The sequence below is a fragment of the Panthera onca genome, chromosome D4, assembly GCF_046562875.1.
Source record: "Panthera onca isolate mPanOnc1 chromosome D4, mPanOnc1 haplotype 2, whole genome shotgun sequence".
NCBI lineage: Eukaryota > Metazoa > Chordata > Mammalia > Carnivora > Felidae > Panthera > Panthera onca.
In genome coordinates, this window is record NC_138351.1 from 51,045,721 (window position 1) to 51,334,078 (window position 288,358).

General features: G+C 41.5%; 4 protein-coding genes, 1 long non-coding RNA gene and 1 pseudogene across 16 annotated transcripts in view; 3 read left to right on the plus strand and 3 right to left on the minus strand.

The window, feature by feature from the left end:
* Positions 1-4,186: 4,186 nt before the first annotated feature.
* TEK (TEK receptor tyrosine kinase) lies at positions 4,187-109,802 on the plus strand. 3 transcript variants are annotated; one of them, XM_060609607.3, is made up of 23 exons: positions 4,189-4,708; positions 48,671-48,982; positions 58,870-58,980; positions 59,853-60,005; positions 63,620-63,751; positions 64,320-64,460; positions 65,443-65,571; positions 69,015-69,166; positions 70,777-70,921; positions 76,567-76,728; positions 78,740-78,874; positions 83,271-83,558; positions 89,397-89,696; positions 91,583-91,737; positions 93,245-93,455; positions 95,858-95,968; positions 98,211-98,401; positions 98,945-99,058; positions 103,921-103,991; positions 105,042-105,082; positions 106,013-106,109; positions 107,917-108,016; positions 108,819-109,802. In XM_060609607.3, exons 1-23 carry the CDS (start codon positions 4,657-4,659, stop codon positions 108,891-108,893), a joined length of 3,378 nt encoding a protein of 1,125 aa, XP_060465590.1. In that variant the 5' UTR covers positions 4,189-4,656; the 3' UTR covers positions 108,894-109,802. The 3 variants fall into 3 exon arrangements, with proteins under 3 accessions (XP_060465592.1, XP_060465590.1, XP_060465591.1); XM_060609608.3 differs by having other exon boundaries at positions 91,583-91,734; XM_060609609.3 differs by lacking the exon at positions 78,740-78,874 and having other exon boundaries at positions 4,187-4,708.
* A 1,258-nt stretch (positions 109,803-111,060) lies between these two features.
* LOC132663373 (RNA exonuclease 1 homolog) lies at positions 111,061-153,164 on the minus strand. Its single transcript, XM_060609610.3, has 15 exons — positions 148,146-153,164; positions 147,622-147,711; positions 145,035-145,242; positions 144,448-144,566; positions 142,850-143,002; positions 132,571-132,667; positions 128,480-128,542; positions 126,938-127,087; positions 125,321-125,434; positions 122,614-122,687; positions 122,334-122,441; positions 120,943-121,058; positions 115,186-115,324; positions 112,915-113,035; positions 111,061-111,348 (listed from the first exon to the last, which is right to left on the minus strand). The coding sequence occupies exons 1-15, from the start codon at positions 149,304-149,306 to the stop codon at positions 111,266-111,268; spliced, it is 2,796 nt and encodes a 931-aa protein (XP_060465593.1). The 5' UTR covers positions 149,307-153,164; the 3' UTR covers positions 111,061-111,265.
* LOC132663375 (uncharacterized) lies at positions 133,763-144,517 on the plus strand. Its single transcript, XR_009603031.3, has 4 exons — positions 133,763-134,095; positions 140,644-140,736; positions 142,936-143,096; positions 144,462-144,517. It is a non-coding gene; the product is annotated as an uncharacterized LOC132663375 (long non-coding RNA).
* On the plus strand, positions 136,461-137,809 carry LOC132663374 (large ribosomal subunit protein eL8 pseudogene; annotated as a pseudogene).
* A 109-nt stretch (positions 153,165-153,273) lies between the features above and the next one.
* On the minus strand, positions 153,274-177,473 carry EQTN (equatorin). Of its 3 annotated transcripts, XM_078436749.2 has the most exons (9): positions 177,304-177,473; positions 174,028-174,177; positions 166,499-166,780; positions 161,965-162,051; positions 159,906-159,992; positions 158,539-158,589; positions 157,145-157,210; positions 154,219-154,372; positions 153,274-153,744 (listed from the first exon to the last, which is right to left on the minus strand). In XM_078436749.2, exons 3-9 carry the CDS (start codon positions 166,764-166,766, stop codon positions 153,465-153,467), a joined length of 993 nt encoding a protein of 330 aa, XP_078292875.2. In that variant the 5' UTR covers positions 166,767-166,780; positions 174,028-174,177; positions 177,304-177,473; the 3' UTR covers positions 153,274-153,464. The 3 variants fall into 3 exon arrangements, with proteins under 3 accessions (XP_078292875.2, XP_078292874.2, XP_078292873.2); XM_078436748.2 differs by lacking the exons at positions 174,028-174,177; positions 177,304-177,473 and adding an exon at positions 167,005-167,169; XM_078436747.2 differs by lacking the exons at positions 174,028-174,177; positions 177,304-177,473 and adding an exon at positions 166,999-167,167.
* A 13,711-nt stretch (positions 177,474-191,184) lies between these two features.
* The window catches only part of MOB3B (MOB kinase activator 3B), a 203,878-nt gene continuing 106,704 nt past the window's right edge, over positions 191,185-288,358 (minus strand). For 6 of the 8 annotated variants that reach the window (XM_060609600.3, XM_060609596.3, XM_060609594.3 and 3 more), the window contains 2 exons: positions 227,302-227,504; positions 191,185-196,304 (listed from right to left, as the gene is read on the minus strand). In XM_060609600.3, the coding sequence (XP_060465583.1) occupies positions 196,275-196,304; positions 227,302-227,504 (233 nt within the window). In that variant the 3' untranslated portion in view covers positions 191,185-196,274. Of the gene's footprint in view, positions 196,305-219,838; positions 220,030-227,301; positions 227,505-288,358 lie in introns of those variants that run through there. The other 2 variants (XM_060609602.3, XM_060609603.3) reach the window with 2 other exon arrangements.

Sequence of the window (288,358 nt, forward strand, 5' to 3'; positions counted from 1 at the left end):
GCATGTGTGCCTATGTTCAATGAGTATAACGTTTTGGCATTTATTTGTCATATATATTGTATCGTGTAGGTATATGTGTGCATGTATGCATATGTGTATACATTTCATATTGTTCAAACTTTGATTCCCAATCAACAAAAAACTATACAACATCAAATGTTGTATACATCAAATATAATATACAACATCAAATGTTGATTCCCCATAAACAATATACTATATATATCTTTACATCTTTCATTGTCAATAAGCTTCCACTATATTTTGACATTTGTCTATTTCATTGTGTACCATGACTTATATAAATAATCCATTTTTGTTGGCCATTTATATTGTTTCCATGTTTTGATTATTATCAGCAGTGCTTCTATAATGCCTTTATAAGGGCACATGGATGGCTCATTCAGTTAAGTGTTCGACTTCAGCTCAGGTCATGATCTCATGGTTTGTGAGTTCAAGCCCCACATTGGATCCTCTGTCCTCTACCTCTCTGCCTCTACCCTGCTTGCACTTGGTCTCCCTCTCTCTCTCAAAAATAAATAAACTCTAGAAAAAATTTACAATGCCTTTATACCTACATTTTGGGTAACATCTTTGACTTTGGCTTGGGGTATATCATAAAAGTGGATTTTCTCAGCAAAAGGATATGCATCTGTGGCTTTTGCTACATATTTGTGATATTGACCTCTAGATGTGGGATACCAGTATGTTAGTAACATTGTATGCTTTCCATACCTCTTCACATTTTTTGATTGTCAATTGATATTTTTGTTAATCTGTTTCAAAGATTTTTAATGTTTTCTAAAGATGTTTTTCATATAGTAAGTGCAAAAACCAGAGAATAGAAAACAACAAACCAGCCAAATGCCTCATTTGCTTATTTTGTTTCCTCGTTGCTGGTTTGCTTTTCTTTTTTGTTCTGCTTTAAGTAATGTCTGGAAAAATAAAATTAAACTGAGTGTGCTTGACTCATGAGGAAGCCCCTTTTCATTTCCCTGGAGCAAGGCTATGGAGTGCACAGAGGTCCTGATATTAGCTATTACTATTTTGGAAGCACAATGAGAAGTGACTACATCTCTCAGTGTTATCAGACTTTTCCCATTATCTGTCCAAGTTTCATTTCACATACTTTCCTAAGGTCTGAGTATACCATGTTGGTGTTTATGATATTTCCTATATTTCTATTTATCTACTTTTTTGCACGTTGTGGTCTAAAGATGAACTATGCAAAAAAAGAGTCATATATTAAACTTGCAAAAATTGGAAGTCAAGACCAGGATTCTAATACTCTCTGGGCTACCCAGAGCTGAGCACATTACTTAGACTTTGTGGGAGGAAAGAGACATTAAAGAGACAACGACACAAATGTATGATTACCAGTTGTGATCACTACCATGGACAAAAAGACACAGTGTTATGAGAGAAGAATGGGGGAGACCTAATGTGGATTGAGCAGTTAAAGAACACTTTTCAGAGACTAAGGGGATAGCTAGGAGCTTGTCAGGCAAGGGTGGGAAGGTGATTTCAACCTGTCCAGCTAAGCTGCTACGGGTGGAGAGCTGATCCAGCTGGCCCCCAACGAGGCTCTTCAGGGAATGGAGATGCCATTATGATGGCCATAGCCAGCTTTCTAGAGAAGGGTTGTGGCTTGTCCAAATATGTGGTATTTCCTTAATACGTTATGTACTGGGGAGAGTCCTGTCCAGACGTGGAAGTGGCCTCTCCCTTCCCTTGGAAATTCTGGCATGCCATCCAGTTTTGCAACTTCCCAACGTGTTGCCAGTCAGCTCTGCTGACCTATCGGCCCCACAGTATGTGGTGAACCTCGTATTATTGTTCCTTGATTGGTTCTTCATGTTCTAATATCCACAGGGCAGAAAGTTGGAGCAGAGAATGTTTGGCCAGGTTTGTCCACAGTAATCTTCACTTTACACCTGGAATTTACATGCTAATGATTCAGATATCCCAGAGAGAAGTTGCTCAGCCTTTTGCCTAGCTATACAATCATAGGCTAGGGAAATTTAGCAGTTATTTATTAAATGGACTCACTACTCTGGATAGCACGAGAAAGGACTGCATGGAAGATGAGATTAAACTACATAGCTCTTTTTGCATAATGGAGCAACACTGCCTTTTCTAACATGAACAACATTTCTGGGTTACAGAGCACAGGATGAAACCGAGTCACCCATTCTGAAGAAAGGAAGGACAGAGAACTTGATTAACAATTCATGGGAAGAGTAGATCTTTCTGGAGAATGGGGGATGAATGAAAGTGAGGTGCTTTTCTGCATAACAGAGGGAAGCAGCCCAGAAAAGGAAGGTAGAAGCATCTTTGTCCCACACGAAGTAGCCAACAGGAGGGAATGTGAGCAATGACTTCCTTGTGTGGCCATCAAGCACAAACAAAGGAAGCTGTGGCTGAGGAGACAGGTGCCCTGGAATTTGTTTATTTCCAAGGCTTTCCAAGTCTGTTCCATATGGCTCGGGGCCATAGGACCTCACAAAGTTTCAGCCACCACGTTCTCAAAATAGAGCACATTTGTGACCCTCTCAGGTTCTGCAGTGACACAGACACAAAGCTAGCATCTTCTCTGAACAGCCCAGAGGAGGGGACCTGGGAACCTAGGAGGACATGTTGTCAGGGACAGCTTAGTCATTTGGACTTACAAGCTGTTACAATTGGAGGGAAGTTAGTCACATCCAGTATAAACCCTTTATTTTACAGTTGAGGAAACTGAGGCCTACAGATGGGAAATGACTAGTCCAAGGCCTCACAGGAAGAACAGAGCTGGGAGTAGAGCTCAGAATCCCCCACTCCCAGCCTGGTTCCTTGCAAAACCAAACTCAAAGCCATTTCATAAGATGAGAGAATGGCTTTTGGGAGGAATCCCTTGGGACCAAAATCAGAGCCTGAAGGGAAAGACTAAGGAAATGAATATATTAACATTTAATGAAAGCCTTCGATGAATAGGCATCATGCCAGCCTCATTTAATCCTCTCTAAAATCCCCAGGTTGGAGATATTAGTGCTGCTGTAACAGCTGTTGAAACTGACAATTAAAGAGATGAAGTAAACATGCGGTGGAGTAAGTATCTGAACCCAGGTCTGCTTGAAAACTGCCTGTGCAGGGTGCATGGGTGGCTCCGTTGATTAGGCTTCCGGCTCTTGATTTCGGCTCAGGTCGTGATGTCATGGTTTGTGGGTTCGAGCTTCACATCGGGCTCTGAGTTGAGAGCATGGAGCCTGCTTAGAATTCTCTCTCTCTCTCTCTCTCTCTCTCTGCCTTTCTGTGCCCCTCCCCTGCTCTCTCTGTCAAAATAAATAAACCTAAAAAAAAAAAAAAAAGCCTGCACTTTACTGCCCCAGCTGGAAACATCCATTGGTCCTGGAGTTGTCACTGATGTGGTAAAACCTGGGAGAGAAATGAGGCAAAGCCAGCAGCGTCTCTGTTTTCCTATGGTGAGCAGTGAAAGCAGGAGCGGACGGCTCTTTCCTAGGGCATGAAGGCAGGGTGAACAAAAACAATGACACCCGATTCTGAAGTCATAGTTTGTGTTATGGAGAAACTATCTTCTGGATAAATTTAGGATCTCTGATCTCATTTTAGATACGGTTACTCCAAAAGCTCTTTTTCTTTTGGCCTATGTATTCTCTCTGCTCTTAGGAATGCTCTTTTGATCCCAAATCAAATCCCTTACATTTGGTTTTGACACCGGTTATTTTTAAGGTTTTGTATATAATTTGCTTCTGAAACACTGTTGGCCAAGAACCATGAAATCCGTTTCATTACCAAAATCCTTCTAGGCCAAGTTCTTTAAGAAATGAGATCACCTTCAGATGAATTGTTAGCAAAAATTAAAGCTATAGCCAGTAGCATGGATATGTTTGGGCTCTTGGCCAAGAAATAAACCATGTGTGTGAAAGAAAACAGGCTAACAATTCTGGACTCTGGTCTCCGTGGCTGCATTGCACATTGACCTCACCGGTAATTATCCAAATTAATTGCCTTTCGGGTTGTGTTCTCTCATCACGGAAACCTTCCTTTCCCAATTCAACCCATGTGGGTTAAAATGAGAAAACAAAAGCAAAAATTCCGCCCCACACCCAGAAGCCCCTTCTGTCAGGGATCCCAGGTGGACCCGGGAGAGCTGTTGGAGGCTGAGAAGGGCTGGTGATCATCGCATACCACACATAGGTGGAGGGCTGTTATTCTGTTTCCCGCCTAAGAGAGGATACCCCTATTGTTTCTGAAAACGCTGACCAGGACCCACACTTCCAACAAAAATTCCTCTATCCCCGCAACAGCAGCAAAAGCAGCGGCAGAAGCAACAGCAATAGAGAAGTGTTTTGATGAATTGCAAGATGGATAGGGCTTTCAGTGCCCCCAGCCCTGCTGATACCAAACGCCTTTAAGATACAGCCTTTCCCATCCTAATCTACAAAGGAAACAGGAAAAAGGAACTTAAAACTCCCTGTGCTCAGACAGAAATGAGACTGTTACAGCCTGCTTCTGTGCTGTTCCTTCTTGCCTCTGACTTGTAAACAGGACCCAGTAGAACATGCGAATGGAAAGTCACAAACCTCTTGGTGTCTGAAAGGATCCTTGGGACCTCATGCACATCTGCGGAAACTGGATGGAGAGATTTGGGGAAGCATGGACTCTTTAGCTGGCTTAGTTCTCTATGGAGTCAGCTTGCTCCTTTCTGGTAAGGTTTGGCTTTGTTGCCTTTTTTTTAATTTAATTTTTTAGGTTTTTTTCTTTTTTCAACAGTTAATGATACTGGGCTTTCTCACCAGTATTTAGTTCTGGTTAACAAAGGGCAGCTGTGTTATAGGCACTGTTTCTCTAGGACTTTCCATTTAATAGATGTGAGGATTAAAATGCAATGTCTTTGTGGCTTGGAACTGAGTTTTTTGAGAGTTTCCCTTCCGCTTATTTGCCCCCTATGTTGCCACAGACCCTATGAGAACTGATTAGGTCACTTTATTTGTGGAGAATCACTTACTATGGCACGTTATTTTACTCTTCCTCAACAATCTTGGGATTGTTGCCTTATTTAAAAAAAACAAACAAACCCAGTTTTACCTGCTTCAAAAAAAATCTTGCATAATTTTTAAAAAATGAAGTTCATGCAGACAATTATGGGGACCCACTTAAAGCAATGTACAGATTGTCATTTTTAAAGGAGAACAAAGATGCTTTTCTATAAAGATGTCATATCCACATCCTATTACAAATTTTTAAAAAATATTTATTTATTTTTGAGAGAGAGAGAGCACACACGAGAGCATGCACTAGTAGGGGAGGGACAGAGGAGAGGGAGTCACAGAATCTGAATCAGGCTCCAGGCCCTGAGCTTTCAGTACAAAGCCCTATGTGGGCTTGAACCCTTGAACCACGAGATCATGACCTGAGCCAAAGTCAGACGCTTAACTGACTGAGCCACCCAGGGGCCCTAGCCACATCCTATTTTAGTTAAAGCAATCAAATTCTAGGCTTTTTGGGTTTTTATTAGACCTTGGGCCATGGCTATATAATTATTTTCTGTTTCTTTAAAAAAAAATACTTGGCATGTAGTAATTTATAAAGTCTTTATTGGCCCAGTGAAATGAAAGTTGGGGCACTTATCCAGATTACCGGGCACAGGAGAAGATCACAGCCTGTTGGAGGGCTAAGGAATGGTTGGCTTGCATGTTTTTAGATCTCGTGTGTGTGTTGCCCAGATTCTCCACACAGTGGCATGCCTCTGATGCTTACCCACCCTGAGGGACGCTGTCTGAAAGTGGTATCCAAACATGAAGTACAAATCACAACTCTGATTGCCTTAGGTCTCTCCCTTTTAGTTTGAAAACATTCTAATTATTGTAATGAAGATAGAAATGATACTGGAAATGGAATTGCGCAAACGTACTGAATTGAATGTTGCAGACTATATTATTAGAATTTGATCTGAACATACACATAAGTTTGTGTTACATTATTTTCATACTTTTCTATATGTTTGGAAATTATTAAATATTCAAAAAATTAATCCAACAAGAGAAACGAATTGCATGTAACTTGTTTATAGCATTTCAGATCACTTTCAACACCTAGTTATATTGAGGATTTAATCATATTTTGAGACTAAGAACGTGTAATGTCAGTTGCTGAGATGATTTCACTATGTAGAAATTATATTAACATAGAAATGTTAATTTCTCATGTTATATGCACCTTTAAATCAAAGAATTATGATTCCATTTTTGTTTGGCTTTTTTTCTGTGTGACATACTTATGAGTAACATGAAATCTGGAACTAATTCTACACCAGGGATTCTAGTAACGCAAAGCCCAGAGTCTATCATTGGTCTGAGCTATTTTATAAGTTAAATCACCTACGTGTGCACACATGCCAACACACACACAGTTTTAATTCACTATTTGCCCCTCAAAGTGACTGTGTCATGGCACTTAGTAGTCTAGGCTTAGAAGAGCTGTCATAAAATCAGACCAAAAAATTATGTGATTGAAACAGTTGCTCCCTGTCTAGACCTTAGTTCCCTGGAAACATAGCCCTGACTTCAACAGGGAGAGGCCCAAGGAGAGGGATTTCATCCTCCTATTGAAAAGGAAAGGTGACACTAGCAAGATTGGTTTCTGGGGTAGGTCTGTTGTATTGGAATCCTAAGTTCCCTTCCCAGTATAACTCTCCATGGACATGAACACACAAGGCTTGGTAATTGCAACAAGAATCCAGCATGATTATATCTACAAGCATAGGAGCCCATTCTTTGCACCAAACTCCCCTGGTAGACCATAGTAGTGGAACAAGGGACTTATGGTTTATGGTTCTCTCTATTCCAATGGGTTGTTTCTGATTTTTTTTTTTTTTTTGTAACAAGTAAGACTGAAAAAATATGTCACATTTGCCTCAGTGAAGGTGGCTCTGGGTGGCAAATATCCGTAAGAGGTTTGGAAGAGGTATATAATTTTCAGAAGACTTCCCCAACCTACCTAGATTCTGGTACATTCCCCTCCCCATTGAGAATCATGGCCAATTTCAGCTTACAAACAAGTTATAATAAACATACTAGCTTTCCCCCACTCTCCCGTCCTCACCAAACTAGGCTGTTCTCTCTAAAGAGTTGTGTATATAGCAATACAAAATACAACAAATTACTCTTTCTGCTTTATCATAGTATGTCCTATATGATCAACGCCGACCCACTGGGAAGTCTCTAGTAGTATGCCTTCATATCTCTTTGTTGTTTGATTTGACATTTTAAGTAACAACCTGGGTTCAGAGATAGTGGATATCTTATCTGGAATGACAGTGGAAATTCGGTTATAAGGTCAGGGAAGTGGTCCCAGAGGGAACCTTCTCATTAGGGCTGGTCTTGGAAGGCTATATCAAGTCTGAGTAATCAAGGGTGGAGGTCTAGTAGCTGGGACCAGAGACACACCTGGGAATTATTCGCACAGGGAGGAGTTTTGCGTTCTTCACAGATGCTCCCTCCTAAGCATTGTCTCTGTTGGAAATGTCAGCATTTCCCTTTCAGCTCTATGCTGGGAGAGCTTCCTGCAAGAGCTCCAACTCTTCTAAGACATCCCTCCAGGAGGGAAGAACTCTTCCAAGGCCATTTCAGAGGACTATGCTATGTCCTCTGGGAGATTCATATGGGTGGGCTCCAAATTTTTCTGACGTTATCTATTTGACTACTCCTAAAAAGATAGGTATGTAATTGTGTAACCTGCTTATTCCCTGTAGATGGCTTATCAGTCAGAGCATAGAACCTGGATTCAAATGATTTCTCTAGGCTGGATGAGTGGACCAAATCCAAAAGACAGCCCTTTAAAATAGATGAATGTGAAGTCATGAGTTTGGTTTCAATAAATGGATGTATGTATGTTCAGTGTGAGAGAGACTTGGTTTGTTGAGTTTTCTTTTTTTTTAATTAAAAAAATTTTTTAAGTTAATTATTTTGAGACAGAGAAAGCGAGTGGGGGAGGGGCAGAGAGAGAGAGAGAGAGGCAGAGAGAGAATTCCAAGCAGGCTCTGCCCTGTCAGCACGGAGTCTGGTGTGGGGCTCAGACTCAAGTACCTTGATATCATGACTTAAGCTGATACTGAGTCAGATGCTTAACCAGCTGAGCCACGTAGGCGCCCCTGTTTATTCAAATTCTTAGTGATTAACACGTTTTGGTGATACGCAAAATTCATAGATGCCAACATGTGCTCTGCTTGCTGAAAAGGTAATTTATAAGCTGCAACAGTTCACTTTAGTAGATATCTAAGGTCCAAATTAGAAATGGTAATCACTGTACTGCTCAAAGAATACCCATTAAACACTGAAGACATTGAGAAATTTGGCAGTAAACATAGTGGACAAGCAGGAAGGTGAGTGCTTTAGAAACCATTTTATATGGGACTATTTAGCCAGGGAAAAGAGACCAAGATCAGCATTTTTAAGGGTTTCCATGTACAAGACCCCATAGATAGTGTATTTTGCCAGATCTAGGATAGAGGGGTGAAGAGAGTTAGGCTTTATTGATGGAAACCTTCTAAAAATTGGATCACCATCCCCATGAAGAGTGAACTCCCACACCGGAGAGTGTTCAGGCATAGGTTGTGTGATATCTATCAGGAACATCATAAGGATGTGGAGTCTGATGGTTACTATACTTGTCTTTCACATCTCTTCCACTTTACTATTTCTCTGTGAGTTCAGAAAAGCCACCAACACCTTTGAAACCAAACAGTGTGTTTCCCGAATTTCAACTCAATCCACATGACTTGTGAGAGAAAAAAGTGTACCTGCACATGTGCAATCATGGCTCTTCTGAAGACACTCCTTTATGGGACTGAGGTGGATCTAATCAAGAAGGCAGGAGAAAGAGTTAAGAGTATGAATTGTGAAGCCACAGACCTGGGCTTAAGCTCAAATTGGATGACAGTGGGAAAGTTACTTGATTTCTCGAAGACACCATTTTCTCATCTCTTATGGATGAGAATACGTATTTCCCAGAGTAGTTATGAGGATCAAGTGTGATAATGCAAGAAGAGAGCTTAGCCGGTAAGAAATTTCTAAATAAATGAAGCTAGTGTAATAAAAAAGGGGAGTATTTCTCTGAGGACCTCTGTGCTAGTTCCAGACTGGTTTAATCTTTTCTAGCATGTAGGGGAGTTACTGCTCATGTAAGCAGTCTCTTTCTGAAATAACTCAACATAGGGTCACCTGGATGGCTCAGTCGGTTAAGTGCCGACTTCAGCTCAGGTCATGATCTTGCAATTCTTGAGTTTGAGCCCCATGTTGGGCTCTGTGTTGACAGCTCAGAGCCTGGAGCCTGCTTGGGATTCTGCGTCTCCCTCTCTCTCTGCCCCTTTCCTACTTGCTCTCTGTCTCTCTTTCTCTCTGTCTCTCTCAAAAATGAGTAAACATTAAAAAGTTTCTTTTTTTAAATAACTTAATTCCTCAAATTTTATGCTTGTCTCTCCCCACTTGGGCTACTATCCCAGTGCTACTACTCCTTCATCCCTGCTCTTGGCCCTTCTCCTTCCATCAGGCCCATATTTACAGTCTACACATTTTTTCCCTCATGGCTCTTGTTCATGCTGTTCCATCCATTTGGGAATGACACCCTCCATGCCTTCTCTGCAAACAAAATTGAACTCAACTTGCCTGGGTCAGCTCTTCCTCATGATCTCCTTCACTTTATTCTGAGTTCCCTTCTCATAGAGGCTGTGTCTTGAGCTTTGGGCACATAGATTTAGCTCCATTAGCCTTTAACATCTTTAACAACAGATAATACTTCTTTTTTATTCTCTATAGTGTGTTGCATTTAATGTTCACACACTTAATGTGTGTGAAACATAAAAATACACTCATGAAAGTGGCTTTAACTAGGCCTTTACCTTATACAAGGTATTGTTTGATTGTTGAATATTACCCAAAAGGTATGTATACTTTTTTCAATAGACATTTGAATTGTTGGCTGCCTTTTGTTTATTCATTTTTTCATTCCTTTACTCAGCTATCATTTCAGTCAATGAAGACCTATTGAGGATTTACTCACAAAGCCAAGTCCTGTACTGGATTCCAGGAATGCAAAAAAGGATGAGTCATTTTTCCCCCTTGCTAAATTCACGGTTTAGAGGGAAAGAAGAATATAGGCACATGAATTATATGATGATATGATAAATGTTATCGTAGGGATATATATAAAATCTAGCTTTTCAAGAGCTATAAAAACTGTTTTTGGCTCCAATAATAAAAAATGAAACTTTAAAATCTAAGTTATGCATAAATGTCTAAAAACATAGAATATCGATTTCATTAGTTGCTAAATTTAGTATAAATAAACTTAATAATATTTGAAATGAATCTGTAGCTTAGATGTTCCTCACTTTGCAAGAACTCCCTAAATAGTTGTGACTATTGCCAATTATTGCCACTTGTAATTAGGAATTGCTCGTTATCAAATGATTTGAAAACTAAGAAGATAAAAAGAAAAGGGAAGAAAGAACTTCCCATTAGAGAGAGCAGGGGGTCTGAAATAGCAGGTAAAGGTCAAGAAAGTTGAGTAAGGCTGGAATGTAGGGTGGAAATGGAGAATTAAGTTTGGGGTCAGATCAGGAAGGGCCTTGTAGGGCATTTTAAGTAACTTGTACCTCATTCTGTACATGTTGAAATTTAGTATGGTGTTTGTTCTATCATAGTTGATGTCTATCTTGGAAAAATTACTGTGATAATAGTATGGAAGATGGGTTGACCTAGCAGAGCCTGTAGGCCTGAAATAGTGCGGCTTTTCAACACTCCAGGAAGAAAGGCCTGGATGGACAGGGGGGTTGAGAGTATTGAGGAGATGAAACTGTAAGGGTTGGTGATTGATTGCATTTGGGAGATTGAGAGAAATGGGGGAGAATAAGTATAGTTCCACTGTTCTGGTTTGGGTAGTGGTGGTGCCATTCACTGTGCTGGGAAACATGGCAGGAGGAACTGATTGGAGATGAGCTGAGATGGAGCAAATAATGATTTTGTATGTGTTGATTTTGAAGTTCCATGTAAAGGGAAAATATTTAGCAAAATTTGGGTCTCTGAGTGTGAAGCTCAGATGAAGGAGACTGGGCAAGGGCTTGAGACAAACACCCTTGATTCATGGGAAGTGAAGCCATGGGCATGGACGTATATGAAGATAAAGTGAAGGGACAAAAAAGAGAAAGTAGCCAAGTGGGGGCAGCAATCAGGGAATTGGTAGGAAAAGCAAATCCAATTAGATTTCTTTCCTGGAATTTTAGAGAATTGGTGTTGTGGTAGCTAAGGAAGAAGAAAGTTTTAAAAAGAGGAGAGGAAGGGCGACTAGGTGGCTCAGTCAGTTAAGCATCTGATTTAAGCTCAGGTCATGATCTCATGGTTTGGGGGTTTGAGCCCCGCTTCAAGTGAGCCCTGCTTCTCTCTCTCGCTCTCTTTTTCTACCCCTTGCTCACTTGCACTCTGTCTCTCAAAAAAAAAAAAAAAAAAATAATAATAATAAAACAGTTGCTGTTAAAAAAATAAAAAGAGGAGAGAAGGATTGGGGCAGCAGACTGACAGCCTCTGGGTTTGGCGTGGTGGCACCAGGTTACAGGTGTGTGGTTTTACAGGGAGCCAGCCGCACTCCTAACAGTGTGGACCAGGACTGGAAGGGATGTCAGAGGATCATTTGGCATCACTTCCAGCCTTCAGGAAAGGGGATGTCTAAAGTTGCCTCCCTTATTTCTGGAATTTCAAACTGATAACCCAATTCCCACCGGTCTGGCCAGACTATTCCTTAACTCACAACACACGTGCGGAATGTTTTTTAGATTGAGCCATGCCTGCTTTCTTCTGCACCCCGTCTCCCACTCTTGTCCCTTCGGGAATCGGACTGTCCTTCTCTTCATGTTCGTTTCCCCCGGCTGCAGGGGAAGGTGTGGGGACGTGGGTCTGCCAGATGGAAAGAGTCCTGACTCTTTGATGGGAGGGAGTGCATTCCTTCTGCCTGGTTGGTTCCCTGTCTAACATGGTATGGATGACAGGGAGCCTGTCAGGCAGCCAGATGAGGGACATTGTGGGCGGCTGCTGTTCACTTTCTGCTTGCCACAGCCCTTGCTCGGGGCTTGACCAGTGAGGTGTATGTGGTGGTCACACCCATCTCAGCAGATCTGTCAGCTTTCCCGCTTTTGTTAGAGGGTGATATCATGCTTCCTGGGGGGAGTGCTGGAAGACAATGCTCGGCCACTTTTCTCCAGATACAATAGGCGGAGTCAGGAAGGCAGTATTGACATTGCTGGGGCTGGGGAGGCACTCACTGCTCTGCGGCCGTCAGATGGTGAACCAGCTTAACCTTGGCACACAGGGCCTGGGTTGTGCAAGGCGTCTGGCTGCAGAGCCAAAGGGGACTCCGCCCTGGGGACAGAGCTACTTTAGACATCTGGGAATCTGGGATGGGCTTCAAATTCTGATCCCTGTGTCAAAAACAACCACAAAACAATAATAGTACCAGATAACACAAATGACTACCGTAGCTTGAATGTTTCTTTGTGCCAAGTGTTTCATATGATTTTTAATAACTCATGACAATTGTGCACAATAGATATTATCATTCGTTTTTTTTAAATAGATGGTGGAACTGAGGCTCCAAAAGTGACTTGCCCAAGGTTAAAACGTAGTAGACATCCATTATTTTGGACTGCCTAGCATCCCTACGTGTTAAGAGCTGCTATGATTTCCCTCCATGTGACCCTGATGGGACTGCCAGTCATGGCAGAGTGTGCCATTCATCTGACCACAACCATTGGTTCAGATGGAGGATGCATGACCCAACAGGGCCAGGTAGACTCTGGCTCGGGGAATTGATGAGAAAACATTTTCTCTCTTTGGTGAGGACACTGGGCACCCAGAGCTACCAGCTGCCCTGGGCACTTGAAGGAAGCTAGTCTTTGGAAGGAGAGAATGAGGACAGTAGCACAGAGAACCTGGAACCATGACAGGCTCTCCATATTATTGGAGCGCTGAGTGCAGTGGTTTTTAGAAATCTACTCCTGTACCTTCCAAGTATGGGATCCAGTTACCTTTATTTGCTTCCACAATTTTCAGTTGGTTTCTGTCTCTTGAAAGTGAATCGTCCTGAGTGATGCCATGGTTTCAGTAGGAAGTGATAGAGGCAAGAGTTAAACTGAGAATGACCTGAAGCCCAGTTATGAGTTCTTTTAAACTCTTCACTGTGTGGTCTTCTAACTAGTGTTTCATGGTCACTGCAGGCTGGTTCCTGGAAAAGGAGGCTGATGACAGTACTTAGTCGTGTGGTTTTAGGAAAGATTTTAAAAGAAACATTACTTCAAAGTACTTAGTACAGTGTTGGTACATGACAAGCACTCAAAAAAATCAAACGCTGTTAATTGTTTGCTTATAAACAAAGCTTCAGACTCTTAGGTTGCTTTATGCTGGTCTTTGCAAGGCACATCTTCACCCTTGAGGGCAGGCAACCCGTATTCTATGCCAGATGGAGGTCTCTGCTTCACTTGGTGAAACTCAGCATTAGTACCCTTCGTAGCTTGGCCTTGTCTCAGAGAAAGGAGTGAAAGGAGTGGTTTCTTGATTTTTTTTTTTTTTTTTTTTTTTTTTTTTTGCTAAATATCTGGAGTGTCAGGTAGGAGAATTCCTTCCAGTGGATCTCATAGGTAGCAAGACAGTTCTTCCTGCTTTTCTCCTGCCAGCTCCCGATTCCTCCTTTTCTCTTGTCTCGACTGAACAGAGGCTCTAGGATGATTTGTCATTTATAGGTCCCCACCGCACTGATCCCAAGCCTAATTCCTAGTTCTTGACAATTTACTGTGGAATTGTTAGTTCCAAATAGAAGTTGCCTCATTTTTGACTAAGCTCATTATCGGATTTTTGGACCCATCCTGGAGCGAGAGAGAGAGTATGTGTGTGTGTGGCAGCAGCTCTCCTCTCATTTCACCACCATCTTTGCCCCAATTACTCCTGTTCTTACTCTGAATTCCTCTTTATGTCCAGTACCTCTCATATCCGGAAAGCACTTTCTAATCGGCGGGGGTTGATTCAAACACCCACCTGCATTACTACTCATTGCTACCACTTCAGAACCAAAGGGCACGGTGTCGTAGCCGTTGGTTGTGGTCGGCACTGTTTCAGAAACCAGTCTTTACCTGCTTCTCAAGGCTCTTGCGATTCTCAGTCCCTATGTCACATTGGAGGGATATTTCAGCCATACCAGGCTCTGCGGTTTCTAAACATACACTCTTGAAGCCTCCGTGTGCCTTTGTGTATGTTGTGTCTTCTGCCCGGAATGCTCTCTTCCCATCCCCTTTTTCATGTGACTTATTCATGCTTCAAGGTTTATCTCAGGTTCCAGCTCTTCCGAGAAGTCTTCCTTAAACTTCTTGCGTGGGTTTGCGCCCTGCCTTCACCTGGGCTTCCACTAAAAACGTGGCCTGAAGTAAAGGCATATGCGTAGGTAGATTATTCGGGAAGTGATCTCGGGAGCAGGAATGAGGGACTAGGGAAGTAGAACAGTACTAGGCAGTGTTATATGCTGGTCACTGCTATGGATGCCTGGTACCCCAGATATCCTGAGGAGCCTTATACAATGAGACTCAGAACTGTTTACCCACAAAGAAAAAGGAGAGGCATTCATCCATTGCTATTCTCCTCCTCTGTTCAGGGTTATGTAGATAAAAGAAACTAGTGGGTTACTGCTGGTATCTTGTACTGTTGTGCCGGGGAAAGTCCCAGGAAAGGAAAAGACATGTACTTGCCTGGGCACAGGGTGAGCTACTTTGACACCTGCCTAAAGTGGCTGCTGCAGGTGGGAGTGGGGTGGATTTGCATTGGTGCCCAAGAACTGTCACATACGGGCACCCCTATGCTTGCCTCTGTCCTCATACTTGGAACAGCAGATGACAATGAACAGTTTGCTTGTTGGTGCCACCCACTAGTGAGCTGTGGTTGGCATTTCAATATTCCCAGCACCAGACGTAGTATTGTGGCTGGCAGAGAAAGGCTTTATTTATTTGTGTGTTTATTTTTGAGAGAGCACAAGTTGGGGAGGGGCAGAGGGGGGGGAACAGAGGATCCAAAGTGGGCTTTGTGCTGACAGCAGCAAGCTCAGTGTGGGACTTCGACTCATGAACTGTGACGTCATGACATAAGCCGAAGTCAGATGTTCAACCGACTGAGCCACCCAGGTGCCCCAAGAAATGCTTTAATAAATGGGTTTGCATTGGATTAAATGTTCCAACCTAGTGCTTCCCTACGTGTGCTCTATATATTACTGCTGGCCTGAAAAAGATGATTGTATGTGCTTCCTGGAAGCATATTTTAAATTATCTATTTTTGTATCTAAGTGTAAATATATGTGTGTATATAACTGTCATATCAATCAGGTGATTTAATGAATATTCTTAATATGAGGCTCAGAAAAAAATGAGCTAAAGAGAATGGTTAATAGAATAATTGTACAAGCAGCATGTAGATTCAGCAAGGATCATGCCTGTGGTACATAAATTAATGCACTTTGGGAGATACTGCTCTAACTGAATCAGTTAGCTAATCCTCTTTAGAACTCTGTGTCCAAAAAGAAAATAGAAAAGTGATTTGGCATGTAATGAATACTATCCCAGTGAGATGAACCAAGTGAAAGAGTCTTACAGTGATCAGTCTGTGTCAAAGGATTATCTAGGACTCTAATCTTGCTTTTTCCAGTAAATCTGGAAAATGGACATTTGTTATTAAATCATAGACAAGATCTAGTTTACCCCTTGGACATAACTGGGGCATCCCTCAAAATAGGCCCACAAGTCAGCCAGCAGACCAGCAGGCATAGTGAGCCAGTAGAAGACCGGGTAAGTCCGTTATACTCACTCATTCAAGCTAACATTTACGGAGCCCTTTCTGTGTCCTGGGAATCTGCTAGGCATTGCAGTTAGAAAGATGGCTAAGAGAGGCACGTGACGTCAACTGGCTTGTGATATGCTTGGTGAAAAGTTCTGCTTTATGGGAGGCAGATGTTGGGAGCATGGAAAATGGAGGGAGTAATCCTGGAAGAGAACAGGGGTCTCATCACGAGGGTGACATCTGAGATGGATGGATAGGATTACACTTTGTGGAAAATCAGGAGTGGAAGTGAGAAGTAGGGCATTCCAGGCAGAGGAAAAAGCATGAAAATGGGGAATATGTTGTGTGGCAGTTTTATGTGGCTATGCTCCAGGGCCCACTGAAGGAGGTAGCAGGGGGTAGAGCCAGGAAGATGAGTTGGGAAGGCGATAATTTGGTTTGAGTTAGGCTGAGTGGGCAGGGACAGACCAGAGACGCTTCCTGGAGTCATTAGGATGTAGAGTGAAGCTGTGTGAGGGAATGAGATTGTCCAAGAAGAGGACAGCAGACTGGTTCTGGGAACACCTGTATCATCGGGGTAAGTGGGTAGAGGAAGAGGAAACTGGAGGCATTCAATGAGAGAAGCCAAGGGTGGAGGGAGTTTTAGCTGCGTCAAAAAGTGCAGAGGCAGGAGTAGGGTGAAGGGAGGGACTAGAGAATGTGGCATTTAGGTGCTGTGTGTTGCAAAGCATTCTTGGTGAATGGCGCTGGGCTGGGGTTGAGGAGTAAGTGGGAGGTGTGGAAGTGGGGTTTGTAAGCATAAATTCCTTTCTGGGAGATGTCCCTTATTCTGGAAGATTCCTTTGACCACGTGCCTTTCTGTAAACTTGATGCAGCATGATCTGGTAGGAGGAGGCGTGAGGTCCTCTCTGCTAACACTGGCAGAGGATACACAGAGGTCTGGAGATAGGGAAAGAACTCTTACATGACAGATACTCTCTCTTGCCCCTGGATGTGGTCCCCAATTACCTGAATTAGGGAATTATTTTAGTTTCAAGAACATGATAACAGAGGTAGAAGTCTTTATGGCAGGCCACACACTAACTGTTACATAGAGTAACAGAATAGTGGAACTGTCAAAGTCTTAGAAGATTATCTGGTCCAGTATTTCTGAAGACTAACTCCTTGGAGAATCGTAGAATCCTTTATTTTGTGTCTTTTGAGTATCATATGGAGCTAATATTTGTTACCTTAAGAAATACCGGTTTGATTCAACTTTCTCATTATACAGATGCCAGCACTGTGGTTCAGTACTTTGTTTAAACTCACTCAGTGCATTAGAGGCTAAGTTTCTTCATTTCAGTGGAGAATGTGGGAGGCAATCTATAAATTCGGGCAGAATCCATGTACCGTCAAATTGCCTCTTCTGTTTAGGTTTGAGCCTCCAGATCATTCACTTATAAATTCCTTTCCTTCTCTTTTAAGTGCTTAATGGATACAGCTGCAAGGCCCCTGGCAGTGCTGGCTTGCTTTGTGCCTCCCAGCCCCCTTCCCCCTGTGTATCTCACACCCAGATTCAGCAGGGCTTTTCACACAAATAGTCTGCCAAGAGGTGTGGAACTGGAGCCAGAAACACACAACAGCTGCAGAAGGGTCAGCCACATGTAGAGGCCTGGGGTAATCTGCAGGCCTGGACACAGCCCTGACCACTGATGACTCCGGAGTCCATAAGCCATCAGCAAAGTGAGTAATACACTCATTCTGCCAGCTGCTTCTGGAATCAAACAAAAACTAGTACTGTTGCCAGCCAGCAGGGAAAGAATCACCTTTGATTGCATCACTGTCTTCCCATTAAGGCTGGGGAGAGCCTGTGGTTCAGACTGACTTCTGTTAGAGAACCTCTCTTCCTCTCCTAGAGATCACTCTCTGATAGAATTCATGGTTTATCACCCCTGCCAAGCCCACATTTTCACCTTCCCCAGGTGGTTATGAGCACAGGCTCTGGGGCCAGATGGATCTTGGTTGGAGCCCTACCCAGGGTGAAAATGGTGTGACATTGAACAATTTATTTCACCTTCCTGTAGAATGGGGATCGTGTCACCCACACTGCAGAGTGGTAAGGATTCCATGATATAAGTTGGTCAAATGCCTGGCAAGTGCAGGCTCATAAAAAAAAGCTCAGTAAATATTAACTGTCATTATTATTTCTTATGTTTCCCTATGTTCCTAAGAGCACCATGTTGCTAAGAACCTGTATAAATGTTATTCTATTCCATTCCATCCCATTTCAACATCTCCTTCCTTCCCAGCCTATTCTATTCTATGAATATTTCTTGACCTTCTACTCTGTGCCCCACCCTGGGTCAGCAGATGTAAAGATGAGTAAAATAAAGTCCGTGCTGCTAAGGAGGTTGCTGTTGGGGTGTGAGTTGCCCGTGGACATTAAGTACATTCTCATCATTCCTAGTAGTTCCGTTCTATAAATCATGGACACAGCGTTAGATCCCTGCAAGTCGCAACTTTTTTTGTCAACGAATCGATACATACCTAGTTTTGTGTGTGTTTGCATTTAAAGGAAAATCATTTAATGCATAGGACTGACTCATTAGCATGGGACTCGTGGTCAACAGCATGAACTGCAGCCTAAAAGGAGCTTATCTAACCATGTGTTTTCTCCTGAGGTACATCGTAGCTTTCTCATGCTTAAGAACACTAAACAGCACTTCAACACTATGCCTGGGAGCTATCTTATTCTTTTTATCTTTTGGATTTGTCTTAAAAAAATTTTTTTAATGTGAGTATAGTTGACACACCGTGTAACATTAGTTTTAGGCGTACAACGTAGTGATTTGACATGTTGATACATTATGTATGTTTACCACAAGTGTAGCAACCACCTGTCCTGTTATATTACTGTAACATTTGACTGTATTCCTTATGATGTGCCTTTTAGTTGTTTGGAGGCAATTTAAATGGTGAAACTGCCAACTAAAAGCACAAAAATGTGAAAAAATAGCACTACCTATACTGTGGAGAGGATACTGGTTTACAGTTGGGAACATGTGCATCTGAGGACTCGGGGTTTTTCCTGCTCTACTGTGCGTTCTAATGGCTGGGAAGGCATCATGAGTGCTGATTTTGAGGCAATAAATAAATTGTAGGCAAATTCAAGTATACGGAATCAACCAATAATGAGGATAGACCGTTGATACAAATGACTCTACTCGGGCGGTAATGAGGTTTCCACAGATGTACAGGCAGGCACAGGAAAGAGAGAAGTGAGTTCATTCTGGGACACTCAGCTCCACTGATGGAAATCAGGCTTTCCGAGAGGCATTTGTGACCGAGCAGACTGCGGACATGGATGCCTGAAGGGATGACGGTATGGCTGCCAGATTGGGGCTCAGGGTGGAGGGGGTTCTGCCTCCAGTGCCGTACCATGCGTCCTGGATTTGACTGGATGCCCTTAAGCAGACTTCTTCTCACCCACATTCATGTCAAAGAGAGACCCAGCCCTCTGAGACACCAAACACATGAGGAAGGACCCACCTCTGTAGTGTTGGTGAATAATAGAGTTCTCAGTAGGTCGAAGGGGAAGATTTGTGTTGTACAGTGTGCAAAATGAATGAAGTTCCCAAGTAGACATCTCTCTGTTTCTCTGGCAAAGTTCATCTCCAGTTCCCAGCTTCCTGATTTCTCCCCCTCCCTCCCTTCCACCTGTTCTGTTCCAGGCTATTGCACTTCACCCCTGCGTGCACATAGCACTCAGCACACCAAAGGTCAGCTAGTTATCTGGCTCCCTCTCCTGTGGACTCTTTGCAGGAGGTCTGTATTACTGGGATGGCTCTGGGGAGTTTTTACTCCATGCTTCACTCCCCACTTATCCAAATAGTCACTTGGTAAAATATTTTTTCCATATTTTGGAATAGGCAAGAAAGAAGTACAAGGTCCCGGATGAGTTACCACTCCCTCGTGCTGCCAGTTTTTCCCAACAGAATATTTTTTCATCTTGGACACATGATCCGTGGTTTCTACAGTTAATTTGTTTTTATTATTTTTTATTTTAGAGAGAGGAAGCAAGTAAGGGAGGGGGGGCAGTAGGAGAGAGAGAGATTGAAAATCTTAAGCAGGCTCCACATTTAGTGTAGAGCCCAACACGGGGCTCGATCCCAAGACCCTGGGATCATGACCTGAGCCAAAACCAAGGGTCAGACACTCAACCGATTGAGCCACCCAGGTGCCCCAGTTTCTACAGTTTTTAAAGAGCCTAGTGCAGGCCCTAGCCACACTAGATATTTGATAAGTGAATAGATTTCCATTAAACAGATGATTTGGGGAAAGGAGACACTTTTGTAATGTTTTCCTCCACAAAACTGATTGGTACTTTTAATTACTATAATTTCCTTACATATTTCGCAGCAAGGTTTTATAACCCTCATCACAAGTGCTAAACACTTCTTTCTAATAATTTTCATCAAAATTGCCAATGATTCTATTTTTGAAACTTAAAATAATTGTGAATTTTATCTTAAAGAATAAGCAGAAGGAGCTGCTGAGAAAATTCTGGGGAGAAAAAGGTAATTCTTGGCAATAGCTCTATTATCTTTTTATTATTATTTTATTTTATTTTTTATTTTTTTATTATTATTTTAAATGCTTATTTTAGAGAGAGCGAGCGAGCAAGCATGTGAGTAGAGGAGGGACAGAGAGAGAGAGAGAGAGAGAGAGAGAGAGAGAGAGAGAATTGCAAACAGGTTCCATGCTCAGTACTGAGCCTGACATGGGGCTCTATCCTACGACCATGAGATCATGACCTGAGCCGAAATCAAGAATTGGATGCTCAACCAACTGAGCCACCCAGGGGCCCAGATAATGGCTCTGATAACTCTCAAGGCAGAGTATAATACTCTAGTAGTGGAGTACCCTATAAGAGTATGGGGACACAGATTAACAGATTTAGAAAAGTCAGAACCAGACCTGAGTTTACATAAAATTTTATTATCTATAAAGGATATAAATCAGTGGAGAAAAGAATAACAGTTATGGGAAAAAATTAGTTTTCTGTTTTGAAAAAAGAACTGTTTAAAAAATCCATCTGTTACCACACACTGAAGTAAATGCCAAAGGGATTAAAGAGTAAATGTAAAAAATCAAGCCACCAAAAGAACATGGAAGCGAATATTTATTGATTTTTCATAGGGAGAAAGACTTCTCAGGCTTAAAAACAGTGCAAGAAACCACAAAAATAAAATTCAGTATATATAGCTACATAAATATTTAAACTGTTAATTTAATAAGCAAAATAAAAAGGCAAAGGAAAAATGAGAAAAATACTTGCAACAAATATGGCATATAAGAGACTAAAGTATTTTCATAAAAGATGCTCATTTGAAGCTGATAGAAAAAGGAAAACAACAGAAAAAGAAGAAGAAATAATTCACAGAGGAGGAAATACAAATGGCTAATAGACTTGTGAAAAAATTCACCCTCTGAATTAAAATCAAATCAAAATAAGAGACTATTTTTCTATATCAAACTGGCAAAGATTAAAAAGCAAGTGAGAATATTCAATAATACACATGAGATAAGTGTATATGAAAATACACTGCACCTTTTTATTTTTTTAATTATTTTTTTAAGTTTATTTATTTATTTTGAGAGAGACAGAGACAGCGTGAGTGGAGGAGGGGGCGTAGACAGGATCCCAAGCAGGCTCCACGCTGCCCTTGCAGAGCCTGATGCAGGGCTTGAACTCACGAAACTGGGAGATCATGACCAGAGCCAAAGTCAAGAGTCAGATGCTTAACTGACTGAGCCACCCAGGTGCCCCAACACTGTAGCTTTTTAGATAGAAATTTAGCACTGTAAAGCAAAATGTTACCGTAAGATTTTAAATGTAACAAGATTAAGTAAAAATTCAGGATATGAAACTGTTCTGTTTTAACCTAAGAAAAAAAAGTATGTATGTTGGTTTCTGCAGTTTCTCTTTGTATACCCTGGGCAAAAAACAAAGAATATACATCAAAACGTTAGCGAGAGTAAAAGCGTTTCTTTCTAATCATTTTGTCTTACTGTGTTTGGATAGGTGTTGAAAGACAGAGATTTCATAATAAGACATATCTTTTAAAAATGTATATTTTGACTGTTCTAGAAAGAACATCAAATATAATACTTTCATAGTTGTAGAGATACTTTGTGATGATCAGTTTCATGCTTAAATTGCTATTTCCTAAAAGATAAAAATAAATATAAAAGGACCCACATTTTTCAGTACTGCCATCTATTCTGCATATAATGTTTATGACTATCAAGATATTTATTAATATGGTGTAATTGCAGGAAAAAAAAGAGATTCTAGGAACACTCTCTTCCTTGGATATTTTTATTGGGACATTCAGATGACCTATTGAAATAAGACCAGGAGAGATGCTGAGAAATGTTTCTTTCACAGGATTCAGTTGATGTTTGATGTTTGGGAATGAAAATACTATGCAAATTGGAACTCTGGGTAGTTACTTCAAAATACAGCATTTGTATACTTTAGCTTCCTTAAAATGTGTATTTTTCTACAGAAATAATTTGATTACAAAAACGATGACAAAAAGGGGCCCCTGGGTGGCTCAGTCGGTTGAGCATCCCACCTTTTATTTCTGCTTGGATCATGATCCCAGGGCTGTGGGATGGAGCCCCACATCAGGTTCCATGCTGAGCATACAGCCGGCTTAGAATTCTCTCTCTCTGTGTCTCTCTCTCTTTCCCTCTGCTCCTTTGCCCAGCTCATGCACACTATCTCTCTAAAATAATAAAAATAAATTTTAAAGATGGCAAAAATAGGGGTGCCTGGGTGGCTCAGTTGGTTAAGCATCCAACTTTGCTCAGGTCATGATCCCATGGTTCATGGGTTTGAGCCCCACATAGGGCTCTGTGCTGTCAGCTCAGAGCCTGGAGCCTGCTTTGGATTCTGTGTCTCCCCCTCTCTGCCCCTCCCCTGCTCACAGTCTGTCTCTCTCTGTCTCTTTCAAAAATAAATAAACATTAAAATTTTTTTTAAAAAGTTAAAAAAAGACAAAAATAATACATGTTCCTGTTGAAAAATTTGGACATGCAGAGAAACATTATAATACAAAAATTAGTTATATACTCTTTTAATGTGTAAGTATATTAAATACATTTAAATACATGAGTAACATAAAATAATAATAAATAAAATATATAAATTATACAGAGAGAGCTCAAGAGAGAAAGAAAGATTAAGAGCTAGATTGAGAAGCAGAGAAATAGCTAGGTTTGATTGTTTGGCTTTAAACATCTGTTAACTATTGTCTTGAAACATAAACCCAGTTGTACAGGCTCCCTTTCAGGATGGGAACTGTGAGAGGGGAAAAAAATGGTCTCAACCACAGGATCATTGACCATAAACCAGAAGGGCCATAGGAAGTGAAGTCATAGCACTAAGCCAGGTCTTCTGATGCTGCCATATAATAATCAAGTAAGACCTGAAACAAATCCTTTCCTCTTTTCCCTGGACCTCCTCTCATCACTTAGAACTTAACCCTGAGGGATGAAGTGAAGATTCAGGGAAGTGTGATGGATGAGAGTAAATACCAGAAATGGGGTGAGAATGTCATATACGCATTATTTGTTAATTTAAAAAAGGTGTTATTATTAATGAAGAAGAGAGTCTTGGCTTGTTTTCGGGTGATGAAACAGTTGAGAATGCCCGAGAACCCCTGGTGTCAAAGGGCATCTTTCACAATGCCGTGTCCTTCTGGCTCTGTGTCTTTTGCCCTCCATCTCACCATCTTCCTTGTAAACCTTAGGAGCCACAGTTAGCTGAGTTTGAGAAAGATGAGGACGACAGCCCACCAGCGCCCTCTGCAGTCTTGCACCATGGCCTCCTTTGTGATTACAGTGGCCGTGTGACACGTCCAAACCTGAAAGCCAGACTCCTCAGTTTACTGCTGCCCTTTAGTATTTGTATCCATACTAATTACCTGAACGTGTTTGATCTGTCTATAAATCTCCCATTAGACTGTAAGCCAGTGGCTCTCATATCTGCTTCATGGAGCTCTGGGGTTCCAAAGGGACACCTGTGTGGCTTGCACAGCGGGTGAAGGTGAGGCCTGGGCTTGCTGGTCTTGGGCCCCATGCCCCTACTTTACCAACTTAATCAGGGTAACCTTAATTTGGTTAACATATTAGCTTCTATAAAATATTCCACTTGGTAGAAGGATGCCTTTGCTTCAACAAAAGCTCATCGAGGAACTGCTGATATAGTTATAAGATACGCTCTGGCAAAGACAGCCCTGAGCTGGGTGTGATAGATGTGTATCCCGTATGAGGAATTATTGGCTAAGCCAATACTGGTTAGAAGTACAGGTTTTGAAACTGAAATATGAAAGCTGATCTGTTTCTTCCACTTACTGTAGACCGGAAACTGAGTAATCACACCTGTATATAAAGGCTGATAAAGTGTTGAAGGTTTGAAAGACTCTTCCAGAATAAAGGGGATATATATATATATATATATATATATATTTTTTTTTTTTTTTCTTAATGTTTATTTTTGAGAGAGAGAACACGAGTCGGGGAGGGGCAGAGAGAGAGGGAGACACAGAATCCGAAGCAGGCTCCAGGCTCTGACCTGTCGGCACAGAGCCTGACAGGGGGCTTGAACCCACAAACCACGAGATCATGACCTGAGCTGAAGTCAGACGCCGAACCAACTGAGCCATCCAGGTGCCTTGAGGCGATATGTTTTAAGTCATGAGGTTGATAATGCTGACTTTTTTGTCAGTGCTATGGGAAGGATTGTTCACAAAAAAGCAGAGTTTGAGGTGAATGAACTGTTACTATATTGATACTAATATTTTGTATACTTGATTTAGAAGTGAACATCATCTCATTTATTCTGTGAGATTTACTGCCAACAAACCAGAAATTGCATAGGTCCTTGGGGGAATCTATTGCATATGTGCAAGTATTTCCTTCTAAGTTGACATTTGAGTGTTGATTCCTTTCAGACATTAAAAATTTGAAATTAGCCGCACGGACCTCAGCAATCAAGTTTTAATTTCAAGCACACACACTACAGCAAAAATTTTGGCTTCTTTTGAATACATTTTACATTACACAGTCTAAGAACTAAAGTCAGTTTGATCTAGTTTCTAACTCGTTTAGAAACCAAACTTAGGAGTATCAAAAATTCTATTTGAAACCTAGGTCTTGGGGCGCCTGGGTGGCTCAGTCAGTTGGGCAACCGACTTTGGCTCAGGTCATGATCTCACGGTTCTTCTAGAGCCCCGCATCAGGCTCTGTGCTGACAGCTCAGAGCCTGGAGCCTGCTTCGGTTCTATGGGTCTTTCTCTCTCTGCCTCTCCTCACCACACCTCTCAAAAAAAAAATAAACATTAAAAAAATTAAAAGAAACCTAGGTCTTTGGCTGATTAGTCATATTTTAAAATTCTGATTTTAAAATCTAGGATTAAAGTCCAGGGATTGTGGACTTTAGTTCCTAGAGCACATGGTAAATCTTGTTTTCCAGGGGTGACCTTAGACTGTAAATAATGTGCGTCATCCTTAATACGGAGTCAGACTTTGTCATTAAAGAAACCGCAGATTAAAACTGCATGCCCCCTACCGGAAGTTAAGTCCTTTACTACATGGGAAAAAGAGAAACAAGGATGTGAGATAAGTTTTGTCGTAGTGTACCATTATCGTGCTGGGTGGTGTTCAATAGCTCACTCTGTGGACCCTGTTTTCTCTGGATGTAGGATAAAAAACTACCACAAACTAGCTTTTGCCTCGGATTGGTCCTGCAGGGAGGATCACCCTCAGGGGGGGCAGGTTGTGCCTATTTTGCATGAGAAGTCTCTCTTCTCTTCTCTGGTCTCACCCCTTTAGGGAATCCTAAATCCTCACTGTTACATCATCATCATTAGCAGCAGCAGCAACATCACTGTTTATTGACCATTGCTATTGGTGCACATTCTTAACACATCTTTCATAGAATTTACAAAAGATTTTTTCATATGATGAAATGCTAAAAGGTCAGTATCATCACCTCCACTTTACGGAGGACCAAGCAGAGGCATAGAAGGCTGAGTTATTTGTGTATAGTCCTGGGTTACATTAGTAATATGTGGCAGATCTGGGATTCAAACCCAGGATGGCTTGATTCCCTTGCTTCGAACCGCATACTGCTTGGCTCTGCTGTTCAGCAAGGCTAACCTGCCTGACCTTTCACTGTGATGTGATCTGTGTTTGATGCAGGGCACCTGGAGACTGAAATAGTTTAGACACAGCACCACAGTGAGAGCCATGACTAAATCCAAGGCTTAGGATGCACAACACAAGCCATTTCCCTCCCTTCCAATGAACTCATTTAAACGTGTTTATCTTTTTATGCTCTGTGTACAGTACTACTATCCAGAGATAGCCACTGTTCACATTTTCCAGATAAGATTGAATTTTATATCCCTCCCTGTGGAATTCACATGCCCTCTACCAGGTTTCCCCTGTGAATTCCCAGGGTGCGTATGTTCTCATGGTTATCTCCCACACGGAACTGGGCTTCGGTTTTAATTTAATTTATGCACTCCTCCCTTGCTCTCTCCTGCTGCTACATTCTCTGTTCACCTTGGTGCCTGGCCAGATGTGCAGCTCAGCCTTTTATCTCAAAAATAAGAAAGGCAACAATTTTTCAACACACACAGAGCTACAGATAGATATAAACAAAGAGACACATAGACGGATAGTACGTTTCTGAGTATAATGCACTTGACCAATGAGTTCAAATAGAGATGTGGTAATGCAAACAGCTTCCCATGGAGTATCGGACATACCTGTTTCTTGAAGCCCTTCCGCACCTATCGTAGTGACTCTTTCCTTTGTGACACCCATTGGGATTATCTTAAATTTATGAATTAATTTAGGAAGAGTTATCTTTCCACTTAAGAACCCTGTACATTTCTCCAAGTCTTGAAATCTTTTGTATCTTTTGGTAAAATTTCATAGATGTTTTCATAAAGATCCAATGCATCTCATGTTGGAAATTTCATAGATATTTTCATAAAGGTCCAATGCATTTCATGTTGGGCAATTAAGTGATACATTATTAATACACTTGTGATCTACTATACCATTCTTGCCTGCTGGGAATCCAGAGAATATTTACAGAAGATGAATCATTTAATAAAGTGCTGAACTGATTTGCTAATATTTTATTTGGGATTTTTTTTGCTTTTCCATAAGTGAGATAAGGAGTAGTCTTCATTTTTCAGCTATTTATTTGAGGTTAGATAACAAGATTATTCTGCCTTAAAAGAATTGGTAGATTTCTATTTAAAAAAAAAAAAAAGTTTTTCAGGGCACCTGGGTGGCTCTGTTGGTTAAGCATCCAACTTCAACTCAGATTATGATCTCACCATTTGTGGGTTCGAGCCCCATGTTGGGCTCTGTGCTAACAGCTCAGAGCCTGGAACCTGCTTCAGATTCTGTGTCTCCCTCTGTCTCTGCCCCTTCCCCACTCATGCTCTCTCTCAAAACTAAATAAACATTAAAAAAACAACAACAACAAATGTTTTTCTATTACATAAACTCTCCAGCAAAATCAGTTGGCCCTGTGATTTTTTTTTTTTTTTTTTGAGAGAGAAAGAGAAAGACAGTATGAATGAGGGAAGGGTGGTGGGAGAGAGAGAGAGAGAGAGAGAGAGAGAGAGAGAGAGAGAGAGAGAGAGAGAATCTTAAGTGGGCTCCACACCCAGCATGGATCCTGATGCGGGGCTTGATCCCACAACGCTGGGATCATGACCTGAGTTGAAATCAAGAGTTGGATGGTTGCTTAACCAACTGAACCACTCAGGTGCCCCAGCCCTGTGAATTTTTGATGAGATCATTCAGGCTTTGTATTTTTTTAGTTAACTTTAGGAATTTATATTCCCTAATAAAATCAATGAATATATTTTTTTCAAATTTATTAGTTGAGAATTATACATGGGATTTTCTTGTGATTTAAAGCATCTTTTCACAAGACCTATTTTACCTCTTGTTTTATTGACAATTTTAGTTTCATAAATAGACTTCAGAGACTGGCTATTGTGAATTCTACCCACACCAAGAACTAGCTCTTGGAATTCTCATTTTTCTCTTTTTAAGTTTCTTAATATCTGTATTTAGCTTTATTTTTCTTTCTCCCTGCGTTTCTTGAGTCTTATTAGTTCTTTTTACAAAAGTTTCCTTAGGAGAGTTCTCGATTTATTTATATTCATTAATAAGCCAAGTATTTAAAGCTATGTATTTGTCTGTGAAAGCAGTTTTCGGCTCATTTGTGTGGTTTTGAAAGTAAGATTCTTATCTTATATTTTCTAGAAGTCTTGTCTTTTTAGTTATGATCTTTTCTCAGAATTAGTAATTATTTAGAAGACTGCTTATGATTTTTAAGAGTTTGGTTGTCTTTCTTTGTTTAGTGATGGATTGTTAAACTTGATTTAATATGTTGTGTAAGGGATTGTTGTGGTTTGGGATTATTGCATGGGTTGTTTCTCTTTGACTTCACTGAGTTGAGTGTGTTCGTGTGAGTGTGTGTGTGTGTGTGTGTGTGTGTGTGTGTGTGTGTGTATACCTGCGTGCACGGATTACAACAGGGCTGCTATTCCACTGTTTTGTACTGGTTCATTTGTACTGATTGTGAAAAGAGTGAAATAATTCTGTGCCATCTAGTAAATAATTGCTGCTTGCTCCTCCTGAATGCCCCCTGTCCTGCCACCTCGGCTGCCTAGATCCCTCTAGACTTTCCAACCACCCGGCAACTAGAGGGTTAATATCCGGCCTATCAGAGTCATTCAGAACCTTTTCTGGCACTCAGATCAGCATGCATTTTAATCTGGCTGGCCCAGGTTGTTAAATATTTTGAATATTTACCTTGGAGCCAAACCAAATTTAAATGAGGCAAATCCAACTGTATATACTTGGTCTCAAAGTATATAAAGGTGCAGATAATTTCACTTGGGCTTTCCCTGGCACTGAGCTCGGTCGCTGTTCTAGGTTTCTCATGCTCCAGTTGCGACCAGTGTGTGTGGAGGTGCATTCTTTTTGTGCTACCTGGTTCCCAAATACCAGCCAGCTCCTCCATCTGGTTCTCACTGAAGGCAGCGGTGATCTGATCCAGTGCTGGAGGAAAACCTACATGTTACATTTGTGGACTAATGATGCACTTGCATATTCTCTTTTGGGGTTTTAAGGATTGTTAAGAGTAATTCTGGCTGTATGGTTTTACCTTTTACACGCTGATCTTTTGAAATGTGTTGCTCCATTGGGTATATACTCAATTTTGGTACATATTCTTTGGATGATTGGGGAAAAAAAGAAGTTGAATTCTTTCATTTAAGATATAGTTAGATATACCTGAAAGATACATGTATGTGTTTATGCACACATGTATATATGTATATATATTTTATAATAATTATCAAATTGCATGTTTCATTTTCATCTACTTCATCAGTGAAAATTTGAGAGAGATGTGATGCTATCTGCCAAAACTATTCTGCTTTCTTCCCACTCTTTTTGCTTTTATCTGTTTTTTTCTTTATATATTTGATTCTTCATGATTTGGAGCACAACAATCTGTAACACTGTGTTTTCATCATGGACTTGACTTTCCATCAACATAATATAACACATTTTGTTCCATTTCCATCTTGCATTCCACTTCGTCTGAAACTAATACAATTACCCTTTTTTTTCTTTATTTTTAATTTCTTTATTTTCTTTTCTCTTTTCATTTCTTGATAAATTCTTTGTCCATCTCTTGCTTTTAAGCTTGTGTGATTTTCAGTGAGTCTCCTATAAGCATCATCCAGGAAGATTTAATTTTTTCTGAGAGTACTTGCTCTAGGTGATTTTAAACATTTATATTTAAATCACAGGTAATGTGTTTAATCTTAATTTCTGAATACTTTTTTATGCTTCACTTTTTTACACTTCTCTGATGTTTCCTTTTAGTGTTTTTTTTCTATCCTTTGCTTATTTGGCTTTATTTTGTTGACATTTATCTTCTCTAGTCATTTTTAGTGTATATATCCTGTTTTTTATTTTATTAGTGGTTACCCTTAGTTTTTTCAGAAACATTCTTTAACCTATGCTTCTGTATTTATAACAGTAAATAGTGAAACCATATCTGGATACTTGGGTACCAATGGGGAACTCAGCACACTTAAACTTTCTCTGATTCTTCCTTTTCCCTTCTAAATCTTTGCTTGCTTAATATGGAATTTGAGATCCCAGTTACACATTTTCAATTTTAAGAGGTACTTGTGATATTAAAAATTTTTTTTGTCTATTTTTTTTTTTATTTAAATTCAAGTGAATTAACATACAGTGTAGTCTTGGTTCAGGAGTAAAAGCCAGTGATTCATCTTTTACATTAAAAAATATTTTAATAGTAAAAAGAAACATATTTTTCAGCCCAATTTTATTGGACTTTGGGGTTACTAAATGCTGATAAAAGGTTGATTGGCAGTCTTGGTTATCACTGTAGCTACAATTCCTCATTTGTTTTCTTGTCTTTAGTGGAAAGTGAGGAGAGTCCATACCAAAGGTGCTACTCAGATGACACCTTAAATCTGAGATCCTCCAAACTATGGAAGCAGCCCAGGTGTATATGAATAGATGAATGGATAAAGAAGAACTGGTGTGTTCACACACACACACACACACACACACCCACACCATGGAATATTATTCAGCCATAACAAAAAAACCCTGAAGTCTCGCCATTGGCAACAACATGGATAGGTCCAGAGAGTATAATGCTAAGTGAAATAAGCCAGTCAGAAAGACCAATACCATATGATTTCACTCATGTGTGGAAGTTAAGAAACAAAATGAATGAGTTTAGGAAGAAAAAGAGGGGGATTGAGAGAGAGAGAGAATCCAAGAAATAGACTCTTAACTATAGAGAACAAATTGATGGTACCGGGGCGGGGGGGTGGGTGGAGGGGTGGGTGAGATGGGGATTAAAGAGTATACTTAATATGGTTAAAAACAATAAAATAATTAAAACAAAAAATCTGAGATCCAGAGATCTATTTCTCTTTCGTGATGTTGTTAATTAAATATGACTTCACATTTGGTGTATCTTTTTTTAAAGTTTATTTATTTTGAGGGAGAGAGCGCACATGTGTGTGCAAGTAAGGGAAAGGCAGAGAGAAAGGGAAAGAGAGAGAATCCCAAGCAGACCTCGCACTGTCACCATGGAGCCTGACCTGGGGCTCAACCTGGTGAACTGTGAGATCAAGACCTGAGCTGAAGTCAAGAGTTGGATGCTTAACTGACTGAGCCATCCAGGCTCCCCTCCATTTGGTATATCTTAAAGTCTTCTCTATTCTTTAATTCAAAAAAACAGTTGTAGTGGGTTTGAATGTTCACTTATGGCAGTCTGCAGATCTGAACTTTATTTCTTGAGCTGTGCAAAATAATGGAAGACAAATTCCTACTACCACTGAAATTTGAGCTGAGTCTTGGAAAAGACTGGACTTGAACAGAAAAACGTAGGTAGGGGAAGGGAGTCCTTGGCAGAAGCAACAGCATCACCAGTGGCCAGGAAGGAAAGTCTGCAGAGTCTGGGGCTACTGAGACCAATGGCACTATAATTCTGCAGTAGTTCAAGTGAGAAAGAATGAGGGCCTGAATGTGTGAGAAAAAGTAGAGCTGGAATGGATAGAATGTGATGATTGGCTATGAACAGTGAGGGGAAAGGCAGTTGTCAGTAACTCAAGAGTTTTCCGGCATCTGTGATTGGAAAGGTGAAAGCTTAAGAGATTATGAGAGAAGCTTAAAACAGGAGAAGATGCTGAGGTCCACTGTAGTCATATTACACTCGAGATGCCTGTCTGGGTGTCTGCAGGCATTTTCATCACCTGTGTTTGTAGCTGGGAAGAGGTTACAGCTGGAGACCTAGTTTTGGAATAAGTGATAACTGAAGCCTTGGGAGTTGGTGAGCTCACTGTGAACATGGAAATGGGGTCTTCCGTAGCCCTGGTCAGGCCATAATCTCTGGGCTAAGGTCACGGCCACTTGCTGAGTTTTGGCAAGAAAGGTGAATGGGAAATTAGATGCAAGGGAAACCTGCTATTTTAGATTCATGGTGTTATTCATGGAGTGCTCCTGTACCTCTACTGGGATGACCAAGTACCAAGGCATATGGCTCCTAAAACAATGCATATGGTGAGCCTCCTGTGCCAAGCTCTCCGTCAGGGAAAAGGAAGAGCTACGAAATTTCATTCTGTTCCAGATGGCTTACATTTAAGATCTCATGTAGTCACTCGTTTACTTGGCTTGTCTACGTCAGTTTCCTTGCCCATGATATGGAGATATAAATGACTAATTGATATGGTTGCTGGGAGAATTGTGTAAAACAATGCATTTAAAGTTCTGAATGATAGTACGTACTTGATAAGCTGTAGCTATTATATTACTAAAACTCTAAGTAATTACTTGTGTGTACTTGACACACTGCTATTGAAACTAGCAAATACTTGATGATACCGATTTGCAAATGTTGCTGCTTAAAGAAATATAGCAGCTCTAGGGAGGGGCCTGAGGGCCTGCTTCCAGGGTGGGAGAGGAGGTACAAAGCTGGGCTCCAGTCTCGGGGCCAAGCCACAGGAAGCATGGTTTTATCTGTTTTAGTTATCAGACATCAGCACAAAATTGCGTTTACATAAAGGCCTTGACTGAAAAATGAGAGTTGTTTGAAATGAGTGTGGACTTGAAGGCACAGGGGAGGGAACACTTATTGAATCCAGGTAGAGAAATGGCAAAGGAGGACTGTCCACCAGAGCTGTGGATTCTGTAGATGGCTGAGCCCCAGCGTGGGGGGAACAAACTCGTTCCTTCCACCCTCCTCTCTCCTTCTGGGGCTTCCTACTAGCTGCACCCAGTGGAACCCAGGTGGCCTCCATGGACCCAGAACAGGGTGGAGAAGGTAGGAGCCCGGCTGGTGAGGGCCACACCCTGTCAAAACAGACCTGAGGAACAGCCTGGCCTTAGCAGGTGAGACTCTTACACTATGACTTTTAAACTCGTGTTCTAAATTTGACTGAAAAATGCACCCAGCTTATCTATGCCCAGAGTATCCGACTTGAGTATTTAATGCAATTGCTTCTCTGCCTTTTGTGTTTTTGGACTGCTTTCCCTCAAGTGACTGCACAGACAGGCTCTGTCTCCAGGCTGCCAGAAAAATCTAAGTACATCCCACATTGTCTAATTGGGAAGATAAAGGAATCCTTCTCCTAAACCGTTACAGTGATAAAATTCCCGGCAGCTGCTATAAATAGAATCACAGTCTGTCACACTGCCATACCTATTAGGTGCCACATCTGTGCCACCCATGAGACACAGCCCCTGCCCTGTGGCATCTAGGAGGCTTCCCAGGATATGTGAGAGCATAAGCCAGGGTATGTGTAGACTAAGTAAGAGTTAGCCAGTTGAGTGTGGGCATAGAAGCTCTGGAGGAGGGCAGTGCAGGCCTGGAGTATAGCTCATGCAAAGAGAGTCCAAAGATGGGCCTTTAAGAAGAGTTGCCGACATGTTTGAAATGATGTCATTGTCACTGGAATAAATGGGCCTGGCAGGGGCCCAAAGTGATCCATTAACTGTGACACCCAGGGTTTCTCAAGAATCCTCTTTTAAGGAAGACACACAGACTAGCACCTCTTGAGTCATTCAGGCCTGCAGTTTGATAGGGGAAAAGCCAACATAAAGTTTAGTTGGTATTTCACCTAGCAAATGTGTCTGTAGTTTGGAAGTACAAAGGATTTTAAGAAATATTAAAAAAAATTTTTTTAGAGAATGAGGGAGAATGTGAGCTGGGGAGATGAGCAAAGGGAAAGAAAGAGAGAGAGAGAGAGAGAGAGAGAGAGAGAGAGAGAGAGAGAATCTTAAGCAGGCTTCATATTCAGCGCAGAGCCAGATGCAGGGTTCGATCCACAGCCCTGGGATCATAACCTGAGCTGAAATCAAGAGTTGGATGCTCAACTGAGCCACCCAGGCGTCCCAGGATTTTTTCTTTTTTTTTTTTTTTTAATGGAGGGGAGAGAATAGGACCAGACAAGCTGCTTTGTTTGCAGAAGTAAGTCTTCCAATTACAGAAGTAATTTATGTAAGGCCCAGAGGACAACAGATTCCAGAATTGCAATGAAGGAATTTCTAAATGAAACGATACAAGGCTAGAGGCCCCTGAGCCCTCTTCTATAATGAGGGGCTACTGAGCCAGAGCATTTGATGCTTCCAAAGGCAGAGCCACTGTCCTGTTGAAGAGTAAAGAGAAGTGAGCTGTGCTAACAGCTCAGAGCCTGGAGCCTGCTTTGGTTTCTGTGTCTCCTTCACTCTCTGCCCCTCCTCTGCTTATACTCTGTCTCTGTCTCTGTCTCTCTGAAAAATAAAGAAAAAACATTAAAAAAAAAAATTAAAGACAATGAAGAAAATGTAAAAGTGGATTCTCCGGCCCCGGAGACATACGGGGTGGGAGTGGGGAGCATTTGTTTAGGTGAGTGGTTTCCCTGAGGGGTCAGCTGGCGAAGGCCACCGGAGCCAAGGCTTATGTTATCTCCAAATAGTCCCCGTGCTCCTCCAAGGACACCACCTTGCCACCAAGCTGGTTGTGAAACTGCTTTTCTTGCATGTGAAGAGAATTTGTTTCCTGTTAAGGTCAGTTCTGTAAGAAAGGGGACAAGAATCAAAGTACTTTTGAAGGAAACAAAGGGAATCTTCATTAGCTCAGGATCGGCCTGTTTCCTGCCCATATGGGTTTGAAGTGTGTGGGAGGGCAGGCGCACAGCAGGACACAAAGCCATTAGCACTTCTTCCTTTTGTGGGTGGGTGCTTGTGCTCCAAGGGGACTTAGGAAGAAAAAAAAAAAAGAAAACAGAAACAGAAGACCTTTCCCTGAGGCTAAGACAGACCCTAGTTTGATACAGATTCACGTGGTCAAACTGGCTTCGTGCCATGCTCATAGAAATAGTCCTTGACACAGAAGCCAATGATTTAGATGTTCTCCCATTTTACAGTTGAGTACAATGAGACAAAATTTCAATACCAGAGTTTTTAACTACTCCACTATCCTATTGATGCTGCCAGGCAATTGGTAATTCACAAAAGAGTCACCTGGGTTTAAGATGTATTACTTTCCATGACTGGAATTCTTCCATTTCAACTTATATATATTGAGAGTATGAGCAGTCGGTCAAACATAGTGCTTGATGCTGGAGAGTTGAGGATGAACAAAACAGTTCTTTTCTTCAGGAAGTTCATGGAGACAGACAAGTCAATTATTAATTAGAACCCTGCCACTAGATTGATTTATTGTATATGCTTTTCTATAAATAAAAATACTTATTTTAAAATTATAAAAGAAATACAACATTAAGTATGTGAAAGAGTAAGCAAACATTTACCTTCTTCCTCACCCCACTCTTCATTTCTAAGCCTAGCAATTTCATTATCCAGAGGTACCACTGTTACTACATTGGCATATGGCTTCTAGTCTTTTCTCTGTATTTTGGCAAAAATGGGATCATGGATGTTGTTTTGCGACGTCTTTACTTTTCTTTATTTTTTTATTATTTTTTTTACAACTTGTTTTCTTAATATATCAGGGACATAACTCCATGCAACTTACAATATTCTGTTATACATAAGGGCCATCATTAATTCAGCCATGTTCCTTTCATGAACTTTGTGTTGTTTCCAGTTTGTGGCTGTAGGCTGTGATGAATATCCTTGCCATGTCTTTGCGTATTTTTACTGGTCATTATGTACGATACATTTTGAGTATAATTTTAAAAATTAATATATAGTATAATTGACTTTGTGTTTAGCCCTATGAGTTTTTTTAAATTTTTTATATATCTTTTATTTTTTAATGTTCATTTTATTGTTTTATTATTTTTATTTATTTTTGTATGAAATTTATTGTCAAATTGGTTTCCGTGCAACACCCAGTGCTCATCCCAACGGCTGCCCTCCTCAGTGTCCATCACCCACCTTCTCCTCCCCCCACCCCTCATCAGCCCTCAGTTTGTTCTCAGTATTTAAGAGTCAGCCCTATGAGTTTTAATGTATGTATAGATTCGTGCAACTGCTATTACCACAATCAGAATACAGAACCATTCCATCACCCCAGAAATCTTATTGTACTGCCCCAGTGTACACACACCTCTCTCCCACTCCTATTCCCCGGCTCTAATCCCTTCTCTTCATCCTCAAAATGCTTTCCTTTTCCAGAATGTCATATAAATGCAATCATACAATATGTAGCTTTCTGATAGTACCTTATTTTACTTGGCTTAACGCCATGTTGTTGTAAGTTTCTAAAGTTTGTTCCTTACTGTTGTGGAGTAGTATTCTATTGTGTGGATGTACCACAGCTAGTTAATGCATTCATCTGTTGAAGGACATTTGGATATTTCTAGCTTTGAGTGATGGTAGATAAATAGAGCTGCTATCATCAACATTCATTGTATGACCATAAATTTTCGTTTCTCTAGGGTAAATACCTAGGAGTAGCATTGTTGGGTGATACGATAAATGTAAGTTTCACTTTATAAAAAAATGTTGAAACATTTTCCCCAGTGATTGGACCATCCATTTTACATTACCACCAGCCACGCATTCTAGCTAGCACTCCGTATTACCAGGTTTTTTTTGTTTGTTTTGTCTTTAGCCATTCTAATAGGTATGTAGCAGTATCTCATTGTGATTTGAATTAGAATTTCCCTAATTCTGCATGCTTTTTTGCCATCCATATGTCTTCTTTGGTGTAGTGTCTCAAATCCTGTGCCCATTAAAACAAAAAAATGAGTTGTTTTCTTACTGATGAGTTTTGAAAGTTTTTTTTTATGCATTCTGGATACAAGTTGTTTGTCAGATAAGTGATTTGCAAATATCTTCTCCCAGCTGTAGTTTGTCTTCTTATTTTAACATTATCATTTATGGACCAAAGTTTAAAAATTTTGTAAAATCTAATTTGTCCATTTTTTCTTTATGGATCACACTTTTGGTGTCATAGCTAACAACTCACGACCTAAGACCAACATCATGAAGATTTTTCTCCTATGTCTTAAAATTTTCATATTTTTACATTTTATGCAATTTATTTTCAATCAGTTTTTGTTTTAAGGTTGGAGGTTTTAGTTCAGGGCTCAGTTATTTTGCATATTGATGCCCAATTGTTGCAACCCTATTTGTTGAAAAGACCAACCTCTTGTCTCTGAATTGTTGAAAGATACATTTTTGATGTGAAATGGTGTCATATGAGTATAGTTTAATTGTTAATGGGTTTTGAGGCCGGTCTGCTTAAATCTGAATCTCAGTTTTACCACTAATTACCTGTGTGACAATGACCAAGTACTTAACCTTCCTCTGCCTTCATCTCCTTTTCTGGAAAACAAAGATATAGTACCTACTCCATAAGATTGCTATGATGATTATTATGAAGAATACACTTAAAGCAGGGCCTGTCATATAATAAGTGATGAATGAGGGTTAGCTTTTGTGTTAACTACACAACTAACAACTTGTTAGCTACAAGTTGGCTATTTGTATTTTGTGTTAACTACACAACTAACAACTTGTTAGCTACAAGTTGGCTATTTGTATTTCTTCGTCTGTGAATCGCCACTAATTTTACTTTTTATAAAATTTACTTATATATCATGCACATTAACTCTTCAGGTTTTACATATAACAATGTCTTTTTCTGTTAGAGTGTTGGAACTTTAAGTTTTACTCCCTAACCTCTGGGGAGGGGGGAGGCGCTGGAGGTTGAATCAGCTAATGGTCAATGACTTTGGCAATCATGCATATGTGATGAAGCCTCTATAAAAACCCAAAAGGACTGAGTTCAGAAAGTGTCTGGATCCTGAAGAGAGCATGGAAGCTCCTGGCCCTTTCTCCATACCTTTCCCTAGGTACCTCTTCATCTGGCTGTTGATTTATATCATCATGTCTTTTATCGTATCCTTTAATAAACTGGTAAATGTGTTTTTCTGAGTTCTGTGAGCCACTCTAGCAAATTAAAAGAACCTAAGGAGGTCCCGGGAACCTCTGATTTCTAGTGAGTCAGTCAGGAGTACAACAGCTGGCACCTCAAGTCCAAGGAGGAGGGTTGTGGAGCCTCCAGTCTGTAGCCCAGTGGAGATGTGCAGATGACAGCCTGGACTTGTGACTACTCTCCCAAATGCGGAGGGGGATGGGTAGTGGGCAGTTTTACAGGACTGAGCCCTTACTCTGTGGAATCTGATGCTGTCTCCAGGTGCATAATGTCAGAATTGGATTGAATCTCAGACACCTTGCTGGTGTCCAAGAATTGCTTGGTGTGGTATGTTGGGGAACCCCTCCCCCCAACTTTGGAATTGGGTCCAGGAACCCAAAAAGGGTTGGTGTCAATAGACCTATAAATGGAATATAAATACCTTTCTTCACTAGTATTATAAGAAGTCAGGTGTACAAAGTTTATAAATTACCTAGCATTAGTACCTATTAAGTAGTGTGTGGTAAAGAGTACTAGCTTTTGTCCCTGTGTGGTATAATCTGAGGCCTGCTGGCGAGGCTAACCCTCTTCCTTTGTCGGTCTTCTTGTAGAGACCATCACGATCCTGGACTTTTTCCATTACAGACTCATTTCTTTGGTTTGCTCTTCTAATAATTCTCAGTGGGTTGTCACTTTAGGCTCTTCTTGATTATTCTCTTTTTTGTGCAAGCAAATCAGTCAAATTGGCTTCTCAATCGGGAGATGGAGATCAGGGCACGGGGGAGTTAAAGAGTTTTGTTTAATTCTGTCTTGGAAGATATAGCTATTTGGTTGTAGAAGTAGATACACCCACCTTTGGGCAGCATAAGGGTGGAAGGGAACTTGGCAGGTGATTGAATCTGGATGAGAGCCAGAGAGAAAAGGTGGTCTGGCACCAAATGTGGATTCCTGTCACACCAGACTCATTTCCTGGCACTGGATGAACATGGTCAAATTAGAGAGCACTCTTCTCTTGGGGTGAAGTGGACAGGAAAGATGGTAAGACAGCACTGTAAGGCGGGGGCAGGGGGCATTTGTGAGGTGATCAAATTTCATTTCCGGATATTCCCAATCTCTCTGTCCTGTATCCTTTCCAGATTTTTGGCTGCCTCTCCTCAGTGTCTTTCCTCCCTTGCCCCAGTTTCTACCAAGCTCCAGGATTTTCCAGGTACCATCCTGCCAGATTTGTAAACATTTCAAAATCCCTCACATCAAAGATGTGTCCATTTACACTCACAGCTACCCCCAGTGACAGAAAGGGCGCTGGAGAGAAATCAGCACTTGCAGCCTGGCTTTTCTGCTGTCTTTGATGTGACCCTTGAACACTCTCTTTTCCTTGGGTCTCAGTTTACTCTGTATACATTGTGAGGCTTGAACCAGGGAATCTCAGAAGTCCCTTCCAGTTTAAACAAGCCTTGATTTGGTGGTATGATGCTTCCTCAACCACTGCCTTACAGAATAGAGTTTGCATTTAAGTGCACATATGTGCTTGATAATTAGTGAAGTCTCACTGTGCAGACGTTCTGCCTATTCCCTGAAAATAAAAAGTTTCCTGCCAACTGAATGATGCTCAATCTTTAAAAAAATTTTTTTCTATTTTTTTTTTTTAACATTTATCTATTTTCAAGAGACAGAGACACAGTGCGAGGGGGGAGGTGCAGAGAGAGAGGTAGACACAGAATCCGAAGCAGGCTCCAGGCTCTGAGCTGTCAGCATAGAGCTCAACATGGGGCTCCAATCCAACAGTGAGATCGTGACCTGAGCTGAAGTCGGATACTTAACTGACTGAGCCACACAGGCACCCCCCCCCCCCCCACCTGTTTTTGACTAATGCTAATTCTAGCTAGAACATGTGTTATTTATCCTGGATAGAAAATTTCTGGTGTTCTAAGGTGGGGAAAGGATGCCATTTCCTCCAGGAGACAGACAAGGACTCTATTTGGCTGGGAAGCAGGGATGGGAAACAGCCATGCCCTTTGGGTAAACTGGCTTGGCACAGCTCATGGGTGAGAACAGTTTGTTGTTAGACACAGCCTATTCACATCAGGAATGTCCTTGTCTAACTCCAAACTCCCAATTACACAATAAAATAACTTCCTTTAGTTATTTCCAGTCTTGTGCATTTTGGTATCTTCTCGTTAATTATCCAATACCTTCTTAAGGAAACTTGAGGATGAAGTTATTGCTCAGACAGTTACTACATACATAAAAAGGTCATGGAGACCAAAAAGAGATTGAAGTGTTGGAAGTATGCCTGGGAATTGGATTTCTTCAGAGGAGACAAGAAAGCAGGATACTGAAAATACTTTAACATAGACATCTAGAAATGGCCCTAGTAGTTCTTAGGATCCAATAAAAAGAAACTAATGCTAACTTTAGGGTAGACTTAAGACAGAACATTCTAGAAGCAAGTCTTATTAAACATTTATTCATTCTTAAAACCCTGCTCCATAGTTTCCCTTTTGGGGAAAACTTTTCTGTCTTCTCATATCCCTTTTGCTTTGCCTGGGTAAGTGGAACTCTCCTTCTGGCCAAATGTCACTTCCTGAGGGAGTTTTGCCTGGTCCTCAAACCCTTCCCCTACTCCAGCCAAGTCTGATTAAGTTCACCATTATGCTATCCCATAGCACCTTGTAATTCTCTCTCACAGTATTTATCATGGTTCCAGTGTTATATTTTTGTATGTGCTTAGTTTCTCACATCTGTCTTTCACATTTGCCTGTAAACTACATGAGGATTGAGATTATCTGTTTTATTCATTGTTGTATCTCCAAGTACAGCACAAGGGAGGTGCTCGGTAAGTTTGTTTAGTGGATGGGTGGACAAAGAAATAATGAGAAGTTTTTAAACTATAGAGAATTTTCCTTTTTTGGACAGCATTAAAAAAAAAAAAAACAACAGAAGTAAAGTAAAATCCAAATGATTCCACCAAATATCTTGGATAGTCTGTGGGTTGTCTCAGCTTCTTTGGCTGTTAGCTAATCCCCTTGATACCAGAAATGCTTTTGGCTAAGGTAGTACTCATTGACATTTTAAATATTTGAAAGTTTAAGATATCTACTGCTATTACAAAGGTGAGACATTCAAGAACACTTCAGAAAGGTTTTAAATGTAGTCAATATCAAACTTCCAGGAAATCATACAGATAGTTTTTCTGAAGACATGTTATCTTATTCCAAACACATATCAGTGAAACTACCAATACCACAATTTTAAGGTGATAAGCACAAGAAAATGACTTCAGTATGCAGTAATTTAACCTAGTTTGTACGCTTAGCCTGTCAGCAGGAGCTGGGTTAATTAGAACTTCACTGTCTGCAGCAGTACTAACTTGAATGTGGGAAGAGAGGCTAATTAGAATAAGCATGTTGTGCTGCATTGGGATGTATTTGCATTGATAATCATATTTAATGTTTCATTTGATTGTAAGAGGAGAAGTAGTTAAAAGTGATAGCCTTGGAGGTTTTATGTTTTTATTTTAGCAAAACCATTTTTCTCCCAAATGAAAGCTTATGTGAAGTGTAAATGTAAAAAACAGGTAAAAGTTGAACGTCTCTTTGAGAGTGTGTATGTGTGTTAATTTCTCCTCCACTGGTCTCAGAAACTTCTGGAACATTTTAGAGAATGAGAACTCCTTGAAATACAGTTTGAAAAATAGCTCGGTCTCTACTTTCTAATTCATTTAAGTTCTGGGGAGCCTGGGTGGCTCAGTCTGTTGAGTGTCCGACTTCGGCTCAGGTCATGATCTCGTAGTTCGTGAGTTCGAGCCCTGCGTTGGGCTCTGTGCTGACAGCTCTGAACCTGGAGCCTGCTTCACATTCTGTGTCTCCCTCTCTCTGCCCCTTCCCTGCTCATGCTCTATCTCTCTTTGTCTCTCAAAAAAATGAATAAACGTTAAAAAAAATTAAAAAAAATTAAGTTCTATCATATGGATGTTGATTTAGGTCCATAATCCTTTTTATGACCATTTTTTACTTTTTTGTTATTATTTTTAAATTTTAATTCCAGTGTAGTCAGCGTGCTGTGTTGTATTAGTTTCAGGCGTACAATATAGCGATTCAGCAATTCCACATATGACTCAGTGCTGTCATCAAGGTAAGTGTACTCTTGATTCCCTTCACCTATTTCACCCATGGTCCCACCCATCTCCCCTCTGGTAACCACCTGTTTGTTCCCTATAATGAAGAGCCTGTTTTTTGTTTTGTGTCTTTTTTCCCCCTTCAATCATTTGTTTCTTAAATTCCACACATAAGTGAAATTATATGGTATTTGTCTTTCTCTGACTGGCTTACTTCACTGAGTATTATACTCTCTAGTTGGATCCCTGTTGTTGCAAATGGCAAGATTTCACTCTTTTTGATGGTCGAGTAATATTCCATTGTATATACAGTAAAACCTTGGTTTGTGAGCATAATTTGTTCCAAAAACATGCCTGTAATCCAAAGCACTTGTATATCAAAGCAAATTCCATAACCCAAAAAATATTCATATAAAAATGATTACAATACTGTAATATAATACAAAATAATAAAGCAAATACAAAATATGACAAAAAATAAGTTAACCTGCACTACCTTTGAAAACCTTCATGGCTGGTGTGAGGGAGACAAGAGAGAGGAGGGTTATTGTGTAGGAAGAATTTCACTATCACTAATGGAATCACTGCTGGCTCAATGGAATTTTTTTCTGCATACAATGGGGGCCATTGTATACGCTCGCACAATGTTGACCACAGTAAAGAATTAATAAACTCTTGTCATATACTGCATTTAATGTAACTGGCAATAAGGCAGCAGAAGAAAGAGTCTATATCTGCAGGCAGCCTGACCTAGAATGAAGCAAAGCATTCCTAAGCTTCCTCTTGTATGGAAAAGCAAAGGACTGTCCACAGGTGCTTAGAAATGACAAAAAATACACAAGAGCCAGTTGTGGACACCTTCCAACATTTTGAAAAATCCCAAATTTCTGCCAAACACCGTGGCCTGAGATTGAGCATCTGAGCAAGGGAGATGATCACCAACAAGCCCTCAGAGAGAGAGAGAGAGAGAGAGAGAGAATAACCATTGGCTCAGTTGTGATCATGTTATGTTTGGCATCATGTGCTATTCATATTGCAAAGCATCGCTTGCTTATCAAGTTAAAATTTATTAGAAATGTTTGCTCATCTTGCAGAACACTTACAGAGCAAGTTACTCACAATCCAAGGTTTTACTGTATACACCACATCTTCTTTACCCATTCATCAGTCTATGGGCCCTTGGGCTGTTTCTGTGATTTGGCTGTTGTAGATAATGCTGCTATAAACATCAGGGTGCCTGTATTCCTTTGAATTAGTGTTTTTGTATTCTTAGGGTAAATACCCAGTAGTGCGACTACTAAATCATAGAGTAGTTCTTTTTTAAAATGTTTTGAGGAAACTCTGTATTGTCTTCCACAGTAGCTGCACCAGTTTGTATTCCCAGCAACAGTGCACAAGTGTTTCTTTTTCCCACATTCTCACCAATACTTGTTATTTCTTGAGATTTTTATATTAGCCCCTCTGACAGGTGTGAGGTGATATCTCATTGTGGTTTTGATTTGTATTTCTCTGAGGATAAGTGATGTTGCACATCTTGTCATGTGTCTGTTGGCCACCTGTATGTCTTTGGAGAAACATCTGTTCATGTCTTCTGCTCATTTTTTAATTGGGTTATTATGATTTCTTGGTGTTGAGTTGTATAAATTCTTTATATGTTTTGGATACTAACCCTTTATCTGATAGGTCATTCGCAAATATCTTCTCCTATTCCATCTTTTAATATTGTTAGTTGTTGGCTTTGCTGTGCAGAGCTTTTTTATTTTGGTGTAATCTAGCAGTTTATTTTTGCTTTTGTTTCACTAGCATCAGGAGACATACCTAAAAAGAGGCTATTATGGCCAGTATCAGAAGAATTACTGCTTATGCTCTCTTACTGGATTTTTATGATTTCAGGTCTCACATTCAGGTCCTTAATGCATTTTGAATTTATTTTTGTGTGTGGTATAAGAAAGTGGTCCAGTTTCATTCATGCACATTGCTGTCCAGTTTTCCCAGCACCATTTGTTGAAGAGACTGTCAGACTGTCTTTTTCCCATGGCATATTCTTGCCTTCTTTGTTGAAGATTAATTGACCACATAATTGGGGTTTATTTCTGGGCTTTCTATTCTGTTCCATTGATCTATGCGTCTATTTTTCTGTGACCGTTTTTAAAGAAAAATATTTCTCTTTCTTGGTTTTTGAGGTATTATTCAGAGCAATGTTGAATGAGAAAATCGAAGTGCAATTTTCAGTGTACCACATGCAATTTAATAAGCAAATGTTACTGTGAAAGATTAGATGATGGGCTGTATAGCACACCAAAAATAGAATGAGCAAAATGACATTTTAGGATGTTGTCATGTCGCCACTGTGATGGACGATCATTTGTGAACTTGGCGGATGCCATGTCATGATGGCAGGTAAATAAGACACATTTTAGGCAAATATTGAGAAGTGTTTGCAAGGTCTTTGCTAAGGAAAAATAGTACCGATCCCCAGAATATAAAAGCTGTGTGAAATTCAACATGCAGACTTAGTTACAGCAAACTTAGCTTTGATGAAAGAAGTGTAATGAACTAAGTACTAAATTTGAGCAGAGCCCTTCAGACTAGGCTCGTGGCAAAATAGCTCCACAGTGGTCCCCAGCAGGACTTAGAGAAGACCGTGCTGTGATGGAGGAAAAGATGTGAGGCACGGTTGCTGATATTGTTGTGAGCTCAGATGGGGGTCTGTCTTTTGGCCATTTTTCTGAGGAAAATGTCCCTAGTAGCAGATTCCTCTGTGGCACCAGCTATGAGACTGTAGTCACACCTTTCAATGTCACTGGCTGAACTCTTTCAAGAAGCCACAGGCCACAGCTGTACCCATTGCATTCGGGCCCCTGCTCCATTATTCTCTTTGAGAGGCAAAGTGTGGGGGGCGCCTTCGTGGCTCCGTTGGTTAAGCGTCTGACTTGGTTTTGGCTCAGGTCGTGATCTCACGGTTCAGTTCATAGGATTGAGCCCCACATCGGTCTCTGTGCTGACGGTGTGGAGTCTGCTTGGGATTCTCTCTCTCTCCCTCTCTCTCTCTCTGCCTCTGTCTCACTTGTTTGCGTGTGCGTGCATGCACGCCTCGCCCCCTCAAAATAAATTAAAACCCCCCAAAAAGCAATAATTTGAAACAAAAAGAAAGGTTAAGTGTGGCTATTGTTCTTCTCTCTGTTCTTAAATTTTTTTAAACCCATGTTTTTCCCTCCGGCATTGTGGAATGATGTCACATTTCCTATTAGTCCAAAGAAGAAAGAGAGAATGCATTATTTGGATGCAATCCAAGGAGATTTGGGGTAGATGTGGGGACCACTGATGAGAGACATATATATTCCTGTGGCTCTTGAATCCCTCCCAAATGCATCTTTTTAAGGGTAGAGGAATAACTTACTTTTTACATTTAATTTTTATGTGTTGGTATTATTCCAATGGTTCAAAAGCAGCATATATAAGTACATGGTGAAAAACCTCCCTCTTACCCTGTCCCCCAACTACCCCACTCTCCTCTAATGGATCCCTCTTGTTCTCAGTTTCATGTGTCACCTTCCAGAATTTCTTCAGGCGTACACAGACAAGTACAAATATGTGCTCTTGTTTTGGGAAAACTAAAGATTTTTAAGATCCATCCCAGGAATCTGGTAGTTATTTCGACTCATTTCCAAAGCTCATATACAAAATCCTTCTGATACTTTATTGTAAATGCCATTACAAAGGACAGAGAGCTCACTGGTGGGAGAGGGCTTCCTGTCCCTGGCATGCTGAGTAAGGGTAGGAAAGCATTGCCAAGTCTGGACGCTCGTAGTACACAATCTCCCTTTCTGTCACTCAAAGTAGAGGGAGACAGCTGGGAGGAACAAAAGGGAAAAGAAACCAGATCCATATCCAGAAACCATCTACAGATGAAGTGTGGCTGTCTCTTCAAATCAACTGCTTTCTCTCTTATTTCCCAAAGCCATTAAATAAACCACAGCCAGTGCCAGTGCAGTTCAGTGAGTTCAGAGCAGATCCCTCGGTCTTGGCAAGCCACCCAACTGGTCCTAGAAATGGGGCTGGATTGAACCGGAGCTGAAAGAATTACAGTGTTTCCTTCCTCTGATGACTCTCTCGGGGGACATGCCTGGAATGAGTGAGCGCAGGAGATGAGGTGGTGTTCGCTCAGAGGCACAGCTGGATGTACGTGTGGAAGTGGGGGCTGTGCTCCGGTGTTACATTTGGAGGCTGTAATTCCACTGCTAGTTTTCCTAGCTTATCCTCTCTTACAACATTTTCCTTATCCCAACCACTGTCTCTTCTCTGGAGATCTTAAAGTTACCATTGAGGCTTGACGCAACATAGATGCTACAGGGTCAGGCTTGGAAACTCATTCTAGGCGAGGTTTTCTCCCTCAGTCCCATGTACTGAGTTAACATTTACATTAAGACTTCACTTTGGCATTCTTCCTAATTGATGAGATAAAAGTCTAACTCCTAACCGAATTATTCTCAGAACATCACTACATGCACCCAACATTGGCGGTTGCCATTAGAAAAAGTTGTGTGAGGACTTCATGGCAGATGTCATGCTTACCATAAGCAGATGCTAAAAAAGTTCTCATAAATGGAGACCAGTCAGCTCCCATTACTCAGCAATCATTGATCACCTCTCTGTGGCATTTTCTAAAAATCGTAGCATTTACTTTTTAAACTCCATTAATTCTCAAAACAGCCTTTTACGTATGGGCAAGAAGGTCAGTTTAGACTCAGAAGAGTACTTTCATTTTTAACCTTACTATTCTAGAAGTGGGAATGGTGAACTTGAATCAGACAGATCTGGAATAAAATCTGCCCATCCATCCATCCATCCATCCACCCACCCACTCATCCAGCAAATGCTTAGTAACCCTTTACATAAGGGACCTAGGCAGGGTATTCCTATACATGTCAATGTGAACAAAATGGCTTCAATCCTTGTATTCATGGAACTTACCATCTAAGAAAAGAGAAAGTAAATAAAATAGTCCCAGAGTGTGGTAACCGTTATGCGGGAAACAAACAGGAGGCCGTTTAGAGGGTAACAGGATGAGAGTGTACAGATAGTGTAGATCAAGTAGGTAGGGAAGCCATCTGTGAGAAAGGTGTTTAGGAAGAGGCTCCAAGGGTGAGCAGAAGTTAGCCATGTGCAGAGCGGAGCCAGGTGCAGAGATCAGCATGTGCAAAGTCTTTGAGGTAGGAGAACGCATAGTGTATCTAAGGAACTGAAAGATCTATGGGAGTTTGAATTCTAGCTAGGACTTCAGTAGCTGTGGAAGACAGAATTGCCACTCAATCCTTTGAGCCTTCATTTCCTCATATTGGAATGTCAGATAATGGTGCACACCTCACGGGGTTGTTGGGAGAATTTAACGGGTATTCAAGGAAATAACATGTAGTCTACTTGAATCGCCTGACATCTTCACAAAGGTCTCTGAGACCCCAGTTGGTCCTTGGCACCCAATGTGATTGACCTGTCCAGCCTCCTGATCATTGTATGTAGACTTGGGGACCAACCATCACGTGGACCAGAACATCCTCCATCCCTACTTTTTCACACTCAGCAAGAGGAGAGAATGGGCACAGATTTCATTTGTTCATCTTAAAAACTTTGGACCTCAAAAGAGAAGTAGGGGGAGGGAAAGAAGAGGAGGGACAGAAAGTGAAAAGAAAGGATTTTATTTTCTCAAATGTGCTTCATTATTTATGGAATAACTATTAAAGACCAGATAGGATTTCTTAACTACATTTGGAGAGGGTTGAGGTTTGGACATAGGTGTTCAGAAAACAATAAAGAGAGCTGAAATAGTGGTTATTGTATGTAGCAGACACAGACAGTACTTAGTAAGTTTTGTACTTTATCTCCTTTAATCTTCACACGAATCCTGCAAGGTGGGTCTTATTAGCCTTGTTTTAAAGATGAAGTGAATGAAGCTCAGATAGAAAGGTGGACCTCGCTCAGTCCCTGTCTTGTGGGACTTAATATGGAATTGGACAAGTCTTTGGTAACAGCGAGAGTCTATAAAGTTAGCATGCTGTGTGTAGAGTTGATATATTTTTTAGAATGCTTTATTGTGGCAGTACCACATTATCATTAATTTTTTACTTTATTTAATTTGTTTTGAAAGGAAGAGCAGATACCCGTGTGAGCAGGGCAGGTGCAGAGGGAGAGGGAGAGAGGGAGAAAGACAGTCTTGTGGGGTTTGATCTAATGACCATGAGATCATGTCCTGAGATGAAATCAAGAGTTGACTGCTTAACTGGGCCACCCGGGTGCCCCTATCATTAATTTTTAATAATGATAATTATTATCATTAATGACAATAATGCTATTATCATGAATTTATCTCAACTCAACGAGCATTTGCTGAATTCTTAACTAATGTCCCAGACACTTTAGTGGGTGGAGATTCTTAACACACAGCTTTGTCTTGGGGATGGAGAATAACTGATAGTTCATTGTAGTTAGGGTGTGCAGTGGAGCAGGACTGGTTAGAAGCGTCTGAGTGATGGTCACGGTAAAGAGTTTTGGATCTTGTCCTATGGAAGAGTAGCATTAGAAAGACTGCTCCCTAGCTATTTTTAGACAGGGCTTTGTAAAAATCAGTTCATCTGTGGGGCCATGGTAATAACCTTCCTCATAGATTATGTGCTTTCTTTTTAGGAACAGTGGACAGTGCCATGGACCTGATCTTGATCAATTCCCTACCTCTCGTGTCTGATGCGGAAACATCCCTCACCTGCATCGCCACTGGATGGCGCCCCCATGAGCCCATCACCATAGGAAGGGACTTTGAAGCCTTAATGAACCAGCACCAGGATCCACTGGAAGTTACTCAAGATGTGACCAGAGAATGGGCGAAAAAAGTCGTTTGGAAGAGAGAAAAGGCTAGTGAAATCAATGGTGCGTATTTCTGTGAAGGGCGAGTTCGAGGAGAAGCAATAAGGATACGGACCATGAAGATGCGCCAGCAAGGTAACAGGCCCCTTAGTTGTGGGCAGGTGAGGTGTGCTGAGACACACAACTTTTGTTTTGGCAGTTGCTCACTCAGAGACTGGGCATGAGCTGTGTGAGTGTGGAGCTTGAAGACCTTGTCTGCCTCGTTCCAGGCGTTGCTTGTCTTTGATACACGTATAGCACTAGAGATAAAAGAGACTGGCCAGTCCACTTCTTGCACATTCAGCCCCTCCACTAGACACTGTGCCTAGGTCATGAGATGAACTGTATTATATTTTGTACTAAGAGCTTCATGACCCTTATGGAGATCTGAACAGGTTACATGTATGTAATAGAAAATCACAGTTATGGAGACAACTAACTGTCCGTGCCAAAATATTGGCCGTTTTGAGCTTTCTCATTGAGTTTTCATTTGATTCTTTGTTTTGCTTGCCCCTGAGTATTCTTAACAGAAGAGAATGTTTTCAGGGGAAAGTGTGGTAGAGATAAGAAATTTTAAGGGGAAGCATCTATCAATAACTCAGCTTCATTGGTGACTTAATGTATCAGTTTTCTGGTGCCACAGTAATGCTGTGTGTCGCATGACCTCAAACCGCAGTGACATACAACAGCAAGCACATACAGCTTATGAGTGTAAGTCAGCGGGGCTGATAGGTGGCTCTACCACTCTCGACTGGGCTTTCCCACACATGGATGTTGGCTGCCTGTAGGCTTATTATGCTGGCCTTGGCTGAGCCAGCCTGGCTCTTTTCCATGTGTCTGTTATCCTTTTGCAGGCTAACCTAGGTATATTCTCACAGAGATGGCACAAGAGCCAGAGAAGAAAGGGAAACACACAAGGCTTCTTGAAACCCAGTCTCAGTAGTATATACTCTCACTTCTGTCTCATTTTTTATTGCCCAAAGAAAGTCAAACAGATGAACCTAAAGTCAGAATGGATGGGCATCACACAACCAAATGGCAAAGATTATGGTGACAGGGAGGGATGAAGAATTGAGGCCCTTTTTGCAGGCGGTATACTATTCTTGGAAAGAGACCATGATTTCATTTTGAAAGTTGAATAACCACACTTAGCTCACAGAACACCAGAGCTTTGAAGGGAGATGTTGAGGGCCTTTTGCAAAGGGCTCAGGGGGGCTGGGGGCCAGGAGGGAAGGGGGGTCGTGTATAACTCTTTGCTACCACTCCCCAAGGCAGTGATGTAATAGAGACTTTCTCCCAAGATACAAGTGGCTCTAAGCTAAATCTTTAGGCCGATCCTGATGGCAGTTGGAGGAGACAGTGTTGTGAACATTATTTAATGATTCTATTTTACCCCAGGACTCCCAGGCCTGGCCAGGCAGGTAGACTTCTGGTATCTTGGTGCTGTCTGCTGGGAAGATGGTACAGAATTCCAGCAGAGATGACCTTTCCTTGTTCTGACTCAAATGATCTGGCCACTCAGTCATCAGCCCTTTTTACTGGGCTGGTCATACCTTTAATGAAGGAGTCCTTTCCAAATTGATGTCATCATAACCACAGGGACTGTGGCCTGCGAATGTGTCATTTCATGAGATAATGACTGTGTGAACTCTTCGGGGTTTGATTTGTAATCATAAAACTGATCCAGATAAATAACACACTTCTACACATTTCTCTTATTGGCAGGTGGTGGTTGTTGTTGTTGTTTTGTTTTGTTTTTTGTTTTTGTTTGTTTTTTTTTATATAGGAGTCTGCATTGTTTTAGACCAGTGTTTCTCAACACTGAACGTGCTTATAAATTTCCCATAGGTCTTGGTAAAATGCAGACTCTGGTTCAGTAGGTCCTTGAGGAGAGTCCTGAGATCATACATGCCTAACAATGCCCCTGGTGATCAGGTGCCTCTGGGCTGTGGACCACACTTCCAGTAGCAAGGGTGGAGAATCAGCCTCTAGCTGGGGTCCACCTGAAAACATTTCTCTGAATTTGCTAACATTGGTAATTAGAAGATTTGAAGGCAGCAAGCTCATTTTCAAGTCAAAAATGATAAAATTGCTATTCATGACAAATGAAGGAAAAGGTTTTCTTAGCAAAACTGCAATGTTCACCTTTAGATGACACAAGGGTGAGTGGGAAAAGTGCACAGCAGACATTCCCAGGAAGGCAGCTCTCCACTGAGGGGAGAGAGTCTGAGCAAAGGGATGTGAGGTGTGCCAAAGCTATCATGGCTAAAAAGTCAACTCTATTATTTTTTGCCTGTGTCATTCGGGATTTGACCTGTGTAAAGAGTTATGTCTCTTTGCTGATAATTCCCCATTCTGAATGAAGATAATCTGAGATTTGTCCCCAGTGACTTCATAGGAATGAAATATGAAGTGCTGCTGTGCTCTTTCCGGGCTGGCTTGGGGCTCAACTTGACAGTGTAGAAAGAAGAACCTGTAGAGAGTATTAAATCAGAACGTTGGGAGTCAAAGACCAATGACTGTTCCAAACTGACAGTCAAGGCCAGCACAGGTAAAGGAGAACTTAAATTCAGTTACATGAGGTAAAAGCAGACTTGATAATGTGGAGATGATGCCTTTTAGTCTCCTTTCCCCTGACTTTTAGTTCCATCTCCACCATTTATCAGCTCTGTGGCCTTGGGCAAGTTACTTAGCACCTATTGGTCTCTGTTTTCATCATTTGTGTAACGAGCACACTAACAATACCTTCAAAACTGTATTCAGTTTTAAATAAGGTATCTACCAAAAGCCAGTTCCCATGAGTGCATTCATATTAAGATTTGATTGACACCACAGATGTGTTGCTAAAAGCTTGGGTGACATGAAACATTGTAGAATAAGTTACATAATAACAATAGCAGTTTGTAAATGTTGGGAATGGAATTTGAAGCCAAGTGATCCGACTGCAGAGCCTGTGTGGATGACCACCCCAAACCCTCGGTATATCCCTTCCGCTTACTGTGAACTGCCCTCCCCGATTCTGAACACTTGTTGGGAACAGAACAGCTCCAATGGAAACCCTGCAAAGCAGCCCAGGGCACAGTGAAGGTAGTTTGGGTGGGTTTGAGCTTGGCTGTGCAACTAAATGGTACCATGAAGGCAAGTTACTTCACTGAAATCATGTTTCCTCCTTTGAAAAATATCACCAGGATAGAGATTTTCCCCTGTACATTTGAGGATCAAATGAGAAGACCACCAACCTATCTGGCTCATTGTAAACGTTCAATAATTATCATAGTGTCCTGGAATAAGCAATAATTAAGTGAGACTATTTTCTACTCAGTTGTGGAAAAAATTGAATACCATTCATTAACATAATCGGTATACAAAATTTATACAAAACAGAAAAATAGGTAGTACTTTCTTTCCTGCATTCATTTTTTTAAATGTTTATTTATTTATTTTTGAGAGAGAGAGAGAGGGTGTGTGCACAAGAGGGGGAGGGGCAGAGAGAAGGAGAGAAAGAGTCCCAAGCTGTGGGTTTGCGTCCCCACGATCTGTGAGATCATGACCTGAGCTGAAATCATGAGTCAGATGCCTAACTGACTGAGCCACCCAGGTGCCCCCTTTCCTATGTTGTAATAACAACATCTCAGGTTGGTGAAAGGATTCTGTATCTTTTACCGACCATCCAGTAGCTGAAATACGGTGTGAGGAAAGTGATATCCTTTATGTGAATCAGGAAAACCTCTACAACGGTGTCTTCATGGTACTATTAATTCCCTAGTAACACATAATGGGATCTCAGAGGTGTCTGCCCAGGGACACAGCAGGATAGGATAAACATGTATCCCAGCTTGCTGCTGACTCATGCATCTGGGGAGGAAGTGGAAAATCCATTTGAGATGTGCCAAAACATGCTTAATTTGGCTCGCACACTCCACATGGCCAAACTGTTTTTTATCAATGGCATCATGCAAAAAAAAAATCAAAAGCAATTTGTTCAAACCTCCCTGGTGATTTCATTTGGGGGTCGGGAGGTATAAATGAAGTTTGAAATATTTTCACATGCAAGCGGCTGTCTCAGAGTTTTCCATCAGGAGGAAACACAGGTTATTTCCTTCCTATTTTCATTCTAGAAATAACTTTAAGAACATCAGACCTTCCAAACACCATTTGTGAAGTTGACAGAGAGGAGCCATTAGTATCAAAAAAATTTTTTTTTAATGTTTATTTATTTTTGAGACAGAGAGAGAACATGAACAGGGGAGGGGCAGAGAGAGAGGGAGACACAGAATCTGAAACAGGCTCCAGGCTCTGAGCTGTCAGCACAGAGCCCGACGCGGGGCTCGAACTCACGGACCGCGAGATCATGACCTGAGCCGAAGTCGGCCGCTTAACCGACTGAGCCACCCAGGCGCCCCGCCATTTGTATCTAAATAACACAAATGAATGTGTTAAAAGCCTAAAGAAAATAGGAAAATTTGAAATCCGATCCATTCATTTATTCTTTCATTCCACGAGTATTCTTAGGTGTCTCTTTGTGTCACACATGGGAGGTACAGCGATGGTAGCATGTCCTGAGTGTTTACCTGCCTGACATTCCCCCAGCACCTTTATATACATTACTGTGTAATTAAGTCTTTACCAAACGTGTATCTGGTGCTGATTATTATGACCCTGTATTAATAGATGAGGCCTTTGGCTATTGTAACTTAGATGCATTCACACACCTAGTATCCACTGTTGGACCTAGGAAGGATAACCCAGGCTGATCCCAGAAGCCAGGCCCTAACCAACACCCTGTGCTGCCTTCCAAAACAGACGTGCCCTTGTGTCCAGGAGGGTTCAGTCTAGCAGGGCAGCTGTGCTGTTGGGGCCTGGAAGGGGAAAGTGCAGGGCATTTGGAGAACAGCCTTGGGGCACTTACCCTGGGTCCCAGGGGGTGAGTAAGGCCCCTGGAGAAAGGGACATCTACATGGAGACTGAAGAGGAGTGGGACTTGGTCAGACACAGGGAAAAAGCAGGAGCAGAGGAGGGAGGAAGCTCATTACTTGCCTGGGAGTGGTCACGTGGTCCACTGCAGACTGAACATAGTTCACAATGGCTGCAGTTAAGAGCTAAGGCTGTGGGACTGGAATAAGAGGAGTGTGGAGAGCGGGTGTGGTTCAATAAGTGGGGGCGTCTTGAGATTGTGTCTCAACTTTAACTCTTACCGTCAGGAGGCCTGGAGTAAGGGACTAAGTCACCCTTAACGCCATCTCCCACATGGGTAGACACAGGATACAACATCTTCACAGCACTGTCGCAAAATTGCACAAAATAATAATGGACATGAAACTACCCTTAGTCTAACATGAACGGAGGTACCCAAAATTGAACTCAATTATTTTACATCCCTGAGAAGCCTCTTTGTTTATAACTGTTACTATCATCGATTCTCTTCTCCGGCCCTTAAGGAAAAAGTGGATCATGTTCTTAGTTAAGTTCTGTCAGTTAATTAGCCCATCTAGATCATGTTACTCAAGTCATTTTTGAACCCAGGCCCTAGCAATCTCATTTTTAAATGAGGTAATAGGACTTCACAGCCTTTTGAGTGCTAATGTTATATAACCTAGGAGAGGCTTCCAGAGCTGAGTTACCTAGTTCAAACCCTGACTCTCCCATGAAATTGCTGTGTGATTTTAGACAAGTTACTTAGCCTCTCTGTACTTTAATTTCCTCATTTGTAAAATTAGGATAATTGTAGTAACTATCTGATAGAGGTATTATGAAAATTAACTATGTGTGAAGTGCTTAGAAAAAGTAGTGCCTGATAGTAGGCACTATTATTTATTTATTTTAAATCCAAGTTAGTTAACATATAGTGTAATAATGGTTTCAGGAGTAGAATTTAGTGATTCATCTCTTACATATAATACCCGGTGCTCATGCCAACAAGTGCCCTCCTTAATGCCCATCACCCGTTTAGCCCATCCCCCTACCCACCTCCCCTCCAGCAACCCTCGGTTTGTTCTTTTTAGTTAAGAGTCCCTTATGGTTTGCTTCCCTTTCTCTTTTTATCTTGTTTTTCCTCCCTTTCTCCTATGTTCATCTATTTTGTCTCTTAAGTTCCACATATGAGTGAAATCATATATTTATCTTTCTCTGACTGACTTATTTCCCTTAGCATAATACATTGTAGTTTCATCCACATTGTTGCAAATGGCAAGATTTCATTCTTTTTCATTGCCAAGTAGTATTCCAGTGTGTGTATATAAGGAAATGTAGTGCCTGCTAGTAGGAACTGTTGAAAGGTGCTTACGGTTTTCACGGTACAGTCAAGTCACATGACATTAGTCTGTGTGTACTGTGTGCAAGCTGGGCTTCTGCATCATCAAAGTACAGCATGGAAGGTTGTAGACCCCTTTGTTAGTACCTGGCAGAGAACAATCAACCTCGAGCCAGGAATGCAGGACGTGGCAGGTTGGACAGCAGTGGAACTCTACTATGATTGTTTCTACCTAAGGAAACAGGAGCTTAAAAGGCACAAGGTCTGTAATAATAAAAATCCACAGAGTGGGAATGGGGTGGGGAAGAAAAGCCCCATTGGAGTGGAGCCTCGGGGAATCTCTATTCCTTTTCAGAATACAATGCTGAGTGAGAAGTCTGGGGTTAGCTAAACAGTCTTCACACAAAGGGGCAGAAAATATAAACAAACCACTTAGAAAGGAACAACAGCATGAAATGGTCAAAAAAGATTCTCACAGGCGCCCAGGAGCATGTCTCAGAGAGCAGGAGCTGCTCCTGTTAGGATTGCTCATGGGCGCATCTTGTCAGAGTGAGAGGGCGCCCAGTGAAGTCCCCCTGCCAGTCCCTGCATGGTTGATCCACGTCAGTACCAGTGAGCAAGCTGCCACTCATGTCCATCCTGCACAGCTCAGCACAGCAGTGTTGCTGTTGGTTTATATTTGGGCAGGATACTGGCCTCTTCTAAGTACCCACAGGTTTGGCATCCATTATTTAATATTCCTAACAACCTTTCAAAGTAAATACTTTTGGGGCGCCTGGGTGGGTGGCTCAGTCGGTTAAGTGTCCAACTTCGGCTCAGGTCATGATCTTGTGGTTCACAAGTTCAAGCCCCGTGTGGGGCTCTGTGCTGACAGCTCCGAGCCTGGAGCCTGCTTCGGATTCTGTGTCTCCATCTCTCTCTGCCCTTCCCCAGTTTGCACCCTGTCTCTCTCTCTCTCAAAAGTGGATAAACACTAAAAAATAAACAAAGTAAATACTTCTACTTCCCAATTACAGACAAGTAAGCAGAGATGTTCACAGGTTAAGTAACTCATTCAAAGAGGTCTAGTAACTGGCAGAGGGTGGCCTCAAGCTCAGGACTGTCCTCTTCCAGAGCTCATGGTGCCCTTTGATCTATACCATTCTCCCTCTAAGGTTGCCCCATGTCACTGTGTCATTGCCTGCACCAAAGGCATTTATGTGGATGTCCTGGCAGGGCATCAGGCCTGGGTCAGCAGGCACAGAGGAGAATGGGCAGCTGAACCAAAAGCTGAGACCTTCTGAGTATAGTTCAAGGCATCTTCTGCCCTCACAGGGTAGCTCTCCAAGCCCATGGTGTGCATAGTACTGAATCAGCCTCTCTCAAGCCACCTGTCTGAAAGCCACAGAAGCGGCAGGAAGGAAGGCTGATTCACCGGGTGGTCCTCAGCAGGCTTGGTCCTAGGCTGAAACTCCATAGCTCTCCAAACCTTAGGGTACAAGGTGTTTTGCTATTGATTTCTAATTTAGGTGCCTCCTAGTCAGAGAATTTGTTCTATAGGATATTGTGTCTTTTTATTTATAGAGATGTGCTTTGTGGCTTAATAAGGGAGGCAATATGCCTGAACGTACGGTCACATAGCTGGGTATGGGGATCCATGAATAGCCAACAGATCTTTAATTGTGTTATTCAGATTTTTTTTTTTTTTTTTTTTTTTTTTTTTTTTGTCCTTAGTAATTTTTGGTCTGTTTGTTGAATCGGCTTCTAAAGGTTTCTACTATGCTTGTGGATTTGTCAGTTTATTTCATTCTGTCAGCTTCTGTTTCATGGATTTTGAAGCACTGTTGTTATAGATGCTTATACAAGTTCAGGATTGCTCTTTCATTTTTTTGGAAGTTTATTTATTTATTTTGAGAGAGAGAGGGAGAGAGAGCATCCCAAGCAGGCTCTGTGCTGTCAGCGTGGAGCCCGACTTGGGGCTCGATCCTACAAACCTTGAGATCATGACCTGAGCTGAAATAAGAGTAAGACATTGAATTGACTGAGCTACCCTGGTGCCTCCCATTTTTCAGTCATTATGTAAAGATCATATTTATCCCTAAAATTTTGTTTTGCCTTGAAAGTAAATGATGTTTTTCTGATATAAATATTGCAATACCAGCTTCTTTCAAATAGTGTAAGTCTGGTGTCTATTTTTCTCACCCTTATTCTCAATGTTATGTGTCATTACATTTAATGTGTAGCTCATGAAAAAAATAGATATTTTAATTCATTCTGAGATTCTCTGGCTTTTGATGTATATTTGGCATAATCTATATTTTCTTTATGCTGTGATTTTTATTTGGACTTATTCCTCTCCTTTTAGGTCTTTTTATTTCCATTTTCTCCTGCTCTCCATGTTTAGGAAAGTTATAGATTATTTTTATTTATTTACTTTTTATTTTAAAGTGAGAGAGAGAGAGATTGTACAAGCCAGGGAGAGGGGCAGAGGGAGAAAGAGAATCTTAAGCAGGTTCCACACTCAGTGTGGAGCCCCACATGGAGCTCAATCCCACAACCCTGGAATCGTGACCTGAGCCAAAATCAAGAGTCAGACACTCAACCAAGTGAGCCAGGCAAGTGCCCCAGAAAGTTATATATTCTGATTATCTTCTCCTAGTGGTGATCCTTAAATTTTAAAAATTGGCTTAACTTGTATGTCAGTTATAGCTCAATAAAGCTGAAAAATTTTAAAATTGGCTTACCTTAATAGAGACTAAAATTAATCACACCTCCATTCTTGTAATTGTGGCTCTCTGTAGATTATGGTATAAATTAAGGAAATTCAGAAACTGTTGTGGCTGGAAGAATGTTAGAACATGTAATTCACACATCTTGTCCAACAAACCAAGAGACTCGGGCACTGTTATGTTCTAAGGCTGACACAAAGACAGATGTTTCCAAAATGGTTTTATAAGCCAAATGTGCAGTAGCTTCCCCAGTGTCCTTCCAGTACTGCCCAGTCCCATAACTGTGTCAGTATATGTGTGTGTGTGTGTGTGTGTGTGTGTGTGTGTGTGTGTGTATTTAATTATATATTTATATAGTAATGTATATCTAATTATATATTTATAATTATGTAACAAACATATAATTATATATATATGTATGTGTATGTGTGTGTGTATCCTGGGTCCCATCATTGCCTTAGTGTTCAATATTCCATTATTTACACCATTAGTAATAAGTCCAGCATGATGCTAATTCCATTTGAGAAATGCTTAGGGCATTCTAAAGCAATTAGAATTATCTGGATCCCCACAACGGAAAAGGACCACCACCCAGAAGGGACAAGTCATTTGGCAAATGTTTAACCATTTCTATTCCTCTCCACTCTGAGAAAACTTGGTAGGGATTGGAGAAGGATGGCTGATTCATCGTTTTAGTTTATGGTTAATCTCAGGTCTTAGTTTGATAACACATATTAATCAGCATAAAGTCCTTTTCTCCCCCAATAGTTGTATGGGAAAAAATGTGTATATGTAGGTGGTGTGTACATTCTTACAGTTTTACAGAGAAAATGACTGTTCCTTTCATCATATTCTTCAAAACCTTAATGAAGTTTGAAACCCATTAGCTGTCATTGTCTTTTAGATCCTACACTTGAGCTGACTCCTGGCAAATGCTCGCCCTCATCTTCTGAATTTGTAGTTCAGTTGCTCCTGGAGAAAGTGTGTCCCCTCATCTCACTTGTTTGTTTTCTCTCTTTTAAAAGCTTCCTTCCTACCAGCTACTTTAACCATGACTGTGGACAGGGGAGATAACGTGAACATATCTTTCAAAAAGGTGTTGATTAGAGAAGAAGATGCAGTGATTTACAAAAATGGTGAGTATGTGTTTTGTTTCCTTCCAGCACCATGATGTGAGACATCAGATAACGCAAAACATGTTGTTGGATCATTACCCTGGTGCAGTCTGGTGGGCAGATGTTTGAAGTAAAGCGCTATGATGCAAGCCCATTGAATTTTATTAAAGAAGCTCTAATAGGCAGTGTGGTTGGTTGCTTCATCAAGCAAAGTACAGATTCATATACGTATATGAATGTACGTACATTTTGTATTTATGAATGTGTAATACGGAATTGTGAATGTACAATAAAACCACATCATGATGTGATGAGTGAGGTTCCAAGTCCAGCCATGTAAAATGTGAGGTTGTTTGATTGCGAGGTTAAGGAGATGACCAGGCTGAGACTGGGAAGCCAACTGGCAGTGGTTCTGGGAGTCCAACTGTGCTGTACAAATCTGTCCAGGTCCAACTATGGGTTTGGCACCACCTGGTGGCAGTTGCCGGACCCAGGTGAAATATTGATGGGGACTATTCTGAGTCCTATGGATGGATGGGACTTCCAGATTGGTGTAGTGATTCTAGGTATCTCCTGGTTACTTGGTTAGTTGGCAGGGGTACCTTTGCCCGTTCATCTCTCCCTGCAGAAGATAAGCACTTTAGCTTTACCTCTGTCTTCGTATGTTTGGTGGTAGATTGCGTAGACTAAACTGCCTGCTCTCTCACTGTACCTTTCTCACTTTTTGGGAGAGCATTGAATAGCTCAGCCTTTTCATTCTTCTCCTACATCCACTATGCTAGAGCACATTTTCTGTATCCAGTCAGGGAGAGCTGACGAAATGGAGAGGTCAGATGGGGAGACAGGAGTGTCTGCATGTGACCCACTGTTCTCCACCTTTCTCCCTTCACCAGGTTCCTTCATCCACTCAGTGCCCCGGCACGAAGTACCTGATATTTTAGAAGTTCATCTGCCTCATGCTCAGCCCCAGGATGCTGGAGTGTACTCAGCCAGGTACATAGGAGGAAACCTCTTCACCTCGGCCTTCACCAGGCTGATAGTCCGGAGTAAGTGATTGAGAGGCCACAGTCTGTAATGATTTGGTTGTTAGGATTTTTAGTTACAAGTAACAGAAGCTGACTCTGGCTACTTAAGCAAAAACCAGGGATTGGTTGAAAGTATATTAAGGACTCTTAAAAATTGGTGGAACAGCTGACAAGCAAGTTTCCAGAAAAGATAGGCCCCAGGGAGGATCTGGGGCCCAGCATTGGTGGTGGCAGATGGACTCTCTCTCTAGGATGCTTCTCTTAGCCTAACTGTGCTTCAGCAATGTTTCTTTTACTTCCAAAGTTTGAATTCCCAGGGTAATGAATCAGACTGGCCTAACATATGCTAGATGTCTACTGGCCTAGACCAATGAGCTATAGTCAAGTGCAGAACCACATACCACAGTGCGGGCCCTAGGACCTCCCACTTGAATAGCAGCATCATTCCATAGGAAGAGGGAATCACAGTGAATTGGGCAGTCTCCCTGAAAAGTATCTGCTACGTGGGGAGGAATTGGGTCTTCTAGGTAGGTCTAATATGTAAACATTAAGTCTCCTATAAATCCCACACTTTACAGATCATGTAACACTCAAATGGGATTTCTGTTTTCATGTTTGAAAAATGTGCATGAAGTAAAACTAGTAAAAGCTCCCCCACCCTCTTACAACTACCAAAGTGGGGAGTCACCATCCACCATTAGTTTTTATAAGAGATTGATTTATAGAGAGAAAAACTTGCCTTGAATTTTCCCGGCTCTGCCAAGCCTTCATGCTCTTAAATACCCAGACCTAAGTATTTGGGCCACTCTGTCATTCTAATGATCGGAATCTCTAACTCATCAACAGTTTTGCTTTTGCTTTGCATTATATTCATTTATTCATTCGTTTGTTCAACAAATGTGTATTGATCATAACTCTGTGTCCAGCATTGTGTTGGTATGAAAATACAAGGATAATAAGATGAATCCCTGTCACCTCGGAATGGTAGTAGAAGTATGAAAAGTGTGGTTCATCTGGTTTGGTCAAGTGAAATCTCCTTTTATCCCACTGCTCTCATGGAGAGTCCAAATGGCAAAAGCACAGTTTATCTTCATTTCATTTAGATGTACCAGCAGTACTCAGAGTCTGAAGTATGTAGGCACATTTTCTAGCAATATCAGAAACATCAGATGTTGACCTATGGTAAAAGACTTAGCTTTCTTTTTCTTATGTTTTTAAAATTTATTTATTCTGAGAGAGAGAGTGAACGTGCAAGTGGGGGAGGGGCAGAGAGAGAGAGAGAGAGAGAGAGAGAGAGAGAGAGAGAGAAAGGGGGGGGGGCGGGCAGAATTCCAAGCAGGCTCCATGCTTGTCAGTGCAGAGCCCAACCTGAGACTTGATCACAAACCTCAGAATCATGACCTGAGCCGAAAACCAGGAGTCGGACGCTTAATCGACTGAGTCACCCAGGTGCCCCTAACATTTTTTTTTAATGTGAAAACAAACATAACTTAATGTAGACTAGAATTTGAAACTCACCTGATTTTTAAAGATAAAGTGAAAGATTTCAAACACATTTTTATCTCTAGCTTATACCTTGAGATTGCTAGGAACACATGTTCATTCCTTTGCTGTTTTTAGGAGTATTTTGGTGGAAGTATTTGAGAAGCATGGCTAATATCTAAAATCGTTCTAAGAAAGTTTGAATTAGGCTACAACCCATCCCATTTAAGAGTATTTTTCCCCAGTATGATTTATTTGATATTTTAAGAAATGATGTACAGGGGCGCCTCAGTTGGTTGAGCGTCCAACCTCAGCTCAGGTCATGATCTCACACTCCATGAGTTTGAGTCCTGTGTTGGGCTCTGTGCTCACAGCTTGGAGCCTGGAGCCTGCTTCGGATTCTGTGTCTTCCTCTCTCTCTGCCCCTCCCCTGCTCATGCTCTGTCTCTCTCTGTCTTAAAAATAAATGAAGACATGAAAAAAAATTAAAAAAAAAAAAAAGAAAAGAAATGAGGTATAGCCAAAGGCATTTGTCCATTTCTCATAACTGTAGGGTGTCTCTCTAGGACGAATTGAAACCTAGGAATAATCGGTGCATAAAGACTTCATGTTAAAAATCACACTGGTTTTATCTATAGGATTTCTCTCCAATATAAATTCTCTCTCTGATAAAAGATCTCTCACAACCATTGAGTTTATAGGATTTCTCTCTGTATGCATGAGTATTTGGTTTCCTGAAATATAAAACCTCAGGGTGTTTGAAGAAAATCATAGAAGCCTGATTGCTCATCAAAAACATCTATGATTGCATAGAAGCCTGTTGCTCATCAACAAACTCTACCTGGCTTCTTCATCCCCAAGAGGTCACCCCAAGTCTTTCCCCAATCTTTATTCTTTCACCCTTGCCAGGATTAGGGGAGAAGCTGGGACAGGTCTATAGAGAAGTATATAGTTAGAGACATAGTTTCATATAAGAGAAAGCCCACTATCATCTCCATAGGCTGCCATCATTAGTTTTCAACATGTGCAGATAACTTGTGGTCTGGCTCTCAAGAAATCACTAATCGTGCAGAAGTATTTTTCCCTTTATATATTAAGGCATGTAAATATTAGCTTTTAGACATTTTGTAGCTTTATCTATTAAGTGGAAGTCTGTAAGAAAGGGTCCGGGTAGACAGTCTTCCTGCTTATTTCAGAGAAAATACTGATAACCAGGAGTTCTTGCCAAAGCAGTTATAAAGTTACATCAGCTGTAGGCACAGGTCCAAGCTTACCACTGTGAGACTAATATTCAGGGACAAAGACACTAGTTGCTTTCAGATGAGAAATTAAATTCCTGACCACAAAGAATCATCCAAATCCCCCTGAGTTTTTTCCCTTACATCAGAAGGTGTCCTTGGATATAATTAATCACCGAAAATCACCTGGTGCGAATTTCCATGAAAAAGAATCTAGAAGCATTTTACCATTCTTGTATTTTGGGTTCTGTGTGTCTTGCTTCACTTCTTGTATGTTCTTGAAAAACTAGGTGAATGCTACTAGCTTCTGCTTGCTTTTTTAGCTGACTCTTTGCTCTACGTACTTTAGACCGGAGATTTTCACACTCTGGCATGCATTCTCTGGAGGACTTGGTAAACGTGGTTGCTAGACCACCTCCAGGGTTCTCATTCATTAGGTCATGGATGGGGAGTACGTTTGAGGTTGGCATCTCCAGCAGATTTCCAGGTACTGGAGAAGCTGTTGGTCAGGGATCACACTTTGAAAACCATTGCTCTATCTCTAACCATTCCCACAGCTCTTGAACACGCCAGGCTTTCCTCCCCTATCTCGCTTTTGCTCAGAACACACTCTGCAGCCTGTCTTGTTTGCTAATTACATGGTCCTGCAGATTCAACTCACACACACCTCCTCTGGGAAGCCTTCCTGTGTATCCTCTTCCATCCCCAAGACAGGATTAGATACTCCTTGTCTTTATTTCGATCCTTATTTCCTGTTTCCATGTCTGTTTTTCATATAAGACCATTAACTTTTAGAGAGCAAAGATTATCTTCATTTACCAGTGTCCACTAAAATGACTGACGGGTCGTGGGTGCCCAGTAAATGTTTGCTGAGTTAATGTGCTCTACTCACCAGAGCCTTGTTTTCCTTGAAAGGATGTGAAGCTCAGAAGTGGGGACCTGAATGCAACCGCATCTGCACTGTTTGTATGAACAACGGTATCTGCCATGAGGATACAGGAGAATGCATTTGTCCACCTGGGTTTATGGGGAGGACATGTGAGAAGGGTAAGTCAAGAGTACTTGCTGAGTAAGTTATAGATTTCAAAAGCCGTCATTGCTGGATTTAGAATTCGAACCCTGGGCACAATTGGGAACAGAAACTAAATGGCTTGTGTTAGGCCATATGGTAACTTGGTGTGAATTGGAAAAAGGTATCCTGGGGCACCTGGGTGGCTCAGTCGGTTAAGCGGCCGACTTCAGCCCAGGTCATGATCTCGCGGTCCGTGAGTTCGAGCCCCGCGTCCGGCTCTGTGCTGACAGCTCAGAGCCTGGAGCCTGTTTCAGATTATGTGTCTCCCTCTCTCTGACCCTCCCCCGTTCATGCTTTGTCTCTCTCTGTCTCAAAAATAAATAAAAAAACGCTAAAAAAAATTTAAAAAAAAAAAAAAAAAGGAAAAAGGTATCCTTTCCTAGAGGTGCTTGATTGCCGGCCACTGAAAAGCTGTCCGTGCCACAGCTGAGATTGGCTTATTTTCCATATCCACAAGTCTAGGAGAGACCCTTTAAAAGAAGACTCCTACATTCCAAGGGGTTGACTGTTTGACTGTGAGTCCTCTTTTTCTTCCCCTCCAAGCTTGCGAACTGCACACATTCGGCAGAACTTGTAAAGAAAGGTGTAGTGGACCGGAGGGATGCAAGTCGTATGTGTTCTGTCTCCCAGACCCCTACGGGTGTTCCTGTGCCACAGGGTGGCAGGGTCTGCAGTGCAATGAAGGTACGTACCAGTCACACCCCTGAACAGAGAAAGTTCTAGCAGGTATACCAAGGAGGTCCAGCTTGCTGGAAATAATAGTGTGGGATATACCCGGGCTGTCCAGTCAGCGGCCCAATGCTGGGCTACAGGGTTTTGAATCACGGATGTTTTCATCTGAAGTTAATTATGTTTTCATAATTAAGACTCTGGACTTTATAGAATGTACTTCTCATGCATATCACCTGGGGTTCTTATTGAAACACAGGTGCTGATTCCATAGGCCTGGACTGGCACCTGGGCATCTCTGTTTCTAACAAGCTCCCAGATGGTGCTCATGCTGTTGGTTTTCAGACCACACTTGGAGTTGGAAGGCCATAGAGGATTTGTTTTTTCAGTGGGATATAAATATCAGGACTCTTAGGCCCGATCCAGACAGGATTTGGGATATGAACATAGAGGAAGATCTTTTCTTCTGTGGACCTTACTTAGGCAGTACTAACTTCACCTACTCAAAGAGTCCCTCTGCCCTTTCTAAAATATACCTTCCTGTTCAGTGAGACTGAGTGGTATGTGTTTCACAACTTTCAAGTACAGTTTCACACATCCTGTGATACAGTAGCTTGCCACGAACACGCAGTCAAGGTTGCCAGACCCTCTCTCATGAATGCTAATGTGGCGAATTCACCATAGCTCCAAGGGTTGTCAGTATTTACCTCACAAAATCAGCTGCTTCCACATCTGCCATATTGAGAACTATGATGGAGTCCTGGTGATTTGGTAACAATGTTCTGGGGCAGAGCAGTTCAGTAGAAATAGAACCAAGCCACATATGTAACTGATAACTTTCTAGTAGTCCTCTTTAAAAAAAGTTAAAAGTAACAGTGGATATAATTTTTAGGATTTTATCTCACCCGATAAATAGCATAGACAAAACTAGCCACCCACAGCCTTAGTTTTCTCCCTTCCCCCGTGTTAACGGTGGTTCTGGTGTCTTTGTCTGCAGCGTGCCAGCCTGGTTATTATGGGCCAGACTGTAAGCTTACATGCAGGTGCAGCCACGGGGAGACGTGTGATCGGTTCCAAGGATGTCTCTGCTCTCCAGAACGCCAAGGGCTCCAGTGTGAGAAAGAAGGTAAAGCAAGGTAACACTGTAGTTCGGGCCATGTTCAGCATGTCTGAGCTGAGCTTTGCTGGTTATAATTCTTGCCCCAGCAGCCCACATTCCTCAAGCCACTTCTATTTCCATCCAGAAGGTGGGAAGAATATATCCCGAGACCTAAAGGACACCATTCTAGTTCTCTTATGCATGCCCTCATAGTGGCCTTTGTTTCTCCTTCCACTAGGAGTAAACCATAGGCACTTTGTGGCACATTCAATGATGACTGGCTAGCTGAGGGCTCTGCCTACCTCTTGTCCCTTCTCTGGGACCAGTCTTTTCCCTGGATATGCACAACAGAGAAGAACTGCTTTGGAGGGATTTGGACACAGGCTATTTTTGAAAAGCAAGATACAAAAAAGAAGGAAAAACAAAAAGATTACCCTCAAGATGAAATTTTAATAATTCTAGTTCAGAAATTACCCTAGAGCAAAACCTGACCCACAGACCAACTCCAGCCCGCTCTTTTTTTTTTTTTTAATGTTTATTTATTTATTTTGAGATATATATAGAGAGAACCAGCGGGGAAGGGGCAGAGAGAGAGAGCGGGGGTCAGAGGATCCGAAGCAGGTTCTGTGCTGACAGCAGAGAGCTCGATGTGGGGCTTGAACTCATGAATTGTGTGATCATGACCTGAGCCAAAGTCAGCTGCTTAACCAACTGAACCACCCAGGTGCCCCCCAATCCACAATTTTTACAGCTTTATTGAAGCAGAATTTTTATACCATGAAGTTCATCCCTTTTAAATGTACAGTTCAATAATTTTTTTGGTATATTTAGGGTTGTGCAACCATCACCATAATCTAATTTTAGAATGTTTCTGCCATACCAAAAGAAATCTTGTACCTACTGGCTGTAACTCCCGTTTTCTGCTTCTCCCAGCCCCTGGCAACCATTAATTTACTTTGTTTCTGTAGATGTACTTATTCTTGACATTTCATAAACTGTAAGTGGAATTATAGATTATGTGGTCTTTTGTGGCTGGCTTTGTTCATTGACTATACTATTTTGAGGTTTAATTGTATTGTAGCATATATCAGTGCTTCATTCCTTTTTATTTCCCTACCATCTGTTGTTATAAAGAAAATTTTACTGGAACACAGCCACGCTGGTTCCTTTAGAACATATAATGTATGGCTGCTTTCACACCACAGCAGAGTTGAGTAGTTAGTTACTAGAGAACTTTTAGCTTGCAAAGCCGAAAATATGTACTGTCTAGTCCTGTACAGAAAATGTTTGCCAACTCCTGCCCTAGAATATACTTTTTAAAATTAAAAGAAGCATATTTTTGCATATTTTCAAAATATTAATATTAATAGTATTAATACTAAATAATATTATTATTTACAAATAATAAACACATAGCACCTTTTGAATCCTATAAATGTCACTGTTACAGAAAAAAATCTACACTCAGAACAGCAAAACTGAGAGCTTCACAGCTTTTTCTCTGTTCGTTTTTAGAATCAGAACAGATATGGGAGGAAAATACCAACGACTGTTTTCCCAAAGGCTTTGGCTGAGCTTTACATGTTCACTTCTTTCCGCCATGTTCGGACTCTACTGCAGAGTAGGAACCTGGGAGAGTCTAGGAAGGGAGGGAAAGGTCTTGGGGCTGCCGGAGGATCGTGTTGAAAATAGGCAACTGAGAAGCTGAAGGATCTGGATTTTCAATTTTATACCTGCTTTTCTGTTCTAAGTCTGATGTTGCAAGAGGCGTGAGAACCTCAGGCCCAGACCCTGCCCCCCTGGCTTTCAGAGAGCAGTCTCCTTCCCCCCAGTTCTGCTCTCCCTCCCCCTGCACCTTTGACAGCAGGAAACACAAGGCAACAATGAAGGAAAGACTTCACTGGATTAAAAGTATGGAAGCACTTTTGGGACATCTGGGTGGCTCAGTCGGTTAAACATCTGACTCTTGGTTTCGGCTCAGGTCATGATCTCACGGTTCTCAAGGTTGAGCCCTGCATTGGGCTCCAGTCTGACAGTGTGGAGCTTGCTTGGGATTCTCTCTTTCCCTCTCTGTCAGCCCCTCCCCAACTCGCTCTCTCTGTCTCTCTCTCAAAATAAATACACTTTATAAAAAATTAAAATTAAAAAAAATATCAAAGCACTTTTTAAAATTCCTACTCGAGTACCTTCTGATGCTGAAAAATCTGGTAGATTCTTTCTTTTTAAATTTTTTTTTAATATTTATTTTTTGAGAGAGAGAGAGACAAAGACAGAGAGAGCGCGTGAGCATGGGGGAGGGGCAGAGAGAGAGGGAGACACAGAATCTGAAGCAGGCTCCACGGTCTGAGCTGTCAGCACAGAGCCCGATGCAGGGCTCGAACCCACACACCGTGAGATCATGACCTGAGCCGAAGTCAGCCATTTAACTGACTGAGCCACACAGGTGCCCCCAAAATCTGGTAGATTCTAATCATAATCCCTTCAAGTCTACAGATATATCAAGGAATTACCTCTGCCGTTATTAGACTTCTTTCCCTCCTGCTCCATACCCTTTCCTCATCATAATCTGGGCCCGAGAAACAAGATATCAATATAAAATATCAACATTGTGTTTACTGTGGCCTCCCCCTGCCCCTCCATAAAACAGCATGTAAGTCACTGCCGCTCTGGGGGCACTTACATCATCCACATTCCTCACTAAGTGATGGACTGCTTTCTGCCTTATTTCACGTTTACTTACGAAGGGTCTGAGGTTCTCAAATACCTTACGATTGAGAATAAAATTGTTCTATTTCAGGATTATCCATTCTACTACATAGGTATTCAGCAAGGAGTCATGATACCCTTGTTGCTACCAGAGACCTTTACTTTCAGTATTGGCAGCAACACTTTTGATTGGCTGTTGCCTAGAAACCAATCTGGGGCAGTTATAGTCTACTTCGGGCATGTAAATGTGAATGTTTTTAATAGCCTGCTACTTGGAGATTCCCAATCAATGAGACATGTCTTGTATATCAGAACGGAGGATCAGCAAATAGGTGGGGTCATTGGCTGAGTCAATGAGAACCTAGTTTTGAGTTTTTTTTTTCTTTGCTTTTGTTTTTGTTAACATTTTCTTAAAAAGTAAAAGGAGCTGAAAAGTAAGGCCAGGGGGATGTGGCCATGATAATCATTTTAATATAGAGACTGTCCATCCCAGATCCATGGAGGAGAGCAGGGCATTATGGCAGAGTGTGGACTCTGGATTCATACAGATCTGAGCTTGATTCTGGACTCAGAGCCTCAGTCTCCTCATCTGTAAAATGGGGACTACAAGAGCATACCCCCTAAAAGTGTATTATGTGATGATAAAATGATATAACATTTGCAGAGTTCTTACCTGGGGTGTAACTTGCTAAATGGTAGCTGCTTGTATTACTCTTGCTGCTGTGTTAAAGATTAGATGCCACAATGCTGTTTTCTTCATGCAGGCATGCCAAGGATGGTCCCAAAGATAGAGGATTTGCCGGATCACATAGAAGTAAACAGTGGTAAATTTAATCCCATCTGCAAGGCGTCTGGTTGGCCACTGCCTGCTAATGAAGAAATGACTCTCGTGAAGCCAGATGGAACAGTGCTCCATGTAAGAGTCATTCTTAACCTGTCTCCTGACACCACTAGATGCTTTCTATGCAGTAATCCACTCACTAAAGGCTAGATTCCACACAAGGCTTGTGTCCTCCTAAGCCAGTGTACTGTTAGCTTTGACAAAATGCCATGTCTCTGGGGAGGTAGAGCAGATTCAACACAGCCTGGTCAGAGCTATGGTGCAAGGTTGGAAATAGACCACCACAGTCTATCCACCAAGGCTGGCACTCATCCTGCAGAACTTTCCAACTGTGTGTGTTGAGAAGTATGTATCAGCCTGTGCAAGACTCGGCCCCCCGAACTATCCCCATGTTCTAACTTCTCCTATCAGGAAGAATGAGGCGGTCTTGTGGCCACCAAAGTGTGTGGTAAGGTAGGTGTGGCCCCATGAATCAGCAGGAGATGCACGTGTTACCCCCCAGTGCTATCAGGAAATGGTGCTTTGATGACTGGTCTACTTCTACAACGCTTTTGGGAGCAAAAATTAGCAGAGTGTAAAAGAGGGGAGTTCAGCACAGTCCTTTTGACTCTAGATGAATCTGCTCCCACGTTTCCTGTTCAGAAACCGTGATCCATGGAATCCCTTGGATCTGAGGACATTCCTTGGCCCTCCTACTACTTCACTCTGCCCTTGCTGGCGCTCAGCTCTGGTTAGTGTGCTGTAATAGCAGTTCTTCTCTGCTGGAAAGGACTAAACAACTTATCCAATATGTTTGCCTTTTTTCTCCCAACAATCCCAAATGCAGCACAGACAGGACTTCCCCAAATTTCTCTGTGTCACAAGTGATGAGAAAGTTGATGTATTTTCTTATCCAAAGATTTTGAAATGGTTACCTTTTTTTCTCTCAAAGATGATTGAACATCACCTTGACAATAGGGTAGATGCGAGTGACCTCTTGAGGGCAGGATAGGTAGAAAATGTGCCATTACTGGTGTCTACACATCAGATGTTCTTGATTCCACTCAAAGAATTCATTGGGTAGTGAAACAAACTGACAGCTTCTTAAAATCTTGTTGGCCTTTTCACGAGTTATTGGAAGTAAGAGCTACCATCTAGTGAGGGTCAACCATACTGTATACAACATGTTGCTAAACATTACCTGTTCCCTTTTTGTAGAAGTGGAAATTGGCTGGGTGAAGTTGAGTAATTACGAAATTGGTGAAAAGTGGCAGAGCAGGGATGTGACTTGAGGTTCATTTGTCCTCAGAGCCCTGATTTTTCCCACAACACCACACTTGGCAGCTCCTCAATCATTTTAGGAAGCCATTTTGTCCTCTCACCAGCCATCTCCGTATTAAACCAGGAAGGAACAAATGTTACCAGAAGCTGTTTAAAATAATTAGATTCCTAGCTTGTAAGTGTTTACCCCACACTCCCAAACATACAAACACAACAGCAGGATCTGAGAGGGCATCTATCCAATATAAACTTTCAGGGCTACTACAATAGCTTTGGAAATAAGCCAATGATTATACTAGCATTGCATTTGGTTTCTTAATCTCTCCTAGAAAACTTCTTATCAAACAATGAGGTGGGGTCAGTGTTATGGACCTTTCGTGTGTTTTGCCTCCCTAGAAGCTTTTATTTGTATTCATCCCTTCCAGCCAAAAGACTTCAACCATACGGGTCATCTGTCAGTGGCCACATTCACCATCCACCGGGTCCTCCCCCCTGACTCAGGGGTCTGGGTCTGCAGTGTGAACACAGTGGCTGGGATGGTGGAAAAGCCTTTCAACATTTCTGTTAAAGGTAAGCTCTGTTTTATAGAAGTAGAGCTTGTATCCTTTATGTATCATTGGGTGCTGCTCCAAGATAGAAATGTTATCTGAGCACTAAGATGACGTTAGGATATTTTCCAGGATAGGAAATCTTAACAACTTTTTATATGCATGAAAATGGAAGGGAGGAATTAAGTATACAACCTGTGGAGTCACACAGCCCTGGGTTTAATTTTTGTCCCTAGTAGCCAGACACCTGTCTATAGCCCTGAGCAATTGAATTTAACCTCTGTGAGCCTATCTTTATTTGAAAATAAAGCTTAGTTTATCTATCTCTCAGGGTTACTGTGAAAATTTGTTAAATATGTAAAAACACTTGGAGTTGTGTCTGGAACAACATGTCTTATAGTGTTAATATTTCATGAAAAGTTTGACTTCATTCTATTCATTATTGCACAGGATAATTTGGCAAATACTTTGAGACTTACTCATTTATTATGAAATCCAGACTATGCTATATAATGAACATGAATGATTTCTTTCACATATTCAGCATTGTGAGTATTCTTCCTGCTCTGAATTAGTATTCAAAATTCAAATTAATCTAAGTGGGTGTATGTACATTCTTGGCTTGAGCGGAAGAAGCAACGTGGAGGTAAATTCAAGTTAGCTTGGCTGGTATACATGGATACCACAAGGAATTTTAAATGTCAGCTTCATTTTATTAAAACGTGTTTTAAAAACGTTTATTCATTTTTGAGAGAGAGAGAGAGACAGAGCATGAGTGGGGGGAGGGGCAGAGGGTGAGGGAGACACAGAATCTGAAGCAGACTCCAGGCTCCGAGCTGTCAGCACAGAGCCCGATGCAGCTCGAACTCACAAACCACGAGATCATGACCTGAGACGAAGTCGGATGCTTATCTGACTGAGCCACCCAGGTGCCCCAGTATTTTTTTTTTAATGTTTATTTTTTATTAAAAAAATTTTTTTTAAATGTTGATTTATTGTTGACAGAGAGAGAGAGAGAGACAGAGCATGAGTGGGGGAGGGTCAGAGAGAGGGAGACACAGAATCTGAAACAGGCTCCAGGCTCTGAGCTGTCAGCACAGAGCCCGACACAGGGCTCGAACTCACAAACCGCGAGACCATGACCTGAGCCAAAGTCGGATGCTTAAATACCTGGGCCATCCAGGCGTCCCTAAATTTGTCAGTTTCTTATGAACTCATTTAGACAAAAACAGCAAACAGCTCTCTGATATGTGTTGTACAAAGAAAAGGCACCAAGCTAAGTGCCTCACATACCTCATCTTATTTAATTTTTATAAGAACTGTGGGTGATAGATGTTGTTATGACCACTTCACCAGTCAGAAAACAAATTCAGAGGGGTTAGTTAACTTGTGTAAGATAGCGTATCTCTTAAGAAGTAAATCTGAGTTTTGAACCTGGGTCTCCTGACTCCAAATACTCCACCATCTTTTCTAGACCATTTTATTTTCTGAGTCTGTTGTGTTAAAGATTAAGAAGCAAGATAACCAACGCTGACTTGTATTTGACCCATTTTGCTACTTGATTAGGAATCTTTGGGCTATCCCAGAGCTAATTCCCATAAGTGAAATAAATGTAAATGCCCAGAACCTAATCTTTTTTTGAAAGACCAATAACAACATTAGCCTGAATACAGCCTTATACATTTGGATTCTGTACCCTGAGGATCTGTGTAAAATGCCAAAGAATCTTTATTATTTTTTGGGTTACTGGAAAAAAGCCCTGATCTGTTTTATTCAGTAGAACATTCACACGATCAAAATAATTTCTTATATCTTGCGTGTTCTTGAAAGGAAGGAAATGATATACAGACAAGACAAATTACCTTATTTTTAAGCTTGTTGGAATGTTTGCTGCCCATGGAAAATAAATAAGTCAAAAATAAACCATGTTGCTAAGATTCAGAAGAGTCAGTAGTTCTCATTTTTGTTTTTTGGTGGAAGTCACAGCACACAGCATCAGTGCATAGAAGCATCTGTTTTACTAGGTTACCGATGCCTCTTCATGTCATAATTACTGATATCCATAAAATGGAAATAGCCATTAGGTAATTTAATCAGTGTCTTTAATCATAGTTTATACATTAAAAAAAAAAAAAAGATGCAAGGCTTTTTGCTACCAGAATACAAGTTGGTACAACCACTTTGGAAAACTGAAAATATATACTAATCATTCACATACCTATGACCTGGCAGTTCTCCTAGATACATGCTCAAAAGAAGTGAGGGTGTATGTTCAAAAAGGCATCTTCAGTAATGTTCAGAGCAGTTTTATTCATAATAGCCCCAAATTGAAATTAACACAAACATCAATCAACATCATAAAGGATACATAAATTGTAGTATATTCATATACAACGGTTTGCCAGGGTTGCCGTACAAAGTTCCGCAGACTAGGTGGCTTAAACAATGGAAATTTGTTTTCTCAAGTGCTGGAGGCCAGGTGAGTGATTAAGGTTTCAGCAGAGCTGATTTTTCTCCTAAGGCCTCACTCCTTGGCTTATGAATGGCTCTCTTTTCCCTGTATTTTTCATATGGTCTTCCCTTTGTGTGTGTCCTGATTTAATCTTCTAAAAAGGACGACGGTTATATTGGATTAGGAACAGACCTAATGCCATTTTAACTTAATGACCTCTTTAAAGACCCTATCTTCAAATATATTCCAAGGTACTAGGGGTTAAGAATTCAGTGTAGGATCTGTTTAAGTACATAACAGATATGCATACACATATGCATACACATAATAATTGTGTTTGGGGGAACACAATTCAGCTCATAACATCCTACAATGCAATATTAAATAGCAAAAAAATTAATTCCTGCAACAATACATAGACATAATATTGAGCAACAAAAATATATGCTTTATGATTCCATTTATATAAAGCTAAAAAACAGACAAACCTAATTGATAATGACAGAAGCCAGGAAAATAATTCCCTATTGACAGGGCAGGGGCACAAGAGTTCCCTTTCGGGGGGCGAGGAGGCGCTGGAAATGTACTGTGTTTCAGTCTGGGTCATGGTTACATGGGTGTGTACCCAGGTAAAGTCCCTTGAGCTAAACACACTTAAGATTTTTGCACTTTACATTATGCATATCTCAATAAAAATTATTAAATTTTTTTAATGGTTATTTTTGAGACAGAGAGAGACAGAGCATGAGCAGGGGAGGGTCAGAGAGAGGGAGACACAGAATCTGAAGCAGGCTCCAGGCTCCGAGCTGTCAGCACAGAGCCCAATGCGGGGCTCTAACTCACGGACTGTGAGATGTCCTGAGCTGAAGTCAAATGCTTAACCGACTGAGCCACCTAGGCGTTCCTCCATAAAAATTATTAAAAGACAAAAAATAAAATGATAAATTACTAAGAGGAAGCTTTGGGGCAGTTTGTTTCATGCTTGTAAAAGTATCCCTTTTATAAGATACTGGTATTAATAGCTATAATAAAATAAGCATTCGATGGTTTAAGCAAATAGGTGGTCTTATTTGATCATACAAGGGAAGCATGACTTAATGAATGAATTTACTCACAGCAGTGCCCTCTTCTCAGAAACTGCCCTAACTAAAAACACTGGCAGAATCTGAAAGATTCTACATACCTAGCATACATTCTTGGGGAGGAAAAAAACACGTGTGCATTTTTAAGAAGGATAGGTTAGTGGAGCTACAGAACTCACTAGAAATTCAATTGACAAACATTACGCAGCACCTGGTAAACTTCCATGGTCTTTGTCCTTTCGGGGTTTAGAGTCCAGTGCAGTGTTTTACAACCTTTTTATCATTATCACTTCACCAAGGAGCCCCTTTAGAAATTTATTCCCAAACTCTCCTCCCAACACCATAAAATGTTAGTATCATGAATGTACTGCATATCTGTTTATGAACTTAGGCTCTTTCGAGGGCCACAAACCATTGTATTATCTGAGGCTTTTCCAATCATGCAAGAACCAATTTTAACCACCTTGGGGTTGCTATTTCACCCCATTGAGAATACTTGGTCTTTGAGATGGGGAGATTATTCTGGATGGTCTGGGTGGACCTACTGTAATCACATGAGTCCTTAAAAGCAGAGAATTTTTCTTAGTTATAGTCAGAGATATCACAATGGAAAAAAGAGTTGAGGAGACATGATATTGTTGTCTTTGAAGATGGAGAAAGGAGCCACGAGTCAAGGAATGTAGGTGGTTTCTAGAAGTTGGAAAGAACAAGGAAACAGAGTCTCCCCTAGAGCTCCCTTACTGCCATGCTAACACCTTGATCCTAGTCCAGTGAGACCCGTGTCTGACTTCTGACCTCCAGAACTATAAGAATAAATTTGCATTGCTCTAAGCTTGAGAGAGAGAGAGACCATGCATAGTCTAATAGGGAAGACCAATGTCAAATGATCACACAAAATCTCTAAGAATAATAAATTCTGAAAATTGCAACAAAGGAAAAGTGTAAGTTGTGTGAAGGTGTATGACACACAAGCCTAACTGGGGTTTGGGGATGGCCCCTGTGAAGAAGTCACATCAGAGTTGATTGCTGAATGATGAGTTAAGAGGTACCAGAGAGTAGTGGGAGGTCTGGAGCACTGCTGGCAGAACAACATGTACAAAGAACCTGAGACAGAAGGGAGCTTGGTACACTGTCAGTTGGATGAACTGAAAGGTCAATGGCACTGGAGGGTACTGGGTGAGGGCAAGAGGAGGCAGGGGCTCAATTGTGCAAGGCCTGGCAGGTCATGGTATGAATCTTAGATTTTACTCTAGACATGATGGGGATCCGTAGTTAGGTCTTGAGCAGGGAAGTGAGCATATTTTAAGGAGTACTTTGTGGATAATGGTTTGGAGGGGCAAGAGGAAAGCCAGGAGACCACACCCCTGGCAAATGCATTGAATCTGAACAGAGAACTCTAAGGGTGATATGGCAAATGTGGGGGAGTTCTCCGGCCTTGAGACCTCAACCACCAGCCTAGTGCCAGGTTATTGACTTCATTGTGAGAAAGAATTCAAGAAGGAGTCAAAGTGGAGCAGAAGACGCTTTATTGCAAAGCACAAGTACACACTGAAAGGGGATGGGTGGGGTGCAGGTACAGTCAGATACAGGATCTGAGTCGCTTGGGTGGAGGTAGGGTTCTGCTTTTTTATGGGTAGTCATAACTAGGGGATGGTATGTTCTTGTAGGGTTGTGGGAATAGGCGGGGACTTCTAAAAACTCTGCATATTATTACGCATTCTCCATGTCAGCTACTATATGCAGGCGCAGTCTGATTTTTCTCTTGTGGCTTCTCCACAGTCAAGAGTACTAGGAGTACTCTAGCGCCCCCAGTGCAGGAGTCATTCTTGGCAATTTGGAGGCTAACTGGGTTTGTGTACACGTGTGCTTGAGCCTGAGCAACAATAGGATTCTTATGGCCGTGAGAAACCACAGAGCTATCACAGGGGTTACTCAGATGTCACATTCCGTCAGGTCTCAGACTCAGTTCCCTGTCTTTTGTTCCTCCTGCGGTTACCCAGTGTTTCCCTATTGCACCTGCCTCAAGAGGGTTTTGTTGGAAATGTAAGGGCACTCTTCCTCTACCTCCACCAAAAAATGATAATCAAGCTCCAAAGTGTTCAGGACTAATCTGATTGTTGAAATTTTCTTTAGTTCTTCCAAAGCCCCTGAATGCCCCAAATGTGATTGACACTGGACATAATTTTGCTGTCATCAACATCAGCTCTGAGCCTTACTTTGGGGATGGACCAATCAAATCCAAGAAGCTCCTATACAAACCTGTTAATCATTATGAGGCTTGGCGGCATATTCAAGGTAAGGTGTGAACAGGAAAGACTCCAGCTAAAAAAGTGGCAGGGGTAGAAAAAAAAAATTCCTCAAATACAGAAATCCTCTCTCCCACTCCCATTCCTCTGCCCCTGGGTAGTGGCTATACCAGAGGGTTCCACTTGAGAGTATTCAGGACAGAGGGCATGGGTCCTGAGTTCTTGGGCTAACTTTCTGGAAATTGTGGTATACTGCAGGACACAGAACCAGGCTGTGTCCAGCGTTATTATTTATATCAGTATGTCTTTCCCACACTTCTCTGGCTCATCAGTCCTCTGTTTAGCTACTCTATCTGGCTGGGTCATGGTGGAAGATACATGCTTATGCCATGAATACGGTAATAGGAAAGTCCAGGGCCTGCTGGAAAGGCAGAGAGAGTATAAAATCTGAGGGGTGATTGTTGCTTATGTGTTGAGTTGTTCATTCTTTTTCTCTTTTGAGACTTGCCCTGTCCTGCAGGCTCCCAACACACAGAGATTTTGAAAGGAATTTGGACCTGAAAAGTTTGGGCTGTGGCAGACTAAACTGGGGTTGGGGGTGCGGTATGTGGACAAAGAGTTGCCCCTCCCCCAACTCCCTGAAGGAAAAAAAATCCCAAAATGTGATAAAATTCCGTCAACAGTTCACGGAAACAGTTACATTTATTTTGAAACACAAATTGCAGTTCTTTTTGTTCCCTGATGTGGGAATCACAGGTTGTTTTTTTTTTAAAGCTGAACATTGTCAACTGGCTATGGTAGCACCAACTTGTTAGAGCTCTCACTACCACACTTGTCGACAACAGGCATCCTTTAGTATCATTATGCCTGTCAGTTCCTAAAAAGGGCCCTCCACATACTCTCTGTAGGTAATTGACGAAGTTTCAAGGAGAACAAAAGGAGGTTTGAGCTTAATGCTAGCTGGCCTATGTTAAATTAAGTCATGGCATTGTTACTGAGCGCTTCATTCTATTCTAGACTCAGCCGAAATTCAGAATCCCAGTGACATAAGGCTGATTTGCTATGTTGCTGTTTACGATATCAATGGCTAGGTCTTATTAAAAATCAGCTTTTTTTTTTTTTTTTCAATACGGTGGTACTAGTCCGTCATCACTTTCTTTTTTTTTTTTTTTTTTTAAATTTTTTTTCAACGTTTTTTATTTATTTTTGGGACAGAGAGAGACAGAGCATGAACGGGGGAGGGGCAGAGAGAGAGGGAGACACAGAATCGGAAACAGGCTCCAGGCTCCGAGCCATCAGCCCAGAGCCTGACGCGGGGCTCGAACTCACGGACCGCGAGATCGTGACCTGGCTGAAGTCGGACACTTAACCGGCTGCGCCACCCAGGCGCCCCCCGTCATCACTTTCTACAAGTGGACATTCACAAAGTGTTCTAAGAACTCTCATACACAGCCCAATTCTTTTTTCTTACCAACTGGGAGTTTATCCTACAATAAGGCAATAGTTTGCAATAGCTATGGAGGACAGAGGCTGGCTAAAGCTAATAGCTAAACATGCATAAACTATTTGTTTATGGGCTCTGTTTTCAAGTACTTCAGAGCCCTTCCTGTGCAAGTAGTGTAACTATTACAAATCTGTTATCCGGTCTTTGTAAACAAACTCCCAAAGAATCTCTTCTGTTGAGAGCCTGACTGCAATCACTATGTATTTAAAAACAGTGGCAATTAAATTATTTTATATTATTGTAATTGGGATTTTCCCTCCCTTAAATCTAATTGTTATTTCATATAGTTGAGGATTTGTGTGGTTTTACTCTACAAATGAAAAGACAAATGTGGAAGTGATTAACTGGCTCAGAGACCTACATGAAATGTATACATCGTCACCTGGAAACTTCCTTTAAAAAGCCTTTTTTCCCTTATGTTAGGAATGGCTTGCCTGTTTCACTTACACATTATTTCTGAGAGCCAAACACTAGTTCACATCACAATAACAACATTCCGATTTAAGCAAGGTATGAGAATGCCAACTTAAGTTTCCTGGACTTTCCCTCTTCTCAGTGACAAATGAGATTGTTACACTCAACTATTTGGAACCTCGCACAGAATACGAGCTCTGCGTGCAGCTGGTCCGGCGTGGAGAGGGCGGGGAAGGGCATCCGGGACCCGTGAGACGCTTCACCACTGCTTCTATCGGTCAGTGGAAGCAAACGGCATTTATTCCTGCGCTGGGTGGGAGCGGGGAGGAAGGGGAAAGAGGAAGGAAGACCAGGAAGGGTGGTGGTGGGCGAGTGGTTGGGTGGGGGTGCAGGAGGAAGGAGTGTGCTTTTGAATGGGTGGGAAAGTGACAGGAAGGTTGACAGCTTGGAGCCAAATCGTTCTTTTATTTGGGCTGCACTCCTGGTCTATCTCCCTGGGGGAGGGTGTCTGCAGCAGTCCGGGACAGAGGAGGAAGCAGATGAGCCTTCAGGAAGGCAGGGACATCCCTTAGGAGTTGGGATTTACTTAGCAGCAACTGCTTGGTTCCTGAGTTTCACCAACAGCTTCCTGTTTCCATCTTCAGGGCCTAGGCCAGACTCTTGCCACATGTATACTTCAGAAATCCCAGTTGACTTATTTTTAAAACTAATTTCTAATGTTTCAAACTAATTCATGCCCGTAGTTGAAACGTCAAATAGAATGAAAGGCTGTTATCTAAAGATCAGACCCCTGTGTCACCTCCCCACCTCGAGTGCTCCTCCCTATAGGCAGTCAGTTTCACCTCCTTAAGCTACTTCCTTTTTCTTTTTTTGAGAAAGACAGTGCAAGTGAGTGAAGGGCAGAGAGAGAGAGAGAGAGAGAGAAAGAAAAAGAAGTGGGACTCACCCCAAGTGGGACTCGTATTTACCCAAAGTGGGACCTGAGCTCACCTGATATGAGATTTGAACTCACCAACGGTGAGATCATGACCTGAGCAGAAGCCAGATGCTTAATACCTGAGCCACCCAGGTGCCCAAGCTATTTCTTATTATATATACCTCAGTGGTTCTCAAACATTACTGTCCATAAGAATTACCTGGAGAGCCTGTTAAAACAGGTATCTGAGCGCCCCCCCACCCCCCCCAGAGTTTCCAATTCAGTAGGTTTGGGGTGGGAGTCAGGCTCAAGATTTTGCAGCTCTAAAAAGTTGGTGAGTTGTACTGGATTTTGCATATCCTCGGTCCATACGTTCTGAGTAATATAGTGATATTTTTTTGGTTGATCAATGTTAGTATCTATTGGCCTTCTATTGTGTTAATTGAGAATCCTTTGAATCTGTGAAGCTTCCTTGATGCTAACCTAGGCTCCATCTTTCTGCTACCCAGGTACCCCTGTCAGAAACAGGGGAGTGATCCCTTGTAAAGTTTGCCTTTCTAGTGGTCATTGGGTATAAGCATTTGTTGCTGTCTCCTGGTCAGCACTTTATAGTTTGTAGTTCACATATATTTAATTTATATTACCTTAAAGGGTAAGAATCATCTTCCCCATTTTATTGAGTGGTTACTAAGTTGATCTTCAGACTTAACATCCTTTTACTTCTTTGGTTGTTGTTGTTGTTGTTGTTGTTGTTATTATTATTATTATTATTATTATTATTATTATTATTATTTTAGCTAGGAGCCCAAAGACACCATTTCTTTATCCCACTTGGTCAGTTTTCCTATTTTTAGTCCAGAAGGATCTGGATTAATGAGTGTGAAACACGAAAGAACATCTAAGTCTCCTGCAGGGGTATTGCTTCCCTTAACAGAGACTGCCCAACTTCACTCACCCTACCTGTTTCACCTCACTAGCGCCACCCTTAGAAAACCAAAGGGAAACTCCAAAGCAACTCTGGTGCTTGTAGAAGCATTGTGCAAATGAGGAACGGTTTCCTGGGAACTCAGCAGATAGCAAATACCAAAAATCATACCAGAAACTATATAAAGTAGAAGATAAAGACATCAAAGGGGCTTCTGGCTGTGGTCAGGTTGCTGCTCGAAGGCAAATGGTAGTTAATTCTCTCTCTGCCAGTACTGATGAATCAAAGGGGAAGGTCATACATAATCTGACTCAGATGGAAAGTATTTATGGAACAGATCATAAAACACTTCACAGACCCACACTGGACTGTCTTCAGTGCTCAGAACATGTTCCAGCCAGGATGTATTTAGAAGTCTCTTGGAATATTTCAAAGGAGTTCTCAGGGGTAGGTGGGGAGGGAATTCTTGATGGTTCTTCTTTTCCCATCATTTGAATCTTGCTGATGTTTGGTTTTTAATTTATCTGGCAGTTGCACTATTTATAAGTGTGTTGACTAAATGGGGAAGGCCAGAAGGCCAGGAGAGGAGGGAAGAGATCACACTCTGAACACATGGCACATACAGGCCAGGTAGGGAGGGGTGAAGGGTAAGTCATGTTCCCGAAGGAAAGGCAAAGGGAAGTTGGTCCCAGTTACTCCCCTGTACCAGGCGTAGGCTTAGAAGGTTTAGATGTATGCTCCAAGACATCAACCCTCTGTTCTGCTTTGTCGTTACAAGCTTGCCTAGCCCCTCTGGGCAGCTTCATGGACCTTAAACCTCAGAGATGAGCCAAAGGCGTTGACATCACCTCTTTGAGTTTGTAAAGGTTATAGGGAATAATAACTATGTAGAGTAATAAATGTATTCATGTTAAATAGTTATAATAATGATTTAATTTGCAAAGGCTATAGAGAGTAACTATTGCTTTAGCATAATGCCAAGTAAATTGTGGGACCTGACTGCTGGTTCTCCCTAGTATAACAGCAGTCAGACTGGCTGGTGGGAGTCACTGTCCTGATGTATGGAAATAGACCCGTCTTCTCACCAAGAAGAGTTAGAACAGTGTTTCTCAACCTTCTCTCCCTTTCCTTCCCCCTCCCCCTCCTCCTTCTTCAATTATTGCCCCCTTTTTAGATATCTGTGTCCTTAAGACAAAATGTCTAAGCCATTGTAATGTATAAAATGTTCTCATATCCCAGGAACTGGTTTTTGCCCCCTTAGGGGCAATAATGTCCCCACTGAGAAAGCACAAGTTAGAGGATCCCTATTCTGTGTTTTGCAAACACTTAATATCTGGAATTTAAAAATCAATTTACTATTATTAACTGAAAATACACAGATTCCTTCTGTGTCCATTGACACAAGACAGGAAGAGAGGGAGGAAGGAAGAAAGAAAGGAAGGGAGGAAGGAAGGAAGGAAGAAAGGAAGGAAGGAAAGTAGGTTATATTAATAGAGTCCCTGACACCTTCTAAGCATTTTCACATCCATTATCCCATTTACTCCTCCTGAGTCTGCAAGATTGCTTTTTTCATCCTGTGTTACATGTAAACTTGGAGAACTTACGAATTTTCCCTAGCCACAAAGCATTATCTGATTCATTTCAGAACTCATATTGTTTCCATTCAGGTACCTGTCTGGTAGCCCAGGGTCTTGGCAGGGGCAGCATGTGGTTGTAGCTGATACTTTGATGTAATCAGAGCAGGGCTGCTCCAGGCCCTGCCACCACAGCTATTATAATGTTTGAAATTCTTGCTAAGAAGAAGTAACCCTAAAATTGCTTTAAAATATGTTGCTCAAAAGCATGACAGAAACACTGAATAGTTACCTACTATCCCACAATCTTGGGAAATCTGTTTTAATTTTTAAAAAAAAATTTTAATGTTTGTTTATTTTTGAGAGAGAGAGAGGGAGGGAGGGGCAGAGAGAGAGGAAGACACAGAATTTGAAACAGGCTCCAGGCTCCAACTTAGCTACCATCTGTCAGCACAGAGGCCGATGTGGGGCTCAAGCTCACGAGCCGTGAGATCCTGACCTGAGCTGAAGTTGGACTCTCAGCCGACTGAGCCACCCAGGCGCCCCTCCATATTTTTAATTTTTATCACTTTCCTCCCTGTCCTTCACCATTTGTAGACATGACTTTTACCAAGTTGCAGAGTTTTTTCTCAAGTATTATAAATATTTTATTGGCCTCCCATACTTTTCCCCATGATCTATTTTAATCCATTGGATGGCTATATCATAATTTATTAAAGCATTTTCCTATTTTGAGTATTTAGGACTGTTTGCTATTTAAATAATGCTATAATGAACATCTTCATGTACATAGGTTTTTCCCTTTCTTTGAATTATTTCTTCAATATAAATCCCTGGTATGGTTAGATTATAGGGCCAAAGCATATGGTCATTTCTAGGGCTATTGGAAAATATTCCCAAGTTGTTCTCTAAAGGTCTTCCTGTATTATAAGTATTCAAACTACAAATTAGAATTGTTACAAAGATTTGCAGTTTTGGTAGAAAAAAAGACTTGCATGGTTGCTAGCTTGTGTTTCTTTGATGGCTTGTGAAGTTGTATATTATTCTAGAAGCCAAGGTTGTTATGTAAAGCTGCCCTTTGGGGCTGTGTGTGCTTCACCCTATGTAAAAATCATGGTCTAGGGGCACCTGGCTGGTTCAGTTGGTAGAGCATGTGACTGTTGATCTTGGGGTTTTAAGTTTGAGCCCCACGTTGGGTATAGAGCTTACTTGAAAATAAAATCTTTAAAAAAATCATAATCTTTCTGGTTTCTCCCAGGTCTCCCTCCTCCAAGAGGTCTCATTCTCCTACCAAAAAATCAGACTACTCTAAATTTGACCTGGCAACCAATATTTCCAAGCTCAGAAGATGACTTTTATGTTGAAGTGGAGAGGAGATCTGTGCAAATGAATAGTGACCAGCAGAATATCAAAGTCCCAGGCAACTTGACTTCAGTGCTACTTAACAATTTACACCCCAGGGAGCAGTACATAGTCCGAGCCAGAGTCAACACCAAGGCCCAGGGGGAATGGAGTGAAGATCTCATTGCTTGGACCCTTAGCGACAGTAAGTAACTCATGTGCCCCCAACCTTGCCTGAATGACATTTGGCTAACGCTACTTGGACTTAGCTACCATCAAGTCAAGACTGTTTGCTGGAAATCGTAAAAGGCAGTTAATTGTGAATGGAGGCTAATTAATACCCTGCCCCAGCATACCAAATCATTTGAATAACCTGTAATGCATAAGAAATCTCCATGTTTTTGGATTTGCAATAATTCAGGCAGGACTGTGCTAAAATTTACCTTTCCTTGGTATGGAGTTATGTATTAAGTAAGTTAATAACATGAATAAGCTTTTCTAGGGTTTAATTTGTTACAGGACAGTTTTCAGGATTGTCCTCTTTCTTGGGGCGCCTGGGTGGCTCAGCCAGTTAAGTAACTGACTTTGGCTCAGGTCATGATTTCTCATTTCATGAGTTCAACCCTCACATTGGGCTGTCTGTTGTCAGCACAGAGCCTGCTCCAGATCCTCTGTCTCTTTTTCTGATCCTCCCCAGCTTTGCTCTGTCTCTCTCTCTAGAAAACAAACAAACAAACAAACAAACTAGGATTGTCCTATTTCTTTAGACACATAAATGCTGGTTACTTAGGTCTTTCCTAATCTTACAAGCCAAATACTTGACTTGAAAAATATTCATAATAGATCATTTTTAGGGTTCCAAAGTATATTTGAGAGTGATAAAATCGCTTTTCTTTCAAAATATTCTGCAGCCCAGGAATTTCTGTATTTCAAATTGATCATTTAAAATTAGTTGGGACTTCTTGGGTTTCCTGGTAGTATTGAAAATTTTTCATCATTAGGCAAAGAGTTCTCTTTTGATTCATTGCATTAGAACTATATCTGTGTGTTTTGGAGTCCTTGGAAAGATTAAATATTTCTTGGCCACACCGACTGCCACTTATGTTAGGATCTTGTGGTCCCTTGCCAATACCCGATGTCTGAGGCTCTCTTCAGCTATGTCCTCACTTCCTCAGTACCAGGTGTAGACACGGGCTCTGTTTCTCCAGCCACTGTCTTCTGTGAGTGACATGTGAAGTCAACTGCTTTGTCAGTGTTCAGGAATTCTTCATCAGTTTGTAAAAAATTCTGTGAAATTTAAAGTTACAACATAGTACAGAGAATAGTACTTCAAACACTTACATTCCTACCACCCAGAATTAACAACTGTTAATATTTTGTCATATTTACTTTCAGCCTTTTTGTTGATTTATGGAAGTAATAACACCATACAGACAGATCACAAGCCCCTTGGAGCATCATCCCTACTCTCATTCTATTCTCTGCTCCCCAGAGACAACCCAATTAGGAGTTTGCTGTGTATCTTTCCATTCAAGGTTGAATCAACTCAGTATGTTAATTTCATCCATAAGTGCACATATGCATACAAATCACTCTTCATCTTGCTCTTTGGAATAAACATGATTTCATCTTATCCATGTTCCTTTGTTTAGATCTGATATATCCCTTTTTAACTTCTGCATAATATTCTTTTATATGACTGTGTCGTCTTATTTATCCATTCCCTTTGAGGTGGGCATTTAGGTTGTCTGTTTTCTTCCTTCCCAACTTCCTTCCTAACTTCCTTCCTTTTTTTTTTTTTTTTTAACTATCCCAAAGAAAAATGCAACGATCATCCTTTATACATGTCTCCAGGTGCATAGGTGTGAGAGCTTTTCCAGGGAGTATGTCCAGAAGTAGAACTGAGGCTATTTTTCTCTGAAGTGGCTATTCCAAGTGGATGATGTCCAGGAATATGTGAGAGCACCATCTTCCCCACATCCAGTCCTGTATATATATCCTTTCTCTATAACACTTGATGTTGAAGACCTTTTTATTTTTCATAATCTCAAAGGTAAAAAATGGTACCCCACTGTTAATTTCAATTTTCTTTTTCTGGGTAACTAGCGATGTTGAGCATCTTTTCATGGGCATTTGGATTTCCTCCTTTTTTTGATGTATTTGTTGATACACTTTGCCCATTTTCTATTGGTTGCCTTTTCTTACTGATTTGTAAAAAGCTGTTTATATAATTTGGATACTTATTCTTATTACACACATTGCAAATATTATTCTCATAATTTCTTTATTTTCGCCTCATCTGTGGTGACTTCTCCACAGATACTTTAAATTTTGAAGTAATGAGACCTTTCAATATTTGCCTTTATGGTTTGTACTTTTGTTTCAGAATTATTCTCTATCCCAAGGTCATGAACATATTCTCTGTATTTTTTCTAGTAGTTCTAGTTGTTTTGTATATTTGGGTCTTTAAAATTTAGGGATGTTATTTTGGTGTGTTTTTAAAAAATGTTTTATTTTAGTTTTGAAAAAGAGAGAGAGGGAGGGAGGGAACAAGCAGGGGAAGGGCAGAAAGGGAGACATAGAATCCAAAGCAGGCTCCTGGCTCTGAGTTGTCAGCACAGAGCCTGACACGGGGCTGAAACCCACAAATGGTGAGATCATGACCTGAGCCAAAGTCAGACATCTAACTGACTGAGCCACCCAGATGCCCCTATTTTGGTGTATTTTAATCTTTTTAGTTTTAGTCTTATTTATTCACATATAGCAAGCTAATGGTCACAATGCCATACTTTGAGTAGTCACAGCCTAGCAATTTCATCTGGTCCAAGTGTAAGGGGTGGAATGAATTAAATTTGGCCTATGGCCCCAAACGTATGTAAAAATAATACATGTGTGTAATTTTTTTTGCATACGTATATGCAGAGTATATCATTTGACACTTAACAATTACTTTGTAAGGAAATTAGAATAGGAATTGTCATCACATTTAACAAATGAGGAACCTGAAGCAAAGGAAGGTAAGCAACTTGACCAAAGTTATTAAGCAAGTAAATCGTGGGGTTAGGACTCGAAATTGCATATTTTAATTCTATGTTTTGTTTGTTTTTACTAAACCAGGATACCCATTAGTCTCTTTGGATGGGCAATGAACAATTGCAAAAAGAGATCGCTTCTTGGAGAAGTTCATTTTGCAGTCATATCCCATTTGTAAATTGTTTGGTTAGCTTTTCCTAAAGTGTTTTAAAATCTACTTTAGAACCTACCTGGTGAAACTGCAAAAATGTAGATGGCTGGATTCAGACTCACTGCATCTAAATCACAGATCCACTAAGCTAGTTCAAAGGGTGACTTCTTTCATGCATAATGTGGATAAATTGGTAGATGTAAATTTGTGCTTTTTAGTTGGCATTAAAATTAGCAGGTGTCTGCAAGGCACTGCTTCTTTTTGTGACAGGTTTAGATCTACCACTGGTTTATCAAGTTGAATATTTTTTTTGAGGCACCACTATATAAAAGTTAATCATGTGTTAATAGTAGTCTGAAAATGGTAAGAATCCAAATATTCTGTCATCTCCTTATGGGAAGGAAGATTATTCTATATTTTTATAAAAATATACAAAATCTTGGTAGTGGAGGCAAAGGAAGTTAAGACATATTGCTGATGAATCAACTGTGGTTTGGGACATAGAAAATGACCATCAGATTTGGAAGGCCCAAAATCCAATATTTAATCCTCATAAATTGCCACAGTTACAAAGGAGTATGATCAATGTCATGGAAAGAGGAAATTTAGAATGCAGAAGGATCTCTGAGAATTTAGGATAGAAAGAATATACCTGAAGACATTTCTTGAAGGTTCTGTTTTGCTTCTAAGCAGTGTATGGGGAAAGACAGTAATATATGGGGTGAAGTCGCCTGGGTCTTTTACTTACTGGGACCAGTACAAGTCCTTTCATTTTCAAAGTCCATCTCTAAAACTGGATAATAAAAATCTCAGCACTACTCATAGCCACCTATGTGGTTATAAGGGTCAAGAGGGAACCTGCATATGGAAACACCTTGTCAACAGCCTCACAGATGGAAGGTATAATTGACATCAGGGGCAAGACCTTGGATTCCTTCTTCCCTGGGGTCATACAGAGTCACTCTATTGTATAGAGTCAGCGACTTAACCTCTTGCAGGAGTCCTTTATCAGACAGCAGGTTGAGTGAAAATGTAGGGACAATTCTGTGCCTATCATCTTCACATCTGGAAAACCTCAGAACCTCTGTTTCTCATCCTCCCCCCGAGTAGAATGTGATCTCTATTTTCCCTAAATCCCAGTAGCATTTTGTCTGTTAAGTCCTTGACACATTTTCTTATGTATACACTGACTTGTTACTGCTCCATAAATACATTTCGGGCAAGGATAGGCTTTTTGGGAAAGTGGCTAAGATGATGGACTGTGGAGTCAGACTGCCAGGAGTTGAATCCTACTTCTTCTACACAATATCTATATGACCTTGGTCAAGTCACTTTACCTCTCTGGGACTGAATTTTTATAAGATTGTTAGGAAGAGGAGATGAGTTACTATATGGAAGAGCCTATATAAATGTCAACTCTCATAATCTTTCTGTTCTTCCCAGCATCAAAAACAGTATAGTATATGTTTGTGGGTAACAGAATCTGAAGTCTTATTTTAATGCAAGCATGAGCAAATATGTGATATATGTGTTGACGTTTTTCCTGGCTTATGCTATTTTGTCATGTCTTCTGGAGTCCACTTCCAATTGATTGGAATTACCATCTGAGAAAACATCTATTTGCCATTCATGTTTTTTAAAAAATTTATTTCTTGTTTAATTTACATCCAAGTTAGTTAGCATATGGTGCAACAGTGATTTCAGGAATAGATTCCTTAATGTCTCTTACCCATTTAGCCCATCCCCCCTCCCCCAACCCCTCTGACAATCCTCTGTTTGTTCTCTATATTTAAGAGGCTTTTATGTTTTGTCCCCCTCCCTCCCTGTTTTTATATTATTTTTGCTTCCCTTCCCTTATGTTCATTTGTTTTGTATCTTAAAGTCCTCATATGAGGGAAGTCATATGAATTTTGTCTTTCTCTAATTTCGCTTAGCATAATACCCTCCAGTTCCATCCACATATTTGCAAATGGCAAGATTTCATTCTTTTTGTTTGCCCAGTAATACTCCATTGTATGTATATACACCACCTCTTCTTTATCCATTCATCCATCAATGGACGTTTGGGCTCTTTCCATACATTTGCTATTGTTGATAGTGCTGCTGTAAACATTGGGGTGCATGTGCCCCTTTGAAACAGCATACCTGTACCCCTTGGATAAATACCTAGTAGTGCATTTGCTGGGTTGTAGGGTAGTTCTATTTTTAATTTTTTGAGGAACCTCCATACTGTTTTCCAGAGTGGCTGCACCAGCTTGCATTCCCACCAACAATGCAAAAGAGATCCTTTTTCTCCGCATCCTCGCCAACATCTGTTGTTGCCTGAGTTGTTAATGTTAGCCATTCTGACAGGTGTGAGGTGGTATCTCATTGTGATTTGTTTTTCCCTGATGATGAACGATGTTGAGCATTTTTTCATGTGTCAGTTGGCCATCTGGGTGTCTTTGGAGAAGTGTCTACTCATGTATTTTGCCCATTTCTTCACTGGATTATTTGTTTTTTGGGTGTTGGGTTTGATCAGTTCTTTATAGATTTTGGATACTATCCCTTTATCTGATATGTCGTTTGCAAATATCTTCTCCCATTCCGTCAGTTGCCTTTTACTTTTGATTATTGTTTCCTTCGCTGTGCAGAAGCTTTTTATTTTGATGAGGTCCCAGTAGTTCATTTTTGCTTTTGCTTCCCTTGCCTCCAGAGACGTGTTGAATAAGAAGTTGCTGCAGGCAGGGTCAAAGAGGTTCTTTCCTGCTTTCTGCCATTCATGGTTTATGAGCTGACATTAAGTATCTCTTAAGAACATAATAATCTAAGTGATGATAGTGTATCCTAAGTGAATTAAATTTTTGTTTTAATTTCTAGTTCTCCCTCCTCAACCAGAAAACATTAAGATTTCTAACATCACAGACTCCTCAGCCATGATCTCTTGGACAATCTTGGATGGCTATTCTATTTCTTCTATTATCATCCGTTACAAGGTTCAGGGCAAGAATGAAGACCAGCACATAGATGTGAAGATCAAGAATGCCACCATTACCCAGTATCACCTCAAGGGCCTAGAGCCTGAAACAGCTTACCAGGTGGACATTTTTGCAGAGAACAACATAGGGTCAAGCAACCCAACCTTTTCTCATGAACTGATGACCCTTTCTAAATCTCAAGGTTGGTAGAGTGGACAGGTATTTACATAGGATTATTTCTGGAGATGATTGGGAAAGCCCCATTATCTTAAGATATTTACCTGATATGTACGTCATGTGACATAACTCATTTGTCAAAATAGGTTTCACCATCTCTAGATAGGTTCTTAAAATGAAAATGCCCCTGGGAAGGAATCCTTGTTGATCCATTTTCTTTTGTTAAGCCTTAGACTAAATTATCCCATCACACTCCCTATCCAGCAGTTGAAGCTCTGAAGAATATGAATTTGATTCCATGGAAAAAGAATGTGGAACCTGCTTAGTGGAGGCAGGCCTACGCTGGTGCTTCAGTGGGAGGCTCCAAGAACCAACACCATTCTTTCTCAAATGAACTCCTCTTTTAGCTTGGATGACACTATTCTATTCTGAGGTGTTTTTTTTTTTTTCTTTCACTGTTTGGATCCAAGTTATAATGTCTCCACATACACCACTAACCCCCACTCTAGTGACAGTAAGCTCTTCGAGACAAATGGAGGTCCCTCAGAGTGCCAAGCACAGGATGCCCAGGGTTTGTGATTGATAACACCTGTTGAACGTAGTTAAGTGAACAAAAGGGACTCAGGATGGGGATTGGGAGCTGCAGCTCCTGGAGCATCCTCCCTTTGAATTCTGTCTGCAACCGTACCTCCCAGCCCTCTGCCCTGTACCACAAGTGTGAGGGAACATAGAGTGATGTTAGATGGAAATTTTGGAAGATTTATATAACCTGGACTAAGGTGTTTTTTCTTTTTTACAGAAAATCTTATAGTAGTAAAAAGTTCTTGGTTTCGAGGGCTACCTAGGGCTTAAGAAATCAAATGAAACATGGATATTTTCAGTGCTGATTCTTTGGAATATTTTTGAAATGTTAAAGGAATTATGAGTCTACCAATTATAGAGAATTGGAGTTTTCAGATGACACTCTTAATAAATGCATTACTTTTATAATTTTTTGTGTTTTGGTAAAATGTGTACAGGTCCTAAATCCAAGCTCTACAAAAATACAAGCAAAAAAATAAAAAAAAAAGACATAACAAAACAACAAAATTCTCACTATTCTATTCCAGACTTGTTTTTATGCACCCATGAGTAGAGATAGAAGGAAGGAAAGAGATAATCACAAAAGAATACTTGTAAGAAGATGGGGTGATGCTCTACATACTGTTTTTCGTAAAAATATATTGCATTTAATTTTATTTGAGTTTAAATAAGGGAAAGAGATGGAAAGATTAGACCATAATCTTTAAGTTCATTTTGACCTGGCCCTGAATTTAATGGTTTTTCTCTTCTGTCTCTCCCTCCTTCCCCTCCTCCTTTCCTTCATTCTCCCATTGGTATTCTCAGATTTTCTCTATCAGTTTTTTATATAAGAAAAAAAAAAAAAAAAGCAAAAAACCTTACAGACTCTAAACTCAGCATCTTAGAACAAGAGAACTTTTCTAGGTGGGGAAATTATTCAGGGGAACTTTAGCTACTTTCCCAAAGTCCTACATCTAGTTAGTCATTCTCACTATTGCTTGACAATGTGCAGTTGCTTGGGCCTCTACTTGGAAGTAAAAGTTGGATAAATGATGAGATTAATAATTAATAATAATAATCAGCACTTTTGTGGTTTTTGGTGTTTTTTTGTTTGTTTTGTTGTTGCTTTTGTTTTTGTTTTTTTTTTAAGTCTTATAAAAAGTCAGACTGTGAGTCATTCTTCTCCATTGAGTTTCAGAACATATGAATGAGTAGCCCAAGGTCCCATAGCAATTAGGTGGCAGAGTCAGGGCTACCATGACATTTCTGTTTCCCTGTGATGTCTACCATAGATGGTCTTGCCCTATCTCTCCAAAACTAACCCTGCTGCTTCTCCTGTGTTCTGCGCAGCACCAGCGGACCTTGGAGGCGGGAAAATGCTGCTTATAGCCATCCTTGGCTCGGCAGGAATGACCTGCCTGACGGTGCTGTTGGCCTTCCTGATCATGTTGCAATTGAAGAGGGCAAATGTCCAAAGGAGAATGGCCCAAGCTTTCCAAAACGTGGTAGTGTCTCATCTTCCTACTAACTAATAAGTACAAGTCTGCATGTATGCAGAACCTTCACTTGAAAGATGTGGACCAGGAAATTTACTTCTAAAGCCAGTATTTTCCTTAGGCAGGCCTCATCTTCTCTTTGACTTCTGTTATGAAATGGGAGATAAACAGCATGACTATATAATTTGTTATCCAACCTGGAACAATTATGAGAGTGAAAAGGTTGCTCTCAGTAATTATTCAGGAAGCCAGGGCTAAAACAGGCCCTAACAAAGTGAGCTGTATGGTCATCCTAATGATAAGTCACCGGGGAGACTAATCTTGCAGTATGAAGAACTGAACACTGTTGGTAAGGAAGGACATGAGTGTAACCAGACCTCAATGTCATGGGTAATGATGTATTGTGCTAGACATTTCCTATTTCCAGTTCCCATTTTTGACTTTTAGTATCTCCCACAATCTTATTATCCCATATACATTGTGTCTGTAATATATGTGAATTGTATGTACATGTGTGTATCTCCATTCCTTTGTACCCTTCAGTCTGCAGTCATAGTTCATAATACCTGGCACTGCATCATTCTTTCGCCTAGACATTTTGATCAGTAACCAGAGTTTACAAAATCATACTTGACCAATATGTACCCTGTTTGATTCCTTTGGTTTTACTAGAGCCCGAATGTTTTTCTAGTGTGTGGTTTTAAGCTCTGTAAAATGAACTTGCACCCAGCTTTATCAATGCCATGTATAAAACATTGAGCACAGCTACACATTCTAGATAAGGCATACCTTCATGTCCACAGATCCCTGAGCTTCCCCTCTATGGAGGACAAGGGGAGCTTTGTTATCTGCTCCATGCCAGAGGTGGCTCAACTCAAGCTTCTCCTGGAGAGAAAGGGCCAGCAAGGGGGCCAGGAGCACGGGAGCTCCTATGATATTGGTGCCTTGTCATTATACATGCCAGCCTCTCAAACTCAGGAGAAAAGGTGATGCTGTGTTGGGCTTTGCTGTAAGCCTCTGTCATCCTGGGGTCTGAATCTGCTCCAGAGTGGGCTCAAGAAGTTCTCAGGTTTAGGATAAGCCAGAGCAAGTGAGTTAGAGTCCAGAATAGACCAAGACTATGTAAGAAAAGCTCTCATGGAGGCATGGCCTCTTACTGTCCCAGATAGGATCTCTGTGTTCTTTTCCAAACCAGAACTAAGTACCTGCTTATTTCAAAGCTCAGTAGAAACTCAATGTGACTAACTCAGGGATGTGCCATCCTGTGGCATCCCTGCTCTAATTCTCCCCTGCCTTGCTGTCTGCAGACATTGCTAATTGATTGCAGAATACCTTCCCCCAATGCCTGGAAGTGTCCCATGAAGCTGTAGACAGTCTGTTAGATGAAACCTATTTCCATCTCCATCCCTCAATTAGTTTCTTGTTTCACTTGGTATGGATACAAACCAGGAGTATTTATGCATGTCAGAATTATGAAAAATCTTGACATAAAACCTTTAAAAAATTATTTCTCCAGAGGGAAGAGCCAGTTGTGCAGTTCAACTCAGGAACTTTGGCCCTGAACAGGAAGGCCAAAAACAACCCAGATCCTACAATTTATCCAGTGCTTGACTGGAATGACATCAAATTTCAAGATGTGATCGGGGAGGGTAACTTTGGCCAGGTTCTTAAGGCGCGCATCAAGAAGGATGGCTTACGGATGGACGCTGCCATCAAGAGAATGAAAGGTCAGTGCTTGGCCACATCAAGTCAGCATTTCACTCGGGCGGGGAGACAACTTGACTTCCTGTTGAATCTTTCCTCTATTCTCTTACATTATTTAAACAGAAAATTGGCATGGTGTCAGATATAGCTGTTCAGTGCAACTGCAGGTGATATTTCCTTTGAGGTCAGCTGGTGACAGGGTCAGGACATAAACATGAAGGCATGAGATGTTTAAATGCCACTGTCTTGTTGCGATGTGAGAATACAGATTCCCTGTCACACACTGCTCATTGTGGCGGAGGACTGTTGTTTCTCTTACTGCAGTGGTTCTCAAAATTGAGTATGCATCACAGTCGTCTGAAAGCCTTGTTAGAAGCAGACTGTTGGGGTCCACCTTGGTTTCTGACTCAGTAAGTCTGGAGCAGGGCCAGAAGATTTGTGTTTCTAATTAGATCACAGTGATGCTGATGCTGAGGGTTTGGAGGCCACATTTTGCAAACCACCGTCTTCATGGATTATCTGCATCAAAATTCCTGGAGACGTTAGCAATGCATCTACTTGGCTTCTCCCACTGTTGGATCTACAGTATTTGAGTTTCTGGGGCAACATGTGAGAATCTGTGTTCTCAACAAGCATGCTCCTTGCTTCTTCTGTACCCTCAAGTTTGAAAACCATTGATCTAGGGTCACAAGAATGAGGTATTTTCCAGTTGTCTTCGTCTCAAGACTGCTTGGTGCCTACCCATCTAACAAGATGGCTAATACACATCTTCTGAGAAAGTTGAATGTCTAGCTCACTGTCTGTACTAGCTGTATTCTCTTCTGTGTGAAGTGGCAGGTAATGCACATGGCTTGATTGAGAAGCTGCGTTGTGGCTTCTAGAGCATCTGGGCTTGGAAAGCTGTGTGTCAGAACAGGGAATGTAATTAATTACTTCTGTGGGCCACCTTCACCGTGTGGACTCTCTAAGGTTGCTGCTGGGTTTTCCTTCCTGACAGCAAAATTGAGTGCAAGGGGGGAATTAACTTGCTCTTTGCAGCAGGTTAATAGAAAACAAATAAAATAAAACAAAATACTGTCAATGCCTAGAGATAGTAGTATGTTTCAAATACACACGTACACATGTACACACACAATCTTGCTTAGCATCCAGAAATGTCTTTTCTGTTTTGATACTTTAGTTACAGGGAGTTTTGGGGAATAGTAAGGATAGTATGAGAAGAAAGGATATAGAATTTTGTAAAATCAGGGCTTTTAAAGTCTGATCTGAGCCTGATGGTCCCATGCCCATGTGAAGAGGTAAAATAGCTTAATGGGGCACCAGGGCAGAAAATGTCTGCAGGGAGAATGATGCATCCAAAGGAAGACAGATACTGAAATAGGGGACAAGGTCATTATAAAGAACTTCATTTTAAATATGCTTCCAAGGCATTAAACCTCGGACAGGGTTTCTGAACCCTGGTTCAGGGTATCTGATTTGGGATTGCCTACTAGCTAGTTTTGTGTGTACCCTTACCCCATATGAAACATTCCTGTAATTTCCAAGCATGTTCAGGTAGGCACAGGGCCACCAGCACCAACTGGCCCCCCCTTCCTCCCTTTCCTACCCAACATTATTTTTCAAAAAATCATAATAGCGCTCTGTCACCAATCAAGGCTGATCAGTTTGTGCATCAGCCAGAGAGAGCTTTCCCTTCAGCCTGGCTGGTACCTGGCGGTTCTTCCTCTGATCCAAGTGGTAACCAAGAGACAGGATGAAAAGAATAGAAACAGATGTAGTTCTGTTTCCTGACCATCAAGCAACTTCCATAGAAATGCCGTTGGATTTGAGGTGTTTTTTGTTTTTGTTTGTTTGTTTGTTTGTTTTTTTTAGCAGGACTGGTTTGTGGGAAAGCAGGTTAAAAGTATTATGATAAAGGAAGGTGTGTACATTCCCAGTGTTGTTGTACTGAAACTTTGGGTCTGCTCCTCAGCATATGCGTTGCTGGACAGCGGCTTCAGCTAGAATAGCTGGAGTCTAAATAGAGGCTGCTCCATCTCTACCAAATCATCTCACTGGGCATTTGAGAGCTTAAACAAGAAAACTTGAGAACAGTGGTTCTCAACCAGGGGTGGTTTGCCCCTTGGGGGACGTTCAGCAATGTCTGGATACACTTTTGGTTGGGCCGCTGGTATCTGGGGAGGGTAGAGGCCAGAGATGCTGCTGAACATCCTACTATGCAGAGGACAGCCCCCCAACAACAGAGGTTTCTGCCCAAAGTATCAATGGTACCAAGTACTCTTCCTAGAGTAATGTCTGATTTCTATACAGTTTTCCAGACCTGATGGTGACTAAGTGCCTCTGAAGGTCCTGGGGAGTGGGAGGGGATAGTTGTTTCTAAAGAGGTCTAACAGCGAGGGATCACAACTCTTGACTTCATTCCCAGAATATGCCTCCAAAGATGACCACAGGGACTTTGCTGGGGAACTGGAGGTTCTCTGTAAACTTGGCCACCACCCAAACATCATCAATCTCTTGGGAGCGTGTGAACATCGTGGTAAGATGCTCTTTTCCTGTCTTTCCTGCCAGAATTTTTGTTTAAAACAGGCACATTCCATATTGAAATTAGTAAATATAACAATCTTAAGAATGCTACCCATTTTTTTTTTAAAGTTGCAGTTTCATTCTGAATGTCTGGTCCTATTTATAGATTGTAATGAGACTTGGGATCTTTTTTGGAGGTAGGTCCCAGGCTGGATCTTTTGCCTTCTAGTGTGGTTCACCCATTAGTGCTCAAAGGTACCCGTGGTTGCTGCACACTGCCATCCTTGCTGATTCAGGGATTGCCTCAGCTACTATTGCTAGGGTTTGGGGGAGCCTTCAGCATCAGGAAGAGTGAAGTGCATTGGCTCTTCTGAGTTGCCTATCTTATTTCCTCCAAACCCAAGACACTGATACTCTGAATGTTAAATCCATGAATGTCAACAACCTATTGTAATAGAAAAGCATTGGTAATAGCTAGGATAAAATAATAGTAATAAACTTATATCTGATAGAACTTCATTTTTTTCCCCAAACAATTATGGGTACAATTATGGTGGAGCTCTACAACTATCCTATGTTGTACATACTCTTAAAGGTCAATTTATATTATTTAGATATAGCTGAGTACTTCTATGGGTTTACTTCAGCATCCTACCTGGGTTTATAATTCTGAATCTGTGCTTAAATTTATGCTTAATTATGATTAATTCCTCATGGAAAAGTTTGATCCCACAAAAAAGCTCCACACAGTAATTATTTCCAAACTTGACAACCTCTTGTTGACTCTGAGGCACAAACACCAACAATAGAAGAGAGACTACTTCCTTTTCCTCAATTTATTAAACTAAAAATACTGGGGCTTCAAACAATATATCATTCTGTGATCCAATAGGGTGTAATTCTGAAAGCTAGATCATGTCCCTTAGGTTCAATAATGAAGTAATGACATTTATTTTTGAGCTATTTCCTGAAAACAGTGGTCAGCATGGGACAGCAGTAAATGAAAGTTTAAAAAAAGTAACCACCGCCAACAGAAAAATGTGTATCTTTTAAATTTTTGCTCTGTCATCACCTTAGCACATAATTGGTTGGCTCTTAAAATTTATAGTTCAGTGAGGAAATGAGAAAGCATTGAGGCGTATCTTGTCTTACAGTGCTACATGCTACAGTACTAGGCTTTTTTTTTTTTACACCAGAATTTCAATTTCTTAGAATGTCTCTGAAGTTAAAATTCATTCGACATTTTAAATGTAAAAAATGGTATACCAAAAAATTTACCTTTAAAAGACAGTAAAACCACTCTACTTTTCATTGACTCAAAAGATCAATGTTTTTGTGAAAAAAGATTAATTTTATCAAAAAAAAAAAAAAGGAAAACAATTTGGGAATAGGCCAAGACAATGGACCATAATTTCTTCTAGGACCTATTGTTTTATTTGTCTAAGTTTGAGTTTTCTGATTTCTCTAAGCAAAATGCAGTCTCTGACCTCAGACTCTGCGAACCTAATGAGCAAGACAGTGACGTAGTGGGAGTTTTAGGGGATCAGTAGAAGGAGGAGGCAGAGAGTTGCCTGGTACGGGTCCTTCTGCCATGTACACTTACTCTTTTTTTTCTTTTTTTAAAATAACCTCAAGAAAAGTTAGAGACAGACTGGAATAACATGCCTGGCTCACGTTAGTTCTCCATCAATACTGAATAAAAAAAATAATAGGTGATGCAGACTAGCTGTCCTAGATCTTCTGGAGGCAAATCTTACTGAGTAGGTGCAGGCCTTCCTCCATGTTAGTCCATGTGTGGTAGGCGGGAGGGGGTGGGAAAGAGGGGACCCTGAGTTCGAGCATGGTGCCCTGTAAGCATGGCAGGAGTGTGGAACTTCTCTCGGTCCTGTTGTCAGTGTTCTCAAGGTTGGTACCGCTAATGTATTGCTTTTTTTTTTTCCTTGTTAATGTTTATTTATTTATTTTGAGAGAGAGCACAAGCAGAGGAGGAACAGAGAGAAGGAGAGAGAATCCCAAGCAGGCTCTGTGCTCATCGTGCAGAGCCTGACACAGGGCTCGAACTCATGAACAGTGAGAGCATGACCTGAGCCCAAATCAAGAATTGGACACTTAACTGACTGAGCCACCCAGGTGCCCCAACGTGTTGCTTTTAGATACTAAATTTTACAAGCCATTCCCAAGACCCTAGCACACCTTTGAAATCTCAGAGCTGTTGAGGGCCACTGAGAAGGTGGTGTCTCTCCCTTTCCCCACAGGCTACCTGTACCTGGCCATCGAATACGCTCCCCACGGAAACCTCCTGGACTTCCTGCGCAAGAGCCGAGTGCTGGAGACCGATCCCGCCTTTGCCATTGCCAACAGCACCGCCTCCACGCTGTCCTCCCAGCAGCTTCTCCATTTTGCAGCAGATGTGGCCCGTGGCATGGACTACTTGAGCCAAAAACAGGTGTGTGGTGAGGACCTTGCTTTGGACATCTTTCCTGAAATTCTCTCTGGACTCAGAGTTGAGCTAAATTTATACATTTTTCTAGTCAACTTCCCCCCTTTAATTCCTCTTATGATTGTCCTAATTTTAATCTCTTTGTTACTATTCTGTTTATATAGAAGTTAATGCCAGACACTGACAATAACTGTATTTGGTGAATCTGAGCATGTGTATTTGATGAGGAGGCTGAACTGATCTTAGCTTCATTTGGATCCAAATGATGCATGATAGCGGAGGACTTGGACGGCAGCAGGAAGATTTAATGACCTGGGTTTTTTTTTTCTTTTCTTTCTTTTTTTCCTTTTTTCTTTTTTTTTTTTCCTTGAAATGCTTCTCCCAAAACATGATGGGTCATTTGGCCAAATCCACTGAGGATATTAGAGAGGAACTTTAAGGGAATTGGGTTCCTCTCTTCTTTATTTCCCAAAGGTCTGACCGCAGTGGCCTTGTGCCAGCAGAATGAAGTGAAAAAAGCAAATGATGTTTTTTTTCTTTAAATTTCAGTTTATCCACAGGGATCTGGCTGCCAGGAACATTTTAGTTGGTGAAAACTATGTTGCCAAAATAGCAGATTTTGGATTGTCCCGAGGTCAAGAAGTATATGTGAAGAAGACAATGGTAAGTTCAGAACACAGACACTGAGGACATCCTCCCCAGGACACCCTCCTTCTCCCAATGGCCCTTCTCTTGGATGCCATTGTTCTTTGGTGACTCAGGCATCTGGCTGGGTACCCCAGTAGGTAGTGTCCTGGCCGGGCAAACATCCTTTCTGAGGTTTGATTGCTAAAATGACTGAAGGCTCCGTCTTTGCCACTGAAGAAGCTACGGTCACATGTGGCCAAGTGATTGAACATGCAAGCCTCGTGGTACAGGGGTCAGTCTACATCCAGCCAGGACCCCTAACTGTCTCACTCAGAAACCTCTGAGGAGCTCCCTCAAATCCCTTTCATGCACAGCAAGCATAGGAGGGACAAAAAAGACATTTAACATACTTTCCAAATCTAAAGGAAAGAAATTAATAAAGTTCCTACCTCACAAAGAGGCTCTATAGAGAAATCCCTAACTTCTAAGGCCACAGAAGATTTCCCTCTTTGCCAAAAGTTCTCCACTCCCTCTCCAAGCCCACTTCGAATCCACATTCTGCTGATGACACCTCCTCTCCCAAACAGTAACATTTAATCTTCAAGTAAAGATCCCAGGAGAACCTCACCATGGAAGGAGAGAAGCTGGACTCAGTCAGCTTTCGTTGCCTGTCATAGCTCCCTGGAAATGCCCCTTCCTTCCGGGGATGTGACAGCAACATGGCGCCACCCTCTGCTTTCCCAGGGTGGGCTGGCATGTTCAGGGCCTTGGAGCTAACAAATCCTGCATCATCACATGTGTTTGGTGGCTCTACCCCAGTGGTATGGCTCCCCCTTTCCCAGGTCTGGTGGACATTACTCTGGCTAAGCTTTCCTGGGAATCCTGCGGTTTTCACACGGTCCCTTTGCTTTTGTGGTAACAATTGCCTCGGCAAGGCTCAGGCTTCTGTAGTTACCCTCTTTTTTAGGTTCTTTAAAAAAAAAATGCTTATTTTACTGACTGACAAGATAACAGAAACAATATTCAAGAATGTTTTGAAAAGGAAATGACCCACAGTCCACTACCTTAACACATTTTATTTTTCATTTTTTACTTCTTGCCTTGCACGAACATACGTATTTTTATATAGCTACTATCACAGTGAGCATAACTATTTTGGATCTTTCCAGTTCCCTTTCTGATAAGGGTTTGAGGTGGGGCCTCTTTGGCTCTTAGAGACCTCACACACATCCAGTGGGGTCTTGGATGCTTATCAACATCAACACTTCCAGAAGCCTTGGGCGCCTCCCTGAGGGTTGACTCCCATGCACACAATACTTTTTTCTCTAAGCTTTTCTGAATTTGCCTCGCTCAAAGCAGATGTTTCTCTGCAGAGGGGCGGGGCTTATCTTAAAGAAGCAGGACCCACCACTCACCCATTTACTCCTTCTCCTGGGCCACCTGAAGCTTGCTATCTCCCTCACAGAGAACCTTTCTCTTTGGTGTTTGGGGGCTGTGGTGCCCTGAGTGAGGGGGTGGAGCCACTGCCACAATTTAGCCCCACAACATACATATTTTTTTTTTTCTTTTTTTTTTTTTTTTTCTTTTTTTTTTTTCAACATTTTTTATTTATTTTTGGGACAGAGAGAGACAGAGCATGAACGGGGGAGGGGCAGAGAGAGAGGGAGACACAGAATCGGAAACAGGCTCCAGGCTCCGAGCCATCAGCCCAGAGCCTGACGCGGGGCTCGAACTCACGGACCGCGAGATCGTGACCTGGCTGAAGTCGGACACTTAACCGGCTGCGCCACCCAGGCGCCCCCCCACAACATACATATTTTATTTGGATGCTGTCCTCAGATGCCGGGGGAGAATGCTGGTTTGCTTGGCGTTTCATAAAGGGCAGTGATTTCTGCAGTCTTGGAGAGCTCAAGAGGAATGCTTAGGGGGGCAGAGCACTTAGATGGGTCAGAACGTAACTGTGTCTGCTGGAAGTGGCTGGGAGAAGTGTCCTGAAGCAGCATGGGGTCTGGGAGGAAAGACATTAGCCCTCAGGCACCGGAAAGGAGAGGGAATGGAGGGAAGCCAGCTCCCTGCAAGAGGGGTGCAGTGTGGCAAGTTACCACCAGAGGGCAGAGTGGCTACCGTCTCTGGACTATACAAATCTGATATTTTGCACTCCAGTTGCCCCTCCGAATCATCTGGGGAGCTTTCAAAAAATACTGACGCTGAGTCCTACTGCTTAAATACTATATACATACTTACATACTCTGATTCTGTTATCAGTTTGTGGTTGTTTGTTTTGTTTTTTTTTTTGTTTAAGTCCCCCAGGCGATGCTAATATTGGAAGTGTTGCAAGCTAACATACTAAGGGATTTGGGGCTTTATTACCATTGATAGATGCATCCCCTCTCATCAATGTCTTTATGACTATAGTGTTTCATGTCTGTGCTAGGTTTGGGGGTGACATAAATTGGGACAGTCTCCACCTTTAAGTAGCTCAGATGCATAATAAATAACATTTCATTAATAATGAAAAACAGTTGATTAATAATGAAAAGCAGTTGGTAAGTGCTGACGGCAAAGAAAGCACAGAGGAGAAATGCACATGGGGACACAGAGGAAGCACACTGAACTGAGCCTGTGGGCAATCAAGAAGGGCTCCGTGGAGGAGGCTAACTCTTGTGTTTTACAAATGTTAAATAGATATGGGAGATATGAGAATGAATTGGAGGGTGCAGTACATGTAAAAGCCTAGAGAAAAAGGAAGGTAGGAAACATTTGGGGGACAAGTAATTCAATATGGCTGGAGCATAATGCAAAAAAGAGGGAGAGTTAAAATTCAAGGTGGGAGGAGGAATCAAGGATAAGGTCTTTTTTTTTTTTTTTTAAGTTTATTTTTGAGAGAGAGAGGGGCAGGGGTGGAGGGGAAAAGAGAGAGAAAGGAAGAGGATCTGAAGCAGGCTCTACACTGAGATCAGCGAGCCCTATGTGGAGCCAGAACCCACAAGATCATGACCTGAGCTGAAGTCAGACTCTTAACCAATTGAGCCAACCACATGCCCCACAGGGATATAGTTTTATTGAAGATTTTTGAATTCCAGCTAAAAATTTTGGACTCAGCTAAGGAATTAAGATCTTGGGACAATAAGGACATTGAAGAACTTTTTAAAAAAGGAACCACGTGTTTGGATTTGCCATTTTGAGCCATTAATCTGGCTGTGGTGCAGAGAACTGATCCTTAGGGACTGAACCTCTAAAGCAAGAAGATCAATTAAGAGGTTGTCATCAGGTAACAGATGATGGTGGCCTGAACCCAGGTGGGAGAGCAAGAGTGACAGATGGAAATGGACAGACCCAAAAGAAATCAAACAAGAATAATAAAGTGCACATGGAAATTAGTAATTTGGAGGCATGAGGTCAGAAGCTAGCAGGTACATAAAAGCAAAGACAAGACAGAAAATGTCAATGACTCTTTCCATTCCTGTGGAAGGGGGGAAAAGGCTAGAATAACAGGTGTGCCCGGAGGTGAGGTGGGCATGGAGTGAATACTGGGGAGCACAAGAGGTAGGTTTGCAAAGGGGTAGTTTTATAACTGAATCTTAAAGTACCAATCGGGACTTAGGGTCAGAACGGGCTTCAGAATATCTCTACTTCACAAAGACCTAGGAGACAGTGGCACCTTCAGGACTAGAGTTGGGGCCCAGGGCATGGCTGATCTCAAGATGATCTCAAGATGGGTCTGGGAGAATGCCTTCTCCTATTTCAGGGGAGCTGAGAAGACCCCCAAATACTCTTGATGTTGTCTTACTTCCTGGCTTGCCACAGCTGAAACGCTGCTGTTAGAGCTTGACAAATCCCTGGGGGAGAAGGCCCTCTCAGTAGGGCTTATATGATTCCTGGAGTGGGTTGATGGGAAGGGAGCCCAAAATCACAGTTTTATTCTAGGAATAAAACTTAGAAGCCAAACTTCCCAATGTCCAGTCATTTTCCCCAGGCTGGACTTAAATAAATGGGGACAACTTTGGGGTGCCTGGGTGGCTCAGTCAGTTGAGCATCTGACTTCAGCTCAGGTCATGATCTTGTGGTCTGTAGGTTTGAGCCCTGCATCCGGCTCTGTGCAGACAGCTCAGAGCCTAGAGCCTGCTTTGGATTCAGACTCTCCCTCTCTCTGCCCCTCCCCCACCCACACTCTGTTTCTGTCTCTCAACAATGAATCAACGCAAAAAAAAAAAAAAAAGGGACAACCTGGGTGGAGTCAGCACTTGGCCCCCAAAGGGCAAATGATTGTGTGTCATCCCATCTTCAAACCCAGTGTAAACTGCATTGATGGGAGGTTATATCCTCCTCCCCCACTAATGTGGACGCACACTGTTCCCTTTGGTCGGAAAGGCTCTTCTCTCCCCGACCCACCTGAGGACACCTACACATACAGAACCGAGCTCACGTGTCCCCTTGTCTGAAAGTCCTCCCTGTCTCTTCCAGGCGTGGTCGGCCACCTCATATCACCTGAGCCTTTCCCACACTACACTTTGATTCTCCGTTTCCCTGCTGCCTCTCTCCCTTTTCAAAGCTCTGAGTGCCTCTGAGAGCCACAAAGTGAATCAATGAAATGCCTACCAAAAATGCACATGCCCATCCACACACACATACCCACACATGTTATTTTTCTTTATACAAAACTGTGGTAGGGACTCCTTGAGGTCAGCAGGGTTTATACTCCTTGCACATCTTTGGATTTGAGAACACTCTTGTACATGGGACATAAACAACAGCTCCTGACTGTGCTGTATCTTACATGTGGGGAATCCCAAACACACTTCCCTGTGGGCTTGAGCGAACCACAGCTCCGTGCAAGCTGTGTGCCTGGGGAAGGGTCCCTGTTGTGCCTAAGTGGCATCTCACTTTGTTCTCTCCAGGGAAGGCTCCCGGTGCGCTGGATGGCAATCGAGTCGCTAAATTACAGTGTGTATACAACCAACAGTGATGTGTGAGTAAGCCTTTTATTGTGGAGGGATTTTTTTTTCTCCCAGAAAAATAAGCATCTGACAGAGTCTTAAAGCAAAGTAGGACTGTTATGTCTGTCTGTGGAACAAAAGTAGTCAGTAAGCCCGAGAAATGAATTTTGAGTCTATGAAATAAGCCTCAGAGTAGACAGTATTCAGGGTGTAATGTAAGATCCCTGGTGACAGGCTGTGGGTGTCCTTCTGCCCGTCAAGGAGAAGTGGTGAATTCTCCATCTCCAGAGGAGCAAGAGGCATATGGAGCATTCCTGCCGCTCCACTTCCCAGACTGACCTCAGCATATGGGACCCAGAACAGTGAGGGGCAGTTCACAATAGCTGCTGGGGGTCACATGTGGCCCGGGAAGAAGGCAGGCCAGATCAAGGGCCCATGTCTGCTCACAGCCAAGAGAGACAAGTCTCAGGCTGGTGGTGAAGGAAGGGCTGGGAGTGAAACTTAGGCCATCTCCGCTCCCCCCCCACCCCCCCTCCCCCATTGACGGGAGGAAACACTGAGGCCCTGATGCTTGAGATGACTTGTCCAGGGAGTTTAGCTTATGCCGGGGGAAGGGCAGGGGGCTGGCAAGCACTGCTTCCTCACTGCGTGCAAGGTGCCTTTTGTATGTTCTCTTCCATTGTCTCTGCATAATTTTGAGGCGGCAATTGGTGTTCCCACTTGCAGAAGACACGAAGAGGCCTCCAGAGGTTCAGTAACTTGTCCCAGGTGACACGAGTATCAGGCGGCCGAGCCTGGATTTAAGTCCAGTCTGTTGGCTTAGAATTGCACCTGCTTTCCCCAGTACCAGCTCATGTTCTCCACCTAAAGTGAGTGGGCGTTCTCACACCGTTTCCCCGTTAGGATCCTTCCCTTGGCCTAAGAGGAGGTCAGCACAGGCCACATACAAGACCCTGTCCTGAGGAGCACACATTTAACATTTCCTTTTCTGGCAAAGCATCAGTCACCCTGACTTTTGAGGCAGGAGATTGACGGGTCAACCTGTTTGTTGATTATTGGTTTCCCTACTGTGTCTCCTGCAGATGGTCCTATGGAGTGCTCCTATGGGAGATCGTTAGCTTAGGTGAGTATCTATGTTTATCTACTAGGCGAGACTCCAGGCAATGGGAGTGGACCCCTCCCATTCTCACTCACTGTGGGATCCCACGGGTGCCATCTTTCTGGGGCACCACTAGATGGGACTGGGACATAGAACTTGATGGGTTTCCATGTATGAGTGTGTTTAGTCCCATGTTTCTCTTTTTGAGAGCCCTGTGTCTAATGTCATATTTAGTACTAACAACCTGGTGGCTGTAAACTTCATCATAGGTTGTCTTTGTTTGTACAGAGATGTCACAGAACTGTTATAAGTTCACTTCTACAACTTTAAGATGATATGTTACACAGCCATGAAAAGTCATTTTTGAAGACCATTTAATAGCATGTGAAAACATGCATGCCAAAACCCAGAAACTTCCTTACACGGTGATCCCATTTTATAAATGTTATACATGTTACACATGAAAAACCTGGAAGGAGTCTGTAGGAGAGCACTACAAATATTGCTTGCTTGCTTCATGTGTTTTTGTATTTTCCAAGTTTTCTATATTAAATATGTATGTTTTAGAATTAAAATTGGGCGGTACCGATTATAGATAAAATCGGAATTGTATAAACCCGACCAAGGACTTCCAAATAGGACAAAGATACATCCCATTAGTACAGTAGAGGACTCGTGTGCAGGTGAACTCAGGAAAGAGAAACAGTGTGGGAAACAAGGAGCCACCTTCTGGATCTGTCTGCCGATGGAATGGCCACACTGTCATGCAGTTTGGGGCTTATGTCCAGCTGCGATGTGTGGTGGGTTTGCTCAGACAGGAAGATCATGCTGATTTTGTGTCTTCTCTTGACACACCCTGTCTCTATCCCAGTCTCTGGGCTTGAGGGGCCTGGGGCAGGAGACGCTGTGCTCCACCCAGAGGGGCTCAGGGCAACCCGGTTTCCTGTCTTGCAGGTGGCACTCCTTACTGCGGGATGACATGTGCAGAGCTGTACGAGAAGCTGCCCCAGGGCTACAGACTGGAGAAGCCTCTAAACTGTGATGATGAGGTGTAAGTCAGCCTGGGGCCATTTAAACAAATGTCTATTCAGGGGTGCCTGGGTGGCTCAGTTGGTTAAGCATCCGACTGTGGCTCAGGTCGTGATCTCACGGCTTGTGGGTTCGAGCCCTGCATTGGGATCTGTGCTGACAGCTCAGAGCCTGCTTCAGATTTTGTGTCTCCCTCTCTCTCTCTGCCCCTCCCCCGCTTGCACTCTGTCTCTTCCTCTCAAAAAGAAATAAACATTACAAAAAAAATTAAAAAGTCTACTTTGAGAGAGAGAGTGAGTGGAGGGGGTGCAGAGAGAGAGGGAGAGAGAATCCCAAGCAGGTTCCACACAGAGCCTGACATGGGGCTTAATCTCACAAACTGAAACATGATAACCTGAGCTGAAATTGAGTCAGACACTTAACCAAATGAGCCACCCATGCGCCCTGCACCTTAGGGCCATTTTATCTTAACCTTCCCCTGTGTGTTTCTTGGACTGTCACTAATGAAGGGGGTACCTGATTCATACACACATGCGTATATGTATACCTGTACATGCACACACATTGAGATCCTACATACTGCCCCCCCTCCAAAAAAGAAGGGGAGTTCCTTAAACTAATACCATTCTGTAATGGGCAGGGAATTGAGAGCTTTCTAGGCACAGAAATCCAGGAGGAATTTAAGGTGATGATTATCAGGAAGGTTGAAATGAAAGGAAAAAATGCAGAAAAGATCTGAAATCAATTCATGAGACTCTTCATGAGTAAATGCATGAAACCTTGAGACTAACTTTGGGGACGGAGATTTTAGGCTGTGACAGTAGGAAGTTTTTTTTTGTTTTCTTTTTTTTTGTTTTGGGTCATAGAATCTTGCTTCTGCAAGGATTGTTTTCTAGGAGTAAGAATTATACCCAGGGGAAGAATGATTAGCTTTTGTGAAACCACCATTCTCAAAACTGTCTGAGTTAGCTGCTGCCTAACTGGCATGATGTGAAAGCACAAGGCTTTAGGTTCAGCAAAGAATTAATTGTCCAAACTGAGCCATTTCTAAGAAAGAGTGCTATTAATTATGGTACTGATACAAGAGGCCATAAACCTAGACCATGCTAGGTTGATAGCCTTCTGTGCACATAAGGTTCCCCTGAGGCATTTGTTCCCAGTGTGAAAATTTGAGCCCAGTCAGACATTGGTTCTGTAGCCCTGGGGGGAGGGGGAAGGGCACTGCCAGGAATCTGCATTTTAATAATGCAAGTGGTTCTGACCACATTTGGGAGAGTACTGTCTTAGACCAGTGCTTCCCAGACTGTGTTCATGCACGAGCAAGAGGTAAAGAAGTGATAGAAGGGGGAAGGAGTTCTGTGGTCACCTTGGGAAATTCCATGTTAAGTCAGGTTAAACAGGTTTTTTGTTTAAATGGCAAGACTTCTCAAGAGTTTGCTCTGCTAATCCCTAAGAGGGAGATGCAGTGTGGAAGTTGGCAAATTTATTAGAGTATGGAGCCATTTTTTTTTAAATAACATTTTGAGAGACACAGTATTCCAAGGGACATGCTGCCCTAGACACATGACTCAGTTCTTTCCAGATAATCAGAAGAGGTGAGACCAAGATCCTGCGGGAATGGTACTCAAGAGAGGCACTAGATTTGCTGGCAGAAGAAAGGGGGTCTTGAGGGAGGTGGGAGGCTGGATCGAAACTCAGTGCTGTACCCTGTGCTGCCAGTCAAGTGTAATGACCATGTGTTGAATGGCTACTTTCTCTGTTTTCCATACCCCACACCGGGCCATGCCCAGGACTGAAGCACAGAGTTAACTGGCTCTTTGTTTCCAAAGGTATGATCTAATGAGACAGTGCTGGCGGGAGAAGCCTTATGAGAGACCGTCATTTGCCCAGATACTGGTGTCCTTAAACAGGATGTTAGAAGAACGCAAGGTGAGCGTGGGGCTCAGGGCAGGCTCTTGAGTCAGAATTCCTCATGTGCCCTGTATGGTTAAAAAAAAAATGGCTGATACAAGTCACCAAGTACTTCTGGGCATAGCCCTTGGTATTAGAGGGACATAAAAGATGTGGCCGCTAACTTTGAGGAAGTTACAATTTCAGAGGTGGTAAGATTTCTGTAAAAGAGAGTCACATGTGGTAGAACAGATAGAATTAGCTTGTGAGCCTCATGAGTAATGTGGCCTGATCCTTCAATTTTGTAGAAGAAATATACACAAAGAGGTGAACGTGATGTGTCCAAGGACACACAGCCAGTAGTAGTGGAGCCTGGTGTCCAGTTTCTGTCAGGAGGGGCAGGAAGTCTATCAAAATGTCCAGCAGGTGGTCGGCTATACTGATCTGAGGTTGAAAAGGCAAGTCTAGGTTAAGGAAAGGGATGGCAGGTTACCACAATGCAAGTGGTAATTAAACCAGAGATGTGGGGGGGGGGGGGGGGAGGGCGGTTACCCACAGGGATGGGGACAAAGAAAGTATCTGTAGAGAATGGGACATCTCCGGAGGGACAGCAGAGAGTGGCCTGGAGAGAGAGACAGGGTGAAATCTTACCTACCGAGGTCGAGGGATGCATTTCAGGAAGAAAGTTGTCAAATACAACATGGGAACTTAAGACAGAAAAATGTCCCCCAGGTACTTAGTCCTTGAACCACATGAAGGGAGCTGGGGTATGACTGTAAGTGCCACGTGCAGAGGCAGTACCGGGGGAGCCGGTGTCTCTGACCCACTCTTGCTCTTGTAGACTTACGTGAACACCACGCTTTATGAGAAGTTTGCCTACGCAGGGATCGACTGCTCGGCTGAGGAGGCAGCCTAGGACCAAGCCCACCCACCTATATGTTCTGTCTCCCCTCCACTGGCATGACAGACCCTTGATGCCAAGCAAGCCAGCAAGACTGTGCCAAGAGAGGTGACCTAGAACATAAACATGTACATATATTGCTGTGTGTCTGGGACTTTACCACAAAAACCCGTGTGTGTGAATCTATAGTACACTTTGACTCTCATAGGACTGTATATACTGTTTTGAGTAAGAATGTGCTGAAATCAGAATGCCTGTTTGTGGTTTCATATGCAATAATATATTTTTCTAAAAATATGGACTTTACAGGAAGGTGTGTGAGTACAATTACTATAATGCATAACTCATTATCATCCTAGGTATTTTTGATATTTACCTTCTTAGTGAATGCTATAAAATCTTTGGCTCTGTAGAAGAAAGATCTTGTTAGTAAACCTAAGACCGGCCCTGATAGTCCGGGTAAGAAAAGTGGGGGAAATAGGTTAGTTCTATCAGGGTAGAGGTTAACATCTAAAAGAGATCCTGCTGTCCATCTCTTAACTTTCTCCCTCGTGTATAGAAGCCATCCCACTTTCACTTGGTCATTTGTCAACTTCGTCATGTGTTTCCAGACCCCACCAGTCAATCCAGAATGCTAACACCTAAAAGTAAGCTTCAATCTCATTGCATACAAGTCTAAGAATCTTTAGAGAAGTACAAGTTTGATAAATTAATGAGATTTGGTTTTAGTTTCTCTGGTAACATGGATTTGTGCATTTTAAGAAACTGAAGTAGGAAGCCTGGAGTTCCACTTGGGAGACATGCGACATTTGTATCAACTGAACATCCCTACATGTATTGCACGTTGTAGAGTTTACAGTTTATACCGTAGGCACATGTTGCACTGAGGTCATACAGTAAGTGAATAAATGTCTTGCCTACCCACTTTTCGTCCGGGAATGTTTCTCATAGGTATTGACAAACATCTTTATTATACTTTAAAGTTATCCTCCTTGAACTTGTCAGTAAGATCCATGTAGAGCAGCAGGTGGGTACTCGGCCAGACAGGGGCTCGCAAGCTCCCAGGATTGGAAACATCGAGAAGTGTTGTGTCTAGTTCATTTTCTTGCCAGGGCCATATACCTCCAACTGAGAACTTAAATGAAGAGCCCTTGATAATGAGTCCCAATAGTTTCTTTTGCTTTTTACCTAAATGCTGTAGAGATACTCCTGACAACTGCTAGCTTGAATGTATAGTATGTGGAAATGAACCACAACAAGGATGATCTGAAAATGTAAATAAGATCTTCACATTTTTCATATGGCTTTGGAACAAATGTTAAGGTTTTTTCCCCCCTGTAATAGTTTGACCTTCTTAATTATGTATTACTTAAATTCATAGTATCCAAAATTTGAATTATTTCATGTCAAGTACATGAAGAGACATGGCGAAGAAGTACTTGCGATAGTAAGAAAAAGATGTTCAATGATAATTATTTGTAACTCAAAATGCCAAGGCAGCAAACCTGAAGTATGTTTGAGGGCCTGTCGTCGCAGGCACTGAGGTCCTTCTGGCACTCAGGTCTCACTACTGATTACTCAGATGCACCTGTATCATCGGCAAAGAAACCTTTGTCATTTTGCAGCATTTTAGCAACATTAATATTGAAGGTTCATCCTTAAGGGTAATCAAACTGAGTTATGTCGTGTAGTTTCCACATCATCAAAAAGCAATTAAGCAAGGAGGAGCTAACTCCTCAAAGGAATTCAGACAATTCCAATAATAGGAACACAGGTTAGAGCATGGTACATTTGGGGGACCCACAGGACACTGCCTTAGAAAAAGGAGTGGTTATGAATTAAAATCAGGTAACATTACAGCAGTTAGAATAAAAACACATAATGCATTAGCCAAAAGACCTAAATCTTTTTGTTAACAGACACTGAAAATTCACGTTTACTTTGTGAGGAAAACCTATTCTACATATATATGAGACCTAAAAAAAGGTCTGTGTATTAGGTAAAGATGGTTTTAGGTATTGAGAGAGAAAAAGAAATGTATGCAACTTCAGACATGACCTTGATGGAAGTCACGGACTCATTGCTTCAACTTGAAACCATTGTTACTCACTATCAATGAAGAGGAACCGAAAATTCAAAACAAACCAACTTTAATTTACCCATTAACCATTCTCCCCTCAGCAATCATAACTTAAGAAATAAACTATGGAAATTTAGCCTTTAAAATGTAATAAATAAACCTCAACAGCGCTTTCCTTTCTCCTCTTTGAAGAAAAAGGTCAAGAAACTTCATGCCATCATAGACCAAACTCTACTGGCAGCAGTAGAGGCCAGAGGGGTCACTGACACAACAAGGCAGGGACTGCAGATCTTGTCAGACAAAATGATTACTTCCTTCCTTTCAGGTCTTCTTTTACCTTCCAGAGGACCAGTTCCATGCAGGCAGTTGCATTGTCAATTGAATTGTGACCTCCAAGTAGTACAGAATATAAAACAATGTGTTAGACAATGACTGTACCCATGATATCACCCACAGCTGTTCTCAAAACAAAGCCTGGAGTTAATGTTTATAAAAAATTAACACTGGTCACTTAGCAAAATGGTATTTTGTTTGCTTTGTAAATGCTATACATAAGTCTAGATTAGCAAACATCTCCCTTTTCCTATGTAGCCTGTCCTCGCATGGTGACTGCTTTGCTGTGACTAGATAGCTCATGGGCGCTCTCTCTCTCTGGAAAGAAGGTCCAGAGGGAAGGTAACAAAGGGGCAGGTATTACAAAAAGAGATCCAGCAAGGAGTAAAAAACAGTCTGTGAGGAGAAGTAGAACTGTCTACACAAAGAATGACCTCAGATACAAGAGTACATGATTTAAAAGAGTGGATGAAATTTACCCAAAATATAAATTCTATAGTTCTGATGAGGATAATAAATGTATGAGATTAAATGAGAAAAATCATACTAGCACTTCTAAAATAGTGGGTGTATTTTTCATTTGTGTTATTCTGAAAAATTCTGAAAAAACAAAACAAAGTATCTGTATTTTTATATAAGCTATTTTTTAAGTGAAATATTTTCATGTGTAAGGCTTAAGATAGATTGCAATAGAACACATTTTATAATAGAATTTTGTAGGAGCTCTTTGAGATGTATTTTTAACAAAGCAGGTAAAGATCCACTTTGAGATTGTATTAGTGTCTCACAAAGAATGAAAGAAAAAGACCATAGGGGTACAATATGTATTTTGTACAATTCATGACATGATCAGAAGGGCTTCCCGTATCTTAGGTATCTTTAGAAACAGCATTGTAACAAATTTTAACATGCTCAGAATTAATTTTCTTACACTTCTGTATTGTACATAAGAGGAAACTATATGGGCATGAAGGTGTCGAGTAACTGACATCTATTCCAAGGCATGCACTGCTCAACTGTGCATACAGCAATGCCACTAACAAGGGAGGTGGTAGCTACACTTGTACACCCAACATTAGACAAGTTAATCATCAGCAAACCCAGAAAATGTTCTGGGAGCAAGATACACTAATTGAGTAGAAGTCAAGTGCATATATAATGATGTATTGAATTTGAGCTATACTTCTTCTAACAACACACCATTTACTCTGGGTGAGATAACCTGAACCCAGTGAATTTCATAACCTCATTTAATGAAAAGCCTATATGAAAAGGGGTACACAGCAAAATTTAGAATGCAATTCGATCTCCACACCAAAAGAAGTTTTATACATGAATTCAAAGGCCAGGCAATTTGACCAACAATTATCTGGCCATCATTTTCTGTATAGCTGCTGTTTTGATGCCTGTGGAAGATCCAGGACTATACCTGGCAGTGGGCATTGGCTTTTTACATGCTTTCACATAAGCAGGTACAAGTCTTTCCACTATAAGAGAGAATCCATGAATAAGAACCTACCTTAAGCATTTCAGAGGGCAGAACTTTTACCATCAATCACATGGTTTGTTTACTTAAGTCAGACGTAGGGTCCTGGTATTTATCATTAGCAAATAGGCTCTTACCATCATCCTGAATAATCCTTTGTAGGTAGTCAGCCACCAGACTCTTAAGGGATCTTTTGTGAGGCAAGCCTAGTCGATGAGGAAACAGAACTGTTGTGTCCACAACTGAAGTGTGAATTAACTGTCAAAAGAAAGAGAAAATCCTATCAGAGATTTTTCCCAATGAGTAACCATATAGATAGCAGCAACAATAATGGTAGCAGCAGAGTTATGCTACAAAAGCAAGTAACATGAAGCAGTTATGATGTAACAGTGACTAAGCATGCTACATGGAATATCCATTACAACTTGCAGAGTAACTCAATGAGGTAGACCTTTTGTCCCTTCTTTACAGTCAAGAAAACTGAAGCTCTGAGAGATTAAGAAGGGAGTTAGTAGAGAACCCAGAAATCAAATCTAAGACTTTGGGAACCACTTTCCTACTGTGAAAGCACCACCAGGGGGCAGCATGAGGGCAGAGAGGGTCCATCAAAGACTGGGGGGAGATGCAAAGCCATGCCCCTACCACCTTGGGACTCAGCTGAGGGGGGCACACCTCAACCTAGCACATGTCCCACCGCAGATTAGTGGTTTACTTGTCTGTGTCCGGGGAGGGGGCATGGACAAGGACTGTGTTCCGTCTAGCTCCAAATTTCCTGTGCTTATACATGTAAGATGGTGAAGAAATTTTTACAGAAGTTTCAGAAAGCAGAAAATAGGATAGATAAAGAGCAGTCAGACAACAGAGCCTAGAAACAGTTTGGATTCATTAGGAGAGTTGCATTTTTTGAAAGGTGCATGCAAGAAGATTAGCCTCAAGAGTAATTTAAAGACCCACTGAAAACTGAGGAATTGGAAATTTAACATTCAGCATGCCTAGAAGCACTTAAATTCTCCTTTAATGTGTCAACTACCAACGAGACACCAGTTCCTGGCTGCAGAGTATTGAGTAAATAAAAGAAGGTGGTGGTGGAAACAGAGACAAACAGGAAAATCCAGGAGTTATCTGGACAGAAGAAACAGACTGAACACAATGAGGAATCATGATGGCTGGAAATTGTGTGGTCTGGGAGACAGGTGCAATAGGATGGCTCCTGAACAGTTTGAGAGGTGAGGTCACTGAGGTGATGGAAGGACATCCCTGGAAAGAGCGTTCTTACAGAAAATTTATGTCCCCACCTCTCTTTCCACACAGCTTGGCAGGGTCTGAGTGGAAGCACATTCCAGTATTATCTGTCACATGCAGAGACAACAATGCTATTTGAGACAAATATCTATTCTTTGAATCCCAGCTTTACATAGAAAAAGGCTGACATTCACCTATGAAATGTAAATGGCCTTACTGGTATTCTTGCACTAAAAAAGAACTAGCCCTTCTTTGCCTGAAGGTAAGTCCTAGGGTGGCTCAAAGTTCTAGAGTCTCCAAAGTTCTAGAGCTGTGCTGTGCCCTCTGATAAGCCACCAGCCACCTGTGGCTATCTAAAAAATTCAAAAATCATTTTCTCAGTCACATTAGACATATTGTAAATGTTCAATAACCAAACGTGGCTACCATCTACCATAGTAGATAGTGAACATATAGAAAGGCCGATTGGATGCCAGTGTTCTAGAACAGGGGTGGCCACCAAACTCTGTCTTTAAGTGCCCAGTTGTGAATGTTTTCAGCTTGGAGACCACACGGTCTCTGCTACAACTATTTAGCAGTGCTACTGTAGCATGAAAGCAGCTACAGAAGATACAGAAGTGAATGGGAGCAGTGGGTCTAACAACAATATTTGCAAAAACTAGGTGGCCAGCATGGGCCATAGTGTTCTGACTCCTGTTCTAGAACACACAGCAAAGAACAGATAATTTTAACCTGAAGTATATTACAGGGGAGATTTTCAAGTAGATCATGCCAAAAAAAATGAACATGACATTTGATTTTGAGTGTACCTATAAACCTACCTGAATTAATATGAAAAAGTGTCTCTAAGGATGTGAATAAAATAAACTGTTAGATAAACTTAGTCTTCCCCATTTGAGTATTAAAGACAATTATTAAAGAGGATGTTAAACAATGATTTTGGTTTTATCATAATTAATGGACTTTCTGATCTGGATGAACCAAATGACTTTAGCTGTCTTATATTGTAGCTTCTGGTTTATAATAGTTGGACTATGTTATCAACATGGACAGCAGTTATTTTCTTCTTAGTTAATGGGGCAAATCAACAATCACTGATAACAATGATAATGACTATCATCTTAACACATACTGTTTTGTAAAAGTATAAGCCTGTATTTCTTTACCTTAAGAGCATAAAGACTGTTTTCAAAGCTGTGTCCAATTAAGACAGTGTCAGCACTGAACAGGTTCAACAGGATGGCTTGGACATCACGGATTGAAGTTTTGATGTTCTTCAGGTCCTCTTCGACCACACCAGAAAACCTGCCCCAATAAGACACATAATGCATAGAAGTAACTTACTGGATTTCATCAGGTATGGTTAGAACACATTACTGACCCAATGTGAGAAACATTCACTGAACAAAACAAAGATCTGACTTATGACCATCAGCTGCCCCTTCACTAGGTTATATTTGTAACCTAGTAAAATTTATAATACGGATTAATTTATGTAAGGCTGGGAAGGCAGGAGGCATTCCAAGTTCACAGGGTTCCTTTGAACGCTCCTCTTTGTAGAAGCTCAGTTTCATCCATTACAATTTATTTAAGTAACCTATCTCCCATTAAAGTAAGCCTAAAAAAGCTGCTGTGGAAAGCAATATGGAGGGTCCTCAAAAAATTAAAAGTAGAAATACCATATGATCCAATAATTCCACTACTGGTTATTTACCCAAAGAAACCAACAACACTAATTTAAAAAGCTATATACACCACTATGTTTATTAAAGGATTATCTACAATAGCCAAGACATGGAAGTAATCTAAGTGTCCATTGATAGCTAAATGGATAAAGATGTGATACCGCTCACCCTACACACAGGAATAGTATGCAGCATTAAAAAAGAATGAGATCTTGCCATATGTGGCAACATGGATGGACCTAGAGGGTATTATGCTAAATGAAATAAGTCAGTCTGAGATTTCACTCACATGTGGAAACTAAAGAACAATCGAAAAGCAGAATCAGACCAAATTGATGGTTGCCAGAGGGAACGGGGATAGGAAGATGGGAAAAATGTCAGAGGGAAATGGGAGAAACAGACTTGTAGTTATGGAATGACTAAGTCATGGAGATGAAAAGTATATCATAGGGAATAGAGTCAATGATATTGTAATAGCATTGTATGGTGATAGATGCTAGCTACACTTGTGAGCATAGTATCACGTACAGAGATGTTGAATCACAATGTTTTACACCAGAAGCTAATGTAACACTGCATGTCAAATATACTCAAATAATAAAAACATAAAGCCTATAAATGAAATATGGGTAGCATAGGAGAGCAAATGGAGTCCTAGGTAGAGTCTAGATAACCTATGCTTGAATTAGTCTATGACTCTGCTATTTACTTCCTCCACAGATTCTCAGAAAATTACTTAACCTTCTGGGCTCAGTCTTATCTGTAGAGTCACTTACCAATCTTAATGGCTTATAAGGACCCAATGAAATACATAAAAAAAATTAAAAAACCAAAAAACCAAAAAACCTACCCTAGTGGCTTTCATGAAGCATTTTCTAGATAACTGTCCAGAAACATGGCTACTGCTATGCTGTACTGCAATTTAGGAGAAAAGCAAATGATAAAAATACTGGGAAGGTATTTTGAACTTAAACTTTATATTGACATTATGGTCTCCTGTCAAAAACAAAACATACCTGGCTCCACTTTTATTTAATATAGTATTGGAAGTTTTAGAGCAATGAGGCAGGAAAAAGAAATCAAAGGCATCCAAATTGGAAAGTAAAGTCAAACTGTCACTATTTGCAGATGACATGATTTTCTATATAGAAAATATAAAGACTCAACAAAAAACTGATAGACTAAATGAGTTCAGTAAATTTCCTGGGTACAAAAATCAATATACAAAAATCTGCATTTTTTACACTAACAATGAAATTTCATAAATAAAATCCCATTTATAAGCATCACAAAGAATAAAATACCTAGGAATAACTTTAATAAAGGAGGTAAAAGACCTGTACACTGAAAACTAAGACACTGATGAAAGAAATTGAAGAGGACAACAGTATATGGAAAGGTATTCCATGCTCATGGATTGGAAGAATATCGTTCATATTTCCATACCACCCAAAGCAGTCTACAGATTCAATGTAATCCCTATCAAAATTCCAATGGCATTTTTCACAGAAATAGAACAATTTTAAAATTTTTATGGAACCACAAAAAATCCTGAATAGCTAAAGCAATCTTGAAAAAGAACAACAAAGTTAGAGGCAACACACTTCCTGATTTCAAAGAGTATTACAAAGTTATAGTAATCAAAGCAGTTTAGTACTGATCAAGAGACAAAGGCAGAGATCAATGGAACAGAATAAAGCCCAGAAATAAACCCATGTACATACGGTTAAATAATACATAACAAAAAAGGAATGAATATCCAATGGAGAAAAGTTAGTTTCTTCAATATATGGTGCTGAGAAAACTGGACAGCCACATGCAAAAGAATTAAAGTGTATTATTATCTTGTACCATACTCAAAAATTAAAAAGTTATCAACTATAAGTCCAGCAACCACAAAACTCCTAGAAGAGAACAGGCAAAAAGCTCCATGACATTGGCTTCAGAATTTTTTTTTTTGGCTCTGACTCCAAAGCAATGGCAACAATAGCAAAAATAAACAAATGGGACTATATGAAACTAAAAGGCTTCTGCACAGTAGAAGATACCATCAACAAAATAACATACTGAATGGGAAAAGGTATTTGCACATCATTTATCCAGTAAGGAGTTAATAGCTAACCAAGAAATAGATAGAATTCATACAACTCAACAAAAAATCCCAAACAATCCAATTAAAATTAGGCATAGGATCTGAATAGACATTTCTGCAAAGATATACAGATGGCCAATAGGCACATGAAAGGATGTTCAATACCACTAATCATCAGGGAAATGCAAATCAAAACCACCATGAGATATTGCCTCAGACTTATTAGAATGGCTATTGTCAAAAAGATAACAGGTATTGGTGAAGATATGGAGAAAAGGGAACATTCATTCACTGTTGGTGGGAATATAAATTGTATGGCCACTATGAAAAATATGGAGCATCCTCAAAAAATTAAAAATAAAACTACCATACCATACAATTAGTGCAACTAATTACACTTCTGGGTATTTATCTGAAGAATAAGAAAAGATGTACATACTCCAATGTTTATTGCAGCATTATTTTCAATAGCCAAGATACGGAAACAACCTAAGTATTCGTTGATGGATTAACTGATAAGATGATGTGGTATATGCAATGGGATACCACTTTGCTCTAAAAATGAATGAAATTGGGGCACCTGGGGGGCTCAGTCAGTTGAGCATCCGACTTCGGCTTGGGTCATGATCTTGCAGTTGACAAGTTCAAGCCCCTCATTGGACTCTGTGCTGACAGCTCAGAACCTGGAGCCTGCTTCGGATTCTGTGTCTCCCTCTCTCTCTGCCCCTCCCCCACTCATGCTTTGTCTCTCAAGGATAAATAAATGTTTAAAAAAATTAAAAATTAAAATGAATGGAATCTTGCCATGTGTGACAACATGGATGAACCTAGATGGTATTAGGCTAAGTGAAATAAGTCAGAGAAAGACAAACACCATATGATTTCACTTATAAATGGACTCTTAAAGGCTAAACAAATGAACAAACAAAACTCATAGAGAACAGAATTGTGGTTTCCAGAGGGGAAGGTGGTAGGAAGTAGAAAAAACAGATTACGCAGATCAAGAGGTACACATTTCCACTTATAAATCAAAGGGATGTCATGTACAGCATTGGGACTACAATCATCAATACTGTGTTGTAAATTTCAAAGCTGCTAACAAAGTAAATCTTAAAAGTTCTGACAAGAGTTTTAAACTCTGTACAGTGACAGATGGTAACTAGTCTTATTGTGGTGAACATTTCACATGTATACAAATGACAAATCATTATGCCGTACACCTTAAACTGATAATGTGTGCTAATTATACTTTCAGAGTTAAAAAAAAAAAAAAAAAGATACCTGAATCCATCATCAAGTCATCAAGCTTAGGGAATGTGATAATTAATCAAATATTTGGACGAAGAGGAAGTTATCAAGGGGTACTTGGGTTTATTTTAAAAACGTTTTTAAAAAATGCAAGGCATTGAATGCATTTGAAGTTGTTTTGAGACTCCATAATTATTTATAATGCAGACCCTTCAGTTACCATTTTGTCACTATGAATACCAATAACTACCCAAGTACTTCCTGACCTGTTCCAAAAAGCAGGTAGGAAAGATTCCATTAAGGCCATGGAAGAATAAGTACCAATAAAAGTATGATAACTGTAAGTATTTTACAATTCTGTTTGCCAATATACCCCAATACAGCTGGAAACAACAACAACAACAGTAAAATAGGGCTATTAGGATATGGCCAAAATGAGTAGGAAAAAAAATCCAATGAGGTCAGGAGAAAGATTAGTATACAAAATATATTTTCTGATCATAACTTTTCCTGAGTTTTGTGCATACAACCATTTTTATGAACTGTGAGGGACTTTATATTAAAAAATGTTTATTAGAATTATCTATAAATATTCTCAAAATTCATCAAAACAACTTTTAACTTACATGACCACTTTGCTTGTGTTCTAAAATGATGGACATATACACATTATATGACACACATACTTTATATATAATATATATAAGATTTTTTACTATATACACTATTACAATTATATTATGTATACTATATAAATTCTATATAGTATATATATATATATGATATATATACTCTGTGTATAAATAAGTCCTATTTGTTTAGATATCTAAACAAAGCATATATATACTCACACATATAAATAAGTAATTTTAAGTAGTATTGGAGAATTTGTTAAAATTGAATAAATATAATCCCACCAATAATAAACACTTCTTATTCTAAAGTGAATTCAGATCAGTGCCTTCTATTTTATTTTTAAATATACAAATATGTCATTTTATATGGCTTATAAGCCTTAAGGAAACCTAAATTTAACTGATCAATCATATCACTGGTGTTTCATCTGAGGTTTATAAAAATTAAAGATGCATCTATATTGTACAATTTCAAGTTAGCATTGAGTTTGGGTCAGAAATAGGTCATACTTTAATAATAATGATTATTAGGAGAATCTGCCCTGAACTATTACTTTGCAAACCATATCAAAGCCATGTATACTCAGGGACATGTCTATAAGATTGCAGATATTTTATCTAATGACAATTTTTACCTAATGGAAGAAGATAACATGGTATTTTCAAAAGGAACTGATTAATGATTTAACAAATGAATGAATAAGAAAATCTATTCACTATTTGTGTTTCTCTCACCTCCTAACTACCACTCCAACTTGTCAACATTCAACAGGGCTGAAGCTTTGTCTCTTATTTAGGGTTGTAACCTGAGATCTAACACAGTGTCTGTACAATTTTATCAAGTACTTAATAAAATATGAATGTTCTTGAACAAATCAATGAATTAAAGGAAAATAGCATAACTCATGCTCTAACACTAAATGAATACAAGTACAAAGCTAAAATGCACATAAACTACATGTTGAATATTCTACAGTCTCAAAAACCAATACTTTTATGTGGATCCTGAGAAACTTAACAGAAGACCATGGGGGAGGAGAAGGAAAAAAAAAAAAAAGTTAGAGAGGGAGGGAGCCAAACCATAACAGACTCTTAAAAACTGAGAATAAACTGAGGGTTGAAGGGGGGTGGGAGAGGGGAAAGTGGGTGATGGGCATTGAGGAGGGCACCTTTTGGGATGAGCACTAGGTGTTGTATGGAAACCAATTTGGCAATAAATTTCATATTTAAAAAAAAAAACCAACCCTTTTATATGACCCGTACCTAGTGTTATAGTCAATTACTTCTTCATCTGGTTTCACAAATGTAGCATAGACCACCTGAAGGCTGGAATCAACCACCGTCACTTGTGTAAGTTCCAAACCTTTGGCTGTGTAGCACTATCAAGGGGGAAATATTAAACTCATATATCATATTGAGTAAACATATTTTAACATCTAAGATATCTTAAAGGAGTATTTCTAACTAGAACATACAATTTAATCATATTATTCAGATTTACTAACAAAAGCCAGTCAGTGGATCTGACAGTCTTGTAAAAGATGTTCCAAGCTTTAATTTTTTTCCTTAATGTTAGTAATATTTCTGCTAGGAACATAATTTCATTTTCTGGGCTTAGTCTTTACAATTGCTTTCATTAGAGATCAGTGCTATCCAGGAGAGCCTTCTGTGATGATGAAATGTTCTACTGCTGTGCTGTCTAATATGGCAGCTACTAGCCACAGGTGGCTACTCAGTATGCGAAATATGACTAGTGTGACTGAGAACTTGAGTGTTATTATATTGGCTAATGCAGTTATAGATCTTGTTGAATGAAAAAAAGGAAAACTTTACCATAAATATCAATGTGGCACTGGAGAGGACAACATGCTAATATTTGATTTTAAAGCCTGAAGCAGCCTGAATTGTTTCCAGTTGAAGACCTAAGCTGGAAACTGAACAATGTCCTTCTCTATTTATTGTAATTCACTCTAAAATCCGCTCTCCAAATAGAATAGAGGGAATAAAAACTTTATGTCTTGGTAGAGACAACCGTTCATGTGATGTTTGACACGTCCCATGTACATTCCCTTATTTTAGTGTATCTGATTCTTACTGTTACCGTGGAACGATTATTAACCCCATACTTGACAGAGTAAAACATCCACTATACCTGCTCCAGGGTGACAGGAGGGAAGCAGTGAAGCTTCCCAGGTCATACGATTCAGTTCTGTTTGTTCCCTACTTTCTCGTATTGATTCTCAGACAAAGAAAAATCGCCATAAATATTTTGCTGCCTCTATAAACAATAGTTTCTGAAAATTCGTTCAAGTTTTTATGCTGATGCTGGGGATAACAGTATTATTTGTAACATTTTCCACCTGCACAATTTCAGCAATTTGAGCAGGAGAAGCACCACTGGTGACAGATTAAGAAAAATTAATAAATAAAAAGAGACCCACGGACCAGTTCCTGGCCTCATTTCTTACTAAGTACAGGAATTCCCCCAAGTCACCTCTCCTGCACTTCAGTTGCTTCTGAAGATCGGTGAATTACACGCAGAATTATGTGGCCTCAAGAGAAAGCCCAGCCAAGTGATGTTACACACACCGTGCCAAGTGCTCCACAAGGATTCGGTTGTAATTACTGCAGTAAGAGAGAAAACACGGACGTACCACCTCACAGTTCACAGCAAATACACCATGATTGCCGTCGGGGGGCGGAGACTTGACAAAAGTCTTCACAAAGCCCTCTAGGTTTTCCTTTTGGTCATGAACGTGAAGCTGAAATAAACATTGCCAAATAAATTACCGGCTATTTCTGCAAGCACCGTTAAGCTCATAAAAATTTCACCAACTAAAAATTAGCTTAATTAACCCTTTCAAATTCTTTCACATCTCTGGAGGCAGCAGCTGTGGTTCTGAAACAAGCAGCGGTCTGGGTGACAAGCCCTACCTTGGCGACCTGACACCCGGCAGAGCCAAGGACACCTTCACAACAGCTGTACCGTGTTTCTGAGCCACCGAGGACTGCAAACCAATCAAAAAATAAAAATCAAATCAGGCAAACTTTATAAGGCAGAGTGGCTCACTCCCAGAGCATGTGTCTTATCTTACCCTCCAAGACCTGTAAGGACACTGTGCAAGTACTTGATGTTACTCCTCCCCGTAGTCATGTTTTTGGATATTCATAATGAACAGAAAAAACCAACTCCTGGAACAGAGTTCTTGTGGGTTGCACTTTGAAGGTGAATTACAGTTACCAATGTCCTGAACACCTTCCACCCCCTTACTTCTCTTATTTCGCCCTGATCCCTCAGCTCTCCTCTGGCATCACCCCCTTATTCTGCTTGGACTTAACCTCAAGTATGTTTTCAACATCTTCCCCACTCCCTGACCTTTTTTTCCCCACTCTCTGACCTTTTTACTCTGGCTGAGGGGCTCCAAGTACCACATTCTCCCTTCCTATGTCTGAGTTGTTGATCTGATCCAAGAAACATCACCCAGTTATGTAGACTGAGACCACGACGCAGATGTCACCTCCAGCCTTGGCTGGACCTACCAAATCCTGATGCCCTCTTCTTCTGTATCTTTGCCCAAGTACTATGTACATTTTCACAGCTATAATCCCAAATCTTCCTATCTCTTACCCCAATCCCATAATCCAGCTCATCTGTTCCTGTATCCACCTTAGCCCTTCTTCACTCTGGCCCAAGGTAATGTTCTCCCAACTCTTCCTATTACTTCCTTCTGTCTATAGTGGGTTCTGCATCAGTTTTCCTATAAAATGGGCTAGAATGATCTCCTTAAAGCACACATATTCATTATATCACTTTCCTCAAGTCATTCCCTTGTTTATTACTGATCAAATGCAAATTTTCTCAGGCTGGTGCTGAAGGCTCATGCTTAATCAGTCTTACATTACTCATCCAATCTTGACATCCCACAGCTTTCTCTTACCTTCTCCTGTGATAAGTAAAGAAAGCAGAGAACCAGTATTAACAGAACATCTGTTATAAGCCAGGACTTTGACATGTCAGCTCACTCAATCGCCACATAAAGCTCATTCTATGAAGGTGGAAACAAATGCTCAGAGAGCTTAAGTGACTTGCCCAAGGTCTCAGGGAAAGTTGATGTCAAAAGAGCCCCAAATCTCAGGTCTGACAGTTCCAATGTCCTTGTTCTGTTCATTATGCTGTATGGTCTGGTTAGCCCCTCTGGTCTATCTGCTACACTTACTCCTCTTCAGTACCTTCCCTTCTTTGTTCTACTCCTTCTGGAATTCATAGTCCCTCCACCTTCCAAAACTAAGCCCTCCGTGCTCTCAACACTCAGGCCAAAGTTACCTGATTATTTATCCATGTATTGATTCTGTCATTCAATCACACCCATTGTTCTCTTCTATTTTCTCCCGGCTTTATCTTTTTCATACTATTTATTACAATATCATTCACATTCATATCCATCTCTGCATCAATAGGTCATCTGTCCACCCATCTCTCCAAATGTTTATTGACAGTCTATATGTATTAGGTACTAGGCTAAGTGCTGGGGAGAACATAGGGAGAAAAAAAAAAAAGAATAGATGGTGGTCCTTCCAAAAGCTCACAGTCTTTTGGAGATGGCAGATAAACTAGTAGATCCTTACAAAATGTAGTTAAGTGCTATGAAAGGAAGAGGCAGGATAGAAGAAGGCAGACCTATTTCAGACGGTGGGGTTGAGAAAGGACCTTGTGGAGGTACTACTGAAGCAGAGATACAAAGGATAAAAAGGAAACAGCCATGACAAAAGCAGAGAGAATAATGGGTAAGAAGGCTCTGGACAGGGGGTCAGTGTGGTGTGAAATTAACAATGGACAGGGGAGAAAATGGGGGGCAGAGACCAAGTCAGGCAGGGTCAGCAAGGTAACCAAAGGGTTTTAATCGAAGCAGGGCAGAGACAGGACCAGATATGTGATGTAAAAAATTACTCTCGAGTTTCTGGGGTGAAAAATAGACTGGGGGGGCGTGGGTAGAGACAGAAAAGGGTACAGTAGACTGGGCAGGACACTGCAGCAATTGGGGGACTGAGATAGGGGTGATTTGGACCCAGACAGTGGCAGTAGAGGTAGAGAAGGGACAGGCTCAGACTACATTACTGAGGGATAATACCTAAGACATACACACTGCTAAGACGAAAAGGTGCGAAGACGAATGACAGCACCCAGGTATTTGGTTTGAATAGGAAAAAAAACCCAGCTGAGTGGATTGTAGCAAATTTATGGTGTTGCAGGCAAGATGGGGGCTGGTGGGGAAAGGAATCAACAGTTCATCTTCATTCAGGGCAGGGGTGGGGGTGGGGGCGGCAAGGAATGGAAGCTATTAACAAAGAAATGATTCTAATGCTGGCAGGTGCAAAGCAGGTGACATCAGGAGGCAGTTGACTGCTGTGAGGTCTTCCCGCACCCCTGTCACAGCCTGGGACTCCCCGCACCAGTGGGCCACAAGGGTAGCGAGTGGTGGTCAGAAGTAGGTGCTTGTAATTCAAACTTCAGATTTGGTAGTTTCTCTCGACTGGACTGCACCTGACAAATACAGTGAACTGAATACTTTATCGCACTTTTCTCTGAACAGCTCTGGCACTGGCTTGTCAAATAAATGAAGCAGAACTACCAAATACTTGCCTTTCTGAGTCAGCACTCGGCCAAAGTGGTAGTAGCATTCTTCTACCCTACTGTGTTTGCCTGCGGGAGTCACACCATATATTTTCCCACAACGACAACAGATCTTCCTAGAAGCTGAAACAAAATATGAAATTATTCATGAATACTTGGGGAGAAAAGACAAATGAACCGAAATGCAGGGAATTAACTGCCTTTGCATTCTTGATCACGCATGGATTACATGCCCAGGGTTGACTGTGACATAACACGGAACTTAGCAGGATTACCCAAAGCAATACTTGTAGGTGACCGGCTCCCGGCACCAGGGGTGCCCGTCTTCCAACAGGCATCCTGTCTGCCTCCAGATTCAGCCTAATGCCAGATAATTGTGGTTTTAGAGCCATAATTTGACTGTAGCCAACTTGATTAATTATCTACTTTTAGTACATAGTAACTCCTGAAATAGGACATACGTCTACCTTATTATCCCCTTTAAACATAGAGGGGCCTGCATGCTTATTAAGTCATTGAGAGTAGATCTGGGCTTTTCACTAGACCCATTTGTGAACATTGGTTTTCAGTGATAATCCTCAAATTGGTTCTGATGATGATGGCAACTCTTAGTTGCAGTCTATTATGAGCCTCTGAGGCAGGTACTGTGCCGAGCACTTCGCATGCATTCCTGTAACTGATTCTCACAACGACCTGAGGGGGTAGCTGTATGATCCAGATTTGGGAAAACCAAGGCTGGAGGGAAAACCAACAACCAAATGCAGGTTTCCCTTCCTCCTTCAGAGCCTCTGTCCTTAACTGGGTCAAGGGTTGAAAAAAAAAAAAAAAAGGTAACTCAAATGGCAAAGACAATAATGAGAAAAATTCTAAAGATACAAAAGATAAATATTTTCTAGTCATTGAAAAAAATATTTTTAAATGTTTATTTATTTTGAGAGAGCAAGTGAGAGAGCACGAGCAGGGGAGGAGCAGAGAGAGGGAGAGAGTGAATCCCAAGCAGGGTCTGCACTGTCAGTGAGGAGCCCGATGGGAGGGCTCGATCCCATGAACCATGAAACTATAACCTGAGCTGAAACCAAGAGTCAGATGCTTAACTCACTGAGCCACCCAGGCACCCAGAAAAATATTTCTAAAATTCCATTTCCAACTCCAATGGACTTAAGGTTTGACAGCTGGGATATTAAATATTCTCTCTTTCTTCTTGGTGGAAGGAATGAATTTTAACTATGCCTAGTATTTAGAGAAAATGTAAAATAGTAACACTAATTGTAAATCTTTTTAGTAAGAATTTCTAATTAAAGGATAGGAAGTATTCAAAACTGACACTGCATATGAATAGTTGGTAGGAGTAGGGACTCCAGAATCAGACTCCTTGGGTTCAAATCCTGGCTCTCCTACTTATTTTCAGAGTGACCTTTGACAAGTCATTTGACCTCTGTGAGCTTCAATTTCCTCATTTGTGTGAATGGAGGTAATACTAGTACTTACCTGAAATGATTATTAATATTTAATAAATAAAGAAAATAAACTTCTAAGACAATGGAAATGAAGTGGAAAGGGAAATAATCCTTTTAGTGTTCCAGCCTTAGCATGTAGCAAGGATCATTTTCAGTCCCATACACTTACTGTCATTTAGAAGAGCTTTGGTCATGCCCGGGTTTAAAAGAATACTTCCTGGTTTTTCAGGGCTGGGTTGTGGATAGTCATTTTCATGTAACTGTTCTTCTGTTAGAAGGTAGTCTTGCAGATGTCTGTAGAGAACAATTCCTGTGAGTGCTAAGAAAAAAAGAAGTGTGGTTCAATAAAATTTAAATAACATGTTTTAAGGTAGTGGTAAGGTTAGAGTCTACTAACCCTTTCAGATATGAAAAGCTCAAATGCTGATTAACATTAAGTAAGGAAGTAGTCTAAAAAAACCAAAGTCTTCATATCTTTTGACCTATAGATATGTAGATACTGATTGCTCTCTGCATCATCTGAGGTCCTATACTTTGGCTAAGAGAAGGGGAAGTAAGAATCCCATCAGTAATAGCCAGTGCATATTAAGCATGCCAAAAACTATCGTCAGGACTTTGAACTTTATATTAACCCAGAAGTGAAAACCTATTGACCTCATTTTTACAGACAAAGAAAATGAGGCTCAGAGAAATGAGGGCACATGACCAAGGTTACACAGCACAGTTAATACAAAAACTCAGGTCTTCTGACTCCAAATCATGCTTATTGATTCTTAATAAACACTGAGATAAGCAGAGTACAGAAGCTTACAAGCAGGAAACATGGTAACTCTCACAAGGTCAAAATGCTCAAGTTCAAGGATCTCTTTCCAACATCACTAACCCTAACCCCTCACATGAATGGATTCCTAAAATTTCTCCTAAGGTGTTATTTAAAATTCTGGCAGAATTTGCTACACTATCTTTGGCAAACCCTTTTGTACAAAAAAGAATTCTTCTGTGTGAGAAATATTAGGAGATTCTAGAAGCACCTGCTTTGTTTCAGACAAGTACTTAGAGGACAAGACAGGTGCTACCATCTGGTTTTATTCAAAATACGACCAAAATCAAGTAACACTTTTTCTTTAGCTTTTTGATCCTGGGAGTTTGTTACAAATGCAGACTTGGAGGCTGTTCCCAGACATCCTGAATCAGAATCTGCACTTTAACAAGATTTCCAGGTCATTCCATGCATGTTAAGTTTGAGAAGCACTACTCTCACTGACTGGATAAATATTAAGTATCCCCTCCCACCACTCTTCAAAAAGGAGGCTGAGAATTCAAATACTGCCTAAGTAGAGCCCATTTTTTCATCTATTTATACTAATTTTTAAAAAGGCTATTAAATATTCAGTCTGCAGATGATCCTTCATAAACACAATAGTTTATTTATTCATTTATTTTCATGCCCATTCTCTGAAAGAGAGAACGAGTGGGGGAGGGGAGAGACACAGAATCTGAAGCAGGCTCCAGGCTCTGAGCTTTCAGCACAGAGCCTGACATAGGACTTGAACTCACAAACTGTGAGATAATGACCTGAGCTGAAATTGGACGCTTAACTGACTGAGCCACCCAGGCGCCCCAACACAATAGTTTACTAATTGCATCACACCACATTTACTTCTCCTTTAAGGTAACAAGGACAGGTCTGTCAACATTGCACCAAACTTACCACTTTTCTTTTCATTCTTTTTCAATCCAGTTGTTTTATCGTTGTTATTGCTTCCAGGGACACCTAAAACATACAAGAACTCTTCTTCTGAGACAATGAATTATTTTTGTCTGCTTTATAAAAAAATATAAAACATGAGAAAGGTCTAGAGCGCAGTGAAGTCTTTATTTTTACCTTAAAATAGGCACCCAACATGGGAGACCAAACTACTTCATAACCAATGCTAAGTTGGGAAAAATGGTAATTTATGAAATAATTAGATCAGGACTTCGTATTTTCTAAAGCTACTATATTCTGTGTATTGGTTAGAGTATGTTTAAATAAGAGCCAATGAGTTTTACATCATTACTGACTATAACTCTCACAATTTGCAAACCATTTCCATTTCATTGCAAATATCCAAATGTGTACTTAGACTTCTATGTTCAATATCTTTATGCTGTATTTAATACGAAGAGAAGGGGGGGTAGTGAGAATACCATGAAAATACTAAAACAAGAGACCCTGTATATTTTATTTTGTTATTATTTCAATTTTTATTTTATTAGTTTTTTTTGTTCTACTTCCAGTGTAGTTAGCATAGTGTTTTATTAGTTTCAGGTGTACAATATAGTGATTCAACAATTCCATACATCTCCCAGTGCTCATTGCGATAAGTGTATTCTTAATCCCCCTCGCCAGTTTATCCCATCCCCCACTCTCTTCCCCTCTGGTATCCATCAGTTTGTTCTCTATAGTTAAAAGTCTGTTTTTTGATTTGTCTTTTTTTTCTTTGTTCTTTTTTTCCATGTTTCTTTTAATGTTTATTCTTGAGAGGGAGAGAGAGGGAGAGAGAGGGAGAGAGAGGGAGAGAGAGAGAGAGAGAGAGAAGAGAACATGAGCGGGGGAGGGGCACAGAGAGAGGGAGACACAGAATCTGAAGCAGGCTCCAGGCTCTGAGCTGTCAGCACAGAGATGAACTGCAAGATCATGACCTAAGCAGAAGTTGGACGCTTAACCAACTAAGCCACCCAGGTGTCCCTCATTTGTTCTGTTTCTTAATTTACCCATGAGTGAGATCATATGGTGTCTTTCTTTGACTTACTGTGCTTGGCATTATATACTCTAGATCCATCTTTGTTGCAAATGGCAAGCAAGATTTCATTCTTTTATATGGCTGAGTAATATTCCATTGTGTGTATATGTATGTGTATATATATGTATAGACACACCTCTATCTATATACATCTTCTTTATCCATCATCTACTGATGGACACTTGGGCTGCCTCCATAATTTGGCTGTTGTAAATAATGCTGCAATAAACACAGGTGTGCATACAGCCTTCTGAATTAGTGTTTTCATATTCTTTGGGTAAATAAATACCCAGTAGTGGGATTACTGGGTCACATGGTAGTTCTATTTTTAAGTTTTTGAGGACCGTCCACACTGCTGTCCACAGAGGCTGTACCAGTTCACACACACCACATCCTCACCAACACTTGTTTCTTGTGTTGTTGATTGTAACCACTCTGTCAGGTGTGAGGTGATATCTCATTGTGGTTTTGATTTTATTTCCCTGAAGATGAGTGATGTTGAACATCTTTTCATGTGTCTATTGGCCATCTATAGGTCTCCTTTCAAGAAATGTCTGTTCTTGAGACCTTGTATATTGTAACACAGGTATTCAAGTCTATTTCAAGTGCTGTACATATAAAAATGCCATAGGAGCGCCTGGGTGGCTCATTTAGTTGAACATCTGACTCTTGATTCTGGCTCAGGTCATGATCCCAGGGTTATGGGATCAAGCCCCGTGTCAGGCTCCACACTGAGTGTGGAACATGCTTAAGATTCTCTCTCTCCCCCTCTGCCTCTCTCCCCTGCTCATGCTCTTTACTATAAAATTTAACATTAAAAAAAATGGTTTAAATGCCATAAAGAAATTATCAAGTTTTTATATTCTTGAAATTAAAATAGCATTTCTAAGCATGACACAAAACCCAGAAACCAAAAAGCAAGACATTAATTACACTTTATTTATATATATATTTTTAAATGTTTATTTATTTTTGACAGAGAGAGAGAGAGACAGAGACAAAGCATGAGCAGGGGAAGGGCAGAGAGAGGAAACACAGAATCCAAAGCAGGTTCCAGGTTCTGAGCTGTCAGCACAGAGGATGATGTGGGGCTCAAACCCACAAATCGGAGATCATGACCTGAGCCGAAGTCAGATGCTTAACCGACTGAGCCATGCAGGTGCCCCTAACTGCACTTCTAAAATAGCTTCTAGGGGTACCTACGTGGCTCAGATGGTTAAATGTCTGACCCTTGATTTGCCTTAGGACATGATCTCGCGGTTCATGGGATAGAGCCCTGCACCAGGATTCTGTCTTCCTCTCTCTGCTCCTCCCCTGCTTGCATGCACATGCACACGTGCTCTCTCTCTCTCAAAACAAACATTAAAAAAGAGAAAAAAGTAGGGGCGCCTGGGTGGCTCAGTCGGTTAAGCGTCCGACTTCGGCTCAGGTCATGATCTCGCGGTCTGTGAGTTCAAGCCCCACGTCGGGCTCTATGCTGACAGCTCAGAGCCTGGAGCCTGTTTCGGATTCTGTGTCTCCCTCTCTCTGACCCTCCCCCGTTCATGCTTTGTCTCTCTCTGTCTCAAAAATAAAAACGTTAAAAAATTAAAAAAAAAAAAAGAGAAAAAAGTAAAAGTGAAAAGCTTTATTATTACAAACTTCACAAATAAGGCTGAAGTACCAGTGAGTGACAAACTGAGGAAAACATTTGAAGCCCATTAAAAGGGGATATGCAAAAGGTTGTTGCAGATGAATAGGCTGATAATAAAAGGGGACAGAAAGATGCAAAAAGGCAATTTAAATTGAGATAGAAAAAAGGAAGGTCTTCAACCTCATAATAATAATAAAAAGCTAAAATAATTTCATTTCTGGTCTATACTTTCACACTCCAGAACGGGATAAATGAGGAACTTTTCCAAGATGTGAGGAAAAAGCTTATACTCCTACCCTATTAGTGGGGAATGTAAAGAGCAAATGTTTTCTGGAGGCAGTTAGCAATATTTACCCATTTTAAACATGCAGACCGTTTCTGCTAGCTACTCTGTGCACAGGGATTTATGTTAAGGATACATAGGCTCTAGTATGAGGAAATGTTTGAGTTCACACTCCATTAATCACAGAACGTAAGGTAGAAAAAATACGTAAGCCACTTAGATACTCAGTGCGTGTGTTTCTTCTGTATTCTACACTCTACACAATGGAGTATCAATACTACAGGTCTGTACAACAGAGTATCATGTAGTCATTAAAATGTACAATACAGATCTGGATGTTAACACACATTCTAGATTAACTGATGAAAGATTTCTAGGATACTTTATTTTGTGAAAAAAGTTAGAGCATACATCAAATGACTGCATTCATCTCAATTATTAAAATTACATATATTTCTGTAGTCATTATGGAAGGGTCTATATCAAAAATTTGGAATAAAGTTGTCTTTGGCTGTTCTGTTTTTTTTAATGTTTTTCTGTATTATTTGAATCCATGCTATGTATTCTCGAATACCCCCAAGGAAACAAAATTGGGGGTAGGATTACCCCCAAGCAAACAAAACTGGCTCTTGAGGAATAAAGAAAAAAAATCATAGATATTACAATGGTATGTGGCTTTCCAAAACTCAGCCTTACCCAACAAAATATTATTCCTTAAGTACTTAATACTACTGGAGGTTGGGGGTGGGGGTGGTAGAAAAAACAATGTCTAAAAAAGATCTTAGGGGGGCAGTAATGAAAAAAAAAGAGCTGAGAAATACTATTTCACATGGAGTGAGTTACTTTTATAACTAGAAACCAAATTTAATTATCTCCATGATAACTGCTCTCAAGGAGTTATATTCATATGTCTAATTTCAAATCTAATTTGTTATTTTCAACCAAAAATCCTACTTGCATGTTCTACTCAAGAGAACATTTTTAAACTATGTTTCATAGAATACCTAAAAACCACCCTGCTAATGAAAAAAAACATGTTTAATGTCAGGTGTTGATCACAAGTTTTTATCTTATCACTTGATTAATTATAAAGAAATTACCTTGATGTCTCAGTTTCTTAAGAGTATTTATCGCTATGTTCACATACATATTTCTACTGCCACAGCGTTCATAAATGGCCTTTTCTTCTATTTTAGCCTAGACCATGAAGTGAATAATAAAAGATATTAAATCTCAAGATGATGGATAATAAATGTTTACAATATAATGGAATAAATATGGCAAAATATAATTCAAGGGATGGCGAAAAATGGCACAAATAAAAAGCAACTTATTTTACATTTTTCTGTTTATGGCTTTTGAGAGGAAAGAAAAAAAATTATCCCATGAATCAAATCGAGGAACTAGATACTTCTCTTCACAAACTAAAACCACAGTATCTCAGAGTACAAAAAGCCTACAGTGCATATTCATTTGATTCTCAAAGCAAGCCCCCAATGTATCAAAGGTGCTTATTATTATTCTCGTTTGAGGTAACAAAGGCTCAAGGTGGCTAAATACTTTGCTTAAGATCACACAGCAAAGGAAAGACATAATCCTCTTTTCATTATCTTTAGTTTATAGGTTATTTTTCTAAAACCATTAAGTAATCACTATTTAAGTTAATTTGAGAGAGAGCGAGAAAGAGAGAGAGAGAGAAAGAGAGAGAGAGAGAAAGAGAGAGAGAAAGAGAGAGAGAAAGAGAGAGAGAAAGAGAGAGAAAGAGAGAGAGAGAGAGAGAAAGAGAGAGAAAGAGAGAGAAAGAGAGAGAAAGAGAGAGAGGGGAGGGAGAAGGGGGGAGGGGGAGAGAGAGGATAAAGAGGACAGAGAGAAGAGAGAGAATCCCAAGCAGGCTCCATGGCCAGTGCAGAGTCTGATGCAGGTCTCAATCTCATGAACCGTGAGATCATGACCCGAGCTGAAATCAAGAATGAGACACCCAGGTGCCCCAGTAATCAATATTTTTATGCTAGGATTCATGAAAATCCTAAAGGTCAGTAAAAGAAAACAATGGATAAAAAATGACAGAAACCAGTAAGGGTAATATAATGATAACATTGTATTAATGCTTTATCGGGCACCTAGTATGTGCAGGTTTGGTAGAATAGTCATTAAATGTTTTCTCAGTCTTCATTGTGAATCAGTGAGAATGGGTGCCATCATGACTAACCTGTATGAGGCTCAAGACAAAGTAGATATCTTACTGTTGCAGAGCTAGTAAATGAATCCAGGAGTGACCAAACGCCAAAGATTCTTCTCACTACACTAAACTTCACAGAGAGAAAGCCATGGGGGGTTGGAGAGAGGAGAGAAGAAAAGCAAATTGAAATAATAAAGGATAACATGTCTCTGTAACAGGCTGCTTTTTTTGTCTGTCTTTGCGTTGCCATTATTCTTCAACCAGTATAGAATCCTGGAGGAGACAGACTTCCGGAATGGCTGAACAAGAACGTTCATGAACTCACCTTCCCATAAAAATAATTAAAATACTGGCAAAACAACTAAAGTAACCATTTCAAAACTCTGAAAATTAACCAAAGCCACAGAACAAACTGAGAATTACCTAAGAGAAACTACTGAACCTCGGTAAGACAATGGAGTCCATTTTAGCTTGAGGGTTTTCCCATTACCCACTTCCCACCTGCCAGCTTAATGCCATAGTGATAAAAAGTTGGCAGCCTCGTAGCCAACAGAGAGGACGGACTTCTTTTACAGCTACACTAAAAACATCATCCCCAGAACACAGACAATATTTTGTCTGAATAAGCAGCTCCCTGGAAAATCTATTCTCAAGGTGTTGTGGGTATTTGAGTCAGAACTCAGCTCATGGTGCGGGCGGGGGACCCTATTGCCTGGGTGCTACTAAAACAATAGCAACTGGGTGGCAAGATGACAGCCACCTAAGGTTATGATTTCTTGTTGGGCAAACAGGGACCTGGCCAGGAATTTTAATTTTTTAATTTTTTTAACGTTTATTTTTTTGACAGAGAGAGAGAGAGAGAGCAGGGGAAGGGCAGAGAGACGGGGAGACCCAGAATCCAAAGCAGGCTCCAGGCTCTGAGCTGTCAGCACAGAGCCTGCAATGTGGGGCTCGAACTTACCAACTGTGAGATCATGACCTGAGCTGAAGTCAGAAGCTCAACTAAGCCACCCAAGGGCCCCAAACCTGGCCAGGAATCTAAAAAACATTTTGGAGACCTAGGTGACCACAAAAAATTTTGAAAGGTCCTGACATATTCCTGGAGCTTAAAAGGTGGCACGGGAAAGACCTGGGAAAAGGTAAGGCCCTACTCAGTCACTAGTGGCTGTTCTTGAAGCCCTGGAACAAGGACGTGAAAGCTAAGGCTGGCTGTCAACTTAAGTTTTAAGGCACTTCTTCTCACATAGATTCCCCCTGGCAAAGGAAGGAAAACATACAGACAAGGCATTTAAGAAAATTTTCTAACCAGTCATTGGCTAACAAGTAGATTATGCTGACAGAGGGTGATCCTTTTGAAGAAGGCCTTAAAATAAAAATTAAAGGCAAGAACTTAAAAAACAATGCTACTGGAGAACTTAGTGGCCGTACATTGAAAGGAATACAGAATCTACAAAATTAGTTCAGTAAAGTCACTAAACAAATAAGTAGCAACAAGAAAAACCAAAACCTAGCAACAAAACAAAAATGTACCTGAAACCAGTTATTATTTAATCATACAGTCTGTAACAAAAAAATTATGAGTTATGTAAAGAAACAAAAAAGTGTACCTCATACAGAATAAAAACCAGCCAAGAGAAAATGCCCCTGAGAAAGTCCACATTTTGGACTTTAAGTACAAAGACTTTGTAAATATGTTTTAAAAATGAAAGAAACTATGTTTAAAGAAGCAAAGAAAATGGGGTCTTACCACATGGACAACATGAGTAAAGAGAAATTTTAAAAATAAAAAGTTTTTAGGAATTCTGGAGCTGAAAAGTGTAAAAATTTTTATCAGTACTCTAGGGGGTCCACAACAGATACACTAGATGGTTATTTGAATTCACATGAGAATTGATATTGGTAAATATAACTTTATAGGAAAATATTGAAGAATATATGTGTTCGTATGTAATCATTTTCTCCTGTTTTAACAATGGCATAGAGCAGTAATTACAAAATTGTGTTGATAGGCTTATATAATGTTATAATCCATATAATAATAATGGTATAAAGAAGAGGGTAGGAAACATATACTGGAACAAAATTTTTATAGGCTATTGAAATAAAGGTAGTTTTAATCTGAATTAGATTGTTTTAAATTAAAATGGTAAGTGTAATCCTAAAGGCAAAAAGTAAGACAGTAACTAAAAAAATATAGCCAAAGAAATGACATGGGCATTTAAATGATACACTAGAAAATATCTATATAACACAAAAGAAAGCACTAATTATAGAGAAAATAAAAAGACACAAGACATATAGAAAAATAGCAAAACACATGATGTAAATCTTTTTATTGGTCAGTACTTATTAAATGTTAATTGATTAAATACTCCAACTGAGGGAAGAGACTGGAAGAATCATGAAAAATATGTAACTCTACACTGTATACAAGGTAGACACTTTAGATCTTTAAGTAATATCTGCACCCCACACAGGGCTCAAACTTACAACCCCAAGATCAAGAGTTGCATGTTCTACCAACTGAGCCAGCCAGGCACCTCTAGATAGACACTTTACAAAGACCAAACAGGTTCAAAGTAAAGGAGAAAAAAAGATGTACTTTGTAAATAGTAAAATATATGTGAAGTGGCTATGCTACTATCAGACAAAGTAGATTTTTAAAACAAAAGTTGTTACTAGAGACAAAGACATAATGATAAGAGCCAATCCATCAGGGAGACATAACAATTATTAACAAATATGCATTTAATAACAGAGCAGCAAAATACAGAAAGCAGCAGCTGACAGAACTCAAGTGACAAATAACAATTCAACATTAAGAATGGATACCTAAAGTTTCTCTCTTCTCCAACCATCCAAGATGCTGAAAGGAAAGAATGTCAAGGAGAGGAAGGCGGCCTGGTGCCTGCTGTTGTGAAGAAGCAGGAGGCCAAGAATTTAGTCAATCCCATTTGAGAAAAGGCCCAAGAATTTTGGCATCAGACGGGACATTCAGCCTAAAACGGACTCACCCACTTTGTCAAATGGCCTTGCTACATCCAGCTGCAGCAGCAAAGGGTTATTCTCTATGAATGCTTAAAAGTGCCACCTGTGATTAACCAGTTCACCCAGGGCTTGGACCACCAAAAAGCTACTCAACTGCTTAAACTGGCCCACAAATACAGACTAGAGATAAAGCAAGAGAAGAAGCAGAGATTGTTGGCCCAGGCTGAGAAGAAAGCTGCTGGCAAAGGGGATGTCCCCACTAAGAGGCTGCCCATCCTGTGAACTGGGGTTAATACTGTTACCACCTTAGTGGAACAAAGAAGGCTCAGCTGGTAGTGATTGCACATGATGTGGATCCCATTGAGCTGGTTGTCTTCCTGCCTGACACGTGTCCTAAGATGGGACACTAGTGCATTATCAAGGGGAAGGCCAGGCTGGGTTGTCTGGTTCACAGGAAGACTTGTACCCCTGTCACCTTCACACAGGTTAAGTCAGAAGACAAAGGAGGTCTGGTTAAGCAGGTGGAACCCATCAGGACCAATTGAAAAGACAGATATGATGAGATCCACCCCCACTGGGGAGGCAATGTCCTGGGTCCAAAGTCTGGCTTGCATTGCCAAGTTGGAAAAGGCAAAGGTTAAACAAATGGCCACCCAGCTGGGCTAAATGGATGCTGAATTTTCTGTACATAAAGCAATAAAAAGTTCTCTTTCAGCCAGTGTCAAAATAAAAAAAATAAAAAAAAAAGAAGAATGGAGACCTCTATACCATACTTCAATAATGGAAACAAGTCAAATGGTGAAGAAAATAAAATATTTCAACAACACTATGAATCAACTATACCTAGAAGACATCTATAGAACACTCTATGCAAAAATAGCAGAATATATAATGCCTCTCAAGCAGATACAGAACATTTTCCAGAACAGATCATGTGTTAGGCCATAAAATAATGCTCAATAAATTTAAAAGGATTTAAATCACAGAAAGTATGTTCTCTGATCACAATGGTATTAGATTATAAGTCAACAACAGGAAATTTGGGAAATTCACAAATGTGTGGAAATTACACAGTGGGGCAAAGAAGAAATCACAAACGAGATTTAAAAATTGAGATGCATTTAAGTGGAAAAACAACATACCAAACCTTTTGATTAGAGAATAATTCCTATTGTAAATGGCTTTACTAAAAATAAAATGGAAATTAAAAACTTTGCCTTCCATCTTAAGAAACTGTAATTCTAATAGTAAACAAAACCCAAAGAAAGCAGGAAAGAAATGATAATGAGTAGAAATAAATGAAATGAAGAATTTTCTAAAATGGGGATAACTAAAAAAGCAAAAGTTGGTTCTTTGAAAAGGTCAACAACATTGACAAAACTTTGGCTAGGTTAAGAAAAAAGAAATAAGACTCAAATTACTAAAATCAGTAATGGAAGAGAAGGCATCACCACACAATTCACAGAAATAAAAAGAATGATAAAGAAATACTATGAACAAATATATACCAATGTATTATAAAATTTAGATGACATGTGAAATTTTAGAAAGATAAAACCTTATGAAATTGACTCAAGAGTAGACCTATGAGATGAATTGGTAATTAAAAAAATATCCACAAGCCCAGACCTCATTGATGAATTCCCCTAAACATTTAAAGAAGATTTAAAAAAAAAAAGAATAGTAACCATTCATAAGATCTTCCAAAAATTAAAAAAGGGAACATTTTACATCTCATTCTATTAGGCCAATATAACCCTGAGACTCCAAAAAAAGAGTAAGTTACTACAAGCAAAGAAAGCTACAATGTCCATCACTAGAATAAAGAAAATGTGGTACCACAAGTAATAAAGTATTATTCAGCTGCCAAAAAGAATGAAATTCTGATATGTGCTACAACATGAATGAACTATGGAAACATTACACTAAGTCAATGAAGCCAGAAACAAAAGGACAAATATTGCATGACTCTACTTAGATGAGGTACCTGTAGTAAGCAAATTCACAGAGACAGAAATTAAAATAGAGGTTACCTGGGGCTGGGGGGGGGAGAGAAGAATGAAAAGTTATTCATTACCTTAATAGGTACAGAGTTTCTATTTGGGATGAAGAAAAAGCTCTGGAAATGGATAGTAGTGATGGTTAAACAACATTGTGAAGGTACTTAGTAACACTGAATTGTGCACCCAAAATGGTTAAAATGAGAAATTTTATGTCAGGCATATTTTATCACAATAAATATAACAGTAATGAGGTACCCGGGTGGCTCAGTTGCTTGAGCATCCAAGTCTTGGTTTCAGCTCAGGTCATAATCCCAGGGTTGTGGGATCGAGCCCCATGTTGGGCTTCATGCTGAGAAAAGTAATATTTAAGAAAAAAATTACAGACTTGTGTCTGTAGACCTAATTAACGTTGACACAAAAATTCTAGCACACTGAGTCCAGCAACATAAAAAGACTATACACCATGACCAAGGGTGTTTATCCAAGAAATGCATGAGTTTAAGATTAATAAAAAAACAAACCTACAACAATGTAATATACTACATTAATTGAATATAGACAAAAACTGTATGACATCAAGAGATAAGAAAAAAGTATTTAAGAAAAGTCAAGATGATAAGACACTTAAACTAGGAATAGAAGGGAACTTCCTCAACTTGATAAAGGACATGTAAAAAAACAACAACTAAAAATCCACCTACAGTAACCACTGTACTTAACGGAGAAAGACTGAAAGCTTTCCTCTTAGGGAAAGGAACAAGACAAGGATGCCCCTCTTACCACCTCCACGCAATATTCTACTGGAAATTTATGCTACAGAAATCAAGCAAGAAAATAAAATATATACAGATTGGAAAGGAAAGAGTAAGACTGTGTCTATCTGCAGTTGATATCATCTTCTTTGAAGAAAATCCCAAGGAATTCACTGAAAACTATTAGAGTTAATAAATAGGGGCGTGCCTGGGTGGCTCAGTCAGTTAAGTGTCTGGCTCTTGATTTTGGCTCAAGTCATGATCAAGGTTTTTGAGTTCAAGCCCCTCATTGGGCTCTGCGCTGTGTGTAGCCTGTTTGGGATTCTTTCTCTCTTTCTCTCTTTCTCTCTCTCTCTCTCTCTCTCTCTCCCTCCCTCCCTCCCTCCCACTCTGTCCCTTTCCCACTTGTGCATGCTCTCTTTCTCTCTCTCTCTGTCTCAAATAAATAAACTAAAAAAAAAAAAAAAGAATAGGCATATAAGGGTTCAAGACACAAGATAAAAAGTATTAATTGTATTTTTGTACACTGGCTATGAACAATCTGAAAATAAAATTACAAAAATAATTCAATTTATAATAGTGTTAATACAGTATCTAGGAATAAATTTAACAAAAAAGTTAAAGACTTATAGTCTGAAAATTACAAAACACTGTTGAAAGGAATTAAAAGATAAAAAAACCCCACAAGACATTCCATGTTCATGGTTCACAAGACTTAATATTGTTAAATGACAATCCTCCACAAATTGATCTAGAGATTCAAAGCAACTGCTATCAAAATTATAATCCAGTATTTCTGTAGGAAATACAAGCTGAACCTAAAAGTTATATGGAAATGCCAGGGACCCAAAACAGTTTTAAAAATTTAACAAATATGGAGGAGTCATGTTTCCAACTTCAATACTTACTACAAAGCAATAGTAATTAAGATTGTGTAATACTGGTATAGGATAGAAATAGAGATCAATGTAATAAAATGAGTCCAGAATTTATGTTCATTTATATCTAGTATTTATGATCAACTGATTTTTGACAAAGGTGACAAGACAATTAAATGGCGAAAAAATAATCTTTTCAACAAATGGTGCTGTGACAATTGGATATCCACATTCAAATGAATGTTTGGACCCCCTCCCTCATACCTTATGTAAAAATCATTTAAAAAAGTGAATCCTATGCCTAAATGTAGTAACTAAAACTGTAAAATTCTGAGAAAAATAAAGTAGTAATAAATCTTTGTTTCTTATATAGGATACCAAAATCACACGTGACAAAGAAAAACAGATGAATTGGAATATATCAAAATGAAGAACTTTTTGTAATGCAAATGATCCAGTCAAGAAAGTAAGAATACAACTCAAAGAAAAAATATTTGTAAATACTGTATCTACTAAGACACTTGTATCCAAAATATATATAGAACTCTCAAAACTTGATAAAAAGACAACTAAAAATATATGCAAAGGAACTGAACACATGTGTACAGACATATCCAAGAAGACATACAAATGGCCAAAAAGCACAGAAAAATATGTTCAACATCATTAGGCATTAGGGAAATCAAAATCAAAATCACAATCAGATACCATTTCATGCCCAATAAGTTGGCTCCACAAAATACAGGTAACAAGCACTAGCGTGGATGTGAAGAAACTAGAACTGTTCACATCACTGATGGGCATATACAACAGTGTAGCTCCTCTGGAAAACGGTTTGGTATTTCCTCAAAAAGTTAAATATAGAATTGTCATTCAACCCAATTATATGCTCAAGAGAAACATCATCATCTGTTGACACAAAATCTTACAATGTCCATTTATGTACAAATGTTCATTAATAACCAATAAATGGAAATCGCCCAAATGTCCATCAACTGATGAACAGGTGTGCATATCCATAAACCAGTCTTATTTGGCAAGAGGAAATTAAGTAATGATGCATACTACAGTATGGATGACCCTTGAAAACAGTATTCTAAGTGAAAACATTAAGCTGGTCACAACAAAATCCCTTATTATCAGATTCCTTATTCTAGAAATGTCCAGAAGAGCAAATTACAGAGAAGTTAAGTGAGTGGCTGCCCAAGGCTAGGAGATACGGAGGGCTAGGGGAGTGACAGATGAACGGTAACAGACGATCTCTTTGGGGTGATGGAATTGTGTTAAGATTAATTGTAGTGATTGCACAAGTGGTTGATTTGAGTATATATACTCAAAGTCACTCCAGTGTACACAAAAATGGGTGAATTAATAGGGTATGTGAAGTATATCTCAATAAAACTGTTAATAAAGAGAATCTTCTGAGTCCTTCCTCGCTCTTAATACAAGAATCTGTTATGATGACAACTTCACTTATATCCCCAATGTTTCTAGCAACTGGCAGCTCATTACTAAGAAACAGCAATTTTATGGGCAGAGGTGTCAGTTATAAAGATCTTCCTCACAATTGGGGTAAGATTTGCCTCTCGTTGCTTTCACTCATGGTCCTTTTCATAACCTCCCAGAGAAGTGGGAATTAGCCTCAACCAAGCCCAAATCTAGTGTTCAGATGTGTGTTTGTCTAACAGTATTTAAAATATTAAAAATTTTAATATTTAAAATATTAAAATACTTTAACGTAAAAAGTCTTCGAGGACTAGAAATCTGTAAATATTGACCTTGAATTGCCAAACTGCAATTATCAGATGGAGCTGAGTAGTGTCTTTCCCCTTTAGATTGCACTTATTGTGTGTATGAGCCATAATTCCCTGACTCCTTATTACTCCCAGAGTCCACAAAGGCTTTTGAAGATATGCATGGGGACAGGAGCTATGGTTATTGCTCCTGATTTGTAAGGTTTCATTTTGGAAAAAAAAAAGGCTTTGAGTAGATTTGCAAAGACAAGTGCCTCCAAGAGACCAGATCTGGCCCATAAATGAGCATAAATAGTGGTATGTAATAGGGAGTAGTGGGGACTATGGCTCACTTGACAGTATATGCTTCATATAAAGGAGGGGAGACACTGCTCAGATTAATATACTATTGGCCTTGACAAGTGGGCGCCTGAGTGGCTTAGTCGGTTAAGCACCAACTTAGGCTCAGGTCAGGATCTCAGGGTTCATGAGTTCAAGGTCCACTTCAGGTGAACCCTGCTTCTCTCTCTCACCCTCTCTCTCTGCCCCTTGTGGGATTCTCTCTCTTCCTGTCTTTCTGCCCCTCACTCACTTGAGCCCCGCCCCCCCAGAAATAAAAAATTAAAATTAAAAAAAAAGAAAATTATAGGACTAAGACAGTTTTTGTCACTAGAGTAACCAGGGTACTCTTTACAACTTAAGGATAGCAAAAAGATCCTCCAGGAACCAGTCCCACAGCCTGGTTTCGAAAAAGGGGAAGAGAAAAATAATAAAGTTGTTTCTTGAGGTTTGTTTTTTTTTTTTCAATATAATACTCTTGAAGTGTGTGTCTTCAGATATACTGACCTTGTTAACAGCCTCATCCTCTGTTTTATAAACTGTCAAGTACTTCTCAACGAAGAGGTTGACATAGCGTTGTCTTACTTCCTCAGGGACTTTGACAGAGGATTCTGATGTGACTAAAGCCCGCTTCCGATGAGCCACTTTGTATTTCGGCATCTTGTTAAACAGAGTTGTTGATTAGCGAAAAGAAAAACACATGTTTCTGTTTAAAATTCCTACTATGTGTAGGAAACAAGTACAACTATCTCAGGTAAGTTCTCTATCAATTAAATTCAAAACTAATTTAAAGTTATAAATTCATTAAAAATAAAGTAAATAGGAAGGCGCCTGGGTGACTCAGTCTCGTGGTTCCTGAGATCAAGTCCTGCATCGGGATCTGCACAGTGAGGAGCCTGCTTGGGATTCTCTCATTCCCTCACACTCTCTGTCCCTCTCCTGCTTGCACACATGTGCTCTCTCTCTCTCTCTCTCTCTCAAAAAGAAACATTTAAAAAATAGAATAAATATAAGGCATAACGTTACCTACACTCACAAAAGGGAGCCATGAGGATGTGGAAACAGTGAAGCTACCTGTGAGTACCCCATTCTAGCTGACCTGATTACTCAAATCATCTCTCTACTCTCCACAGCCAGAATCTTAGAGCTCTGGTGTGCTCTTCTCAGCAAATAGGAAAGTTTGTCACGTACCATTCTTAAGAAGAATTTATTTCCCAACATCAGTTACCATTTCACAAAGAAAAATGCTCAGACTTAAATAAAAGTTATCAAAGATTTATACATACTCAATATTGTCAGTAATATCCCAGCTATAAATAATGTTAGCATTCCTTTAGAAGAACTTATTGATACTTTGAGAACTGTACAATCAGTAAATCTGTCTCACTTTTGGGGGGGGTGGTAAAAAAAAAGTTACACTTTCCTGTAGTTGTTCCCTTGAAGCACAAAGATGTTTCAGGAGGGAGAAATCCTTAAAAGTGACAGGTAGTTTTCTGCTGAAGAATACTTAGTAAACAGAAAAAAAAAAGTAATTGCCACAAATAGGAGAAAAATTACTAAGGAGGGACTGCCATCACTGATGGCATAATTTATGAAAGGTCCACCTGCCTCTCTCTCTTTCACATACACACACACATATACACCCCTCACTGGATGTCTCTTGAAAGGTATATTCCAACGTGAAACTTTCCTTTGAAAAAAAGTTGAGGAGTCTTAATCAGAGCCACTGAAGTTTTACGTCTAAAATATGCCTAATATTTCCAGGAACAGGATGAACAACATAGCTCAATGTGGACACACAGACACAAATCCCATCATAAAATGACAATAACTATCTGACAGTAACTAGAAAAGGCTGAAATTTCTCTCTGGTGTCTGCCATGTATCTGAAGGAGGGATCTCCAGGAAAAAAAAATATGTATATTTTGTTAATATAAAATATAATTTTATATAAAAATATTTTTATATAAAATATAATTATATATATATATATATATATATATATATATATATATATATATTCAATCTCCCGGGACCTCTATATGTAGACAGATAAGTTGATTATTAGCACTAAAATTCTGGCCTTCAGACCTAGTTTATAATACCTTTACAGGAAAAGCAGCAACACTTTTCACAGGAATGTGTGATCTGCTTGGTTTTGCATTTGGCTTTTCCCTTGATACAAATACATCCTGATGAAGCTTGTTTGATGTAAGTGAATTTTCTGAGATGTTTCAATGACAAAAAAAAAAAAAAAAAAAGAAAAAGAAAAAGAAAAAGAAAGAAAGAAAAAAAAAGGTAAGAGTTAATGACATTAGCCTCAGATGATTAGAGTTTAATTATCAATTCAAGGTTTCATAATACTTCCTATACAGACTCTATTTTTTTTCTTGAAACAAAATGTAAACACAAAAAATTCCCAATAGCTAACCCCAGTATCATCTATAAGAACAAATTTAGATAATTTATAAAGCAATTCACTTTATGTAGAAATGCTTATAAGGTATTACCATCTATAGCTTAGCATTTAGGGACAAACAGCATACATTATATAAATATCATGCTAATCATATTTTTCACATAAAGTTCCATGTGAGTGACTCAGCTATAATTGGTAATATATGGATTTCATAGGAAATGCTTTTTAAAATAAGGTAAAATCCCATTTCTTGACTAAGTGATTTTCTCATACCTCCTGAGACTCTCCTTTGGGTCTGAGAGACTGGACATGCAAATGTAGTTTTCTTTTGTTCTGAAGTGGCAGCAACAAAAGCCTGCCCACTCTTTATGTCAGCCGTGATCTGTGCTGCCTGTTGCTGGGCACGAAGGATGCCAGGGCGACTCATCAGTGGTGCCACTGGCTCCCTGAATGGGCTAAGGATGTCTTTACTGGTTGGAACCTATACAGCATCAACACAAAACGGAAGAATGATTTTAAGAAGTTTTAAAAAGACTGATCATTTCACTATCTCTTTTTGCACAAAGGCTTGTGGAATGGACTACATTTATAATACCCCATGTGATACAACACACACATAAGTGGAGTATCCCCAGAAATATGCAGAGATAAAACTGAACCTTTGAAGCATTTAATTTAGTAAAACTTTTGTGAACTGAGAGACATTAATTCTCATATGAAAATGACACTTCACTTTGTATGAAGGTAAAAGTGTTAATCAAACTGCTAACAAGACATATCTGACCAAAGTGACTAGAATTTGAAGTTAAGGAAAGAATTCTTTAGGTAACCAGGCTTAAGTATCAGGTGACTCATAAAGGGAGAAACAGCAGGCTAGCATCAGACTTCTCTACAGCAACATTCATTACAATAAGAGCATGAAGGCGTGCCTGGGTGGCTCAGTCAGTTAAGTGTCTGACTTTGGCTCAGGTCATGATCTCACAGTTCTTAAGTTCGAGCCCTGCATCCTGCTCTGCACTGACAGCTCAGAGCCTGGAGCCTGCTTCAGATTCTGTGTCTCCCTCTCTCTCTGCCCCTCTCTCTGCTCACGCTCTTTCTCAAAAATAAGCATTAAAAAAAATAATAAAAAAAGAAGAGAATGGAACACCAGAAAGTTTAGCTTGATTAGTAACAAATGTCCTATAAAATGTCCTACATTTGTAGGAAATGTCCTACAAAACAAGGAAATAAAATTTCACCCAGATTGACAAGGTTTTTAAAAATATTTAATACCCATTTTTGGTCAAGGTTTGTGGGAAGGGAACTCAGACACCACATAGGACTGTACGCTGTCACAATCCTTCTGGAAGGCACTATGGCGATATACTTTTAAAATGTTAAAACTATCTTCTTTTGTCCTGTTGCTTACTATTTTTGAGAATTTATTTTAAGGGGGGGGGGGAATCACTGATAAAACCAACAAATACTTAAATAGAAGAATGGGGGGGGAGTTACATAGCAAAGTAAAATGAAAACTATAAACACTTTTGCCAATAAAAGTATATGTTTATAAAACTATAAACATCATTTGCCAATAAAGGAAAATAATGTTTCCAAAAATTTTTTCCTAAGAGAAGGGGAAAGAAATGATTTTCGTAAGTACCTATATATCTGACCCTTGGATACTCAATATCACCATTTCACAGATAAAGAAAATAAAGCTCTGATAAATTAAATAACTTGCCCAAGGACATCTAACGTCAACAAAGAACTAGAATCCAAGTTCTTATTTGTGACTTGGGAGCATAAACTCTTTTGATGTCATGCAGAACATTCTGTTGTCAGTGTCTGCCAAGTGCAAATAATATAGAGAATTGAGCAGAGAAATAAAGCTTGTTAAATGGCACTTTTTAACACAGAAGTGTTAAAGGAGTACTACTTACACCAGTGCCTTTTAACTTCTTTACATGCCAGCATTTACCATGTTACAAGAGATTTACACCATTTTGAGAATCTACAGTCGATTCCCCTTATTCACCACACTTCTGTTCTATAGAGTCCCACAAACAATGAGTTAGTGAATACTGAACCGTTGCTCCTAGGGCATATACAGAGTCAGGTTCAGGTGAGTCTCTGATCACACTTTTGCCAACCAATCAATAACCTAACCTTGCTTTCTGTGTGTTTCTGTTTAAAGACACCTTAGTTAGTACATATTGCTGGTTCATGAGCATTGAATTCATAGTCAATAGCACTGTAACTTATGCCTATAAAAAGCTTATGTAACACATCTCTGTAAGGCAGCCTTCTTGCTCTTAGGAACACTGGATGACCCTATATTTGGGGGCCATTTTAAATAGCAAAATTACCAACAAACAACACAAACATGCAAAGAACGCAGCACTAAATAGATTGAGAAAAGGACATATGTTAACAGTATGAGAGCTAAAACAAGAAGGCAGTATTGCCTTGTTCAGCCTTAGCTGGGAATGTGTGTGGGAGGTAATTTTTTTGCCATGACACAGGCCTACAAAGGTCCCCCAAAACACGAGTCTTGATTTTAAGGTTACAAATTAACTTCAGTGAAGAGGAAAATTTGCAAATGCAGAATCTGGAAATACTGAAGATCAACCATAGTAATTTTGGTTAGAAGTCTATGCGATAACAACATCCCTGCTTTTCATGAAAATGTTAGATAATGGGGGAAAAAGTGAATAATGTGGAAAACGCTTACAAACAGAGATCAAGTTACTGAGTGTACACTTGTGCCCCCAGGTGGCTAACAAGACACTAAGTATTGGAATATACTTAAGGCTCAAAATGACAAGGCATGCATTTTATAAAATAACGTGCCCCATAAGACAGGAGCTAAGGAACTCACATTGAACTTGGCAATGTGTGCAATTCTCTTTTTGGGTCCAGAAAGGTTTTGATAATACAACTTATCTAATCCCGTTTGCTTTCCTGAAGCCTAGTGGGAAAAAGATAAGAATTACCCAATTTCAGCAGAGTACAGGCATATTTAGCACGTTTCCTGAAGAGCCACAGGAATCCAAGCTATAAAATACTAGGCAACTTATTAAGCACTAATTCACACAAAACGTAACTTGAATAATTTGACATGCATACACGACTACAGAGGATTCCTCTAAGCTGGGAAATCAACTGTAACCATGTAATACCGTGGCTTCTGCAGGCTGTTGAGTCTACACAACACTATAGCCAGCCAATTGTCAAGGTTTTCACCTTGTTGCTCTAATAGTTATTAGCCCCAAGTATTAGAGCGTATATATTAGATACGCCCATTATATAATTTCTATTTCTACAGAGGGCAGAATAGAGTATGCGTTTAAGGGAAATGCCTTCAAATTTAGGAAAAGGATTTAAAAGAAAAAACGGACTGACCTGTTTAGTAGTCTCTCCCTTACAAGCTTCACTTTCTGTGAACTCTGTGAAAATTCGAAGGCATTCCTTCCTAGTGTCACCGGAATGAGAGGGAGTGTCCTCCTCAGTAGGTTCCTTACCAAAATCAAATTCGACTACCTTGCAGTCCTCAAAAGTAGTGAGTTCCTGACTATTGTCTGGTCTTTCCAACACTTCGCCTTCTGCACGCTCACCTGCGGGAGAGACCTGGGGCCGGCTTGAATACCAACCTTCAGTTTCTTCACTGTGAGGACTGTCACTTGTTTTTACATATTTTTTGTGATGTGGATACCTTTCATTATGCATTCTGTTCTGTTTTTCTTTGTCACTGAGAGGTGCATGAGGTATGCTCTCTCTGGAAATACAGACATAGTTTTTCCCACCACCACAGCTTCCCATCTTAGGGAGGTGGTTTTTAGCACGATTCAAGTTTACGTTACTTTTAATATCTAGTGAGCTATGCGTGAGCGATTCTGGTGGTTCTGATTTGTTACCGTCATCATCTACTTGTGTGGTTAGTTGGGTTTTATCGATTTTTTCCTCTTCTGTGCCAGTAATTTGAAGACTCCTCTCCTCTGGGGACATTATAGGTACCCTTTCATCCATATTCTGATATTTGAAGCCTCTCAATGGTTTAGGTTTCTTAGAAGTAGGCATGATTGGAGGTACATCTATTACAAGGTCATCTTCATCAGATTCTTGAAGATTTATTGTAATTCTTATTGGTGAAACATGAGGCCTTTGGCTCTCCTGGGACATGTGGCAATTCTCATCCACAGATTTTTTCAAGCGGCAGACTTGCTGTTCGTCAGGCTCAGACTGTGTCGCTTTCGATGCCCCAAGCAGCTCTGCAGAATAATTCAGCAAGGGATCATATTCAAGATCAGTTGCTGGACATTTGTGGTCCAGTACATACTTTCTGGCCTGACTCTCTTCATTCTTTGATGGCTCGTGCCACTCTTCCTTTGGAAGCGGGAGATTTTCAAGAAAATCTTGCCTCATATTTGTATTCCTGAAGGAGGTCATGTGACTTTGCGATGGCTCTTCATGTGTTAAAGCAAGCTTGGAGAGGCTCTTCTGCTTTTCTTCAACCTCAGTCTTGACGGATTCAATTTCTTTGCTGAGCCTTTCCAGTTCTTCCATGGTTGTGCCTAGTTTTGTCAATGCAAGAGAAGTTTTATCTTTAAAAATCACTTCAGATGAAATGCAGACTCCAGAATATCCTGGACAAGGAGTTTACTATCAAAAGGACATTAGCTCTTCCAAACCCAGCCATCTACTAACTGATCGGTTCTTAGAAGCAGAAGAGGTCAAGAACTAGCTCTGTTTAAGTCTTTGAAATGTCGAGCTCATATCCATGACTGATTAAAGTACATTCGTGCCTTATTACTAAAGTGCCCCACCGATGTGGGGCCAGGTTTATACATAATTTTTAAACTCTGTCAAACATGATATAGTTTGGATATAGCCTATTGAGATTATTTACCAACCAATGACAATTTGGAACCAGTTCAAATACCCGAATGCCACTTACACCGAATTGTACATCGTTTCATACACCAATATATCTTCTCTAAGAAAACATTATTTAAAGCACTAGTCTTTCCTTAATTCAGTGGGATTCAAAATTTTCATTAAGGTCCCTGGTAGTCTACTGATTGTCTCAAACATAAACTGCCCCCTTCCCCTGCCCACCAACATAAAAAATCTTAAAAAAAAAAAAAAAAATCAATCAATAAAACAAAACTCTAGAGCAGGTGGATTCACACTCCTGAGAAAAAACCAGGATAGTAACAAGAGAAAAGGCTCACAGTAACAGCTGTTCCCAATACCTGGCAGCTCCTTTCTGACTTTTAACTAAGGAAATCAGAAGTTTCTTCCCTCTTTTCAAGATACATTTTCCTATATCATTTATGGGATAATTTATACACTTCTCTCTTCTCTCAAACAAGAGATTTCAGATAGAACATGTGGTCCAACTTTTAACCTGTGAATTTATTTTCGATAATCCACATGTTTTGATAACACACATGCTGCTTTTTTACACAAGGAGCTCTCTCCTGGCTCAGCAACCTCTTTTCCTGTTAAATTAACACTGCTGAAATGTACAAGAATGGGTTACAAAGGTGAATGACATTTGGGGGGAGGAAGGAGAAGGCCAAGAGCAAACCCCAAAAGGAGAACTATCCTAGGATCCAAACATAAACGCCTGGATCTAATTTCTCTTTAAATAAACGCGGACAGGGGTCTAAACTCAGGATAACCAGCCGGAACTGCATTCTGGCATCAGCTGGGTTTCATTTGGTTGCCTTGATTGAGGAAGGACTGTTTAAGCAGTGCTTTGGGGGCACTATTGAAAAAAAAATGTGTTTATACTTTCTCTCCATCTCACAAGTTAAAAAAAAAAAACAAAAACTTTTTTCCCCCACCAGAAGCTATATTTGAAGGGTTAATTTTGAAGTTTGAAGGCACACTTAAGAACCTTTGGTCAGGCTACAGGTGACTGAGAAAATCTCCTTTGGATTATAAACACTTCTTGCTGCAACCAGGGTCCCACCGCACCTCCTTGCACCAGAGCATAGGAAACCCCTTAGAGTAATTCCATGATGGGTATGGGTGACACAAGTCCACGCACATCCATCTTACAGCCAGCAAACCTGTGCATGCCTTTCTAGGATCCAGCGCGGCGGGAGCAGGCATCTCCTGGTCGGTAGCAAGGCTACCACAGCCCAGCGAGCGCCGCTCGCCCCGCCTCCCTGATCACGTGACGACGTGGGCAGGGAAACACACGTAGAAGGGGGCGTGTGCGCGGGGCTCTCAGTCACTGCACCCCATGTGTCCTGTACTTTGGACCCAGGAAAGAGGGGCTCTTGAGACAACCAGCCCACTCCATCTTCCCGAACATTACTGCCCCTCCACGCCCAGGTTTCAGGAATCATGGGACCACCCAAAAGGCCTGAGAAAAATTCTCCCACTTAGGATCCCCATAGCACCATTACTGTTCCAACATATCTCAAAACATACTTTTCACGGGAGGGATAAAGAAAAAGGGAATAGAGGTTGGCACTTAAGGCTCCTGATCCTGGGTGTGATGCTGGGGAGATTTTGCTCTTAGAGACTCGGGGACAACTTGGTTCTTCCTCCTAAAGCAAGAGTTTTTCTCTTTTAACAGCCACCCTGTAGGAATTGCCCTTAAGTAGCCAGTAGGAAAATAGATCAAAGTACCTCTTTGAGGGCTGGGGAAGAGGCAGATTATGGGCATCAGAGAAAGGAAATAAGAGTCGAGACAGAATGCCTGGGAGACAGAAATTAAAAAGCGATTTTTTCATGACCTTTCAGGGCAAACAGAGATCTAGAGAACCTGCTGAGGAAATGTAGGTTTGGTTAGTAGAGGACAAATGAGGCACCCCCACCCCCAACACACAGACAGACACACGCACACACCAGCCCGGGCTACACGGACCTCTCCTTACTTCTAGACCAAGCAAGAGGCCAGAGGTGGATACTAGTAAGGTTACCTGATATGCTTCATGCCCCACCCCCACTATAACTTGACTGAACTTTACAATGGTGTCTGCAGTGGTCTCCACAAGCTATGCCAACTGAGGATGAGAAACCAATTTTTAAAAATATGGTTTACATCTCTTTTGGCCATTTAAACCATAGTAATGCAATATCGATTAATTCTCTAATACTTTTGAGTCCTGGAGAGAAGTTGGGTCATTAAAATGCGACTTACACCTATTTCTATCAAGGACATTTTCAAGGGTGGGTGAAGAAAAGAGGTGGGAGTGAATGGTAGTCAACCCCTCACGCCCACCTGACATTTTTTTCCACAAGCCCTTTCTCATCCCTGGATTCAACATGGCTCCCATGGCTCCTCCACACCTGGAGGACTTTCAAGCAGCTGCAATCATCTGCCTCACTCATTTCCCACTGCATTTCCTGGTGTCTGAACTGACAAAACAAATGCTGGCACTGACCCCCCCGGGACGGTCCTAAGGGCACGGAAAATGGCAAAAGGACCCGGCAAAAGGTAGCATGGGCTACTGCTCAAGGCCACCCCTGAGTCACGATTTGTACACTCTCTGAGCCTACCTGAGATGAGCTGCCTTGCCACGTCTTTTCGCTCAGGGGTAGGTCTTATATAGTCCCAAGCTACTCAAAGGCGGAGCTTCCTAGCTTTCCCAACCAATGGTGAGACTGGGGCTGGAGTCAAGGGAGAAAATAGGGAGTGAGCAAATGATTGAGAATCCACAGTAGGGGAAGTGGCAGGTGAGTGGAAAGAGTGTGTCTATCCTCCATGGGGAAGGTTCATAGAGACATAAGCTAGGGGTGGGGAGAACAGTTTTCCAAGAACTTAAAGGACCCTCAGTTAAGGAGCCTTCCACCATATTTATGTGGGGCTGACCTTGCTCCTAAACAGCGTCCTTTGGTTTTTGTTATATTTGACTGTTAGCCTTCACGGATCACAGAGAGAACCATGCTTTGGAAGAACATCTTAGCTTTGCCCTTCTCCCTCAGGTGATCTTAGACAAGGCATCTGACTTACCTGAGTTTTCGTTTGTTGATCTGTGAAATAAATGTGCTTTTCATAGGGTAATAGAATTCAGTGTGATATAATATACCAAACTGCCTAACATAAAGTAGGTGAGAATTTAGGAAGGCAATGAAACCTAAGTTCCCCTCCAACCCCCAGCTCTACACACATCCACAAAAGACCAGATGCATGTTCCTAAAATCTTCCCTGTTGAAACTAATTCCTCAAAGTGAAACAATATCCATATTCCATGGGTCTTCTTTGTAAACTGAAATACTCCTGGGATGGACAGCCTCCTAAGTCACTGAGAAGTTGACGACTTTTAAACAAGAATGCTAGGAGGCTCTAGTACTAATTTAGTTTCATTTCTTGATAGGGCACAACTGTTTCACCAGTAAGACACAAACAGGTGTGTTCTTTTTGCTTTGGGGTGGGGCGTAGGTAATGGTGATTACCCTGAAAGTTCTCAGAATGCAGATAAGATAAATATCTAAATGTCTTCATTTTAAAGAGAACCAGCCTAAAGGGAATACTTTTCATAAGTCACTGTCCAGAATTATTTTTACCGGATGAGTTTTCCACACCTTAATTTATTTTCTTGTATTTTTTCCATTATAAAACTTTCATGGCTGAGATAATTTTATTGAATATGTCCTCCTTTTCAGACATCAGAAAACTTAAATTCCTCAGCAGAGTTTCCAAGTCATGACCTTAATGAGAGTCCCAAAGAAATTGCTTTCAGACTCGAACTTAATGTCTATTCAATCTGTGGGAGTTTCTTCACTTGGTTCCTCACTCTGAATTAAATCTGACTCATCATTCATGCCTGTATCATCTGAGGCTGTGGAAATCATGTCCGTTGTTCTAGATTTTAACCATGTGTCTTCTTTTTTCAATTCTGAAGATGTAGTACCCCAAAATGTGCTGCTGTCAGCACTCTTAGAAAAAGATGTGTCTGATACACCTTCTGACGGGTGGAAGTAAGACAGAGTTGCCAGCTCTGGGTTGACGGAGTATTCGGTTAGAACTGGATTTTTATAACTGAAAAAGAAAACAGGTATCAAGAATTGTTCCTAATTACATACATTTGCAGCTCAACTCAATTCAGAAAGGCATCACAAAAATTGAAACAATATGGGATTGGAATTTTGTCCAATTACTTGGTATAATGCCATATAAATAAGTAAAAAATGTTAGACCCTAAGCAGATGTGCTGTTGAGAACAGAGGTCATAGTTCTTTTGTTCCCAAGCTAGAAGAAAGAATGCATATCTAAATTCTCTATATCCTTTTCGATTGACTAGTGTTATTTTTATCTCTAGATGACTAAAATACTGGGGAAAAATTCTCCCTGAGAGACAGCCCCATGCTCCTTTCTGAATAGGGGAAATGGAGCCTAACCTCGTATCTTACAGATAAATTTGGGAGCTGCATTTCCTAACAGCCTACTAAAGAAAGGAGGGTGTGAGCTTCATATCACACCTGTTACAAAGACTCCAGAGGTCTGCAGACTTACCTCATTGTCTTCACCTTGTACAGCAAGGCACTGCTGATGGCCAAGATGATGACAAAAAGGAGGAGGGTCATCAGCGAGATGCCCAGCATTAATTTTAACTTGATTTCCTGTAGCTGTGTCATGTTATCTTCATTTATGGCATTCAAATCAGATTCTGAGAAGAAAGAAAGAAAAGGCAATGGGAAAGAGTAACCGAGTCCAGCATGTTTCCTGGAGAAGTAAGGATAGCAGAGCAACTGCAGAAAAGCGTTTGCCATCCAGAGTAGTCACTACTCACGCCCACTACTCATATACCATGCAGAGAAGACTGTAGGCTCCATCCTATGGCTAAGTGCCCTTCACTTTTTTTTAAACCTTCACTACAGTCCTGGAAGAGCTGTTCTTAGCTCCATTTTACAGGATCACAGAAGTTTATGAATTTGCCCGTGGCACCTAGCTATTAAGTGGCAAAATCTGGTTTCAAACCCACATTACCAGGTGCTAAAGTGTGTATATAGGAATCTTCCTCCCTAATAAAAACCACTGGAAAGATGACTATTGAAAATATGATGGACTCACACAACAGGGGTTAGTCCTTCAGCAGAGAAAGATAGAATTTTACTGTTGGGAACTGCACTGATTTTTCTCTAATGCCAAAAGGATGGTGTACTGAGGTTTAAGAAATGAATTTGCCATTTTATTACTGAGATCAAACCTAATGTATATGATGTTAAAAAAAGAAATGAAAACTTACTGCTTTCTAAAATAAGTTATGTGATAAAAATCATGTCCAGACCCAGAGCTATCAAAGATACCAAATCTATTGATGAAAATATAACTTTACTGCCAAATTTTATATTTTCCTGAATTTATGCCTCACTTAATAGCCATTTATTTAATGCGACTTTAAATGACCATGTTGTTATTTCTCTCTTCTCCCAGCTTTCTTCCCCCAGCTTTCTCCCACCCAAAACTTACAAAGGTTTTCATTATTTGTTAGGTAATGATGTTTTGGATAAGCAGTGACAAGCTCCCATGTCTGTATTCTCTCATTCTGTTAACTGTCAGAGTACGATCTTAGACCAAGTAGAGTGAAATGTACAACTATCATTGATTATCTTGACTTCAAGGCAGATTACTTCGGGAATAATCAAACAAATGATGTTGAAATGGGCTGTGCTCCTGAATTGCTTTGCTACTCCTTAAAAGGTTTTTTATAAAGAGGTGTACTTGTAGTACATTTTGTTTTTTGAGGTGATGGTCAAAACTAGAGAAGGGTTTGGAATTCTCAACCACTGGACATTATGACAAAGCTAATTACAAGTATGGACAGGTTTTCTCTCTCAGCCTCAGTTCTCTCGTCTGTGAAATGGCGATAATACCAACTTCATGGAGTTGCTGTGAAAACCGACATAATAATGTATGTAAAGCACCTGGCATGTAATATGTACTCAATACATGACAGAAAATAAGTCATGCCCAATCTAATTACTTGGAAAGACAAAGTATTTCTAAGGTAATGCAGCCTTTGTCATTTCTATATACAATTTTTCTAAACAAAGAAGTCTCTTCATTTTCTTTAAACACTGCAAGGCGAACGGCTGTATTTATTACAAATAATCCAATACAGAAGAGAGTTGTCAGGACTTAGATGTATTACCAGGTGCAATTTTTTCCCAGTAGTTTATTTGTAGGACAGAGGTTTTGGGGGTAAATTAATGTATTGCCTTATTGTGACATTTTCTATTGAAATCAGTTCTTTTACTCATATAAATATGACTAATCCATTAATGAAAACTACAAGACTGCATTCAGCAGCAGGAATTTTCTCATTTCTTGCTGGTGGGAATACAAAACAGTATAGCTACTTTGGAATTCAGTTTGGTAATTTCCTACAAAGCTAAACAGTTTTACCATACAATCCAGCAATCACGGTTGTTGGTATTGACCCAAATGAGCTGAAAACTTATGTCCACACAAAGACCTACATATGAATGTTTATAGCAGCTTTATTCATTATTGCCAAAAATTGGAAGTAATCAAGATGTCCTTTAGTGGGTGAAAGGATAAATATATTGGTACAATTTATTGTACATTGTCCAATTGTGTGGACAATGAAATGTTATCTAGTGATAAAAAGAAATGAACCATCAAGCCACAAAAATACATGGAGGAATTTTAAATGCATATTAGCAAGTGCAAAAAGCCTTGTGAAAGTCAATATACTATAGTTTCCAACTATAGAACATTCTGGAAAAGGCAAAAATATGGAGATGGTGAAAAGAGCAGTTGGTAGCCGGGGATTAGTGACAGAGGGGATGGATTGGTGCACCACAGGGGATTTTTAGGGCAGTGAAACTACTCTGTATGATTGTAATGGTAGACACATGACATCATACATCTGTCAAAACCCACAGAACTGTACAACACAGAGTGTGGACCCTAATGTAAACTATGGACTTCAGCTAATAATAATGTATCAACATTGGCTTGTAAATTATAAAACGTACTAAACCAATGCAAGTTGATAATGATAGGAAAAACTGAGTAGAGGAAATATAGGAGAAATCTGTACTTTCTGCTCATTTTTTTTCTGTAAGCCCCAAACTGCTCTGAAATTAGAGTCTATCAATTAAAAAAAAACTGTGTTCTATATATGATTCACTTGCCTACTCCCCCATTTGGTTTATCTGTTTTAGGAATAGAAGTTATAAAACGGGAAAATAAAAATAGCCCTCTCCAACATGGTACCTGGAGAATAATGCTTAGGGACAGTTGCTTCTCTAAAACAGCAACTGTCCTCTCTGATATAGTGTTAGCCACCGTGCTACCCTTTCACATACACTTCACATTACTGGGGAAAACACTATTGCCACACAGTGAAGTCACACACTAAAATGTGTGCTGGCATTGATGCATCCATTTAATTGAAGTGTTTTGTGCTTACGTGGAATTGGGTGAAATAATTGATCTTTTTCCTCAAGCTCCTCAGCTGTTGGTGTTGCATTTAAAGCTGTTAAAACAATAAATTGGTGTTAAGGTAAACAAAATTAACTTCCTAAAATTACTGTGCGTGCGTTTAATATATAGAATTTATTCTCATTATTCATGACACTTATGTTCCATAAAGTCATGTGAACACTGAATTAGTGAATACCAAGTTGCTGCCCCTAGGGGAAATACAAGGTTAGGTTGCTGTGAACCTCTGGTCACATTTTCATCAACCAACCAATACATAACTTTGTTTTCTCTGTGTTTCTGTTTAATGATATTTTATTTAATATATATTGTTGATTCATTAACAGTGAATTCATGATTAACAGAATCATAAATATGCCTGTTATCTGACACATATTTTCTCCATAAGGTATATCACAGCCTTCTTGTGCTTAGGAATACTAACCAGTATCTTAATACTACACTTAGGGGCCATTTTAATTAGCAAAACCACCAACAAAATGCACAAACATGCAAAACACGCAGCACTAAGTAAACCACCAACTTTTACCAGTGTAAAGTGGTAACCACTTTTGCCAGTGTAAAAGCTAAAAAAAGGAAGGCAGAGCGTTGCCTTCCTTGTTTTACCTCAGTTGGGAACATTGAGTGTCAGGCAATTAAAATTTTTGCTGCTCTGGGCATGTCCACAAGCGACCACGAAAGTAATTTGGGGGGTTACAAATACTCTTTAGATGTAGGTAAATTCACAAATACAAAATCTGCAAATAATGAGGATCAACTGGGTATGTATATATTTCATGTCTACAATGTGCATATATGTGTATGCCACATGAATTACATTTACTCATGTGTGCATCTACATATGATATATACATTTATACATGCATATATATCAATGCACATTACATTTATTCACGTATGCCTATATGCTTTTGACATACGCAATACATATTACATATGCATTTTGACAGATGCTTGCATATATTTTGATATATATTTTGCATTTATTCACACATTTCCATGTGCTTATGGGCAAATTGCTTCAAACACAGAGAGGGACTATATTGAGCAAGAGCCTTACTTAAAATTTTTAATCATAAATAAATTGAATGACAAGGCTGCAATATTTATAGGAGAATAAACATTTAGGAGAGGGAATCAGAAAATGCAGGACACGGTCAACTTTGTGGTTTTGATTTGCATTTGCTATTATGTATGATAATGGCAGCAAAATGTTGACTTATTAATTCTTAATTAATCTAATATTAATCCTTAATATTAGAACTGACTCATTAGAACAAAATTACACTGGTCTTGGCTTTCTTGCATAAGTCTTTAGAAAACCAAAACATTTTCTCAGCTACCTAACGACTGTCAGTTTACCTTTAGCTAACATTGTCCAAAATGCAGGCTCATTTGGACGGTTGGTTCGTCCTGTTTAAAAAACAAAATAGAACAGGATAACTAGGTAAGGTGAGTTCGCTTTAGTAAATTTAGGATAGAACATTTATTCACTTTTCTGTTGGTCATGTAACAGTTATACTTTGAGCTCCTACCATGTTCCAGACCCTGTGGTCAGCACTAAAGTTACAAAAGTGACAAGACATGGACCTTATGCTGAAGGAACACACCCTCTGTTTGGGAGACAGACAAAAATCACTATTCATTATGTTGCAGGATAACGGGGGCTTCAATAGAAACACACAAGTGGTGTGCACATAGAGACCAGCTGCAAAGGCCGGAAACTCTTCGAAAGGGAGATGATGCTCCAATGTAGTCTTAGAGGACTAGAAATTGTTTGCTAGGCAAACAAGGGAAGAGTGAGGTTATTTCACTGTGAACAAAGTCAGAGTCATGAGCAGATCTGGTAAGTTCTAAGAGCCTCAGGTAGTCTGAAGTGAAGAATGTGGGTGGGAAATGGGACCACAGAAGAAACTTGAACCTTTCCCAGGGGTCAGATTGTTCCAGATTTAAACGCCTGGTTTAGTAATTAGAACATGATCCCAAACCTAGTAGTAAATTACTAAAGATATTTAAGAAAGGATATCACTAGGATGATTTTCTAGTTCTAAATAGATAAAAAAGATGACTAAGTTGTTTGTTTTAGTAGTGTTAGAGATGCAAACTAATTCACAACAGTCACGTGAGAAACATACTTGGATTGCATGAACTGGAGAAAATAGGGTTTCATGTAATGACAGGTCCATTGTCTTCAATTAGACCACTCGTTCAAGACCTTAGAGGAGAGCCATCTGGGGGTTATGTTTTCACAAATATTTCATAAGGAACAATATTATCAGCAGGAGAGATAAATGATGATTTTGATTTTGAAACCTCTCACTACCAGCCGCCCCCCACCCCCCACCAATAATTTTGAGAAACACTAATAATTGACTCTAATTAGAAATAAATTTATTCCTCAAGCAGATACACACTTGTACATTATTATTTTTAAAATAATATTAAAATGTATTAAATATATTTATGTTGAATATAAATATAAGTGTAATACATTTTGTTAAAATAGATTTTATTTTAAAAAGAGCTCACATCCTCTCCCTTCATCAGGTAAATCTAAAAATGGACTCAGACTTCTATGGTTTCAAAGATTTTCAAGTGACTTTAAATTGCAGCTGTGTAAATTCTTTATAGCATGCTATTACTTTATGAGACACCCAGAGTAATGAGACTTAAATTAAATCATATAATGATATGCTCCAGGTATGACTAATGTGTAGAAACTTTAATACTTCGATATTGTTTTTGAGGGGGTTCAGTAGCATGTTCTTCACTGGTGGCTTTCCCAGGAAATGACGTAGTTGTTTCATTGAGTTTATCTAGGAAAAGGGATAATAAATTATCAGCACATACAAATATTGGCAACGTCTGTGATTAGGCATTTTTTTTAAGCTAAAAAATGGAACATAGAAGAAAAAGAAAGATGTTGACATTTTCCTGAGATATCCTAAATGAGGGGAAAGACGAAGGCATTGAAGAATAAAGTTTTGGGAAAATGGGTTGCCCGAGAGGGGATTAATACGCCTATAATTTGTGGGAAAGAGGAAAAGCTGGTACTGTGGGGCCAGAAGCTTCTTTTAGAGGTAAAAGAGGGAAATACCAGATGGTATTCTGAGCAGAACTTGAAGTGATACTATCAGCCCAGAACAGCTTGATTGCTGGTCAGTGTCAGGACGTGGAAGAGGAAGGTACATCAGTATCCTTGTAAATGGGAAACGTTTCCTTTACTATTCAAAACAAATTCAAGGGTTTTCAGGCCTGATTTACTATATATTTCAGTCTATAATGTGCCCCTCTTCTGGAGGAATGTCACTAAGAGTGTATTTGGCAACAATTGTGACCCGAGACGTTTTCCACCCCTCTCTACCCCCCATGGTGGCCATTTCAGTCAATTTTGTTTAATGCAGGCGCTAATGAAGTTCCACACGAAGTACAGGCAATCTCGCTATAGAAGAAGTTCTACATAGAGGCAGAGTTAATTCGGACTGAGGCTACCAACAGCACCATGACAGGTACCTTGTTGGCAAGAAAGCTATGGAAAAGAGAATCTGTTTCCAGACTTGACATGATTCAGGCAGGACTCCAACAAAATTGGTAAGTAATCCTCGAGGTCTGCTATAGAACCCTCATACTCTATTTTGTCAAAAAATCGTGTGGATTGCCCCCTTGCCCTCATGGTTCTAGTTCCAATTGTTAGTCAAAAATTTTCTGCAGAGTTCCAACTCCTTGAGGGGCTTGCTCCTCTAGAATGTCCCTACCATGTTAGCATATCTCCTTCTGTCAGATCCCCATTTTAAATGGCAACAATTTCTTATCCCTATCCAACTTTCTTTGACAATACTCTGGAGACTTGAATTGTGGGAATAGCAATTAGGTTTTGCAATTTCTTTCATGGGTCCTATGGTCCTCAAAAATCCATCTCTTAAGGAATTTGAGCTACTTGGTGTAAGACCTGCCTCTCTGTCTCTTGTCCCAAACAACTTAAGGTGATGTTTGGTGTACACAAACAAAATTCCCGTGAGTGATTTGTTTAATTAACACATGCCCTTGAAATGTCCCTAATTTATTTCCCAAGGTTTGGAATTGTTCAAAATATTCCATTATTATCAAATAGCTTTTATTAACAATTAGGTATTACTGAGTCTGGCTTTTCCCAATATTAAAGTTTCCAGAGCCAGACACATTCTCTCTTCTCTATTTAATTTTATCCTCTTTTCCTTGTCTTCTGTTTTATGCTTGGGGGTTTTATAGATTTGAGCTGCCAACACTTCATGGTGAAAGATATGTATATCTTTAAACATATACATATAGATATGTATATGTACTTTGGAGACTGTTAATGGCCTCCAAACTCACATGCTGGCAACAGCTTTATTTAGCAAATTCATTATGCTTGGTGGAAAGACACAAAAAAGAAATAAGAACATTTGAAGTTGGAGGTATAAGCAGAAAGGAGTAAAAATGTGGGCTTAAGAAAGACATACAGTATAAGCAGAAAGGAGTAAAAATGTGGGCTTAAGAAAGACATACAGTTTTATAGAGCTATACATTTAGTCATTTATCTTTCCATGAAAACCAAAAACATGAGGCTAAGAAATGCAAGAACCTCCTTGACTTCTAACTTTATTAGTGCAAGGGGTGTGGAGTCTCCTTATTTTGGAGGTAGGATTCTCTGACACTAGCTCCACTAAGACCTTTTTCCTACTTGATACTCTCTAGAGCTATTTTGAAATCTTGCTTTAAGGGCTCTTCCTATTTGCAGTGGTGGTTTTCACTACTTTCAGTACTTACAGTTTCTTAGAGCAAATTGCAAATCGGTTGTTGCTCTCACAGATATTTCAGACTGGCTGCCATTTACATTTTGCGTTGTGAACACATCTAAAAACACAAGATCAAATATTTTCAGCAACTAGCTAAGTTACTTCTTGTTCCTTTAAATTTTTCCTCATCTGGGAAATACAAATCAAAACCACACTCAGATATCACCTCACGCCGGTCAGAGTGGCCAAAATGAAGAAATCAGGAGACTATAGATGCTGGAGAGGATGTGGAGAAACGGGAACACTCTTGCACTGCTGGTGGGAATGCAAATTGGTGCAGCCGCTCTGGAAAGCAGTGTGGAGGTTCCTCAGAAAATTAAAAATAGACATACCCTATGACCCAGCAATAGCACCGCTAGGAATTTATCCAAGGGATACAGGAGTACTGATGCATAGGGGCACTTGTACCCCAATGTTTATAGCAGCACTCTCAACAATAGCCAAATTATGGAAAGAGCCTAAATGTCCATCAACTGATGAATGGATAAAGAAATTGTGGTTTATATACACAATGGAATACTACGTGGCAATGAGAAAGAATGAAATATGGCCTTTTGTAGCAACGTGGATGGAACTGGAGAGTGTGATGCTAAGTGAAATAAGCCATACAGAGAAAGACAGATCCCATATGTTTTCACTCTTATGTGGATCCTGAGAAACGTAACAGAAACCCATGGGGGAGGGGAAGGAAAAAAAAAAAAAAAGAGGTTAGAGTGGGAGAGAGCCAAAGCATAAGAGACTGTTAAAAACTGAGAACAAACTGAGGGTTGATGGGGGGTGGGAGGGAGGGCAGGGTGGGTGATGGGTATTGAGGAGGGCACCTTTTGGGATGAGCACTGGGTGTTGTAAAAAAATAAATAAATAAATAAATAAATAAAATAAAATAAAAATTTTTCCTCATCTGATTTTTTTTTCTTAAAACAAAGGTACTAATTCCAAGAAAAGAATGATAAAGTATTTGAGATAGTCTTCATCTACAAAGTGAGGAAATGAGGCAAGGTTTAAAAATAAAATTCATGGGGGAAAAAGCCAAATTGGTATCCTGATATTAAATAACATTCCAAGGAGAAATTATTGAGGAAATTATAACAAGTGCTAAAGTAGATTTATAGGTGTATATTATTATCACTGTATTGATATAATCAAAAGCCAAGTAAGAAGCATTAGTTTGCCCCTGAACCTTCTGTTAGATTATAGAACAGCTTAAACAGTATATATTTCAATAACAATAACAATCACAGTCTCCCATACATGTTCACATTTACATATGTACATAAAGAATCTTGCTCTTAAAAGTTGTCAGTGGGGTTGGTTATAATTCAAAACCAATGGATATATCCACCCAGAGTAAGAGTAGATTGGATCAAGATGGCTGACTGAATCATTGACATATGAATATATATACATGTCTCTTTTTTCCAAAATCTCATGAAATGACAGAAAATCTTATATGTACGTGAATACATATGTGTGTTTAGTACATACACATCTATTCATTCGTCATACCACTCAGGCTTACACTCATGCTTACACATACACACACATGCACACACACACACAGTCCCATTAATGTATCATGATTTTTGAGGAATTTCTGAGCTAGATCTACGGAAAAATGTAGCAAAAGGAAGCAAAAGCCCAACACGTATGTTGTAAGTTATGAAAGTATAGAAACTAAGACACAGTGGTATTTTTACAGGGAAAGACAGATCAAAGAAACAATAAAAAAGGTAGCAACTGACCCAAGTTCAAATGAGAGTATATATTAAATGGGTTTCACATAAGTAGGGAATTGGTGTTCAATATTTGGCAATCCTCCTTGAAAAACACAAAGTTTCATGCCTATTTTATGCCATATACAAAGATAACTGATTTAAGAACTAAAAGTTAAAGACAAAAAATATGAAATCATTTGAAAAAATAGGAAAATAATTTATCTTGGATTGAATAAGACCTATCTAACCAAAATACAAATTTTTTAAAAAAATAATCAACATTGATTTCATAAAATTAAAATTTTTCTCTGTGATTAAGATACCTAAACACGTTTTAAAGATAAGCAATAGCCTGGGGGGAAAATACCTGTTAACTATTACTATAGCAAAAACAATTTGCTAAACATAAAAGAGCCCCTACAAATACATCAAAATACAACCTGATAGAAAAATGGGCCATGGATATGAATAGGCAAATCATAGAAGTAGGAATAAAAATATCCCAAAAATACGGAGAAAAATGCTCAACTTCATAAGTAATCAGAATGCAAATGAAAATAGTCATGGAAAATTCTCATTTATATTCACAAAATATGGTTAACAATTTTCATTGTAGGTAAGATTGTGGAGCATTCTTGGAGGCTATAAATTGGTAGATGCTTTTTGGCAGTGTCTGGGTGGCTCAGTCGGTTAAGCGTCCGACTTCAGCTCATGTCATGATCTCACGGTTTGTGAGTTCGAGCCCCGCCTCGGGCTCTCTGCTGACAGCTCAGAGCCTGGAGCCTGCTTTGGATTCTGTGTCTCCCTATCTATCTGCTCCTCCCCTGTTCACTCTCTCTCTTTCTCTCTCTCTGTGAAAAATAAAAATAAAACATTAACAAATAAATAAGTTGGTAGATGCTTTTTGGAGGGCAATTTGGTGGTATCTATCAATATTTTTAAAGATTCATTTTTTTATTCAGCAATGTCCAGTACTTGGTATCTATCTAAAGGGAGATACACTTAAGCATATATGAGAAGAATGTCCAAGGGAAAAACTGCACATAATCTAATTCTTTAAAAAAGATAGTGGCTCAATTATGGGACATCATTTTCTGGAGTACTAGGTATCCACCTAGTGGATAGATGTGAAATGAGCTCGAGGTGTTAAATGAGAAAAGTAAATCTTGACACATTTTTGGTAAGATTTCATTTATGTTTTGTATGTATTTGTGTGTGTAAGAATGATTTTTTTCTTTAATCAAAGTTATCATCAAGCTCTTGATTTATACCCTCTGGTTAATTCCAGAGGTACATCCTGAAAGGGGAATGGTTGAACCATGTGCACACCATAGTGGCGGTCTGATGCTGGACAGATTAGATCCCACTCCTCCTGACTCTGCTTTTGGTAGCTATGAAACCTGGCAATTGACCTCTCTGAGCATCAGGTGTTTTTTGCACCTACAAAAGACAGATATTGATTCATCAAAGAGAAAATAGAAATACAACTTACGCATTATTGTTATCAAAGTACTTGAGTGTATATATTTGTACATGTATATATATGTCTATATCTTGATTGTATTTCTATTTTTAATTTGATTAATGTTAATAAGAATCCCAAGATAATTAGATTTAATCTTAATTTTTTTATTTTTCATTTTTAAAAAGTTTATTTATTTTGAGAGGGAGCAGGGGAGGGACAGAGAGAGAGAGAAAATCCCAAGCAGGCTCCATGCTGTTAGCACAGAGCCCCACATGGGGCTCGAACCTACAAAGCTCAAGATCATGATCTGAGCCGAGAGCAAAAGTTGGACGGTTAATCGACTGAGCCACCCAGGCACCCCTGTTTTTATTCTTAACAAGTGTTTCTTACGAACTTTTCACTTTTTAGAATGGTGGACCTTACAAGGAGATGGAAAGAAAGCCCGTATGAGTAATGATGAATAAACTGAAGTTTGATGGACCTTCCAAACATCTTAAAGTCATCTTGACATGAATTGAATTTTGCCCCCCCTCCAAAAGTCTGAACCCCCAGCACCTCAGAATGAAACCTAATTCAAAATAGGGTTGTTGAAGATAAAATTAATCAAGATGAAGTCAGCTTCTTAGTCTGGCCGCCTTGGACAGGGCTGGGCAGGGTAAGGTGGGGTAGGGTAGGGTAGGGCAGGGAAAAAAAGATGGGAGTCACCCTGGAGTAGGTTGGGATCCTCATCTGATATGGTGTCCTTACAAGAAGATGGAAATGGACAGAGAGACAGAGCAAGAGTGCCATGTGAAGATGGAGGCAGAGATGGGAATTCGTGACAAGCTGAGGAATGCCTGGGGCTACCAGAAGCTGGAAGAGGCAAGGAACAATCCTTCCCTAGAGGCTTTGGGGAGAGTATGGCATGACCAAAAATTTGGTTTTGGATTTCTCGCTTCCAGAACTGTGAGAGAATAAATTTCTGTTGCTCTGAGCTACCCAGTCTGTGGTACTTTGTTTTAGCAGCCCTAGAAAATGGATACACACCTCCAAAGAAAGTTTGGTTAACAAAAAACCATAGAATTAGATCAATTGCAAGTCACCAGAATGCCACGTGCCCTGTTAATTACAGACCATTATTGAAAGAATCTTGTTAAACTTCATAGCGTCTCATGAAAACAAAGTGATAGAAAATAAAAATTTCATTTTACACATGGAAACATTTAGAAGGTAAATAGGAATTTAAGATGTAGGAAATAAAATGATAGAGTTTTAAAAAGTTAAAATAAATCAAACCAGAATAACTAGATTTTGCATATGTATTGCTGTTAACTTTAAAGACTTACATTGTTTTATATCTTTATAATAATTGCCACTCTTCTCATTAGCAGGAGTATCCACCTTATTTTCCAGTGGCTTATTTTCTGGTGGGTCCTTATTTTCCGGTGGTTTATATTCTGGAGGTTCCTTATTTTCTGGCGGTTCCTTATTTTCTGGTGGTTCCTTGTTTTCCAGCGGTTCCTTATTTTCCATCAGTTCCTTGTTTTCTGGCGGTTCCTTATTTTCCAGTGCCTGTTTACCTTGTTTTTCAGGTAGCATCATTTCAGATAACATCGTGTCCCCAGACTCTGTAAAAAGCATGATCAGAAATATGTTGAGTTCTTTTACTACTTTCCCCTTTTCAGCTGCATTTTTTCACAAAGGATTTGAGGCCGAGATTTAGAATGTACATTATGCCATATTTCCAATGATAAACTTTATATCGACCTCTAGAAAACTGTCACATACCAATTTTCTAGGGTAATGGGTCATCTTATCTATTTCTGTAAAATCTTTAAATACTTACTCTCACCATCATTATGGGAAGTCATATTGGGGAGCTGTGAGGAAAAAACCCCAGATACAAAAATAAACAATATAAAATTCATTGGGAAAATATGATTTATCCAGTTATCTTCTGTGTCTCCTCAGGGTTTCCCTTCTGTTGCCCAGAAGATCCGACAACTAGCTAGGTCATTATGATGTCACTGCCAAGTGGAGGTCAGAATGTCGGGTAGGAGTTTCCAAAAGCTTTGTGACTCAATCTGACATCTATTTTATCTTTGGTACTCCGGTAGTTTCTAGTTTTTTAAAAAGAAACCATTATCAGACTTTCTTTGAAAATTAAGAAATATATTTTCATGAAATAATGTGAATTGTTAGTCCCTGGATTTTAAAGAACCATGAATATTGTTGCTAACAAAATGAGAACATGCTTTGGTTTTCAGAGCATTACAATATTATGTGTTCTTTTGGATAGCTGCAGCAAAGTATCTGTTAAAAACCAATTAGAGATATCAAGATTCAAGCATTATGCCCTGCCAGTTCTGGTTCATGGACTATCTTAACTATAACTCTTTAGGAAAAGTGTTTTGAAACTCATCTTTTCTTTTTTTTAATAAGACCTGTATCCTTCATGAAATATAAAATATTTGTTTTGCTTAAAACATTTTTATCAATGAAACCCACCTTTACCTCACATACTGATTGAAAAAATAATCTAGGACCTGGGGAAGATGGCTGCGTAGGAGGACGCTGGGCTCACCGCGTCCTGCTGATCACTTAGATTCCACCTACACTTGCCTAAATAACCCAGAAAAACGCCATAAGATTAGCAGAATGGAGTCTCCGGAGCCAAGCGCAGACGAGAGGCCCACGGAAGAGGGCAGGAAGGGCGGTGAGGCCGTGCGCGCTCCACGGACTGGCGGGAGGGAGCCGGGGTGGAGGGGCGGCCCGCCGGCCAAGCAGAGCCCCCGAGTTTGGCTTGCAAAAGCGGAGGAGCCGGACAGAGTGTGTTCCGACAGCAAGCGGGACTTGACATCAGGAAGGTTATAAGCTAACAGCTCTGCTCAGAGAATGGGAGGGCTGGAGGACAACAGGAGGGAGAGTTGTTGAGCCCCGGAGGACAGAGCTCAGCTTGGCGGGGAACAAAGGCGCTCACCAGCACCATCTCCCTCGCCCATCCCCCAGCCAAAATCCCAAAGGGAACCAGTTCCGGCCAGGGAACTTGCTTGCACTGCGCAAACACCCAACGCTGTGCTTCTGCGGATCCATCCCTCCGGCGGCGGGTCTGACTCCCTCCTGGTGCCGCAGGGACCTCCTGAAGCAGACCTCTGAAGGATAAGTGAGCTGAGCCTGCCCCTCTGCCCCTGTGCACCTTGCCGATCCACCCCAGCTAATACGCCAGATCCCCAGCACCACAAGCCTGGCAGTGTGCAAGTAGCCCAGACAGGCCATGCCACCCCACAGTGAACCCCACCCCTAGGAGAGGGGAAGAGAAGGCACACACCAGTCAGACTGTGGCCCCAGCGGTGGGCTGGGGGCAGATATCAGGTCTGACTGCGGTCCCACCCACCAACGCAAGTTATTCAAGACAGCACAGGGGAAGTGCCCCACAGTCCCGCACTACTCCAGGGACTATCCAAAATGATGAAACGGAAGAATTCCCCTCAAAAAAACATCCAGGAAATAACAACTGCTAATGAACTGATCAAAAATGATTTAAACAATATAACAGAAAGTGAATTTAGAATAATAGTCATAAAATTAATCGCTGGGCTTGAAAACAGTATAAAGAACAGCAGAGAATCTCTTGCTACAGAGATCAAGGGACTAAGGAATAGCCAGGAGGAGCTAAAAAATGCTATTAATGACCTGCAAAATAAAATAGAGACAACCACGGCTCGGATTGAAGAGGCAGAGGAGAGAATAGGTGAACTAGAAGATAAAATTATGGAAAAAGAAGCTGAGAAAAAGAGAGATAAAAAAATCCAGGAGTATGAGGGGGAAAATTAGAGAACTAAGTGATGCACTAAAGAGAAATAATCTACGCATAATTGGTATTCCAGAGGAGGAAGAGAGAGGGAAAGGTGCTGAAGGTGTACTTGAAGAAATCATAGCTGAGAACTTCCCTGATCTGGGGAAGGAAAAAGGCATTGAAATCCAAGAGGCACAGAGAACTCCCTTCAGACATAACTTGAATCGATCTTCTGCATGACATATCATAGTGAAACTGGCAAAATACAAGGATAAAGAAAAAATTCTGAAAGCAGCTAGAGATAAACATGCTCTAACATATAAAGGGAGACCTATAAGACTTGTGACCAATCTCTCCACTGAAACTTGGCAGGCCAGAAAGGAATGGCAGGAGATCTTCAATGTGATGAACAGAAAAAAATATGCAGCCGAGAATCCTTTATCCAGCAAGTCTGTCATTTAGAATAGAAGGAGAGATAAAGGTCTTCCGAAACAAACAAAAACTGAAGGAATTCATCACCATTAAACCAGCCCTACAAGAGATCCTAAGGGGGATCCTGTGAGACAACGTACCAGAGACATTGCTACAAGCATGAAACCTACATACATCACAATGACTCTAAACCCATATCTTTCAATAATAACGCTGAATGTAAATGGACTAAATGCTTGAACCAAAAGACATAGGGTATCAGAATGGATTAAAAAAAAACAAACATCTATTTGCTGTCTACAAGAGACTCATTTTAGACCTGAGGAAACCTTCAGATTGAAAGTGAGGGGATGGAGAACTATTTATCATGCTACTGGAAGCCAAAAGAAAGCTGGAGTAGCCATACTTATATCAGACAAACTAGACTTTAAATTAAAGGCTGTAACAAGAGATGAAGAAGGGCATTATATAATAATCACAGGGTCTATCCATCAGGAAGAGCTAACAATTATAAATGTCTATGTGCAAAATATGGGAGCCCCCAAATATATAAAACAATTACAAACATAAGCAACCTTATTGATAAGAATGTGGTAATTGCAGGGGACTTTAACACTCCACTTACAGAAATGGATAGATCATCTAGACACACGGTCAATAAAGAAACAAAGGCCCTGAATGATACATTGGATCAGATAGACTTGACAGATATATTTAGAACTCTGCATCCCAAAGCAACAGAATATACTTTCTTCTCGAGTGCACATGGAACATTCTCCAAGATAGATCACATACTGGGTCACAAAACAACCCTTCATAAGTATACAAGAATTGAAATCATACCATGCATACTTTCAGACCACAATGCGATGAAGCTTGAAATCAACCACAGGAAAAAGTCTGGAAAACCTCCAAAAGCATGGAGGTTAAAGAACACTCTACCAAAGAATGAATGGGTCAACCAGGCAATTAGAGAAGAAATTAAAACATATATGGAAACAAATGAAAATGAAAATACAACAATCCAAATGCTTTGGGATGCAGCAAAGGCAGTCCTGAGAGGAAAATACATTGCAATCCAGGCCTATCTCAAGAAACAAGAAAACTCCCAAATACAAAATCTAACAGCACACCTAAAGGAAATAGAAGCAGAACAGCAAAGGCAGCCTAAACCCAGCAGAAGAAGAGAAATAATAAAAATCAGAGCAGAAATAAACAATATAGAATCTAAAAAAACTGTAGAGCAGATCAATGAAATCAAGAGTTGGTTTTTGAAAAAAATAAACAAAATTGATAAACCTCTAGCCAGGCTTCTCAAAAAGAAAAGAGAGATGACCCAAATAGATAAAATCATGAATGAAAATGGAATTATTACAACCAATCCCTCAGAGATACAAACAATTATCAGGGAATACTATGAAAAATTATATGCCAACAAACTGGACAACCTAGAAGAAATGGACAAATTCCTAAACACCCACACGCTTCCAAAATTCAATCAGGAGGAAATAGAAAGCTTGAACAGACCCATAACCAGCGAAGAAATTGAATCAGTCATCAAAAATCTCCCAACAGATAAGAGACCAGGACCAGATGGCTTCCCAGGGGAGTTCTACCAGACGTTTAAAGCAGAGATAATACCTATCCTTCTCAAGCTATTCCAAGAAATAGAAAGGGAAGGAAAACTTCCAGACTCATTCTATGAAGCCAGCATTACTTTGATTCCTAAACCAGACAGAGACCCAGTAAAAAAAGAGAACTACAGGCCAATATCCCTGATGAATATGGATGCAAAAATTCTCAATAAGATACTAGCAAATCAAATTCAACAGCATATAAAAAGAATTATTCACCATGATCAAGTGGGATTCATTCCTGGGATGCAGGGCTGGTTCAACATTCACAAATCAATCAACGTGACACATCACATTAAGAAAAGAAAAGATAAGAACCATATGATCCTGTCAATCGATGCAGAAAAGGCCTTTGACAAAATTCAGTATCTTTCTTAATAAAAACTTTCAAGAAAATCAGGATAGAAGGAACATACTTAAACATCATAAAAGCCATTTATAAAAAGCCCACAGCTAACATCATCCTCAATGGGGAAAAACTGAGAGCTTTTTCCCTGAGATCAGGAACATGACAGGGATGTCCACTCTTCACCACTGTTGTTTAACATAGTGTTGGAAGTTCTAGCAACAGCAATCAGACGACAAAAGGAAATCAAAGGCATCAAAATTGGCAAAGATGAAGTTAAGCTTTCACTTTTTGCAGATGACATGGTATTATACATGGAAAACCCGATAGACTCCACCAAAAGTCTGCTAGAACTGATACATGAATTCAGCAAAGTCACAGGATACAAAATCAATGTACAGAAATCAGTTGCATTCTCATACACTAATAATGAAGCAACAGAAAGACAAATAAAGAAACTGGTCCCATTCACAATTGCACCAAGAAGCATAAAATACTTAGGAATAAATCTAAACAAAGATGTAAAAGATCTGTATGCTGAAAACTATAGAAAGCTTATGAAGGAAATTGAAGAAGATATAAAGAAATGGAAAAACATTCCGTGCTCATGGGTTGGAAGAATAAATATTGTCAAAATGTCAATAGTACCCAAAGCTATCTACACGTTCAATGCAATCCCAATCAAAATTGCACCAGCATTCTTCTCGAAACTAGAACAAGGAATCCTAAAATTCATATGGAACCACAAAAGGCCCAGAATAGCCAAAGTAATTTTGAAGAAGACCAAAGCAGGAGGCATCACAATCCCAGACTTTAGCCTCTACTACAAAGCTGTCATCATCAAGACAGCATAGTATTGGCACAAAAACAGACACACCAATGGAATAGAATAGAAACCCCAGAACTAGACCCACAAACGTATGGCCAACTAATCTTTGACAAAGCAGGAAAGAACATCCAATGGAAAAAAGACAGTCTCTTTAACAAATGGTGCTGGGAGAACTGGACAGCAACATGCAGAAGGTTGAAACTAGACCACTTTCTCACACCATTCACAAAAATAAACTCAAAATGGATAAAGGACCTGACTGTGAGACAGGAAACCATCAAAACCCTAGAGGAGAAAGCAGGAAAAGACCTCTCTGACCTCAGTCGTAACAATCTCTTACTTGACACATCCCCAAAGGCAAGGGAATTAAAAGCAAAAATGAACTACTGGGACCTTATGAAGATAAAAAGCTTCTGCACAGCAAAGGAAACAACCAACAAAACTAAAAGGCAGCCAAAGGAATGGGAAAAGATATTTGCAAATGACATATCGGACAAAGGGCTAGTATCCAAAATCTATAGAGTTCACCAAACTCCACACTCGAAAAACAAATAACCCAGTGAAGAAATGGGCAGAAAACATGAATAGACACTTGTCTAAAGAAGACATCTGGATGGCCAACAGGCACATGAAAAGATGCTCAACGTCGCTCCTCATCAGGGAAATACAAATCAAACCCACACTCAGATATCACCTCACGCCGGTCAGAGTGGCCAAAATGAAGAAATCAGGAGACTATAGATGCTGGAGAGGATGTGGAGAAACGGGAACCCTCTTGCACTGTTGGTGGGAATGCAAATTGGTGCAGCCGCTCTGGAAAGCAGTGTGGAGGTTCCTCAGAAAATTAAAAATAGACATACCCTATGACCCAGCAATAGCACTGCTAGGAATTTACCCAAGGGACACAGGAGTACTGATGCATAGGGGCACTTGTACCCCAATGTTTATAGCAGCACTCTCAACAATAGCCAAATTATGGAAAGAGCCTAAATGTCCATCAACTGATGAATGGATAAAGAAATTGTGGTTTATATACACAATGGAGTACTATGTGGCAATGAGAAAGAACGAAATATGGCCCTTTGTAGCAACGTGGATGGAACTGGAGAGTGTGATGCTAAGTGAAATAAGCCATACAGAGAAAGACAGATCCCATATGTTTTCACTCTTATGTGGATCCTGAGAAACTTAACAGAAACCCATGGGGGAGGGGAAGGAAAAAAAAAAGAGGTTAGAATGGGAGAGAGCCAAAGCATAAGAGACTGTTAAAAACTGAGAACAAACTGAGGGTTGATGGGGGGTGGGAGGGAGGGGATGGTGGGTGATGGGTATTGAGGAGGGCACCTTTTGGGATGAGCACTGGATGTTGTATGGAAGCCAATTGGACAATAAATTCCATATATTGAAAAAAAAGAAAAAATAATCTAATATTTAGGTAGTCAGAAAAGGGCTTAATTATGTTATACTTATATTAATAAAATTAATAATATTATCCATATTTTTCTCATATAATAAGAAATAGAGCCTAAATAAAATGGACAGTATCAACAGTATTGTTCTTCGTGATATTAAATGATCACTTAACTCCTCCTCTCTCAATTTTAATTATTATTGATAAATAGCCTCTCAGCATTAGAGAATATTCCTAATTAAAATTACAGAAGCATCAGGAAAAAACTAAACAAATTTCAAAAGACTTGAAAGTTTTTTCAGCAAAATGAAGGCTCACAAATTAATTCCAACCTGTTGTCTCTACTGGGCATACCTGACAAACTAGAGGGGCACCTGACCAGGAATGTAATTGCCTAAGTGGATGAAGGGAAGCAGAGAGGACTTACCCTGAAAGAAAAGATGGTCAAGATCAAAGTTGGTCCTGTTTACAGCACTGTTTTCTTTAGGCTCTCTGGCCCATTCTTCTGAGCAATGGGAGGGGGAGAAGAGATGTGCATAAAGGGCTCGAAGGCCTCTGCAGTTCTTTACTTTGGTATCTAACAAGGTGCAAACATAGAAAAGGAGACACAGCTGAAGTGGGCACACACCAGGTTGCTGTAGACCAACACAGTTTTGCATGATAGAGCCCAGTCGTGATGAAACTCAGCAGGTGACAGAGGTTCCTGGGGTGGGGGGAGAGATGGCATCCAGTGGAATTACCAGTTGTAGCTGGTGTGGCAGAGAGAAGGAACCAGCTGGAGAAACAGGCTGACTACGGTATGCCCAGAGTATGACACATTGCATGGCACATCAAGTGCTTGGAAATGAGTTCAGGAATCACTTACCTGCCACAAGTCAACAAAGCATTTCCTAATGACACAAACAAAATTGTGTTTTTGTCATCTATCTTTCTCTCTTCTAAATCCTTGTGCATTCCCAGGACGGTTATGTTTATTTTCTGATGTGACAAACCCTCTCTACAGGTAGTGGAACTGGCAGAGTGCAGCTATGGCAGATTTTTTTAAAAAACATTGTGTTTGGTGAAACTAATTTAAAAAACAAATTCCAATTGTCCTTTGTCCCATGACCAGTACTCTTTTTAGAACATATTGGTAGGTGTTACAGGTTGAAACACGCCTCCTCCCCCGCATTCATATGTTGAAGTCCTAACCCCCTAGTACCTTGGAATGTGACCATGCTTGGAGATGGGGTCACCATCTATGTGATCCATTAAGAGGAAGTCATACTGAAGGAGTGTGGGCTCTTAATGCGATACGACTGGAATGCTCATAATAAAGGGAGAGCTGGACACAGACACATGCAAGGAGAATGCCATGTGAAGTAGAAGGCAGAGATTAGGTGATGCAGTAGAAATCAAGGAATGCTGAAGATTGTCAGCAAACCACCCAAAGCTAGGAGAGAGGCGTAGAACAGATTCTTCCTCCCAGCCCTCAGAAGGAATCAGTCCTGCTGGCACTCTGATCTTGGACTTCGAGACTTGAGGACTTGTAGTCAACACATTTTTGGTGTTAAAGCTGCTCAGTGTTCCCTGTTACGTCAACCCTAGCACATTAATACTAGATAAACTCCTTTGGGTTCTTGGGAAGATATTAGGAAAACTAAAACTGAATATGCCCTCTTTAGATGTCATCATCATTTTAGGCTGTAGTTAACCTTTCCACAAATGTAAATACTCTATTACCCAAAATACAGCCTTTTCTTAAAACAAAACAAAACAAAACAAAACAAAACCCCGCGAGTGTACATTGACTTTTAAAGGTTGCCCTGAAAAGGAACCATTTCTAATACCAAGAATGTCATTAGATATAATTCATAACCTCTGATTATGTTCTAGTTCCTAAATGTTTTCATGTTTGTTGACTGTGTCTAGATTACAAGCTCCTCTCCTATTTTGGTGTTTTCTCCTACAAGAGCACTGAACCCAGAGTAAGAGGACGTATGTTTGGGTCTTAGCTCCATCCCTTCCTACCTGTGTGATCCTGGACAAGTCAGCTCCTTCTGACCCTGAATTTGCTCATCTGGAAAATGGGTAAATTAAATATTGCACCAAGTAGGTATTTGAGTCACTTACTGGGTTGAATTTTATTCCTGAATGTATTTACTTCAAAAATTTCTATACAGATCATTTTTCTTCATGCCTAAAAGGATTAGAGGTGGTAATATTTTCATATATCCAGTTTTTTAAGAGGCAAAACATATCAGTTTCCTACTCAGAAACTTAATATAAGTAGACTAGGTAATAAAGTAGAAGATACACAAATATTAAGAAATGACCCAACATATATTTTTGGAGACTGTCAACTCATCCTGATCTTTTAAAAAAATGTTTATTTATTTTGAGTGAGAGAATGAACATGAGCAGGGGAGGGGTAGGGAGGAAGAAAGAGAATCCCAAGCAGGCTCCACGCTATCAGCGCAGAGCCCGATGCAATGCGGGGCTTAATCTCACAATCAACCATGAGATTATGACCTGAGCTGACGTCAACAGTCTGATGCTTAACTGGCTGAGCCACCCAGGTGCCCCCTAATCTTTGACAGACTCTATTAAACACCAGTAAGTTCCATAAAGCACAAATCAGTTGTTGCCATCCATGAACATAACCACCAAAACCTTCCTTAAAACATTAATTTGAATACTTAAATCTGAATAGTAAACTCACCCACTGCATAAAAGAAAGTATTTGTTGATGTTAAACACTTGGATTTAAAATTAGATCTTTCATTCATGGCATAATAGAAGATGCAAGGAAAGATTGCATGTAATGTGGACATGCTTAAATTGTTTAATTAGGTTGCTATTTTAAAACTTCCAGTTAACCTATGTCATAAGGACATTGCTAATTAACAGCTATCCAATGATCCAGAGAAACAGAGTGGGTGTATTAGAACAGAAGGGCCAGAACATTGAGGTTAGTAAGAAAAGAGTGGAAGAAGAGATTTACAGTGGGGTCTGGGAGTTTAACATTTCAAAGCTGGAACAGGGCAGTGTGGTAATGAGGTCCAAGGGCATGGTTTCAGATTGCTAAATTAGATTAGAGGGGAAGAGCATTGGCATTGGGATGTCACATAAACTGAGAGACCAAGCTGTTGCATGCACTGCCCATGTGGCCAAGGAAGTTCCCTACAAGAGGAACAAGAGGAAGTGGGAAATGGGTGCCAATGGGTGAATTAGGGCAGGTTTGGAGGATGACAAAAGGTGATGATGGTGGATGGGTGGTAAATGGAGGGCTAAATGGTGTAAACCCTGAAGGACAGATGGTATTTGAGAGCAGGAGTCAAGGTCTTGAAGCAGCTAGAAGGCCAACCCTACCTCAAGGCACTGATATATGCTGGCATACAGAAGATATATCAGAAGGGCTTCTAGAAGGCTGCAGTGAAGAGCCAGACCTCAGAGCTTGTGCTCAAACTAGATCTAGATGTTGAATTTATAATTTAACATTATAAATTATAGTAAACTCATTCCCATAAACTCAACATCTAGAAGACATCCAACTTAGTGAATATTCATAACTTTTTTGGGTCATTTGCCCTATTGTTTGTAATTTGGGTTGTTTCCAGTTTTCCTTATTATAAACAATGAAGTAATAAGCATAGTTATGACTAAAATTTTTTCAGCATTTATGATTATTTCCTTTAGAAATTCCTAAAAGTGGAATTTCTACCTTAAAGCATATGAACATTTTCCAGGTTCTTGATGCTCATTATTCCATAGTCATTTTGGATTTTCTCTGCCCTAGCCCTAGAACCAAACATTTCTCCAAGAATTCCAGGCTCCAACAGCCCATGCCAGGACATCCTCTCCCACCATGGATTCCCTCCTGACTCTGATTCGGTTTCCACTCCTCTTACTCCATCCAATGCCCTCTTCACCTTGCTTGAGCTCTGGGCCATTGTGACTCCCTCCACCCCACCCTGGCACAGATGCCTACTGTGTTTGACCTAAGGCTTTAAGGATGGGTATTTTCAGGAAGACGAAGAGGGAAGTAACAATGTAGTCACCTTGAGATTTAGTGGGTTCAGAAATATTCTGTATTGCTGAACACTATCCTCTCTTACTTTCTTCTCAGTGATCACCTTCATCCCAAATCCTGTTCTAATTCCTTTTGCCCCTAGCTCATATCTTCTCATTTAACTTGGAGTGATTATCCATGTTCACATCTTCTAAAGGGGAATTCACACAGTCAAAAGACCAAAGATACTAACTAGTCTTTTAATGAAAACTAGAGGCCTCTAGATATAGATTGAAGTTAAATGATTTGTGCCCTCCAAGTGGGAATGTGAAGTGGGTGTGTTCGAATGTAACTGGGAACCTGGGCAGTGACCAAGGCTGACTGAACAAGTCATTATAACATTTACACTGATTTTATGTGATCTTTGGCCCATCTTATCCCAGAAAGGATTTTAGGAAGTGTATAAGAGGCATAGGATATAACTGGAGAGCATAAGTAAAATATGGGGGTGAGGGTTGGGAAGAGAAAAGCAACAACAGGGACCCAGTTAAGCAGGAAACAGCTTAAAATGCAACTGTAATGTCCCATGATCATGTTCAAGGTTGGCATACAATTGCTATTCTTCATAGCAAGCAATACAAAAAAACAATCTTTTCGTTACATGACCCAGGGTGTTGAGAGAAACAAGGAACTACTTCTCAGAGGACGGACATCTATTCTGGGTGTTGGAATCAGACAGGCTTATTTTCTGTGTGATCTACTTCCCTATTCAGCTGCATGCGTGCTCCATGCTGCCTCCTTCATGGGGCCATAGCTACGGAGATGCTCTTTCAGCCCCTCAAATGTGCCAAGCCTGTTCTTGCCCAAGGGTCTTTCTTCATGCTGCCCTCTTTGCCTGGAGGTCTCTTTCCCTTCTACCTGCGTGGCTAACTCCAGACAAACTTGATGGTATAAGCCTAAATGTGCTTCCCCCAGGGAAGCCTTTTCAGACCCAAGACCAGGTCAGGTTTTCCTGTTCTTACGGTACCTTGAGCCTAGTCTGTTCTTACAGTGCCTTGAGCCTATCCTTAGAGAACTTGTCACAATCCTAAAGAAACCTTTGCCTGTGTATTTGCTTCCTGAAAGTCTTTCTTTGCTAGAGTATAAGCTCTGTGAGACTCTGTGTATCTCGTTTACTGCTGGATCCCCAGACCCTAGCACATAGGAGGTGCAAAAATAAATGTTGCAAAAAATATTTGTGAGAGGCTCCTTAATGAATTTTATAGGTACAATGTCTTGTAACAACCCATTTTACAAGCTGAAGGTCTAAGTAGTTTGGGGACTAAGTTGGGAATGTTGGCAAAAGGCCATCTGCATGAAAACTCGTGGGGAATGTGCTACAGGCCTAGTAGGATTGTGCTGTCCTGTTCCTGTTCCACTAATGGAACAAAGAGAGCCTGGCAGTGGCCACTTGCACGTGACTCTTACAGACCTGCCCACTCTGGTCCCTAGGGTTGTTCTTTCATGCAGCGAGGGCATCAGGCAGGTGAGGTGAGGCAACACAAGCCACAGGTGCAAAGTTTATTATTTGTACTGACATCACCCTATGCGACAGGTCTCAGAACCTAAGAAGCCCTGAAGACATCACCTCTTCAGTACATAAGTGAGACTCTTTCCCTTATGGTCTGATCTTTTATTTGCTACCCAGCTCCCTCCCAGCCTCCTCCCTGACACTCTTGCTCTGCACTGACTCACCGTTTACTTTGAATGCATGTGCTTTTCCATATGAGGATATCATATTAATGAGAAGCGTTTCCTTTGTCAGGGCAACTAAGGGAGACCCTTGCTCAGTTCAGCCTCTACTGAGACATCAGACTCCTGCTTGGCTCTTGACTCACCTCACTTGTGTAGATGCAAGTAGATTAATACTCTGTAGCTATCTGTTCTATTCGCCCATGCCCTGATGACAAATATTCCTGCTTCTGACGTAATCCACTTTGTAAATGCCTACTAACTAAAATGAACGCATTCTGTTCTTCAGCGTCAGAAGTGCCCCTCCAGATTAATTCTGCAAAGTAGTTGCGCCAGCGACACCCAGGAAAGCCTGGTGGGTCCTTACCTTGTCCTGGTTCCATTCCCGCTGCTCTGAATGGGCATCTAGCTCCTCACAAGCTGCTCTACTCCTTCCCAGGTGCCCGAAAGGGCCGCCGCAGGAGAGGGGTGTGGTGATTAAGAGTCCTGGCTTTGAGTTGAGTCTGATGATCTGAGTTTACATCTCCACTCTCTGACTAACTATTGGTTTGACCTTGAGCAAGTTGCTTAATCTCTTCGAGACCAGTTTTCTCATCTATAAAATGGGGGAAATTATGGTAACTACCTCGTGGAGTCGATATGGTAATTCAGTGAGGTAACACATGTAAATCAGTTGGCACAGCGCCTGGCACACAGTAAACACACCATAGTTATAATGTCTTAATAGAAGTCTGTAAAGCAAGAGGTGCCTTTATTTATTTTTAAATGTTTATTTTTTCTTAATTTGGAGAGAGAGACAGAGAGAGACACAGAGAGAGGTAGCACAAGCAAGGGAGGGGAAGAGAGAGGGAGAGAGAGACACAGAATCCAAACATAGCAGGCTCCAGGCTCTGACCTGTCAGCACAGAACACGACGCGGGGCTTGAACTCAAGAACCATGAGATCGTGACCTGAGCTGAAGTCGGACGCTTAACCAACTGAGCAAGCCAGGTGCCCCAGGTTGTGCCTTTTGTAAAAACGAACAGGCCACAAAGAGTGGATGCATCATACAGTATATGCTACAAAATTTCCTTAAAGTCCTCTTCATCCAAAATCTTTCCCACACCCCTTTTATTATCTCCTAAAATAACTCTCTTCTTTGTCATTCCACTAGCTCCTCTTTAGTTTTCTTCCCCTTCCACCTTTGCTTCCTCTCCTCAATTTGTATCTATTTATTTGTTTTGCCAGTAGTTCCATGTTGTTTCTCGTTTAAAATAGTTTACTCCCCCCGCCAACTCGAAGATTAGTTTAAAAAATCAACCTTTTGGGGGCACCTGGGTGGCTCAGTTGCTTAAGCATTTGACTTTTTTTTTAACGTTTATTTATTTTTTGAGAGAGAGACAGACAGACAGAGTGTGAGTGGGGGAGGGGCAGAGAGAGAGAGAGGGACACACAGAATCCAAAGCAGGCTCCAGGCTCTGAGTTGTCAGTACGGAGCCCAGCGTGGAGCTCGAATCCACAAGCTGTGAGATCAGGACCTGAGCCGAAGTCAGAGGCTTAACTGACTGAGCCATGGAGATACCCCTGCGTTTGACTCTTGATTTCGGCTCAGGTCATGGCCTCATGGTTTCTGAGTTAGAGCCCCACATTGGGCTCTGCACTGACAGCATGGAGCCTGCTTGGGATCCCCCCCCCAGCTCTCTCTCTCTCTCTCTCTCTCTCTCTCTGCTTCTGCCCCTCCCCTGCTCTCCTGTCTCTCTCAAAGTAAATAAATACACTTAAAAATTTTTTTAATCAATATTTTGTCTGAGTTCTTTTATGATTTCATATTTCTTTACTTTTAAATTTATGATCTAAAGCACAGACTGGTAAATATTCAGTAAGGACAAAATTATAAATATTTCAGTGCTTTTAAAAAAAATTTTTTTTAACGTTTATTTATTTTTGACAGAGAGAGAGACAGACCATGAACAGGGGAGGGGCAGAGATAGAGGGAGACACAGAATCCGAAGCAGGCTCCAGGCTCTGAGCTGTCAGCACAGAGCCCGATGCGGGGCTCGAACTCACGGAATGCGAGATCATGACCTGAGCCGAAGTTGGAGGCTCAACCGACTGAGCCATCCAGGCACCCCTTCAAATATTTCAGTGCTTTTATTAAGACTTGTACTTGCTATTTAGTGCAATAAGGCAACAAAATGTAATAGAAAATAGAAGAATTGGAGAAGAAGAATCAAAACTGTCATTTACAGATGACATGATGGTCTACACAGAAAATTCAAGAGTCTTCTAAGTATCAGAACTAATATGAAAATGTAGCTCAGACTTTAGGGACTCACAACTTCTACTCCTGTCTTCTACAATACTAGCTGTGGAGCTCCGAGTGGCTGTGTAAGGGCCCCTTATTGGAGACACCCCATGGAGAGGGCCCTTGACTACATGGAGAAGGAGAGGGGCCCAGCTGAGCACAGTCTGAGCATCTCTGTTAAAGCACCAGGCGTGTGAGTGACACCATCTTGGCTTCAGCCTCAAGCCCAGCCACCAGCTGAACCTCGCCAAGTGACCTCTGACATGTGGAGCAGAAAGATTGCCCAGGCGAGCTCCACCTGAATTCATGACCAACAAAATCATGAGATATGATAAAATGGGTGTTCTTTCAAGCCACTACATTTTGGCATGTTTAATTATGCAGCAACGGATAGCATAAAATAAAATTGGAATCTTAAATTCAAACACCACTCTTTGGCACAACTTTCTCTCCTGGTAGCTCTCTAATTCGGATACTCCCACCATCTTGTTTTCCACCTCATGAGAGTCTCTCATTTCCTGTCCTCTCTAGTCCATCCCCATCCAGCAGCCCCCTCCTCTCTTTACTGCTTCTATATTCCAGCTTAGATTCTGTGAAAAGTATTCTGATTAAGGATGCGAGCAAATAATCATTCCTTTAAATATGTTTAGACAGAAACCCAGACTCAGACTATGGCTAGCACACAAACTATCTTTACTCTTGTCTGCCTTCCCCCCGAAACCACCTACTGGGGGAGAAGGGAAGGATCCTTCACCAAAAAAGTGGACCTGATGGTTCTAGTTCTCGGTGTTCTAGGCTGGCTTGGGCTAATGACAGAGAAGGAAGAGAAGGGAGGGTGGGCAAGCCTCAACAGTCTTAAGGGTCTCAAGAAAAGAGAAAAGGGTCTCATGGTGGGGGGGGGGTGTCTCAACGGTTCTGTCTTCCAGTTACAGTGGAGGCTGTGGCAGCAGCGTGGAGGCGGTGTGGGCTTGTTCCCTGTGCTGTCCTAAAGAGTCTGCCTGCCCTCCAGGTGAAATTCTCTTACAGGCGGTCGGGCAAGCAGGATCATTTTGAGAGTGACCAGTATGGAAGGGCTGCACTGGCCAAGCACAGCAAGTGCCTCTGGGCATTCAGGACTCCCCAGGCAAAAGCATCGGCACCACCACCAGACAAACAACACAGCATATAACGATTTCAAACAACTGCATTACAACCAGGTTGCATCGGCCAGCGTTCTACAGAAGGAACACTTTAAGTACTTAGCGGAAATTAGCAGACTGGTTCTTATGCTTAGATCTACTTTTTTTATTCTTTTGGTGTTAAAATGTCCTTTATTCTATGAAATAAGGGTGATGATAGATGGTACCATCCATAAATCACCCCTAACCTGTGACAGGCCTGCTTTGGGCCCTGCTGAGGAGAGGAGATGAGCCCATTCTGGTGGGAGTGGGCTATCTCTGAAGGACACTGTGGGGGGAAAGGGATTCAGGTCTGGGATTCAGAAAGAGTAGTCTGGCTTCAGTTTGTGAAAAGTGGATGGCGAGAGAAGATCGTGGAGACAGAGAAAGCCCTGCCCTCACTTTTGCAGAGTAATGGGCACAGGGAAGGACAGCCTGAAGAAACACAAAGGCCAAAGAAAATGGAAACGCAGGAAGAGGAGCCTCTTTGGCTTTGAGGCTGATTTTCTTTCTTTCTTTTTTTTAAGTTTTTAATTTATTATTTAGTTTTGAGGAAGGCAGAGAGAGTGCAAGCAGAGGAGGGGCAGAGAGAGACAGAGACGCTCAAGCAGGCTCTGCACTGGAGCAGAGACGGACGTAGGGCTCAAACTCATGAAACTGTTGAGATCCTGACCTGAACCAAAATCAAGAGTTGGACGCTTAACCAACTGAGCCACCTAGGTGCCCCGAGGCTCATTTTCTAAGAAGAGCTTGAGCACATCTTTTTCTAAATTGGGGGAACGTACTTGCTATTTTGTTTTTCCCCATAATGTCATTAAAATAAGGAGTCTGCCCTTCAGAACAATCTTTCTAAGACTGGTAGAGAAAAGGGTACAATTTATTTTGTTTTCCTAAACAAAAGCTTTCTTCTTCTGCTGTTAGCCAGACTAGTCTGTTTTGGCAAGCCTTCCACTGGTAATAGCTGCTTTCTCCATTCTCTATTCATGTATCAGTTGTATTTGAACTCCAGTCATTATCAGGTGTCTTGTTTGTATCCTTAGAGTAGTAACCCCTCCCCCAAATCTGGCCCTAATGCACACCACATCTTAGTAGCTGGTTGACATGACTAGTATAAGAATAAATGTTAGGGGCGCCTGGGCAGCTCAGTTGGTTAAGCGTCCAACTTCAGCTCAGGTCATGATCTCACAGTCCATGAGTTCAAGCCCAGCATCAAGCTCTGTGCTGACAGCTCAGAGCCTGGAGAGAGCTTCAGATTCTGTGTCTCCCTCTCTCTCTACCCCTCCCCTGCTCATGCTCTGTCTCTCTCACTCTCAAAAATGAATACATGTTAAAAAATTTTTTTTTAAAGAATAAATGCTAAGGATTTGTACGTAAGTGGGAAAAAGTATTCTTCTCAAAGGGCTTCTAAACTTAGGGATGAGAAAAAACAAAGACAGATGCACCTTGCCAAAGCAAGGGAGTTGAGGCTTTCATACTCCTGCCCCTATGAAATCCACATCATGACAGCATCTGTGAGTACCTACAAGTACAGGTAGTTTGCTTCCCTACTATGACTGAGTATTTAGCCGTAGTACATAGCCATCTACTGAATCAGATGGAACTTCCCTATGTGTTTTCCAGTCTTGTGTGTTCCTGTTGCCAAACTTGAAGAGAAAATATCTCCTTTCCTTTCCTTTCCTTGGTATCTACTAGTCTTTCCTGGAAGGCTACGTCTGGTGAGGAACAAAACTGTCTTGTGGGCCAATTGGAAGGTGTGAGCTCCTCTGAATCAAAGGGCTTTCCTCTACCCCCGACTGGTCTTGTCAAGCTGGTGGAGACCGACCTTCCCTAGTGAGTCCTTCTTCCCCAGGTGGGACCCTGGTTAACAACACCAGCATGGGGACAACAAACCCACGTGTTTCTCTCCATTGACCCATCAAGTTGAGGATCTTAACCTTCAGTGGCATTTTCAGCAGACTTGTACTTTCTATACTGTGAAAGAAGCATCCGTCTCACCTTGTGTAACTTCCTTGTCATGGCTTCCCAAGGTTCCTTTGGGCTTTTCAGAGGCCGCTGATTTTGTGATCCTTGAGGTGAAAGAAGCTTTGTCACCAGGATAGCAAGTAAGCAATCTAAAAGGAAGAATAACTGGATACTTGGGTGGCTCAGTCAGTTGAGTGTCCGACTTTTGATTTCAGCTCAGGGTCATGGGATTGAGCCCCATGTTGGGCTCTGTGCTGAGTGTGGAGCCTGCTTAAGATTCTCTCTCTCTTTCTCTCTCTCTGCCCCTCCCCCACTTGCATGCATGCTCTCTCTCTAAAATAATAAACATTAAAAGAAAATAAAAACTTTTAAAAGGAGGAATAACTTTTTAATAAATAAATGTGTGTACCAAATGAAATAACATAGTGATTATCAGCAGGAGCTCTGGAGACAGACTGCCTGAGTTCAAATCCCAGCTCCACCATTAACCAGCTGTATGACCTTGAATAAGAGAGTTACTCCTCAACCTCAGTTTCTTCATCTGTAAAATGGGAATAATAACAATGGTACCTACCTTACAGGATTAATTCAGATATTTCAACTAAAACTCTTGGCACGGTGCCCAGCACTGAATGAGAGCAAGGACCGCCCCTGTGCGAGCTCATTATGCTCCCCTGCATGCAGCCGGCCCTCCGTCTCACATCTGGAACAGTTGTTGTCACCAATAGTTCCCTGGATGAATGGTTGTGAGAATGGGGTGGAGAATATACATCAAGTACCAAGCACTGTGAGTGGCACAAAGTAGATTTTCAGTAAATCAATTCCTAATCCTTCTTTCCCCAAAAATGCCTTCCTGATTCCCCTGAAAGCACTCAGCACTTGCTCTGCTCCCAGTTCTTTCCAACACAGCGCCTCGGGAATCTGGGAGCAGCAGAGGAGGTTCACATAAAAACCGTCTCATTTATTCTCCTTCTTCTTTGCCCTAGTGTTTTCCTTTTCACGTTTCTCCAGAAGTCTCCTTGCAGTCACTTAGAAGAGATAATGCACATTCCAATGAAATGGCATGAGCCCACAGCATCACAGTCTTTTTTCTGAATGCAAACAGGTGACATGGTGATTACTGGCTTATGGCTCTTAGGGACTTTCTGGACATGCAATTTCTTACCTCTTTTACTTCAAACCCATTAACTTATAGGTTTGTGCTAAATTCACAGTCCAGATAATGCTCTGCCAGTTTGTAATAACAAAACTATACCTTATGTTATCTGCACAACCTCAGGAATCTCATCCTAAGGCTGGAAATGTGCTAAAAATTGTTCCTGGGAATGTGAAACAAGGCTCACCTTTTGAATGACTTTTCTTTAACTTCCATAGTTCAACAGTTACTGCATCTAATGATTTACTATTTAAAAACAAAACTCCAGGGGCACCTGGGTGGGTCAGTCTGCTGAGCCTCCGACTTCAGCTTGGGTCATGATCTCACATTTCATAAGTTCAAGCCCCTCATTGGGCTCTGTGCTGACAGCTCAGAGCCTGGAGCCTGCTTCAGATTCTGTGTCTCCCCCCCTTCTCTGCCCTTTCCCTGCTCCTTCTCTCCCTCTCTTTTTCTCTCGCTCTTGCTCTCAAAAATAAATAAAACATTAAAAAAATAAAAACAAAACCCGAAAAACTCCTTCCTTGCCTGCTCCTCTCTTGACAAATGCTGCCTCCCTCTATGTTTTGTAGTGGAATCATTTCGTGGCCAATATCCATGAAGCCCTAGGAATGGGCTTCATTTCATCACAGCATCTTTATTTCATCCAGCCTTGAAACATAGGCTGGGATTATGTCCTGACATATTTAAGATCTCTCGGTGGAACCAGGAACTAGAGAACACATTAAGGTCTGCATAACTCCTGGTGACCTCAAAGGAAGCTGCACATGGAATGAACGCTGCTTTTCAAATGTAATGTGATTCCTGTTCATTTCTAAATCAGCCCACAGAATACAGGCATTAATCAATCTCATAGCCACATAGTGCTCTCCCCTCTTGGTTGCATATTTCTAATTGTTGACATAACCACATATTTTACATTGTGGCGCAGAATTAATGCCAGTTAATGTCTTTAGCAGAGAAGGAAAATCATCAAAAATTAATGGCGATGGTTCTGCAAACTTTTTAAATTTGTTTATTTTTTAATTTGATTTCAAATGTCTTAATAAAAGATTTTTTTTAATTCTGCAAACTTCTTATTTTTATTTTTTAAATTTTATAATGTTTTTATTTATTTTTGAGACAGACAGAGACAGAGCATGAGCAGGGGAGGGGCAGAGAGAGAGGGAGACACAGAATCCGAAGCAGGCTCCAGGCTCTGAGCTGTCAGCATAGAACCCGACACGGGGCTTGAACCACGAACTGTGAGATCATGACCTGAGCCAAAGTCGGACGCTTAACTGACTGAGCCACCCAGGCACCCCAAGTTCTGTAAACTTCTTATGGTCAAAGCTAAGATCTCCAGCTTTGGGTGTTTCTAAATTCTTTTTTAAAATTATTTTATTTTATTTTATTTTATTTTATTTTATTTCATTTTATTTTTGAGAGATAGAGTGAGACAGAGTGTGAGTGGAAGAGGGGCAGAGAGAGAGGGAGACACAGAATCCAAAGCAGGCTCCAGGTTCTGAGCTGTCAGCACAGAGCCTGACACAGGGCTGGAACCCACAACTGTATGAGATCATGACCTGCTTCAAAGTTAGATGCTTAACCAACTGAGCCACCCAGGCGTCCCTGGGTGTTTCTAAATTCTTAAAAGTCTGCTTGTTTTCCTCTAAGAATGAATGAAATGCATGCTTTTTTTTTTTTTTTTTTTTTTTTTCATTTCACAGCAAGTAGCAAGACCTAGAAATTTCTTAGGTACTTTTTAATCCGTCACAGGAACACTCTGCTCCCACTGTGAGTGATTCCTCCTGGACTTCTGGATTGTTTTCCTGTCTTCGGCCACCCAGAGACCCCATCCTGGCCTCTGGTCTTACCCTCACAACACTCAGCACTTTGTGAACTAGCCATTCTGACCTTCTTGGTGTCCCCCTGTTAGATCCATTGTCCTGCCTCATCCCTAACTCAGGATCCACTCTGTATCTGTGAATGCTGCACATCTTGTGAATGGAAATACTTTATGATCTCGGTTAGACTGGTCACAGAAGCACTAAGGCAATCACACTGACAAATGACCAGGAAAGAAAGTGAAAGCTAAATTGCTCTACCACATGGAGCCTGTGTCCACAGAGAAGACAATCTGAAGAAGAGCTCAGTGTCCAGTGGGTGAAGGTGTCTCCTGAGGTTAAGGGTGCGGGCTCTGAAGCACACCTGAGGGGCATTCATCCTAGCTCCATCACATTGCTTGTAACCTTGGGCAAATTACTTAGGTGACCTTTACTATAGAGATAAATGTAGGTAGCCAACCTCACAGGGTTGTCACGGGCATTAAATGAGGTTATCCATGCAAAATGCTCGCGTGTTTTTAGTCTATAGTATGCCTACTTCTGGTGTATCATCAAATTAATATTATTATATATATTTTTTATTTATGTTTGATAGAATACTTTAATTAGACACTATCTGCCATGTAAATCCATCCATCCATCCATTCATTCATTCATTCATTCGATCGTTCATTCATTCATGAACCAAAGGCTTATTCAGCATCTAATGTGTGTCAGACACTCTTCTAGGTGCTAGGGAAATATCAATAAACAAAACAGAGATCCTTGATGTTGTGAAATTTATATTCCAGTGGGGTGGGGGATGGACAATAAACCTAATAAATAAATATTATGTAATATTTATATAATGCAAATGCTATAGGAGAAGGAAAATTTGAGCAGAGAAAGGGCCTCATGAGTCCTGGGGATTAGGTGTGATCAGCAGAGGCCTCAATGAGAAGGTGATGCTCAGCAAAAACTTGGAGGAGAAGGATTTGACCATAAGGCTTTGTGGGGGAAGAACATCCAGGCAGGGAACAGCCAGGACACGTGTCGCGAGTGTGAGTGTGCCCAGCATGTGTGAGGCCAGCAAGGAGGCCCAGGGTGCTGGCGTGGAGGGAGAAAGGGGGAGCTGAAGATTTTGAGCTGAGGGCACAGGGGAGCATTGAAGGGTTTTGAGCAGAGAAGGGGCTATGTTCTCATCCACAGACAGGGCAGGGGTGGGTAGCATACTTCCTCAAATCACAGTTTATGAATTTTCTAAATGCTGCTGCCTCTTGTGGCTATCAGTCGGCATGCAGTTTGTAGCAACATCAAACACATCATTGTAGAGACATATGCACAGTAGTGGAGCACAGTTATTTGTAACACTTTTTCTAAGTGAATAAATGCAGGATTGTTGATACCTTTTCCCCTCTATGTTCTACATATTTCTTGAAAATGCTTAGACTCTTACCCTTTGCTGATCTGATAATATATGAGGTCATGTCTCAATTGTATGATATGATTTCCTCTGGAGCAGATATTCCCCTTAATCTAGTGTGCACTAATAGTTACAAACTCAATCAAAGTTTATTTAGTTTGAACTGCATTTCCTCATTTAGTTTTTAATTTATTAAGTACTGGCAATTTGTGCTTGGTTTCTGTGTTCATGAAAACTCAGATGATGAAAGCTGCATTAAAACAATGAGAAGTTTCTGTTAACACATGGAGTTCTGATGAAATCTACCTCACAATGAAAGAGAAAAATGGGATAAAATATAGAGTTGTGATAAATGACACTACCATTGTTTTCAAGGACACTTCTTTATCATTATGGTCAAAGTAGCAATGAAGTTTGCTTGGGAGCACAGTTGAAGTTTAAGAATGTACAATCATTGAAAGGTTGGATAGATTCAGTGATTGGCTTACAGTCCACGGGAGTATCAATTTTTGCTGTTGTTGGGTGGAGGGACTGAAGGCATCTCATCTGAATGTATTATGTTCTAGAAGAGTTTTCCATTCATTATCATCAATACAATGTAGGTTACAAGAAAGAACATAATGATATAGCAGATAGTGTGTGTAGGGACAGCTTGAAGATTAGAATCGTGGTTTCCTCAGTGGCCTCTCCAGACATGGTGGAGCAGGAGCTATGACCTGAAATGCCTTCAGGGGAACGGCAGGAAAAATGAGCAAGGGAAGCCTACCAGAGGAAGAGGACGATGGTAACTGACAGCCAGCCACGTGTCTGGGACACCACTGTGAGTGGTGAGGACATGCGTGAATCAAAGAGAACGTACCCCATCACAATGGGTGAGCCACTTCCCAGCCAGTCCTGCCACACAAAAACAAAAGTCTGGTGTTGCCAGATCTGATTTTGTAAGAGGAGACAGGCATTCTGATTTTTAGGTGTCAAATTTCTCAACTTTAAACTGTTGGCAGCTAGTTAGAAAAAGGAAAACAGGGGCACCTGGGTGGCTCAGTTGGTTAAGCATCTGACTTCGGCTCAGGTCATGATCTCGCAGTTCATGAGTTCGAGCCCTGCATTGGGCTCTGGCCTGACAGCTCGGAGCCTGAAGCCTGCTTTAGATTCTGTGTCTCTCCCTCTCTCTCTGCCCCTTCTCCACTTGTATGTGCACACGCACTCTCTTTCTCTCTCTCCAAAATAAATAAGCATTAAAAAAAGAAAGAAAAACAAAACTGTGTTAGTCTAACAAAACATGCCTGCAGACTAAATTCAGTCTACAGTCTGCCTCTCTGTCACATCTCGGTGTACATTTCAAACAGTGGAAGTGAAGTAGAGGAACCCTTTGTATTTGTGCTGGGGTACCAGAAGTCTCATTCCTCACTAGAAATTACCTCATCACAAATAGCTTTTGTCAGACATAGTATTTGATTGTTGCTATTAGCTACGGTGGCTACTACACGAGGCATTTACAATTATTCTAAAGTGGCTGTAAATGTACTAATACTATAAAAATACACAGAATTTATGTATTTGTTTTCCAAATATGTTAATATTTTTATATTATGTTACTTTGCAAAACAATTGTAAGTTAAATAGGAACAAATTCATGAGCAGTTGCAGTTCTAAAACCTGAGACAAAGAACAGTTGAATATAATATTCAAGGTCACACAAGGAAGGCAGTGGCAAACCTGAGGTTAAAACTCAGGTTTATTTAATCTGATTGATGAGCTATTTCTATAGTCAAGGTTTATTATATTTATATGCCATATTGTCATCAAATTTAATATTGAATTCTACCACAAGAAAAAAGATGCACGACATGAATCTAAACCATATGCATGACATACCCTCCTGGGAAAATCTGAAGAGTATAAAGGAACTTCTGCTAAAATACAAATACATGTATGTGTGTTCTAAAATAAATACACTTTGAATTACTTTTTGTAGAGTTAAGGTTCCATTTCATTTACCTATTCCAGGATTGCTGCAAAATGAAAAACATTTTTGGTTAAAGAAATTAATTAAGCACACACAAAAAAGACAGACTAGATGATGGTTACATGTCTTTTATTTGTGACATTTGAATTCCTAAGCTCACATGAACTGATTCCATAAATACCCTTTCATTTCCTCTTGCTTTCCTAATTGATATAATTGTGTTAGTTTGTTCTTAGAGTCAAACCCTTAATTTAATCTCAAATGGAACTAAAATATAGTAAACATTTTTTTTTTCTGATACAATTAGAAAAGATACTGGAAAACCTTGACATTAGAACACTAAAAGCTAGTAAAATAGCTTAACTTTCAGATTAGAAATGGACGCTTCCCTCTAAAAGTTATAAAAATCCTTATTTAGTCATCAGAAACTTCTCACCCAGAATTAATAACTGCCCAGAGGGAAATAACCTAAGTTTTTGTTGTTGTTGAAATATTTTTTAAAGCGGGGGTGGGGGGACCTTTCTATTTCCAAAACACTGTTTGGCTACTTCTAGGAGAGAATCACCGATTTTATCATGGACCAAAATGCTCCAAGCACAAACAACAACACCTGGTGTATCCAGGTGTCACGACTGACTCCTTTTCATGATTTTGCCTTTGTACATATTCCTTGAAGATATGGCTGTTCTTGTCCCATGATATTTCTTTCACTCACAGTGTGATACCCGTGGGATACAGGAGCGATGGAAGGTCAGAGACCACAGGGAATGATGTGCTTCCATCAACGACCAGATGATGACTTGGCCTAATTCACCACAAAAATACAAGAGGCCCTCCATCCGAGTCTCAGTGCTTTGCCAATTAAAGAAGCGGTTAAAACAAAACTGTCATCTGCTGAGGAATATCAAAGGTAGAAAGGAAGGAAACTCAGGAAGATAAACCAAAATGGTTGACTATAATGGAGATATGCTCACAAATGGATTAACAAGCAAGTCAGGACTTAGCAAAGAGACAATAGAGTTTGGAGGAAGCATGTGGTAATTTCTTACACGTTCACTGCTGGCTATATCCATAATGCACAGTGACATGGAAAGCTTGGGGAAGGGTTCAAGTTGAGGTGCAGAAATGTTAGCAACTGGGCACCAGGGTTTCCGTGAGAATTCTGCCCCTGAGAGAGCTGAAGGGAAAGGAAGCCGAAGGCCATTGGTAACAGTCTTCAAATACTTCGTGGATATGCAAATAAGGCTCTCATTGCTTATGCTTCTTCTTATCCTAATCTTTGTGTTTTCCTTAATGTGAGACACTAGGAAAGGTGTGCTGAAACCCAAAGATAATAGTTTGGTTCAGGTCAGATGGAAGGGTTTCAGGTGTTGTGAAGTGTTCAGTGGGGACACACCAAAGGATGTTGTAGAACGTCTATGCTTGAAGGTCTTCGAGAGGAGAATGGGGTTTTCACCGGGAAGGTTACTGATAGCATTTGGGAGGGTAGAAGGGATGGATGAAGAAATCTCTTGAAGTTGCTTCCACTGATCCTAGCCCTCACAAATGGGAAAACACTCCAAGAGAGAGTTAACAACCTAAGAAGCAGGATATGACTCTAGATGAGTATTTCTTCATGTATTTTTTTTTTTCATTATCATCCTCTTAAGGAGCTTTTTAGGACAGTTTATTCTTAATCATGCCCATGAAAGTTTAATACCACATATACGCTTTATATCTGTTTATGTACTATGGCCCTTTGAAGGGCCACAACGCACTGTAATATCTAAGATTTCTCCCCCACCCCTAAAACACTCCTCACAATTTTGAGAGAAATCACCTTTAATGAGAACACACACTCTCTAAAATAAACCATGGGTCTGAATGGGAAGTCATTGAGGATGGGAGCAAAAAAAAAAAAAAAAAAAGTTATATATTTCAACTCTGGCTACAGGGACCATACAGATTCTCATTAGCCAGCATACCAATCTAGTGCTGTTATTACTTCCCCTTCCCTCTGTTAAGGGGGAAGTTATGAAGCCTTTGTCATTGCTGTATCATTGAACTGCAAGGGTTATAATCTTTTGGAGATCGTGGACCTCTTTGAGAAAATTAAGAAAGGAAGCCACATTTGCCCAGTCTCAAACTATAAAATGGGTGCGTGTTGAATTTCAGAGCTTCTTAATGGATTAAGTACCTTTATAATGAATGGATCAGGCAGACAACGCCTGAACCCATTGGTCAAGTTTAATATCATGAAGAGACAACTGGTCATATGTTTCCTGATAAATGTAACAGGAACAAAACATCACTTGTGTAATGTTCTTGCTAAAATAAAAAAATGTTTAACTGAGTCTAATAAGAGGAAATAATCAGAAAAAAAATTCCAGATTGTGGAACATTCTACAAAAAAATGTCAGTGTCATGACACACACACACCACAACCACCACCACCATACCACACACACACACACACACACACACACACACACACACATAAGACAAGAACTCTAACCCACTAACGAAAGAGAACAACAACAAATGCCACATGTGATTTGTAAATGGATCCTGGATAAATAAACAAAAGAAGCTATAAACATTTTGGGGACAAATGATAACGTATTTAAAGTTTTATGATGTCTGCAACATATTTTGAAATGGTTCGGCAATCAGAATGTGTATTTACAGAGAAAGAAAGAAAATGTATGGAAACTGTCAACAATTAAAGAATGTTAACAACTGATGTGCATACATGAAGGGGTGTGGATATTCACTGTAATCTTGACTCTTTGAAATTTCCACTTTAAAATTTCTCAAAATAAAAAAAGGCAGTGGATACATGTATCCAACTAAAAAAAAATGGTGTGAAATGAAAGAGAGCCCATCAAGTTAGGAGGCAGAAGCAGAATGTGAGGCTCAGATCCCCTGGTTGCAATAAGATGTACTTAGGATGTAGTCAGGTCAAAGAGATAAAAACTGTTGTGATAATTTTCTTTAGAATTGGCCAAAGTTCTGCAGGAGTAAGGAATACTCAGTAATTAAAAAATAGGAGTGGTTTGCCAGAACTTATCCTAGAGGAGTTGATTAATGCAATTAAAAACATAACCAGGAGGAAATTGTGCCAAGAAGTTTAAAAAATACTTTTTAAAAATGGAATGGAAATTTCATATGCACACACAGTTAATAGGAAGTAGCTTTAAAAAGAATTAATAATAAATGTCTTCAGAGTCCAGTATCCTGCTTGATTGGGCGTTGCTGAAATGCAGGAACATAGTCAACTTCTTAATGCAAAAATCCTGTGGTTTTCCATGATGGCAGACCTTCGGGGTTCCTCCTAGGGCGTGGGCTTCATTGTCATTTCTCTTGTCTCTTTGCCAGAACACTCCCATGAAGTACTTTACAGTGTATTGCATAGGTTGGGAATGGGGGTTCTTATTTCTCTGTTTTCTGGATCCTTAGGACAGTCATATTCTTTCAGCCAAAAATGCCCAGAAGAATCTTTGCCGATCTTGTCCTCTCAGAATTACTTAGGAAGCCAAAAAAAGGGGAGGGGGTCTGTTTGTTGTTGACCAGAGCACAACAATATGGAAAGAGGTAGCAGCATTTGGATTCCATGAGATAACTCTGACAAGATCGGAAGCAAAGGTCAGTTTGCTGGGTGAGGGCAGAATGCCACAGGGTCCAGACAGTCAGCCCTTTCTCTGGACAAAGAAAGATTTCATGCTCTCTAGGCTCCTGTGGCAGCCACAAACGGCTTTAACACATTACATCCAATGAAACGAAATCAGAGTTTTTTAGTTATTCTTTAATTGGGTTACATTAAAATATACTAATACATTCTTATCTACTTCCCTCCACCAACTGCTATTTTGTCAGATTCCAAGGATCGCCAGATTATTATCACCCTCCAATCACAGGCTCTCAGGACTACCACCAGTTTCATGAATGAAGCAGAGAAGGCAACATTTCTTCAGCTAAGACTCACTTGGGTTTCAAAAGGCAGGACGTAGCACAGAATGCGTTATTCTGTTTACTGGAATAGGAAAACTGGGAAGGAATGGAAGAAGGAAGTTAGCTCCAGTTACACTGTTGCCTTGGCAACTGTGGCACAATCATAGGGGCAGAAATTAATTCTTGCCATAATATAATATGGCCAAGGAGGGGGAGTGCAGAGGAAGAGAAAGAAAACACGGGCTGGATGTAGGAGCTCAGAGGGCCAGCTGGGAAGGCGACAAACCAATGAGCTGGGTGTTTGAGCTATGTGTACCAAATAGCCAATGGCACTTGTTTTATTTTGTTTTGTTTTGTTTTTTTCCACTGAAACTTCAGTATTATGTAGAGACAGCCAGAACTCCCTACCCTTTGCTCAAGAACAAACACTGCACTAATCTGGCTCAGAGCTTTTGCTGATCATTCTTGGTCATTTATAACTTCCTTTTATTCCTCTCTTCTTGGAAACAGGAAAAAAATTTTGAATAGAAGAGACAAGGAATGGTGTGGCTATAAAAAAAAACACATTCTATTCAGAGTTAACTGGTAACCAGTCAGCTTTATCCTAACAGCCAGACTCTTCCCCATAGTTAAGGTTTGTCTGGGGTCATGGGTGGTCCCTGATAAAACTGCCGAGTAGGGAATTCTCGCTGAGGCTGAAGGGTGGGGGTCTCAGACGTCTTCAAGGCTCTGTGGTCCTGCATGAAGTTAAACCACAGAATCAGATCAGGGTGGAAGCTTTCAAAGACCTGAAAGGAAGACTTGTTATAGACAAACTTGCTGCTCATCCAGAGTTCCAAAATTCACCCGGGATTTAGAAGACACGGTACAGAAAAGTCGGCCAGTTGACAAGACAGGAGTGGGGAAGAACAAGTAAGTGTCTCAGTCTCAAAACCTGAATTCCAGTAAAGCTTAGGCGGCAGGTCACAGGCAGACTGCAACGCGCACGTAAGTGCAGAGGCTTCCTCGGGGCACTTGAGAGCCAGAAGGGAGAGGGGGCAGTCCTTCCTGCACACTGTGGTCAGACAGGTCCACAGGTCGTGGCTAGCAGCACTCAGAGGGTTAAGAGCACACGGGGTGAGTAGGGAACGTCTCTCAGGAATCACTGCTCGTCTCCACCTTGCCTGCTCCTGGAAGCAGGTGCCTGTTCGGCCAGGGGAGGTCTCCCTCCTGCTGGTGCAGGGCTCCAGGAGGGAAGAGCTTTCCTCAGTCTTCCAAAGGGGAGATGGGGCGTTAGTGACACATCCTGCTCGTCATCTCTTTCTGGAAAGCAGGGAGAGAAGGATGGTTAGGAGTGACTAGAAGCAGTGACATGTTGAAGGATTCTGAAAAGAAAGCCCTCACAATCTCTGGAGTCTTTAAACAAGAAATTGCCAACATGGCCCATGGACAAGGCTCAGCATGTGAATGTGTTCCATTTGGCCTGCAGGTTTGGGTTTTGTTTTTTGTCTTTGTTTTTTTTTTTTTTAATTTTTTTTAATGTTTATTTATTTTTGAGAGAAAGACAGAATGCAAGTGGGTTAGGGGCAGAGAGAGAGGGAGACACAGAATCCGAAGCAGGCTCCAGGCTCTGAGCTGTCAGCACAGAGCCTGACGCGGGGCCCAAATTCATGAGCTGTGAGATAATGACCTGCGCTCAACCAAGTGACCCATCCAGGCGCCCCTGTCCTTGTTTTAATCAAAGCATATATATATATATATATATATATATATATATATATATATATATATAGGCTAACTTGCCAAAACTCTAGGTAGCTCACTTTTTTTTTTTAACTGCAATATCTGGAGCCACTGGACAGTTGAGGTTGAAGAAGGGCTGTCCTCCTCAGATGGAGAATATGGTCTCCAGTTGGCCCCAGTCCCCACCACTCCCCGTTGTCTCCCCAGGAGGAGCCAAGTATCATTCCTGATTGATTTGATCATTGGATTTAGGCTGCTACTTTTCTAATAGGAGAGAACAATTTCTTTTTACCTAAGTTTCAGTCAAAGATGGAAAAATGAAGGATAGCATAAGAGGGTATAAGTGAAGGAAGAAAAGTGGGAGGGAGGATTTTTTTTTAATGGGCATGAAGAATATACCAATGTGTCTGACATGCAACCACCTGGCCTTTCACTCATCTCCATCACCTGCTGGTTCTTGTGAGCATTTGCACATCCCTAATGTGCCATCTGCTCTCTGTCTCCGGGCTGCTGCATCTTGCCTCTGCATCGGAGAGACCCTTGCCTGTGCCCTGCTCCTACCACAGCCTGCCCTCTTTACCTCGCTAACGGCCACTCATTTTCCCAACTCAGGCATGATGAGTTTCAAGATGCCTGGGAGACCTTCTGAGACTTCTGCCCCAGCCTCTGTGGCGTTAACCACTCCTTCACCTGTGCCAGCCTGGAGTCTTGCATGCAATGAGCTGGTCTGCACATCAGTGTGTATGCATGTGCTGTGGGCATTCTGTGGGCCCTACTCCACTGTGAGCCACTGTGTGTCAAGAAAAGAAACATTCACGGCATCACCAACGTCTATGCATCTTGTATCCCCTGCCCTAACACAGTGCCTGGCACAGGGCAGTCACTTCACTTTCATCTCCAAGAATGGCCTGGACAGGCTGGTAATGAACCTTACACCCTGCAGCATTTGGGAGGACACATTTTACACCACTTTATGTAAATGAATGAGCTGCTTTCAAGTTTCACCTATTGCACAGCTGATGCCAGCTGCTACCTCTCTCACGTGCTGACCCCGGATCACCCCAGCTTATAAAACAGAAAACATCTGAGTAAAAGGAGTTTGGGACCAGGAGTGCCCAGGGGCTTAGAGATTCTATTAGAAAACCACACCAATGTGTTGGTTAAAGAAATGACGGGATATACATGGCATATTCTAGGTACTTTTGCATCCTTGTAATATTATTAAAGACAAGCAATCACATACAGATACATGTATTAAAACACTAAATGACCAATTCCTTATGCTCATGACTTGTGTTATGCACCATGTGCCTGGGAGATGAGGTTGTTGTTCGCAAGGAGCTATGATCTTTCAGAGAGAAAGAAATATAGATCACAAGCTAAAATACAATGACATGAATGCAAATATTTAGAGGAGGAAAGGCCATGAGGCATGGTGGCACCAAATTCCACCCACATTAGAGCTCACTTCTGTCCTTACTATCTACCTGTGTGATCTCCCTGAGTCTTTAGGTCTTAGCAGAAATACCTTTTCTCTAGGGACACCCTCCCTAAGCTCTGAGATAGGGCATTTCCCCATTCTCTGCTTTTCATGGCACCCTCTTCACAACTGGAATAGTCTATCATTTGTTTCCCTCCTGCCTCTTGGATTCATCCCCTGTCAGATCCTGGAAGATCCACAAAGGAAGGGGCTGCTCTATTCCCTGTGTTGGCAACTGATATTCAATACGTATTTGTTTAATGAAGCAATGGATGGGCCCTCAGTCTCCTCAGCTATAAAATGGAACAGTGATACCTACCTGACAAGGTGACTGGGAAGGGTAAAAGTATTAAGATATGACCAGACTCAATATACATTAATTCCCTTCTCTTCAGAAATACACACATAGCAACAATCACTTCCTGTCAGGGCAAGAGGAGGCTTGAAGAAACTTCTCTGATAATATACCCATTTAGGTGGGCCCTCAAATTTATTTATTTATTTTAATGTTTATTTATTTTTGAGAGACAGAGCGTGAGTGGTGGAGGGGCAGAGAGAGAGGGAGACACAGAATTTGAAGCAGGCTCCAGGCTCCGAGCTGTCAGCACAGAGCCCGACGCAGGGCTCGAACCCACAAACTGCGAGATCATGACCTGAGCCGAAGTCAGACACTTGACCGACTGAGCCACCCAGGTGCAGTGGGTGGACCCCACAATTTAAAGGAGTCTGATGAGTGAGGCAGGGAGAAGGGGCTGGAGATCTGAAGGGGGGTGGGAAGAGTGGCCGAGGTGATGACCTCTATGGTCTGGTGGTACCGTGGCTGGAGCAGAGGGGCCGGGCCAGGATGGGACAGTGGGGTGGGGACACAGAAAAATGCACAACTGCTCAAATAAGGACTCATGTACTTGGTGTGAGGAATGGTAATAAATGACAACAATCTTAAAATGAATTTGCTGCTCCTTTGTTAAGCCTCCAAAAGTTCTTGGACTTTTGGTTAACTTCCGATGACAAAGATGGAAAAAATAAGGTGGGAATGCACAGTGTGCACCTGTGTATCTGAGCTAGCAAGAGAGACAGGTGGCGGGGGAGAGATCATGGGATGAACACAATTTGGCCTTACAACTAATTCTGCAGGTATCTTCAGTGGGTTAATATTTTTGGAAAGAAAGGAACTAGCATTTGTTAAGCACCTGTGAGGTGCCAGATGCTTGGTGGGGATGGAGGAGGTGTTATGTCATTGCATCTGTAAAACCCTAAGAGAAGGAACTCTGGCCCATTTGACAGATGAGGAATCCAGGCCTCTAAGCAGAAGTGATTCACTCAAGCCGAACAAGTAAGCGCAGAGCCTTCCATCAAACAAAGGTCAGCAATCCCCTCGTCCCACTGACCCTGCAGTCATTACATCCCGTAACTCTTACACTAGCCTTGTGAAATAAGATTTGCCATGCTCATTGACACAGGCTCAGAGACAGACAGTAACTTCTCAAAGTCACACAGAAAGTGGCAGGGGTAGGACTTAAACTCAGGTCTACCTGAGTGGAAAGGCCAGCTCTTTGCACTACACCATGTGATTTGTGGTTTAAAGCATCTGAGAATTCCTTATGAAGATGCATTCAGATGATACTGACATATATACTAATTGATAGATATTAATTGCAAATGGTTGCAGTCATTCTTGGATTTTCAAAAGGTCAAAGATATTTTTTTCATTACCTGGACTGATGCCAATTACAGGTGCACTGGCTAAATAATAAAAAACAATGATGCCACTAAAATGCCATACACACTAGAAATATGGAAGAATTACACACATACACACATACACACACACACACACGGGAACGCTTTGATAGAGGATATGGGACTTATCTAAAGCCATTAGTCTATGAAAAGCCAGGACTTTCCTTACTGCAAATGCTTTCATGACCCCAAAATGAAGGAGAAAAACTGTTTATGGGGATGTCTCCTAACATTTTTATAGGGAAAGAATGATTGAAATAACAGACCAGGAAGTTCCAGATCCATCCCTGAGGAAGAACATCTATCTCAGTTAGATCCACCCTTCAAAGCTGTATTCTAGCACTTCCCCACTGGATGGAGCAAATGAGCTGGTTAAGAAACAACTGGTTCTTGCCGGAAACCACCCCCCAACCAAAAACCAGCCAAATATTGGGTTCCATAGCTTTCGTCACCATCAAAGCCCTCCTGAAGTCATCTAGCAGAACCAAACACATTCCCTGCTATCACAGAGAGTGGCCTAAACAACATTTGCCCAGACTTCTTTAGGAATGAATTTGCCATTGTAGGAGTCATCTATATGCAATGTGTATTAAGGCAGACCACTCAAGAACTCCAAAAGGTACTTTAAAAACTTCTGCAGAGGTGATGAGAATTTCCTGAGAAATTTTCATGAAGACTGTATTTGACTTGTATAGGAAGATGTTTTTAAGTACCTGGATTTTTAAAAATCCATCCTTGAGGAAAGAGTAAAGCTGGGTTTTGGTTGTGCTCACTCAGTATTATTTGCTTTAATGTAAGGCAGTACTTGATTTTGTAAAGTCCCTGGTTCCCCACTGTCAACAGAACAAATTCCATACTCTATGGCTTGGCAAACAAATCTGTTTATAACAGACTCACCCCCTCTGTTCACCTCCTGTTGAACCCCCCACCCAGTCACACACCACGCCCACCAGGCAACCCAAACTCCTCCCATTTCCAACAGGGCACCATCTATCAAGGTTTCTAGTAGTTTTTCTAGCTCTTTCTTCCATCTGAGAAATACCTTCTGCTCTTCTGTGCCTGGCAAACACTGACATCCTTCAGGATTCAACTGTTAGCTCCCAGAAAGCATTCCTTAGTTTCTTCGGTTTCTTTGGTTCCCCATCACTTTGCACACACCTGTCACTTTCTACCAGCATTGGAACTCATCATTTCATTTTTTGCCAGAGTCTGAAAAGACCCTTAAAACTTTGTTATATATTAATGTATGATGAGAAATATTTTGATATATGGTTTGATATAATTATTTTGGGGAAAAGTATAAACAAAATAGGAGTCCAACATGATGAGTAAGCTTATCTCTGGGTGAAGGAAATGATGCATGTTTTCTATTTCTGATATTTGCCCTTTGCATATCTTCTGGATTTTTAGATATTTTTAATACACATGTAATTTTTTTCTAAGAAAATAAGCTCCAATAATTTAAAACAACAACAAAAATAGAAGTGGACCAAACCTCCAAATTGAAATCATATTTGCTTTTAGAAATAAAGTTAAAATGACTTTTGGCTAGTTTTTGTGTGGAATGGGGGTGGTGGATGAAATCAGCATATCTTCTGCATAAGAAATTCAAGCTCTTCTGTTCTAAACACTTTTAAACTGAAATAGAGATCTTTCCTGGCCATTGGAACAAGAGTTTGATATCTGTAGAACAAACTTGCATGAACTCTAAAAGTCAAAACTTACTCTTATCTCCCAGGGTAGCCATTTTTAGAATGGGCAGTGGAGGGCAGAGAGTACATGGTTGCAAAGAGAAGTGAAATAAGTTAACTGAGGCCACACAAATAATTGCTGATCCAGCTGTGACTACCAGAGCCCAACTGACTCTTTGCTTACCGTACTTACCATCATACATTTTAGCAATTTTTCACATAAAGGGAAAATATTCACATCTACTGGGTGTCAGTCATGTTCACATAGTGATTTTACTAAGTTAGCATTAGAAAACCTAAAACAAGCTCTGAGGGATGCCTGAGTGAATCAGTCGGTTAAGTATCTAACTTGATTTTGGCTCAGGTCATGGTCTCAAGGTTTGTGATATGGAGCCCGGAATATGGTTCTATACTGATAGCACTGCAGAGTCTGCTTGAGGTTCTCTCTCCTTTTCTCTTTGCCCCTCTCCGGCTAGCACTCTCTTTCTCACTGTTTCCCTCTCAAAATAAGTAAACACTAAAAAACAAAACAAAACAAACAAACAAACAAAAACACACCACCAACAAGCTCTACAAAATGGTGGCATGATCACAGAATCACAGCCTACTGTTAAAGCCAGGAGGACTCTTGGATATTGTCTCAGACCTTCACTTCAGAGACTGAAAACCCAGATGGTGGGAGAGTGGAGACTTGCCTGAGGTGGCACAGATAATTAGCAGCAGGGTTAGCACCCCTGGCTGCGGGCTCTGGGTGCTTGGTGTTTATCTGAGAGAAGGAATCTGTGTAAACGAGGATGTCTTAGAGTTAGCTCAGTGCACTTCAGGTAAAGTCCCTCCCACGTTATTGGCTTCCCCTAACCTACGCTCTAACAGCTGTCCCTGGTTTTCACACTAGTAAGTCCCAACCCTCGTGTTCAATGCTCTTTTTCATCTGGACTCCCTACCTCTCTGCCACCCTGCCACTCCTCAGCTCTCCTTCTCTCCTTTTGAACTCACAGCAACTCTTCCTGAATATAGGCTTTCCCTTGTTCCTCTTCTTCCACAACACCCTTCTCCCAACTCCAACATCCTTCAAGGCTCTTGATCAGGGTGGCCTCTTCAGGGACACCTTCTCTTGCCTCCTCCCTCACCCTGTCCCCAAGAAGTGTTCGGTGCTCCTCTTCTGGTTTCCCTTAGCGCCCACAGCACTCTTCACATTGTTCTGTGATAGTTTATTACTTTCCTGGTTCCTGCATGAGGTTGCCACTGAGGAGATGAACCATATCTTGTGTCTGTTTGGACCCTGGTGCCCAAGGCCTGACACATATCAGGTGCTGAAAAAATATGTGTTAATTAGACTAAAATCCAATGAAGAAAAACAATGATTAGGTCTACAGGCCCGTAAAGTGAGTGGTGGTAGGAAATATGTGTTGAGAACCTACTTTGGTAGAGACATTTATATTTATTTTATGGACTTATTTTCAAAACTGTAGAGTACACATTGTTTTCTAACATACAGATGAGGAGACAGAGGCTCAGAGAATGGAGGTAACTTGCTCAAGTTCACAGAGCAAGCGAGGGGAAGAATAAGTATTTGCATCCGGGTTTGGTGTGACTCAAGAACAAAAATAAGCCAACAAACACCAAACATACTGTCTCCATTACTGCGCTGCCATGAGAAATAAAAGAAGAGCAGTGGGGCCTTTGGTTTTTCTAGTGTTTTCTAGTATATTCGGATACGAGGGCATAACAACAGCATTCTGAAGTCTACTGTTTTCACTTCACCAACTCTGCTAATTCTGAGAAATAAGAGGAGAAGGAGAAAGAAATATTGGAAATGAAGACGTGTCCGAGGAAGAAGGGGAGCACAGAGAGATGAAAGGAAGGTGGGTGCAGAAGGCTGGAAGCACGGTAAGGAGAGAACACAGGGCTGAAAACTGTGAAAATGACCTTTATGTAAATAAACGGCCCCTCCCCCCATCAGCCACCATTAAAAACCCAGTGGCTTAAAATGGGGTAGTTTGAATAGACAACCTACTGTTAGATTGGGCCCTAAGAGGGCAGTAAATTGCTTCTCAGTCAACAGAGTGTGTGTGCACACACACCCTCACCTTCTCCAGGAGTGGAGCATCATCTGACACATTTAAAAGACAGTATGTTAAGGTAATGGTTGCTGAAAAACACCAAAGAAAAACGGTGAGTCCACCAGGAAAAGCAATCAGGTGTGGTGATCTTTTTATAAATTGTCTCCTTGCCCACCCACCTGCAGCACGGCCTCAGCCCCCGCAGTGACGCACCCTCCCCTCACAGGCTCCCCCAAGAGCAGAGCCAGCCCCGCCTCTCATCAGCCCCCAGGCTCCCCTCAGAGAGACTTGGGAACGTGGGTTTGAACTGCAGCCTGAAGTACAGGGGCAACATTTCTGGCTCCAGGGTGAGGGTGTGGCTGACACCAGAGTCCTCTAACGGGGAGAAATTTCATTCCCAGCAGCGAGTTGGGCCTTTTAGGGGTGGTGGCCAGGTTAGAGAGAAAGCTTTCAGTGGTGCCTTTCATCCTACAAATTCCATTTTTTAGACACTTGAAAACCTCTAAGTTGTATCCACATTATCCATTTGTTTCTTTTGTTATTGGATGTTTTTCCCCCTAAAAGTGGGTGCTTTGAAAATGTTAACCATCTTGAAAATTCTTTCTGTCATGGGTCTTGCCCCCTTCCTTCCTCCATTCCAAACGACTATACTGCTGGTGTCCATGCCAAGATTTCACCAGAACCACTGCAGTCCACCTGCCTCTCCAGGGTCCTCGGCTCCTGCCAACACCCATTTCTCTCAGGTCATGTTGCTACACTAGAGGTCAAGCAGATTATTTATTTCTTTATCTCGAGATCTGACCCACTGGTAGCAAAAGCAAGTCCCAGGGGCGAGGAGAGTGAGAACCAAAGTCAGCTAAACTGTGTGGGTCAGGCTGAGGTCAAGGGACAAGGACTCAGTGAAGTTTCTTGGGCACCAGGACACTAAGAGTAAGAATTCCAGGAATGGGCAGGTGTGGCCCTAGGGGCTGTGGATTCAGAAGAGGAAAGTGGTATGTATGGTGATAAGGCATTACATGGTAAGAATCAACATCAGCTGTTGTCTCCTAATCATCCAGTTTGAAGGACTCAGAATTTCCTGCGATCCCACGCTGCCTTATGATTCCAGAGAAGCAGGCGCTCTAATCCCTGCTGGTATCATCAACGGGGCTGGCTGGAAAGGTGCCCTTGAAAATCCACAGGGGCATAAAACTTGCTTCCACTCATCTCCATCTCCTACCTGATAAATCCAGATATCTCAGGATCTGCCCCGTTCTTCTCTCCAGCCTTGCACACACCTTGCTTCTGTCTGCTTCTGTATCTTTGTGTGCTTTCTTCTTCTACCTGGAGAGCCCATTCCCTTCTCCTGCCCAGAACACTCCTGTTCACCCTTTCGTGCTCTGCTTACAGGCCTGTGAGGGTTACAAGCTGCCTCCATGGGACACAGAGAGATTCAGAGAAAGGGACCAGGACTCGGGGAAAGGAAAGAGAGAAGGAGGGTCCCAGTGTCCCTAAAGCTGGTTGCTAAGAATGTAGCCTGGCAGCTAGCTCTCCCTCAGACAGGGGTGCAGAACAATTCTGCTCTGGAGGGCAGTGTCTCTCTTCCAGGGGGAGCCCAGGAAAACCAGGAGGCTGCCTGCTGCAGGGAAATCCCCAGAACAAGAAAAGACGGAAAGAAAAACAAACAAGGAAATACAAAATGCCCCATCTACTTTCCAGCCCAGTCCCTGTGGGAAAGCTGGAGAGTTGACAGTGGAAACAACAGGGTTAGCGGGGGGGGGGCGGGGGGGGGGCGGGGGGGGCGCGGGGGGGGGCGGGGGGGGGCAGCTTCCACCTGCCCTCAGGCCCCAGAGAAGCTGCTATGTCTCAGGACCACAGCCCTTGAGCCCACCTTGCAGAATCTCTGTGGCACCCTCCCCCTGACCTCTCCTGCTCCAGGGACTTGTTTCATCCTCAGGGCTTTTGAAGCCAGGAGGATGCAGTTTCTCTCCAGGGTCCTGTAGGCAGGGAGCTTCTGTTCAGGAGGGCAAACTGAATAGAGAGCAGGTACTTTGTGCAAGGATCAGGCATTGGGCTTAAATGTTTTCTTAAAACTATCTTTTTTACATAGTTGTGTCTCTTTAACAGGACCTGAGAGAAAGCATTCCAGTGGGAGACTGACACCAGACACCTAAAATTATTTTTGGAACAAGGCTTTATACATTATAACTAACTTGATGAATGAATGAGTGAATGAATGAATGAAGTAGTGTCAGGTCACAAAAGATGGAGTGGACAAGTTGGGGCAACGGTGTTAAGAGCCTTTGTGAATCAATAAAAGTCTATTGTGTTCCTAACAGAATAGAACCTATCACTTCCTGCACTTTTTCTATGCCAGATGCTGTGCTCAATGCTGGACATTCGTTATTTCATTCAGTCCTTACAGCCGTCTTCTATAGGGAGTGGTGTTATCCTCATTTTACAGATGAGGGAACTGAGGTTAAGAACCTTGGTCAAAGTAACACAGCTATTAGTGAGGGTAGACAATGTGGGAACTTGAAAACCTGTCTTTCCAACCAGTCCACCATGTCCCAAGGCCTTGTGCTGAATAGATCTTCCTTCAGCTGCATTGATCTGAGTCTGCGGGCACACACAGCCAGCACTGGCCTTGGGAACAGGGACGTGGCCAGTGGAATCATTCATGGGAAGCCCACGGTCAGCATCCCAAAGTCTGAATTCTTGTAAGGCAGGCAGGGCAGCCAGACTACAGAATTAAGATTTCTCCCGGTTCAAAGTATACATGGGATCCAACCAGCACACAGGAATTAAGAACGTTCTTTCTGTTTTCTTTTAGGAATGTGGGTGGCAAATAAGCCAAAAGAAATAAAAATAGAAACATGGCAGGCCAGACCTCCCTAAACAGGAAAGAACAATATTTATTTGATTAATTCTGTTCCTAAACAGCAGCCCACATTACTGACACAGAGGGCGTTCCCCAACAGAGGGGTGTGTGTGTGTGTGTGTGTCTCTGTGTGTGTGTGTGTGTGTGTGTGTGAATGTGTGTGCATATGTGTATGCCCCCAAGTACATGTATACATATGTATGGATAGATAAACACACAGACCTGCCACCCACAGAGAATATTTATTCATATGATACAAGAATCAAACTGCTCTTCTTTTCCCCAATCCTGCAAGCATTAAAAATAAGTCACTTTATGTAAACATATTCAGTCTCTTGATTTACACTGGTTCTCATAAAGGCAGAGCTGCACATTTTTGAAAACTCTCTCACTTAACCACAGGAGATGGGTTATGGACACCCTCCAGATGGAGACAGGCTGCCTTACCAGGCATCATGAAAGCAAGAGTGTGATTCACAACGTTCCATCACCGCATTTCTCAAGACCTTCTCTCGAAGCCCTGCAGGGCCCGTTCTGACACTCCAGGCATTGTAACGTTCTGACTTACTCTGCAATGGAGCTACCCTGTCCTCCCCATGCCGTCCTTCCGCTGGTGCACTATTAGCTCCTGACCATTAAAGTGCATGCACCCAACCGGATTCCTGCTCAAAGTGATGCGACCTATAACCCAACGAGGCACAGTCTTGGCCTCTCTGGCTGGCAGCCGCCCCTCCCTCCTCCTTCCCATCTCTGCCTGCCTCCCTCCTCCACAGCCTGGAGCCTTGAGCTCCACACAGCTATAAAGTGTCTGACTCCCTCCCTCCCATACCCTGCATGTGTCAGCACAGCCGGACTGCTTTCTGGCACATGCTCCTCAGACCCCTCGTTTGGGGATGAGCAAAGGGTGGCTGAGTGCACTCACTCCCCTAGAGGGAGGTGGCAGGTTTCAAAGTGGCCCAGTGGCCACTTATCAGGTTGCTGCTCTTTGAAGGCTGGATGTGGGAGGGCAGGGTAAGGAATTCTCTGGCTTCTGTCACTTGGCCTTTCCATGAGGGGGTGGGGGAGGGGAGGCACTGGCTGGTGAAGCAGTTCTCAGTCTAGGCAAGGCAGCTGCAGGCACAGACTTTCTTATTCCTAGAGAAGCTTAATGGACCCAGCTCTTAATGACATTCAAGAAACGCTGAAGAAACACGACTTGTCATTTTGGGTGTGCCCTGAACTTTCAGGGCATGGGTCCCCGGAGGAAGAATTTACCTCCCCCAGGAAAACAAAGAGTTCATAGAAGTTGTTCAGCCGAGCTGACTGCACCACAGGACAGAGGCTGCCATCACTTAATAAGACCTCTATTGTGTGTCTGATGAAAACACATGGCGATTTGCTTCCTCAGAGAGCCTATAATTTAGGAGGATAGTAGCTTCTCAGCAGTCCCATTCCTTTGGAAGGAACAGAGTGTTAGGTTAATGAAATACATAGACATGAAACAAACGGAATCTTCATTTTAACAAAATAAGATTGCTTGCTCAGGGTTAGACTACAGAAATGAAACATGTTCTCAGGAGCCTCAGAGGTTTAGGTTAGGGGCCGATCTTGGTGTCCCTCTTGGTGGCCCACTTTGTCACTGACCCTCATCTCTATGGGGTGGCCATTACGATTCCCCTACAGAGAAGCTGAAAGTTACAGAGGTTGGTGGCTTGCCCACGGTTACGCGGTTAATGCTTGGCAGAGCGAGAATTTGACCCGAGATCTGTCATTTGGGTCAAAGGGCCTCAGAATCACATCTTTCCTTTATATCAGAGAACTGGAAACCACAGCCCACAGGCCAGATCCAGTCCACACCTGTGTTGTATGGCCCATAAACTAAAGATAGTTTTTACACTTACAAATCATTGGAAACAAAACAAGAAGAATATTCCATGACACACATGCTATGAAGTTCAAATTTCAATGTCCACCAATAAAGTGGTCCTGGGACACAGTCATGCCCATTTGTTTATGCATTGTCTCTGGCTGCTTTCTCACCTGAAAGGCGGAGTCGAGCAGCAGTGACACAGACCATTTAGGGGCCACAAGCTAAAACATGGGAGTGTCTGGACCTTTTCAGAGAAAGTTTGCTGTACCCTGATACCATGGCCAGTGTGACTACAGTTTTAAAGACCATGGGATTATAAATGGATCCTCAGGCTGCCAAGCTTGTAAAGTTTACCTGGCCACAAACAGTTCAATATTGCTCCTGCTGTGGGAGGGCAGTGACGGTGCATCAGGAAGAAAACACACGTAAAACAAGAATAAACTCTGCATGTGCCTGCAGCCCCTTAGAACCATACTTGTATAGCTTTCAGAGTCTGGGAGGAGGCAAGCCCCTTTCTTTTCTTAGCCTCTGATTCCTAATTAATGAACCATGAAAACAACGTGGATTTTACTTAAAGGGGATGTGCTTCAGAGAGCGAAAGCAAGTTTTACTTGTTAGGGCTCCTTCCTCACTTGTTCTGCTGACATTTTAGTATGAAGCTGCAATTTTAGACATTGTAGCAATCGGGGCGATTCTGTGCCTACGTGGCCACACTGTGTTGCTCTCAGGAGGGAAACTGTCTAATGTATTGAAGGTGGGTAGCTGTTCGGTCTCAGTTAAAGAGAAATAGAAGCAGATATGCTTTTTCTTTGCATACTTTTTTGTTCCCTTTCCTGGCCTCATTTGCACAGCCTAGACTTCTGGCTCGTATGTGAAAACAAAACAAAACAAAACAAAACAAAACAAAACAAAACAAAACAAAACAAAACACAAAACAAAACCCACATGTATCAAGATGAAAAGAGTTCTGAAGATGGATGGTGGTGTGGATTGCACAACAATGTGAGTGTACTGAATGCTAGTAAACTGTACACTTAAAACAGTTCAGATGGTAAATTTTATGCTATGTGTATTTTACCACAATTTAAAAAAACAAAACAAAACAATACCAATAACAAACACCCCCATAGGTATCAATTTTGGAAAAAGGATTTTAAAAGCTTCCAGGAAGAAGATTTTTATGTGCAATTTCAGTAACAAAACGGAAAAAAAATCCACAGAGAAGGGGTTTTGAAAGATCTGAAGCTTTCTCAGAAAAAATGCGTGTGTCTGTGTGTGTCTGTGTGTGTGCCTGTGTACCCAAGTGCACACTTGTGTCCAGCTAATTAAATGCCCTCTATTATTGCTGTTCATATTGGAAACAAATGTTCACCAGAATTTTTCCATTTAGAATGATCTATTAATACAAAATGCCAAGCACCCTTGCAGCAGCAACAGAAACCAAAATAAAGGGTAACTGTCTGAGAAGCTCTCACAACTCTAACATCTTATGCCAGTGACAGAGGAAAGAACCACACGCGCGAGTACCTATCAAGATTCCTCTGTGGTAGAGTACGCACAAAGGCTGCTGTCCCTGTCAAAGAAGGAGAGAGTTCCAAATAAGAGAAAACCACAATAGAAACCTTCTATTAAAAGTGGGATTTAGATATGGATAGGAGTGCCAACTTCATGAAAAATCTACCTCTTCCATCAGCAGGCCATAAAATTAAAACCAACATACGTTGGATGTGGTCAAATATCTTATTTGACTCCTGTCCATTTGCCAATGTTTTTCAAAGATTAATAAGATAAAATCCCTTGAGTGTGTGCTGTGAGGACTCTGGTACTTTCTGCCAGTTTCCCCGAGCAGAGATGGTACATGGCGGGGCTTCTGAAGGCTCCACTGTTTGGAGCGAATGTATACAATAACAACAGCTGCTTTGCGGCCCTGGGCCTGGCAGCGACGGGGTCAACAATCTCAGTGCCAACTGGCGATGACACTGGTCGTGTCAAGTGAAGCCAACGACAAAGGAACAGATGTGCTCTGTGTCTCTCAGTGCCTCCAGCAATACAGTCACTGCAGACCGGCAACGGTGACGAGCACAGAGCAGCATGGTGTGAAACTAACACCAACTCAATCAAATGGCCACTCTCTTATCTGCTTCATCCAAACCGTGCACACTCCCCCCCCCCCCCCCCCCCCACGCACACACACCGATGCTCACTTCATAGGTTTGGAAGTTCTGGACTTCCAAGATATGAGAAAACTCTAAATGTAACACTTAAGTGCAGGCAAGTGTGAATGTGTTGCCAGACTGTAATAGGTCAGACCCTGCTCTGCCCTGTCCAGAGGCTCTATAAAAGGCAGGAGGGCAAAATGATGGCTCCTAGGTAAAGTGCACTCCTAGAAAGAATTTATTAGGCCTCTAGCGTTATGAATGGAATGGAAGAGAATGGAATGGAATGGAATGGGATGGAGTGCAATGAAACGAAATGAAATGAAATGAAACGAAACGAAGCGAAACGAAACGAAACGAAACAAAAAAAATAAAATAATAAAATAAAATAAAATAAAATAAAATACAAGAACTGCTCTAATAAGTTGCCACCATTTAAAATTCTGAAGAGTTCACCTAAAATGTTGGAGCTTCAATTTCTTCTGATTTGCAAACTCTGGGTCCCTACTCCCCCCAATGAAACCATGAGCTGGAGGTGCATGGCGGTTGCTCCCAGAGCTTCCTTTTTTTTATGGCCTGCCTGTTAATTCGCATTTGCTACCTGCCTGGACTCTGTAGGCTTTGGGTTTGGGTCATCTGGTCTATACACATTACACTTCTGGAGGCAGGTGCCATTCTTTTTAGTTGCTCCAGCACTCAGCGCCAGCTCTTTACACACTGTCATCTCCTTGGAATCATTAAACAATGCACATTCCACGTGCCCAGAGAGTTGACGTGACTTGACCGTGGCCTCACAGCCAGATGATGTTCTATCCAAGGGTCAGAACCTTAGGAAATCACCTGGCTTGCTGCAGATTATCAGAAACCGTTTGGGTTAGTGTGCTTCTGAGCAAAACTCTGCCTCAGTGAAGGCCGTGTCTGGGTTTCTGGGTCAGAATGCATATGTTGAACTCCTGACTCCACAGGGCTATGTGACATGGGACAAGTGACTTCGCATCTTGTCCGATTTTCCTCTTCTTTAAAATGGAGATAAAAACAGTATTTATCTCACAGAATTGTGTGCAGATTATATAAGGTAATACAGGGGCACCTGGGTGGCTGAGTCAGTTAAGCGTCTGACTTCGGCTCAGGTCATGATCTCACTCACAGCTTGTGAATTCGAGCCCCACATCAGTCTCTCTGCTGTCAGTGCAGAGCCCTCTTCAGATCCTTTGTCTCCCTCTCTCTGCCCCTCCCTGACAGAGAGCCCCCAGCTCTCTGTCTTTCAAAAATAAATAAACATTAAAAAACAAATAAATACATACATAATACATAATACATAAATACATAATACATAAATACATAAACACATATCCCACAGCACTTGGTCCATAGCTTTATTTAAAAAATTTCCCTATTATTATATCCTCAGATGCTGAGCATATCAAATTTTAAAAGTATATAGTTATTACCAGCCACTTAAAGTTCTTATATGCTGAAATACTTTAATAAGACATAGACATAAATCTCTACTATAAACCTGTTTCAAAATAATTATACTATTATGAATAAATGAAGTAAAAAAAAAGCCAGTGGACATTTTATTCATTCTGGATCTACACTGTGCCAGAACTGGAAGTATATAGAAATCTCCCCTAATCCAGTGGATTTACAGCTTATTTTAGTTGTAGAAACCATTTCTTCTAATGCAATCTTACACAGAAGCCATTAAGGAAAAAATATAGCAAATCTAGTTGAAGAGGAGGAAGGGTCCCAGATCCCAGCTCTGGCTTCACCCTGCATGGTCACAGAACCTGTTGCTAAGGATCACTGATTTGGGCTATGCCCCCTCATTTTACCCGTGGGAAAACGAAGACCCTTCAGACCTCTCCACAGGTAGGAAGACTCAAGTTAAGGACCAAGACTGACCTGTCACGGTATCCCCAAAGCCTAGCCATATGCCTGGAGCACAGGGTCCTGGAGGTACTATGGTTTGTGTGATGGGGGTTCAACACATGAGGTGCTATGCTGAAATGGTGAGGTCTGGAAGGGATGGGCTTCTAGGGTGTGGTGATGACTAGTGCCACTGGTGGGGGGGGGGGCGACAAAAACACCATTATGGTTTAGACAGGGTATGGAGTGTAGGTATGGAGTGATTCTGGGGGAAGGGATGGGGTGGAGGAACGTGAGCCTGAACTTAAGCAAACAAAAGTAGTGGGTCTGGGTGCCATCTAAGAAATCAAGATGAGGGGACCATTCTTCAGCCTAGGCATCTTGTTGGATTCCATTTCTGCCCAGAAATTTGGGAATTGATGGTATTAGTTTCTTATTTTTATTTATTTAAATTTTTTTCTTTTTTTATGATTGAGAGAGTGAGAGAGACAAAGCATGAGCAGGGCAGGGGCAGAGAGAGAGGGAGACACAGAATTTGAAGCAGGTTTCAGGCTCTGAGCTGTCAAGCTTGAGCCCCACATGGGGCTTGAACTCACACACCATTAGATCATGACCTGAGCCAAGTCTGAAGCTTAACCGACTGAGCTACCCAGGTGCTCCTTGATGGTATTAGTTTCAAAGTGTGATGCCTGGCCCACCTGCATCAAAATTACTTGGAAGCTTTATTAAAGATGAAGATTTCATGAGTCCTATTCTGGAACTACTGAATCAAAATTTCCAGTAGTAGAACCCATGTATATATCCTCCACAAGCTCCCAGGTGTTCTTGTGTGGCAAAAGTCTGAGAAGCACCATACTCCATCTCCCTGGGGCTCACCTGGTGGCACATGAGAGCCATCTAGAGAGCTTTACTTTGCTCGAGCCCCACCCTTGGAGATTCTAATTTAATAGGCCTGGGATGGAGACTGAGAACCGAAAAGCCTTCTGAAACCTCCCCAGGTGATATACAGCACAACAGTTTACAGGAATGCAGACTGGTGCAGCCGCTCTGGAAAACAGTGTGGAGGTTCCTCAAAGAATTAACTACCCTACGACCCAGCAATAGCCTGCTAGGAATTTACCCAAGGGATAAAGGAGTGCTGATGCACAGGGACACATGTACCCCTGTGTTTATAGCAGTGCTTTCAACAATAGCCAAATTATGGAAACAACCATTCTTAACTGGTTGCCAGAGGGAAGGGAGAGCTACTGTCTCTGTGACAGGAATTACTTCTGTTCTTATAACTATATTCTAATTGGCCCTTAGGGATAAGTTGCTACTTTTCCTTTCAGTTTGTCTTGTTAACCACCCAGGCAGCAGGGAGACAAAAGTTTTCAACAAAGACCTGTCAAAACACTGTTTTGGTGAATCCTGACGTTGTTTAAAAAATAAATTGAATGCATTCACCAAGCAAACTTTAAAAATAAAGTGTATCGAGGTAGACGTGGTCTTCTAAAGTGCTTCTATTTAAACGTACAGTTTGATGAATTTTGATATGGATATGCTCCCAGGTAACCACCACATTAAGATATGGAACATTTCTATTACCTCTGAAACCTCCCTCTTGCCCCTTTGCAGTCAAGCCCCTACCCACACCCTTGGTGCCAGACAATGACCAACCTGCTTTCTAACACCGTGACTTAGTTTAGACTGCTTTAGAATTTGATACAAATGGGATCAAACAGTATGTACTTTTTATGTCTGTTTTCTTTTGCTCAGCACAATGTTTTTGAGATCTGTCTGTAACATGAATTATACTACTTGCTGTTTCTTCTGTTTCAAAGGCAAGCGCACAGGGCTGCAGGGCACTACTTCAAGGGCAAGTTTCTGGAGTGACGGAAGGCGATTACTGACACAACAGGCTTGACTGTCTTATATAAGGAGCTTGGCTAGGAAGGGGAGGAGTTTGCTACCACTCTGAGGTAACAAGTGTTTTCACTGAAGCAGGTGGTTTCTGGAGGAACGAGCGCACTGGGGGAGGCAGCAGACCTGAGCTGCAGGACGTGGGGAATGAAAGAAGAAAGGGCAATGCATGGACCAAAGGCAAACATCACCTGTGAAGTAAATTTGGTCTCTGGTTTAAAAATATATTAGAGGAGGCGCCTGGGTGGCTCATTTGGGTGAACGTTTGATTCTCTATTTGGGCTCAGGTCGTGGAGCCTGCTTAAGATCCTCTCTCTCCTTCTGCCCCTTGCATACACATGCGTGTGCGCTCTGTCTCTCGTTCTCTTTCTCTCAAAAGAATATTAAAATAAAATAAAAACATACTAGAAAATTCTTTGATATTTCTCTCTTCAATAAATAGAGCTTAATTGCCCTCCCCTTAAGTGTGGGCTGGACTGAATGACTCACTTCTAAGGAAAAGAAAATGGTGGAAGGGGGGTCGTTTATCACTTCTGATACTAGTCCTTAACAATATGGTGGCTTCCATCTTGTTTGCCCTCTTTGGGCTCAGCGAGCAGTTAGCACGGACCCAATGTGGTATAGCATGAGGGGAGATCCCTCTGAGGAAGGGACAATAAAACTGCAGCTTTAAACTGCAAACTCTTGATCAGGACTCAATAGGACATGGTGATCAAGGGCTCACATGGATCTCTGGCCTGGTGGTGAGAAGCCAAGGCCCGTTCAAGGAACTCTAGGAAGTTCCCTTTCGAGTAGTCTGTATTTCTCTCTTTTTTTTTTCAATCCAGACCTACCTGTATGCATTTATTTTTTATTTATTGGTCCAGGTACACTCACATTCACAATGTCATAGGAATCTGTTACCACTAACATCATGGAACTAATATTGATTCATAGTATGTTATAGTACTACACTATGGCCTAACTGGCTTTGTTGGTGGCCTATATATATCTGAACTTTATGCATAAAATTATTTCATGGGAAGAGGTGTTCCTAAGACCACACAAGCCCCTAGGATAGGGACTGCCATACTCTTATCCTCATGCTTTTATGGGGTGGATGGAGCAGGTGGGTGGTGAGAGAAGACATACTGTTATATTTCAATAAATAAAACCTTCCCGCATTCAAATACCAATACTCATTTGACATCTTTTGGAGCCAAAGAATCTAGTCTTATCTGGCTGGGAAATTTGAACTAGTCTAGACCACACAGAGCAGCCAAAATTTGGCAGGCTTATCTATGGGCATCAAGCCATACTGACTATTCACATCTTCATATAAACGCTCATGGAGATGAATTAATTCCTACTGTGACTGACATTCTGTAGCAATTTCCAATACCGCAGACACAATGAAGTATAATTATGATTTGGTGCCCCAGAGACCAACAGCAGTCCCGAGGTATGGAGCTGCTCTCTGAGGTGGAGGATCTGACATTGCACCGAGGGAGAAACACTAAACATATGATTTCGAGTTTTATCTATCTTTCATCTGTAAACTAGGTAGGAGAGGAGTGGCGTAGCAAAAAGAGACAGACCATGCAAGGAGCTAAATGCCAATGTCTTACTGAGGCAACCTAGGGACAATTTTAAACATATTTGGCAGCCACTGGTGGTGGGACAGGGTATTAACAGTGTATTGTAGGAAGGAATTCTTGAAGATAAACCCTCTACCTCAGCGGTGTCCAACAGAATGTTCCATGATGATGGAAAGATTTACTATCTGCACTATACAATAGCCACTAGACACATGTGGCTTTTGAGCACTTGAAACGTGGCTAGTAAGATTAAGAAACTAATTTTCATTTTAGTTCAATTTTAATTAATTTAACTTTTAGTAGCCACAAGTAGTTAGTGGCTTCTGTATTGTATGGTACGGCTCTAAGTAATGGATTAAAGGGTAGGATTCTTTAAAAGCATGAGTTTCTTGGGGCCCCTGGGTGGCTCAGTCAGTTAAGCATCTGACTCCTGATTTCAGCTCAGGTCATGATCTCACCGTTTGTGAGATCAAGCCCTGAGTCAGGCTCTATGCTGACAGTGTGGAGCCTGCTTGGGATTCCCTCTCTTGTTCTCTCTCTCTGCCCCATTCCCCCTCCCCTTGACACTCTCTCTCTCAAAAAAATAAACTTTAGAAAAATAAAATCATTCTTTAAAATGGAGATGCATCTTATATGACTGGTACTCAGCACAGTGTCTGCGATATAGTTTTTCAAAAAATGTCTATTAACAGACACTCAGCAGCCAGAAGAGAACTGAGCTCATAATACAGAAAGTAGATTACAGAAGACTGAGTAGTTAGTATTTCCCAAAGGGTATCTCAAAGCTTTAGAAACACAAAACTCTCTGTAGCAAGAGGATTCCCTGATCAAATAAATCTGTACATTGTGTGCTTTAGCTGGAAGGTTAGGATTCATGTTAGGGTATTAAGGACCCCAGAACAGCTAGCTAGCTAGCTTCCTTCCTTCCTTTCACATTTATTTATTCTTGAGAGACACACAGAGAGCATGAGCAGGAGAGGTGGAGAGAGAGAGAGAGAGAGAGAGAGAGAGAGAGGGAGACACAGAATCTGAAGCAGGCTTCAGGCTCTGAGCTGTTTGTTAGCACAGAGCTGACGTGGGGCTCGAACCCACGAACCATGAGACCATGACCTGAGCCGAAGTCGGACGCTCAACCGACTGAGCTACCCAGGTGCTCCCCGCCCCAGAACAGCTTTATTAACTCACTGTTTCCCAAGTTATGTGACCATGGAACTCCCTTTCACATAACACCTTCTGACATCCCTTAGAACTAGCAGATTTGGGGAAGAATACTTTGGGATATGTTACACTAATGACAGAGTAGGAGGGAATCTTCCAGTGAACCCTTCAAAGCAGGGACCCTGATTTTCAGCACATATTCAGCAGGTAATAAGTGTTTACTGAATGGTCTAGAAATGACTCTCTTCCATTAAAACTCAGAGGCAGTCTGTAACCATGCCTACTCAGCCAAGGTAAAGAGATGAGCCAGTGTGTGCTCTGTAAGCCTAGGCATTCTTAGGCTGCTGTAGTGGGCATACTTACAGAACTGGAAGATAATCTGATATGTAAGCATGACACAGAAGTATGTAATGGAAAACTGGAACAGGAATAACAACAGCTATGGAAATACATATATTTAAAAACTTTTTAGTAATCTCTATGCCCAACATGGGGTTCAAACTCATCAGAGATCAAGAGTTGTATGCTCTACTAACTAAGCCAGCCAGGTACCCCTGGAAATATACTAATAGCATTTTAAGACTAATTCATTGTGATTGGAATATCAACTTCCATAAAAAAGAATCATACCAGAGATACAGGGTGGTGTAAAACAAGATGGGGCATGGGTTCCTGGGGATAGGAGAAGAGAATGGTCCTGTCTGAGGGGGGTGGGGGAAGATAATACAAGAGTCTGATTGAGACCAGGGTGGTCTTAGTTATTTAGTTACTTCCCTAGTTACTTCTGATTCTAGGCTTTGCTAATATTTTAGTAAGAAGGGTTTGGAATTAACTCTAAGTCCACATGATAATTTCAGCTAAAAATTATTTGTAGTTATTGTACATACACATATGCTTAAGTTTAATAACGTGCATATAGACCATTCCATGGTCTAGATTAATCTCTTTTCAATGAATCCCTTTTGTTATCTTTTATTTTTGTTTATTTTTATTTTATTTTGGAGAGAGAGCAAGCAGGGAAGGTGCAGAGAGAGGGAGACAGAGGATCTCAAGTGGGCCCTGCACTGACAGCAGAGAACCCGTTGTGGGGCTCAAACTCAGGAACTGTGAGATCATGACCTGAGCTGACGTTGGACACTCAACTGACTGAGCCACCCAGGTGCCCCCCGCTTTTGTTCTCTTAAAACTTGAAATTAAAAAAAAAAACCTCAAAAGTCTTTTCAGATCTAGTTGAGTAGAGGAATCTGGATGGAGAAAACTCCAACCAAAACCTTTCATCAAGATCACAGAACCCTGTGCCATGAGGTGCCCGCAGGGCTGGGCGTGTTATATGTGAGTATATCTGCAGCCTTCACCGCAGGCGTGTTATATGTGGGTATATCTGCAGCCTTCACCATGTGCTTTAGATTCACCGAGATCTTTCCCCTTCAAACTGGGGCTTCAAAAGGAAAATGTGTACATAGTGTAAAGATAAACATTACCTCAATGTTTACAAAGATGCTTAACTCCCTACTCCAGGAGGGACCACTCCATCTCCAGGGAAAGCTTAATTGTTTAGTTCAAGGAGACTGTATGTAGTCCACCTTCAACCATAATCACAAAGTGACCTGCACCATCACCAGCTTGCTCCTTCAAGCATCACTGTCATGGCAGTTCTGTGAGGGGGGAGCAGAGGGTATGGCCAGAGAGAGCAGAGAGGACATTCAGAACCCCTGGTCCTGGGCACACAGGCCACCATATGCAGCTTTGGTCTTTGTTGGTAAGGCCTTTGAAAGCAAAAGATTTGATTTTTCTGCTTCTCATAAAAGTGATACATGTTTGTGATAGAAAACTTGAAAAGACCAAATAATTATCTATATATAATCCATATATATATATATATATATATATATATATATATATATATATAATCCACACACACATATATATATATGAAGCATTACCCATATTTCCACCAAGAGAGAACTACCCTGGACACTTTTTGCCATATTTCCTTCCTCATCTATGATTAGATGCTTCTAAAGGACATACTAATAGATATAGGATTAGAGTGATCTTCCAATACATTTTGAATCTTGTTTTTATTACTCAGTATTACATGCTGACAATTTTCCCATGGGCATCATCTTCAGCTATAATTGATCACATTTTAGGCCCTGAAATAAACCAGAGCACATCTCCCCTGACCCAACCAAAAAAAGAAAAAAAGAAAAAAAAAAAAAAAAAGAAAAACCCAAAAAACTAAAACCAGTCATCAGCCCACAGACCAGAAGCAAAACTCTCTGGATATCAGCAAAGGATGAATAAATAGAACTGACAAAGACATGTAGCTGATTTTGCCACATTCCCAGTAACTCAGTACAATGTAGTTCATTGAAATTAGTCCCACATTTCTTTGCTGTTTTTCAAACTGCCACTTTACAGTATGTTTGCCAAGGCTCTTAAAATGTTCTCAGCCTGGCACATCCACTCAGCTCTGGGCATTAAGGTTGCCCTGTACTACCACCACCAGCTGATGCCACAATGGACACACACACATACACACAGCATGCCATCTAAAATGACAAAGTCTCAGGAATGCAAACTCCAGCTGTTCTTTGGGCCGGGTGTACCCCCCTCTGCTGGCATGATGGGCTTTAACTCATGAACGCCCCACTAAGCAAGAAGATGCCAGCCTGGACCAAAGATGACAAGGCTGGGACATGCCATGTCAAAGATCATAATCACTGTACTCAAGCTGGGGGAGACTCTTGATACGGTGTCTTTTACATCTGGGAAAACTGAGGCCCACAGAGATCACATGCCTTGCTCAGGGGCGGACAACTACTGGCGTAGCATTAATAGTGGAAGCATCATTGTAGGGAAGGCCGAACTGCCAGACTCACAGGCTGAAGCTCTCTCTTTCTTCTTCAACGCCTGTGCCCATGTCCAAGCCATTTGGCCGCAAGTCAAGGAAACTGCATGACAAGAAACACCACAGAGGACTTTGCAGAGATGACGTTTCCAAAGAAAAGTTCCTTTCAAAAGCCCACAATGGCTCTTTTGGGGAGCAGCTCTGGCTCATGTGAGAGGTTCTGCTTCTTTTTACAGACCTGATCTCATCTTGCCATGACAGGCCAACCTTGGCTACCGCACTCACCCAGGCATCTCCAAGGGGAGTTTAGGCATGATCTGGCCACCCCTTAGGGGAATATAAGGTCAGCATATGCTTGGGCCTACATGGGTTGTGGCGAGGACTTATAGAATAAGGCTTTCCAAATCTTTGGTCTCCAAAGTGCCCTGGTCCTAAATTATCCATTGTTAAATGGGTGGTTTTGGAGCTAAAGCCTAAAATCACTAGGTGCAAGGACCTCAATAATTAGCCAACTGGAGGAGGAGTGGGAGACTTAGTGTGACAAAATGGTAGTAATGGCAGTGAGAGACGGAGAGGAATGTAGTTTAGATATGGAGAAACAGATGACCACACTTGTCTGAAGTAAAGGTAACAAGTGTGAGAAGTAGATAAAATAATTACGTAAAGAACTTAATGGAATATCTGGAATTCAAGAAATGGAGCTACTGTCTATTTCTTGAAAATGCTTGTGTGCCTTGTACATACTAAGAACTCAATGGCAGGTGTGATACAATGATGCAGAAGGACTGAGGGGTGAGAATGAACAGGGCTGGGCTTATTTTCTTTCTCTGAAGCCCTCCCCTAGGATGAGTTTCATTTCCTTCTCATCTTCCTCTTTCCATCTTCTCTCCTTCCTCACCCCATGCAGCAGTGGTGGGTGTGGTAGGGGCCCAGGTGGAGGCAGGGAGGGAAACCTCAAAATCTAGAGACATACCATAAAGATGGAACAGTATTACCCAAAGTTTGCTGCGTGGACCATGATCTTTATGTTAACGAGTGATAACAAATGAAAAAAATTTTGCGGGAGTCAAATGTAGTTAAACTGAGTGGGTTACACAAAACTGAACCAGCTTCTTCACTGCAGGACGTCTCAAGGTCTTTAATCTGCAATTCTACATTGTGGGTCTTCAGGGCTGGAGATGATATAGCATTTTGTAAACTTACTTGATCAAAGGAAAGAAGTCTGTTTTCACTGAGCATTACTCAAGATCAACTTTTTTTTAAAATATAGTTGGCACACAATGTCACATTATCTCAGGTATACAACATAGGGATTGCCATGCTTCTTTGTTATGCTATGCTCACTCACCATCTGTCACCATACAGAGCTATTACAGTGTCATTGAGTATATTCCCTATGCCATGCCTTTTATTCCCATGACTTCTTCATTACAGGACTGACATTTTGAGGAATATTCTTGGCCAATACTGATCCTTAGATTTTTCTTCTTTGCTTTACTTTCCCACCTCATTGAGCTAACCTCCAATCCTAGAGAAGACCCGGAGTGCTAAAAATAGTAAATCTCACATCTGAGAGTAATTGTCATGCACAGCCTTGCCGCCAGAGTGTGGTCTGGGAACCAACAGCACGGACATCACCTGGGAGCACAATGTGCACGTTCAAGTCCCCTTCCAGGTGTACTGAATTGGAATCTACAGTTTGGCAGCATGCCCATGTGATTCACATGCACAGTAAAGTCTGAGATGCAGACCGAGGGAGCTTGGTAGTAGGCCCTGAGCTCAATAATTCTGATTTGCTGTATCTGTGGCAAGGCCCAGGTATGTGCATTTTAAAACATAACCTCCAGAAGATTCTGATGCGCTGGCATATGGACCCCTATTAAGAAACACTGATTTAATTTAAGAGCTTCTATGGCCCAAGTGCCCTGCCATAAGGTAAAAGAACAGCCTTGTGACAGTATTTGGCCTCACAGCTGCACCTGTGCAAGGTAGGTTCTTAACAATCACCTTCATTGTTAGAAATAAGGAAATGAAACCCTAGAGGGAGATGGAGAAGGCCCTGGACCAAGATCACCCAGGGGTCAGCAGGTGCACGAGGGTGAGCAAGCACCCTCCTTCCTCCCCACCTCCACAACCTTCCTCCTCCTCCCTAATCAGCTTTTTATTCACCAGCTACTGCAATGCTAACAGCGCTTTCGGAGTCTGCTTTTGTTTTTAGTGAAAGGCCCACAAAACACTGCTGGTTATTTGTGCTTGCTAATGATAATTCTGATCAGCTCAATTCTGTCAGCTGACTCCCCGGCTGCCAGGGGCCCACAGCAGCCTGCTTATTCAATCAGGGACTGGCCCATTTTCTAATTACCAGCATCATTTGGGCTCGTTTCCTCCAACTGTGAACTTGCTTGAGTTCAAGTCTTCTTCAGCTGTTGCATTTACATGAGAAATGGCTCATCTGTCAAGTCTGTGTCTCTGTTCGCCTCCCTCTCCCTGTTGGAGACCAGATGCAATGGGTTCCCAGGCTGCCGCTGACCAGCAGGTCCCAATGGGAGCCATGAGGCAAGCCCTGTGGGGGGATGCACACACTGGCCTTCCTCACTGGGCTGGCCAGAGTGACCTCTTCCCAGCTTCTGAATTCCAAATTTCACTCCCACTCTGAGGCCAGAGAGGGTCACCAACCGTCCCAGTTTGCCAGGGATTGAGAGTTTTCCCAGGACATGAGACTTTTAGTGCCAAATCTGGGAGGGTTAGTCACCTGGACGCAGTAGTATGAGAGCATTCAACGCTGCCCAGGTGACCTAGCTGGAATTTAAAACAGAAAACTAACTGAAAGTTGGGGTATAAATGATACTAAGACTGATGATACATCCTTTCACTGCTCTGTGCCTAATTTTGCTTTTAAGTTCTATTGCTAATCCAACAGGATGAAGCTTTATTTCCAACAATGAAGAAGTGGAAGTCTGCTGGCATGTTCTGAGATAAAGGTGGCACCAAGGGAGGAATGATTGGTATACAATCTCTGTGGATGGAGGTGCAACACCCTCAAAGTACTCTTCCTAATTCAAAACATATTATGTACTTGGTGTGTACTTGGCAATAGAGGCATGCGAGCATATATCCTGTAGACCCCCAATTCTCAAAGAGTTGACCATTCTATGGGAGACACCAATACAAAGATGATAAACTGCATCTGTTACAAGGATACCTAGGGGATCACTAAGATGGCAAAAGGCCATGGGAGCTGGGAAGGGAGAAATGGGGTATCCTTGCTCACTATATGCCAGGGACTTTATATTCATTATCTCATTTAACAGCCAACATTCCTTAAGCCCTTACCATGCGACTAATCCATTTAATGTCTACAACAATTCAATTATTATACCCATTCTAGGAGTGAGGAAAATGAGGCTTTGAGAAATCAACTACTTGCTGAAGATTGCAAGTTAGTAAATGAAGAGTTTGAACCCAGAGAGACTGAGTCTGGTGTTAGGCACTGAAGTTGAATCTCCTCCCCTGTGGGGTGCTGGACACTCCGTAAACATCAGATGAAAGCTACAGGGTAGTCTCTGGGAACAGACGAGTACAGCTGTCCATGGTGGACGCATGGCAGAGAGGAACCTGAGGTGGGGTCTCTGAGTTCTACACTCATGCAATCCCAAGGCATGATATCGGAAATATCCCACTGGAGATGTGGGAACTCAGAATGCTCGTGTTCTAAAGGAAGCTGGCTGCTCAAATGTTGCCCTTCTGGCCTTTTGCTGCATTAGATCCTAAAGAATGCACACTAGAATGTGAAGCCAAAATGCCTGACTTGCTTATCATTTTGCAAGGGCTGAAGATGAGTGTGTCATTATTTTACATTTTTTAGTTTGTAGCTATAAGTTCTTCAAAGCATACCCTTCTTATGAACATCTGAGTAACTTGTGTTGCACATACAGGGTACCTGATATATGCAAATTAAATAAAAATGTGTTCATCTGACATACTATGACTGATTTTAATATGTTCATTGCTACAGTCAACTTAGAAGTTAGGTGTTCTAGCATTATCAACTACTGAAAGTGTTCCTATCAGTAAAAACAGTCCAAGAGTACAGTATTCTTAGTGGATACTGGACTATGCTAAGTATCCAGAGCCCGATATCATATAATTATAATTATTTTTTTAAAGTTTATTTACTTATTTTGAGACAGAGATCATGGGAGTGGGGGGGGGGCAGAAGGAGGGAGGGAAGGAGAGAGAGGGATTGGGAGAGAGGGAGAGAGGGAGAGAGAGAGAGAGAGAGAGAGAGAGAGAGACTATCTTAAGCAGGCTCCGTGCTGTCAGTGCAGAGCCTGATGCAGAGCTCAATTCCATGACCCAGAATTCAAGAGTCAGACGCTCAACCCACTGACCCACCCAGGTGCCCCTATAATTACTGTCCTTAGAAACGTTCTCAGTATCTTTTTCTGTTAACTTTATAGGCTTTGGTTTGTGTAAAATGAACACATAATTTCAGACAATTAGGCATGAAAAACATTTGTTAATATGTAAAAGCATTAAAGTTAATTACCCTGCAATTATAATTAAGAAAGCATAAAGGTAGGAAGGATTCTGTTTCAAGCAAGATTTAAAGAAATAAAAGGTTCTAGGGGAAAAACTGATAACCCTTCTTCCTCAGTTCCACTGTTAACAATTCCTGGCTAACCTTGAGTCAGTCTTCCCTATGCCTCCAAAGAAGCTCTCGTCTGGAACACTGAGCTGTTCAGAGCCTTTCTGTGACTCTCACTTCAGTCAGCTCCTAGTACTGCCAGGTGTTAGAATCCCTGGGGCTCTTCCTCAGTTACTGAAAATGACTGATAGTTTTTTGATGGCTAAGAAAGGCTGGCTGGAGCTCAGCTTAGTCTTACAACGGCCTTTATGCTTTTGTATGTAAAGAAGAAACTGTTGCTTCTATCCAGCTGTTTCTGTTCCTTTGAGGCAGTGAAACTGACACAGTGAGTGCTTTGGGGAGACTCTTCCTTCTGGTGGACCTTTGGGGGAAGGTATTTCCCCTGACGGTTTCTCCACCCTCTTGGTTTCCGTGGCCTGGAGTCCCTCTTTCCTTTGTCCTTGACATTTTCTAAATTAGCTTTGTCAACTCTTTCCAGCCTTTTAACTCCCTTGAGCTGTTTGCACACCTTTTCTTCTTGTACTGTTTACCCACAGCTGCCTTAAAGGACAAAGTAGGAGAAGTTCAATCGTGAAGCATTTCAGCTTCTTTCCACACTACTTGCCCAACTGAATTCAGAGACAACCTAGTTCCTGCCCCCAAGAACTTTCTAGAAAACTGTTGTAAAAGAAAATGAAGAAGATGAGCACTTCTGTAGCCAACGATATATCTTATTTGTGTCCAGAAAGTCCTGTTTTTTTCCAGAACTCCCAGTGATGCAAACAAAAATATTTTTTCCCCATGTACTTTCATAGCATGATAATAGATTTCAAGTTGAGAAACTCTAAATGTGATATATCAATTTCTTTTCCAGATACAGATACTGTACCATATTAAACATCTCTCTCTCTCTCTCTCTCTCTCTCTCTTTGTATTTTTGATTCTTTAACAACAGAGCCTTGTTGACCCCGGAGGGACTGCCCCTCCCAGGGCTAGCCAATTCCTATATGTAGTAAACAACTCACCCTCCAGCTGTTTACTCCCCAACCAATACAAACCAATCAATCCAGAGCCCACAGCCCCAACCACCTCCCCTATGCCTCTCACCCTTAGGGCTACTAATGCCTTCCACAAATCACCCCAGATCCAGGTACCACACAACTAAGGCAGCCCCTAATCCCCAGGGCCTCCTGAAATTATTCAGATTAGTCAATTCTAATCTTGCTTAGCTTGGCTCACCTGTTCTTTCCCAGAGAAACCCCAATAAAGGCTTTTGTCCCCATTTTCTCTGTTTCCCCTGCCTCTAACCAACCCTGGTGGCTCCCCCACCGTGCCTTGCCCTGCCCCCCACCTTGACATGGTGTGTGCCCCTTGCCTTCGATCTGTGAGTGTAACACTCTATCTTTCCAATGGCAGTTGTTTCCTGATCTGTTGGCCTCACCATACATAAATAACAACAAAACCTATACTTAAAAAACATGTACATAAAGAGAAAGGAAGATGGACTAGCAAAAGACCATAGTCTGGGCCCTGTGTTGGTCATTATTCAAATGGACTTGGAAGAAAGTTAGTTGCAAAACTGCCATTTTTAATGTTTTAAGAAGAAAGTGTGATTTTAGTATAAAGCTCTGTATTATACGGGATAAGTACTCAGTAGAGCCAACTAGAAATAGCTGCGATGAGGGCATCCACATTAAGATACTACGTGTTACAAAAGATGTTGAGGATTTCAAGGGTCCTTGACTTCTAAAGCACAGACTGAGTCCAACTATAAAAACACCTTATGAAGAAAACACAAGGAATTCCCATTCACCTAAACAATAACTGTTAAGTTTCTTAAGTCAGATGTTCTGGATTTTAATATATCCCATTAAAATGCATCACAGGAGATTCAGTACGAAAAGCAAAGCCCTTCAGACACCGTCTTCTCATCTGGAGCTTACTTCTGTCGCCATTTCTGGAGTCCAAGGGCTTACTTCTGTCTCTGTCTCTGGAGTCAAAGTGCTTACTTCTGTCTCTATCTCTGGCATCCAAGCACTGACTTCTGTCTCTGTCTCTGGAGTCCAAGCACTGACTTCTGTCTCTATCTCTGGAGTCAAAGCACTTAGTTCTATCTCTGTCTTTGGTGTCCAAGCACTGACTTCTGTCTCTGACTCTGCAGTCAAAGCGCTGACTTCTGTCTCTGTCTCTGGAGTCAAAGCGCTTAGTTCTGTCTCTAACTCTGGAGTCAAAGTGCTTACTTTTCTGTCTTACTCTTTGGAGTCAAAGCGCTTACTTCCGTCTCACTCTCTGGAGTCAAAGCTACTCGCAGGTAGTTTTGCTTGACTTGGCATGCCTAGCAGCAAACAGTAGGTGCTAAATATGTGTTCACTGATTAAAGGAATGTTTCTGGTTATCTTTGAATGGAGGTATAATGGATAACATGAGAGATCAAAGATGCTCATTTAAGGGAGTAAGTAGATAGGTGGCTGGTTTGGGAGCTGAGAATTAAAGCTACTCCCTCGAGCCCAAACTACTACAATCCTACTACATTCTGCCAGTATAATCCCACTACAAACCACTATGTGGTTTACTACACTGGGTGCTGTGGACATCTTGGCATCTCCTGCTCCTGAAGCTGACCTCTAACTCCTGTCTAATGCTGTAGGCCTCTGGCTGACGGCTCATCATGAATGAGCATTTTGCATGGGTTTGTCAGTGTGCTGGGACAAAAGGCTGAGCTCCTAGAAGTAGCATGGTGACACTTACCAAAGGCTCTAGCTCCTTGCGGTCTATGAGGTTCATCTCTGTGACGAAGTAATAGAAGTGCTTGTAGCAGGTGTTGACATGGGCCTCCGCGCCCATCACAATGACCCGGTCAAAGTGGTGGATGTAGACGTGGACAAAGACTCGGAAAAGGCGGCACAGGATCTTCTTGCAGATCTGAAGGAAGTTCTTTGGGAAGGGAACACCTAGAGAAGTTAAAAAAAAGAAAAAAAAAAAGGAGAACAAAGCCATGATGGGAAAGCTCTCATAGCCCAGGAGCACATGTGTGAGGCTGGAGAGCATCCTGGACCTGAGCTCCCTGGCCAGCCTACAGATGCCTGCTCTCTGCGGGTGGCTGTGTCGGATCCTGCCTAAAAAAAGTGGCTGAAATGCTGTTGTATTTAAATGCCAACAATGACCAGGAAGAGACCAAAAAATGAACGAAAAGGGCCAGGTTGGTTTCTTTACCTAAATGTATGGGTGTGTATGTGTGTCTATATCTGTATATATCTGTATATATCTATATATCTATATCTATAGCTATCTGTATATATCTATCATATATCAGTATATATCTGTATGTATAATGTGTGCATATACATTGGTTATATTTATATAAAAATATTCATTTTTACATACAAATGTGTGCTCTCCCTTCTTGTGTTTTTCCCCCACTTGATAGAGCACAAGAAAGTTCATCTTCCTCTTACATTAACATAAAGAAAACCAGCAGGAGGAGGGGAATGCTCCAAGGAGACAAGCGCTCCCTGACACATCGTGATGGGGCCCGGGCCTTGAGCACTGAAGTAAATTGAAAACACCTTCTCCTCAGAGGGAGCTGCTGTGCCAAAACTCCCGCCAAGGGTGGCCATGTGAGAACTCCTGAGTTTTCAAGATAATTCAGAAATTTGGAGTGCTATGTGAATTTGCTGCATTTTTAAAACATCAGCAGTTAAAGTTTTACAGAAATACCAACGGTCAACACAAGACATCTTTCTAGCTTAATTTCACCTACAGGCTACCAGTGTGCAAATTCTGATCCAAATTTCTCCTGAGATTCACTGTTTCTGAGGTGGGCAAATGCAGCAAACTCCACAGACACTTTGCATTACTTATTACCACTTCATCCCCTTGTGGAAGGTAAGAGTGGGTTATGTGGCCAGAGGAGACACCCAGATTTCCTGTTTGATGACCACTACTGCTGTCTGGTCAGAGCAACACACAGCAGGATCCACAAACCCACTTCCTTTCCCCCTCTTAAACACTGTTCAAACTCTTGTTATTTACACTGTCCTAAAATGGTGACAAGTCTGTTGTAAGTCCAACAGACTTTGATTTCCTGCTCTGCAACTTTTCTATCTGTATCACCATAGGCAAGATACATAACCTCTCTGAGCTTCAGTTTTGCCATATGTAAGTAAAAGTTGCAACAGTTGTGAGGATTCGATACAGGTAAAATTTCCAGTGGCTGTCAAGAATGAGAAGTGGTACTCATGCAATTTTGGTTTCTCATCTATAAAAGAAGGATCATAATAAAGCCTTCCTTGCATGCGTTGGAGGGTGCTAACATGAGTAAAATCCTTCGACAGTGCCTAGAACAGAGTAAGAGCTCACCAAATGGGAATGGCCCCCTTCTCTCTGCACTACAGTGAGGGTCTGGAGCACCTCGCTGTTGTTATAAGGAATATATTACCTTTCTCAAGAAAAGGTAGACATGGCAACCAGCCTTTCATCAGAATTGGAGAGTGTGCTCAGGACGTGGCCCTGGTCCCTAGGAAGCCTGGAATTTTGTTCTCTGTTCCTCCACAGGGTCCCAGTGGCAGCTGTCTGGTGAGATACTCTGTAATGGGATCACCTGGGACGCCCAGGACACGATGGGAGAGACAGAACATGACTGGCAGCTGGCAGAGGCAAGATCTGTCTCCCTGGGGCCTGGCACTCTTACCTGCTTTTCTTCAAAAACAAAGTGGGACCTATCAAATGAACCCAGGGAGAGACTCAGGCATAGCGTGGCAGCTGTCTGGGCAACAGATGCTGGGATTTAGGGATGGAGGTGAGGTACAGCTGGGAAGGAGGTGGTGGGCAGACCCTCGCAGAAATTATGGGTGGTTTTCTAGGCTGAGGAGAGGCCAGCAGAAAGCACTGCTGCCAGGCTGTGGAAGGTTCTGGAGTCTTCAAAGAAGCTCAAGTCCCAGAGATGATGGAATCCCCTCCAAGTGTGTTCCCATGAGAAGGGGAGCCCTGTAACCCACACAGTGACAATACCAATGGCTGACATATTTTTCCTTTACAACCTCTCTGCAAAGTAGGCTTTACTACCTATATGTCATGGATGGCTAACACTGAAGCTCTGAAGCACAGATTGACTTGCCCCAGGCTATTTAGCTAAAAAGTGGCAGGGCTGGGATTTGGACCAAGACCGCTTGATTCTAAACACCAAAAGATCTGGTTAAGTTTGGAGTATAACTCTCTACCAAGGATAGAGGTATAGCTCGACTGCTAAGTGAAACAAGGCATCCAAAGGTTACTCTTTGGTGGTATAGAAATATGACTTAAAAAAAGAAAAGGAGTGGAGAGAGAGAGAGAGAGAAGTTTGAAAGAAGTCCACATCACTGGCAGCCACAGATTCAAGGGGATAAGAGGAAGGCTAATTAATACACTCTACTGCCTTCAAGGAGAAATGTGTTTTCTCTGCCCATGCCTTGGGACTGGGGATCTGGGACTAACAGTAAAAGCCAACATCAACTGAGCACTTATTGTGTTGTAGGAACTGAGCCAAGAGATTTACACAGATTAGTTGATTAAGTTTGCAGAACAAGACTTGAAGACAGGTACTATTATTATTGTTTCCATCTCAAAGATGAGAAAACAGACTCAGAAAATTAAGTAGCTGCCCAAGGTCACTCAGTAGAGGAGGGGTCTGGACCCAGGTTTGTCCAATCCTAAAGCCCAGGACCACCCTGAAAACCTGAGATCCTGCTCTGGGGCTCCAACACACACCTGCAGCTCTGTGGCCCTTCCTTTCTGGGTGGCCTGAACCCCCTCCAGTGGGTTTACCTTTCACATCCCTGCCTCCAGTCTCTGTGGAGGCTCACCAGCTGCTAGAGAACATGGGGAGTCTTAGCTGTGTCAGTGCATCTGCTTGACTAGCCCCAGGCCCCACACACTGACTCAGAGGTAAAGCCAACTATTGGGCATACTGAGGATGTTCATGGCAATTGCTAGGTGTCTCTAGATGGTCCCCAGTTTGCCATATTCCCCCCATTCCTATTCTGCTTAGTTCTGAATTCCTAGTGCTACCTTCCATTCCATACCTGGTCTCTGGCCTTGCTTTTGTTCTCAAAGTTGGTTTGCCTCTATCTCTCCCTTTTGGGATATGGCTGGAAATTATCTTGAGAATAGCTGAGTTGCTTTGAGAATCTGCAAGGTCTACTTTTAAAGTCCTGGCCCTACAATTTACTAGCTGTATAGGCAGGTTACTTCACTCTTCTGGATTATTAAATAAAAACATTTGCTTTGCAGTGTCCTTGTACTAGTATCTGTACTGTAATGGGTATATAGTGGGAACTTTTACACTAAGTTCTATTTTTTAATTTCTCACCTGAATTCCTCGGGACTCTAGCGGCTTAGTTGGATCTGACCCTTCCACCATTCCCTCCCTTACACGCAATTCATTCTTCAAAAGTGAACGCTGCAAATGGTTCAAGTCAGGACGTGCTCAGCATGTACCAGTCACCTCAGGCCAACTCTGGAAGCTGACAATCCTGGACTGAGAGTTCTAGGGAGCCCAGAAACCCCAGTGAGTTCTCTGCTGCACCAGAGATAAAATTTCAGTTCACAGAGCATGGGATTAAGAGTAAGAAAGCTACACAGCAGTTAGGAAATTCATTCCATAATATCTATGGTTCAGGGGCCACTCCTATAGTTTGTGTAATATTTTAGGTCTTTCCCCCTCTTCTCTTCAGCCTTCCAGGTGTTCAGATTTGTGTGTGTGTGCATATGTACGTATGTGTGTATACTTGTGGATATATGTGTGCATGCGTATATGTATGTATGTGTGTATATGTGTGAGTGTATGTGTGTTACATGTACGAATCTGTGTGTTTATATGTGTGTACGTACATGTATGCATATGTCTGTGTAGCATGTATGTCTGTGTGTTTTCAGTAAGCCTTCAGAAGGTGGGAGGTAGAAGAGACCACTCCCTTTTTGATGTAGAGAACTGGATGTCTAACCCTTTGGTGGACTCTGCAACTATCTCACCCTGTGTAACTGGCTTCATGGCAGCAAGATAGGGCAAGACTCAGCCCTGCTGATCCACTCCCTTCCTTGACAGGCCCCAGATGGGCCAGATCATGAAAAGTGATCCATCTGAGGGTTTTTGTCTTCATGGGGCTGCTAAGACGTATCCAATTTCCAAAGGAGCCAAGGAAAGGGCTCCTTGGCCAAGGAGCCAAAGGAAAGGGATCCTTGGGTGATGCCTGATACATATGTGTGTGAAGTCCTTTAGTCTCAGGGACATCCTGAGCAGTGATATTATTGTTGCAGCTTTGTTTTTAACTGAGGCTTAGCTCAGTGAAAGTATTTGCTCCTAGCCTCATAGCTAAAAGGAGATAATGATTTGGCTCTAAAACCCAGGTCTTTTCTTCTGCATCCTGTTACTGCAGGCTCCATGGTAGCAGGGAACAGATCACCATTTTATGACCTGCACTTAGCTCAGTACCTGGCTAATGGAAGGAGCTTGGAAAATGTGTGTTTGCTTGCTTTAAATGCATACAGTCCAGCAATAGGAAGAATGAAAGGCTAATGAATCATCACAAACGGATGCTGGGCTTGTTATAATGATGGCTGGCAGCTGAGGGGGCTGTACACTGGCTGGGTCTGGGCAAAGGGCTATGTGGACATGTGGCACCACTGATCCAGCTCAGGACCACATCCAACCTTCTGTCCCTCTGCTTCTCTTGTGTGTGTGAGATATTATGCACCCTTCACTTTAGTATTTCCCAAGCCATGTTTTGAAAATCACTCATCTTGGGAGATCCTTGGTTAAAAAAAGAGGATCATGAGATCAAATGTATTTGCAAAAATGATGCTTTTGGGGTGCCTGGGTGGCTCAGTTGGTTAAATGTCTGACTTATCTCATGGTTCATGAATTCGAGCGCCACGTTGGGCTCTGTGCTGATAGCTCAGAGCTTGGAGCCCTCTTTGGATTCTGTGTCTCCCTCTCTCTCTGCCCCTCCCCCACGCTCTCTTTAAAATAAATATTAAAAGAAATTTTAAATGCTGTTTTCATAGAGGTTTACAATGTATCTCTGCAAAATAAAGGATCTGAGAATTCCTGTAGGAAAAAGTCCTATTTTACTCTAAACTCCTCCCCCTGCCCCATAATATCTACTGGTTTAAAACACAGTCTGTAATCATACTCCCCAGCTTTCATTTCTATGTCACTCTACCTTCTATTCACAAGGTAGTCATGTGCAAAGTTAGTCCCTCTAAGCCTCAGTTTCCCCATCCAGAAAGAAACAGGGATGTTAATGTTGTCTGTAGCTCATGAGGTTGTTGTGAAGGTTAAACACACACACATAAAAAAGGTTTTGCCTAATGCGTTGCAGATAGTAAGCACCCTCTTGTGAACTGTTATTTTTAGTATCCCATAGACCCAAAGTTCTTTGGAAGACACTTTGGGATTAAATTCCTCCTGCATATTTATTTTCATGAGGGCAGTTTGGGCATTAACACATCAGTTCTGAACTCACAAAGAACTCACAGTGGCAAGTACTCAATTAAGCACTGGGTTACATTCTGCCTTATATTATCTTCTACAAATTTCTCATATTTATGTCTCATATTATTGTAAGCTCCCTGAACAAAGGGATTGTTTTAAATTCTGAGTCTGCTTTTAAAAGTACCTGGCACAGACCTAGGTAGGGAATACTTATCAATCAAAAGTGAATCATAAAAGAGCAGTGATTTTATTTAGTCAAGATGTGACTCTATCATTTCCTATTTGGGGGAGGAAAAAAGCCTACAGCAGAACAACAGTGTTTTGCCAGGGTCTTGACAAGGTCTTGACATGGGAAGCTTCACACTGCCTTTGGTGAAAAGGGAGGAGAACTCTGTGATAAGAACATTTTGATTTCAACAAGGAGGTGGGAAGAAAAAAATCTGAAACTCCTCTTTTCTTATCATTAAAACCTCCCTTATTTGCCTTTCAATGTATTTTTTCAGGTGCTGATAGTTAATTTTCAGTTACTGTACTCAATTAGAAAGTTAATGCTAGACAATATTAACCAGTAGTCTTAACTGAAGTAGATTGCATGTCTGAAGGGTTTGGAGTTAAACTTTGACTAGTCTTATTATAAACCAGATAAGCCATGTGACCATAATCCCAGACAGATATGTACTAATTGATAAAGAAAACAACCTTTGATCAGAAGGTCTCTAAATGATTTGCAATCAGTGATTGAGTCTCAGGGCAATCTCTTTCACCACCCCACCTTGAGCCACATCCCAGGACTCTCAGATTCAAGCTGGGGAATTTCAGACTCTAAGAAGTTATCCCCAAATGAGAAGATGTGTTCAGAAGAGTGTTCTCTACAGAGGTGATACACACACACGCACACACACAACCTTGGACCTGGATGATCTTGGGTCATGTGATGGAGTTGGGTCTCTGCAAATGGGTCAGTACCGAAACGAAGTTGGTGAACCTAAAACAGGGCCAGGCTGAGCCCAGATTCCAGAGGGAGCTGAGGCAAAATGCCTGGGCAGAGGTCAGAATCCCAAGCCAATCACTTGTATGTGCTTCCCTCAGGAATTTGCTCAACAATTAGACTCAAAGCAAGACTGGAGTTTGCTGGATGATCAGGCCAAGGAGGAGGCTGAGCCAGACAGGAGGGATGAAGGCAGAGGGTAAGGTGAGACTGGGGGGCCTGGACTCTCCTGAAGGCCTGACAGGCAGCCCCCAGCCCTGCCTCTGCTGCTCAGGAAGATGTGGTGCTCGGCAGGGAACCAGCATCTGACAGAGTCCTGCAGAGTTTATGAATGTGCCTAACCACAACTTTCTGATCTCCAAACCACAGTCAGTATGAGAGCTAAATCGAGCATGGAATATAATAATTTCTCTGGGGCCCCATGTGGATTTGCCTTTTATCTCGGACTTAGTAAATCTCCTTTCTCCCAAACAAAATTTAATAAAAAATTCCAGTAATTTCTGAGCTTCAATCCATTTTCTTCCTTCCTCCCCCCTCCTCTCCCTTCCCTTGCACTGTTAAGCAGATGCCCCATTCAATCCTTCCTTTTAGAAAACCCCTGAAAGAAAATAAACTATCTAAATGGCCTATGTTTTCCCTTTTGTTCTGTTATGGAAGCTGCAAAAGAAAAGAGGCCCTCAGAGAATGCAGAAATGCTTTGGATAACAGAGCCACAGATTGAAGACAAAGGTCCCAAACTCAAGACCCAGGTGAAAGCTTCTGTGCTAGCTATAGCACATTCCTGTTCTGTTTTCTATCTTTTTTTTTTTTTTTTTAAGGTTTATTTATTTTTGAGACAGAGAGAGACAGAGCATGAATGGGGGAGGGTCAGAGAGAGGGAGACACAGAATCTGAAACAGGCTCCAGGCTCTGAGCAGTCAGCACAGAGCCTGACGCGGGGCTTGAACTCACGGACCGCGAGATCACGACCTGAGCCGAAGTCAGACGCTTAACCGACTGAGCTACCCAAGCGCCCCTGTTTTTTATCTTTTAAGAGAATGTCCAATGCTTGGGGAGGAGACTCTGGTCCATGATCACACTGGGTTGGACCCGGACTATGGAGATGTAGCAAGTAAGGGCTAAGAGGTTGTCTCCAGGGACAGCAGAGAACTTTCCTCAAAAATCCCAGGTTCCATAAGTAATTGGCAGATATTCCAGCCTGTCATTTATTTTGTTAATGCCTCTACTTCCTAAGAGCTCAGCTCAAAGACTTCCATCATCTCCAGCCTCAGGTTGTCTGCCATCTGCTGAACCTTCCTGAGCACAGATCCCACATGGTAATTTCATACTTCTCTGTGGACCCTGACTCAGGTCTGCCTTCTCTCCTAGACCGTACCCTCCCTGAGGGTCCTTGCAGCCGATCCTCGGTGCCTGGCAGGGAGCCTGGAGTGGGCTCACCATGTAACCAATAGTTGCCAAGTGCTGGACCCAGAGCTGAGCTCTCAAGCCACATTCTGACCCTGAAATCAAAGCTCAGAAAGGCGAGGGGACTGACTGGTTGGGATTTCAAACTAGGCTGTGATGAAAAGGGGTCTGAAGTCCAGCCTCTGATTCTGGAGCCTGTGCTCTTTCCACTCGGCCAGGACACTCAATGGGGTGTTCTCACAGCTCCTTTCATCTCTTTCATCCAACTGGAGAAACTGGAGAGGCAAAGCTTGTTAAAAGACGAAGGTGGAAGGCGGAGGTTTGGCTCTTACTTCTCCAAATGCATGTGTCGTCCAGCATTAAGAACAGTGGCTAAGGTATCTGGTTCTGGTGCCCATCAGACTTGGGTTCACATTCTAGCTGGGAAACTTCCGGGCTGCTTGCTCTTGAGCAAGTTTGCGAATGAAAAGGCTCATTTCCTCATCCAAGAAACGGGGATAATTAGACCTAGGTGTCTGTGAGATTGTGAGGGTTAAACATGGAGCACAGTGCCAGCAGGCACTCAGGAGCACCCAGTAACTAACAGAACTAACAGCCGGCGTTAACAGCTGTTAGGAAACTTTGGCTCTTCCTCATCAAAGCCCAGGGTGCCGGGGAAGGACAAATGAAACAGGACAGACGAAGTTACCTTTTCTTCAAAGGGCAAACTCTCCTGGAAAGTGGATCTGGGGAACATCCTGTGAGTTGTCTAAGGAGTTTCCACATGGCACAAGATGAAACCTAATGTTCTGGCCCATCCTTTTGGGACCCCTGATAGCACACGAATGACAACAACCAGAAATGCCCACAACTCCCCTTAAAACTGTCACTCACGTCTGAGGGCATTTGTGCTGTCCTTTTTGTCTTTGGGGTCCAGTAACCGAAGAGTGCATGGATGAAAATCCCTGCACAAGCCATAGAATTCCCTCATTCTCAATAGTTCCTGAAGAAAAACAACATCCCACACACGTGGGAAAAGAAAACAGACCTCCTCTGGCAGCGTGGCCGAGAACATACCATTTCCCAAACACTTGCAAAACAAAATGCAATTGGATCACGAGGAAAACAAACAGCGAAAAAAACCTCATAACACAGATCTGTTTCTTACAAATACACATCCTCCTCCTTTTAGCTTCCGCCCGCTGCCTGCCCATTGCATCACCGTTCTCCCGCCTCCTAAATGTATCTACATATTGATCTAAAGAAGCCCCATGTGCTCGGGCTCAGGCTGATGAAAAGTCAGCTGCAGAGGACTGACTCCTTGAAGCAGATGTTTTGTGTTATCTCTGTGCGTTCCTCAAGAAAGTGTCTGTTCGTCATGCCAAGCAAAACAATCCCGTGTAGCAAGACTTTGTTCCTCTGCCTTAAAAAAAATAAAGTCCCCAAACAAGCTGACAGCTGCAAATGGTTAGAAATAAACTGGCTACTACCCTGTTCCCCAACTCCCTTTGCCCTTCCCCAGTGCCCCCTGTGTTGCCCTCTGACCTACCACCACAGTGGTTGGACCAAAGGAAAATAGACTAGCATGTGATTATATGTTCTAAACAGATCGTTAATTCTTTCAGACATGCCATTTTGCCAGGCAGAGGAAGTGCTGTTTCAGCCACCCAAAGGAGCGACTGTAAATACAATGTGCCTGCCTCCCACACTTCCCTCTTCTCCCCATGTCACTTCCCTACTGCCAGAGGCTGTTCCTTATCTGCCCATTCATCTCCAGGATGTCTGCCTTCACCCTCTGCCATCGCAGCATGGAGGTGGAAGTAGACTGAGAAAGACCCAGGAAATCCTGAGGAAGATGCTCATTCACTACAGAAAGGCAATAAAAGCCGTAAAAAACAAACTGTAGCTAGTTCAGATGTGCTGAATTTGCTGAAAATCAAATGGGGCCAAATGGGGTGGAGTGAGAACAAGATGATAATCAACTTCATTAGTACTAGAAAGTCAGACAGAAGTACCTGCACTTTGATCATGAGCGCCAGTTGGAATCTGAAAATGACTCTGCCTTCTTGTCATGGATGATGTACTATGAGCATCATCACAAATAACACTTTCCTTTATTCACCAGCAGACTCATTTTTCCATGATGTGATGAAGGGCAATTAATCCCAAATCTTGTCTGAAGAGTTCTCCCTCCACCTCTACCACCACTTCTCTAGCTCAAGCCACCATCATTTCCTGCCTGGTTTGCTGGAGCTTCTCCCCTCTACTCTTGGATTTTTTCTAATCTCCCACTGGGCAAGCAGATAATCTTCCTACTATGCAAATCTAACCAAGCCATCCACCTTTTTGCATTAAACTCTAAAGCAGCTTCCTACTGCTTTAAGGTAACATCAGAGCTATTTAACACAGCAAGCAAGACCCTCTACGGTTTCAACTTTGTTTATCTCTCCATCATCACTTCCGGAGCCTCCTAATTTGTATATAATACTCCAGTCTTCTGGAGCTAAGATCCTATTCTGCTCACTCTGGGAGTTGCCTCATACTGAAGAGTTGGCAGCTGGAAACCCTCTTCTTCAACTTCCCCTTCTCGTCTGGCTAACTCCCATTTGTTATTCAAGGCTCAACTCCATCATCACTTCCTCTAGGATATCCTCCTTGTCCACCTAACCCATTCAAGTCAGGCATATCATGACGCCCTGTACTTCTCCTATGACAATACTTGCTACATTATAATTGTCCATTTTTTAAGTCTCCCCCTGGACTGAAAATTTTGTACTGTCAGGGAATGTACTTTTACCTTTCTTGTTCACAGTTATCCCTGGCATCAAATGCATACCAGAACATGGTGGTCTCAGTGAGTATCTGTAGAGTGAATACATGAACAAATGACCATGTAAAGTGTGGGTGGTGAAAACTTCTGCTTGGGTTGCCTTTGCTTTTCCCATCCCCAAGCAGTGGCCTTGAGTTACTGCCTGAAAACTCTTGCTCTGTGGAAAGTTTCCCCGGGGGAATTGAAAAACAGGCCCATGTTTAACCTTGTCATGTCTGAAGTTATAAGGCTTCAGTGAAAGTTGATACTTGTATCTCTTCATACTTGGCAGATCACAGAGAGAAATGCATTTTTCTATCAGGTTTTCACTCATAAAGAGAAAGAAGCAACCCCTCAAACCGTATTGTATATTTGTACTGAAGTGCGTATTTTCATATAAATAGAAAAGTGCCAGACAGGTAGTTTTCCAAATTTAGCAAAGTCAGAAATAAGCCAGGATTGACTGACAAATACTCCTGATACATGACGGGGGTAAGCAGGGGACAGGGAGAAGACAGCAAAGCAACAGATCCTTTTTGCAAAGGGTGGGCAGATCCAGAAAGAATGATGACTGGAACCCAATTTAAGGAGTGCTTTGCAGAGCCACAAGGCAACAGTGACCAGGAAGAAATTAATCTGAGGTAGGGGTGTGACTGTTGGGGGATCTTCTCCAGACAGAAAGAGTCTAAGAAAAGGACACTTGGCCAAAGACATTCAGGGCAGACTCTGCCTGCAAAGACCCTTGAAGCCTGAAGCTGAGGGGAAAATGCCAAGTGGACGCAGATGACTCTTTACACCTGAGCTGGAGGGGTGAAGGCAGGGACTGAGCAAGAAATGGTGAGTCACTGTATTTGCATGTAAGAGCCAATGAGGGTGAACCAGTAAGAGAGGGGTCAAACCAGAAATAGAGCTCTGATACTTGATCTCTGGGATCCAAGTTCAGCTAAAATCACGGACTAAGCTGTGTATCTGTAAATTACCTACTTGAATACAGTCTGAACCAGGAATCACAAAATCGAATGCCTTCAAGGGTCAGAAAGAAAAAAAGAAGAGTATAGTCGGTTGGGTGTAATAAGATAGTGAGCAGTGTGTACAGTGACAACCCGAGAGGGCTCTAGGCAGGAAAGGACAAGAGCCCTTCTGCCTCAGCTGACTGCTGTTGAGGGGGTATATGGGTCTAGGACTGCCAGATCTTCTAGGAGCCTAGATTCCAATGTGGAATCTGTTTATAGTTAAATGTTGGTGGTTAATTCAGAAACATTAAAAATTTTAACATTTAATTTATTAAGGTTATTTATTTTTACATAGTTAGCTTGGAAAAGCTGACTTTCTATAAGATGACAGCTTAATTTTTAAAGATTTACACTAAAAAATGTAAAATGCTCTGGTAGTAATGAGCTACAGCAATGAGCACACAACACCCATATCTTAGCTTCTTTTTTTTTAAGTTTATTTATTTTTGAGAGAGAGAGTGTGTGCACACAGGTTGGGGAGGGGTAGAGAAAGGGAGAGAGAGAATCCAAGGCAGGCTCTGCACTATCAGCTCAAAGCCTGATGTGGGGCTTGAACTCATGAGCCATGAGATCATAACCCAAGCCAAAGTCGGATGCCCATCCCACTGAGCCACCCAGGTGCCCTCCAGATCTTAGCTTCTAATACCATTCTTGAATAAAAGGAATCAGGGCTCCTTGGAGAAACGGCTGATTCTAGGGCTGCAGAAGGAAATGTAAAAGACAGCCTGGCACCTTGTAGTGCCAGAAAGAAAGGATGTCTTCAATAAAATCACAACCTTAGGGGCATGTCCAAGGGACACTGGAGGCAACCTGAAAGAGCTCGTGAACCACCAAAGCTGGAATGGGAGCAACAAAATAAATGGAAGAGTACTGGATTGTAACCCAAAGTATAAAATAAATATCCACAAGTCCCGACTGATAGACGGTTGAATAAATGAATGGAAAATTGACAAACGTCCCATGGAGGGGAATTCCAGGTAACTTATGTAGATACTTCCCCCTGAAGGAGGTGGAGGCCCCCTCCCCGCCACTGATTGTGGGGTACACTAGGTGACTTTCTTCCAAAGAGTAAGTATGGAAAGAGTTAATGGAGAAACCTGGCAAGCACTACATTGGCCAGGTGATCAAGATTAATATCAATGACAAGTCATGTGCATGGCATAGATCTTTGATATGATGTGATGAAAATGTCACTTCATATCTGTAGTCTTCCTCTCAAGAACTTATAGCCCCTGTCTAACCATGAGAAAAACATCAGGGAAACCCAAACTGAGGGGACATTCTATAAAATATTTGACAAGTAGTGCTCAAAATTGTCAAAGTCATCAAAAACAAGAAATGTCTGAGAAAAACATCATAGCCCAGAGGAGCCTAAACAGATTTGATGGCTAAATGTAATGCAGTGTCCTGGATGGAATCCAGGAACAGGAAAGGGGCATTAGGGAAAGATTCATAAAATGTGAATACTGTGTGGAGTTTATAGTACTGTTGTTAGTTCCTTAGTTATGACACATGTATTATAGATATAAATGTAATGTAAGATGTTACCAACATGAGAAACTGTGTGAGGGATATATGGGTTCTCTCTGTACTACCTTTAAACTTTTGGATAAATCTAAAACTATTCTAACTAAAAATTTTATTTAGATAAAAAATACCACTCTGTGGACCACAAATATTTGATTAGGCCCTGGAACCATAATTTTTTCCCTTTGGTTCATGCACTGACATTTCTGTGTTTACTGATGAAACTCTGATCAGGATGGCTACATAATTTGCAGAGCCCCTAGTTCACAAATTATTAAGAATTTCAAGATGATGACAGCAGAGTATTCAACCGAGCACAGGGCTCTCCTGAGGGCAGGCTCCATGTGACTGTACATGACCCGTGGCTGGGAAGCAGACAGTCTCTGATACATAGCATGGTCTGAACAGAGCTCCTAGTTATTCTTGCCAGATAAAACTCCCACCTACGCTCTTTATTTGTTCACTAACCAATTTACATAACTAACAAACATTTATTTATTTGGTGGTGTGCTAGATACTAGAGATTCAGCAGTGAGCAAGAGTTAAAATGGACTGATAAATCATAAGGTCACCTTATATGTAACTGAATTTGGGCACTGACCCTAGGACCTCCCCCAGGCAGACACCCCTCAGGTTCATCCCCTCAACCTCTTGATTTTCCCCTTTTCTCCCATCTCAACTGCAACACTACTTCCTACAATGGGATTTCTTGTATGTGTATGTATTTAAGTTTATTTTACTTATTTTGAGAGAGAGAGAGAGAGGGGGGGGGGCACCCACAGGGAGGGGCAGAGAGAGGGGGAGAGAGATGGAATCCCAAGCAGGCTCCATGCTGTCAGCCTGTCAGCACAGAGCCCAATGTGGGGCTCAGACTCATGAACTGAGAGATCACGACCTGAGCCGAAATCAAGAGTCAGTTGCTTAAATGACTGAGCCACCCAGGCACTCCTACAATGGGATACCTGAAGAAAGTGGATTTTAAAAATTCTAATATTAAATATGTAAATGCTTTATGAGGCTATTTTGTAACATTTGCAATTGAAAGTTTCAGTTACTTTGGCTCCTAAGAGAAACTTTATACTTCCTGAGCACCTAATGGCATCAGACATTAACATACGTTAATACTGATTACCCTAAACAAACCAATAAACCCATGAGTTGTTTCCTGCCCCGCCCCCCCCCCCCCCCCCCTTTTGCAGATGAGATAATGAGAAGCTTGAGAGGCTGAGTCACTTGCCCGAGAGATACAAATGACAGGTGGTAAAGCTGGAATTTCAACCCAAACCGGCCTTACTCGGAAGCACACATTTCTCAAATAAAACACGATTTACCCCTCAAAATCCAGGGTGGTTCCTTTAAAATTATTTTTTAAATTAACTTCATTTTCCAGAAAATACCTCTGTATAGCTCGTTTTAAAAATCCTCAACTGAAATAAATTACTGTGAGGCCATTAGCCAGTTTTAAGGTCCTTAATAAAGCATGACATTTGAGGAGGGCAGTCTGAGAGTTCAGGAATTCATCACTTGGAATTTGGTGGGGGTAGGTGGGAAGAGAGGTAAGAAGACAAGGGGACTCCAGCAACTGCCTCTTTAGCATCTGAGATTCTAAAGCAGAGGGAAGAGGCTGATGCTGCAGGCCAAAACCAGCCAGCAGGCATGTTTTCTTTGGACCACACAGTATTTTGCAATGCTGCCAACATTTAGAAATTGGGAACTATAGTACAAAGATCAAGAATTCTGGCTTCTTTTGGAAAAACTCAGAAGACCTGTCACAGCTGGCCTGAAATTCCCTCATGGCAACAGCTAAGTGATACCTGCTTCCTGTAATTGGGAGATGCTCCATTCCCCTGGGCAGCCCCATTCAATTCATTCATTCACTTTGTCAGCTTGGACCCTTTAAAGAAAACATTGCACATGGTTGCAAATTTGACTGCAGTAAATGGTAGGCACTTCTGGCTGGATGCCCTTCCTTGGGATGAGTCTTCTGCCCTTCAGGCAGAAGGGGCTCTTTCCACCAAGGGGCCACCCCAGAATGGTGCCCACTGGCCTGCCACCTGCTACTCTAACTTGGGTCACCAGTCCCAGCTGTTGTAGAAGCAGGTGGTTTTGTTTTGTGTGGCCAGGTGAGGCTTGGTTGCATAGAAAATGTCTACTGGCTATACTGGAAAATTATTACCCTAGTGACACTGCCCCCGAGTATGTAATATTTTCAGATTCCTTCTTCCCAGGCCTCTCTGAGCACTGACTGGCACCATCCTCTTTCTAGTCCTCTGACACAAATGTGCAGAGGGCACCATTTGCTTGTTTGAAGGCAACTCCAAGAGGAGCATCAACAGACAGGCATCTGGATTAATGAAGGCAATGGGCTTGGTGTTTTGCAACACAGGAGTGTCCTCCCTATGCCTTTTCTTTGTTAACATTTACATAGACTTGATTTTCTTACTGCCTGCATATTTGCATGATACACATAGACATTGCTAAACTCCCCTTCTGGCATATTTGGTCTATTTTACACTAACTACGGTGATGCTTTGGTGATGTCACACAGAAGCACCGTCAGCCAGCTTACTCACTGGAGAGGACTGTGCACCTTGAGAGCCTCCTAGGAGTCCCAAGGAAACCACCTTGCAGGGCACGTGTCTCCTTGCCCAGTACTACCTCTCCTAAGTTCTCATGAAGTTCTTACTTTCCTGGGCTGAAATGCATTAGCACCCTTTGAAATAGTAATTAGCAATTTTAAATGTTTTCTAGTTTGGTGAAAAAACTTCTGACTTATAAATCCATGGTTTATATTTTCAGACAGGTATTTCGGAATATGTACTTATAAAGATAAGTCATTGCCTAAATTCTTTTGGTCTAATCACAAAAGTAATATTGTTAAAAAATCAGAAAATGCTGGTCAAGTATAAATATTATTATCACCCATAATCCTACCATGAAAAAACCACTGATAGTATTTTGGTGTGTTAACTTCCAATCTTTTATCTTTGAATATATATATACATATACATGTATATATATGTGTATATATGTATGTAAATGGTATATTGTTTTTAAAAATAAGATTAAAATCATATAATACATTGTATCCTCTTTTTTACACTTAATATTATATCATGAGTACATATAAATATTCTTTGAGCAATAGATTGTCACAGATTCAGCAATGACGAGGACAAAATAATATGTTTGAGTGACTCTCCTTGAGTATATCTTCAGCAATTAGTCTCTGACAATGTTCCTTGGTTAGATTCTTAGGAATGGGTTGAATCTCATAGATTGTATTAGTAGTTTATGCACATTTTGCACTTTACTCCACAGTAGATCCATTTGTCTTATAGAAATTATTAACTTTTCTGTAAACCTTGAAATAAAATGAATGGGCTCTATTTATCCTGCAGGATAGTATTGGTATTCCCTGGCATACCAGTGGGTTCCCTGTCATTGTGAACACCTTTGCAAGAGAAGCCCTGACGTAGGACTGAAGAACTAAGGCTGTAGAAAGCAGTTAATAGTCTTCCTTTGAGTATAGCAGTGGTTCTTTCAACCCTGGCTGCACATTAGAATCATTTGGGAAGCATATTACACACACGCACTCACACACACGCACACACACACAGACACACACACACACACACACACACACACACACACACAAAAGAATGGCAATGTCCCACACTAAAAAAATTGAATCTGAAATTCTCCAGATGATTCTAGTGTGTAGCACTGGTTGAGAAACACTGGCCTAGAGCCGTGATCTTAAAGTGTGGTCCTTCAAACAGCAGCACCAGCAATATGTGGAACTCACTAGAAATGCAAATTCCCAGACTCCAAGCTAGAGGCACTGAATCTGACTCTTTGGGACCAGGGCACAGCAATCAGTGCATTTTAAGATGCTTTCCAGATAATCCTGATCCATGCTAAAATTTAAGACCACTGGCCTAGGGTATTCCTTGTCCATGTTCCTGATCCAGAGATATAGCATACCTAACCAAGCAAGGGAGTTTACTGAAGATTCATAGAATCTGCTACCAGACAGATTGAGTTCAAGTCTCTTGTCTGCCACTGACTAGCCAAATGACTTCAGGCAAGTGAATTAGCTCCTCTAAGGCTCAGTTTCACCATACAGGATATGGGGATAATATTAACAATACACCTACCTCATTTGGTTATTATGAGAATTAAATGGAAAAAAATAATGAAAGGTATTTTGCAACATGGGAAGAGCTCGAAAAATATTTGCTATTATCATTACCCATCCAAGATACCATTATTAGTCGTCAGGAGGCTGGAAGGAAGCTTCAGAGGTGGAAGAAACCAACTGATCTGATGGTTTTAACATCCCAAACAAATGCTTGTTCCCTGACTGTTGTCTAGCACAGGCTTGGATTTAGATTACACCTCCCAGTGGCAAGAACAGATGAGTCTCCCAGGATAAGACATCAATCATTCTCTCAGGAGCTATCTTCAAATTGTGGAAGCACTGAGGGGCGCCTGGGTGGCTCAGTTGGTTAAGCATGTGACTTCAGCTCAGGTCATGATATCACAGTTAGTGGGTTCGAGCCCCTCATCGGACTCTGTGCTGACAGCTCAGAGCCTGGAGCCTGCTTCGGATTCTGTGTCTCCCTCTCTCTCTGCCACTCACCCACTCACACTCTGTCTCTCTCTGCCTCTTGAAAATAAATAAATGTTAAAAAAAATTTAAAAAATTGTGGAAGCACTGAAAATATATGGCTAAAGACACAGGCTTGGTCACAGGCTTGGTCACCTGGATGTGAAAACTGCCAGGGGTGGGAGGAGGGGGAGAAGGAAGGACCCCATATTATCTAGACCAATGTTCTCAAATGGGGGCCTTAAGAAGCACTTGGAGGGCTCACTAAAACACAGATTGCTAGGCTGCACCCCAGAGTTTCTGCATGTTCGGGGTGGGGTCCAGGCTTTATACTTCCATCAAGCTCCCAGGTGATGCTCACGTAGCTGGTCAGACCACATTTTCCATGCTAAATTGAAACTTCATGAAACTGAAAGGCCACAATGAATGGTGACCTATAAAAGCTTAAGAAAGGAAGAAATATTCTCCAAGACATTGACATTTCCTCTGTAAAATTCAAATTCCTTTTGATGTGCTACTTAGATTTGCCTCAAACAGGACTGGCCAACTGGACAGATGTGCTGATAGTCACATTTTCATTTGAAGCCCAGGTCCTGTGCTGGGAGAGATGGAGCGATGGGCGGTTGCAGCCCCCAGGCTGCTTTCACAGGTGGTGGTGGTGGGGTGGGATACCAGCCATTCCCAGCTGCACCTCTTCCTCCCAAGAAGCCAACCCACACCAATCACTTAGTATGTCCTAAGCATTTGCTTTTTAAAAAATTGTTTAATGTTACTTATTTTTGAGAGAGAGAGAGAGAGAGAGAGAGAGCGCACACGCAAGGGGGGAGGGGCAGAGAAAGAGGGAAACAATCCGAAGCAGGATCCAGGCTCTAAGCTGACTGCACAGAGCCCAACGTGGGGCTTGAACTCACGAATCTCGAGATCATTACCTGAGCTGAAGTTGGATGCTTAACCAACTAACTGAGCCACCCAGGTGCCCCTGTACTAAGCATCTGTATACACAATGTCATTTAATCCTTCTTGTGATCTTATGAGGTAGGTAGTACTTGTATCCCAATTTTACAGATGAAGGAACTGAGCTCAAAGAGGTTAAACAAGTTTTCTGAAGACATGTGACTAGTAATAAAGATCTTCAGAAATCAGACCTCAAAATATTCCTTTCTCTTTCTGACCCACACAATGGGTAGAGGAGTCCTAGTTTGTAGACTGAAAAGACCATGTGCATGGCTGAGGACGAACCAGGCATTGTTGGTATATGGACACCCTGTATCTGAGCCATCATGGGGCTAAGAGAATGGAAGGGACTCAGCATTTGGGTGTAAGTAGTAGGGTCACAGCCCATATTCCTGTTTTCCTGCGCTCCAGCAAGCTCTGGTCTCACCATTTGGACCAACTGAACAGGAGGCAGAGTTGGCCTCACCCCATCCAGTTCCTTGATAACCAACTTCAAGGATGTGGCCAGTATGATGACATCTATCCCCAGTCCCAGCTCCAAAGGGACATGGTCAAGGTGTAGGCTCAGAAGCATTTGACCTGGAGGTCAGCTCTGCTGAATGACCATAGGGATGAGGGCTGGGGATTTCTGTGGCTGTCTATTCATGTCTCTGGCTCACTCTTTGGTTTATGGTCCACTCACCCAGCCCCTGCCAGCTCTGCATCATTTCCTGACCCAGAACCACACCTGGGGAACTATATGCATCTTTGGGTATAAAATGACTGACTAGGCAAAGGCAGAGCCTGGGCATGTGATTGAAGTGATAAGAGAAACTGAGGTCTTATCATATAGGGAGGCTAAGAGAAGACTGGAAAGATAGGGTTCAAATACTGGAAGATTGTCACTGGAAAGACAAATGGGAAAAGAAAATTTTCCCAGGGCCACAGAGCTAATAAGCACTGGAGTGGAATTCAAGCCCATTTCTTTCTGACTTCAAAGTCTGTTCTCTTTTCACTATTATATTCCACCTCCTTAAAGCCAGAGGCAGTCCCTCCCTTCTTCAGGTCAATGCAAAGACATAACTTCGTATCACCAGAAGTGCCCAAAAGTGGGGATGCACTGCTTCAGGTGATGGTACAAGCCTCCTGTGCAAGGAGGTGTTCAAACAGAGGCTACGTGCTAGTGTTGTTGGGGAGGCAATTCAGGTAAGAGAAGGTGGTTTCCATTACTGGCTATACATGACAATCACCTACATTTGTTTACAGGACAGATTCCCAACCCCTCTTCTGATCTTCCCCAAGAACAGGGAATTTTTCAAAGCATCTTCAGGAATTCTAAAGCAACCTTTGGTAACTGTTAGGGTGTCTTTTACCTCTGAGATCTTATGGGTATAGAGATTCTGGTGTAAGAGAAGGCCAGCTATGGGGTGTCAGTGCTGATGTTAACAGTAACAACACCAGTTAACTGCTGAGTGTTTACCCTGGGCCAGAGTAAGACCTCAATTTCTCTTATCACTTCAATCACATGCCCAGTCAGTCATTTTATACCCAAAGATGCATATAGTTCCCCAGGTGTGGTTCTGGGTCAGGGAATGATGCAGAGCTGGCAGGGGCTGGGTGAGTGGACCAGAAACCAAAGAGTGAGCCAGAGGCATGAAAAGACTGCCATAAAAGTCCCCAGCCCTCATCCCTATGGTCGTTCAGCTGAGCTGACCTCCAGTTCTGTGCATTACATCACAAAGTCCACACGATCATCTCACTGGACTGACACCACTGTCATCTACTTTCCAGATGAGGAACTGGGCAGAGGCAGATTGAGTTCTCTGCCCAAAGTCACACCACAAGGAGTTGGAGGAGCCAGACTGTGAGTCCAAGCAGGCTCTAGATTTTTACTCTTAACTGTAGGACCTGATCCAAAGCCATCCAGTCCAGGGAAGGTTCTAAATGAAACCTACCAGTGGTTAACCTCCCAATTAACAAAAACTGCACAGTAAAGGAAGCAACAGGAGTGAAACAGACTCAGACCTTGAAATAAGTATAAGAACTGAGTTGCAAAGCTCACAAGGTAAAGTCTAGACATTTCTTTATTCTAAATATATCATACTGGGTTCTTAAATTTTTAAACTTTTAAACATAGCACAAAGGGCATCCAAGTAATTCATACTGCCATTCTTTCACTTAAAAACAAAACAATACTTAAGCTACTTGGACGGCTCTGTTGGTTGAGCCTCTCTGACTTTGGCTCAAGCCATGACTCATGGTTGGTGAGTTTGAGCCCCAAATTGGGCTCTGTGCTAACAGCTTCAGATTCTTTGTCCCCCTCTCTCTGCCCCTCCCCCACTTGTGTGCACATATTCTCTCTCTCTCAAAAATAATTAAACATTAAAAAAAAATACATAGGGGCACCTGGGTGGCTCAGTCAGTTAAGCGTCTGACTTCGGCTCAGGTCATGATCTCGCAGTTTGTGAGTTTGAGCCTCGCATAGGGTTCTGTGCTGACAGCTTGGAGCCTGGAGTCTGCTTCAGATTCTGTGTCTCCCCTCTCTCTTCCCCTCCCTTGCTCATGTTCTCTCTCTCTCTCTCTCTCTCTCTCTCAAAAATAAATGTTAAAAAAATAATTTATATATATATATATATATATATATATATATATATATATATAAACAAAACAAAGCTTGCTTACTTAAAAGTGGTTTTATTCTGTCAGAGAATGTTCAGACAAAATGGTATAAATGTATTGGCACAATGGTTAAAACATTAATCCCAGTGAAATTCCTGATGTGCTAATTCAACAGAACCTGCCCATGCCTTTCTGGGAAGAGTTGGGTCACCTCTGCTTGCAGGGTGTGTACAAATCCTCACCCACTACAGGTCTAGAGACCACCACCAGGAGTGAAGCTTTATTTCTGAGCCTTTCTCAACCAAGTATGTTCTTATTTCTTCTTTCTGGGCCAATCTCAAGGTCTCAGGAGGGCTGAGTACAAAAATAGGTGGGATTTTTATACTCCAATTCCTGAACTTACTGGGGACTTTCCAGGTACATGCCCTATTAAACTAATCCTCTTGGAAAGTGGATTCTGGGCAAGATGGTTGGAGGAGTGAAGTTGGTCCATCTTCTTACTGTCACTCCTTCTTCCCTCTGGCATTGCGAATCACCCTTGTTCTTGGTTCTGGCCCAGGGCTCTTAAACTATTCTTGCTGTTTAATAATCCTCTCTCCCAAAGTTGTTAACCCCCTGTGAGATTGGCTAAAATTCGCAGGAGAGAGTTGGATTAGCCTGAATGGGATGTCTGAGCTTTTTCCCGCAGCTGAGAGAAGTTCAGTTGAAGCTGTGGCTGGCAGGAGGTAAAGCCAATGTCACCGTTTTAAACCTAGAAATCATCCGGGGAATCCTGATTCACAACACCTCTCACCAGATGAAGATCCGGGTGGCCTCTGGAGGAACTCAACTAATCTCTGTAGGGTTTCAGGCTCTCGGCTCTAGAGTTAGATAAAACACTTCACATGACAAGAGGTTTGACTGAGCTCAGCCTGTCTCAAACTCTTTACCTAGGGCACTGAGGCACTTCCAGGCTGGCGGGAGGAACAAGGGGATCTCTTCTTCCACCTGCCAATCCATTGTGACATTCGTGTTCTGTGTAGGATTTCACTTGACAAAATTAAAGTTTGAAAATTCCTGGCCTAGGTGATTTCTAAGGTTCCTTCCAGACCTAACATTCTATGGTTCTGAGATGCAATTATCCACAGAAACAATGCTGTCTTCTCTTGGTGTTACCACCTCAGCCCATGCTGATTGGAGATTGTTTGAGGGTTAATACCTCTTCCCTGGAATTCTCAGGGCTACAAACCTGTCTCTGCCAAACTACTGGGAAGCTGCCTCCATTTTCTGCACATCCTCTGATCAGACGGGATTCCCTCAGTGTCCCTGGAAATCTGCCAAGTGCCTATGCAAACCAAGCCGGCTGCAGGCAGCAGGGGTCTGGGATGAATGGCCACTTTGGACACCCCAGGCCAGGCCGCTCATGGCACTGCCTGCTTTGTGATGGAATTAAAGACCGTTTCCTTTCAGGTGTCACCCTAGAATTTCCAAGTCTGTGAGAAGGTAACATTAAATTGGCGAGGGGTAGGCATAACCTGATAGGAGTAGGTGTTCCCAATCTGAAGTCTTGGTGCCAAAAAACCCTGGATTCATAATTCTGACTTCCCTTCATTCTGGCTTATTTCATCTTTCTGAGCCTCAGCTTTTTCATAGGTCAAACAGGTGAGGAAGTGACAATGTGTGTGTTGACAGGTTGGCACAGCGTCTGGAACTGTACATGTTATTATCTGTTATTGCTGCCACTTTGTACTCAGTGAACACCTGGACTGCCTTAAAACGTGATGAGTAATAAAAGGAGCTCCCCAAATGAAGGGGCTCAAAGTTACCCAGCTGTACGGATACCCATTGCTTTAGATAGCAAAGCAGTTCTCTTTCTACAAGGGCTCCTCTGCCTGAAGTCTCAGGCTCCCCATATTCGAGTGTTCCTAGTTATTGCCAAGCTCTGAGTCATCCTTTGTGCCTAGAAGCTGGCAAGTGTGAGCACTGTTCAGAAGATCAAGGCCAACTGTCCCCTAGCTCCTCCACACCCCACCACCCCCACTCTCATGGCTTGGGGTGGAGAAAACCACCTCATAAATCAAGGTACATGATGAGTTCCTTCATGTTGATTCACGCAAATAGCTCCTCAGCTCCTACCTGGGCTGAGAAAAGGCAAGACCAAGAATTCTAGGGACTGTGCCTTCTCAGGACTTAATAAAAACCTGGTACGTGTGAACTTGTAGAGATATATGGTACTCCAGGACACCATGAGAGATGAAGGGACACTCAGGGGCCACTCAGAATGTTACTCACTACAGAGCGGGACTGGCAGAAACAGGTTCTGGCAGCTCTCCCACGGGTGTGAAAGTAGCAGTTTCCCTCTCCAGTCCTGCTGAAAGCCCCACAGCAATATCACGAACTTCCAGGGCTTGGTGCTATGTGACCTTTATGTACTAAACATGTAAACAATTAAACAAGTAAAATCTCAGGAAGCAAGAAGGTACTGGGGAAGGGGAGAACAAACTGATTGAGAAGACGGAATACGGGCGCCTGGGTGGCTCTGTCGGTTAAATGTCTGACTCTTGGTTTTGGCTTAGGTCATGATCTCACGGTTCATGAGTTCGAGCCCTGCATCGGGCTCCATGCTGACAGAGGAGAGCCTGTTTGGGATTCTCTCTCTCCTCTCATTCTGCTTTTACCCTGCTCACACACACACACACTCTCTCTCTCTCAAAATAAATAAACTTAAAAAATAATTTTTAGAAAAGAAGAGAGAACAGATGTGGAGGGAGAAGGAAATGTTCATCAATATAGACCTACTCCATGCCATGCACTATTCAAGTTCTTTATAAGAAAGAAAGGTGAAGTAGCAAGAGCGTGGATTTGGAACCCGGCCTTCCAGCATTCACATCCTGGCACATGGGCACTTGGACAAGTTACATCGTCTCTCTGCGTCTTGAAGTGCTCACTCACAGCACTCCATTAGGATGACACAAATTCCTATGTGTTGGTGCTTGTACAACACAGCCTGGTCCATAGGAAATGCTACAGAACTTGCTCTTACTCACAAGGTTTCTCATTTAATCTCTCCAACTTATTTTGATCTTGGTAAGGCAGGCAGGGTCCAAGTTTTACAGTTGAAGGAACCTGGACACAATTTATCTAGGGTCACATGGATAATAAGTGGAAGTTTGGGAATTCAGACTCCGCCTCAAATGACTCCAAGTCTGTTAGATAAATAAACACTGATTCATAAAGGTCCCATGAGAGAGGGCCAGAAGACTTGTCAAAGGAGCTGACAGAATAGGTTGTGGGGTGGATCCTGAGTCAAGTCTAGAAGGGCAGGCAAGCTGTTTATATGTGGGTGTGGGTGTAGAAGGATACCTATCTGTAGAAACATATTATTTTCGTTTTAAATCAGGACAGAGAAACTCTGTGAACCCAGTAAGCCAGTGCCTTTAAAGAGTGTTTGGGAATTACGTACGTACATACATTTCCTGGTAAGGTGCCGGCAGACTGCATTCTTAATTTGTGATTTATACTGTCCTCTACCCAAAACATAGTGGGCATCTAGTAAAGGGTTGTGATTACCCCTAATTACTATTATATGTTGGCATGAAGTTAAATTTACATGCATTATCTAGCAGTCCTCAAAGTTTGTTCTCATGGCTAGATGTTCCTTTAAAAAGAAATTAAAAGGGGAGCCTGCGTGGATCAGTCTGTTAAGCGTCAGACTTAGGCTCAGGTCCTAATGTTGCAGTTCTTGAGTTTGAGCCCCACATGGGGCTCTGTGCTGACAGCTCAGACCCTGGAGCCCACCTTAGATCCTCTGTCTCCCTCTTTCTCTCCACCCCTCCCCCATTCACATTCAGTCTCTTTCTCTCTCAAAAAATGAATAAACATTAAAAAAATTTTTTTAATTAAAAAATATCAGAGTTAGATAAAACGCTTTTTACTAGCTCTTTCCTGGAAATTTCCTGGTATACATAAGCCTCATAAAGATTCAGAGAAATTCTACAGTAAAGAAACCTGCTTACTTTTTTTTTTTTTTTTTTTTAATGTTTTATTTATTTTTGAGACAGGGAGAGACAGAGCATGAGCAGGGAAGGGTCAGAGAGAGGAAGACACGGAATCTGAAACGGGCTTCAGGCTCTGAGCTGTCAGCACAGAGCCCAACATGGGGCTCGAACTCAGGGACTGTGAGATCGTGACCTGAGCCAAAGTCAGACGCTTAACCGACCAAGCCACCCAGGCACCCCGAAACCTGCTTACTTTTAATGCAGGATTTCCTAAGCCTCCTTAGCCACAGAGTGCTTTTCTATGTAATAGAAACTTAGGGGAATGTTGAAATTACCTGATTAAATTTTGACTTCCCTGCGAGCAAGGTATAATTATCCCCATTTTTGAGGTAAGAAAAGAGAAACTCATCCAGTAGGTGGTGGAGCCACCGCGAGATGCCCAGGCTCTGCCTCCAAAATAACAATGCTCACATTTCCAAAGCACTGAGCTATAAAAGCCACCATCACAGGCATCACATCGTTTGCTTTTCAATGTAAAATTTTAGGTAAAACTAAATGTTAGTAGAATTAAATGGCTTGAACAAAATCACAGAGCTCCTTAAGACTGGAGAGAGGACTAGGCTGAAGTTCACTAGGCTTTCAAAATCTGTAAATGAAGAAATAAACTACCATCGTTTGTCATGAATGGTCTGAGTGCACAGCGGCCTGAGCCAAGAGCCTGCCCAACAGCTGACTTCTGATGGCACTGGGGGTGAGTTGCAGGAACGCAACTGGGGAGCTCCTATTATTTTAGAGCTCAATAGCTCAAACAACCTCAGTCTGTTCCCACTGGCAACTAGCTGGCACACCCCTCAGTGGACTGATGAAAACAGAAATCTGGCCACTTGGCGATGATAATCACTCTTATTTAAAACACATGTTCTCAGGGGCGCCTGGGTGGCTCAGTCGGTTAAGCATGATCAGACTCCTGGTTTCAGCTCAGGTCATGATCTCACAGTTCGTGAGTTCGAGCCCTGCGTTGGGCCCTGCACTGCCAGTGCAGAGCCTGCTTGGGATTCTTTCTCTCTCTCTCTCTCTCTCTCTCTCTCTGCCCCACCCCCCCATTTGTTATCTCTTTCAGAAAAAAAAAAAAACTTGAAAAAAATTAAAAACATATGTTTTGCAGCAACTCCTATTCCAGAGGAAACAGCAGTGGAGGAGAATGTGCTTTAGGATCGGGACACACCCACTTCAATGTTGTCTCCATCAGGAGCCCCCTCCAGCATTTCTCTGGCACATGTGAGTGGACAGAAGCACCCCAAAGGCTTGCCAAGTGCCTCCCAGTGCAGCCCACCCTGCTGTTCTGCCAGTAAGTAGCATCTGATAGGGAGGCGAGTCCTCCTGGCTACATGGCACAGCCAGTACCTGGGAAGGTGTGCCTGCTTCCCAGCCAGCAGCCCACAGCCCCTGTCCCAGGAGCCCAGATGTGTCTCACCAATTACAGAGGTTGCTCAGTGAGTCCCTGTCAAAGAGAAGTGGGATGAGCATCTAGAGACCATTAAGGGATGGAGAAAGTCTTCTTGCCCTACAAATCAACATCAAGCCACAACTGTGTAATTACTGCCACACAGCCTGCTACAGGGCAGGAAGCAGGACCACCAGAAGAGGAGAAGGGAGGAAAAGAAAAGTCTGTAGAGTATGTTTTCCCTGAACATGTTTTTTAGTTGACTTTCCTCTGTGAGGTTTAACATGCTCCTCTGAATTCTTATACTAACAATAACTTCTATTTTTTTATTTTTTAAAATGTTTTTTGTATTTATTTTTGAGAGCGAGAGAGACAGAGCACAAGCAGGAGAGGGGCAGAGAGAGAAGAGAGGGAGACAAAGAATCTGAAGCAGGCTCCAGGCTCTGAGCTGTCAGCACAGAGTCCATTGTGGGGCTTGAACTCAAGAACCATGAGATCATGACCTGGGCCGAAGTCAGACACTCAACCGACTGAGCCACCCAGGCACCCCACTACTAACAATAAATTTTAAAACAAAGCAGGGCATACAAAAAGAACAGTGACTATTTTTTCCCAATTCATGTCAACTCAGTAAAAAAAATGTATTCAGCACTCCCAGAGGGTCAGACCCTATGCTAGGCACCGTGAGACCATGACAGAGTGACAAGGAGATAAAGAAGGTAGGGCAGGACCGACCAGTGGCTTTGAAATTGTATTGTGTAGGTATTAAGACGGTGTCTGAGGGGGTGCAATGGGGGGGGGGGGGTTGACAGGCTGAAAGCACCGGGATTTCTCCTGCTCACTGCACTCTTCCTCATCCACCTTCTCTGCAGCAACCTCCACAGCTCCACTATGACCTGCTCTGTCTCTTCGCAGGGACAGCTGTTGAGAGACTTAATTTCTTGATATTTATAAATCCCTCAACAATATCTGAAGGTACTTTCTGCAGGCCTGGCCCAGGAACAGAATTCTTACTGAGCATGCAAAGACATGTGCTGATATTGACTGCCCTAATGGGTTCTGGCAGAGGAAACACCCTCACAGTGAATTGCTTGCTGAGGGCTTTAGAGCGTGCTCCAGCACTGGCCAGGCAGCATGGCCGCAAGCATCGACTTGCTCCCTTTGACAGTTGGCTGAGGCAGCTGCTGAATTAAGCCCCAGGGCACCCTGAGCTCTGGATGCTTCTGGTGCCAACCATCATGGTGAATGGTGTCTCCATGCCTCATGCACAGGAATGAAGAAGGTTCTCAGACACTTTCCCCACAGACATGTTTGGGGAGGTTTCCAACCTTGTAAGTTCCGGACACCTAGACAGCTGCACAGAGATATGCAAGAGGAACATCTGTGACTGTGTCTCCTTGGGGATATATTCTTCACAGGCGGGAGGCAGTACGTAAAAGACACTGGGTGTCCAGGAATGTGTGCAAAGTTCAAGTCTTGACCCCACTGCTGCCTCACTCATGACCTGGGGCAGGCAAGTCACCCTTGTCTTTAAGCCTGCATTTTCTCATCTGTGGATCAGGGGGCAGTACTGTTCCTATCTCATTGGCTTGAGGGGTTAAATCAGTCACATGGAGTGATGAGCACATTAGGTACGTACCCAATATGTCTCAGCCATTTTTAGTATGATTAACATTATTACTGACACATCTGAGAGGAACAAGCACCAAGGAAAGTCCAAGGACATGTCCTGTCACAGCATGTGATGGTCTGGATCTGGAAGTAAGGCTAGTCAAAAAAAAAAAAATCACAAAACACAAAACAAACAACCCCACAACAATAACAAAACAAAAACAAAACCACTAAAGCAGGTCGAAGGAACTGCTATGTTGATGGCAATTTTTTATTTTTTCAAGAACAGCATGAAGAATTTTTTTTTTTTTTTCAGATGCTGGAACGTCTTAGTGCAAGAAACCTCTCTCCTTAGAGAAATACACCAGATGGAAGCTCTTTTCGAAGGAATTTCAAAATCTATAAATGTAGCACAAACAGGGTCAGGTGTAACCCTGTATCAGTTGTCATCACATTCTTGACGGTCCTCAAGGCCCCATCAGCCTGAGATCCAGTGATATTTTATTAAGCTACAGGAATTGCATTTCAGAACATGGTTTGAAGGAAAATGTCATGAGCTTATCTTTCCAAGGGCCAAGGCAACAATCAAGGAATCAGCTCATGACTCATGTTATATCCCTCATGCAAGCACACTTCCCTCTGCCATCTCCTTGCTGTTGGGGGAGTTTTGGGGAAGGTGCGAGCATTCATCCCTATTAAATCACATGAACTCAGCACACCTCTAATTCCACAGCTGTCTGCCGTTGCCACAGTAATAGACATTCTGTTTGCATTGGCTTCTCCATGCAATCTGGAAATAGCAGCAAAATGTGGCAGAGTTGCTTCTGTGTACCAAAAATAATGTTACAAACCTCTGAAAATGAATACCTATGACTTAATGAAACCTGTGGTCTTAATAATGTTTGCTTAGAAAATTAAACTTAGATGCCTCCTTTAAACAGAATGAAAGGGAGGAAGTGGATGAATAAATGAATGACTGTTTACTGAAAATAGGTGTCATCAATGGGATTCACAATTTATAAAATACTTTCAATGCTAGGAATTTGTTACTGAAGAGACTTGGCAGACTTAGAACCATGGCTGAGGATTAAAGGTGATACATCTTAGCAGGCAGATCATTCTACCCTCCTTTGCAAACACAGTAAAGTTAGGAGGATGGAAGTCGAGGGGCAGACTGCCTGGGTCTGAACCCAGTTGTTACTAAATGGTGTGACCTTGGATAAGAATCTACAACTCCATTTCCCCATCCGTAAAATGAGGATGATAATACCATCAAAGTCATGGTGCTGCTGTGAGGACTGAGTTAATATTTTTGAAATATTTAAATCTGTGTTATCACACATTTCTGTATAAATATTAGCAGCTGCTATTGTTGTTACTATTACTACCATTATCATTATAGTGATTCTCATCAGATTCTCCCATTTTTCCTCCTACAGGCTGCCCTAAAGTTCCTTACTTGAGCAAATTTAACAGAAACATTTTAAGGCCAGAGATGCTCTCTACAAAATCATTATAGCATCTCCTTAACCACTGACCTGTATTTACATTTCAGCCTGATTGAAAGTCTCCTTGATTTTTTTTAATGTTTATTTAGTTTTGATAGAGAGAGGGATAGCACAAGCTGGGAGGGGCAGAGAGACAGGGAGACTCAGAATCTGAAGCAGGCTCCAGGCTTTGAGCTGTCAGCACAGAGCCCGATGTGGGGCTTGAACTCATGAACTGCAAGATCATGACCTGAGCCAAAGGTGGATGCTTAACTGACTGAGCCACTGCGGCGCCCCTGAAAGTCTCCTTGAAAGGGAGTCCTGAGAGGCTGGGATAGAAAGAAGGAATATTAAATGAGGAATAGTTTGTCTTGTGGCAAGGGGTACCATGGGGGATTCACATGCTATGCTATTTTGCTTCCCGGGGTACGTGTAGCAATGTCAGAAGGTATCTTGGGGTGTCACAGTTAGGAGGCAGAAGGGCTACTGGCATCTGATAGGTAGAGGCCAGAAATGCTGCTAAATATTTTATAAGGTTCAGGACAGCGTCCCTGGCTGCCCCCAGCAGAGAATCATCCAAACCAAATGTCAACAGTGCCAAAGGTTAGAAACCTTGTTAGAATAGACCTTGGAAAGAAAAGCATGCTGGCCCCACAGGATCTTCCACTTTAGAATGGATACAATGGGTTTTTTTAAAATGTTTATTTATTTATTTTTGAAAGAGAGAGAGCGTGTGTTTGTGCGTGTGTGCGCATGCGCGTGCTTGTATATGCACCCTCGAGTGGATGAGGGGCAGAGAGAGAGAGAGAGAGAGAGAGAGAGAGAGAATCCCAAGCAGGCTCTGCACTGTTGTTGCAGAGCCTGACACGGGGCTTGATCTCATGAACCATGAGATTGTGACCTGAGCAGAAATCAAGAATCGGACACTTAACTGACTGAGGCACTCAGGTGCCCCTAGGATGGATTATAGTGTTAACTCCCAGCAATCCAAGAGTTAATCTAGTTTCCAAAGGTGCTGGCCTACTTTAAGGTGACATGGGGGGGGGGGTGCTACTACACTAGTAGCAGTATTCATTTATTCCAGGGCATTCCCGGTTCCCAAGAAAGGAAACCAAGGAGCTGGTCCTCCAGCACCCATATAGTTTTCATTTTAGCACTGAAGAGGCTGCCTTCCATATTTTCAATTCGTGCATTGAACATCTGTACATGCTAGTTCTGAGCCTTGAGATGGTTCTTCAAATCTAACGTGTCTAAAACATGCCCAGCCAATTCCTTTCCTCTTCTTCCTGAACATGCCCACCTTTCCTATCTCAATAAACGCTTTGACCATCTTCCCTGTTTCTCAAGCCTGAGAGCCAGGCAACATCCTCCCCTCCCTTTTTCCCTCATGCTCACATTCAGTCCTCAGGCAGATTCTTTTTGCTCCTGCCTCCTGAGTACATCTTGAATGCTTCCTTCCTTCCTTCTCTACTGCCACTGCCCTGGCCTGACCACTGTGACTAACATCCTAAATTGCCTCCCCATTGTTATTCTTGATAATTTCTAATTAATTCTCCACACAGTGATCTAAGTCATCATTAAAAAAAAATAATTAAAGGCTATGGCTTTTTACATCCTTTGTTGGCTTCTCACTAATGCTTCAACTAAAATTCAAACCCTTTCCTATGGCCTGAAAAAGTCTTATATCAGGGGGTCTCAAAGAGTGGTCCCAGACCTGCAGCATCAGTGTCATGGCTGTGTCACCAGGAACTTGTGTGCAAATTCCCAGCATCGCCCACCACTGGATCTGAAACATCAGGGGTGAGGGCCAGGAATCTGGATGTTAACAAGCTCTTGGGGTAATGGTGATGCATGCACTTGGAGAACCACTGCTTTATGTGATCTGATTCTCCTCTCTTCCCAGTACACTCAAGTCAAAGGGGCTTCCTTGCAATTCCTTGACCATCCCAAGGTCTCTTCTACTTCAGGTCCTTACATGGTCTGCTCTTGCTGCCTGTAACACACTTCCCATCTCTCTTCTCCTCTCCCTTCCTAGATACTTCCTCTGACCACTCCTCATGCAGACTTCTGCCTACACCTGAAATTCTTAGTTTTCTTCACAGCACTCCCTATCACTAGTTCTTTTCTATCTTCTTCTTCTTCTTTTTTTTTTTTTCTGGTTTACTTGTTACTATCTGGCTTCTCCACTATTCCATAACCTCCACTAGGCCCGGCCATGTCTTGTTTGTTAATGTATGTACAATGAATATTACAGTGCTTGGTATGTAGCAGATGATCAATACAGAGGGCCTGGATGTATTATCACTCTATGGTACTTCTAGTAGAGCACAGGGAGACAAAATGTGTGGCATCTGCAGCCACTCCACATCTGAATTAGGCAGACATAGCTATTTGACACCCACAGTCCCTCCTCCTTGTACCTAGCTCTGCTTCAGAATTTGTCATGACACTTCATTCCAGGGAAGGGGGAAGGGAGAAAGGGGAAGGGGGAAGCAAGGGGGAAGAGGGGGAAGGGAAGGGAAGGGTAAAGGGAAAAGGGAATGGAAAAGGGGAAGGGGAAGGGGAAGGGGAAGGGAAAGGGGAAGAGAAGGGAAGGGAAGGGAAGGGAAGGGAAGGGAAGGGAAGGAAAGGAAAGGGAGGAAAGGAAAGGAAAGGAAAGGAAAGGAAAGGAAAGGAAAGAAGGAATGAAGGAAGAAAAGGAACGAAGGGAGAGAGGGAAGGAAGAAAGGAAGGAGAGGAAGGAAAGAGAGGAAGGAAGAGGGAAGGAGGGAGAGAGAGAGACAGAGTTGGGGTGAAGGAAGGAGAGGAAAGAAGAAAGGAAGGAAGGAGAGGAAGGAAAGGAAGGAAGGAAGGAAGGAAGGAAGGAAGGAAGGAAGGAGAGGAAGAAAGGAGAGGAGCGAAGGAAGGAGAGGAACAAAGGAAGGAAGGAGAAGAAGGAGAGGAAGCAGAGGGAGGAAGGAGAGGGAGGAAGGAAAGAAGGAAGGAAGGAAGAGGGAGGGAGGGTGAGTGAGAGAGAGACACAGTTGGGGGGAAGGAAGGAAGGAAGGAAGGAAGGATGCAAGGAAGGAAGGAAGGAAAGAAGGAAGGATGCAAGGAAGGAAGGAAGGAAAGAAGGAAGGAAGGAATCAAAGTTGTTACTTGCAGTGGAGATGAAAGAAATACACTCAATAACTGAAATGCTAGTATTATTTATGTGCCCAACAGTGTGCTTATATTTCACAAGAATTATCTTATTTAACAGTCATGTGGAAGAAGCAATAACTATTCTCTAGCCCAGGTGGAGGTGCCAGAGGGAATCCTGGAGGAGTTTTGAGGAATGGGTGAATCAAAAGCACAAAAACCAAAGAAACAGGGAAGCAGAGGCATGAACCCTTTACTCACACCTACTTTCTTAAGAGAGGTCTTATTTGGGAAGAGGAAAGCTTTGGTAAAATGACTTTTGGCCGAGCATTATTCTATTCAGAGGTTACACTGCTGGCTGCTCTTGTCTCCGCCAATTCTTCAATGGTAATCTTCTTTTTGAATATTGGCAGCATAACTGATCTCTGTGAAGTTTATTGGTATAAATGAATGCTGGAGTGTCATGGCAGTGCTTAAAAGATCTCCGGAGAAAGGACTTCCAAGTTATACGCAGGCCCCAGCTAATCTGATTCGTGTCTCCTGGGGCAGTAATCCCTGCCTGTGATGAGTTAGGTTATTGTTGGAAGCGTACTGTCGTGTGAAAAATGTGATGGCAGAAAATGTTTGGAAACCATAAACTATTAAAGTATTTTAATAAAACTAAGTGTTTATACTAAATATCCTTTCTGAGTGTGATCCAAAAGAAAAAAAAAGTGTTTCTCACTTGATTTGCAATAAATGGAGATCTGCAGAGAGATGGGAATTATAGCACAGCCTTCACTTCCATGGCAATGGACTGATGTCACATAGGGGATGGAGAATTTCCTGATGGGGCCAGGATTTGGCATGGAGGTATTAATTACATGTTTAGTCAGTGTAAAACTGATACCAAATTTAGGAAATTTTTTTTAATATTTAATTTTACTTAAATTGATTTTGGAAGGAAGCACTTACAGCAAATCAAGGGGTCATTTTCCAATACTTTAACCAGAAATGGATGTAGAAATCTCATATAATTCAGAAAATTGAGCTTGACGTGATGCCATGCCTCCATGGAAAGGACAAAGAATTCTCAATGCGGGGAAGGAAGATCATTTCATGTGAGATCCAATGCCTTTATATGAGAGTCTCTGGAAGTATCATTCCCAGATGAGCAGTGCCCAGCATCCCCTCCACGGGGTCCTAAAAACTCAAATCTGAGGACTTGCCCAGAACTACTGAATCAGTCTCTGAGGGCAGGGCTCTGGAATCTGAAGTTTTAGTGTTTCCCAGAGAATTTTTAATTGAAACCATTTTTTTGGTAGAATGTGAACAAAGTAACAAGGAAATGTTCCTTTATTATATCTAGGTAATTCTCGAACATCATTACAGCTTAATGAAAAATATAGACCATAAACACATACTAGGCCCACCGGTTATGAGGGGTATCATAGAGTGCAAACATGGGCAATTAAGACATTTGCAGGTATTTTGAGGGAAGCAAAACAGTGTCATATAACAATACTAGACTTCCGGGTTTCAAAATTCAGCACAATTTTAAAAACTGGGTAAAGGGATCAACACAAGTTGTCTCCTTTACTTTGCCAACTAAGGCACATAAAAATGCCTCACCAGCTCTACCATTTCATAAAAGAAATAGCATTTTTTTTAAAGAAACGATATTTTTAATGCCAAAAAAAATAAGCAGGAAAGAATCTCAGAATAAAAAAACAGACCTTACCCAGAATACACTTTAAAGTACAAAGCATTTGATACAATGTCTTTATTTTCCTCATTTTCATTTTGTCCCAGGGAGTGCTGACTCCAGCACTGATGTTTGGGAACCTTTCATGCAGTGGAGAGACCAGGGTTTTTAGAAAGTCCAAAGTCTATGCTAAGCTTTGCCCCTTGCTGGCTGTATGACTTGTGCATCACCTGCAAGACTGATGCACCTTGGCTTCCTCATCTATAAAATAAGGATAATTGTCATTGTAACCATGGATTGGTCAGTTGCCACACTGAATACACTCAAAAGATGTCCTCCTTCCCTGGTTTTCTCTTCTTAGGGCTCTACAATCTACTAAGAACCTTGTTGGATGTGAGATAAAGACTTGCTTCCAACCAAGAGGAGGAAAAGACTCTGCTTAACTAATTGCTCCCAGCTTTTTTTTTTTTTTTTTTTTTTTTTAAGCTTCTTTCCTCTTTCTTTAGATTCTGATGGAACTTCACATGAGGCAGATCCTGGGTACTTGGTTGTTACCAACTATCTGAAATAGCACTCCCCTGCCTAGTTTGTCATAAAAGAATGGGTACGAGTAAATTCCTGCCATACATGTTTAAAATGCTGTCTAGGGGCGCCTGGGTGGCGCAGTCGGTTAAGCGTCCGACTTCAGCCAGGTCACGATCTCGCGGTCCGTGAGTTCGAGCCCCGCGTCAGGCTCTGGGCTGACAGCTCGGAGCCTGGAGCCTCTTTCCGATTCTGTGTCTCCTTCTCTCTCTGCCCCTCCCCCGTTCATGCTCTGTCTCTCTCTGTCCCAAAAATAAATTAAAAAAAAAAAAAACAAAAAAAAAAAACGTTAAAATGCTGTCTAGGTCTTGTTTGCTTTTTCTATTATAACTATTCATGAGTAACTTATTTCCGCAAAGTAAGAGTGGGCCAGGTGATTATTTGTGTGTGTGTGTGTGTGTGTGTGTGTGTGAGAGAGAGAGAGAGAGAGAGAGAGAGAGAGACAGAGAGAGAGACAGAGAGAGAGCAGAATGGAGGGAACAGAGCTGCTGGCACAGCTCCAGAGCACCATGCACACAGCAGTCTAGGTGATTGGGGTCCCATCACCAACTGTGCCTCAACGAGTCATACAAAATGATGGACCTGGGTGGAGGGAGGCACACAGATGAATACTGTTCCACAAACAGAGCCTATGCATGGGCCTCCAAACAACTTAAGATAATTTTGTAGCTAGTATTTTTTCAGTCTTCTGTGTCAAGCATTATGCTAAGCACTTTATATGCATTGTCATATTTTATCTCTCACAATAACCCTACAATAATTATCCCCACTTTTGATATGAAGAAACCAAGAATTAAGTGGTCACTTGCTCAAGACTGCCCAGCTGGTCAACAGGAAGAGGCAGAATCTGAATCTAGATCTGTGGAAATGCACAGCCTAAACTCTATACCTGTTGGCTAAACCACCCCTCCACGTAGAAGAAAGTAGAGAACAGAGATCTTGTTTAACACATGAACTTTTAAGGAGGGTTCGTTTCTCTTCTTTCCTCTGAAAAAAGGCAGCTGACCAGCTCTGGCTTATGTTTCACCTCTGTGAAGGCAGAAAACAAAAACTTTTTGGAATAACTTACTCCTCAATCCCTAGAACAATGATATTTCTGTTTTCCTGGGGATAGGAGGCTCTCATATTTGGGGCTCTCGCAGAATAAGTTGGTGGTTGTATTTCCTAAAGGGATGACCTCCCTTTCTTCAAGCAGTAATCACTCATGCCCTGCTGAACTGGACAGAAAGCGGTAGCCAAATATCCTGTCGTTAAGCCTCCTCCAAGGCAACTCTGGTGAGTGGTTATTTTGGAAGTGGCTCTAATCTGTCACGTTATGCAGCTTTGCTAAGACTCACTTTATTAGCTACCACCAAGAGCTAATAAAACATGTCAGGAAGTCTCTGTAAGCTGTAAAAACATTTCCAAAGGTCACTGCCGACACTCCGGACTTCAATGAGTTTTTAAAGGAAAAGAAAACAGAGGCAGAGGCCCAGAGTTTCAAAAGACAGAACTACCAAAAGCAGTGGCCCCAAATGGGTTGTAAAGGGCGGCAACTCCATATTACACCAGCCATTGAATAAACTCTGTCTAGAGGATGTCTTGAAGAAAAGGTCCAAAAACCACAAAAGGGTGGTGGGGATGGTGACGAGGAAGAAAAGCAGGACATCCGAGGTTTGATCTCATATGAGGATACTTTATTTCTCTTGGTTATTTAAATTTGGTGTGTGGGGCATCGAACGGTCACACTTATTTACAACAGACTCCTTTATAAACAACGGTGTGGGTGGCAGAGAAGTGATTAATTTTAGATTACCTACTGCATGAGGCATTTTTCTTAATATAGCGCTTTTTTTTCTATTACAAAAGTAAGCACACTTTTTAATAAATAGTAGTAAAACATGAAAAAGAAGTATTCATGTCACCTTAAAAGCAGGGAACAGAGTTTCACGCTTTGTGTTTCAGGAGCCATACTTTAACATTTGGGCTGTCTTATGACAGGTGACTAGGGTGCGTGGTTCTACTAGCTTGAAAATATTAATAATCACTGGGATTTCCATTCACCACTGATAGACAGAGTAACAACAATCCTGGCTTAGGATAAAAATTTTAGATTTGAAATCTGAACTTTGGGGGAAAAAAGGTCATCCAGGGAGTCAGTCAGTCAGGATGTCATGTTGTAGGAGCTCAGTGAGAAAAGACCATTGACAAATTGGTGCGCTCCAGACTGAGAGAGGCAAGTTTGGTCCTGCCCTGGAACAGCTGCCAGGTAGCTCTAGTGCACAGACTGTGCATGTCTGTCCTTAAAATTTATCACAGGCTGCCGTAGGGGGTGAACGTGATTCAATTCCTGAGGGCTGTAATGCCCAGTGAACTAGTCACTAACTGGAGATACAGTAGGGTTGAACTGAGTCAGATGAATTCCTTTGGTCTTACTGTTTTATTTTTCCTCCTCTATTTGCTAAGACAGTCAACATAAAGTGGCAACGAGAGCCCTAGACCTTGGAGCTGAAGTGAGCAGGGCTCTGAGTCCCTGCTCTGCCCTGCTTGCTTCTAATTTCAGGCTAGTTCTCCGGCTCCCACAGCAGCTCAACACTGAAGATAACAATAGGACCAGCCTCAAAGAACACTAGGAGGACCAAATGAGCTCCTAAAGCTCTCAGCAGAAAGCTTGGCACCTAGTGGGCATACGGTACGTGAGGAATTCACAACAATGTGTTGCTTGCAAGACTGGAGGCTCTTTGAGGACTGGGTTGTGTCTCCTTCAGGTACTGAGCGAGATGAGCCTGGGAACAACCCAGGGAGGTGGGGATCTCTAAATATGCTCAAGAATAAAGGAATTTGGCTTAATTTATTTCACTTTCCTTTCTTGGTACATTCTCCCTATTTTTTGTTTCTTCTCCAAAATAGTGAACCACATTTTTTCTTGCTTCAAACAGATGTATCATCGTTAGCAGGTTAAGGCTATCCAATCCTCTTCTTCTTCTTCTTTTCTTTTTTTTTTTTTTTTTACTTGTTCTAGAAATATTTATCTTTCTTGTATTATTCTTGATAGTCAGTTTTTCTTTCTACCTTCTTCTTTCATAGCTTTCCTCCCTAGGAAAACTGCTTTCCCTTTAGTTACTGAGGTTCTGGTGAGTTTGTCAGTCTGTTATCCTTGCCACCTTATCCCTAACCACCCCAATTCACATATACCCAGAATTCTCATTTGACTCTCAGATCACCTACTCTGTAAGAAATCATTTTTACCACTCAGGTTAGTCAGAGTCTGTTTCTGTTGTTTGAGACCAAAGAGCGATAGCTGATACCTACTGATTTTTGCTTCCTTTCTAGTGATGCTTCCTTCCTACTTTGTGGGTGGTTTTCCCATATGTCTCCTTGACTAGCCACCACCAATCTCCTTCTTCACCAAACATGGCAGATTTTGTTCTGTGAGTAAAGATGAGCCACCACTCTACTCACAGGTCAGCCCTCCTCTTAAACTAGCACAGTGGCTCCATGAAATTCAGTTACCTTCAAGGCAACCTGATATTCTGCTGAACAAAATGTTAATGTCAGCATCCTACGTGCCCTGAGACTTGGCTATCACAGTCTTAAAGTGGTAATGCATGAGGAGAAGTAGATACCATCTGCTTTAACTCTATTCATTGACAGTGTGGAAAAAGGAGGAGAGACTTTTAATGACTTGTGTAAGTCCAAACGGGTAGACAGAGGACAGATTAAAATGCAGTCTCCTTACACTTGGGTAAAGTGCTTTTGCCATCTGATTGGGCAACTTACAAGGAAATACTATTTTGGACCCAATCCAAGCAAATTTTCTTTGTGAGGTAGAAAAGTCTTTGTCATAGGATGCTAACATCTACAAGACAGTCTCATAATAAAGAGATCTAATAATTGTTCAAAATCAAAAAAGAAGTCAGGGAAGAAAGAAATGCACCAAGAAGGGAGAGAGGTGTTAAGGAAAAATGCCTGATATTTCTTCTACAGGGAGGTGCAGGGATCCTCCAAAATGAAACCATTCCAAGTCCTTTGCTAGCCAACACATATTGAACATAACACATATTGAACATAACACATACTGCACATAAAAATGTGCAGTGAACTGTTTTAAATTTGAGGGTTCCCCACAAAAAATAAGCATTGGATAACTGACCCAAAGCAATGAACCAATAAAAGAGTTCTTTATTTTAAATTCATATAAAAATATTTAATTTTCTTTTGTCCCCAAGGAACAAAACATCATAGTCTCTTAAAACTCCCTGAGTGATTGAATGAAGGCAATGGGAAGGGGGATATGTAGGTTTTGGAAATGCATTGCATAATACATGTATAGTTCTCCAAAATTTTTTGTTAGATAACACTATATAAATAATCGTATCTCCAAGTATGAACACCAAAGGCATATGGCAATGATATGTATCTTTAAAATTCTCTGATCTAAAAATCTGTTTTACAGCAGATATTTTCTAGACAGAGGTGTTGGTTGTCATACCATCTGGCATATTACATTAGCTTTAAAAATGAATGAAATTAGATCTGCACACTTGACTTTAACCACGTAATTAAATGTCTATGTAAGGCAGTTGTAATTGACAAAAGGTGGGCAGATACAGCTTTCTGATTTTTTTTTAACAGATTCTCTAACTCAGAGAACTTTTAAATGAAGGGCTTTAAGAGATACTGCTTAACTGTTAAACACATAAAGCAGGGTGGTCAAATATACGGGTTACATGTCACCATGCTCCTTACCTTACTTCCAAAGCAGATGTTGCTAATTCACCACAAGTGCTCTTTTTAACTTGGGCCGAAGAGTCTCAGAATCTTCTCAACACAGTACAACAAACAGCCATAACCAACAGATCAACATAAAGAAACCCGCTTACCATTCCTCTATTAAACTATCCTGGTACTCATGCTACTTATTCAATGACTGGAATTTCCAGAGTTCTGTGAGTTGGCAAGTTGATTAATTATGTGGTCTTCCATAATGAAAAATCAGTTATCAGTTACAAATTGGTCTAAAAATGTGCAGAATGCATGGGTCATTCATTTCCCCTGGCTCTCAAGAACATATAGATGGGCGCCGAGTGTCCCTGTACACTTCAAAGATCTACTGTAGCACTTTCCATAACATCTCACTCAACTCCACCTCTGTAACTGAAGTAAAAATATCCTCAACTATGACAGAGGAGTATTTTTTTTTCACATTTTCCAGATCAAAAATGGATTTCTTTTCTTCCATTCAAGACACAGGCCCTGGCCTCTTCAATTTCATATCCTCCCCAAAGTAGAAATAAAACACATAGGCAGGCCTAGGATGAGACCTGGTTTTACAGAAGTGCCTCCCAACCTCACCACTGCAAAAAAGGTCAAGACTGATAATACAGTTAACCCTTGAATAACAGATTTGAACTCTAGAAGTCTACTTACATGTGGATTTTTTTCGATAAATACAGTACTGTAAATGTATTTTCCCTTCCTTATGGTTTTTTAAATAACATTTCCTTTTCTCTGGCTTATTTTATTACAAGAATACAGTATATAATACACATATAAAATACATGTTAATTGGCTGCTTATGTTTTCAGTAAGGCTTCTGGTCAACAGTAGGCCGTTAGTAGTTAAGTTTTGGGGGAGTTAAAAGTTACATGAGGATTTTCTACTGTGTGTGGTAAGGGGGCAGGAACAGCACACTTAGCTCCCACATTGTTCAAGAGTCAACTGTATTAAGCATCTCATTTAACTCAAGGCTTTTCTTCCATTGAACCACAGCCTTTTTAGAGCTAATACTTACATTAGAAAGTAATGACCAAATAAATGCAAATCAATAGTGTCTCCACTGATTAACATGAAAAGCAATACATTACAAGGGAATAAACCAAATAGTGACTCAGTATTTTGAAGTTATCACTAATTCTGAGTGATTACTTCCTCTCCTTGCTCTGATGAGTGTAAGTCTGTGAAAATGGACTATTGTCTCTTTCCTTATTACAATATTCTTTTTAAAAAGTTCATAGTGGGGTGCCTGAGTGGACTCAGTCAATTGAGCATCTGACTCTAGATTTTGGCTCACGTCATGATCTCATGGTTCATGAGACACGAGGCTCTGCATCGGCAGTGTGGGCCTGCTTGGGATCCTCTCTCTCTCCCTCTCTCTTTTCCCCTCTCCCGTTCATACTCTCTTTAAAAAATAAAACAAAAAACTTCATAGAATACTCAGGAATTGATAATTAACAATAATAATTGAATTCCCTCCTAAGAATTGCTTTTATGGCTAGACATTTTGTAATTTATAATTACAATAACTTTTCATGTGCGAATAAGTACTTCCAAAATACTTGGGATTTCATGAAGTTAACTTGCTCATTTAGAGCAGTTGGACTGTTTTCCCAGCAAGTGCATTTTATTTTATTTATTATTATTATTATTTTTAATGTTTATTTATTTTTGAGAGGGACAGAGACAGAATGTGAGTGAGTTAGGGGCAGAGAGAGAGGGAGACACAGAATCCGAAGGAGGCTCCAGGCTCCGAGCTGTTAGCACAGAGCCCGACACAGGGCTCGAACTCACGAGCTGTGAGATCATGAAATGAGCTGAAGTCAGATGCTCAATGGACTGAGCCCCCCAGGAGCCCCCCCAGCAAGTGCATTTTAGACCAGAGTTTCTCAGCCTCAACACCATTCACATTTGGGGCTGGGTACTTGTAGTGAGAGGCTGTCCGGTGCATTGTAGGATATTTGGAAGTATCTACCTGATAGATTCTAGGAGCACCTTCCCACATGTGACAACTAAAAAATGTCTGTAGACACTGCCGCATGTCTAGAGTCACCTGTGTACAGTATCACTCTCATGTGACAGCTCCTACTTCAGGTCACTCATTTCCTGCTTATTAGCCACTCCCCTCTACTGACAAATGAAGCAAAGATAAAGTTTGTGGCATACCTCCTCCCTACTGAGAAGGTCACCCTTCTAAGCTGAGTAGAAATTAAAGCAACTTTACCTTTAATCACATAGCATCCCTGCAAGGAGCTCCGATTCATTGTTGAGAAACAGAATCCAATACCACAGAGTAAACAGAGATACAGTGTGTCTCCTGAGAGATATCTCCTTCTCATCCCCCCCTCCCAATCTGGGCAGAGATATAGATATAACTTCACCTCTTGCCTTCTTCCCTCCGGGAGATCAACTTAGCACTAGAGGGTTTCAGAGCTCAGAGCAAGAACTAACCAACAGCAACCATCTCCTAGGTAATTCTGTGCAAGTTATCTCATCTCTTAGAGCCTCAGTTTTCCTCTTCATGAAAACCAAGATAATTCCCACTTCTTAAAGTTGTTGGTTGGTCTACGACCCAGAAATTGCACTACTAGGTATTTATCCAAGGGATACAGGTATGCTGTTTTGAAGGGGCACATGACCCCCAATGTTTATAGCAGCACTATCAACAATAGCCAAACTATGGAAAGAGTGCAAATGTCCATTGATGGATGAATGGATAAAGATGTGGTGTGTGTGTGTGTATATATATATATACATATGTATATATGTATATATATATATACATACATACATATATACACACACACACACACCACATGTATGTGTATATATATATATATATATATATATATATATATACATACACACGCAATGGAGTATTACTTGGCAATCAAAAGAATGAAATCTTGCCATTTGCAACTATGTGGATGGAACTAAAGGGTATTATGCTAAGCGAAATTAGTCAAAGACGAATATCATATGACTTCACTCACTCACATGAGGACTTTAAGACACAGAACAGATGAACACAAGGGAAGGGAAGGAAAAATAATATAAAAACAGGCAGGGGGACGAAACATAAGAGACTCTTAAATATGGAGAACAGACAGAGGGTTACTGAACGGGTTGTGGGAGGGGAGATGGGCTAAATGGGTAAGGGGCACTAAGGAATCTATTCCTGAAATCATTGTTGCACTATATGCTAACTAACTTGGATGTAAATTAAAAAAAAAAAAAAAAGTTGTTGGTTGGAACTGAAGAGTATATATATAAAGCATTTAGCACAGAGTTTAGTATACAGCAGATGTACATAATGAGAATTATGAGTCTTTCAGTCCCTCTACAATGACCCCCAAACCAGGGCCACCTCACAGTCTAATTTGCAAGTCACGATGGAGACCAGAAGAGCCACGGGGAAAAGCAAGCACACATGTACCCCTACCATGATCTGGATGAACAAGAAAGGTCAGCATATCTGAGAGGCAGAAAACACCTTTGAAACAGAAATATTCACTCTGTAATACTGCCAAGTCTATCTACAAATACATGGTTACATATAATTAAATGCCTTGATGACTTTTTAAAGTCACGTGTGATCTGAACTAATGAAAAGAAACACCCGTAGCTGTTGTGACACATTATGCACACAATGCATAACATTTCCCTTGCTTTCACCCCACCATCCACATCCCCTGCTGCTAGTAGGCTGAACCACATGAAACTGCTGATATGTGACTATTTTTCACCTGTGAAATGGCAATTTCTTGGGGGCCAATTTCACCTTTGGGGGAAAACAGACTCTTTCAAATATCTAAAATGTTAGGTTCTCAAGTAGAGATCAAATAAATTATTCTTGGTTACATGTGGAAAATTCTGAGGAAGCCAAGCCCAGGTGAGGTATACTCAGTGTGGGTGAAAATTCTATTCTTTCCCATCTTTTTTTCATCAACTCAAGAAGCAAATTTACAATGCTCCCAAAAGACTCTAGCAAAAGAGGCAGGTGCTTGATCCTAAATCCCAACAGAGCTCTGAATTAATAATAGCAGGGAAAGGGAACTATCTATCTGAAACTGCTCATAGGTTATTAACTAAGAGAGAGGCATATGTATGTCACATGGGGGCAGGACAAGGAAAAAGGACCCTGCAGCACAAAATGGCAGATGGAAAAGCAGTTGAGGCTATTATAGATTTGGGCATCCCACCCCTAGCTCACTCTGGCCTAGGAGCATCCCACTCCTGGCTCATCCCTAGGGAGCAAGCACTAAGCAGTAGAGAGGCAGAGCTCCAGGGACTTGGCTGAGAGAGACAAGCCCCTGGATGGATGTTTTAGAGAGTACTACACACACCAACTGGACGTGACTGCTGTGGCCTGGACACCCTCCCATTAACACAAATCTTGAAAACGGTCTCGCACACCCCTCTGAACCCTTCCACTGGTCACAAGGACAGAGGGATCAAAACTCCCAAATCTGTCTATTCATTCCTAATTCCTTTCCCAAGCTCAGACTCCCCACTGACTGCCAACAAATCTCCACCTTGATGTCTTCTTAGATCTTAAACTTCATATGCTCCCTAAATGAAATCACGTCCTTCTGCCCATTCCTGTTCCTCAGTCATCTCTCTCAGTTAGTGCAATCACTATTGACCCCCCCTCTGAAAAGGAAATCCTTCAAATGCAAGGTTCAAGGTTCTTTTTCATTCTCCTTCCACGTATTTAAATAATTTTGCTTCAGAAGTGGGTCTCGGGCCCAACTTCTCCTAGGGAGGCTGCAACTGTTGCCCTGGATCAGGTACTTGCTTCTCACTTGGACTTAGAGCTGCCGCCCGCCCGCCTTCCCTTGTTCCTCATCTTCCCTCAGAGCAGTCTCTCCTCCAAACTGCCTCCAGAGCCCTCATCCTGAAAAACTAGCTTTAAAACCTTTCCGTTGGTTGAACATTGACCACAACACATTTCTTTGGCATTGAACTAAATGAGAACATATATATGAATGGATTACTTTGGCCCTGGCAGAGAATAATGAATAATACTTACTGAAATTATTAATTGCATTGTTAATTGTATATTCAGCTCTTCAAAATGTGGCCCCAACCTAACCTTATTCCTACTGCTCACCCAAAACACCCGCTTTTTCAACTGTGCTTTCTCCTGGCTCCCTGAACTCCTCAGGACATTTTAGAATCCCCTGCCTTTGCATACTCTGTTCCCTCTGCCTGGAGTACCTGCCTCCCTCCTTCATTCCCCAACTGCCAGGCAGATTTTGGCCAAAAATCGCCTCCTGGGTGAAACCTTCTCCAATATACTCAGGTGAAAATAGTCATTCCCTTCTCAAAGGAACATTTTTATATCTCTGCTATTGTAGCACCCATATTTTATGGTGATTTATTTGTTTGCTGTTCTCTCCATGTTACCCTGTGAACACCTCAAGAACAGGTACTCTGTCACTTACTTTCATCTACTCAGTACCTAGCTCAGAGCCTGAATTAGAGAAGGCCTGTGTAATGGTGGGTGAAAGGGGTGGCCAGTGGCTGGAGTACAATAATGGTTCTGGTGTTACATTAAATGTACAAAGATAATTACTTAGGGGTGCCTGGGTGGCTCGGTCACTTAAGTATCCAACTCTTGATTTCGGCTCACGTCATGATCTCATGGTTCATGAGCTCGAGCTCCACACTGGGCTCTGTGCTGATGGCATGGAGCCTGCTTGGGATTTTCTCTCTCTCTGCCCCTCCCCACTCACTCTCTTCCTCAAAATAAATAAATTAATTTAAAAAAAAAGATAATTACTTAAATAGGGCAGTTTGCTTATATGCTCTCTTTCTTTTAGTGTTTCTTTTAGGAGAAAACGATATGAAGTATCTAGCTTAGCCTTCTGTGGAGAGGGCGGAAGTATCTGAGACCCAGAAGCAGGACATCGAGGGTTCCTCTGTTCCTTTTCAAATAGCTGTTCCTTTTTTTTTTTTTTTTTTTTTATTTTTGGGACAGAGAGAGACAGAGCATGAACGGGGGAGGGGCAGAGAGGGAGACACAGAATCGGAAACAGGCTCCAGGCTCCGAGCCATCAGCCCAGAGCCCGACGCGGGGCTCGAACTCACGGACCGCGAGATCGTGACCTGGCTGAAGTCGGACGCTTAACCGACTGTGCCACGCAGGCGCCCCTAGCTGTTCCCTTTCAAATTGCTTCACCTGCTTTGAGAACTTGTGTTTTTATCTATCCATTGCAAAGAACAGAAGCCTCCTGAAGCTATTTAAATAGTGAGAGATTTACTGTGTTAAACATGGCCCCCAAGAGCAGGCAATGGAGCACAACAGGGGAACTGGATGAGGAAACCGAAGCCTGGGGACTGATGCCCCTCCTCTCTCATGGGCCTTGTGGCCTCATTTCTTTGGCTGGCACTACCACCTGGAGTCACTCTCTTCTTTTTAATCTCTGCCGAGACTTTACTCTTTCTTCATCTGACACATGTGTAAGCCCCAAATGGCAGCCTCAGCCTGGCCCCCAAGACTTTTCAACTCAAGGGCTCTAACAATTTCCCTCTGAGCCTTAGTACTATTAAATCAGTTCAACAAGGAGGCTATTAGACTGAGGTGCCTCCAATTCCTCAGAAGCCTATGCAAGCAAACCAAAACCTAAGTCTGAAATGCCTGAAGGTTAGGAAATCAAACATAAGGACAAACAATCACGTGTAGCCAACTAAGCTTTCCTAAATAAGGCAAATGCTTAAGCTATAACCAATCAAAAAATTTTCTTGCTTTGTTTCCACCTTTTCTCCATGAAAATCTTTCCCCTTGCACCAGACAGTGGAGAGCTTCTAACCACCTCCAGTTTGGTGCTGCCTGATTTGAATTGATTTTTGTTCATAAACTCTCAAAAATTTTAACATGCCTCAGTTTATCTTTTTTCAAAAATTTTTTAATGCTTTTGTTTTTGAGAGAGAGAGGAAGAGAGAGAGAGAGAGAGAGAGAGAGAGAGCAGGGGAGGGGCAGAGAGAGAGGGAGACACAGAATCTGAAGCAGGCTCCAGGCTCCGAGCTACCAGTACAGAGCCCAAAGCAGGGCTCAAACTCAGGAACTGTGAGATCATGACCTGAGATGAAGTTGGACACTTAACCAACTGAGCCACCCAGGTGCCCCTCCGTTTATCTTTAAGAGTAAAAAGATCATAAGACAGGAGCTCTAGTTGGTCAGCTCCCTTGTAGATGGCACAAGAGTCACACGGCACAGGCCACCCTATTGGTGGACTTGGCACACATAAGGTGTCCACCCTGGTCCAGTCACCTGTGTCAAGGAGGGGTGGGATCACATGGACAGATGCCTTCTTATCTGGGGCTGTGAGCAAGAATTGGTGATGGGAGAAGGGTCACAGGCAGTATAGTCAGCTCCAAGGGTATATTTCCACTTCTAAACCCCCACCTGCCAACCTCCAAGACTTGTCCTATAACTTTCTGTCTCACCCTTCATCCCTGACAACTATGCTAGCCTGCCAACATCAATACTATCGGAAAGGGCACATCTAGATGCCAAAAGTTAAATCCTTTTAATACAGTAATGAGGCGTTAAAAGCATTAAAGGAACATCAAAGCAAGGAAAGCAAAAGAAAAACATACAGGTAAGCCAAAAATTAAAAACATATGGTAAATTTTGCAATCTATCTCCTATCTCAGAGCATATTTTAAAATACAGCAACCACAATTCCAGAGGCGAAACTTCATTTCAGCCACTATTCCATGTAATGGGTGAGCTCTATGCTCTACCAATTTCCTCTGCTCCTGTCCAATGGCCTGACACGCAGGTGCAGATGCTTCTGTACTACAGAGAACACAGCACAGAAGCTGGGGTCAGACAGAGTTCTGCCACTTAGTATTTGTTACCGAGAGAATTTCATCCAACCTCTTTTTATCTCAGTTTCCTCATCTATCAAATGTTAATAATAAACTCCCTTTGCAGGGTTCTTGTGTATGTTAATCGTGATAGTCACAAAACACATCTTCTTATGCCTACTATGTAGGGAGCAGTCAATGAGCAGTACTGGGTTGTACCAGATGAAGTTGACCCTTTGGTAGGTCCACTGATTTCATATGCTTCCCCTGTCAGAGAACTTATCACTTTTTATGATTATCTTGTATGTGTATGTTTCCACCATTAAATTATGCCTTCCTGTTTCCCTCATGAGGCCTGTCAGCACTTGGCAGACAGTAGGTATTTCATCCGTATTTTTTGAATGAATGAATGTTAACAACGACGGTGATGGTGGTGATGATGAAGCTACCTCTTCTGGGCAGCCTACCGGGACAATACGGTCCTTGATTCCATTGCCGGGCATACAGTAGGGACACAATAAATGTTTATTAAAGAAATGAATGAGTGAACAAGTGAATAAATTTGAGGCCTATGTATACAAATTCCAGAGAGTATCAAGTCCATAAAAACTGCTACAAATCTGGATATCGGTCATTGCCATCACAAAACATACAGTGGCTTGCCTTCATTATCACATTTTCAGCGGGTTCTTTGGTATTACATGGACCCTATCAGCATTCATGTGGCTCCATAGGCCTCCCAGGGAAATGAGAAAGGCAAAGTGCTGAACTGCAGCCTGACAAGGCAGAAAAGGTTAGGACTGTTGTGTATAGCTCCCCGAAGCCTGCTGGCTTTAGTCTTCCCTAAAACAGCCAGCAGCTTGCAATTGTACCATAAGTCTTTGGATGGAACAAGACCTTCCCAAGGCACTGTGTGGAGCTCATGCTACTTAATGTAGCTTTTGTCCAAAGAGCCCACTGAGTTGATTCCCTATATCTCTGATCAAATGTTCAGTCTTCCCTAGAGAAAGAAGGTTGGAATGGAGAATAGTCCTAGAAAAAAGAAGAAGAAGAAGGAGGAGGAGGAGGAGGAGGAGGAGGAGGAGGAGGAGGAGGAGAAGAAGAAGAAGAAGAAGAAGAAGAAGAAGAAGAAGAAGAAGAAGAAGAAGAAGAAGAAAAACAAGAACAACAAGAAGAAAGAAAGAAAGAAAGAAAGAAAGAACGAAAGAAGAAGGGAGAAGAAGAGGAAGAAGAAGAAAGAAAGGAGAAGGGAGAAGAAGAAGAGGAAAAAGAGGAAGAAGTAATAGAATTTCTGGTATCTGGCCCTGGTGACCACCAGAACTGGAGAGGGGCTGGATTGATGAAGAAGATAGGAAGAAAAAGATCCAGAAAAAAGGAAGACTTCATTCAGCCATAAATGTATCTTTAAAATTTCAAATAGTGACCAGTTTATGTGTCTGGATTTTAAAATGAAGTCACTTTTAGAGGAGAGGAATGTTCTTTCTTGTCTTGACAACAAATAAAGGAGAAACAAAGTATGAAAGGTAGAATGTAAATTACATTTAAGAGAAAATCAGTGACTTTCAATTATTTAGCCTTCAGGAAACCACAAATATGCAAGTATGGGAAGAAGAGAAGAAGAAAAGAATGGCTGAGGTTCACAGAGACAAACACACCAATGTTATCCTCAGAGATCTTCTACATTGCTTACCGCCTGGCCCCCTCTTTGTGTTATCTGGCTGGTCTGGGGAAGGCAGAAGTGCCCTGTATTTCACCATGTGAATTTAGAAAAAATACTCAAGAGCAGAACATCAGGGAACCATTCCCAGACAAGCATAAGGAGTCTTGCCATTTCTCACCAACGATTCGGGAGCTGGTCTTTTCAACTCAAGCTGCTGTTTACAGAAGCGTTACCACAGGATTATAATTACAGGTTTTGTTTAGTTATAAAGAGAGTCTGAATCCTCCATCAAAGGAAGAGGAAACAACTCACTGAGAGGTGTGGAGTGAATCTTTCACACTCACTGTTGGATGGAATGCCAGTGGTCTGCATGGATTCGGGCCAAAGCATGAGCCCTTGAGGTATGGGGAGCTCTGAGCTCATGGTGGGCAGGAGAGTCAGTGCTCTACCCCACGTTTCCTTCTTCTTGGAGAAGTGCTGGAAGTAAGGGAGGCATGAAAGGCCTGTGCTCCCATGGGCCGGCTCCCATCCAGCCAGACTTCCCTCTGCTCCAAAAACTGGTTGTTCTCATTTCTCCTGCCCAGATGCACGGAGGGGTGCTGTTCTGGCAATGAGAATGTGGGGCAAGGTCTCAGGGGCTGTCTCTGGCCAGACAATGGGATCCCTGGAATGCCCATTTGCTCCCAATATTGCTTCCTCTCAACTTTTCTGGTCTTTTCTCTCATCTTTGGCCCTGATCCTAAAACTTGGACTGAATTCACATTCTTTGACAACCCATCACATCACTGGCTCTGAAGACCTAAGCCCTGGTCCTGCCTGCCCCACGTGGTATCTTCCCTCAATCCTCACAGGTCTCTCCGTTTCTAGAGGTTATTTCTGTGCACTGAGCTGGGTACTGGGAGCACCTATAGCTCTCCAGTGCCCCAGGGTATCCTGTTGATCTTGACCAGGACGTACACAGCAGGCTTGAGTCTGATCCTCGGAAAAAATGTGCTATGCACAGAGGAGGGTCTGTTGACCTTCCACCCCATGACAGCTGTACAGATTAATATATTGGTGACTCAGCTGCTGGAATAATGCATGTGCTACTTCTGAAATGTCCCAGCAGGCTCTGTCAAGTTGATAAAACAGGCAAGCCACACTGGAGGTAAAAGTAAAAATTACCCTCCTCCTAGGAGAAATCTATTTGACACAAGCCAGCCATTCACCAGACACATAACAGACCAAACTGGGATTTAGTCTTCAGCCTGCCCGAATTCTCAAGAATCTTCACTTCTGCACACAGATGGGAGGTGCATTTTCTATTAACATCTGAGCAAGGAGGGAAACTCCCGGCTTTCCTCTCCTTTAATCTACTTTCTCCTGGATGCTGGGCATTAGCATTCCATTAACATTTGGTTACATGGAGCTTCATTTTCCCAGTGCATTAGTATGTATCTTGAAGGAACATGGTAGCTGTAGCTATAAGCCCCACCATCAATCAATCACTGGGCATGAATCTCCACTGAGTGTTGCTCATGCTGCAGTCTCACTGTGCCTGTTCTGGTTTAAGGTCCTGCTGACTGGGCCCATTGACAGCATGCCTCCCGGCTCTCCTCCTTGGGCTTCTGGTCCCCTGGTATCATTGCCAGGGAGTGCATTTGCTCTGGGGAGTTCTGAGCTTTATGGATTTTGCAGCACTTCCCTTTTCTTCCTGTTACAAAGCTCTGGCTTAGCATGAAAGCCACCTGGCAGAGGGCACTATCTTTTTTCCCATGTTATGGTTGAGGAAATGGAGGCAAGTTATCAACTTAAGTCAGGCCACATAGCTAGTAAGTGCTGGAGCTAGAATTCATCCATTTGACAGATAATGTTAGGTTCTTATTATGAGCCAGTCACTGTCTTAGGGATTGGGGATTCCATGTTAGTAAACAAAACAGCCTAAAATTCCTTCCTTCCTACCTTCCTTCATTTCCTACTGGGGTTTAAACTCAAAGCTGTTTGACCCCAGAGTCGGAGTCCAACAATGGTTAAATTACATGACACTAGTTCAGAGGTGGTCACAACCACATGGGAAGACTTGCTTTAAAATGTTTGACTGTAACCACAATGAGATATCACTTCACACCCATTAGGATCGCTTGTATCAAAGAAATAGAAAATAACAAGTGTTGGTGAGGCTGTGAAGAAATCAGAATTGTGTGCCGTTGGTGAAAATGTAAAATGATGCCATCACTGTGGATGAGAGTTTGGCAGTTACTCAACAAGCTACACATAGAATTATAATCTGATCCAGCAATACCATTTCTAGGTACACATACAAAGGAATTGAAAGCAGGGACTTGAACAACAACCTGTACACAAGTGTTCACAGCAGCATTGTTCACAATAGCCAAAAGGTGGAGAAACCCAAATTTCCATCAACAAATGAATGAATAAACACACAATGAAGTATTGTTCAGCTTTAAACATTATTCAGATTCTGATTATTATCTCATTATTGAGATTCTGATACCGGCTACATCATGGATGAAACTTCAAAACATTATACCAGTGAAATAAGCCAGATACAACAGAACAAATATTGTATAATTTTACTCACACAAAGTACCTAGAATAGGTAAGTTCATAGAGTCACAGAATAGAATAGAAGTTACCAGGGGCTGGGGGAAAGGTAGAAAGGGGAATTAGTGTTTAATGGGTGCACAGGACATTTGGAGTGATCAAAAGTTCTGGAAATAGACAGTGGTAATGGTTGAACAATACCGTGAAAGCACAACATAGTAAATTCACTGAATGTAACACTTAAAAACAGTGACAATGGTGAATTTTATGTTATGTGTACTTTACCACACTACAAGAAATAGCATTTTGTTTTGTTTTGTTTTGTTTTGTTTTGTTGATCATAAAGGAAATCAGCCCCAGAACAAGAAGTCAGCAGATAATTATTGAGGTTCTCTCAGGGTCTGGAGTACCTGCTTGATCATTCTGTCATTTTTTTTAAAAGTTTATTTATTCTGAGAGAGAGAGAGGCGGCGGGGGGGTGGAGGGCAAAGAGAAAGGGAGAGAGAGAATTGCATGCACTGTCAGCACAGAGCTCGATGTGAGGCTCAAGCTCACAAACGGGGAGATCAAGACCTGAGCAGAAACCAAGAGGTGGGTACTGAACCAAACAAACCATCCAGACGCCCTGAGACACTGTGGGAAGAAAAGATGCCAGCTTTCTACAAGTCCTCACTCAGCTCCTTTATCCACTGGCGTCGTTTATCCCCAAACGCACAGCCAGTATGGGACAAATGTACTGAGTATAGTCTGATAAAGATCACGGCAGGGCAGTACTGCGAAGTGGCAAATCTGAGTCACCAAATACAAGAGTTTCTACATGCATCTGGCTAGGAAATTGCTTAGAAAAGAGGATTTATTATACCTTGAGTTTCTGGAAATTCTTTTAAGAGCATAGTTGCTCTGGGATAAAGATATATTTTGTATCTTTCTGGAATTAAGCACAGGCAAAATTAACCATAGGGCCTTGCATCTAGCAGGTGGGGGTCTTCCCTAAATAGTAGTGGCTTCTTTCCTGGTAGATATTTCTCTTCCGAGTAAAAAGGCACCTTGCTCTCTCAGTATGAAACCTGGAAGGAAAGTCCTGGGATTAGGGGAGAGGGATACTATTGCAGTAGAGGAATCCAGCTCTCTCCTGGTCCCAGAGAATGTTCAAAATTTCTAGGGAGGAGCATCAAAATGGTGAATTGTGGCCCTTTAATTTCCACCAAAAGGCTTGCAGATTTGTACCAACCTTTTGGGATTATAGTGTGGGGATCAGAAGCCAGCGTGAGGCCTCAGATGGGCAAGGTGGCCTGGAGGAGAGGGACAGCCATCATCAGAACCCACGCTCCGCCTAGTTTTAGACTTTTAAAAAGTCTGTATGTATTTCTTTGTTGATCTTTCTCAGGATCTGGCAGAGCTTGAAAATTTGAAGCAGGCCAATTCGACCAAATGAGGCAACAAAGGAGAGTTTTAGTTCACACCTGAGGCATGACAAATGTAAATAAGTAAGTAAATAAAGACATAAAGGGGAGTGATGAAATGGCAAAGTACAGGGTAGTTTTAGGGCAGTGAAACCATTCCGTATGGTATGGTGGATTTGTGATAGTATGCATTTGTCAAAACCCATAGAACCATAACACAAAGTGAGCCCTAATGTGATCTATGGACGTCAGTTAATAATAATGAATCAATTTCGGCCCATCAATTATATCAAATGTACCACACTGGCCTAAGATGTGAACAACAGGAAAGGCTATGAGAGGAAAAGGGACATAGGAGAAGTCTGTATTACCTGCTTAAGTTCCTGCTTAAAACCTAAAACTGCTCTAAAACAATAAAGCCTATTAATTCAGGAAAAAAGAGGATGGCTATTGGTCCCAAATAGTTTATTACTCATGCTGTTTTCTTGCAGCCTAAGAAAGATGAAACAGTTCAGGTAGAATGTGGCAGGATAATAATGGCACACAGCTTATTAAAAATAAAAAAAGTCAACTTTGTCTTGAAATCTGTCCTTACAATAAAAAAAAATTGAAAAATTAAATAAAAACAAGGAGGAGCAGCATTCCTATCCATGTCCAGGGCAGTGTTTGAGAGGTAGCTTGAAATTCCAGGGGGTGGAGACAGGCTGCCTGACCAGGCTCCTTTCCTCACCTGGAGAGTCTTTTCCAAAGCAGTCGTCTTAAAAACTCCTGGTTGAAGGTGCCTGGGTGGCTCAGTTGGTTGAGCATCTGACTCTTGATTTCAGCTCAGGTCATGATCTCATGGTTCGTGAGTTCAAGTCCTGCATTGGGCTCTGCGTTGACAGCATGGAGCCTGCTTTAGATTCTCTCTCTGTCCCTGTCTCTTTGCCCCTCCCTGGATCTCTCTCAAAATAAAAAAAAAAAAAATTTTTTTTTTTTTTTTAAAGAAAAAGATGGAACAGGAGTGGAATCCTGCCATATTTCCATTGCTCTACTCCCCTGAGGCAGACAGCTCAATTGTAAATCTTAGCACCATAAAGAAGTGGGTGGCAGGGGTAGGAGGAGGAGTCTTCCCTTTGGAATGTTATCATCAACTTGGATTGGATTCATTCTCTTCACTGAATTGGGGCTTTTATGTGATTTGAAGCAATGTACAATTGTTACTACCTAAGAGAGACTGGAATGGCCTGAGACAATGGCCTAGGAACAAAGGGAAGGCCACCACATTGAACGCATTTTTTTAAAGGGAGAGTAGGAGACAAAGCACAAAGTTACATTCTGGCTGCAACACCAGGCATATCCAGGAATGGACCAGTTATGTACATCACTAGGTTTGTTTTAAAAGCTTTCCCTTGGCTATTTTGAAGAGAATGGACTGGAGAGGGGGCAAGAATAAAGTTGGAAGACTTAAGATTGGAGATGCTGTGGTATTCTGGTGGAGAGAGGATTACAGAAAGGACAATGACAGAAAGGGAGAAGTTTGACATGCATTAGAGCGTACGAGCACTAGTATCTAAGGCTAGATTGAAAATTCAGGTAATGGAGAAAGAAGCAAGGATTTTTCTAGGTTTCTGGCTTGAGCAATTGGGTAGGAGATCATGGATGAATTGTGGGCTGGAGAGCCCTGAGGAGAAGCATGGAGGGGTCTGGGGTGGAGGGGAGGCTAATAAATCCAAGCTTAGCAAGTTCCTGAGGCTATTTTAAAACAGTCTTCCAAAGAGCTCTGGTTTCTTTGAGGTATCTCAATGAACAGAAGGCAAATGCTGGAATCTGGGATGAATTCTGAAAACTGACATATGCATTGGCTGGAGTCAAGCTTTCATTTAGCTTGGGAGCAACAAAGTATCCTGTGACATCTCCACACAGTGCCTAGCCCTATAAATCTGGAGTGGGTTCTGATGGAGAAATACATATGATCTCTCATTGCTGCTTCCCAAGGGGAAGACTTGCTTTTTAAAGCACCAAATGTTTGCCTATTCTCGTCAACAGATGCCAACTTCTACAGGTACCATTAAACGGCTTCAGAAGACCTCAAAGTATGACTGCGAATAACCACCGTCCCTGGCAACGTGCAGCAAAACTGCACATTCATTTCCCAGTGTTCAGAGCAGAAACATCTGTCTAAAGCCACAAGGCCTTGGTGGACGCAGGCAGCAGCAGACCCGTGGGGCCCATTCATCTTGACACCAGATTGTTACAGATGTTTGCAGCCGCTGAGAGCCTGTTCTGAAACTCATGGCCTCCATTCAACTAGGGCTGGGCAGTGGGATGACCCTGAGGTTCCCCACATGAGGCAAGACCCACCTCCTGCCTCAGCAAAAGCTAATATGGGGATTAGGTTTAAAATGTCCAAGTGTTGAACAAAAGGCAGTTTTTCTTGGCTCCTGCTACTGAGGTTATACTCCCTTTGGCCCTGGATTTGGTGATAAAGAACCAGTAACACATGGTGTAATTTTCAAAGTGCTGCCTCACTACTTAAATCAGCAACATAAACATGAAATGACTCGGTCACAAGTTCTTTTCCCCCAGTAAGTCAAATGCATGTCGGCCTTCCAAGCAGCTGTTGGTAAGAATTGCTACTCGGATCTTCAAAATTTTTTTACCGAAGTGAGGAAGAAATCCTTCAAGAGGGCTTAGCCACACTGTAACTATGGTTTTAAGGTCCTTTGGAATGAAGGAATTTTTATAAGATGGCTTTATGTGTGTGCACAATCTGTAAAGACAAAATACCAAATTTTTCCTCAAGTATAGGCTAAAGGTGCAATTTCACTATATGTTTTCAGAAAAGTTATTAAAAATGACGACTTAATGCCCATTTCCTAGGTTTGAAAACTGCCCTAAGGCTATGTTAACATTAGGAGAAGCCAGGTGAATAATGGGAATTCCAAGCACTGTATCTGCAGCTTACCTCTCAGTCTAAAATTATTTCAAATTATAAAATAAAAATCTTAAAAATGATGACAGGATTCTATGGTCTTTGGGTTTTCCCATCGATGACTTCTCTCACCAAGAGCATTATTCCACACTGATGAAAAATCTTATCTGATCAATTTTGGATGGGATCATGACACAATAAGTGAGGTGGACGCTTGCATTTTCTATCAGTCTAAACTTGGCAATCATTGACCCAACATGCTAGCAAAGCACCACCAGCCAATAGTATGAAAAAGGGCCTCATTCTTCCATTTCAAATGGAAAAGGTCCTGGCTGATTCAAGTGGATTTGGCTCTAGATCTGAAAACCACCGTGTCATCCAGGGACGACCAAACAGATGTCTGTCTACTTTCCTGTAAGTGATGCCTTGCTGAGGAAAACACAATTTCATCACACGTAGTCCTAAACTGCAGCAAGAGTGGATTCTATCACTCATATACATTTTAATGTGGGGTTTTATGCACTTCTTTTTTTTTTTAATTTTTAAAATGTTTATTTTTTGAGAGAGAGACAGAGAAACAGAGAGAGAGAGAGAGAAAGAGAGAGTAGAGGAGGAGCAGAGAGAGAGGGAGACATGGAATCCAAAGCAGGCTCCAGGCTCTGAGCTTTCAGCAGAGCCTGACATGGGGCTCTAACTCACAAACTGTGAGATCATGACCTGAGCCGAAGTTGGACGCTTAACCAACTGAGCCACCCAGGCGCCCCTGCAATTATTTCTTTAGCTAACTCATGTAGACAATAGGATTAGATACACTTTTCATATGCTGTCATTTCTGAGTCATGTACATTCAAGCTCTGTCAATATTTGGACTTGTAATTATGTTTTTATCCTCTTATGACAAAAAGGTATTTTGGCTAATGGACTATCCTAATTGATAAAACTATTATGTAGCATATACTAGTATTGTTGAATTCTGAACAATTAGAATTTAATAAACTACACTTGTGGGGAAAAAATTAAGTATCTCTATTAAGCAGTAAGCTCTCCCTTCATGATTCTGAAGGACTGCAAGATTTTATTAGGCTTAAAGACCAGTTGAAAAGAGAAATCCAATAAGTTGCTTATCAAAGAAAAAGTGTTTTTCTTGAATTTGAACATGAGAAGATTTGGTGAAACAGCAACAATAGAGGGACCTCAGAGAACATCTGGTCTAGTTACCATGTTTCAGGATTTTAGGAAGTTTAAAATGACTGGTGCTTAATTTGGGGTTGGGGTGGGCTGCTAGTCTACTTGGACAATCTGATAAAGCTGTAGAGATCCTACCTAGAAAATGCAATATGAAATACTTTAGGTATAATTTGAAGGGTCTGGTAGAACCCCTGGAGGTTTCTTTTCTTTATTTTTGTAAAACAAAACAGAAGAGAGGCACCACCATAAATCTGCAAACGTGTTTACGGTCGTTAGAACAGACCAGGGAAAGACTAAAAGAAAGATATACACTGATTTGTTATCTTTACTTACATCTGGAGTTTGGCATTGTGGTGAGTTGGAGGGGGGGTGGACCCTCTTAATTTTATTGAGACTTGAGACACTTGGTATTACTTAAATTATTAGTGCCAGGATGTATTAATATAAGAGCCAGAAAAGAAATGAGAGAGAGAGAGAGAGAGAGAGAGAGAGAGAGAGAGAGAGAGAGAGAAGTAGGGTGAAGAGAGACAGAGGGAGACAGAAATTCCACCTTTAAATGACATGGTCAAGTTGGGTTTGGGCAACATGACTGCAACTTGTCTTCTCCTAGCCCCCTGGGCCTTGCTCCAGGAGTCAATAGTTGTCTTCCCTGGGATTTTTTATTTTTATTTTTTTTAACGTTTATTCATCTTTGAGAGACAGAGCAAGAGGAAGGGGCAGAGAGAGGGAGACACAGAATCCGAAGCAGGCTTCAGGCTCTGAGCTGTCAGCACAGAACCCGACATGGGGCTCTCATTCACAAATCGCAAGATCATGACCTGAGCGGAAGTCAGATGCTCAACTGACTGAGCCACCCAGGCGCCCCTTTCCTGGGATTTTTAAGAGCACCCTCTAAGCCTCTAAACTCCTGCTCAGTGTCCCTAGATGAGAAGAAAGAAGACAATAGTTGGGACTATACCAGTAAAGGGATGGTAAAGGGAGCCAATGCTTACTGAGCCCCTGCCAAGAACTTTACATACATGATCTCCTGTGAGCCTTGTACACAAACCTCTGGGGTGAGGAAATAGGAAGGCCGACAATATGCATCACCGACCCAGAGCCTGACACCAGTAATGATTTTATCTGTGCTGTGAGCCTTCAGCATACATGCGGGAATACTTCACACCCAACCCTTCCTCACAGGAAAGAGAGGTACTCTCACCTCCATTGTACAGATGAGGGGTGGAGGCTTGCAGTCAAAGAGCTACCTGAGAGTAGCAGAAATCAACTCGAATCTTCTCACTCACATCAAGTACTCCTCTCAAACCACGGTGTTCTCTAACACAGCAGTTGGAATGATTCTCTTAGAAATCAAAGGAGAGGGGCGCCTGGGTGGTTCAGTCGGTTGTGCATCCAGCTTCGGCTCAGGTCATGATCTCGCGGCTTGTGAGTTCGAACCCCGCGTTGGGCTCTGTGCTGATAGCTCGGACCCTGGAGCCTGCTTTGGATTCTGTGTCTCCCTCTCTCTCTCCCCCTCCCCTGCTTGTGCTCTGTCTCTCTCTGTCCCTCAAAAATGAATAAACGTAAAAAAAAAACAACTAAAAAAAAAAAAAAAAAAGAAACCAAGGGAGATTATTTCATGTCTCTGCTCACAAGCCTTCACTGGCTCCCCATCTCCCTCAGAATAAAATGCAAAAACCTTACTGTGGCCTTAGAGAATGTAACTTCCTTCAACTGTCCCCATTTTCCCACTGTAGTCCCACTGGCCTCCCTGCTGTTCCTCGAGCATCCAAACACAGTCCTTTTTCAGGTCCTTCGCACCTCCTGGCCCTACTTGGAGCATGCTTTCCCCAGATGGCCAGGGATGCCATCTCTCAGGCCACTCAGATGTTGCTCCAATATCACTTTCTCACAGTGGTTCTTCTGTCCTCTTGGTATGAAGCAGTACTTCGTCACCCCCCCCCCCCCGTTACTTTTCTCACTTATCACCTGCTGACATCTTATACATTTGATTCTAGTCTGCCTTCCTCTTCCACTCAGAAGCCCAGTGAAAGTGGGGACTTAGTCTTTATTGTTCTCTGTTGTATCCCCCTTAAGAGACAAAACTTGATAGGAGCTCAATCGATATTTGCTGAGTGAGGGAACGAATAAATGCAGGAAAAAGTGAATGCATGCTACTTTCCCTCAGGGCACTAAGTTACAAATGGAAAATAATGAGGACTTCATATTGAGTGTGGCTTACAAATCTAGGGCTGATCCTGCTTTCCAAAGACTGGCTGGCTGAGCAATTTATGCTTGAGCTTTCATTTCCCAGCATTTCCTGAGTTCATTCACTCAATCTTCTCTGCATGAAAATAAATCAAGCACCGGTCACTTCATGCATAAATTAAATTCAGTCCAACTTTATTACCTACTTTCAGAGGAAACTTTCACAACAGAGGCATTTAGTGAATGTGAAATATGCTGAACACCTATACTGGTGTCATTTCTTTAAGCCTGCTGATGTAGTCTGACCTAGGTTAACGTTCGGCATCTGTAGAAATGAAAGCTATTAGTGGAATGTAACCAAGGCATCATATTTAATAAAGACAGCTGAAGCCAGATTTTTATTGCTCTGTTTTCACACCTTTGCAATATGTAGTTTTATGCTTTACCAAAAGTTTCACAGGAGTGATGTACTTCATAAGCTTTTTGTAAGACAATCCTTGTGAGATCAGCCTCTAATGATTATTAATGGCTTTGAAAAGATTGTATCTGGAAGAGATAATTCTAGGACTGGTGAGGCATGCGTACCACTAATTCTGCTTTGCCTATAAATTACAGATACAGAAACAATTTGTCAGGAAACACTGTATTGTAATGTTTAAAAATTATTAAAATGTCACTTATAAAATTTTAAAAGGTATGCCTTGAAAATCAGTTTTCTATGTCCTGACTTTGCAAACAGAAAAATGATGGAGATGTACAGATGTCAGGTCTTAATAGGGTCAGGAAAAAAGTGCTGCCAATGATTACCTTCAGAGAAGTAGTATAAATCATCCTAATAATACTAATTAAGCACAAAACTGAAAAACACTCAAGTTGAGGTTTTGCTTGTGTTCTGCACTGAGAACCAGAAAGAGCAGGACACAGGGAGTCAGGATGCCCGGATGCCATGCCATCCAACAAACACTAGAGGGGCTGATTATGTTTCAGGCACTGACCATGCCTATGATGTGGGGTCATTTTTCTATTCTGGGCTTCAGTTTTCTCATCTGTACATCGGGCATAAATCCTGCCCTGCTG

Coding starts and splice junctions, on each gene's coding strand:
- TEK (XM_060609607.3), top strand. CDS start 4,657: ATGGACTCTTTAGCTGGCTTAGTTCTCTATGGAGTCAGCTTGCTCCTT. Junction 63,752..64,319: donor GGGGAGGACATGTGAGAAGG/GTAAGTCAAGAG, acceptor TTCCCCTCCAAG/CTTGCGAACTGCACACATTC. Junction 106,110..107,916: donor CTAAACTGTGATGATGAGGT/GTAAGTCAGCCT, acceptor TTGTTTCCAAAG/GTATGATCTAATGAGACAGT.
- LOC132663373 (XM_060609610.3), bottom strand. CDS start 149,306: ATGGAAGAACTGGAAAGGCTCAGCAAAGAAATTGAATCCGTCAAGACT. Junction 143,003..144,447: donor TTGCTGCTTTTCCTGTAAAG/GTATTATAAACT, acceptor CTGTTTAACAAG/ATGCCGAAATACAAAGTGGC. Junction 122,442..122,613: donor CCGGGTGTCAGGTCGCCAAG/GTAGGGCTTGTC, acceptor TGTTTATTTCAG/CTTCACGTTCATGACCAAAA.
- EQTN (XM_078436747.2), bottom strand. CDS start 167,080: ATGAATTTTATATTGTTTATTTTTGTATCTGGGGTTTTTTCCTCACAG. Junction 157,211..158,538: donor TTGGACAATGTTAGCTAAAG/GTAAACTGACAG, acceptor TTGTTTTAACAG/CTTTAAATGCAACACCAACA. Junction 153,745..154,218: donor TACAAGGTGAAGACAATGAG/GTAAGTCTGCAG, acceptor TTTCTTTTTCAG/TTATAAAAATCCAGTTCTAA.